This window comes from Tachyglossus aculeatus, chromosome 2, assembly GCF_015852505.1.
Source record: "Tachyglossus aculeatus isolate mTacAcu1 chromosome 2, mTacAcu1.pri, whole genome shotgun sequence".
NCBI classification, from domain to species: Eukaryota; Metazoa; Chordata; class Mammalia; order Monotremata; family Tachyglossidae; genus Tachyglossus; species Tachyglossus aculeatus.
The window spans coordinates 36626165-36890313 of record NC_052067.1 but is presented as its reverse complement, the minus strand read 5'-3'; the positions used below and the strand labels follow the sequence as shown (position 1 = coordinate 36890313).

General features: G+C 44.2%; 5 protein-coding genes across 8 annotated transcripts; 2 read left to right on the top strand and 3 right to left on the bottom strand.

The window, feature by feature from the left end:
* Positions 1 to 652: 652 nt before the first annotated feature.
* On the bottom strand, positions 653 to 24681 carry LZTFL1 (leucine zipper transcription factor like 1). The gene is made up of 10 exons (XM_038740463.1): positions 24655 to 24681; positions 14054 to 14178; positions 9245 to 9439; positions 8204 to 8264; positions 7326 to 7397; positions 6872 to 6937; positions 6709 to 6786; positions 5942 to 6118; positions 3469 to 3572; positions 653 to 2562 (listed from the first exon to the last, which is right to left on the bottom strand). Exons 1-10 carry the CDS (start codon positions 24655 to 24657, stop codon positions 2544 to 2546), a joined length of 900 nt encoding a protein of 299 aa, XP_038596391.1. The 5' UTR covers positions 24658 to 24681; the 3' UTR covers positions 653 to 2543.
* A 33977-nt stretch (positions 24682 to 58658) lies between these two features.
* CCR9 (C-C motif chemokine receptor 9) lies at positions 58659 to 81369 on the top strand. The gene is made up of 8 exons (XM_038761486.1): positions 58659 to 58827; positions 60519 to 60662; positions 60972 to 61034; positions 67050 to 67201; positions 67846 to 67933; positions 70687 to 70787; positions 73185 to 73216; positions 80214 to 81369. Exons 1-8 carry the CDS (start codon positions 58659 to 58661, stop codon positions 81310 to 81312), a joined length of 1848 nt encoding a protein of 615 aa, XP_038617414.1. The 3' UTR covers positions 81313 to 81369.
* Positions 81370 to 96014: 14645 nt separating this feature from the next.
* On the bottom strand, positions 96015 to 216594 carry FYCO1 (FYVE and coiled-coil domain autophagy adaptor 1). Of its 4 annotated transcripts, none has more exons than XM_038759973.1 (18): positions 216533 to 216594; positions 194409 to 194583; positions 188710 to 188816; positions 186551 to 186676; positions 179767 to 179873; positions 178935 to 179078; positions 176392 to 176485; positions 173511 to 176129; positions 171946 to 172038; positions 170777 to 170895; positions 166764 to 166931; positions 165423 to 165572; positions 162420 to 162628; positions 160563 to 160707; positions 115978 to 116073; positions 111846 to 112056; positions 102905 to 103014; positions 96015 to 99620 (listed from the first exon to the last, which is right to left on the bottom strand). In XM_038759973.1, the coding sequence occupies exons 2-18, from the start codon at positions 194461 to 194463 to the stop codon at positions 99545 to 99547; spliced, it is 4629 nt and encodes a 1542-aa protein (XP_038615901.1). In that variant the 5' UTR covers positions 194464 to 194583; positions 216533 to 216594; the 3' UTR covers positions 96015 to 99544. The 4 variants fall into 4 exon arrangements, with proteins under 4 accessions (XP_038615901.1, XP_038615913.1, XP_038615907.1 ...); XM_038759985.1 differs by having other exon boundaries at positions 162420 to 162568; XM_038759979.1 differs by lacking the exon at positions 216533 to 216594 and adding an exon at positions 199428 to 199535.
* CXCR6 (C-X-C motif chemokine receptor 6) lies at positions 139942 to 141299 on the top strand. The gene has a single exon (XM_038760005.1). The coding sequence runs from the start codon at positions 139942 to 139944 to the stop codon at positions 140977 to 140979; it is 1038 nt and encodes a 345-aa protein (XP_038615933.1). The 3' UTR covers positions 140980 to 141299.
* Positions 216595 to 240045: 23451 nt separating the features above from the next.
* On the bottom strand, positions 240046 to 252916 carry XCR1 (X-C motif chemokine receptor 1). The gene is made up of 5 exons (XM_038761485.1): positions 252849 to 252916; positions 251594 to 251663; positions 245734 to 245800; positions 243964 to 244007; positions 240046 to 241935 (listed from the first exon to the last, which is right to left on the bottom strand). Exons 1-5 carry the CDS (start codon positions 252914 to 252916, stop codon positions 240856 to 240858), a joined length of 1329 nt encoding a protein of 442 aa, XP_038617413.1. The 3' UTR covers positions 240046 to 240855.
* Positions 252917 to 264149: the final 11233 nt, after the last annotated feature.

The window sequence follows — 264149 nt, the reverse complement described above, 5'->3', positions numbered from 1 at the left end:
TCACTCCATAGTTTGGTTTCCTCTTCCTTCACAGCTCCTCTTCCGCTCCTTTTCTTGTTCCCTTCCTCCTCCTCATATTTCTCCCCTCTTTATTCCTTCTCCTTGTGCCCGTGAATTTGTCTGAGGGTCGGTGCTTGAGTATGTATATTGTCTAAGGGTAAGTGACTGTGCGTGCATGTCTACCTAGGTATCCTCAAGTGTGATTCTGGGCAAATATGTTTGTGGCATGCGAAGTGACAACCCCGGGGCCTATACTGCTTCATCTTTTCTTCTTTCTCGTGTGATTTGGGCTGAGAGCTGCAGTCGCTGGGGTCTCCTGGGCTTGCTCGTATGCGATCCCTAACGCTGCAGTGACAGTAGCCACTCTGCAGTGTCTTGAGTCAACTGAGCTCATTTTTCCTCCCCTCCCCACCACCAGACTGTGGCAACTGCTGCTACCGTAGACTTGTACTCTCTGGCCCTTCACAGCTTTAAGGCAGGGATTCCCGGCGGTAATGGCAACGGTTCCCTGGTATGCTCTCATTCTTCTTGTCTGTCCAAGTTTCATCTGCTGGTGGGGCAGAAAGTGACACTTATTACTTGTAAAACAAATAAAGGGAGAGAAAAATAACGTGATCTCCCCCTTGAAGTTGTAGAAAAAATAAACACTAAATTAATTTAAAGATATATTTAATCCGATTGCTAGTGCAATACAAGGTAAGAAATAAAATGATAAATATAGGTGAATTGAACAGAACAAATGAACACTCCTGATCCATATATATTTCTATGCAGTCCACAGTCCATCTGGTCTTTCCAATTTAGCAAGAGCCAAACAACCGTGACAGGCTAAGGTAGTGTTGGGAGGTTATCAACACACTAACTGCATATAACATATGTACGTCGTGGAGCAGTTCAGTTACAATTTAAACATTTCTCATCAAGAGAAGTAGTCATGGAGCTGTTCAGTTACAATTTAAACATTTCTCATCAAGAGAAGTAGAGACCTAAAAGAAGAAACCTAAATGAATCAAATTATACAATTCTAAATTTTAACTAGCATAGAAATAAGCCTTTAAAATTATGCTTTGCTAAACGTTTTCCAGCTGAAAAAAAAATAGCAAAGGCCCAGGAATAGCTATCAAAGGGCTTAATTACTGAAGACAATGTGGAAGAGTCAGCACACTAGCAGAGTATGTCAGACCACATCCAATTACTTTATCTTAATGCTATGTACTGAGAGAGTCTAAGCTCTCAAAAAAATACTACTACTGATTTGGCCCATTATTGTAGAATGGGAATAGGGTGTACTGTGTGGAAAAGTTCAGAGTAGCTACAAAAACTCAAGATATCAATAAGGCATAGCTAATAAGCTCTATATAGCTAGCACTGCAAAGTCAGCTTCCATTCCAACTGGCAATTACCTAAGGAAGATATGGGAAGAACACAGATTTCTAAATGATTCACTCACTGCCTAATCAGGTAACGACACGGTTTCTGACTTTTGTGTAAGTTGGATTGAAGTTGAACATTACAAGCCTGTGAGGTGCAAAAAATGAACACACTGAAAAAAAGATTCAGAGTAAAAGGATGAAGGCAGGCAGAGTGCATAGTGCTCAAACACATGAATTTAAAAGGATACATAGGTGGTAGATGGAAGGAAGGGGAAGCACAGATAGAGTCTGGAATAACAGTACTTTGCACTTAAGACTATGTTTTTCCTACTTTTTCTTGATTCCCTAGATTATTATGCAATTAATTTGTCTTGTATTCTCCTGAAGAAAGGCCAGCCGATCTCACCCTTTACAATTCTCCATTGAAAAGCCTCTATTACAAAAACGTTGAGGTCCTGGAAGGGAAGAGGGCAACCACGGTTAAACCAAAGTGCCCTATGAGGGGCACAGTTAATATCTGAAAAGATTCTTTGGCAGGATGCTGTACGGCCAAAACCTTTTTAGTACAGTTTTAACTGCCAAACAGCTAAGTCCAAAAATGACTGTGGTACAATTCTGTCAAAGGGCAGGTGGTGTGAATAGACTAACTGCTGAGGGACACAAGCCTCTCAGGACAAATGACTGAACTGCACACTCAATTTTATGATGTTGAACAGTGTATTGTCTTCTACTGGATTTATATTTTACCTTTTAAAAGCGAGAATTAAAATATTAACAGTTAAAACTTGTCCTTTGACCTTCAAATGCACTGGGGCTCAGATGGCTTCCTTCCCTTCAGTAGCTGGCAGAGGGTATAAGATTTTTATTTCCCCTTATAGTACACAGATATGTCCATGAGTAAGTTCTAAAAACACAAAAATGGCAAAGATATGACCCAGAGAGAAAGAAAGTAAGGATGCAAAAAAAAAAGGGATTCAAGAGTATTGTTCTTTTCGCTTGGTAAAGCAAGTGAGAACGGGAAAACTAAAAACTTAAAAAATATTAGAAAAAGGTAAAGAAAAATGTTCCAAAATGTACACACATCCCTTCAGGAATCAGGAACCCAACAGTCTGTGTTATTTTGTGGCAGCTTTCTGATGGACCAAAAAAAAAAAAAAATCTTCACATTTCTTAATCTTCAGTTTCATATCTGAGAAGAGATACAAATTACACTGACTTCAATATTGTTGCCAAGAGCAATATTAATCTTTACGCAACAAAGAAATAAATTACTTGAACTAACTCTAATGATAATTTCTGATGTTCTGACAGCAATTAACTTTCCACTTTTATAGAAAAAGGACTGTCAAAGAATTACTCATTTTAAAATGAATTGTTCTCATGCGAGAAAATCCTCAGCACACACGTTCATAGATACATTTTTATTTGTATATGTCTTTACTCACTGATTTCGACTGAAATAACTCAGGGGAGGCAGCATGGTGTAGTGGGAGAGTGCTGCTCTGGAAGCCGGAGAACCAGAGTTCGAATCCAAGCTCTGTTATCGGCCTTCTTTGTGACGATGGATTGGTCACTTAACCTTTCTATACCTCAGTTTCCTCCTCTGTAAAATGGGGAGAACTCCTGCCTTTCTACCTACCTCAAAGGCTTGTTGTGAGGGTAAAAATTGGATAAGTAATGTTACGGCGCTTTGGGAATAAAAGCATTATACAAAAATCAACTAGATATATTTGTACTACTTTCTATTATATCCTAGTTCTACCTCCTGCCTCCACTATTAGCAAGTAATATATTTCCATCGGCCTCTCGCGTTAGGTTTGTTTGCTCCTTGAGGGCAGGGAACAGGTGTCATGCTTCCATTGTACTCTCTGAAACAGGGCTGAACTCAAGAGCTCAACACACACCATTAATTGATGCTGTGTATTTACACTCGAAAAATCTGAAAACGAAATCTGCTTCCCTACCAACTCTACTTCCTGTCACTGTGGACAGTCTGTTTACTAGAACAACACTGCTGTTGGCATTACTTTTTTCTTCTGGATAGGAGGGGAAAGAAAGATGGGCAGGAAATCAAACAGAGATTAACAGAACTCACTTTGCAAGTCTTTTCCGTAAGTCTTTTATTTGGTCATTCTTCCTGGTGAGAATCTCTTTCATATTACGATATGCTGCTGTTTGTTGGAATTTCTTCTCCAGTTCCTGTTCATTGAAGGATGTCCATCCGATTGGGACATTGTAATGGGAATTTAAAAATTAAAGAAAGAATTTACTTTATCATAAAACTGGATTTTCCCCTTTAACTTTAAATCATTAATCGACAGTATTTATTGAGCACTTGCTATGTGCAGAGCACTGTATTGGCCCTTGGGAGAATATACTATAACCGAGTTGGTTGACACATATCCTGCCCACAATGAGCTTACAGTCTAAAGGGGAAGAGAGACACAAATACAAATAATTTATAATTTATAGATATGTACATAATTTAACTATGTATGTTCAACTATGTTAAAAATTTTAACTTGATTTCTTCATTCACACTGTTGTTCCGTTCATTTCAATTGCTAGTAAAATAAGGTTTTGTTTAACATGCTAAACGAAAAGGCAAAATGTTACACAATAATCAACAAAATTTCAACACAACAATTAAATTCCTTTCTATGTGCTACACTCACACATGGGTCAATACACTAACCACTAAAAATCTGACCAGAATTATGACTGAAACATCTGAAAAGCACATTTAATTTTACTGCGAACCAATGCCAACAGTGTTCTGTAATTTCCCCCAAAAGTAAAAATCGATAAATCACTGAAATTTTGCAACAAGTCTTTCAGTAAACTTCTACTCCCTCTAGTGGATACTTGAAGGGGAGGAAAAAAACAAAAACCTTAATATTCAGACTGGAAAATAATTTGCACATACTTTTAAAATTGTCTAAGTGGGGAAAAGGGAGATTTATCCCTGAAGCCAAGAGTCCCACCGACTGCTACTTTGAAAATTAGGTGAAAGTTACAGAAATGCTCTAATTCAGGCAGCAAACAATTTTAAAAATCATTTTTTTCCAGACTTCTGCTTGATTATGGAAGTAGTGGGGAACAGGAGAGAGATGAAGAGAGGAAGCTGGAATAGCAAATCATTTAGGGTCTCTGGCCCAGGAGAAGATGGGAAGCTGGGGGAGTCGGGGAGGATATGCGAGGGAAGTAACCTAACAGTGGGACTTACCTCCAACTTGCGAGTGTCCCAACTCTTGTCATTAGCAGGAGGGGCCCCCTGCCCATTTGGACTGCTCTCCCTGGGTCTAGAAGAGTTCTGCTTTCCAGCTAGAAACTTCAATGTGTAGGCCCATGGTTTCAGGGAGCTTGTGTCATGTCATTTCCTGCTAGTGCTGTGATCCTGGATTTGAAATTTCTAGCTGGGAAGTGGGAGCTCTCCCAAACAGAGGGGCTGCAGCCAAGGCCTGAGTGACAGCGGTGGAAGATGAACCAAAGAGATCACACTACGCTACCACCTCCCCAAGAGCATGCGTGATCCACAAAGCAACTGATTAGCCACTCATCAATCAATGGTAATTATAGAGTGCTTACTACAGAGCTTTGTTCTAAGAGTTTGGGAGAGTAGAATACAACAGGGGATGGTAAGGCAGGGAATGTGTCTAATTCTGCTGTACTGTACTCGCCCACGGGCTTATACAGTGCTCTGCAAATAGTAAACACTCAATAAATCCCACTGATTGACTGAACGGAGCTGGCAGATAAGTTCTCTGTCCACCAGGAGCTTAAAGTCTAGAGGAGAAGACAGACATTAAATACATTATGGATATGTACGTAAGTGCTGTGGGGCTGAAGGTGGGGTGAATACCAAGTGCTTAAAGAAAACAGATCCAAATGCATAGGTGACACAGAAGGGAGGGGGAGTAGGGGAAATGTGGCCTTAGTTGGGGAAGGCCTCTTAGCAGAAATCTGAATTTCAGAAGGGAGAGGGAGTAGGGGAAATGTGGTCTTAGTTGGGGAAGACCTCTTAGCAGAAATCTGATTTTCATAAGGCTTTGAAGATGGGGAAAGTGGTGGTCTCTCAAATAAGTGGGAGGGAGTTCCAGGTCAGAGGGAGGATGTGGGTACGGGGTCAATGGCAAGACAGAAGAGATCAAGGTACAGTGAGTAGGTTGGTGCTAGAAGAACAAAGGGTACGGGCTGGGCTGTAGTAAGAAATCAGTGAGATAAGGCAGGAAGAATGGACTTCACATAAAATCAAACTCTTTTCACAACACCTCTTTCTAAAGCAAATATTGAAAATGCAAAATATATTTGCAAACACTGTATACTTGTAAACGTTGTTTAAAGGATTTACTAACAAGTTAATTATGGAACTTCAAGAACTGTGAGGCTGCATTCAATTTTGCAGGTCTCCACAGACTATTTAGCCTTGAAAATAGAGGTAGCCCAATCCTTTAAAATTATTCATAGCCCACAAATAGAACCTGTCTTGATTATACTTCAGACATGTTAAACCTCAGGAAAAAACAAAAATGAACACGAAACCATAACTTTATACATCTAACACTAACCTTTTCAGTCAAGTGCAATTGTTCTTGAACCTTGAGTAAGTCATGTTTGCTTGTCACTAAGTCCTCTTCCAAAGACTTTTGATTTTCAGCAGTGTCATTTAGTGTTCTCTGGAACTCACTTTTCAAAGCTGCAACTGTGTCTTCCAAGTTACTAATATCTTGTGATTTTATAACGGCCTTCCAAAGAGAAAGGCATTAAATGACTTTTAGTGGCAAGCCTTCAAGTGTAACATTTCAAAGACTAACATTACATATTTTACAGCAAACTGTAAGAAGCAGTGTGGCCTAATGGATAGAAAATATGTTTGGGAGTCAGAAGAACCTGGGTTCTAATCCTGACTCTGCCACATGTCTGCTGTGTGACCTTGGGTGAGTCACTTCACTTCTCAGTGACTCAGTTACCTCATTTGTAAAATGGGGATTAAGACTGTGAGCCCCTTGTGGGACATGGACTTTGTCCAACCTGCTTAGTTTGTATTTACCGCAGCACTTAGTACAGTGCCTGGCACACAGTAAGAACTTAACAAATACCATTAAAAACAAAACAAAAAACTGAAATGTTAACACTAGTTTACAGCATAGTTTAATCATAACGAGTTGAAATAAAGTAGAGGGTAGGGAAGAAAGAAAAGAGGGTGTAAAAGAGGGTATATCTGGCTGGTGGAATCCTAGGGAAGTTGAATCCCAATGGAGAATGGGAAGTGTACATTTTACCCTGGAATAGGAGTCTTATTCTGTGAAAATGGAAAGTTGAAGGACTAATTTACTTTTTGGTCTCCTTGGACAATCTGTAAATCTTTCAGTGCGTGTTCAAGTTTTGACTTCTCATCCAGTAAACTGGTAGCCTGGAATGAATTCGAAATCAAAATCAAGGTAAATAAATTAAAGCATAATTCTTTACAGCAAAGCTGTTATATCATTTGCACTTACCTGGACTTCTACAGTCTTGAGTCTTGACTTCAATTTTTCATTCTCTTCTTGGAGCCTTGTAATTTCCTTGGTGAGAAAAGTAGTAAAATTACTAGGAATAGTACTGAAAGTAATGAAATTAAGTATTTTAAAAATTGTATTACTCAAAATGTGTATTACTATATTTGTGTTAGGACTAGGTACGTTGTTCGGTACGTTTTCTTTAGAGAAAAGTCAGGGAGTATGTGATGTCCTAAAGATTCATGTTCTGGCCCTGGGGCGGCCTCCGTGGATGATTAGGAGCTGCATTCCAGGATCAGAAATGGATCCTGACTTTTTCTTATAGCATCCACCTCTAGGCGACAATTGGGCTACTTTTAGGCAAGGTGGGAGAGTTAAAACAATTTAGGAACTGGAGCAAATAAAAAGTGTCCAATCTGCTTATAAATATGAAGTTTAAAAATGACATTTATACCTTGTTTAGAAGTTCAGATATTCCAACTTCATTAAGTGGAGCAAGTTTTGGCTTCAGGTTCTCTAAAGTAGACTAAAGCAGGCATAAGTAAAAAAAAATTAACAAAAGTCAGCCTTGCTATCAAAAATAATAGGATTTACCTTATTTTTTTTTAACACTCATAAGAAACAGAACAAAGACGCAAGAAGTAAAGACTGACCCTTCCAGTGGATAATGTGAGTCCCACTGAAGAATAACTTGTGAAGTGGGTGAAAGAAAATACAGCAACATCTGCTGTTGAGAAGCACTCACAAAGATTTTCACAACAGTTTCTCTGTCCTATAAATCTTTTCAAATCAATCAATGATACTTATTGAGTACATACTATGTGCAGAGCACTATTCTAAGCACTTGGGAGAGTACAGGAGAATTACAGGACACGTTCCCTGCCCATAACGAGCTTATAGACTAGAGGATGTTCAGATGTCCTCTGAATTTGAATACATTTCCAAAGATAAAAATGTTAAAAATAATTATATTGATATGTACATGAACGTAGCTGATAAAACCAAAGGATGACCAACAATAGCTTCCATTTATAATGTATTCCCACTCTAGAAGACTAGTCTAGTAAAAATGCTAAATATTCACTCTCAATCATACAGGAAAAAAATTAGCTTTCATATTTAAAAAAAACAACACCAGAGGCAATAAAAACTGACGCAGATTCTCAGAGGTTGCCATTTCTCTTCATCGTTCCTCTGTATTTGTCCATAAAGTTTAATTATTAATGAAAAGGTTACCTGGGCTATGAAAGATTTTCCCTTATGCACAAAGGACCCTATCAAATTTAATATTTTTCAATTTGTAGAATTTAGTCTAGAACGACTAACCCATACCTTCTTTTTTGAAGATGTAAATTCTGCATTTTCAAACTCAGCAACTTGTTCTAGAAGTTCTCTTTAAGGAAGAAACAAAAACATATTTAATATGAAAGCAACAATTTAGGAAAGGTGTTGCATATTCCATATTTCGTTCCTTCAATACCTTGGAGATTATGGGATCGTATAGGATGAAGGTGATAAACAAAAGTATGCTTTATTTATCACACTTCTGTCACAATATGTGTAAAGGAATTTATTCCTCCAATATATGAAATAATCATTCCCAGGAGGAGCAAAAACTAGACATTTAAAATACATTTGTAGTAATCATACCTATGAAGAGAGATCTGCTCATACAAAAGAAGCTCCCTTCCTCTCAGCTACCTAACCACTGCTGCAATAATGCCCGTAAAATGCTACCCTAAGGGCTTGAAAAAGTGAACATGCCAAAAAAGCAACTAGTTATGCACCCCTGCAACAACTCTGCAATAAACATTTCCAATTCTGATTTTTTAGAACTCAAACACACACGGTGCACAACTACTCTGTTCTAAAAACAACTTCCTGTCACTTTTTTCTTGAGAAAACAAATTTATTTGGGGTTTCTCTTACTATTCTGTAGATGTTCTTATTAAATGTGAGCATTAAAAATAAAAAAATCTAAACTAATTATGAATATAATCCCCAATACATTTATTTTTATAGTAGTCTCAACAAGAAAACAAATATGGTACAGCCAGAGTATTTTCCTCTCTATTTTTCTCCTAGGATATTTTTATTCAGAAGTATGCTTTCTAAATAAAGGTCAAAGCCCACCCTCTTAATTTACTCTCTTGCAAAATTCCACCTTGCCTATTGATTTTTAGCCAAATAATTGTTAAAGATCACTGATATGACTTGAATGAAGTGAATGAACGAATAGCAGTAATGTTTCCACACCTCTGTTAATATAATACTTTTCATAAACTTGCCCCTACCTCCCTAAAAAAATTCTAATTTTTGACGCAGTCATTTTTAAGGGGAAATTCTTCTAATAATCTTGAAAGGCTACATTACCGGTTTTCCAGCTCAGAAATGTCAGTTTGTAGTTTAAGGTACCATTTTTCAGCCTGTGAAAAGAGTTGTCGTAGAAGTAATACATTTGTATATGCAGTATTAATGAGTTCGGATTCCACTTCACTGTGAACCACCGACTGCAAGTCATTCAGCACTTCAAATACTTCGTCTATCGTGAAGGTCTCATCCACTAGCCTATATGGGGGAAAAAGATCAATAACACTTCTGAACAAAACCACACAAATAATTATTAGAACAAAACTCCAAGTAAGAAAATTACAAATGGCCAAAGGACTGCAGTTTATGCTCACCTCATAAAACAGTACTTCTATATTAGATGAGAAAAATGTGAATTATCTTCATAAGTTCATACTGTCATAAAAAGTCCCAAATGCAACATCTTCTTTTCTCTCACCTGAATCTCTCTATTCCTCCCATTCTTAGCATTTTGTTCATTAAAAGCTTTTCTACTTTGCCTTGATCCCATCACCTCCTGGGCCTCGTTGTGGGCAGGAATGTGTCTTTTTGTTGTTGTATTGTACTCTCCCAAGAGCTTAGTATAGTGCTCTGCACACAGTATGCGCTCAATAAATGCAATTGAATGAATGAATGAATTCTTGATCTTTGATTGATTTCCGGTACATTTGAATAAAACAACACAATGTTTTAGGACCCTGCCTTTTTTGGTGAAATAAAAGAATTAAATCAATAATTAGGATGCATTAGCAGAAAGGAATGAAAATTCACAGTATTTTAAATACTTGTGGGGGGAGTTTTAGGTGTTGTATTCTTTTGAATTGTTTTGTCCCATTACCCACTCATCATTTAATGTCTTTATAGCTATCCCTTAGATATCACAGTCATCTACTGTTCCCAGACCCTGCCTCCACTCTTCTGAGCAACTCTGATGTCTTTTCACCTTCCTTCTCTCTTTCTTCTCACATACTAATCCTCAGGGACTTCAACATTACTATGGATGTCCCCAATGTCCCATTCCCCCCGCTCCCCCACACACCGTTCATTCATTCAATCATATTTATTAATATTAAGCACTTACTGTGTGCAAAGCATTATACTAAGTGCTTGGGAGAGTGCACTATATCAACAAACTGACACATTCCCTGCCCACAATGCGATCACACCCACTTCCTCTCGGTTTTCAATTCTGCTCCACCCAACACCAACTTGGTCATATAATGGATCTAAACTTCACTAGTACAGCGCTTTGGACACTGTAAGCACTCAGTAAATACCAGTGACTGATAGTTACTAGTTATCTCAACCTCCTAATCTGCCATTTAATCTGCCTCTCTTCCTCTGAAAAGTTTTCTCCCCTGCAGAGAGATCACCAATCTTTTAATCCCTCCCACTTATCCCAGGCCATCATGAACTCCTTCTTTAATGAAACAACTCCCTCAACCACCAGTGCCTCCTCTGATCTCGCATCTCCACATCCTAGAACTGGGTCAACTCCATAGTACATTTTCTTCACTCCTGAGTTTATGCTGCAGTGCATTTTTGGTGAAAATCCAAACACCAGACCAACTCTGGCCACTTCCAAATAATGTTTATTTGCTATGCCGCTACCCTCTCTTCTGCATAGCAACATTACTTCTCCTCCCTAATGGTCTCCAACCATTATTTCTGACATTCAACTCTCTCCTGAAGCCCCCAGGTCCTCCACCTCCTCCATCCCTTGGCTTGGATGACCTTGTCAGCTGTCATTTCATTTTTTTTTGTAAAAAATGAAAACCATTAGGCTGATCTTTCCAAAGTCCCTCCCTGTTTCACCACCCTCAAATCCACTCTCTCTCCCTTTCCTGATAAACCTCAAGAGATCTGTCTGCTTTCAAACTCTATCCCTTTTAACCCACGCTAGAGAAGCCCCTCACCTCTTAAAAACACGTAATCTTCTACCCTCCCTGACTGCCATCCTCAATGGCTCATTCTCTAATGGCTCCTTCCACTTTGTCTTCAAACAAGCCCCACACTAAAATAAGCAAGAAACAAAGAAAAACCAAAAAATAAAACAAACTTCTCTGCATCCAACTGCATCTTCCAACCATTTGTCCCTCCCTATCCAAACTTTTCGAATGAATTGTATATACCGTTGCTTCCATGTCCTCTTCTCCAGCTCCATTCTTGACACTTTACAATTTGGTTTTGCCTTTGACTCCACTGAGTCTGCACTCCCCGTGGTCACCAATGACCTCACTGCCAAATCGAACAAACTACATTCTCCTAATCCTGCCCATGACATTGTAGACCAATTTTTTTCTTGTAGAAACATTATCTAACCTTAGTTCTACTGATACTATTCTTTACTGGATCTCCTCCTTGGGGAACTTATTTGCTCCTACGGCTTCAACTGCCACTTTTTACGGGGCTGACATCTCACCTCCTCTGCCATCTTGTATTTCCTCCAGACTTCTAAACACCTTAAGCGCAATATGTTTAATATTTACCTCCCAAGTCCTTTCCTCTACCTAAGTTTCCCATCACAGTTGATGACCCCACCTTTCTCTCCATCTCTAAAGCCCACAGCCTTGTATTATCTTTGACCCATTCCTTTCTTTCAAACCCCATGTTCTCGCTATAGCTACTGTAAGTTGGATTTCCTCCAGGACATTTCCTGGATCTGTCCCTTCCTCTCCATTCATATGGCCAGCACCCTGCATTAGCCTCCTCACTGGTCTCCTTGTCTCATGTCTCTCCCTGATCCAATTTGTATTTATTCCACTGCCTGGATCATTTTTCAACAACATAGCTCTTCAGACAACTCCTCATTTCTCAATAAACTTTCAATGGCTACCCATTCCTTTCCATAATAAATATCCTGACCACCGCTTTAAAGGCGCTCAATCAGTTCTCTTATTACTACCTATCCACTTTCTTCCCCTTCTACCCCTAGCTTGCCCTCTCTGTTCCTCTCAAGTTAACTTATATCATTATGCCTCATCCTTGTTTTTCCCACCTCCAACTCCTTACTCACCCCTTTCTGCCTGCCTGGAACTCCCTCCTCTTCAAATCTCCCAGAACCCAGGTCTCCCCACCTTCAAAGCCCTTCTGAAATCTCAACTTCTTTGGCGACCTTCCCCAATTAGTTGTTTTTTCTCCCCTGGTTATCTCTCCATTTAACTACCTCAGCATTTCTGTGCCAACTATATACTGTTTATACACAACCATCTGCTGCACTTCCTTGTGAACTGTCTAATATACCCTATTACTTAGCACTCACTTTTCTACACATCTACTTTCCCTTCCTCCTATCTGTAAATTATTTTGATCTCCCCACCCTAGATTGCAAACTTCTTGAAGGCAGGCATTGTGACATACTCTATTGAATTTTCACAAGCACTTTGTACAAAGCTCTACCCACAAATGTTTGCTCCCTACATCTTCGGGGACTTATATCTATTTCACACAGGTTTTTGGCAAAACACAGGTTTTCTTAAAATTTCTACCTTTTTGTCTCCCTTCAACTCCCTATATAATAATAATAATAATAATGATGATGATGGCATTTGTTAAGCGCTTACTATGTGCCAAGCACTGTTCTAAGCGCTGGGGGGATACAAGGTGCTCAGGTTGTCCCACATGGGGCTTACAGTCTTAATCCCCATTTTACAGATGAGGGAACTGAGGCACAGAGAAGTGATTTGCCCAAAGTCACACAGCTGACAAGCGGCGGAGCTGGGATTTGAACCCACGACCTCTGACTCCCGAGCCCGGGCTCTTTCCACCACACCATGCTGCTTCTCTGCATCTCTTTCTCTTTGTCTGGTATTGTTTATCTAGATCTCTCCTACTTTCTCACTTTTGTTCCTCTGCATGAGATTAGACTGTAAACTCTGAGGGCAGGAATTGTGTCTACCAACTCTACTGTATTCTTCCAAACGCTTAGTACAGTGCTCTGCACAGAGTGAGCCCTCAAATACCACTGGTGGACCGATAGGTTGGGTGTGTAGAGATTACGCCTTACCCTAGATTTCAAAGCCCGGCATGTTCCCTATCATGTCCTCCAGCAAATGAAGCAACAGCAGACCACTGGGCAGACGAGAAAGCCCGCTGTTGGGTAGGGACTGTCTCTATGTGTTGCCGACTTGTACTTCCCAAGCGCTTAGTACAGTGCTCTGCACACGGTAAGCGCTCAATAAATACGATTGATTGATCAATTGATTGACTGAAAGACCTGTACATGTGTAGCAGTTCCAAGGTGATTTCTGGAACTACAAGTTCCAGCACTCTTGGGGCCAACGCCATCTGGCACTGAGGTTGACCTCTGTAGATCGTCCCAGGGCATCAAACTAGATTAAGAGCTGGTGTTTCTGGGGAAAGCACTGGTCCCACTAAGCACTGTCCCAGTTTGACCCAAGCCCCAGGCCCCAGGATTTCAGTCCCTGCCAGGCTTGTCTCCTTGACTGCGCAGGTCCCGATCAAGAGAAAGGTTGGTGCAGCTATACCTAGTCAGTCATTTCTCATCACACCATGTCTTATGTATCATTCATTCATTCAATCGTATTTATTGGGCGCTTACTGTGTGCAGAGCACTGTACACAGTGCTTGGGAAGTACAACCACTCTCCCAACTGAACAAGATAGTCAACTGGGACTCTAAACATCCTACACACTATTACTCCAGAATACCTAGTAAAGTGCTGTTCTTACACAGTGAGCACTCAGTGAACTCTTGGTGGTAGTGATAAAAATTCTAAAAGTATTTTAATATGACAGGGGTATCCCGACACCGGCTACTAGAAAGCATCAGTGCCTTTTGGCTTAGAGTTGCTTGTTTCTAGTTCTCTGGTACCTGCTGTCTTTAAGGTCCTGGAAGCAGGAATCTACAGTCTTGAGTCTCAAGCCCCGCTTTGAACGAGCAAACCGCATATAATTGATCACTTCATTTTGATGGTGGTCGTTAAGGCCCAGCTCTGCCTGAAAAGGAAATGTTTTCAATTATTACTATTATTCGAGGCAATGTTCAAAGAAATGATACATCTTTAATGGGAACAAAAACTACAACTGCATTTGACTTAGACATTTCCAATATAATAATACTAATGATGATGGCATTTATTAAGCACTTACTATGTGCAAAGCACTGTTCTAAGCGCTGGGAAGGTTACAAGGTGATCAGGTTGTCCCACGGGGGGCTCACAGTCTTCATCCCCATTTTATGGATGAGGTAACTGAGGCACAGAGAAGTGACTTGCCCAAAGTCACACAGCTGACAATTGCCAGAGCTGGGATTTGAACCCATGACCCCCGACTCCAAAGCCCGGGCTCTTTCCACTGAGAAACGCTGCTTCTCTCCACAGAAAGTTTTCTAAATGTGGGTTGAAGATTAAGTTCCACTTGTTTCTGTTTCTGTTCTCAATTTCCAGTATAAAATATAATCAAATTATAAGAATATATGTGAGAAGCAGCATAGCCCAGCGGACAAAGCATGGGCCTGGGAGAGGGCCTGGTTCTAATTCTTGCTCTACCCAGTTCTTGCTGTGTGACCTCGGGCAAGTCCCTTCACTTCCTGTGCCTCAGTTTCCTCATCTGTTATATGAGGATTAAATATCCGTTCTCCCTCCTGCTTAGACTGTGAGTCCCATGTGGGACAGGGACTGTGTCCAACCTGGTAAACGTTTATCTAGCAGTTAGTATTCAGTAAGTGCTCAGTAAATACAATTGAATGAATCTACCCCAGCACTTGGAACAGTTCTTGACACAGAGTAAGCACTTAACAAATACTATATATTATTATAATTATGTACATTATAATAATATAATATACTATACCAATATAATAATAATATAATATAATATAATTGTATAGACTGTGAGCCCACTGTTGGGTAGGGACTGTCTCAATATGTTGCCAACTTGTACTTCCCAAGTGCTTAGTACAGTGCTCTGCACACAGTAAGTGCTCAATAAATACGATTGATGATTGATGATATTGGCTCAAATATATTTTCAAAACAGGAAAGGTATACACATCTGTGTGGGGCATGTTTAAAGGTATCCAACAGTAAAACAGGACCTCCTTCCCCTCCCCACAACACTTGTATATATGTTTGTACAGATTTATTACTCTATTTATTTTACTTGTACATATTTACTATTCTATTTATTTTGTTAATGATGTGCATCTAGCTTTATTTCTATTTATTCTGATGACTTGACACCCATCCACATGTTTTGTTGTCTGTCTCCCCCTTCTAGACTGTGAGCCCGTTGTTGGGTAGGGACCTTCTCTATGTGTTGCCAACTTGGACTTCCCAAGCGCTTAGTACAGTGCTCTGCACACAGTAAGCACTCAATAAATACGATTGAATGAATGAATGAAATTGAACATTTTGAGAATGTTAAGCTTAAAAGCATGCTCAGCAAGTACAGTATGCCAAAAGCAAAATCTGACCGCAAAGTAGAAACCACAAAATGATACCAGGCAAATTACACAGTAATAACTGCGGTATTTGTTAAGCGCTGTTCTAAATGTTGGGGAAGATACAGGACAATCAGGTCAGACACAATATCTGTCCCACATAGAGCTTATAATCTAAGTAGGTAGAACAAGTCCTGAATGCCCATTTTACAAATGAGGTAAACGAGGCATAGAGAAGTTAAGTGACTTGCCCAAGGTCACACACCAGGCGTAGGCATGTAGTGGAGCTGAGATTAAGTAAGTCTGCAGTAAGACGTGTTTAGAAGTATAAACGCTTTCCCAATGCCTTAAGGCATGGAGGGAAAAAAAAATAAAAAAGCACGAAGAAGCTGTGGAGACAATGGTGTTAGGTCTGCTTTTCATTATTAATAGATGGGTTTGGATTTACTATATTGAATACGAGAGTCACACATTGGGATGGATATCTCTAATGACAAAGTGGTGGTACTAATAGTATTTAAGTGTGCAAAGTGCTGGGAAAAAAATACAGACACATATCAACCATGGTCCCTTGGGTCCCCAGTTCTGCCACTTGTTGGCTGTGTGACCTAGAGCAAGTCACTTAACTTCTCTGTTCTTCCATTACCTCATCTGTAAAATGGGGATTAAGACTGTGAGCTCTATGTGGGACAGGGACTGTGTTCAACCTAATTAACCTGTATCTGTCTCAGAGCTTAGCAGAGTGCCTGCCGCATAATATGCACTTAACAAATGCCATTAAAAAAATAAGCCCAAATAACCTGACAAGAAATACCATATACATCCAGTTCTCCCAAGGGCAGGGATTGTAAAAATTAACTCTATTGCACTGTACTATCCCAAACACTGCACACAAAGTGCTCAACAAGTGCTCAACAAATACCATGGACTGCCTAAACATTCTGTTCTTTCCCAGGTGCTCTGCACACAAAAAGTGCTCAAATACTATCGAATTATTTTCATTTCTGACAAAAACTAATAGAAAAGCAGAACAAAACAATGACGCTTAACAAATGAGCAAGAGTCTCATGCTCATTATCATATGCAGACTTTGCCTTCAATGAAAGAAAGTACTCAATAACTACATGTTCGATAAATATCAAATTTAGGTCCATTCTCCCAAAGCAGACCAAGAAGGAAAGTTTTCTGAGAGCTTGATTACTCAGAAAGAAAAAAATTGAGGCAGAGTCTATAAATATTATCAGCCACTAAGATCTGCCTCCAACTCTTCAAAAAACATTGATTTCCCCTTGCCGGCAATGTTTTGAACAAAGTATGAAGGCCTCTTCTATTTTGCCCCTGAATTTGTCCAACCATAATTGGTCACAAATTGTATTCTGGTCTAATATATATTCTGTTTCATTAACCGACTTTTAAAAAGCCAACAAGCAACAACCATTAAATGGGTTTTCTCCAGAAGAAAGTAATTCAGTGAGGGCCTAAGGAAAATTCATTCTTCATTCAATCGTATTTATTGAGCGCTTACTGTGTGCAGAGCACTGTACTAAGCGCTTGGGAAGTACAAGTTGGCAACATATAGAGACGGTCCCTACCCAAGAGCGGGATCACAGTCTAGAAGGGGGAGACAGACAACAAAACAAAACATATTAACAAAATAAAATAAATATGTAAAAGTAAAATAGAGCAATAAATATGTACAAACATATATACATATATACAGGTGCTGTGGGGAGGGGAAGGAGGTAAGGTGGGGGGATGGGGAGGGGGAGGAGAGGGAGAGGAAGGAGGGGGCTCAGTGTGGGAAGGCCTCCTGGAGGAGGTGAGCTTTCAGTAGGGCTTTGAAGGGAGGAAGAGAGCTAGCTTGGCGGATGTGTGGAGGGAGGGAATTCCAGGCCAGGGGGAGGACGTGGGCCGGGGGTCGATGGAGGGACAGGCGAGAACAAGATACAGTGAGGAGGTTAGCGGTGGCAGAGGAGCGGAGGGTGCGGGCTGGGCTGGAGATGGAGAGAAGGGAGGCGAGGTAGGAGGGGGCGAGGGGATGGACAGCCTTGAAGCCGAGAGTCAGGGTTTTTTCCTGCTGCGTAGGTTGATTAGTAGCCACTGGAGATTTTTGAGGAGGGGAGTGACATGCCCAGAGTGTTTCTGCATAAAGATGATCTGGGCAGCAGCGTGAAGTATAGATTGAAGTGGGGAGAGACAGGAGGATGGGAGATCGGAGAGGAGGCTGATGCAGTAATCCAGTCGGGAGAGGATGCGAGATTGAACGAGCAGGGTAGCGGTTCAGATGGAGAGGAAAAGGCGGATCTTGGCGATGTTGCGGAGGTGAGACCAGCAGGTTTTGGTGACGGATTGGATGTGAGGGGTGAATGAGAGAGCGGAGTTGAGGATGACACCAAGGTTACGGGCTTGTGAGACGGGAAGGATGGTAGTGCCGTCAACAGTGATGGGAAAGTCAGGGAGAGGGCAGGGTTTGGGAGGGAAGATAAGGAGTTCAGTCTTGGACATGTTGAGTTTTAGATGGCGGGCAGACATCCAGATAGAGATGTCCTGAAGGCAGGAGGAGTATGAGCCTGGAGGGAGGGAGAGAGAGCAGGGGCAGAGATGGAGATTTGGGTGTCATCAGCGTAGAGATGATAGTTGAAGCCGTGGGAATGAATGAATTCACCAAGGGAGTGAGTGTAGATCGAGAACAGAAGGGGACCAACTGACCCTTGAGGAACCCCCACAGTAAGGGGATGGGAGGGGGAGGAGGAGCCCGCAAAAGAGACTGAGAATGAACGGCCGGAGAGATAAGAGGAGAACCAGGAGAGGACCGAGTCTGTGAAGCCAAGGTTGGATAGCGTGTTGAGGAGAAGGGGGTGGTCCACAGTGTTGAAGGCAGCTGAGAGGATAGAGTAGGAGCCGTTGGATTTGGCAAGCAGGAGGTCATCGGTGACCTTTGAGAGGGCAGTTTCCGTGGAATGTAGGGGACAGAAGCTAGATCGGAGGGGGTCAAGGAGAGAGTGGGCGTTGAGGAATTCAAGGCAGCGCGTGGAGATGACTCGTTCAAGGAGTTTGGAAAGGAATGGTAGGAGGGAGATAGGGCGATAACTGGAAGGGGAGGTGGGGTCAAGAGAGGGTTTTTTTAGGATGGGGGGAGACGTGGGCATGTTTGAAGGCAGAGGGGAAGGAACCAGTGGAGAGTGAGCGGTTGAAGATGGAAGTTAAGGAGGGGAGAAGGGACGGAGCGAGAAATTTCCTGAGATGAGAGGGAATGGGGTCAGAAGCACAGGTGGCCAGAGTAGCACTTGAGAGGAGGGAGGTCTCATCTGAGGATACTGCTGGGAAGCATGGGAGAGTAGCAGAGAGGGTTGGGAGCCGGGGGGTTGGAGAAGTGGGGGGAGTGACTTTGGGGAGCTCAGACCTGATGGATTTAATTTTATTAATAAAGTAGGAGGCCAGATCATTGGGGGTGACGGAAGGAGGAGGAGGAGGAGGAAAGGAGGAGGGGGAGGAGGAAAATGTGACCAAGGGGATAATGAAGGACGGGGAAAAAAAGGAGTTTCATTTAAAGAAGCAGTTTGGTCTAGGGGAAAGAGGGCACAGTTTAGGAGTGAGGAGACCTGGGTTCTAATCCCAGCTCTGCACCTTGCCCACTGTGCAACCTTAGGCAAGTCACTTAAATTCTCTGTAGAAAGAGCCTGGGCTTGGGAGTCAGAGGTCACGGGTTCCAATCCCGCCTCTGCCAACTTGTCAGCTGTGTGACCTTGGGCAAGTCAATTCACTTCTCTGGGCCTCAGTTCCCTCATCTGTAAAATGGGGATGAAGACTGTGAGCCCCACGTGGGACAACCTGATGACCTTGTATCTCCCCCAGTGCTTAGAACAGTGCCTTGGCACATAGTAAGCACTTAACAAATACCATTATCATTATTATTATTAAAATGGGGATGAAGACTATGAGTGCCACTTGGGACACCCTGATGAACTTGTATCCTCCCCAGTGCTTAGAACAGTGCCTTGGCACATAGTAAGCACCTAACAAATACCATTATCATTATTATTATTAAAATGGGGATGAAGACTATGAGCCCTTTGGTACATAGTAAGTGCTTAACAAATACCATTATTATTACTAAAATAGGGATGAAGACTGTGAGCCCTGTGTGGGACAATCTAATGACCTTGTATCTTCCCCAGCACTTAGAACAGTGCCTTGGCACATAGTCAGCGCTTACATACCATTATTATTATTATTAATAAAATGGGGATGAAGACTGTGAGCCCTTTGGCACATAGTCAAGTGCTTAACAAATATCATTATTATTATTAAAATGGGAATGAGGACTGTGAGCCCTGTGTGGGACAATCTGATGAGCTTGTATCTCACCCAGCACTTAGAACAGTGCCCTGGCACATAGCGCTTAAATACCATTATATTATTATTATTAAAATGGGGATGAAGACTGTGAGCCCCCCGTGGGACAACCTGATGACCTTGAATCCCCCCCAGTGCTTAGAACAGAGCTTGGCACATAGTCAGCGCTTAACAAATACCATTATCACTATTATTAAAATGGGGATGAAGACTGTGAGTCCTTTGGCACATAGTCAGCACTTAACAAATACCATTATCATTATTATTAAAATGGGAATGAAGACTGTGAGCCCTGCGCGGGACAATCTGATGACCTTGTATCTTCCCCAGAGCTTAGAACATTGCCTTGGCACACAGTCAGCGCTTAACAAATACCAATATTATGATGATGATGATGATGATCCCGGCTCTGCCAATTGTCAGCTGTGTGACTTTGGGCCAGTCCCTTAACTCCTCTGGGCCTCAGTTACCTCAACTGTCAAATGGGGATGAAGACTGTGAGCCCCCTGTGGGACAATCTGATCACCTTGTAACCTCCTCAGGGCTTAGCACATAGCACTTAATAAATGCCATTATTATTATTATTTTGGCATTTATTAAGTGCTGACTATGGGCCAAGCCCCGTCCTTGGCGCAGTTGGGCAGAGCTGGAGGCCTGAGGGCGCTGCAAAAAATGGGGATGAAGACTGTGAGCCCCCGGTGGGACAACCTGATCACCCTGTAACCTCCCCAGTGCTTAGCACATAGCACTTAATAAATGCCATTATTATTATTTTGGCATTTATTAAGCGCTATGTGCCAAGCCCTGTCCTAAGCACGGTTGGGCAGAGCTGGAGGCCTGAGGGGGCTGCAAAAAATGGGGATGAAGACTGGTGAGTCCCCTGTGGGTCAACCTAATCACCTTGTAAACTCCCCAGCGCTTAGCACATTGCACTTAATAAATGCCATTATTATTATTTTGGCATTTATTAACTGCTATGTGCCAAGCTGTGTCCTAAGTGCAGTTGGGCAGAGCTGGAGGCCTGAGGGGGCTGCAAAAAAATGGGGATGAAGACAGTGAGCCTCCTGTGGGACAACCTAATCACCCTGTAACCTTCCCCAGTGCTTAGCACATAGCGCTTAATAAATGCCATTATTATTACTTTGGCATTTATTAAGCGCTATGTGCCAAGCCCTGTCCTAAGCGAGGTTGAGCAGTACTGGAGGCCTGAGGGGCCTGCAAAAAATGGGGCTGAAGACTGTGAGTCCCCTGTGGGACAACCTGATCACCCTGTAACCTCCCCAGCACTTAGCACATAGCACTTAATAAATGCCATTATTATTATTTTGGCATTTATTAAGCGCTGACTACATGCCAAGCTGTGTCCTAAGTGTGGTTGGGCTGAGCTGGAGGCCTGAGGGGGCTGCAAAAAATGGGGATGAAGACTGTGAGCCTCCTGTGGGACAACCTGATCACCTTGTAAACTCCCCAGCGCTTAGCACATAGCACTTAATAAATGCCATTAGTATTATTTTGGCATTTATTAAGCGCTGACTATGTGCCAAGCCATGTCCTAAGCGCAGTTAGGCAGAACTGGAGGCCTGAGGGGGCTGCAAAAAATGGGGATGAAGACTGTGAGCCCCCTGTGGGACAACCTGATCACCCTGTAACCTCCCCAGCGCTTAGCACATAGCACTTAATAATTCCATTATTATTATTATTTTGGCATTTATTAAGCACTGACTATATGCCAAGCCCTGTCCTAAGCACGGCTGGGCAGAGCTGGAGGCCTGAGGGCGCTGCAAAAAATGGGGATGAAGACTGTGAGCCCCCTGTGGGACAACCTGATCACCTTGTAACCGCCCCAGGGCTTAGCACATAACACTTAATAAATGCCATTATTATTATTTTGGCATTTATTAAGCACTGACTATGTGCCAAGCCCTGTCCTAAGCATGGTTGGGCAGAGCTGGAGGCCTGCGGGAGCTGCAAAAAATGGGGATGAAGACTGTGATCCCCCGTGGGACAACCTGATGATCACCTTGTAACCTCCCCAGCGCTTAGCACATAGCGCTTAATAAATGCCATTATTATTATTATTTTGGCATTTACTAAGGTCTATGTGCCAAGCCCTGTCCTAAGCACGGTTGGGCAGAGCTGGAGGCCTGAGGGGGCTGCAAAAAATGGGGATGAAGACTGCAAGCCCCCTGTGGGACAACCTGATCACCCTGTAACCTCCCCAGTGCTTAGCACATAGCACTTAAAAAATGCCATTATTATTATTTTGGCATTTATTAAGCGCTATGTGCCAAGCCGTGTCCTAAGCGCAGTTGGGCAGAACTGAAGGCCTGAGGGGGCTGCAAAAAATGGGGATGAAGACTTTGAGCCTCCTGTGGGACAACCTGATCACCTCGTAAACTCCCCAGCGCTTAGTACATAGCACTTAATAAATGCCATTATTATTATTTTGGCATTTATTAAGCGCTGACTATGTGCCAAGCCCTGTCCTAAGCACAGTTGGGCAGAGCTGGAGGCCTGAGGGCGCTGCAAAAAATGGGGATGAAGACTGTGAGCCTCCTGTGGGACAACCTGATCACCCTGTAACCTCCCCAGTGCTTAGCACATAGCACTTAATAAATGCCATTATTATTATTTTGGCATTTATTAAGCGCTGACTACATGCCAAGCTGTGTCCTAAGTGTGGTTGGGCTGAGCTGGAGGCCTGAGGGGGCTGCAAAAAATGGGGATGAAGACTGTGAGCCTCCTGTGGGACAACCTGATCACCTTGTAAACTCCCCAGCGCTTAGCACATAGCACTTAATAAATGCCATTAGTATTATTTTGGCATTTATTAAGCGCTGACTATGTGCCAAGCCATGTCCTAAGCGCAGTTAGGCAGAACTGGAGGCCTGAGGGGGCTGCAAAAAATGGGGATGAAGACTGTGAGCCCCCTGTGGGACAACCTGATCACCCTGTAACCTCCCCAGCGCTTAGCACATAGCACTTAATAATTCCATTATTATTATTATTTTGGCATTTATTAAGCACTGACTATATGCCAAGCCCTGTCCTAAGCACGGCTGGGCAGAGCTGGAGGCCTGAGGGCGCTGCAAAAAATGGGGATGAAGACTGTGAGCCCCCTGTGGGACAACCTGATCACCTTGTAACCGCCCCAGGGCTTAGCACATAACACTTAATAAATGCCATTATTATTATTTTGGCATTTATTAAGCACTGACTATGTGCCAAGCCCTGTCCTAAGCATGGTTGGGCAGAGCTGGAGGCCTGCGGGAGCTGCAAAAAATGGGGATGAAGACTGTGATCCCCCGTGGGACAACCTGATGATCACCTTGTAACCTCCCCAGCGCTTAGCACATAGCGCTTAATAAATGCCATTATTATTATTATTTTGGCATTTACTAAGGTCTATGTGCCAAGCCCTGTCCTAAGCACGGTTGGGCAGAGCTGGAGGCCTGAGGGGGCTGCAAAAAATGGGGATGAAGACTGCAAGCCCCCTGTGGGACAACCTGATCACCCTGTAACCTCCCCAGTGCTTAGCACATAGCACTTAAAAAATGCCATTATTATTATTTTGGCATTTATTAAGCGCTATGTGCCAAGCCGTGTCCTAAGCGCAGTTGGGCAGAACTGAAGGCCTGAGGGGGCTGCAAAAAATGGGGATGAAGACTTTGAGCCTCCTGTGGGACAACCTGATCACCTCGTAAACTCCCCAGCGCTTAGTACATAGCACTTAATAAATGCCATTATTATTATTTTGGCATTTATTAAGCGCTGACTATGTGCCAAGCCCTGTCCTAAGCACAGTTGGGCAGAGCTGGAGGCCTGAGGGCGCTGCAAAAAATGGGGATGAAGACTGTGAGCCTCCTGTGGGACAACCTGATCACCCTGTAACCTCCCCAGTGCTTAGCACATAGCACTTAATAAATGCCATTATTATTATTTTGGCATTTATTAAGCGCTATATGCCAAGCTGTGTCCTAAGCGTGGCTGGGCTGAGCTGGGGGCCGGCGGGAGCTGCAAAAAATGGGGATGAAGACAGTGAGCCCCCTGTGGGACAACCTAATCACCCTGTACCCTCCCCAGTGCTTAGCACATAGCGCTTAATGCCATTATTATTATTTTGGCATTTATTAAGCGCTATGTGCCAAGCCGTGTCCTAAGCACGGTTAGGCAGAGCTGGAGGCCTGAGGGGGCTGCAAAAAATGGGGATGGAGACTGTGAGTCCCCTGTGGGTCAACCTGATCACCCTGTAACCTCCCCAGCGCTTAGCACATAGCACTTAATAATTCCATTATTATTATTATTTTGGCATTTATTAAGCACTATGTGCCAAGCCCTGTCCTAAGCACAGCTGGGCAGAGCTGGAGGCCTGAGGGCGCTGCAAAAAATGGGGATGAAGACTGAGAGCCTCCTGTGGGACAGCCTGATCACCTTGTAAACTCCCCAGCGCTTAGCACATAGCGCTTAATAAATGCCATTATTGTTATTTTGGCATTTATTAAGCGCTGACTATGGGCCAAAAGAGGTTGAGCAGAGCTGGAGGCCTGAGGGTCCCCACTTCCGGTGTCCCCTCAGGACTGGCCGTTGGGCGGCCATTGAGGGACCCTTGGGGGCGTCCTGTCCCGTCCCCTGAAGCCTTTTCCTCCTCCCAGGCCGCCATGGGCCCCGCTACTCACCATGGCGGGCGGCAGTTGACGCCTCAGTACAGGCCTCTCGTTGCCATAGTGACCGGCCCCTCCCTGGGAGGGCATCCCGGCGCCCCCATTGGTCCGCGCGGGGCACGTGACCGGAAGTGGGGACCTCCCGTTAGCATCACCTGGTCGTCTTCCTCCTCCCCCCCGCCCGCGCGGAAGGAGCGGCGGCGGTTGCCAAGGGCAACGGCGGCCTCGCGCGCCCTGGGCGCCACTGGCAACCGGATTTCGCAGCATTGAGGGCCTTTAATAATAATGATGGTGGCATTTATTAAGCGCCTACTATGTGCTAAGCACTGTTCTAAGCGCTGGAACTAACGCCAAGGAGGCGGGCAGGATTAAGAGGAAGAATGGCATTTATTAAGCGCCTACTATGTGCGAATCATCATCATCATCAATCGTATTTATTGAGCGCTTACTATGTGCAGAGCACTGTACTAAGCGCTTGGGAAGTACAAGTTGGCAACATGTAGAGACAGTCCCTACCCAACAGTGGGCTCACAGTCTAAAAGGGGGAGACAGAGAACAAAACCAAACATACTAACAAAATAAAATAAGTAGGATAGATATGTACAAGTAAAATAAATAAATAAATAGAGTAATAAATCACTGCTCTAAGCGCTGGGGAGGATACAAGGTGATCAGGTGGTCCCAAAGGGGGCCCACAGGTCGAATCCTGACTCCGCCACACGTCTGCTGTGTGACATTGGGCTAGTCACTTCACTTCTCTGGGCCTCAGTTCCCTCATCTGTAAAATGGGGATGAAAACTGTGAGCCCCACGTGGGACAACCTGATCACCTTGTATGCCCCCCCCCCCAGAACAGTGCTTTGCACATAGTAAGCGCTTAACAAATGCCATTATTATTATTATTTCTCTGGGCCTCAGTTCCCTCATCTGTAAAATGGGGATTAAGACTGTGAGCCCCACGTGGGACTCCCTGATCACCTGGTATCCCCCCCAATCAATCAATCAGTCGTATTTATTGAGCGCTTACTGTGTGCAGAGCACTGTACTAAGCGCTTGGGAAGTGCAAGTTGGCAACATATAGAGACAGTCCCTACCTAACAGTGGACTCACAGTCTAAAAGCTTAGACTTTAAGAAATGCCATTATTATTATTATTATTATTATTTCTCTGAGCCTCAGTTCCCTCGTCTGTAAAATGGGGATGAAGACAGTGAGCCCCACATGAGACAACCTGATCACCTTGTATCCACCCAACGCTTAGAACAGTGCTTTGCATATTCATTCATTCAATAGTATTTATTGAGCACTTACTGTGTGCAGAGCACTGTACTAAGTGCTTGGGAAGTCCAAGTTGGCAACATATAGAGACGGTCCCTACCCAACAGTGGGCTCACAGTCTAGAAGGGGGAGACAGAGAACAAAACAAAACATGTGGACGGGTGTCAAGTCATCAGAATAAATAGAAAGTGCTTAACAAATGCCATTATTATTATTATTATTATTATTATTCCCCATTTTACAGATGAGGTAACTGAGGCACAGAGAACCAAAGTGACTTGCCCAAAGTCACACAGCCGACAATTGGCAGAGCCGGGATTTGAACCCATGACCTCTGACTCCAAAGCCCTTTCTCTTTCCACTGAGCCACCCCCCTTACCTTTTTATCAATGGTGTTTATTAAATGCTTACCACATGTCAAGTAATAATAATAATTGATTCATTCAATCAATCGTATTTATTGAGCGCTGACTGTATGCAGAGCACTGTACTAAGCGCTTGGGAAGTACAAATCAGCAACATATAGAAACAGTCCCTACCCAACAACGGGCTCACAGTCTAGAAGGGGGAGACAGACAACAAAACAAAACAAGTAGACAGGTGGTATTAGGTAATTATGGTATTTGTTCATTCATTCATTCATTCAATCGTACTTATTGAGTGCTGACTGTGTGCAGAGCACTGTACTAAGCGCTTGGGAAGTACAAATCAGCAACATATAGAGACGGTCCCTACCCAACAACGGGCTCATAGTCTAGAAGGGGGAGACAGATAACAAAACAAAACAAGTAGACAGGTGGTATTAGGTAAATATGGTATTTGTTGAGCGCTCACTATATGCCAAGCACTGTTCTAAGCACTGGGGTAATAATAATAATGATGGCATTTGGTAAGCACTTACTATGTGCAGAGCACTGTTCTAAGCGCTGGGGGGGATACAAGGTGATCAAGTTGTCCCACGTGGGGCTCACGGTCTTAATCCCCATTTTACAGATGAGTTAACTGAGGCTCAGAGAAGTGAAGTGACTTGCCCCAGGTCACACAGCAGACGTGGTGGAGTCGGGATTCGAACCCATGACCTCTGACTCCAAAGCCTGTGCTCTTTCCACTGAGCCACTCTGCTTCTCTAGACACGAGGTAGACGGGTTGTCCCACGTGGGGCTCACAGTCTTTATCCCCATTTTACAGATGAGGTAACTGAGGCCCAGAGAACTTAAGTGAGTTGCCCAAGTTCACACAGCAGATAAGTGGCGGAGTGGGATTAGAACCCATGACGTTCCGACTCCCAGGCCCACGGTCTATCCGCTACGCCACGCTGCTTCTCTACTGTTCCAAGCGCTGGGGTAATAATAATGATAATAATAGTAATAATGGCATTTGTTAAGCACTTACTATGTGCTGAGCACTATTCTAAGCGCTGGGGGAGATGCAAGGTAATCAGGTGGTCCCACGGGGGGCTCACAGTCTTCATCCCCATTTTCCAGATGAGGGAACTGAGGCCCAGAGAAGTCAAGCGACTTGCCCAAAGTCACCCAGCTGACAGTTGGCGGGGCCGGGATTTGAACCCGTGACCTCTGACTCCAAAGCCCGGGCTGTTTCCACTGAGCCACGCTGGCTTCTGACTCTAAGACCCATGCTCTTTCTACTAGTAGGCCACATTGCTTCTCCTGGTCAGGGCACTGTATTAAGTCCTTGGGAGAGGACGATACAACAATAAACAGGTATATTCCCTGCCCACAACGAGCTTACAGTCTAGAGGGGGAGACAGATATGCATGTAAATAAATAAATCACAGATATGTGCATAAAGCGCCGTGGGGCTGAGGTAGGGGATGAATAAAGGGAGCAAATCAGGGTGAAGCAGAAGGGAGTGAGAGAAGAAGAAAGGAGGGCTTAGTCAGGGAAGGTCTCTTGATGCCTTCAATAAAGCTTTGAAATGGGGGAGAGTAGTTGTCTGTCGGATATGAGGAGGGAGGGCGTTCCAGGCCAGAAGTCGGACGTGGGCTAGAGGTCGGCCGCAATCAATCAATCAATCAATCAATCAATCGTATTTATTGATTTTAGACTGTGAGCCCACTGTTGGGTAGGGACTGTCTCTATATGTTGCCAATTTGTACTTACCAAGCGCTTAGTACAGTGTTCTGCACATAGTAAGCGCTCAATAAATACGATTGATGATGATGATGATTTATTGAGCGCTTACTGTGTGCAGAGCACTGTACTAAGCGCTTGGATGATAGACGAGATCAAGATAAAGTGAGGTAATCCGACTGCAGTCAACCCCTGTCCCACATAGGGCTCACAGTCAAGTGGGAGGGAGCACCGTTATTGAATCCCCAGGGGATAAAGTTGATTTAAGTACTTGCAAGTGAGATACCCTGATTTATATGTCTGGTCCTGATCTCTTCTTCTCAACAGTCACACATTTCCCCCCGACTTCAAGACATCTCTACTTGGATGTCCTGCTGCCACCTCAAACTTACAATGTCCAAAACGGCACTCCCCATCTTCCCACCCAAACCCTGCCCTCCTTCTGAGTTTCCCACCACTGTAGACAACATCCTCCTTGCTTCACTGACCTGTAGCCTCGGCATCATCCTTGATTCATCTCTCCCATTCAACCCGCATTCTCAAACTGTCCAAAAATCCTGTCAGTTCTACCTTCACAACTGCTCTAGAATCTGCCTTTCCTCTTCCCCGTCCAGACTGCTACCATGCTGTGTGACTTTGCGCAAGTCACTCAGCTTCTCTGGGCCTCAGTTACCTCATCTGGAAAATGGGGATCATCATCAATCATCATCAATCGTATTTATTGAGCGCTTACTATGTGCAGAGCACTGTACTAAGCACTTGGGAAGTACAAATTGGCAACATATAGGGACAGTCCCTGCCCAACAGTGGGCTCACAGTCTAAAAGGGGGAGACAGAGAACAAAACCAAACCTACCAACAAAATAAAATAAATGAAGACTGAAGGATGAAGACTGTGAGCACCCCATGGGACAACCTGATCACCCTGTAACCTCCCCAGCGCTTAGAACAGGGCTTTGCACAAAGTAAGCGCTTAACAAATGCCATCATCATCATCATTTCTCAGTTGAGGGAACTGAGGCTCAGAGAAGTGAACTGACTTGGCCAAGGTCACACAGCAGGCAAGTTGTGGAGATGGGATTAGAGGATGCAGATCCTCTGGTTTCAAGCCAGTACTTTATCTACTAGGCCAAACTGGTTCCACTGTGGGCTGGGAACTTATCTACCAACATGGTTATATTGTACTCTTCCAAATGTTTAATACACCACTCTGCTCTTCCAAATGTTTAATACACCACTCTGCTCGCTGTAAGCACTCAATTACTACCACTGATAGATTTTCACTTTCTCCCTCCTCCTTTACTTAGCCCAGTTATGTGGCAAAGTTCTGTTCAAGATCCCCATCCAGTCCTCTCCTCTGGGACACTGAGACTGTCAAAACTTTCTTAGGATCTTGGGAGAGTCCAACTTCTTCTTTGTCCGTTTGCAAGAGATAACTGTGCTGCTCGTTGTTCAGAAATTTACCATAATCAAGCCTCGTTGTGCAGCATTTCATGAAGAAGAAGAAAGTACTCTTTCATCCAGCCTCGTTGAGCGGCATTTCATGAAGTACTCTTTCATACATTTGAAAATAAAAAATAAAAGACCCAGTTCTCAGAGGGAAAAGAACCAGCTTTCTGTGTGTTCAGCAACACCTATATTAAACAGAATATTAGTGACCTGGACAAGTTGAAGCATTTTCAAAAGCATCTAATGATTCCTAATTCTATCCATAATGAATTTATGTGCTAAATGATCAACAAGCTTAGGAAACCTCCAAGAAGGACAAGCAGCAAATCTAGGTTATGAGTCTCCTTTTATCTGTATTTAATAACTTACTTCATGCAATTTCCTTTATTCATTTATGCTGTCCCTTGTTCCAGTTTTGGAAAATAAGACAAGTGGATGATCATTTGGGCTAGAACCAAGTAAAATTGAAAATGCTTCTTCCCAAAATCGTAACCCTTATGCTGAAACCCCTGTGCTCATTTCTACATGAGTAAAAACAAAACTTACAGGTGCAAATTATTTCGGTACTGCAGCTTCATAATTACAAGCTGGTTCTGAGAGGAGGGGTTCATTTTTGTGCATCATGTTCTCATTCCACATAAAACCTAACACCTACTTAGTCGATACAAAATAATGAGTAAAATGTAGCCGTTGTCCCAGGAAGTGAATCAAATGAAAATAATCCTTTAGGAAAACTATAAAAACATGTAATTGTCAGATCACATGGGTGGTGACATATTGGAATAAGCTTAATGGAAGAAGAGAATTCTGGAAATTTATTTATTTATTTATTATTTATTGATTTATTTTACTTGTACATATCTATTCTATTTACTTTATTTTGTTTATATATTTTGTTTTGTTCTCTGTCTCCCCCTTCTAGACTGTGAGCCCACTGTTGGGTAGGGACCGTCTCTATATGTTGCCAATTTGTACTTCCCAAGCGCTTAGTACAGTGCTCTGCACACAGCAAGCGCTCAATAAATACGATTGATTGATTGATTGGAAAGCGAGTGGAGATTGGTATGTGCCGGAGAAGGTATTTAATTAACTGCTTTCTGGGCACAAAGAAGTGATAGTGCCTAAAATGTACTAGTTCTTACTGCAAACTTATAAAGTTAAGAGTCTTTTTCAGTTCTGTAATGTTTCTAAAAGAGTAAATAAACACTTGCATTTCAATATAGATTGCCTGGTTAATTTGGTTTATGAAAACGTTAAATTTGTGCCTCAAATTGACTCAACTTCTGCTGATTACTAAGGTAAAAAAACCTTGTGCTGTGAGGAAGACTATTTTTACCCTTATTTAATTTCAAGTGCCAAAAGAATATTAACTTTCTCTGGGGAGAGGAAGCGCTTCTCTGTATTTTTCTTTTTGGTATTATTTATGTTTGGGGAGCGAACAACATCACTCTTTACTGTTCAACCTAAATGAAATCCAGGGAAGTGGTGCAGGCTAGTGGAAAGAGCATGGGCCTGGGTTCTAATCCCAGCTCTGCCACTTACTTGTCTGCTGTGTGACCTTGGCCGAGTCATTTAACGTCTCGATTCCTCCATGACCTCATCTGTAAAACGGGGATTAAATCCTACTTCCTCTCACTTGGACGGTGAGTTGCTTGTGGGACAGGGATTGGGTTCAATCTGATTATCTTGTATCTACCCCAGCACTTAGTACAGTGCCCGGCACAATAATAATGATGGTATTTATTAAGCGCTTACTATATGCAAAGCACAGTATTAATTCTTAAGTAGCATTAGCAAAACCCAACTATGAGCTCCTTCCACATAGTCACATTAAATTAGATCTGGTTCTAATCCCAACTCTGCCACTCGATTGTTGTGTGACCTTGAGCAAGTCACTTAATTTCTTGGTGCCTCAGTGTCCTTATCTGTAAAGATGGGAATAAAATATTTGTTTTCCTTCCCCCACAGACTGTAAACCCCTCATGAAACAGGGACTGTCTCCAATCTGGTTCTCTTGCATCTAGCCGAGCACATAATACCAAGAATTAAATATACTAAGAATAAAAACGTGATCTCTGCTCCATACTTAATCTAAGTGGGGGAAGACACAAAATGTAACAATAAGAATGTACTATGAACAATAAATTACAAAAATAATAACTAATGAAAGCCAAAACAATCTAAGTTAAGACATTAAAATGGTGTCTGATTCATGATGGCCATCAGTTGCCAAACGTCTCATGGCTCCTGGATTTCTGGGACATGAAACCTGGTTTTTAATCTCAGCTCTACCACTTACCTGCTCTGTAACCTTGGGCAAGTCACTTTATTTCTCTGCACCTCAGTTTCCTCATCTCTAAAATGGGGATTCAATACCTGTTGTCTTTCCCCTTTGGACTGTAAGTCTGATGAGGGCAGGGACTGTGACTGACCTGATTATCTTGTATCTATATTGTGTCAGCGCTTAGTACAATGCTTGGCACTTAGTCCTTAACAAATATCACCATCATTATTATTATGAAAGCCTCAGTTTCTGCCTCTCTGCCACTCCGATGGGTTAGAACTTCCACTCCCATGGTGCTAAAAAGATGCCAAGATTGACATTATATAATCCCAACTAATTGTGGGAACCACAGGTTTTAGGGTCACATTGGCACACCTAGCCTTCTTCAGCGCTTAGAACAGTGCTTGGCACATAGTAAGCGCTGAACAATTACCATTATTATTACTATTATTATTATTATTCTCCCCTCAGTCTGGACTTTGCTCTCCAGTAGTAGATGACCTTTGTGTCGGTGATTAATTCCTGAAATGTGCAATTGCCCAGCACTCTACACACTGGTAGGGATGCAATATACTACTGATTGACATTAGCAGAAATAGGATGTAAAGTCTTTCTGCAGATCATATTTCTTCTAAGACCCTCTCCCCCAGTTCCCTTGACCAGTAAATGCAACCTCAAAGGGCTGAAACAGAGAGGTTTAGGGTATAAAGGAAAGGCCAAAAGAGTACAGAACACACTGAATTTTAAATATACACCAACAAAACTCAACTAGAGAAGACAATCTTTTACAGAGTTATATACCAAATTTAAACTGGTGGAGCCTCAGTAGATGCATTTGGACTCATGAGGGGGCAGCGAGACCTGGAATCAAAATGATTAGTGGATCAATTTTTACAAGCACTAAAAAAATACCAGGTAAGGAAATAGCTTATCACATAATACTAGAAACACTTCAAAAGTGGTGTGGAAAAATGTGAATGCTTTGTCCGGTGGTAGTGTTTTACTGCTAAACCCACAAAAACAACCCAGATAAAAACAAATACTAAAACCAAGATCATCCAAAAACAAAAAACAAGTCAATTCTCAGTAGGGAATTGGAATATTGACCTCACTGTATATGAAGTTCCTGTGAAATTGCATCTGCAGTGACTTTCACGCCTCACAAAAGGCAAATGATTGCCAGGTTCTCTCCACGTCAAGCAGAAACTTCTGACCACTGATTCTAAGAAACTCCATCAGCTCTCTCCTTCTACCTTGTCAACTCCTTCTCCCACTATATCCCAGCTCACACTCTTCATTCCTCTCAAGCAAATCTGTTCACCGTGTCTCATCTCGTCTCGTCCATCGACAACCTCTTCCTCTTACTGACTCCCTTCTCTTAGAACTTTCTCCCTCTTGATATCAATCGTATTTATTGAGCGCTTACTGTGTGCAGAGCACTGTACTAAGCGCTTGGGAAGTACAAGTTGGCAACGTATAGAGACGGTCCCTACCCAACAGTGGGCTCACAGTCTAAAAACTGTGATAACTGTTGATAACCAACAATCCATGGCTCTCTCCACATTCAAGGCCTTCTGAAATCACATCAACTCCACAAGGTCTTCCCTGAGTGATTTCTAATCTCCCTGCTTGGATCTGTGACCTTTGGCCATTTGATAGTTGCCCCTCCCTCAACCTCACAGCACTTGTGTACACATATTTAGACTATATATTATAAATTATTTATTTATGTTAGTGCATGTCTCCGCCCTCTGGACTGTAACTCATTGTGGGCTGGGAATGTGTCTGTCAACTCTATTGCGCTGTACTCTACCAAGCACTTTCTACAGCGCTCTGCACATAATAAGCGCTCAGTAAATACCATTGATTAGACTGATATCCCCTAATTGCCAGTTCACATTGTCTGTGCCTCCTAAGCACTTAAGTACTTGCATTTATGTTATGTTCAGCATTATATAATGCTATTACTTTTCCCACTTACAATTTACTTTAGTGTGTCTCCCCTGCTACATATTAAACACCTTGAAGACAAGGGGTTGTGTCTGCTAATTCTTTTGACTCTTCCAAGTCACACTTTATACTCTCCCAAATGTGTAGTACAGTATTTTCTGCCCACGGACGGCACAGGATAAATACTAATGACTGATGGATTGAAATCTGCCTGATTGACAGTGCTGGAGGGATGTTTTGGGCCAGGTTCTTATCTGATCTTATTTCTGATATGCTGCTACACTAACATGCTAATTATGGCTTATCTAATCATCTCCATCATCATCATCATCATCAATCGTATTTATTGAGCGCTTACTGTGTGCAGAGCACTGTACTAAGCGCTTGGGAAGTACAAGTTGGCAACATATAGAGACAGCCCCTACCCAACAGTGGGCTCACAGTCTAAAAGGGGGAGACGGAGAACAAAACCAAACATACTAACAAAGTAAAATAAATAGAATAGATATGTACAAGTAAAATAAATAAATAAATAAATAGAGTAATACATATGTACAAACATATATACATATATACAGGTCTCCAGAAAGAGACCTTTCAAGTAACAGTCATCCAGTGCCTCTATTTGAATTAGTAGACTTGATAGTAATAAAGTTATAAATATACAGCTCTTCCTGTAGTATTGTCTCTTATTATCATACATTTTCTTGGGTCTTCAATTTCTCAGCATTTCCCAAGGTGGCTGAGGGTCAGAAGTGGGGATGGCTAGAAGCGTCAGTGAGAAGCAGCATGGAGAAGTGGAAAGAGCCCGGGCTTGGGAGTCAGAGGTCATGGGTTAGAACCCATGACCCCCCTCCAACACTTGTCAGCTGTGTGACTTTGGGCAAATCACTTCACTTCTCTGGGCCTCAGTTACCTCATCTGTCAAATGGGGATCAAGACTGTGAGCCCCACGTGGGACAACCTGATCACCTTGTCTCCTCCCAGGGCTTAGAACAGTGCTTGGCACATAGTAAGCACTTAATAAATGCCATTATTATTATTATTACCCCAGAACTTAGTGCTCAGCACATAGTAAGCGCTTAACGAATACCATGATGATGATGATGATGGCATTTGTTAAGCATTTACTATGTGCATAACACTGTTCTACTATCATTATTTAGCATTTAGAACAGTGCTTGGCACATAGTAAGTGCTTAACAAATGCCATCATCATCATCAGAACACTCTCCATTAATAATACTGGTATTTGTTAAACACTTACTATGTGCATAACACTGTTCTACTATCATTATTTAGTGTTTAGAACAGTGCTTGGTACATAGTAAGTGCTTAACAAATACCATTATTATTAATGGAGAGTGTTCTGAAGTGGGACTAGTGCTTAGCTTCAAGTTATTTAACTTTTTGTGTCTAACACTACTGCTACTTTCCCAACAGTTCAGACAACTGCCTTGGCTCTGGTGGTATTGGACTCCCTTCTGTATCGCCTCCTCTGTTGAATCCAGATCCTCTAATAATGATAAATAATAATAATAATGGTATTTGTTAAGCGCTTACTATGTGCAAAGCACTGTTCCAAGTGCTGGAGAGGTTACAAGGTGATCAGGTTGTCCCACCGGGGGCTCACAGTTTTAATCCCCATTTTACAGATGAGGTAACTGAGGCACAGAGAAGTGAACTGACTTGCCTAAAGTCACACAGCTGACATGTGGCGGAGCTGGGATTTGAACCCATGACCTCTGACTCCAAAGCCCATGTAGAGAAGCAGCGTGGCTCAGTGGAAAGAGCCCGGGCTTTGGAGTCAGAGGTCATGGGTTCAAATCTCAGCTTCGCCAACTGTCAGCTGTGTGACTTTGGGCAAATCACTTCACTTCTCTGGGCCTCAGTTACCTCATCTGTAAAATGGGGATGAAGACTGTGAGCCCCCCGGGGGACAAACTGATCACCTTGTAACCTCCCCAGCGCTTAGAACAGTGTTTTGCACATAGTAAGCGCTTAATAAATGCCATTATCATTATTATTATTATTATGTTCCCCTTTCCTCCCTGCCCCCTCCCCCACCCTCCAGCATTTATATTCATGTCCTTATACTCGGTTGCCTCCCTAACCTGTAATTTCTTTTTTTTGATCCACCTCCCCTGCTTTCACAGTAGGGATCGTATCTACTTACTCGGATCGTTCTCTCCCAAGAGCTTAGTACAGTGCTCTGCACATAGTAAGTGCTCAATAAAAGCGATTGACTGGCTGACTGACTGACTGGATGGTTCTGGCAAATAAAGCCCTAAGGCTGCTCTCTCCAAGGCCCCGAGACGAGCCCTGAAAAAGGAATCAATCTATCAATCGGTGGTATTTATCGAGTGCTTATTGCGTACAGAACATTGTACTAAGCACTTGGGAGAGTACAGTACAATAGAGTTCGTGGACGCGATCCCTGCCCACGAGGAATTTATAGTCTAGCGAGGGGAGACAGATATTAAAATGTATTACAGAGAGCGGAAAAGTGTTGGGTGGCTGTGTGTGAGATGAATATCAAGCGTTTAAGGTGTGCAAATCCAAGTGCGTAGTTGATGCGGAGAGGAGGATGGGTGGCTGAGAGTGAGATGAATATCAAGTGCTTGAGGTGTACAAATCCAAGTGCATAGTGGACACGGAGAGAAGGATGGGTTGGGGATTGTCAAGGAAGTCCTCTTGGAGGAGAAGAGGTTTTTGGGAGGGCTTTGAAGGTGGGGAGAGTAGTGGCCTGCTAGATTTGGATGGGGAGGGGGCTCCAGGCCCGGTCAGGATGGATGGTATGATTTAGGGGTCAGCGGCAGGATAGATGAGATTGAGGTACAGAGAGTAAATCCGCGTTAGAGGAGTGAAGTATCTGGGTTGGGTTGTAGCGAGGTAAGATAGGAGCGGAGAACTGAGGTGGAGGGGAAACCATTAGAGGCTTTTGAGGAATGGGATGATATGGACTGAACGTTTTTTTTAGAAAAATGATCCAGGCAGCAGAATGAAGAGACTAGAAGGCAATGGGCGGGTCAGCAAATAGTCAAGGAAAATCTAATAAGTGCTTGGATCAGCATGCTAGCGGCTCAGATGAAGAGGAAAGAACAGATTCTAGAGATGTTGTGAAGGAAAAATGGAAAGGATTTGATGACATTGAATGTGTGGGTTGAATGAGAGAGACGAGTTGAGATGAGTCGAGGATAATGCCAAGGTTATGGGCTTGTGAGGCAGGAGGGTGATGGTGTTGTCTACAGGTGATGGGAAAGACCGGGAGGACAGGATTTGGGCAGGAAGAGGAGGACAGGTTTAGTTTGAAGTGTTGGCAGAATATCAGAGTAGACATGTCCTGAAGACAAGAGGAAATGGGAAACTGGAGAAGGAGAGAGGAGGATTTGGGAGTCATCCACATGGAGATGGTAATGGAAACTGTTGGGAGCGAATGAGTTCTCCAAAGGAGTGAGCATAGATGGAGAAGTAAAGGGGGCCCAACTAGACAACAAAAGCTCATTCCTCGGTATTTGTTGCAGCCAAAGAGGGAAAAAAAAGCTGTAAACAATTGGCTTGGTGGCTAGAGGAAGGCCAGGCCGCGCAGCTTCCAGAATTACTCATTTCATTCTATTTTCATTCCTGTTACTTGCAAACCCATTTCAAGTGACCTTCTTTTTTTGCTCACATAATGATCTGTGAAGTCACTGGTGACAGTTTCAGAAGGGAAAGGGAAGAAACAGGACTGCTTTTCTACCAGAAAATTTAGCCTTTGTTAAGAAATAGGCCTTATTATTAGACTGTGGTAATACTTCCTTGGGTAACTGACAAAGTCTCAGGCAGGAAATAAGGGCAGGTCTCCACCCTCTGCAGTAAACAGTAAGCAAGCATACAATGACAGAATAATAAAATGTGGTTGTATTACCTACTGTATCTCTGGAGATATCATAAGTAATGACTGTGTTACGGCTATAATTTTCAGAGTAAAACAGGTAAATAAACATTAAGAATATTTGTGGCTCCAAATCTTCTGAGAGGGCTATTACTTTCAATGGAATTATTCAACATTAAAATACGGCTTAGAATTCTAAATATCATATTCGGCATCTTGCACAGAAATAAAGGAAATAATAATGATACTTGTTGAGCGCTTTACTATGTGCCAAGCACTGTTTTGAGGACTGGGGTAGATACAAGCTAATCAGTCCCTGTCCCACATGGGGCTCACAGTCTCAATCCCTATTTTCCAGATGAAGTAACTGAGGCCCAGAGAAGTGAAGTGACTTGCCCAAGGTCACACAGCAGCCAAGTGGCGGAGCTCGGATTAGAACCCACGACCTCTGCCTCCCATGCTCTATCCACTACGCCACTTATTTTGTTGCTAAATAAATAATCACCAATTCAGCCCGTAGAAGATGGTTTCACCAAACACCGAATACTTTTTCTTCACTTCCGGCTAACTTCTCTGGCCAGATTATTTCCAATACACGCTCTATGGAAACACATCCATACTTTACTTCCGAAACAGTCATTGTACAAGTTTAGGGTTACAATGAGGTTCTCATGGCTTTACATGCCACCTCTGCCCAATCCAACAGTGGTGTTTATTAAGTGCTATTGTGTGCAGAGTACTGTACTGAGCACTTGGGAGAGTACACTCCACTAGAGTTAGAGATCCAATCCCTGCCCTCAGGGAGTTTAAAGCCTAGCCTTCCAGGGGTAGGAGGCAACATTTGAGAAGCAGCGTGGCTCAGTGGAAAGAGCATGGGCTTTGGAGCCAGAGGTCATGGGTTCGAATCCCCGCTGCGCCACATGTCTGCTGTGTGACCTTGGGCAAGTCACTTAACTTCTCGGAGCTTCAGTTCCCTCATCTGTAAAATGGGGATTAAGACTGAGAGCCCCACGTGGGACAACCTGATCACCTTGTATCCCCCCCAGCGCTTAGAACAGTGCTTTGTACATAGTAAGTGCTTAACAATTGCCCTTATTATTATTATTATTAAATAACTCTAACCTCTCTCATGCCAAGCTTCTCACTGTACTTCGACCTTGGCTATCTCGCCGCTGACCTCTCGCTCTCGTCCTGCCTCTGACCCGGAATGCCCTCTCTCTTCATATCCAACAGACAATTCCTCTCCCCATCTTCAAAGCCTTATTGAAGGCACATCTTCTCCAAGAGTCCTTCCCTGACTGAGCCTTTCATTCCTCTTCTCCCGGTCCCTGCTGCGTCACCTTGTCTTCCTCCCTTTATTCATCCCCCTTCCCAGCCCCACAGCATTTATGTACATATCTGTAATTTTATTTATTTATATTAATGTCTGTCTCCCCCTCTGGACTGTAGGCTCGTCGTGGTCACGGAATGTGTCTGTTTAATTTTCATATTGTCCTCTCCCAAGCTCTTAGTACAATGCTCTGCACACGGTAAGTGCTCAATAAATACGATTGACAGGCTGACTCTGAAATCTACCTCAAAAGCCCCTACCTTTCTCCTCCTCTGCAATCATGCATTTCCTCTTGCTTTCAGGACTTCTCTACTGGTGTGTCTTTCCAGCATCTCAAGCACAATATGTCCCAAAATGAACTCCTTGTCTTCCCTCCCAAATTATATCAATCAATGGCATTTATTGAGCACGCATGTGCAAAGCACCATATTAAGCACTTGGGAGAATACAATACAACAGGATTAACGGACACATTCCCTGCCCATTACACGCTTACAGTCTTCTCCCCTTAACTTTCCCAACACTACACATGATCAGCCTCCCCATCTCTCAAGCCTGCAACCTAGATATTAACCTTGACTCCTCTCTCTTTCAACTCACATATGTAGTCGGTCAGCAAATTCTATTGTTTTTTTTTGAACATCTCCGGCTGGCCATCCCTTCTTCCAAACTGACACCAAACTGCCTCTTTGCTGACCTCCCTGCCTCCAGCCCCTCTCCTCTCCAGTCCATACTTCACTGTTGCCCGGCTCACTTTTCCAAAACACAGTTCTGCACACTTCTCCCTGTGTCTCAAAAAGCTCCAGTGGTTGGCTATTTCTCCCAAGCAGGAATTTCTGACCATTCATTCATTCAATCATATTTATTGAGCGCTTACTGTGTGCAAAGCACTGTAATAAGCACTTGGGCGAGTACAATATCACAACAAACAGACACATTCCTGCCCACAGCGAGCTTACAGTATAGAGTCAATCAGGTCTCTCTCCTCACTGCTTATCCTTGCTCCTCTCCCACTCCACCTCAGCGTGCGCGCTTCCCTCCTTTCAAGCCAATCCATTCACTACCTTGCTGTCAAGCGCTTAGTACAGTACTCAAGCGCTTAGTACAGTGCTCTGCACACAGTAAGCGCTCAATAAATACGATTGATTGATTGCTGTCATCTCTCAGGCCACTGACTTCTTGTTCACGTCTCCCCTCCCTCCTGGAACTTCTTCCCCCTTCACTTTAGGCAGTGTACTTCCCTCCCCATCTTCCGAGCCTTTCTAAAATCCCATTTTCTCCAAGGGACCATTCATGATTAGTTCAATTTCCTACTCCCAACTGCTACTTCAGCACTTCTGCAGCACCTAAATAATAATCAGTAGCATTTACTGAGCACTTACTATGGGCAGATCACTGTACTAAGCACTAGGAAGAGCCCAGTACACGAAATTAGCATACATATTTCCTGTCAGTAAACGAGCTTACATTCTGGAGCTGCCCCGAATAACACTTCTGTTTGTACCTCGTAACTCAGTTGCTTCCCCTACCTCTGATTTTTTTTTTTTTAGTGTCTCTACTGGGGTAGAGACAAAATAATCAGGTTGGACACAGTTCATGGTCCACACGGGGCTCACAGACTTCATCCCCATTTTACAGATGAGGTAACTAAGGCACAGAGAAGTTAAGTGACTTGCCCAAGATCACACAGCAGATAAGCGGCGGAGCTGGAATCCCAGTAGATTGTAAACTCTTTGAGGGAAGGGTTTATATCTATTAAATCTTTTGTAATTTCTCGCTGCCTCGCCCATGACCTCCCTCTTCATATCCCACAGACGATCACTCTCCCACCTCGAAAGACTCATTAAAAGCACGTCTTCTCCAAGAGGCCTTCCTCGATTTCCTCTTCACCCAATCCCTTCTAATGATAATAATAATAATAATAACAATGATGGCATTTCACCCTTGCACTTGGATTTTCACCCTTAATTCATCCCTCCCTCAGCCCCAAAGCACTTTTGTATATATCTATTTTTTTTTAAATATTAACATCTATCTCCCCCTCTAGACTGTAAGCTTGTCGCGGGCAGGGAATGTGTCTTTCAGCTCTGTCCTACTTTATTCTCCCAAGTGCTTAGTAGCAGAGAAGCAGCGTGGCTCAAAGGAAAGATCACGGGCTTGGGAGTCAGAGGTCATGGGTTCAAATCCTGATTCTGCCACTTCTCAGCTGTGTGACTTTGGGTAAGTCACTTCACTTCTCTGGGCCTCAGTTCCCTCATCTGTAAAATGGGGAATAAGACTGTGAGCCCCACGTGGGACAACCTGATCAGCTTGTATCCTCCCCAGAGCTTAGTGGAAAGAGCATGGGCTTTGGAGCCAGAGGTCATGGGTTCTAATCCCCGCTCCGCCACATGTCTGCTATGTGACCTTGGGCAAGTCACTTAACTTCTCGGAGCTTCAGTTCCCTCATCTGTAAGACGGGGATTAAGACTGTGAGCGCCACGTGGGACAACCTGATCACCTTGTATCCTCCCCAGCGCTTAGAACAGTGCTTTGCACATAGTAAGTGCATAACAAATGTCATTATTATTAAGGGGAGATCAATCAATCAGTCAATCAATCAATTGCATTTATTGAGTGCTTACTCTGTTCACAAAATGCACACAGCAGTGCAGAACACTATAATAATCATAATAATAATAATAATGGCATTTGTTAAGCACTTACTATGTGCAAAGCACTGTTCTAAGTGCTGGGGAGGATACAAGGTGATCAGGTTGTCCCATGGGGGGCTCAATCTTTATCCCCATTTTACAGATGAGGTAACTGAGGCCCAGAGAAGTTAAGTGACTAGCCCAAGGTCACACAGCTGACAATTGGCAGAGCCAGGATTTGAACCCATGACCTCTGACTCCCAAGCCCATGCTCTTCCCACTGAGCCACGCCGCTTCCCTCCTAGACTGCAAGCTCGTGGGCAGGGAACATATTGGCCAACTCTGTTGTACTGCGCTCTCCCAAGCACATAGTACAGTGCTCCACATATATAGTAGGTGCTCAATCAATCAATCAATCAATCAATCGTATTTATTGAGCGCTTACTGTGTGCAGAGCACTGTACTAAGCGCTTGGGAAGTACAAGTTGGCAACATATAGAGACAGTCCCTACCCAACAGTGGAAATGTCTTGAAATGTCTTGATGATGATATATGTTGCCAACTTGTACTTCCCAAGTGCTCCGTACAGTGCTCTGCACACAGTAAGAGCTCAATAAATACGATTGAATGAATGAATGAATGATAAATTTTTATAGTATTTGTTAAGAGCTTGGTATGTGCCAGACACTATTCTAAGCACTGAGCTAGAGACAAGATAATCAGGTTGGACACAATTCCAACCTTATAGTCTTCACCGGGGCTTATAGTCTTCACCCCCATTTTACAGATGAGGTAACTAAGGCCCAGAGAAGTTAAGTGACTTATGCAAGGTCACACAGCAGGCAAAGTGGCAGGGCTGGAATTAGAACCCGAGTCCCGACTGGCAGAGTTGCGCTCTATCGAGAAGGCCATGCTGCTTCTCATAGTCTGTTAATAAGTACAGACCTGGCTCCAGCAACAAATAGGCAATAAAGGATCAGTTTACTAGTGATACAAGGGACGATTAGGGGAGGAGAACCATCTCCCAAGGGTTCGTACAGACAAGAGAGGTACAGGCAGGGATTTTCCCCCCAGAAACCGCAGCCCCACCGAATTTCCTCACAGACTCCAGTACAGCGGGGTTCCTTCCTCAGTTTCTACAATCAGCAGGAAGCAATGCTCAACGGATTTGTGGTTGCTGGGCACCTAATAGTGACAGATCCCAAACAGATTTATTTTTCCCACGTTTGAGTTTGGGCACAGGAGCATCTGTGATCAGCCTTCAGAGTGAACTTTTGGCAATGCAGGATTCTTCCTGTTAAATCGCAGAACCCCACGTGATATTTTCAAAGGATTTGTTTGTCGTGGTTAAGAATTTATCGATACTAAGGTTGATTGGCACAAACAAAAATTTAGCATGATGCTTTATCTCCCAAACCTCTGAAATGAGGTTTATTCATTCGTTCATTCATTCAATCGTCTTTATTGAGCGCTTACTGTGTGCACAGCACTGTACTAAGCGCTTGGGAAGTACAAGTTGGCAACATATAGAGACGGTCCCTACCCAACAGTGGGCTCACAGTCTAGAATGCCCACCTCAGGACAGCTCAGTCTCTCTGGGAAGTCTGGGAAGCCCGTTCCTTCATTTTCCGACGACTCCAGGAACAGACTTATGTTTTTCCTACCCTTGGCAGCCCTGATGATTTCACACCGTGTCTCAGTGCTAGGACCTCTGGGCCTAGCGCTTAGAACAGTGCTTGGCACATAGTAAGCGCTTATCAAATGCCATCATTATTATTATTATTTAGTTCTCATTCATTCATTCAATCGTATTTATTGAGCGCTTACTATGTGCAGAGCACTGTACTAAGCCCTTGGGTTTCAGAACCAGGCTTGTGTCAGCCCCTGTAGCTGGAAACCAACATGTCTTGGGACAGAGTGGCAACTCTCGGCCTGTAGAGTTGTTGGCCTAGGGCATTCATTCATTCATTCACACATATCTATCGAGCGCTTATCGTGTGCAGAGTACTGTACTAAGCGCTTGGGCGAGTACAATATAACAATATGCAAGGGAGCAGGGCAGAGAGTGCTTCCCTAGAGATACGCCTGAAAGCTGGAGGAGAGTTGAAAGGCTTTAGGTTTGCATTTTCCTGGAAATGGAATGAAATGCAGTAGCTCAGTGATCCAATAAAATGACAGACGATGGCAACTTTGGTGAAGAAAGAGCCACAGTCAGGCTATTCATTCATTTATTCATTCAATCGTATTTATTGAGCACTTACTGTGTGCAGAGCACTGTACTAAGCACTTGGGAAGTACAAGTTGGTAACATATAGAGACGGTACCTACCCAATAGCGGGGGTGGCCCCTGTTGGCACTCAAATATTAAGGGTGCCCCTTTCCTGCCTCTTCCCCTGTTTAAAATATCATATATTAAAACCACTGTGTTTGGTGTTTATTTTCTCTGTCCTTTTCTGGCAACATAAGATTGTTTGGAAACTTTTCTCTCCTCCTCCCCATCCCCCCCGCCCTACCTCCTTCCCCTCCCCCCAGCACCTGCATATATGTTTGTACAGATTTATTACTCTATTTATTTTACTTGTACATATTCACTATTCTATTTATTTTGTATCTGATGGTTTGACACCTGTCCACATGTTTTGTTTTGTTGTCTGTCTCCCCCCTCTAGACTGTGAGCCCGTTGTTGGGTAGGGACCATCTCTATGTGTTGCCAACTTGTACTTCCCAAGCGCTTAGTACAGTGCTCTGCACACAGTAAGCGCTCAATAAATACAATTGAATGAAAGAATTTTGTTAATGATGTGCATTTAGCTTTAATTCTATTTGTTCTGATGACTTGACACCTGTCCACATGTTTTGTTTTGCTGTCTGTCTCCCCCCTCTAGACTGTGGGACCGTTGTTGGGTAGGGACCATCTCTATATGTTGCCAACTTGTACTTCCCAAGCGCTTAGTACAGTGCTCTGCACACAGTAAGCGCTCAATAAATACGATTGAATGAATGAATGATAAGAAGATAACGGTTCTCATGTTAATTGAGGCACAAACAACAGATGCAACGGGGCGTCGTTAGGACATACTTCCAAAAAGGTTCTTTGCGGAATTTGCCGATCCTATATAGTTGCTGGGTGAGGGGGTTAAAATAAAGATGCCGAGGACAAAGTTATCCAGTGCTTAGTACCAGTTAAGGGATAGACTGGCTGAAAAAAACAGATTTTTTCAGGATCAAAGTAGCCAAAAAGCCCGGCTAGCCGGTTGCTAAAAAAACACCCTGCCCTGGGATTTTTGGGGAGGAGATACTGGAGGGTTGGTGAGACCTGTTCATGGGGAATCCAACCTGCAAACCTCTGTTCAGGCTCTTGCTGAGCGAGAGGTAATCTAGTCGTGAATCGGGGGTGAAAGTAAGCCATAACTGTCCAAAACTCAGCATCGATTAAGCAACAGGTGTCAGTACTGCCATACCGGTTTGGATGATTTCAAAATGGATTTTTTTTGTTCCCCTTCAGCACCAGGCCTCCCTCCGCCATGACTCAGGAGAGGAGCTGGCATGACAATCAAATTAATTACTATCATCATTTGAGGCCTACTATGTGCAAAGCACTAAAATAGGTGTCTGGGAGAGTACAAAATAATTAGTAGGCATGATCCCTGTCCTCAAGGGAGACTGGGGAGACAGACATTGAGATAATAATGTGGGAAGAAGCATGGCTTTGTGGAAAGAGCGTGGGCTTGGGAGCCAGAGGTCATGGGTTCTAATCCCAGCTCCACCACTTGTCAGTAGTGTGACTTTGTGCCTCAGTTACCTCATCTGTAAAATGGGGATTAAGACTGTGAGCCCCACGTGGGACAACCTGTTTACTTTGTATCTACCCCAGCAGTGCTTAGAACAGTGCTTGGCACATAGTAAGCGCTTAACAAATACCATCATCATCGTCATAATTAACCAATAGGAAGAGGTAGTGGCTAAGCATTTGAGTTGGTACTTAAATAGAAGGGTATGTAAGGTGGTCTGTACAGAAGTGCTTTGGGTAATTGTGTGTACACAAATTCATAGTTGGTACATTGAATGAATTCATTGAATGAATGAATGCATGGTACATACCTGCTGAAGTGGTAGTTGGGAGGCCGTAACCTAGAGGAAAGAGGTATTATTCGATGAAGACTTCCTAGAGATCAAAAATGGTGATGTGTGTTTGAAACGTTTCCTTTTTAAAATGGCATTGCACAAGAATAAATACCAGAACAACTGTGGTCTAGCTGAAAGAGCACAGGACAGGGAGCCTGAGGACCTGGATTCTAATCCCAGCTCTGCCATATCATCATCATCATCATCATCATCATGGCATTTATTAAGCGCTTACTATATTCAAAGTACTGTTCTAATCGCTGGGGAGGTTACAAGGTGATCAGGTTGTCCCACGGGGGGCTCACAGTCTTAATCCCCAATTTACAGATGAAGGAACTGAGGCCCAGAGAAGTGAAGTGACTTGCCCAAAGTCACACAGCTGACAAGTGGCGGAGCCGGGATTTGAACCCATGACCTCTGACTCCAAAGCCCGGGCTCTTTCCACTGAGCCACGCTGCTTCTCTCTGCATATGTCTGCTGTGTGACCTTGGGCAAGTCACCTAACTTCTCTGTGCCTCAGTTACCCCATCTGTAAAACGGGGAATAAGACTGAGAGTCCATGTGGGACAAGGACTGGGACCAACCTGATTAACTTGCATTTACTCAGTGCTTAGAACGGTGCTTGGCACCTTGTAAGTGCTTAGCAAGTACCACAATTATTATCAGAGTAACATTCCTCTCCAAACCCCTTGAGTGAGTTGTCTACACCTGCTGTCTCAACTTCCTCTCTTCCAATTCTCTCCTCGACCCCCTCCAATCTGGCTTCTGCCCACTCACTATACCAAAACTGCCCTCTCTAAGGTCACCAATGATCTCCTTCTTGCCAGATCCACTGGGCTCTACTCCATCCTAATCCACCTAGACCAGAGGATTTTGACGCTGTCGACCATCCCCTTCTCCTGGAAATATTATTCAACCTTGACTTCACTGACACCATCTTCTCTCCCCTCTCCGGCTGCTCCTTCTCATTCTCCTTTGCAGGCCCCTCCTCTGCTTCCCACATTCAAAATGTGGGAGTCCCTCAAGGCTCACTTCTGGGTCCCTTCTATTCTCCATCTGTTCATTCATTCAATTGTACTTATTGAGCGCTTACTGTATGCAGAGCACTGCACTAAGCGCTTGGTAACATATAGAGATGGTCCCTACCCAACAACGGGCTCGAGTCTAGAAGGGGGAGACAGACAACAAAACAAAACATGTAGACAGGTGTCAAAATCGTCAGAACAAATAGAACTGAGGGGGTATGCACATCATTAACACAATAAATAATAGTAAATATGTACAAGTAATAGAGTAATAAATCTGTACAAATATATATACAGGTGCTGTGGGGAGCGGAAGGAGGTAGGGCGGGGGCATGGTGAACAGTGCTTTGCACATAGTAAGTGCTTAATAAATGCCATTATTATTATTATTATGGGGAGGAGGAGAGGAAAAAGGGGGCTCAGTCTGGGAAGGCCTTCTGGAGGAGGTGAGCTCCCAGTAGGAGCTCTACCCCGACTCCCTTGGAGAACTCATTCGCTACCATGTCTTCAACTATCATCTCTATGCAGACGATTTCCAAATCTGTATCTCCAGCCCTGATCTCTCTCCTTCTCTGCAGTCTTGCATCTCCCCCTGCCTTCAGAACATCTCTACCTTCGCGACATTGTTAAATCCTCTCCATCCAGACTGCTGCCACATTAATCCAAGCACTTCTCCTATCCGGCCTTGACTGACCTCCTATCCTCCAGTCTCTCCCCACTTCATTCCACACTTCGCTCCACTGCCCGGATCATTTGGCTACAAAACCGTTTAGTCCGTGTTTCCCTCCTCCTCAAGAGCCTCCAGTGGTTATCCATCCAACGCCACATCAGACAGAAACTCCTTACCATCAGGTTTAAAGGACTCAATCACCTTGCCCCCTCCTACCTTCCCTCCCTGATTTCCTGCTACAAGCCAGCCCGCACACTTCACTCCTTTAACGCAAACCTGGTTTCTGTACTTCAGTCTTGTCTATGTTGCCGCCTCTGGCCTCGAACGCTCTCCTTTTCTTTGCATCTGATAGATGACCTCTCTCCCCACCCTCAAAGCACACCGAAAGCACATCTCCAAGAGGCCTTTCCTGACTAAACCCTCATTTCTTCTCCCTCCACTCCCTGCACTTTTAGTTTTTCACCCTTTATTTAACCCTCCCTCAGCCCCATAGTCCTAATGTACCTGAGAAGCAGCGTGGTTCAGTGGAAAGGGCTCGGGCTTGGGATTTTGAGATCATGGGTTCTAATCGTGGCTCTGCCACTAGTCAGCTGTGTGACTTTGGGCAAGTCACTTAACTTCTCTGTGCCTCAGTTACCTCATCTGTAAAATGGGGATTAACGATGGCATTTATTAAGCGCTTACTATGTGCAAAGCACTGCTCTAAGCGCTGGGGGGATACAAGGTGATCAGGGTGTCCCACGTGGGGCTCACAGTCTTAAGAATCCTTTATCCTTTATTTATAAAATCCTTTATCCTTTCATGGTTTTCTTCCTTCCCTCTTCTGCTTTGAAGTAATACTCTGGGTTTCTCTATCAAGTTCACTTCCATTCTCCTGCTCATCTCTGCTCAGTAGGCTTTAACCAGCGTGACTATGCTGTGAACTTCTAAAACTTTCTCCAGTCCCTTCATTCCAAACGTCTTTATGAAATATTCTCTTGAAGACGACGAAAAGTTCCCAAATTGAAGCCAAAGACATTGCTGCCTTTTAATATGTTCCATTCCCCTTCGAGCATCCATCTATCACTTCTAATCAAAGGCTTTCAATAATCATGGTTTCTATTTGAATTTCTCCTCATTTCATCTCAGGTCAATATTGTGTCCCACCTGATTCTTCTTCCTAAAGATTGTGAGCCCCGCGTGGGACAACCTGATCACCTTGCAGCGCTTAGAACAGCGCTTCGCACATAGTAAGCGCTTAACAAATACCATCTTCATTATTATTATTATATCAGTTATTTATATTAATGTCCCTTCTAGACTGCAAGATTTTTGCGGGTAACACCAACACTGTTACATTGCACTCTCTCAAGCATTTGCACACACTAAACACTCAATAAATACGATTAATTGACTGATCGATTATTCATCCAGTTAACAATGTATGTTCCTAACCTGATTCCCTCATGATCATTCCCGACTGCTGGTATCATGGGATAGCCGTAAAAAGCAAATAATGCTTCACAGTGAAAATGGGGCAAGAGTTCAAAGGGAGGCCGGTTTCTAATGTTAAAAAGAAGATGGGGAATAATGAGTCAGATCCAAACAGTGATTAAAATGAAAAACCACACAAACCCACAATGGGACTTTTTGCTCACATCTATTCAAACCAGATGAGGCTTTCCCTCTCTTTACATTCCTTAAAGCCTTTTTTTAAGGAGGTGCATTTATGAAAATTACCAGCTACCATTGTATACTAATTTGGTTTTAAAGAATTGTCTATTTTTTTTGCGTCTTTGCGAATGTATATTTTTTTCACAAATCCTTTCTTGCAGTCTGGATCGCAGCAACGTTTGAAAGTATACTAAAATGTACTCTTCACTGGCGATCTCCTGCAAGGATGGATATAATAATAATAATAATAATAATAATGGCATTTATTAAGCACTTACTATGTGCAAAGCACTGTTCTAAGCGCTGGGGAGGTTACAAGGTGATCAGGTTGTCCCACAGAGGGCTTACAGTCAATCCCCATTTTACAGATGAGGGAACTGAGGCCCAGAGAAGTGAAGCGCTTCGCACATAGTCAGCGCTTAACAAATACCATCATCATCATTATTATTATATCAGTTATTGATATTAATGTCCCTTCTGGATGGCAAGATTTTTACGGGTAACACCAACACTGTTACATTGTACTCTCTCAAGCATTTCGTACAGTGCTCCGCACACAGTCACCAGTCAGTGACTTGCCCAAAGTCACACAGCTGACAATTGGTGGAGCTGGGATTTGAACCCATGACCTCTGACTCCAAAGCCCGGGCTCTTTCCACTGAGCCACGCTGCTTCTCTAATATATGACATTGGAGTAATCAGGGTAGCCACCCCAATGCCCCCTGTGTCTCTATTTGTTCTCTCTGTGTCTCTATTTGTTCTCGCTGTGTCTCTATTTGTCTCTGACTCCTTCCATCTCCCTGTCTCTCTCTGTGTCGCTATTTGTCTCTGACTCTTTCCATCTCCCTGTCTCCCCCTCTGTCTCTCTCTCTGTCTCTCTCTGTGTCTCTGTTTGTCCCGGTCTCTCTCCATCTCCCTGTCTCTCTCTGTATCTCTATTTGTCTCTGACTCTTTTCATCTCCCTGTCTCTCTCTCTGTCTCTCTTTTTGTCTCTGTCTCTCTCTGTATCTCTATTTGTCTCTGACTCTCTCCATCTCCCTGTCTCTCTCTGTATCGCTATTTGTCTCTGACTCTTTCCATCTCCCTGTGTGTCTCTCTCTCCATCTCTCTGTCTCTCTCTGTCTCTGTGTCTCTGTTTGTCTCTGTCTCTCTCCATCTCCCCATCTCTAACTCTATTTGTCTCTGTCTCCATCTCCCTGTCTCCCTCTCTCTCTCTCTGTCTCTGGGCTTTGGAGTCAGAGGTCATGGGTTCAAATCCCAGCTCCGCCAGTGGTCGGCTGTGTGACTTTGGGCAAGTCACTTCACTTCTCTGGGCCTCAGTTCCCTCATCTGTGAAATGGGGATTAAGACTGTGAGGCCCCCGTGGGACAACCTGATCACCTTGTAACCTCCCCAGCGCTTAGAACAGTGCTTTGCACATAGTAAACACTTACTAAATGCCATTAAAAAAACACTTAACCCAGTGCTTTGCACATAGTAAATACTTAATAAATAATGGAATCAATAATAAGAATCCTAATAGTAATAACAATTGTGACATTTGTTAAGCCCTTGCTATGTGCCAAGCACTGTCCTAAGCCCTGGGGTAGATTCATTCATTCATTCAATCGTATTTATTGAGCACTTACTGTGTGCAGAGCACTGTACTAAGCGCTTGGGAAGTACAAGTCGGCAACATATAGAGATGGTCCCTACCCAACAACGGGCTCCCAGTCTAGAATGGGGAGACAGACAACAAAACCAAACAATTAGACCCAATCCCTGTCCCAGGCAGGGCTCCTGGTCTAAGAGGCAAGGAGAACAAATCTTTTTATGCCCATTTTACAGATGAGGAAACTGAGGCACAGGGCATTTAAGTGACTTACCCAAGATCACATCCTTCCTTCCTCTCCCCCTCGTCCCCCTCTCCATCCCCCCCATCTTACCTCCTTCCCTTCCCCACAGCACCTGTATATATGTATATATGTTTGTACATATTTATTACTCTATTTATTTATTTATTTTACTTGTACATATCTATTCTATTTATTTTATTTTGTTAGTATGTTTGGTTTTGTTCTCCATCTCCCCCTTTTAGACTGTGAGCCCACTGTTGGGTAGGGACTGCCTCTATATGTTGCCAACTTGTACTTCCCAAGCGCTTAGCACAGAGCTCTGCACACAGTAAGCGCTCAATAAATACGATTGATTGATTGAGCGGTTAGTACAGTGCTCTGCACACAGTAAGCGCTCAATAAATACGATTGATTGATTGATCACATAGCAGACTAGGCAGACTAGTTGAAGATTTTTGCTGTTTTCTTTCATATACAGCTATTCAACATCCTCAGCCAAAATCCAAATCCAAAAAGTTTAGCCTATAAAAGACACCTGTGCTCCATAATTCAAAGAAAACTCACTCAGTTTTTAGTACCTCACACAAACCCATTGTGGTTGCCCAAAATACCCACTGGTGAAGATTCCGTGCAGCCGACCAACTGGGTATGGCAGCATTCTAAACAAAAATATTGTTCATCCTGCTATAACCTGGTACACGTAGAAATTTTTTGTGTTAAAAAGAAACTACTGATTTTGCTCGTTTTGCCTTTCTGAAAGGTGACGGGTTGAATAGTTCAACGGGTGAAGAGTTGAAGGCCTTCTAACCTTCTCAGAATGAGTGTCCTGTGAACGGTACTTGAAAGTAGGCCTGCTTGTGACGGGCATTGACTCCATCCCCTCTCCCCCTCCTACCTCACCTTCCTTCTCTCCTTCTCCAGCTCAGCCCGCACCCTCCGCTCCTCTGCCTCTAATTTCCTCACTGTGCCTCGTTCTCGCCTGTCCTGCCGTCGACCCCGGCCCACATCCTTCCCTGGCCCGGAATTCCCTCCCTCCGCACATCCGCCAAGCTAGCTCTCTTCCAAAGCCCTACTGAGAGCTCAACTCCTCCAGGAGGCCTTCCCACTCTGAGCCCCTTTTATCCTCTCCTCCTCCCCATCCCCCCCGCCCTACCTCCTTCCCCTCCCCACAGCACTTGTATATATATATTTGTACAGATTTATTACTCTATTTATTGTACTTGTACATTTTAACTATCCTATTTATTTTGTTAATGATGCGCACATAGCTTTGATTCTATTTGTTCTGACGGTTTTGACACCTGTCTACACGTTTGGCTTTGTTCATTCATTCATTCAATCGCATTTATTGAGCGCTTACTGTGTGCAGAGCACTGTACTAAGCCCTTGGGAAGTACAAGTTGGCAACATACAGAGATGGTCCCTACCCAACAGTGGGCTCACAGTCTAGAAGGGGGAGACAGAGAACGAAACAAAACATATTAGCAAAATAAAATAGAATAAATATGTACAAATAAAATAAATAAATAAGTAGACGACATACAGAGACGGTCCCTACCCAACAGTGGGCTCACGGTCTAGAAGGGGGAGACAGAGAACGAAACAAAACATATTAGCAAAATAAAATAGAATAAATATGTACAAATAAAATAAATAAATAAGTAGAGTAATAAATACATTGTTTGTCTCCCCCTTCTAGACTGTGAGCCCATTGTTGCGGAGGGACCGTCTCTATATGTTGCCAACTTGGACTTCCCAAGCGCTTAGTACAGTGCTCTGCACACAGTAAGCGCTCAATAAATATGATTGAATGAATGAATGAATGGATACGATTGAATGAATCGTATTTTTGTTCTCTGTCTCCCCCTTCTAGACTGTGAGCCCACTGTTGGGTAGGGACCGTCTCTATATGTTGCCAACTTGTACTTCCCAAGCGCTTAGTACAGTGCTCTGCATACAGTAAGCGCTCAATAAATATGACTGATTGATTAATGAATGAATGAATGAATTAAGACACTTTAAAACAAACTCTGTATAAAAGCAAAAAAATTGATATTTACAAGTTAACTGGCTGCCAAAAAGACAGTTTTAGGCTCTCATCATCAATCAATCATCAATCGTATTTATTTGATGATTAGGGTGGGCAATCCCTCTTCTTTCAGGCCTCGAAGTGGTAGCCAAACTCATGAGCAGAGTGTTTATCACAGGACTGAGAGTCACATTGTTTTGAGAGTACACTCAAAAGAGTCTTTCCATTTCTCCCAGCTATCTTCTACCTTTTCTTGGGGTATACTCATATCATAAATAGAAGTCGGGTTGAAGTGACATGCCTCTTAAGGGATAGTAAAACACTGAATAATTTAGAGTTTAAAAGTGGTTCCTTTGAAACGTCCCAATCATTCTAAACCGGAAAGCAAGAGACAAGCTTAAGTTATACCCTCCCAATTCAAATCCCACTTAGCCTCCTGTGAAGTGTGGCGTTGAAAATGATTGGGATTCATGTCACGTGTGATTCTGATGAGAGTGGGTTTTTCCCAGATTATGTACTTTTTCAGGTCTGAATAAGTGAAACTTGGGTGGAAACCACTGGCTTCACATACTTGTGATACCAAACCATAAATCATCCAGGCTCACTTAAAAGAGTTCTGAATCTCAAAAACCTTTGGCTGCATCGAGGAAGAGATTTTGAACAGGAACAGGAGAATTTTTAGGATGCCGACTTGAATTTGTCTCATTCCGGGGTTTATTATAATGTGATCTACATACGTTTAGGCTGACAAATTTGGCTAAGAGTACAAATTAGCAAGAAAAACAAATATGTACGTAAACAAACGACAGGGCTGGGCTGAGTGAATTTTTGGATTGTTGAGATTTCTATTATCAATCAATCAATCGTATTTATTGAGCGCTTACTATGTGCTGAGCACTGTACTAAGCGCTTGGGAAGTACAAATTGGCAACATATAGAGACAGTCCCTACCCAACAGTGGGCTCACAGTCTAAAAGGGGAGACAGAGAAGAAAACCAAACATACTAACAAAATAAAATAAATAGAATAGACATGTACAAGTAAAATAAATAAATAAATAAATAGAGTAATAAATATGTACAAACATATATACAGGTGATATACATATATACAGGTGATATACATATATACAGGTGTCCCTGTGCCTGTCCCTGTGCATCTAATCTCACCCCTTTGGATCCGGGAGAGAGACTAAAGTGGCAACTCGCACCTACTTACCTCCATGTGATCTTTCACGGGCTAAACACGTTTCATACCACCTTCTCTCCTGTTCCTGCATCCTGGAGTGGAAAAGCAACGGGATGTTGGCAGTGATGCCAGGGGTGTCACGATGTACAGCTTGTCCTTGTCATCATTAAGGGCCATTGTTCAGGCATTCAAAGTGACAGCTACAAACAGGCTTGGTTCTCAGCCCAGATCTCCCCCCTTCCATTTTCCTAAGGGCAATAACAGGGTTTAAAATAAGCTGGAGTGTTCCCAGGAGGCTTCGACATCTTCCTGATCATCTTAGATGCTTACCCTACACCTTCTCCAGGTCTATCCTGCCCTACTAGTACTTACGGTACTAAGTAGGCTTTCAATAAAAAAACACTATTAGTAGGGTGCTACTTAAGATGTGGCAAAAAGAACTTCACAGGGTGTTTTAAGGACAGGTGTACCTTGGCTTTCTATAGTTATAAAACTGCCCTTTGTTTTGTTTTCTATCCCCTTCTTGATGATGCCCATCATTCGGTTAGTCATTTTAGATGCTGCCACTTTCTGGGACGATAGCATACTGAGAAGCAGCATGGCCTAGGGAAAAGAACACGGGTTTGGAAGTCAGAGAACCTGGGTTCGAAACCCTGTTCTTCCAACTGCTTGCTGTGTGACTTTGGCTAAGTCATTTAATTTTCTCAGTTTTCTCAACTGTAAAAGGGGGATTAAATACCTGTTCTCTCTCCTACTTAGATTGTGAACCTCATGCAGGACAGGGACTGTTTCCAACCTATTTGACTTGTAATACTCCAGTACATAGAACCGTTTGCCACACGGTAAATGCTTGGCAAATATCATTAAGAAAAAAAAAGAAGATACCTTTAAAGAAAAGTTGACCACATCTCCAGAATCACTTTTCTGAGTTCTCACTGACACCTCTGATCGTGACACCATGTAAATGTATTTAGATTATTTTTCCTTAGTGGCCGAAGCAGTGTGGCCCAGTGGAAAGGGCATGGGCTTTGGAGCCAGAGGTCATGGGTTCAAATCTCATCCTCGCCAATTGTCAGCTGTGTGACTTTGGGCAAGTCACTTCACTTCTCTGTGCCGCAGTTACCTCATCTGTAAAATGGGGATTGAGGCCCACATGGGGCAGACTGTGTCTAATCTGATTTGCTTGTATCCACCCCAGCGCTTAGTACAGTACCTGGCACATAGTAAGCGCTTAGCAAATACTATAATTATTATTATTATTTGCCATTTTTCAGTCAAGTCACCTAGCTCGATGAAGTTTCCACTTTATAAACTTCACATCTGCACAGCATTTTACTACCTGGCAGGACTTAGTGTGCATTGAAAGTTCAGAAATTTCAGTGCACACTCCCTCTTCCACACCATTTACGAAGAGGTTAAATCATATTGTTTCTTAGCATAGATCTTCGGAGGATTTACACTTCCCTATTCTGAAAAGGGGCCATTTAGTCCTACCCTTTGTTTCTTATCTCTCAGCCAGTTTTTCTCTCCAATATAAAACATCCCATGAAACCCACCATTCTTGTTTCTTTAAGTCCTTTGGTGTGAAATTTTATCAAAAATTTTTTGATAATCTAAATACATAACATCTACTGGTCCACTTCTATGTACGTCTTAATAGAGTCTCCCAAGAAACCAAACTGATTTGTGGGACACGCTTTCCTTTATATAAAACAGGTTGTTTCCCCCCAACAGTCTGCATTTTTCTGTGTTTGCTGATTCTAAATTAAAGTACTAATTCCATCGATTTAAAGTACTCAATGAGCTTTCCCCTTTACCTTACTGATTTCCAAAACAACCCAATCCACACACTTCACTCCTCTAACCCAGACCTACTCATTATACTCCACATCTTTCTCACCACTGACCCCTTATCCATGTTCTCCCTCTGATCTCAAACACCCTCTCCTCTATATCTGATAGACCATCACTCTCCCTCCCCTCAAAGCCGTGTTAAAATCCCATTTCCTCCAAGACGTCTTCCCCAGCTAAGCCCTCATTTCCCCTATTCTCCCTCTCTTCTGTGTGGCCTATCAACTTGGATCCACAACTTCTAAGGACTTTATATTAGCCCCAGAGAACTTTTGTTCGTATCTGCAATTTATGTCAATGTCTGTCTCCCCATATAGACTGTAAACTTCTAACAACTCTGTCGTATTTGCCCAAGGTTTTAGTACAGTGCTCTGCCCATAGTAAGCGCTCAATAAATACCATTGATTGATTACAAGTGAGACTTACCGGCCTATTATTCTCCAGTGTCCTCTTGAGCCCTTCTATAACTGGGCATATCTTTGGAGGCCATTTGTAAGGACAGGTTATTAACACTCACTTGGAATTCCACAACTATCCTTCCAAGTTCCTTCAGCACCCTCAAGGCAGATGCCAATTGGTTCCAATGATTTGCTTATATTTAGATTATCGATTTGGTCTAAAACATCCTGTGTGGTCACCAAAACCAGACACAATTCCTCCGATACTCGGCTAAAATAACAATTGGGGTGTGGTGATTTAACAACTTCAAGTCTGAACTGAGGAGTTCATTGAATTTCTCAAGAACCTCCTTGCCAGCCAGATGAGTCTAATCTTTCCAAATAATTTGCATATGTCCAAATAGACTATTATGGACATTTTTGAGTCAATATTCTGTTACTTCCTCTTTAGTCTTGCCTTCTTAACTTTACTCCTTCCTGTTCCTTCTAACTTGGGTGTCAAAGACCACAGTGGATCCGAAGGAGACTACCTTGGCAACTGACTGCTGGTCTACAGAGCTATTCATTCATTCATTCAATCGTATTTTTTGCGCACTTACTGTGTGCAGAGCACTGTACTAAGCGCTTGGGAAATGCAAGTTGGCAACATATAGAGGGGGTCCCTACCCAACTGCGGGCTCACAGTCTAGAAGAGGGAGACAGACAACAAAACAAAACATATTAACAAAATAAAATCCATAGAATAGTAAATATGTACAAGTAAAATAGAGTAATAAATAATTATAATAATGATAACTGTTTATTTATTAAGTGCTTATTATATGTCAAGCATTGGGGTGGATACAAGATATCTATCTATCTAGATATATATATATATAGATATACATATACATATCTATATCTAGATAGATAGATAGTTATAGATAGAGCACAGCATATATAGATGGTCCCACATTGGTATCATAGCCCTAGGGGAAGGGAGAACAGACAGTTAATCTCCATTTCAGATGAGAAATCTGAGGCATAGAGTAGTTAAGTGACTTGCCTAAGATCAGTTAGTCAAAAATGGGTTTCATACATACAATTCTTTCATGTACTTTGTTTGAATAGTATTTGATGATGATCAGTGATAGAGTGATGGATCCTATAGGCAAGGAAGAAGCAGTAGATTTGATCCATCTAAACTCCATTAAGACCCTAGTGTCTATCATACATGACACCCACAGTGACTACAGGAAACTTGGATTTTATCCATCTTGATGATAAAGGTGGAGTCTCCATCACTGATCATCATCAAATATTAATCAAAGTACAAAGTACAAGAAACAATTGCATTCATGAAACCCATTTTTGATTCTGTGATCTTGGTCAAGTCATCTAACTCCTCTGCGTCTCAGATTCTTCATCTGAAAATGGAGATTAACTGTTCAAACTTTGTAAAGTGCTGCATGCCTTTCTACTTGCTTTTTGCACCCACTAATAATAATTATGACATTTATTAAGCACTTACTATGTGCAAAGCACTGTTCTAAGCGCTGGGGAGGTTACAAAGTGATCAGGTTGTCACAAGTGGGGCTCACAGTCTTAATCCCCACTTTACAGATGAGGTAACTGAGGCCCAGAGAAGTGAAGTGACTTGCCCAAAGTCACACAGCTGACAATTGGCAGAGCCGGAATTTGAACCCATGACCTCTGACTCCAAAGCCCATGTTCTTTCCAACTGAGCCACACTGCCCTAGCAGTCGAGACTGTCAGGGACGGGAGAGGGTGAGTGATGTTGCTCAAACCATTAGCACTACAATCAATTCCTTCGTGCTCATCATCATCATCATCAATCGTATTTATTGAGCGCTTACTATGTGCAGAGCACTGTACTAAGCGCTTGGGAAGTACAAATTGGCAACATATAGAGACAGTCCCTACCCAACAGTGGGCTCACAGTCTAAAAGGGGGAGACAGAGAACAAAACCAAACATACTAACAAAATAAAATAAAATAAATAGGATAGATATGTACAAATAAATTAAATAAATAAATAAGTAGAGTAAAAAAAATATGTACATATATACATATATACAGGGCATATATATACATATATATGCTCACTTCCAATCCACTCTATCGCGCTTGTGCATTGATAATGATAGCAGACTCCATCTTTACTGACAAGACGGAAAAGATCAAAGTTTTCTGAGGTCACTATGGGCGTCATGTACGATAGACACTGGAGTCTAAATGAGGTTTAGATCAATCAAATCTATTCCTTCTTCCTTCCCTACAGGATTCATTCTTCTATCACTGATTATCATCAAATATTATTCAAAAAAAATCAATAACTAGGGCCCGTCTTCTTGAGGAAGATGACTGAGGCGGAGTGGATTGGAGAACAGAATTCAACCCACATTCTTAGCAATAACACAACTGGTATTATCACACCTGGCCAGATGTCCAGCCAGATATTTGTGCAACTGGGACAAGCTTCGTGCCCGGTGTCCCGACTTTATAGCATCAGCTGGGCAACTGAAACCAGTATTTGGCTTGGACTTTTCCACACCAGAAGCAGTGCCCTGCCTTCATGCCTAATATTCCTCCACTGGATGAGGTCACCCACCCTGCAGGAGTGAGGATGCAGAACCCGTGGAATCTGAGCTCTTTTGCCTCTTGTTGGTTTTTTTCTTTTAATAATAATAATGATGGCATTTGTTAAGTGCTTACTATGTGCAAAGCACTGTTCTAAGCGCTGGGGGGATACAATGTGATCAAGTTGTCCCACGTGGGGCTCACAGTCTTAATCCCCATTTTTACAGATGAGGTAACTGAGGCTCAGAGAAGTTAAGTGACTTGCCCAAGGTCACACAGCAGACTTGTGGTGGAGCCGGTATTCGAACCCATGACCTCTGACTCCAAAGCCCGTGCTCTTTCCACTGAGCCACGCAGCTTTAATGGTATTTGTTAAGCATTCACTACATACCAGGAACTGTACTAAGTGCTGGGGTAGATACAAGCTAATCAAGTTGGACACAGTCTCAATTCCCATTTTGCAGATAACTGAGGCATAGGGAGGTGAAGTGACTAGCCCAAGGTCACACAGCAGACAAGTGGAGGAGCCTGAATTGGAACCCAGATCCTCTGATTCCCAGGCCTGTGTCGTTCCCACTGGGCCTCGCTGCTTCTCTGCTTTGCCCCCATCTCTGGGTTGGCATTTGTCAGCTGCTCTACTTAGCCCTCCCTGGGTACCTTTGCGCCTCCAGCCCTCCTCGTGACCAGGAACCTAAAAGCAGAAGCAGCCTTTTTTGGGTTCTGAATGTGAGTTTGATATGTTCCTTGAGTACATGAATCACTTTCAGGAAGAAAATGTGACTTTGATACCACATACCTTAAATGCAGAGGAGGGCGGGCAGGCATAAAGCCCAGAACAGGGAAAATCCATGGGTTGACAGGGTCAGAGGAAGGAGGAGAGTGGAATGGGGCGGACATAGCATCCAAACCAATAGTAACAATAATGAAGAATACTAAACGTATTAAGTGCTTATTATGTGCTACGCATTGTAATGAGCACTGGTGTAGATACAAGAGAAACAGGGATTGACTGTGAGCCCCCCGTGGGACAACCTGATCACCTTGTAGCCTCCCCAGTGCTTAGAACACTGCTTTGCACAGAGTAAGCGCTTAATAAATGCCATTATTATTATTATTATTGTTATTAGTACAAGATAATCAGGTCATAGTCCATGTGCCACAGTCTAAGGGGACTGCACACTGGGGCTTTAAGGAAAGAAGAAGAGATTGAGACAGTCAGCAGGGCTCTGGAATCTGTGGGAGACATTGGGGACCACTCCTTTCTCCCCACCGCTCACTGCTGGGAGCAGAGAGAGGTGAAAGCATCAAGACCACCCGTGGACCTGCGTGGAGCAGAGAGTATGCTGGAGGATATTTCCCCCCAGCCAGCATTCATTCAATTGTATTTATTGAGCGCTTACTGTGTGCAGAGCACTGTACTAAGCGCTTGGGAAGTCCAAGTTGGCAACATATAGAGACGGTCCCTACCCAACAGTGGGCTCACAGTCTAGAAGTCAGTGTATTGATGCGGAGAAGTAGCATGTCTTAGCCGATGGAGCACGGGCAGAGGCGTCAGAAGTACCTGGGTTCTAATCCTAGCTCGGCCTGGCAGTGATGGGAATTCCCAATGTTTTTGGCTTAAATACGGTGTGTGGGTGAAGAACGTGATGAAAACCAGAAAGGAAACAGACCCAAAATAAAAGGCATGTTGAAGTTCACTTCTATGGAGAAGCCCAGTACTGTTGGTTTTGCTGCAGCTCTAGCTTTCATCTTAGGGAATACACTTAGGGTTAACATTTTAAATTGTAGTTGTTCAATTTTAAACGCACGCAAAGGCTGCACCTCAGAGTAAATGATGTAACCATGTGCTTCGGTAGCTATCTCAAGGGGGCATCTGCTAACTGGCACTGGTGGTGAAAACAGCTGTCTAGGGAGGGAAAAAAACCAGAGAGCATGGGTTCTCTATGGGTTCTTCCGTTTGAAAACCACAACGCACATCTCTTCAGACATCTCCTATAGCAGCTGAGACAAAGGGTCTGAAAATTCAGGAAGAGTTGTTATAAGGGAGAAAGGGCGTAAAATTATATTCTCCAGACAGTTGCTTGTTCCTGCAGGCCTCCCATGTCTGAGGTTCACAGACTTTCTGACCACGGGATTAAATCTTACTATTCAACTAGGTGAGACCTGAAAAACACTCAAGGGATTCTTATGTCCGTCTTCCTCTGTTTCCCCGCTACCCGTCCTCTCTCCTTGTTCCGTCACAACTCCCACTTGTGCTGGACTGCCTTTGATCTGGCTTTCTAGCTCCTTTCCCTTTCTTCCATCCTCCTCATCATCATCGTCAATGGGGCTTATTGAGCGCTTATTATGTGTAGAGTACTGTACTGAGTGCTTAGGAGAGTACAATACAACAGAGTTGGCAGACACATTCCCTGCCCATAGCGAGCTTCTTCCCTGTCTCTCCAAAGTTAACAATCTCTCTCCCTCTCCTTCTCTGTCTTTCAATCTGTTCTGTTTCCTCCTATCAACTCTCCAGCTCCCCTTTCCATCTTCTCTCCATCACCCCTTCTTCTCCCTACAAGGCCCCACTCTGATCTCCCCTGCCGTCACCCCATTGCTTCCGTCTCATTCCCTAATCCTTTCCCTATCTCTCTCCATCCCATTTCCTTCCTTCCTTCCTTCCTTCCTTCCTTCCTTCCTTCCCTCCTTCCTTCCTTCCTTCCTTCCTTCCTTCCTTCCTTCCTTCCTTCCTTCCTTCTTTCCTTCCTTCCTTCCTTCTTTCCTTCCTCCTTTGCCTCCCTTCCTTCCTTCCTTCCTCCTTTCCCTCCCTCTCTCCCTCCCTTCCTTCCTTCTTTCCTTCCTTCCTTCCTTTTTGTTTCTCCTGGCTCCCTCACTCCCCCTCCATTCCCCAGGTTTCTCAATCAATTATATTTAATAATAATAATTGTAGTCCACTAGCGGACTTGACCTGACTGACTCCATTTTGTATATGCTGACAGTAACCCTCCATTTTGTGCAGGCCGAGGGAACAACTCCTTTCTGTATTTTATGCAAGGCTCAGCAACAGATGTCTTCAAGGCCAGTAACACCTATCTATGCAAGGTCATAGGACAGATAACAACATCCTGCACAAAACAGTGAAAACAGAGAATAATGAGAATTTATAACATCCTGTCGGTCCTAATTGGATTCCTGAAATTCCCAAATGCTCCGCTCCCATGTTGCTGTAGCTCAATAAAAGAAACAGTGAGAATGGGATCGGGGCTGCTTGTCACTCGTACCTCTCCCGGGAGGTGAACGGGCAGGTAGCCACTTTTCCTTCTTTACTGCTCTATCTGAACTCATGTCTCCGAGTCATTTTTCCTATCTGCGTCACCACCTTGGGTACACGAACCCTGCGGCCGATTTACACCGATTAACCTATTTTGCACCCTACTTGTTGATAACAGTAACGATGATGACATTTATTAAGCACTTACTGTTCTAAGCACTGGGGAGGTTACAAGGTGATCAGGTTGTCCCACAGAGGGCTCACAGTCTCAATCCCCATTTTACAGATGAGGTAACTGAGGCACAGAGAAGTGAAACGACTTGCCCAAATCGGCGCAATCGGACAATCAGCGGAGCTGGGATTTGAACCCACGACCTCTGACTTCCAAGCCCAGGCTCTTTCCACTGAGCCACGCTGCTTCTCTAACTCAATTCAGTTTCTAGAGTAGTTCCCCCAAATAGAATTGGTATAAAAAAAACCAACTTCCTGGGCAAGAATCGGCCATGATTTTTAGAAATCGTCTTTTAGGATTTGGTTCTTTCCTCTTATCTTCCCTCCCCGCACTTTTCCCATTTCTCCTCCCCCAGTCAACTGCTCTGCTGGGGAAGAAATACCAAGGCAAAATGCAAGCTCATATATGTCTCTAGCTAGACAGTTTGCTCTTGGTAAACCACTCTGCAGCATGGTGATCCTTTCCTGTTTTCAAAAAGCTCTGCTTACTGTGGCTTCTGTAGAACATCCTCCGCACACAGATGGTGCTTCTGGGGCATTGTTGTTGCGGGCCCTAATCCAGGCTCCTGGACAGACACAGCTAGGGCCGAAGGGAAGCAGCGTGGCTCAGTGGAAAGAGCCCGGGCTTTGGAGTCGGAGGTCATGGGTTCAAATCCCGGCTGCGCCGATTGTCAGCTGTGTGACTATGGGCAAGTCACTTCACTTCTCTGGGCCTCAGTTCCCTCATCTGTAAAATGAGGATGAAGACTGTGAGCCCCATGTGGGACAACTTCACTGTGTCCCCCTTCTAGACTGTGAGCCCACTGTTGGGTAGGGACCATCTCTATATGTTGCCAACTTGGACTTCCCAAGTGCTTAGTACAGTGCACACAGTAAGTGCTCAATAAATACGATTGAATGAATGAGTGAATGACAATCTGATCACCTTGTACCTCCCCAGCGCTTAGAACAGTGCTTGGCCCACAGTAAGCGCTTAATAAATGCCATTATTATTATTTCTTCTCATACTTTGTCTACTTTGTAGGCGTAAACCTGGACCTGCGCGTCAGCTGCCTAGAGGCTTGGAGGATGGGAGAGGAAATGAGTTTGGGAGGTGGCCGGAGGGAGTGAAAAAGAATACGGTTGGAGGGTGGGGGGAGTGTGAAAAGATCATCTTGAGGAAGGTAGTATGGAGAGTACCTGGGGGGAGGAGGAGCGAAAACAGAGGAAGGGGTGATGTGTGTGGGGGGGAGTGTGAAAGAAGTAAATATTCATTCATTCATTCGTATTTATTGAGCGCTTACTGTGTGCAGAGCACTGTACTAAGTGCTTGGGAAGTACAAGTTGGGAACACATAGAGACGGTCCCTACCCAACAGCAGGCTCACAGTCTAGAAAGGGGAGACAGACAACAAAACAAAACATAAAAACCAAATAAAATAAATAGAATATGTACAAGTAAAATAAAAATTATAGGCAGAAATGAATGAAACAACTGTATGTTCGGGGATACAGATCATCATATAATGTTAAATCAATTAGGGGTACACTGAGAATCCCAGAATAATGAAAAAAAAGGGCATAAAATTGCTAACGCCTTATATAAGGAGTCAGAGGTCACGGGTTCTAATCCGAGCTCCGTCACTCGTCAGCTGTGTGACTTTGGGCAAGTCACTTTTCTGTGTCTCAGTGACCTCATCCGTAAAATGGGGATTAAGACTGTAAACTCCATGGGGGACAACCTGATTACCTTGTATTCCCCCCAGCACTTAGGACGGTGCTTGGCACACAGTAAGCGTTTAACAAACACCAATGAAATAAAATACTACATCACAGAGAAAATAAAGTGTCCATAGAGTAAAGAAAAAAATCAGTTGAGTCATTCAAAAGGCGGAAATGATAATAAACCAAGGCTTCCTTTCCCTAAACCTTCAAGGGTGTTTCCTGTTTCCTCATGGGTTCTGTCTGGTGCGGACGATTAATTCAGGGCTGGATGTAGCCTTTCATTCTTACTTTGTACATGGAGGGAACTAGGGCCCAGACTGAGCCCCCTCATCTCCTTCCCCTCCTCACAGCACCCATATATATGTATATATGTTTGTACTTATTTATTACTCTATTTATTTATTTATTTTATTTGTACATATTACTTCAATTGATTTTATTTTGTTAATATGTTTTGTTTTGTTGTCTGTCTCCCCCTTCTAGACTGTGAGCCCGCTGTTGGGTAGGGACCATCTCTATATGTTGCCAACTTGGACTTCCCAAGTGCTTAGTACAGTGCTCTGCACACAGTAAGCGCTCAATAAATACGATTGAATGAATGAATGAATAGGGTGGCAAGCAAGCACTAGGGTGGAAGTCAGGCACTAAGGTGGCAAGACACCTGTGACATTATGCACATTAATAATAATAATAATAATAATAATAATAATAATAATAATGATGATGATGATGATGGTATTTGTTAAGCACTTACTATGTGCCAAGCACTGTTCTAAGCGCTGGGGGGATACAAGGCCATCAGTTTGTCCCACATGGGGATCACAGCCTTAATCCCCATTTTCCAGATGAGGGAACTGAGGCACAGAGAAGTTAAGCGACTTGCCCAAAGTCACCCAGCTGACAGGTGGCAGAGCAGGGATTAGAACCCATGACCTCATTCATTCATTCATTCAATCGTATTTATTGAGCGCTTACTGTGTACAGAACACTGTACTAAGCGCTTGGGAAGTCCAAGTTGACAACATATAGAGACGGTCCTTACCCAACAGCAGGCTCACAGTCTAGAAGGGGGAGACAGACAACAAAACAAAACATATTTACAAAATAAAATAAATAGAATAAATATGTACAAGTAAAATAAATAGAGTAATAAATATGTACATACGTATATGCATATATACAGGAAATAATAATAATAATAATGGCATTTATTAAGTGCTTACTATGTGCAAAGCACTGTTCTAAGCGCGGGGGAGGTTACAAAGTGATCAGGTTGTCCCACGGGGGGCTCACAGTCTTCATCCCCATTTTACAGATGAAGTAACTGAGGCACAGAGAATAACAATAATAATAATAATAATAATGGCATTTAAGTGGTTACTATGTGCAAAGCACTGTTCTAAGCACTGGGGGGGATACAATGAGATCAAGTTGTCCCACGTGGGGCTCACAGTCTTAATCCCCATTTGACAGACGAGGTAACTGAGGCTCAGAGAAGTTAAGTGACTTGCCCAAGGTCACCCAGCTGACAGGTGGCAGAGCCGGGATTAGAACCCAAGCCCGCGCTCTGTCCTCTGAGCCACACATTAAGGTGGATGTGCATCAAAACAAGAAGATGACCCCGACTGGGCCTGATTAGCAGAGGGGCAAAATTAAAGTGGGAGCCTGGGGGTGTTTGGTGAGCTGAGGATAAATTTGGACTGGACCAACCCCTCCCATGGCGTATCACCTGCTGAGCAGGTGAAAGGAACCCTCCCATTCCTCGCCTTTCCCGCCTTCACCCGGACTCCCTCTGTCCTCACCCACTGTCCTTCCGCAGAGGACTTTGTCAAGAAATGCAAGTTATTTCCTTTTTTTTTTCATGTTGTTCTTAATTGAATGCAACTCTGAGCTTGCAACTGTTGAACTAGATTCCACAAACTGCTGTTGATGCCCCTAACTACTGCTTGAAGGGATCCCATCTGGTCAGCCCTGGCCCAGAATGAAATTATTATTGGAAAATTAACCACAACGTTGGAAGAATGGGCACAGTAGATTATTGCCGAAAAAATCCATGTGCTTTCTAAGTGCTCTCTTTCCAAATATACCACAGCCCCCTGTTCTTTGGAGTAATTGAATAATTCCCTATATCAGCAGCGTGGCTCAGTGGAAAGAGCCCGGGCTTTGGAGTCAGAGACCATGGGTCTCTGCCAATTGTCAGCTGTGTGACTTTGGGCTAGTCACTTCACTTCTCTGTGCCTCAGTTCCCTCATCTGTAAAATGGGGATGAAGACTGTGAGTCCCTCATGAGACAACCTGATCACCTTGTAACCTCCCCAGCGCTTAGAACAGTGCTTTGCACACAATAAATGCTTTATAAATGCCATTATTATTATTATTATTATTCACCAGCATCTATGTAGCCTAAATATCACTTTGAGAGTTTTTTAAAAATGTGCTTGGGAAAACATTAATTAAATATCAATTGCATTGACCCTGGCCAAGAGGAAACCAATTCTGCAATCTAAAAAATAAAGGGTTCTTTCCGCTAAGAGAAAAATCACTCTTGCAGGTTTAGGTTCAACTCATTTTCCCTACCCAGTAGGACCTAACCTGCATAGGAAAATAGGGTTGAGGTGCCATGTGAAGGATTTTTTTTTTACCTTTCTCAGGATAGTCTTGAGACAGATTCAGTTTCAGGATAATTCTGCTCATGGGGATGTCATAAAACAAGCATCCTGATCTTCGGGGGCTTCTTTAATAATACTGAAGTCATGTTTTTTCACTTTCGCAAGTTGTTAGTGGAAGAAAGTCATTTGAGTCATCAGAGGAAACAACCTTCGCTTTGTGTACGTCCCATTTTGTGGGCAGCAGTTTCTTTGTGTTTGCAAGTTCGGTGTCACTTCAATTTAGCTGAGCACCTTCTGACAGCTCCCCTCCTTCCCTCCCCTTTGAGTCAGTAGGTCACGTTGAAAGATAAAGGATTTAAGTCCCTTTATGACTTAAAGGGAGCAGATGTCCTCCCAGAACAGCAAATAGAGAAAATTCTGGAGGCCTCCTACAGCAGGAAGGATTCGGACTCCCTGAAATCTGCGAGAGCCAGAGGAGCTCTGCTCTGTCTGAAACTACTGCTGTGACTAGTAGCTGCGCTCTGACTCCGGTGAGTTCTTCGTTTCACTGCCTCTGTCCTGTTAGCCTCTTCTCCCCTACCCCTCAAGCAGCAGGTTGATCCCTCGGCTCAAGCGGAGGTTGTAGCATTTAGATTCCAAAAGCAAAATAAAGACATCGCCAAGTTCTAGCAGAAGTTAAAATGATACTGCAGTATTGGGAAAAACCGCTTTTACAACTTTCCCTCCTCTTCATTAGACTTATTGGTCTTAAGGAGGCTGTTGGGAGAAGCAGATGAAATCTGTGATCTTTGTATAGCAAGTGCTCTTATGCTTTTTCATTCTTCCCCCCATCGGGTTCGTTTTTTGTTTTGCTTTTGGTAAGCGCTTACTATGTGCTAAGAACTGGGACAGATACAAGCCAGTCCGGTTGGACATAAAGGGCTCTCAATCGAAATTGGAGGGAGGAGGAGTTACAGTTTTATTTCTTACAACTATTTTACAGTTGTAACAACTATTTTTACAACTATTTTACAGTTGAGATAACTGAGGCACAGAGAAGTTAAGTGATTTGCCTAAGGTAACACAGCAGACAAATAGGAGAGCTGGGGCTCCCAAGCCCAGGCTCTTTCCACAGGGCCATGCTTGGGAATTAAAGCCCTCTCTCTAACCAAATCACGACTCCTGTCTTCTTCAGATTTTCATGAAAACGGGTGTCGTTTTCATGAGAGAAGAACCTTGGATTTTTTTTCAAGTCTTCCAAGGACTTCGAAGCAAACTTAAGGGTCAGGTTGGGCATACCTCATTTGTGCAGGTGGAAGAGAAGGCAGAGAGAGAATGCTCCAAGTCAAACTGTAAATCACGGACAGAGACAGATCTGAGAACTGGATTACTGATTTATGTCTTAAATCTAGTGCTTTAATACTTTTTATTCCTGTTTTTAGATTAGCTAAAGACATATTCGCCTCAATGCTTAATGAATTTGATTGGGATTCTACAATTATGATGGGTCATAGAGCGACTTTATGGCTGTTTAGCAGTCAATAAATGGTACTTATTGAGCGCTTACTGCGTGCAGAGCACTGAACTAAGCACCTGAGAGAGTACAGTAGCAGTATGGCATAGTGGATAGAGTACGTGCCTGGGAGCCAGAAGGTCATGAGTTCTAATCCTGGTTCCGCCACTTGTCCGCTGTGTGACCTTGCTATATGACACTAGCTCTGGGGTGATTACAAGCCCATCGGGTTGGACCCAGTCCCTGTCTCATGTGAGGCTCACAGTCTCAATCCCCATTTTACAGATGAGGTTACTGAGGCATGGAGAAGTGAAGTGACTTGCCCCAGGCCATACAGCAGACAAGTGGCAGAGCCGGGTTAGAGCCCATGACCTTCTGACTCCAGGGCTGTGCTCTAATCCACCACGTCATGCTGTCTTCCTGGTGCAGGAAGTCAAGAAGTCAAAAAGTACTTGACTTAAAAGTACTTAAAAGTCAAGAAATACTTGACTTCTCTGTGCCTCAGTTACCTTGCCCTTGGTATCCAACTGTCCACCTCTTTCCCGACCTTCAAAACCCTTCTAAAATCACATCTCCTCCAAGGGGTCTTCCCAGACTAAGCCCTCTTTGCCCCTCCCCACCCTCCCCTCTGTGTCGACTATAATAATAATAATAATAATGATGATGGCATTTATTAAGCGCTTACTATGTGCAAAGCACTGCTCTAAGCGCTGGGGAGGTTACAAGGTGATCAGCTTGTCCCACGCGGGGCTCACAGTCTCAATCCCCATTTTACAGATGAGGTAACTGAGGCACAGAGAAGTTAAGTGACTTGTCCAAAGTCACACAGCTGACAATTGGCGGAGCCGGGATTTGAATCCATGACCTCTGACTCCAAAGCCCGGGCTCTTTCCACTGAGCCACACTGCTTCTCTATGCACTTGGATGCTAAACCCTCAAGCACTTTGATACCTCAGCCCCCAAATACTTATGTAAACAACTTAATACTCCACTATTTCCCCCATCTGTACTTTATTTTAATGGCTGTCTTCCCCTGTAGACTGCAAACTCCCTGTGGGTAGGAATTGTGTCTACCAATTCTACTACATTATATTCTCCCAAGCATTTAATACTGTGCTCTGCACACAGAAAGCGTTCAATAAATACCTTCGATTGATTGATTGGTTGGAGGGACTAGAGTATAAGGATTTATACGTACATAAGTTCTGTGGGGAGTGGAGGTGAGTACAAAAGTGCTGAGGGAGTATGGACTCAATAATAATCATAATAATGATGGTATTTGTTAAGTGCTTACTATGTGCCAGGCACTGTACTAAGCGCTGAGTGCATAGGGGATGCAGAAGGGAGGAAAAATAGGATGGGGAGAGGAGAGATTAGGCAGGGAAGGCTTTCTAGAGGAGGCTTTCTGAGAAGCAGCCTGGCTTAGCAGCAAGAGCGCCGGCTTGGGAATCAGAGGACGTGGGTTCTAATCCCGGCACCACCACTGATCAGCTGTGTGACTTTGGGCAAGTCACTTGACTTCTCTGTGCCTCAGTTACCTCATCTGTAAAATGGGGATTAAGACTGTGAGCCTCACGTGGGACAACCTGATTACCCTGTATCTACCCCAGCGCTTAGAACAGGGCTTGGCACATAATAAGCACTTAACAAATCAATCAATCAATCGTATTTATTGAGCGCTTACTGTGTGCAGAGCACTGTACTAAGCACTTGGGAAGTCCAAGTTGGCAACATATAGAGACAGTCCCTACCCAACAGTGGGCTCACAGTCTTAAAGGGGGAGACGGAGAACAAAACCAAACATACTAACAAAATAAAATAAATAGAATAGATATGCACAAGCAAAATAAATAAATACAGTAATAAATATGTACAAACATATATACATATATACAGGTGCTGTGGGGAAGGGAAGGAGGTAAGATGGGGGGGATGGAGAGGGGGGCGAGGGGGAGAGGAAGGAAGGGGCTCAGTCTGGGAAGGCCTCCTGGAGGAGGTGAGCTCTCAGTAGGGCCTTGAAGGGAGGAAGAGAGCGAGCTTGGCGGATGGACAGAGGGAGGGCATTCCAGGCCCAGGGGATGACGTGGGCCGGGGGTCGATGGCGGGACAGGCGAGAACGAGGTATGGTGAGGAGATTAGTGGCTGAGGAGCAGAGGGTGTGGGCTGGGCTGGAGAAGGAGAGAAGGGAAGTGAGGTGATGGATGGACAGTCTTGAAGCCCAGGGTGAGGAGTTCCTTCCTGATGCGCAGATTGATAAAAGGGTGAAGGGACTCTACTTCTCATCCTATTTCATCATCTGTTCAAGACTAAACTGGGAGGAGTTTCCTCCTTTAGAATCAAAGGAAAGACACTTGAAGCACAGTTTTAGACTAAAATGCTGGTAAGATGACACATTTAAAGAGCCATGCCCAGTATATTGTGTAGCAGTAAATTTAGCCCCAATTCCTCTCTTTGACAAACACTGACTCAGTACATAAGTAGAGTCTGCACTGTGGTTTAGGTGAGCTAAAAAACTCGCTGAAGAAAAGAAGAAGAACCTCATGCACCAGAAACTTTCAGAACCTAGAACTCGGATATCCGAGGGCTGTATTTTCCATAGAGATGCAGTACTACTTCAAATCCAAGTCAGTTCTTCCACCTTTTTCCTCTTCTCCTTCCCATGTCCCCTGCCCTACCTCCTTCCCCTCCCCTCAGCACTTGTATATATTTATACAGATTTATTACTCTATTTACTTGTACATATTTACTATTGTATTTTGTTAATGATGCGCATATAGCTTTAATTCTATTTGTTCTGATGATTTTGACCCGTCTACGTGTTTTTTTGTTGTTGTCTGCCTCCCCCTTCTAGACTGTGAGACCGTTGTTGGATAGGGACCGTCTCTATATGTTGCCGACTTGTACTTCCCAAGCGCTTAGTACAGTGGTCTGCACACAGTAAGCGCTCAAGAAATGCGATTGAATGAATGAATGAACGAATAAAGGGAGATCGTAAGGCTCCTTATTCAAATAGCTTCTGATTGCTCTTCACATCATTTCTGCAAGAGAAGCTCCTAAACCTAAATCACTCAACTCCCAGGGAGACAATAATAATAATACTGGCATTTGTTAAGCGCTTACTATGTGCGAAGCACTGTTCTAAGTGCTGGGGAGGATACAAAGTGATCAGGTTGTCCCATGAGGGGCTCACAGTCTTAATCCCCATTTTACAGATGAGGCAACTGAGGCCCAGAGAAGTTAAGTGACTTGCCCAAAGTCACACAGCTGGCAAGGGGCAGAGGCGGGATTAGAAACCACAACCTCTGGCTCCCAAACCCCTGCTCTTTCCACTGAGCCACACTGTGAAGATCAAAACGAATCAAAGCAAAGCAACTTCCACTTTTCTGCAAATTGCCCAACTGAGAGCAAGAACACTAGTTTTCCAACCCATAGGGAGGTTCTCCAAGCATTTTCTCTTGGAGTAACCTGTCAGAGGGACTGTGAATGATTCAGTCTTCTAGAGTCTATTTAAAATGCTGCCCCGTAGTGTAAGACACAGTCAAGCAAATGGAGACTTTGATCTGAAGCTACATTATTAATCTAAACTCATGAGGAAAAAAAATGCATTATGCAACATCTCTGAAGCTCTCCAAGCCTCTGGCCCTCATTGTTTCCTCCTGGAAATAATGTTGTAGAAATATGAAGGAATTTGGGGCAATCATAAGGATCGTCTATTCCCTTTTGGGGTTACCATCAAATTTAGTCTAAACAGAGGTGATCCAAAAGAGATTTTTATGTATCACAAGAGCAACTTGAGGATTCATTCAATAGTATTTATTGAGCACTTACTTTGTGCAGAGCACTGTACTAAGTGCTTAACACATAAAGAGGATGTGCTCAAACAACTGTTCCACGGAAACAAAAGCAAAAAAAGACAGGGTACAACTTCCTACAGTGAGTACCGTTGCTTGGGCGTTTACTCAAGCTGCGTCTGAAATAAAATGTTCCAGTAAACTAGGAGTTCATATCACTTGAGGCTGTTGTACAGAGGAGCTTCGAGAGGGTTTCCAGTCCAGAGTGGGAAAGAGGAGAGCCATATTCATGTAAGTTGTTTCATTGCTTGGGCTTTTCTCCTTCCCCTGGGGGAAAGCAGAGATGAGTATCTGTGTCCAACTCTTGGGATCCTGGGGAAAGATGCTATAAAAGGCTTTGAGCTCTTGGAATTCCAGAGGAATTCATGTATTCGTCTGATTTGGGGATACACGGCAATACCAGCTTGCTGGTCTGATGAGGAAGTTGAGTCTGCATTGTATCTGACATAAAAGAGGTTTTTTGGTTTGTCTCCCCCACTGTTGATTACTAGAGTTTTTTTCAGATTTCTTTTCATTGTGGGTCCCAGGGGCATCTAGACAGTTGGACTAATTTTGCCTTGGGCTCATTAAAGGCATACTTAGAGGCTCACATTGAGCATTAGGTTGCATTTTTGGAGAGAGGAAAAACATGAAAAAAGGCAAGAGGCTTTTGATATTTATCTCCAGTTACGGCCATAACAAAAAAGACTGCCTACGGTTTCAAGGGCAGGTGATTTTGGGGCATCATTTAGGGTCAACCTGGAAAGTCTTTGAATAGCCTAGCAATGCCATCCCTTTATTAAATCTTTCTTCAGAACAGGAAATTAACAAGAAAAGAACTAAATGCAAATGAGGGCAGGAAGTAAATGCCTGTAGGAGAGGAGAGCTTAACAGAGGGATAAAAATTCCTTTATAGGTCCTTGTACAGGACTCTGACCAGAATTAGCAGAATAGAAAAAGCCAAGGGTTCACCAAAATTAAAACCTGGAGAAGTTCTATCTGCTTTTAAAATCCCGTGATTTTGTTCCACTGCAACTTTCAAAACTAATTTTATTTCTTGTTTGGGAAGATATTTATGAATGTGCAAAAAAAAAATATTAACTCTTTGCAAGATATAAATCTCTACTGGTGGTTTGTTTTTCATTTATACAATTTTTCTCTGCTAGGGCTGCACTGGTTTCTGAAGCCTAGCTGACGGCTGATTCAACAGAACTGATTTCATGGTAAATTCAGCTAGACTCTTAAGCAAATACATGATTTTCTTGATTTCCTCTTTTGACTCCTATATAATCTTTGAGTGGCTTTCCCTATTTGTTTTTAATCACAGTTTATCAGCGATAAATGTCTATCCAGGGTCAAGTCTTTTCCAAAATTGTATTTCACACCATGGCTCAGAATGTAAGCTTGATAAATGAGAAGCAGCCACAAAAACAATCTGATACCCTGTACAAAATAAGTAGCAGAAGTGTTTACTTTGAAAGCTGGACAAAGACAGTGAAGAACCTTAGGAATGAAAAAAACACTGAGTAATTCAGAAGTCAGATACCATAAAAGAGAGGGGACAGAAGGCTGACAAACTTGACTATAGGAAAATGAGTGAATTAGAAAGAAAACACACAAGTTAAATCCTTAAAAGACCAGTTATTTCACACACTATATTTCTCACAAAGCCTTCTTAGGCTCTTTGGACACTGTCATAAGCAAAGAGCTACATTAAATATATTTGCAGAAATCCTTTTCTAAGAAAGTGGTAAATACTTGAAGGAAAAAAAAAACCCATACTATTTAGTCTTCTTCTATTTGAAAACCAAGTTTCTAGCGGTTCCCTGGCTCTAAGAGCCAGTCTACAATGACCATCAAACCTTGCTACATTTACAATTTGGTGATGGTTAGTAGCAACCTACCAATTATACTTTGAATTTGTAGAAAATGTATTTTTCCAGAGCATTTTCCCATCGGTTACATTTTGTCTTCACGACATTCTCTGTAAGGTAGAGACAGCTGTTACTCTCCCATTTCACAGATGAGGAAACTGAAGTACGGGGAAGTTAAGTGACTTGCCCGAGGTCACACAGGACATCAGGGGCAAAGCTGGAACTAATAATAATAATAATAATGGCATTTATTAAGCGCTTACTATGTGCAAAGCACTGTTCTAAGCGCTGGGGAGGTTACAAGGTGATCAGGTTGTCCCCCATGGGGCTCACAGTCTTAATCCCCATTTTACAGATGAGGTCACTGAGGCACCGAGAAGTGAAGCGACTTGCCCAAAGTCACCCAGCTGACAATTGGTGGAGCCAGGATTTGAACCCATGACCTCTGACTCCAAAGCCCGGACTCTTTCCACTGAGCCATGCTGCCTCTCTAAAACTAGACGCCAGTTTAGTTTACTCAAACTAAACTAGAAGCCAAGTCCTCCCACTTCTAGATTCAGGGTCTTTCCATTAGTCTATGTTGCCTCTTGCGCTCTACTTTTTCTTTTTAATGCGGCTGGAACTATCAGTCCTACTCACTACCCGAAGTGTTAGTTTCTATCCGGTTCAAACTTCCTGCAGAATGTTTGGGTTTTCTATGATTTTCTAGTCACCGAAGACCCAGACTAGCTGAAGCGCCTCTCTTTCCTCAGATCTGAAGGTTGATGATTTGTCTTAATAGTGGGTGTGAATTTGGCTGTCCAGGACTCTTGCTTTTCATGGTAATGTTAGTAGTTACTCACTGATAGAAGGGAGGGGAAAGGACAGGGCAGAGGGTAAAGAAATAGGGAGGAAGCACTGTTAAAAATGCTCGTCGTATGAACTCTCGTTTGGAGTTGTTTTCCCTCGTCATCCTGAACCACAGAATCCCAGCCCCACAGGGTTCTCTCCTTTCCCCAACTGGGAATCAGCATGGCCTAGGGCTCACCTCCTCAATCAATCAATCAATCGTATTTATTGAGCGCTTACTGTGTGCAGAGCACTATACTAAGCTCTTGGGAAGTACAAGTTGGCAACATATAGACCCAGTCCCTACCCAACAGTGGGCTCACTCCTCCTCCAGGAAGCCTTCCCAGACTGAGCCCCCTTTTTCCTCTCCTCCCCATCACCCCCCATTCATTCATTCAATTGTATTTATTGAGCACTTACTGTGTGCATAGCACTGTACTAAGCACTTGGGAAGTGTAAGTTAGCAACATATAGAGACGGTCCCTACCCAACAACAGGCTCACAGTCTGCATTTGTATATATTTGTACATATTTATTACTTTATTTATTTTACTTGTACATATTTACTACTCTATTCATGATGTGCATATAGCTATACTTTCATTCATTCATTCAATCGTATTTATTGAGCGCTTACTGTGTGCAGAGCACTGTACTAATCAATCAATCAATCGTATTTATGGAGCACTTACTGTGTGCAGAGCACTGTACTAATCAATCAATCAATCATATTTATGGAGCGCTTACTGTGTGCAGAGCACTGTACTAAGCGCTTGGGAAGTACAAGTTGGCAACATCTAGAGACGGTCCCTACCCAACAGCGGGCTCACAGTCTAGAAGGGGGAGACAGACACCAAAAGAAAACATATAAACCAAATAAAATAAATAGAATAAATATGTACAAATAAAATAGAGAAATACGTACAAACATATATACATATATACTGGTGCTGTGGGGAGGGGAAGGAGGTAAGGCGGGGGGATGGGGAGGGAGGTGGGGGGATGGGGAGCGGCGGGGGGATTCATTCATTCATTAAATTGTATTTATTGAGAGCTTACTGTGTGCAGAGCACTGTACTAAGCGCTTGGGAAGTACAAGTTGGCAACATATAGAGATGGTCCCTACCTAACAGTGGGCTCACAGTCTAGAAGATGGGGAGGGAATATACTTCTATTTATTCTGACGGTTTTGACACCTGTCTACTTGTTTTGTCTTGTTGTCTGTCTCCCCCTTCTAGACTGTGAGCCCGTTGTTGGGTAGGGACTCTATCTGCTGCTGACTTGCACTTCTCAAGCGCTTAGTACAGTGCTCTGCACACAGTAAGTGCTCAATAAATACGACTGACTGACTGAATGAATAGTGGATAAAGCATAGGTCTGGGAGCCGTCAGAGGACCTGGGTTCTAATCCGAGATCTGCCACTTGCCTGCTGTGTGACCTTGGGTAAGTCTCTTTTAACTTTTCTGGGCCTCAGTTTCCACAACTTCAAAATGGGGATTCTCTACCTGTTCTCCTTCCTACTTGACTGTGCGTCCCATGTGGGACAGGGACTCTATCTAACCTGATTAATTTGTATCTACCCCGGCACTTAGAACAGTGTTTGACATATAGTAAGTACTTGACAAATCCCACAAAAACGTGAAAAAACCGTAATGGCAGGTCTCTTATCTGCCCCCACCTAAGCTTTCATTCTTTCATGCATTCAATCATATTTATTGAGCGCTTACGGTGTGCAGAGCACTGTACTAAGCGCTTGGGAAGTGCAAGTTGGCAACCGATAGAGATGGTCCCTACCCAACAGCGGGCTCACATCTAGAAGGGGGAGACAGACAACAAAACAAAACATATTAACAAAATAAAATAAATAGAACAAATCTGTACAAGTAAAATACATAAATAGAGTAATAAATATGTACAAACATATGTACACATATTCAGGTGCTGTGGGGAGGGGAAGGAGGTAAGGCGGGGGGGATGGGGAAGGGGAGGAGGGGGTTATCTCACTGAAGAAATCAGACTGGGGGTGGGTAGAGAAATCCAAAACAAGAAACACATACATGAATATGAGTATTTCCCACAAATAATTGTTTTCTACCCTCCAGTTCTCACACGACCACAATTCTTCCAAGATATTGTTGTCTCACCTATGAGTTTTAAGTTCTTATTAAAGAGCATCATGAAGCCTTCCTAAATCAGTTGCCCCATAGTAAAGGTGTTACGATTACTAGTTTACTTAGGCTTAGTTTTTTCTTAGCAGCTACTGACATTGCGGTTAGATTGTAGACACTCTCTCTCCGCAGTCAGTTTGAACACAGGGAGCAGAGAACAGTTCCCCGGTTATATAGCTCAAGCAGCTGAGATCTCCTTTGATGGTAAACAGTCATTCTCAGTGGAAACTAAGACGGGGGGAACCCACTCTGCAGCGGACACTGAATTCTTCTGAATCGCTTTTCATTTAGAGCCTTCTGATGTATATAAAAAAAGCAGAATGAATGAGGGTTATCTCTTTACATCTTTATCGCCTTAAATTCATTTGTGCGGTTTGTTCAACTCTTAGACTCCTCCATATCTAAATGGAGGATGGAGGATGGCAACTTGCCCTGTAATATCCACTGAACTTATCACTAGTGAAAATCCCGGTCTATCTCACCAGATGAAAATGCCAAGATCCTAATTTACCCTTATGAAATTCCTAAAACTGTGGAAATAGATTCATTTTCTACCCAAATACATTCCTTTTTAAGCCAAGCTATGACTCCTAGCAGTAAATTATTGAAACTGTGCAGTTTGTTAAGAAACTTTGGGATAAAGGCCAAAACTAGAGTATCTAAGACTCAGCTGTATATATGTTCAGTTAAAATAAAGCAGTGGTCAGTGTTTGGAATTACCATGAGAATTTACCAGCCAGACACAAATAAATAACAAACAAAAATCGAGAAGACTGTGGCTTTAAACCAAGACAAAAACCATTTCTAAATACTCACTGCTTTCCCCAGTCTTTTAATAGAGCCTTGTGAGGAAAATTACTTTTCCTCAACGACTGTGTTAACTTTTACCATGTTTTGTGTAAGAATGCGGGAAGGGTAGAAAATATAGTGAGAAAATGGATTCGTAACAGAATCAGAGGTCTCAGGTCGTACTTCCCGTTTCTCTTTCCGTTTCCTTATTAGCCAGTAAAAACCAAAGTTTAAACCTAGTCCAGCCCACTGTTAGCACTGGGCCAGATTACTGCCAAGTGGAAGTGAGGGCTTCCCTCTGGACACCAAAAAAGGCTGCACAGAAGGAAATCCAAACCCTGGAGCTGTCCAACTCTTTTCCTCTTCCGCCATCATCAGATCTTTCCGCTCCGCAATCAATCAACCAGTGAATACTTACTGAGCATTACCCATGTGCAAAGCACAGTAATTACATGTTTGGGAGAGTACAATTCAATAAAGGAGCTGGTAAGCCCAATCCCTGTCCACAAGGAGCCTGAACAGCATCTCCAGGATCTGTTCTTCTTTCTACGCCCGCAGTTCAAGGGTGAATAACCCTTTAGGACACCCCAGAGCCTTCAATTTTAGTTAGTCCTTCAAGTGTGAAGGGCTTAGTCAGGCAACATTTATTCCTTTTCCCAAGGGTTATGAAGGCCTTGAAGTTGCTCCTGCTAAACTGATTTAACTTATTCAGTTATCGCCACTAACCGTCTGACATTTTTTGCTCAGTCTCCTCCCTTTCCTCCTCCTTTAAAGTTTTTACTGCTACTCTGTAAAAACCGGTAAAGTCACTTTTTTTTCAGCATCTTGCAGAATGTGGTCAGATGATATTCAAAAGTATGTATAAACCCCCGTCTAACTTGGCCACTAAGAAACCCTTGAGCCATTTGGTGCTTCGGCTGTCTGAAGTTAAGAAGAGCGGAATTACTCTTCACAGCTCCAGTCAGAAAGCGAAAGAGCCTGGGTTGGATTTTACAGATTATTCCTTTCCTTGTTCAGTAGCATTTGTGACTTCAGCAAAATCTCACCTGAGAACGGCCACCCACCTACTCAAATTTCGACTTCACTTTTATTTACATTTTAAAATTCCATCTCCCTTCGTCACATCTATTAAAACCTAAATTATCAGATTATTTAGAAAAGTGTCCATGATGCTATATTTTGACTTCACTTTCATTTACATTTTAAAATTCCATCTCCCTTCGCCACATCTATCAAAACCAAAATGATCAGATTATTTAGAAAAGTGTCCAGGATGCTGAGTCAAAGTATAAACGTTGTCCGGCATACTGCTCCATTTCCTGCATACTGAGCTCGAGACCCTAACCGAAGTCCGTAGAATGAAATGATATTAAATGGATTATTTGTAGCTTCTTATGACAAATGCATGCAGAATCGATACTTTGGATACGACACTTCAGAATGACATTTTTATGTCAGCCGGTTAATTTGGATCTTGGCTCTGTATACACACACACAGATAGACGGAGCAAGATCAAAAGAAATAGAAAGAGATAGAGAAAAGAGAGACTCAGGATGACAGGATGCCAGGCAAAGGGGCAGTAAGTCCTCCATCTCTGGAATTCTTTTCCTTCGGCCATCAGCCCTCTCAGCTCCATCCCATGTGGTATTCCTTCCCTACTGAATTCCCTCCTGCTGGTCTAGCCACTGTGAAATGCTGAAAGGGTCAAAACCGTGTGTGACGGTTAAGGAGTGGAGCGAAAGAGAAACGGGAGGTACGACCCGAGACCTCTGATTCTGTCAAAGATCCATTTTCTCACTACATTTTCTACCCCTCCCACATTCTTACACAAAACATGGTAAAAACACAGACTTGGAGGAACAGTGATTTCCTACCTTGCCCAAGAGTCCCTAGACTTATTGGGAAAGGGAAGTAGTGAGTAATAGTAATAGTAGTAGTAGCAGTAGTGAGTTGTAGTAGTAGTAATGACCCAACAAAAATCAGTCGACTCGAGACCCACAGGAAGCCTGGCCTCGTTACAAGCCCTCAATACCAGCTCCAGCTCCATTCCCTGCTTTCTCTCCATTCGGGCGACTTTCCACGAAGGGATTAGCATCTTGGCTCTTACCAGATGGAGCCTCTCAGTCTTCCCTCTGCTTTGCATTTTGGGGGGCTCCTGGTGGTCCTCACCCACACACCATCTTAATTAAGACTGGGTTTTTTGGGGGGAGGGCTCTGTGTGGCTTTCTCCTCCTAACAGCCCAAGTGGAAAATGTTACCCCGAAAGATTTCTTTGGTCCCCAGCACCAAATCCCAAGGTTGGAAGGATCCCCACGGGATCATTTAGTCCACCTCTCTGCCTCAAGGCAGAACCCCTCTTAGGTGTCCTTTTTTTGTTATTGCCAATCTTGGAAATAATTTAATAATTTTATATGGTTAAGTGCTTACTATGTGCTAATCACTGGAATAAGTGCTGAGGTGGATACAAAATAATCCGGTCAGACACAGTCCCCATGTCCCACATGGGGCTTACCGTCGAATTTCCTTGGCTAATCCTATCTGGTATATACCCCTTTTGCAGGTCAACATTTCTTGGCATCATGGATGGATACGATCGTGAATTCACAACTTCTCTAGATGATTACGACTACAACATCACGGAAGACGTCTTTTGTGAGAAATCTAATGTCAGGCACTTTGCAAAGAATTTCATCCCACCACTCTACTGGACTGTGTTCACCACGGGCATTTTAGGGAACGGCCTAGTTATTATGGTCTTTTGGTATTGTACTCAGATAACGACCATGACTGACATGTTCCTCCTGAATCTGGCCATTGCAGATCTCCTCTTTCTCTTCACTCTCCCCTTCTGGGCGGTTGCAGCTGCTGACCAGTGGAAGTTCCAGGATACCATGTGCAAATTGGTCAGCAGCACATACCAAATGAACTTCTACAGCTCCATGCTTTTTCTCATGTGCATCAGCATGGACCGGCACATTGTGATCGTCCAAGCCACGAGAGCTTATAGCTGGAGGCAGAAAAGGGTCATTTACAGCAAAAAGATTTGCATCTGCGTCTGGGTGGTGGCCATGGTTCTCTGTATTCCGGAACTCGCCTTTAGCCAAACCATGGAGATGAATAATGTGAAGATCTGCACGGTGGTTTACCCTGATGATGGAACTACCAGACTCAAGGCCTCGTTCCTGATGCTGAGGTTCATTCTGGGATTCTTCCTTCCCTTCTCGGTCATAGTCTGTTGTTATGCCACCATTATCCACACGCTGCTTCAAACCAAGGGGTCATCCAAGCACAGAGCCTTCAAGGTGGCCATTGCAGTCCTCATTGTTTTTATCATCTCCCAGTTCCCATTCAACAGCCTTCTGTTGGTGAAGACCATTGCTACCTTTAAGCCTAGTGAAGACAGGGCATTTATCTCCAGCTGTGCCATCTCTACTAACCTTGACATAGGTTACCAGGTCACCCAGACCTTGGCATTCTTCCACAGCTGCCTGAACCCAGTTGTCTACGTGTTTGTGGGCACGAAGTTCCGCCAGAATCTCAGAAAAGTCCTGAAGAAACTGGGGTGCATCAGAAAGACCCCTTGGTTCTTAGCTTGGAGGGAAGGGAAGGGACTGAGCTCCACAATGTTGGAAACAACATCCGGGCCACTGCCCCATTAAGAGGTCCTCTCGCTCACCAAGATTCAGAACTAACTTTCCACCTACCATCTGGCAGGAAACACACGTAGAAGAATAGAATGAAACATTCATGAAAAAACCTTCTTTAAGGTCTAGTAATGTGGGTTAATCCCTTGGACCCCCGTGAGGGAGAGAGTCTGCCTCCAATCTGCTTATCTTGCAACTAGCTCGCTGCACATTTCAGTGCTTGGCACATAGTAAGCACTTAGCTGCCACATTTAGATTATTTGCAGCCTGTTGGATATTGCTGACGGGTGGTTGTGGTGTTCCACCTAGTAACTACCCAAACCAGCTGCCGTTAAAATTTCCCCTCATGTAGACCTTGGAGACTTTACTTCTTTTAAAAACTCTTCTGCTTCTAGTTTCCAATGACTGCCCCATAAGTATCAAGGAATTTCTCTGGTTGTTGGCTTCTTTTTTTGGCAGCTTCGTTCTGGCTCTAGACCTTTAATAGCTCTAATAGTTAACAGGTTTAATAGTTAATAGATTTTTAATAGTGTCATTATTTTCCAAATCACTTTCAAATCTGTGATGTCACTGTAATCTCAAAACATGAGATTATGAGAAGCAGCATGGCTCAGTGAAAAGAGTCAGAGCTCATGGGTTCAAATCCCGGCTCCGCCAATTGTTAGCTGTGTGACTTTGGGCAAGGCACTTCACCTCTCCGGGCCTCAGTTCCCTCATCTGTAAAACGGGGATGATGACTGTGAGCCCCCCATGGGACCACCTTATCACCTTGTAACCTCCCGAGCGCTTAGAACAGTGCTTTGCACATAGTAAGCGCTTAATAAATGCCAATCATTAAAACAGCCAAGTGTGAAAGAGAAAGGCAACTGTTTTTACAGTTTCAGAGGCCAGCTGAAGCCAAGTAGCCACCCCTCTAGGGAGCTTAAACGTGGGCTCTTCCCAACAGGCCATTCTGTCTCCTTAACAAGCAGGTTTCTGTTCATTCTCTTGGTGGTTGTTTCTCCTTTGGTCACATACACTTTTGCCCTCCGCGATTCAATTAATTACACTTAGTTCTGCCAGAATATATGCTTTCCTACAGCCCTGGAATAAGTCCTTTCAATATAACTTTCCTTAATTCTTAACGTGAGAACAGCAACCTTTGCATAAGAGCAGAACTGGATGCTTTTATATTTCCTTAGGTTTTTAGCCAAATGGTAATCAACCCGGAAGAAACGTGAGGAATGGTTTCAGTTTGGGAGGAGCATTTAATGCCACCAACATGATTTCACCTTTTCTTTGATAATTTGGCAACTTTATTTTATCCATTATATATGTGTATGAGACATATGCATATTCATTCATTCAATCGTATTTACTGAGCGCTTACTGTGTGCAGAGCACTGTACTAAGTGCTTGATAGATATGTGTTAAACAAAGGGTAAAAATAATACTTTACCCACAAATATTTGCTTTTTAAAAGAGTCACTCTTACCATTTCTTTCCACAGACACCATCACCTCTAATGATAATTATTATAATAATGGCATTTATTAAGCGCTTACTATGTGCAAAGCACTGTTCTAAGCGCTGGGAGGGTTACAAGGTGATCAGGTTGTCCCATGTGGGGCTCACAGTCTTAATCCCCATTTCACAGATGAGGGAACTGAGGCCCAGAGAAGTGAAGTGACTTGCCCAAAGTCACACAGCTGACAAGTTGGCAGAGCCGGGATTTGAACCCATGACATCTGACTCCAAAGCCCGGGCTCTTTCCACTGAGCCACGCTGTTTCTCTAGTTTAAGATCTGTTATTCATAGTCAACTCTATGTGAGATTGGGGGGGAATAGGATAGTATAGATAGTTAAAATCTCCAGATAATCCAAAGCCTCATTTTGGCCAATAATTTCACCCTCTTTTCCATCAAGACTTTTTTCCCCATACCTCCTCTCCCTACCCATATTTGTATTCTGCTGAAGGGAAGAGGAAAAACAAAAATTATCCTGATTAATGCCCCAAAGAGAATGTCCCAAGTTAATGGAGAGCTGGCTGGCTCCCTGCGGACTTAAAATCAACCAGCTTTAATAATAATAGTAGTGATATTTGTTAAGTGCTTACTCTGTGTTAGGCACTGCACTGGGTGCTTCGGGGGGATACAAGCAAATCAGGTTGGACCCAGTCCCTATCCCATTTGGGGCTCCCAGCCTTACTCCCCATTTTACAGATGAGGTAACTTAAGGCCCAGAGAAGTGAAATTCATTCATTCATTCAATCGTATTTATTGAGCGCCTACTGTGTGCAGAGCACTGTACTAAGCGCTTGGGAAGTACAAGTTGGCAACATATAGAGACAGTCTACCCAACAGTGGGAAATGACTTGGGACTGTCTCTATATGTTGCCAACTTGTACTTCCCAAGCGCTTAGTACAGTGCTCTGCACACAGTAAGCGCTCAAGAAATACGATTGATTGATTGATTGATTGACTTGCCCAAGGTCACAGAGCAGACAACAACTTTAGCCTCAGCAAAGCTGAATTGGATGTATGGGGGGCAAGGGGGAGGAGGAGCGTTGATTCATGCACCCAGACTGTAAGAAGATCCTCTGATTAACCAGGAGAAAGTTCAAGAAATAGCCTCTTTATAAACAAAAACTCTCAGTTATATGGGGGCAGATAATAATAATAATAATGATGGCATTTATTAATCACTTACTATGTGCAAGGCACTGGCACATAGTGCTGGCAGATCATCTGCAAGGCAGATTATCCGTGCCCTCGCAGCTGTGAGTGGAAGTGTGATTGTGTACGCGTGTGTGTGTGGGGGGCGGTTGTTGGTGGCGATGTGCCCACATCCGTGGTGAGAGTCTCCACACTAAGCAGGGTCTGTTTGGTGAGCAGGGTTGTCCCAATGGTAGTTCCAGACCTGCCTGTTCCAGGGTCTTGGGAAAGGCGTTCGGATCACCCAGAGCCTTCAAGTTTTTATATCTAGGATGTAAGGACCGGAACAATTATTTGGACGACTTGACATTTTCCCCTCACAATCTGCCCTGCTCCCTGGGTTGCTGACTTTGAGGTTTTACCTTCTGCCACAACAGGAATTGGGCAGAAAGAAAGAAGCAGTCTCTCGTCACACCGCGTGAGGAGGGAGCTCTGCGGCCTCACTTCTTTTCGCCTCCCACCAGACACATTCTTAACCACAGACACAAGTACCAAACAAGAGAGACAAGCATTAAGGGGGTACACACAAGGGGACGCATCTACAGACACCTGTGAAGGGAAGGCTGTGAAGTAACGTCTGTCTCCCCCTCTAAACTGTAAGTTCACTGTGGGCAATACTCGGTTGAATTGCACTCTCTCAAGCGCTCAGTACGGTACGTTGAACCCAGTCAGCGCTCAATCAATCAATCGATCGTATTTATTGAGTGCTTACTGTGTGCAGAGCACTGTACTAAGCGCTTGGGAAGTACAAGTTGGCAACATATAGAGACAGTCCCTACCCAACAGTGGGCTCACAGTCTAAAAGAGTGGGCTCACAGTCTAAAAGCTCAATAAATATCACTGATGATGATGAAGTGGGGAAGCGGTGTGATCCAGGGAAAGAGCACAAGATGAGTCAGGAGACGTGGATTCTAATCCCACACCAGACACTTCCCTGCTTGTGGCCTTGGGCAACTCAGTTACGTGATCTGTGCTTTGTTCCCTCATCTGGAAAGTGGGGATTAAATACCTGTTCTCCCTCCCACTTAGAGTGTGAGCTCCTGTGAGACGGGCTGTGTCTGATCTGATTGTAGGGTCTCTACCCCAGCACTTGGCCCATTGCTTGCAAATAATAATAATAATAATGATGATAGCATTTAGTAAGTGCTTACTGTGTGCAAAGCACTGTTCTAAGCGCTGGGGAGGTTACAAGGTGATCAGGTTGTCCCACGGGGGGGCTCACAGTCTTCATCCCCATTTTACAGATGATGGAACTGAGGCCCAGAGAAATGACTTGCCCAAAGTCACACAGCTGGCAATTGGTGGAGCCGGGATTTGAACCCCTGACCTTGGACTTCAAAGCCCGGGCTCTTTCCACTGAGCCATGCTGCTTCTCTAGTAAAGGATGAACAAATTCTACAAATATTATCATTATTTATAACAAGGTTTCTTTTGAAAATGCAGTGAGATGAGTGATGGGCCAGGAATTCAACATCTTGATTTTTGCTTTAGCAAATCTGGCCTTGCTAATGAAAGAGGCGCACTGAGGGAAGATGGTAATAATAATGATAACAATAATGGTATTTTTAAGCTCTTCTGGTGTACCAGGCACTGTACTAAACGCCGGGGTGGATACAAGCTAATTGGATTGGACACAGTCCCACGTGGGGCTCAGAGTCTCGATTCCCATTTGACAGATGAGGTAACTGAGGCCCAGAGAAGTGAAATGACTTGCCCAAGGTCACCCAGCAGACAAGTGGCGGAGCCTGGATTAGAACCCATGACGTTTTTTCTCCCAGGCCTGTTCTCTATCCACTATGCTATAAGGGTAAATACTCCTTTGCTAGGTAGAATAATAATAATAATAATAATAATAATAGCAATAATGATGGCATTTGTTAAGTGCTTACTATGTGCAAAGCACTGTTCTAAGCGCTGGGGGGGGAAACAAAGTGCTGGGGGGGGGTAGAAAAATGTTTATTTTGTAAGTACTATATTAGAAAGGCTGGAGTTAGAGGTCACCATGTCAGAACTCAATCTTGTATACATGAATGGGGCACTTGTGAATATGGGGGGCGTTTGTATCAGGGTTTCCTGCTGTTCACTGTTTGGGGCACGGAGCCTCCTTCCTCTGTCGTCTCAGGGCATTAGGGGTCCGAGCAGCATTAGAGAAGATCAGTGCTCCGGATGAAGCTATTGGGATAACTAGCTACACATATAATCATCATCGTTAACCTCATTAATGATATTTATTAAGCACTCGCCTTTCGCAGAGCACTGTCCAAAGTGTAGACACGTTCCCTGCCCACAGTGATCCGAAGGGCAATTTAGGAAGCTATACTTCTGAGCTATTGCTGTTTTTGATTATTTTTATCTTTTTGTTATTTTAACCATGAAGAATTATGTTAACCATAAAGCTTTAAACGTAGAATACTTATTCTCTTCGTATTGATTCTCTATTCCAATAAACACTTTGCTGCTTCTGCTTTATTGCAGTTGGGTCTAATTTTTGGTCACAAAAGTCAGCTTGATTCTTGGCCTTCTGAAAAGCTCTTTTCTTTCTGTAGGGGGAAATCTTCACTCACCATCCTTAAAGTCTCCGGCAAACAGAATCACTGCCCCTTACTAGGAAGAGCCCTGTTGGTGGAGAAATCTCAGGTTCAGCCCAGATGCTCACCTCTGAGGGTGTCCCTTTGTCTGGTTTTCAGCCCCTCTAACCTCCATCAGCCGGTCTACTTGTGGGGAAGGAAGGGGGAGAAACTGGAAAAGAGGTGTCCATCCTGTATTCTTGTGTCCTGCCAGTAACCACCCTATCCCCAACATGAGAAGAGTCTCCAGTCTCCAGACTTGGGAAGTCGGCCCAGGAGTGATCACAGTTACCTCATCTGTAAAATGGGGACTAAGACTGTGAGCCCCACATGGGACAACTTGATCGCCTTGTATCCCCCCCCCCCCCCCCATCATCATCATCAATCGTATTTATTGAGCGCTTACTGTGTGCAGAGCACTGTACTAAGCGCTTGGGAAGTACAAATTGGCAACATATAGAGACAGTCCCTACCCAACAGTGGGCTCACAATCTAAAAGGGGGAGACAAAACCAAACATACTAACAAAATAAAATAAAAAGAATAGATATGTTCAAGTAAAATAAATAAATAAATAAATAGAGTAATAAATATGTACAAACATATATACATATATACAGGTGCTGTGGGGAAGGGAAGGAGGTAAGATGGGGGGGGGTGGAGAGGGGGACGAGGGGGAGAGGAAGGAAGGGGCTCAGTCTGGGAAGGCCTCCTGGAGGAGGTGAGCTCTCAGTAGGGCCTAAGCCCCCCCAGCACTTAGAACAGTGCTCTGCACATAGTAAGCACTTAACAAATGCCATTATTATTATTATTATTATCACAACAATATCTCCTCAATGGAAATGACTACATCCCCTTATTTAGAGGCCTGCTTCCTTTGTAAACAATTTGTCCCTTCTCCCTCTCTTGGACCCTTAAGGGAGCACCCATGGGGGTGTTTTGTCAGTTGCTGACAGAGGGTGGGTACAGGGTTCCCCATCTTTAGAAACTGCAGTTTGGGTAATGGATGGAGTAATTACCAGTCATTATAACTTATGGAGATTTCCCTGTTTTCCAGTATTTTGATTCAGGAGAGTGCCCCACTTTCCTTTCCCTCCCTGCTTTCCCATTTTGCAAAATCTGCTCACCCCTCGCTTTACTCTCTGCCTCAGTTCCACCTCGCCCTTTTCAATGTATGGAGGTTTTTCTGGGTAAACTTGAGCAATTGAATGAATGAGTTTCCGACCCATTTCTTAATAATAATAATAAGAATAATAATGATGGCATTTATTAAGCGCTTACTATGTGCAAAGCACTGTTCTAAGCGCTGGGGAGGTTACAAGGTGATCAGGTTGCCCTACGGGGGACTCACAGTCTTAATCCCCATTTTAGAGATGAGGTAACTGAGGCACAGAGAAGTTGAGACCTTCCCAAAGTCACCCAGCTGACAATTGGCGGAGCTGGGATCTGAACCCTTGACCTCTGACTCCAAAGCCTGTGCTCTTTCCACTGAGCCACGTTGCTTCCGAATTAAGCCGCTCTGTCAGGTCCAATTTTCTCCAAGTTATAGATTTCAACGTTCGAATGTCGCATTATTTCAGTCAGTCGCAGAAACACACAGGACCCGTTTCGGATAGGTGCCCCGAATTTCTTTACATTTAAAAGTGTATCAAAAACAAATGTGTTAAAAATCACCCATCAGACAAAGCCAATTAATGAAATCTCTCTGGAGATGCATAAGTGCTTTTTAAGCCAGAGGATCTCTCCTTTCTTCTTCAATCACCCACAGAATGCCCTTGCTCTTACATGGGAGGGCATTTCCTTAGGTTATCAGCTTCAAAGGAGTTAGGGAAAAGGGGAGAGGCAGCTCCCAGCAGAAGGGGATTCTTCCATGGGCTGACTTTGCAGGAAGTCACACTTAAAAACTTCCCAAAAACCTCACACAGTGAAATGGTGTGCCGTTTGTGGAAATCCAACAGACCAAGAATTAGCACAGCAAGAAACACGGCAGCCTTGGAAACTGATTGTGAAAAGCCGCCGAGAGTGAATCCCGACAGCTAGAGTTAAAGCTAGGTTAGGCCTAAGGTTGGGGATAGGGTTAGTTAGTTCATACTTCAGCTATGATTAGGATAATAATAATAATAATAATGGCATTTATTAAGCACTTGCTATGTGCAAAGCACTGTTCTAAGCGCTGGGGAGGTTAAAAGGTGATCAGATTGTCCCTTGGGGGGCTCACGGTCTTCATCCCCATTTTACAGATGAGGTAACTGAGGTACTGGGGATAGTAATAATAATAATAATAACAATGGCATTTATTAAGCGCTTACTACGTGCAAAGCACTGTTCTAAGCGCTGGGGAGGTTACAAGGTGATCAGGTTGTCCCACGGGGACACATTCTTAATCCCCATTTTATAGACGAGGTAACTGAGGCCCAGAGAAGTTAAGTGACTTGCCCAAAGTCACACAGCTGACAATTGGCGGAGCCGGAATTTGAACCCATGACCTCTGACTCCAAAGCCCATGCTCTTTCCACTGAGCCACACTGCTTCTTGATAAGCACTAAGGTTATGATTAATGGTTAGGATAAAGACTAGGATTGGTAGAGGACTGCACAGAGCAACAGGGTTAAAGAGAGGGGGAAAGAGGGGAAGGAAGAGGGTTGCCTATCAACAATGTGGCTTATTGTATTTGAGGTTTGAGTGCCTTCAATCAATCAATCAATCGTATTTATTGAGTGCTTACTGTGTGCAGAGTACTGTACTAAGCGCTTGGGAAGTACAAGTTGGCAACATATAGAGACAGTCCCTACCCAACAGTGGGCTCACAGTCTAGAAGAGTCTTCAAATGAGTGGATCCTCAAACACCGCTGATGGCATTGTCACTGCTAGCCAAGAATCTTCCTTGCCAATCTTGTGCAGTAGAGCACTGCTCGGAGGCAACAGAGGAAAGAGGGTGTAATCTACCTGCCTTTATAGCTTTGACTTAATGGATGGAGTAGGAGTGGAAGGACCCAACTACCCTTCAGAGTTGGCAATCTTGAGTAACTCAGGGAGAGAGTTTAGTCTCAGGAAGAATGGACAATGATTGAAACGGCGAGAGGGGTAGGGATGGCAGAGATCTCCAGGGCTATGAGTGCTACGGAGCCTTGTAGACTGCCTTAAAAAGAACAGAAAGAAAAATGGCACTTCCTAATTCATTGTAAAGGGGTGGAATTACGTCAGTTCGGAGTGCTTCTATTCCAGGCTCCCTTGGGGTGCTCACCTGACATTCTTGGTGGTCCACTTTTATTCTTTCTTGTCCCCTAGCCCAGCACGGTGCCAGTCTCCAGATAGTCTCTGGGAAGGGCTTGAAAATGCTAGGGCTTCTGCATTTTAACTTTGTAGGATGCAGTCGTTTGAGCATGCTTGGTAGTCCATGTTACATATGAGCTTCAAGCTCCTTGAATTCTTGTGGGATTTTAAACCCCCAACCCCCACCATCACATTTACCCAGACATTAGAGGAGTAAGGCCCAATTGCTGGAGCACACACCAGACCCATTGGCTTTCCTTTGGCCTCAGCATCCCTCTGGAAGGCATCCCAGAATCCATTTGGAGGGATAAAAATGGGCATTTGCACCACATATTTCACAATTATCCAATTTGGATTCCCCCCCGCTTATTTCAATACCGTTCTTAGTTTTCATTGAGACCATGTTGTAAAATACTTTCAAGGCAGGTTGAAGTTTGGGAAGCCGGAGAAAGGGAGAAAAAGAACAAACAGCAAGGAGGAAAGTCAACAAGGGTGGGTGGGTCCCTAGCCCAGTGTTAAGCAGATTTTCAGATTCTAATGCTCATAACTCCAGACCAGAATTTTCACCCTTTAGATCAGTTGGGGCTATAGTTTCCAAACACTTACATTTGCAAGGAATAACCAAGAGTTACTGAATTTTCACAAAAGCTGGCTATAATGATAGAGTACGGTGTTTCAGTTCCTTATAAAAACACTGATCTTTCAAGAAGGAGCTCCTCAATGGCATAGAAATTCTAGTTTCATACTCCCCCCTTGTGGTTATAGAGTGTATAAGGGCACTTAGTACAGTGCCCTGCACACAGTAAGCGCTCAATAAATACGACTGAATGAATGAATGAATGAAAGGGCAGGTCTTCATTGTAAGAGCAGGCTAGGTACAATAATAATAATAATAAATAATAACAATAATAGCGTTTGTTAAGTGCTTACTATTCATTCATTCATTCATTCAATCGTATTTATTGAGCGCTTACTGTGTGCACAGCACTGTACCAAGCGCTTGGGAAGCCCAAGTTGGCAACATATAGAGATGGTCCCTACCCAACAGTGGGCTCACAGTCTAGAAGGGGGAGATAGAGAACAAAACAAAACAAAATGAATAGATATGTACAAGTAAAATAAATAGAGTAATAAATCCGTACAAACATATACACATATATACAGGTGCTGTAGGGAAGAGAACGAGGTAAGGCGGGGGGGATGGAGAGGGAGAGGAAGGAGGGGGCTCAGTCTGGGAAGGCCTCCTGGAGGAGGTGAGCTCTCAGTAGGGCCTTGAAGGGAAACCAAAGTAACAAAGTACTACATGTAACAAAGTAGTTTCAGTTTAAGCTACAACCGGATCGGGCAAGTAGATGTTTTTCACAAAGCTGGGCTTGGCGGTTCGGCTCGGAGAAACAGTGGAGATTTAATGATAAAGGATCTTCACTGTCTCCAGTGTGTACGAGCCATTTCCCAAGTGGACCCAACGTGAGAAGCCTGTGAGTTGGCCGGGCTGGACACCTGGGGACGACCCAAAGGAATGGGATGCGGATGGATGGATTCGGGCTGAGCCCCGGTCCTCTGGTGCCTCAGGGAGCGGACCCCAGGACTGAGAAGTCGGAAAGGTCGGGGGAGCCCCCTGGAACCAGAAAGGCACAATGAGTATCACAGTGGGTCCCGTCAAAATAGAAACAGTAACAGATGTAAGGTTTCATGTGGTGGATTTCCACAGCGGCACGGATTTACTAATCCTTGTACTGTTCTGCTCAGGAATATTGTGCCCTAGTCTTTGAGTCTCCTGCCCTCGGAATCTATGAGCCTAGAGCCTGTGAGCCTTCCGGGCAAGGTATTTATTTTTTCTCTTCAGTAAAACTTTGACTATAAAACAATGGTTATACTGATTTTATAAGCTTTCCACTATTCTGGGGAACTCAGGAAACTTGACCAACCAATGAACGAAGCCCCCCTTTTCTTCAGCTCCCCCTCCCCTCCACCCCACAGCACTTGTGAATATATGCACATATTTATAATTCTATTTATTTTTATTAATGGTGTGTATAGATCTATAATTATATTTATTTATAATAAATCCTCCTTCCCCCTCCCCTCCCCCTCATCCCGTCTTACCTCCTTCCCTTCCCCACAGCACCTGTATATATGTATACACGTTTGTACATATTTATTACTCTATTTATTTATTTATTTATGTATTTATTTTACTTGTACATATCTATTCTATTTATTTTATTTTGTTAATATGTTTGGTTTTGTTCTCTGTTTCCCCCTTCTAGGCTGTGAGTCCACTCTTGGGTAGGGACTGTCTCTATATGTTGCAAACTTGGACTTCCCAAGCGCTTAGTACAGTGCTCTGCACACAGTAAGCGCTCAATAAATACGATTGATTGATAATGATGCTACTGATGCCTTTTTACTTGTTTTGATGTCTGTCTTCCCCCTTCTAGACTGTGAGCCCATTGAGGGCGGGGATTGTCTCTATCTGTTGCTCAACTGTACTTTCCAAGGACTTAGTACAGTGCTCTGCACACAGTAGGCGCTCAGTACATACGCTTGAATGAATGAATAAATTCACTTAGCGATTTTTGTGTGCAGCGCACTGTACTGAGAGCTTGGGAAAATACAATAGTGTAAGTAGATCCGATCCTTGCCCTCAAGGCACGCACAACTTGAGAGTTGTTTTTCACCGTGGCCACTGAAGAAGGGTAGTTTTTTGTCCTCCTGATCTTTGGGGTGTCCTATGATCCTAGAGAGATTTAATTTCAGCTCCACCTGCCCCACAGAAATTTAGGTCCCTTCTCCTCCACCACGTAGTCTTTTCCGGAGCCCCGAAGCTCATCTTTTATTTTACTTGTACATATCTTATTTTACTTGTACATATTTATTCTATTTATTTTATTTTGTTAGTATGTTTGGTTTTGTCTCCCCCTTTTAGACTGTGAGCCCACTGTTGGGTAGGGACTGTCTCTATATGTTGCCACTTTGTACTTCCCAAGCACTTAGTACAGTGCTCTGCACACAGTAAGCGCTCAATAAATACGACTGATGATGATCTTTTTTGAAAGAGAACCACTGATCCCATAGGCGCTGTAACTGGGGGAGCAACGTCTTTGACAGTGAATTCTATGCCAGTGGGTAGAGCTCAGTTCTTCCGGTACTAAGCAGTGTGGCTCAGTGGCAAGAGCCTGGGCTTTGGAGTCAGAGGTCAAGGGTTCGAATCCTGGCTCCGCCAAGTGTCAGCTGTGTGACTTTGGGCAAGTCACTTAACTTCCCTGGGCCTCAGTTACCTCGTCTGTAAAATGGGGATTAAGAATGTGTCCCCGTGGTACAACCCGATCACCTTGTAACCTCCCCAGTGCTAAGAACAGTGCTTTGAACATAGTAAGCGCTTAATAAATGCCATTATTATTATTATTATTATTATTACTATCCCCTCCACAGCAGAGCAAGGTAGCATTCACGGCCGACCTGGCAGAAGAGTGACTCACAAGCCTTTCGAAGGCCAACAACTGTCTCCAGCTCAGTATAAGTCCAGAAACAGACACGCAAACCGTTTTCACTTTTCAGTGTCACCTAGGTGTGAGCTCCATGGAGATGGGCACTGGGCTTTTTCAGACATATATTAGGGCTCACTACCGCAATCCCCTTCTTGTGTCTTTATTAAAACGATGGCTTTGGTTAGCTAATGTAATCTAACATGCTACCGTTTGAGGACAGCACATAGGACCAATTCTCCGGCTTCCTCGCCACCACCTCCTTGTCCAGTGGAAAGCTTGGGGCACCTGGAATTTCTGTTTCTAGCATGGGCTTCAAGTGCCACTTCCATGCTCCCCTGGCACAGGAATAGAGCCAAGGGAGGGACGAAAACGCTCTCTCCTCTGCCATTTTAGTTTCATGGTCCTTTCACCCACCTTTTCAAGCTGTTTCCCCTACTGACCTGGAAGGCGCTCTGGAATGGATTCCGTCCTTCTCCTCCATTCTTCAGAAAGAGGACCCATCACGGGAATGGATAGCCTGGTGGAGCACGGAAACAAATATCTCTTGGCAAATCCCATAGGTTTGGGAAACCAAAGTCACTGGCCTAATTCTATGGCCTATGATTCCCCCATGATAGAGGCACCTGGCTGTCTCTCTAGTACCACGGCCCATGGCTCCTCATTCACTTTTTTTTTGCAGTGAAAACTAAATTTGGTCCAAACTTCAGATGAAGCAGTGACTGCAAGTAAACCTGACTGTGTACGTGCCAAAGAAGTGCAAGGAAACCACACAAACATCTATCATCCTACCAAAAGAAAAAAAAAATCAAGCTGAGCACATTAGGTATGCAGTTAACAATTCTGCATAGACATTTATGGTTGCTCTTTATAAGATTCTGAGTGTGAGAAAAACATTAAACATTGACCTTTCTCTCACCCCCAAGAGCCTTTAAATAGCTTTCATTATTGTTCTTCTTTCTCCAAGCCCTTGAATTCTCAGGCCTTTTTTCCCCCTCGCTTCTCCTCCCTCCCCAACAAAAAGGCTCAGGCTTTCATTCTATAAAAACTGGTTTTAAAGGTTGATCTTCAGTTATTTATGAGTAGCACACTCTGACTGAACCCAAATTTTCCCACGGCTCTTCATAGTGAGAGGTGGTGACCTGGGTTGGGGAAGTTTTTCCCTGAGTCATTTCAGGAAATCTCTAGGTCCTCGAGAGAACTCTGTAATGACAACCTGATGGGCAAGATGCCAGATAGGTGAAGTAGCTCTGAAGTCCCGGGGCTTTTTCAGAACCCCGCATCCAAATTATACCTGAGAATGTGGGGTTTGAGAAGGTCCTGAATGCAATTTTTCCCCTTTAATGTTCCACCGACATTTGGGGTGGGGGGTAGGGGAAGGGAGCCACTTTGGGGAACCGGATCCAACTCAGCCCCACAAGGTGCCTTTCTACTCCGCTCCCTAGTACTAGATAATTCACATTTCAGAACTTCAAGTCAGACAGCTAAACCGTTTCCTCTGGGAACCAGGGTCGGTTGCCTTTTCCTCAGTTCATAAATTCATTCATTCAATCGTATTTATCGAGCGCTTACTGTGTGCAGAGCACTGTACTAAGCGCTTGGGAAGTACAAGTTGGCAACAAATTGAGACAGTCCCTACCCAACAGCGGGCTCACAGTCTAGAAGGGGGAGACAGACAACAAAACATATTAATAAAATAAAATAAATAGAATAAATATGTACAAGTAAAATAAATAGAGTAATAAATATATACAAACATTTATACATATATACAGGTGCTGTGGGGAGGGGAAGGAGGAGGAGGGGGAGAGGAAGGAGGGGGCTCATTCTGGGAAGCCCTCGATAATACGACTGAATTCATTCATTCATTCAATTGTATTTATTGAGCGCTTACTGTGTGCAGAGCACTGTACTAAGTGCTTGTGAAGTACAAGTAGGCAACATATGAATGAGGGACCGAGGGACGAAAGGAAGGAGGGAGGGAGGGAGGGTCCGGTTCTAAACCCAGACAAATTATCTGGAGCCAAACTAAACAAATCCTTCTTCTTCTTCGTGTTTTCATCCCTTTTTCAAATATTTAAACGGTACTGAATTCCTCTACTCTTTCTTGGAAAAAAAAGATCCCTTTTGTTTTCAGAACATTTCTTCAATTGGGGTTCCCCTTCCAAAACGGCATGGGATTTTCTAGCAACAACTTCACCAAAGAAACTCCGAGAGGAGCTAATCCCTCACTCAAGTGTTCAATAGTGTCTAATTCGCACCCGCGAATTTTCTCCGGGTGCTTAGCTCAATGTTTTGCACACAGTAAGCGCTTAATAAATACTTTTACCACTACTTCCATGGTTACTGAGAGGAAGCAGGTAAGGACTATCTGTAAGGCGATTCCCAACCTTGAAGAACCAGTGAGGATGTAGGAGGCTAGATACTATTCAGCTTCATCCCCATCCCCAATATCTTCCCAAAACTACCTTGAATCTAGTTCTCCCTTAATCCTGAAGGTTCAGCACCTTACTACTTCCCCGTCCCCCAACCAAACACCTACAGGATGATTCGGGGTTGCCAGAGAACTGACCTGAGTCACTGAGAAATATTCTGTGGTCTCCTCTGGTCTCTATTCCCTGATAAAGGGTTTACCTCATTTTTTTCTTCATGGAAAGTAAGTGCGAATGAGAAATAGGACCATTCCTTTAAATGACATAGTGTTGCTTTTATTTAATTCCTGAGGTAAAAAAAAGAAGCATCAACATTCCACTATGGTGAAGTATACACATAATTATAAATTAATAGACATCAGTATACAAAAATGTCTCTCGCCTCCTGAGAGACTGGTTGACATTTGGTATGCATCTTGGTGCAGTTCTTTGGCAGGTGAAATTGAAATGGGTTTCCAAAAAAAAAAAGAACATAATAAAAGGCTGGATTGACGATTAGTCCAACTAAAGTGCAATTCCATCTTTCAAATCACAAAGACTATGCCTGAGGCTATTGCCTTGTAACTTCACCAATGGAGCTGAAAATCCAGTTGTCCTACTTAACTGAGGAAGTCCCCATTTTCCAATCACAATTATAAAAATTTAAACTTACATCCTCTTAATGTAAAAAGAGGTTGTTAAAAAGACAAGTGAAGGACACTTAACAGTCTAAATTTGTCTCTTTCAAAACATCGATACCCAAACATGTAGAAATCTTAGATTTCAATTTCCTAAAAGAGTTGGACTTCATTTTGCCACTGAGTATTCATTTAAGAAGAATTTGATCTTGCAGTTTATGGGAATTCTTATGTAGAGTGTTGTATAAAATTAGACTTTCTATTTGAGGGTTCACGCTGAGTTCTAATGATGAGAATTTAACCAATGCCTTTTAATGCAGCACATTCTATTCATTTCATATGATAGTTTAAATGAGTTCATACTGTCTCAATATGAATTAGAAGCCCAACTACTTTGCTATATAACTGAAATTTGGCGTTGTATTATTTGCTGTATAACATCTCTGGCACCTTAAATGCCATAATCAAAAGTGCTCTAGAAATGCATAGCTAGATATTTGCATAGAGAAATCTGCTTCATTTACTAACAAAGATTATCTTGCTTTGTATGAGCATCCCTGAAAGACATTTGCATAACACTTAGGGTTGTGAGCTATGATAGTGTTTATCAAAATAATTTGGGACCCATATAAACAAACAACATTTCTTTGTTGTTTGACATTTAAAAATTACAGATTTGCAATTCAAGAGGATAGTCTATGCTTAATTATTTTAAATATGTCTAGGTCATATTTAATGGGAAATGTTCAATGGTGTTACTTTATTAAACCTTTGAATTTCAAAATTTTCAGTGAAGCTGGCTTTCTAACAAAATAAGAGCAAAGCTGCTTAAAGTCACACTTGAATATGTAAAGAAAAAATGACAGTAGACAATGCATAGTGTACACTACTTCAAACGTGAAGATAACATCAGGAAACTAACTTTGGAATAACAACCTAAATGAAAAAAAAATCAAATTCGGCATTCAGAATAAATATGTCAGTGAAACTAGAGTTACAGAAAAGTCCTCCTTAGATGGGATCCGGGCAGTTCTCTGAATTTGGCAAGAGTTATTTTCTTTTTAATTTCCCAATTTCACTTTCTTGGCCGTGAGAATACCCGAAGTCTTACCCTTTTGTGCTTCAATAGTCCCTCCCACAGAACTGTGACAAGAAGAAAGGAATTCTTTCTTTTAAAAAGAATTTTAAATTAAATTTTAATTTAATTTAAATTAAATTTAATTTTTAAATTAAAGGGACTGTTGAGAGAGCAGATATGCCATCACCATTGGCTCCCCTGAGTGCCCTGATATCCAGAAAAAATAATGGCATCACCACTCATAAAAACATAATCCACCACAAATATTTGTTTGGATTTTCATGTTCAGTCTCCAACGGCAATGCAATGAATTGTTGCCTATTCATGGCTTGGAGACATAGGTAGCGAAAACAGTGTGACTCCCAAAATAACTCCCCATCCTCATTTGAATCAAATAACAACCTTCTCCCCTACCAAACTCTTTTTAAAAAGCCCCAAAAGTCAGAGGTGCTAACAAAATAGACTGGCAGAAGTTCCATCTCCTTTATTTCCGTCTTGCAAAGCCAAATGGAAGACTAAGGAGCCTGAATAAAATAGCCACTAACGGTTAATCATGATTTTCCTGGAGTGATGTAGGGACTAGGCATTCTCTAGGGACAATTAGGGAAATGGCCTTTTTCCTGTCCATCGGGGGGGCCCTTAAATCCCATCCCTCTAGGACACACTCTGGACCTGCTGTTTCAGTGAACAGCACAGCCACTGACCCCCTGTACCTTTCTCCTCTGAGATCTGCACGACAAATGACCCAGAATCCAGGGGCTTCTCATCCAGGCAGATGAAAAGTGTCAAACTGCATTAAATCCTTCTTCTTGTTTGAATCCCTTGCCATGGTTCAAAGGCCGTATCCGGTAGGGTTTGCATATCTCCCTCCACCGAGATACCCCTCTTCTCTGAATGGAATCACTTAACTCCCTTCTCCTTGAAATCAACAGACTCCAAAAATTTCTGTCCTTACCTCGGTTACCTTGGTGTACCGGTAGTCTCTTCTGAGCCTGACTGGGTTACGCTCCTCCCTCTCCCCAGTACTTCCTCGGTCACTAATTCTGGGGTGCGGCTCATCCAGGAAAATGCCTGAGATCTGAACTCAGCTGCTGGTTCAGGGTACCGTCCTTGTGTTGGAGAGGAGAGAAGAAGCACCCTAGAGGAGTGTGAGTACTCCCTTAGTTCATACCCACGAAGAGAGGAGAATGCCTGTGAGACAGTCCTCTCCAAGACACGGGAAATTGGGTACTAGATCGGAGGTGCTTATTAGAAAGGGTGTGGGGGGAAACAGGGAAAACCTCTGGCTATCAAGGAGAAAGGAAAGGAGGATTGAGGGAGACCGTGGAAGGGAAATCTTTTCAGGGTTTCAGAGAAACCTCTGAGAAATCCCCTTCAAGAAGAGAAGAGAAGAGCGCCCAAAGAAGAGTTCAAGGCTTCCCAACTCACTGACCTGAAGGGCCTTCTTTCCTGAAGAATTCTCTGGGTGCCTAAAGACTCACAATAGAAACAGGACCCCATCTGGGTTTCCTGCTTGTAAAGTCACTTGCCTAGCACAGTTCTGTGAACCTGTAGGTGCCGAATCAGTGTTTTTTTGTTGTGGTAGTTGTCGACTACGATGATCAGCTGATTAGAGTTGGGAGCAGCCCCACGGCTCTGCGAATCCGGCGAGCATCTCTCTTCACTCACTGAAATGACCTGCATGACCCCAATTCTGTGGTTTTCCCTTGGCCGCTGGCAGGGTATCACACAGAATACACCCTTTTTAATCTAATCTTCCCACACAGGCTAATAGCTCAATTGAATTCTTTTCCCAGAGTCTCCCTTGGGCACTATCTTATGACGGAAAAGAAAAATACCTGGGCAAAAATGCCGCTCCAGCCCTTAAGCCCTAGAGGGCTGCTTTAGCTTCCAGGAGCCACACGGTTTAACACAATCTGTACACAGTACAGAGGAGATGGCGTTCCTACAAACGCTGTGCTCCTGAGAGGGCGTGTCTAGATTGCATAGTTCAGTGGACTCCAAGCTCAGTTCTGCCTTTAGTGCTATATACAGTACATAAATAAGACTAGTGTTTCCTTTATGAATAAAATCAACGGTTAAAAACATAGGCTTCTGTGACTAGGGAAAATCGCTTCCATCGTAGATGACGGGTCGGTCGGCCATCAAGTGATAAAAAACTTTTTTGGAGACAAACCTGCAAGGAATAGACAAACGCACACGCCAAAAAGGAAAAAAAAATCAAAAAAGAAGACCGTTAATTCCAGCTCTGCAAATCAGAATATACAGCTGGCTGTTCTGACTGTTGTTACTCTCGCTATTACTGTCATCAGTATTCTCAGGCTCTTGCATGGCAATTGTGGGGAGTAAAAGTGTCCTCCCATAAAGATGAATAAATTTTCCCAGGGTATGACACCCACATGCGGAGAGTGAACACTCAGTCTTCTCATCGATACCTGGTCCCCAGGATGAATTCCCTCACCTCGTGTAGCTGAGCAGAGTAAGCTTACTCTCCGAGGGACAATTGTTGATTCTCATCTCTCCTCTGGAGCTGGATCTTCATTGAGCATGGAATTTTCTGAACCTCGACAAGAAACTGGATATCTGCATTACCCACAGCAGATATATAGCCTCTGGGGTCACTCTCCAAAAGGGACCACTGCTCTAGCTAACAGCCAGAAGAGGTAGATGGTGTGTATATATTTTGATAGGCATTTAATTACTTGTTCTCAGCTCTTCAACATTTCTAATCACTGTTCCATGAAAAGGGTCTCCTGCTTCCAAGATTTCGCCCTGATCATTTCCTAAACCTAAACCGCCACCATTTCCTCTACCCTTCTACCCATATTTGGCAAATTCAATTCAAAACCCACTTCGTAATGGTAATAATAACGACAGCAGTATTTTTAAGCACTTACTGTGTGCTAAGCACTGTACTAAGTGCTGGGGGAGATACAAGACAATCAGCTCAAACACAGTCCCTGTCCCACATGGGGCTCACACAGTCTTACGGGGAGGGAGAACAGTTATTTAAAACCCATTTTACAGATGAGGAAACTGAGGCACAGAGACTTTAAATCACTTGCCCAGGGTCACACAGCAGGTAGGTGGCGGGGCTGGGATTAGAATCAGTACTTGATTAATTTATAATTATTTACCAATTTAATGATGAATAATTATGGGCTGCTAAAAAGACAGTAATGTGGAAACCAGGCACTTCCACACTTTCTCCTCCATTCACTAGCAAGGTCCTCCAGGGAAAGGACCATATCTAATTTAGATACATCAGCCCACAGTCCTAGTATCGTGGGTCCAATGGGGTCTAAACTATTGCCTGACGTTGAGGATGACACAGAACTGCAAGAATATTAACTTTGGATCTGTTATACAACTAATGAGAAAATATTTGCTTTCTCCTTAAGGTGTTGGAAGAGAAATTCCTAGGGTGTGAAACTTCTAATGTTTTGTACAATTACATGGCAGCTCTCTTCTTCCTCCCTCTTTTTTTCCTTCTTCTAACCAACCATTCTGCTTTTCAATCAATTGTATCTACTGAGCGCTCACTGTGTGCAGAGCACTTGTACTAAGCACTGGGGAGAGTACACTAAAAAAGAGTTGGCAGTCATGTTCCCTGCCCACAGCGAGCTTATAACTCCACAAAAGCGCCTTCTTAGTCAACTGAACCTCCTCTGCGTCCTGATGTTTAGTCATCCTCAGGGGTGGACGCTTCCCGGAACAGAGGCTATGAAACCTAAACCCTTCTATCGAAGCTCGTCTGAAATCGGGAAATGCCCAAGGGGAGAAAATGGCAGCCCCATCCTTGCAAGGATACTGATGGGGATGTTGTACTCTGATTCAGGCTCTTGAATGAGACTAGCTGCGGGCTTGTCGTCCTGCGACTGAGGATTTCCCACTGCCCGGCTCCTATACTGTTTTCTACAGACAATTACTCTCCCCACCTTCAAAGACTTATTGAAGGCACATCTCCGCCAAGAGGTCTTCTCTGACTAAGCCCTCATTTCCTTTTCTCCCACTCCCTTCTGCATCATCCTGATTTGCTCCCTTTACCACTCCTCCCTCATCCCACGGCTCTTCCATATATATCTGTAATTTATTTAATGTCTGTCGCCCCTTCTAGACTGTAAGCTTGCTGTGGGTAGGGAATGTGTCTGTTATATTGCTGTATGGTACTCTCCCAAGCACTTAGTACAGTGCTCTGCACAGAGTAAGCCCCTAACAAATACAATTGATTGACTGATTCGATATGTTTAACCTTGCCATGTAGCATCAAACTTCTAACTTTCATTCATTCATTCAATCGTATTTATTGAGCGCTTACTTGGGACGTATAAGTCGGCAACCTACAGAGACGGTCCCTACCCAACAACGGGCTCACAGTCTAGAAGGGGGAGACAGACAACAAAACAAAGCATGTAGACAGGTGTCAAAATCATTGGAATAAATAGAATTATAGTTATATTCATTTATTCATTCATTCATTCAATTGTATTTATTGAGCGATTACTGTGTGCAGAGCACTGTACTAAGTGCTTGGGAAGTACAAGTTGGCAACATATAGAGAGCAACAGTGGGCTCACAGTCTAGAAGGGGGAGACAGAGAACAAAACAAAACATATTAACAAAATAAAATAAATAGAATAAATATGTACAAATAAAATAAATAGAGTAATAAATACATACAAACATATATACATATATAGAGGTGCTGTGGGGAGGGGAAGGAGGTAAGGCGGGGGGATGGGGAGGGGGACGAGGGGGAGCGGAAGGAGGGGGCTCAGTCTGGGAATATGCACATCATATTAGTTATCAGTTATATGCACATCATTAGCAAAATACATAGAGTAGTAAATATGTACAAGTAAAATAGAGTAATAAATCTGTACAAATATATACAGGTGCTGTGGGGAGGGGAAGGAGGTAGGGTGGGGGGAGATGGGTAGGAGGAGAGGAAAAAGGGGGCTCAGTGTGGGAAGGCCTCCTGGAGGAGGTGAGCTCAGTAGGGCTTTGAAGGGAGGAAGAGAGCTAGCTTGGCGGATGTGTGGAGGGAGGGCATTCCAGGCCAGGGGGAGGACATGGGCCGGGGGTCGATGGTGGGACAGGCGAGAACGAGGCCCAGTGAGGAGGTTAGCGGTGGCACAGGAGCGGAGGGTGCGGGCTGGGCTGGAGAAGGAGAGAAGGGAGGTGAGGTAGGAGGAGGTGAGGTGATGGACTGCCATGAAGTCTAACTTGAGAGAACAGGCATTTTACAGTTCCTGGAAAAACGTATTAGAAATGGTCAAGTTGGGAATCACATCATAAAAGGTAAATTGTGTCTCTGGCATTGTATTTTAATCCTCGTCCTCTCTCCTAGGAAAGGCATTATGCATTCCACAAGTGGTACAAAACTGCTCATTTTGATACTCACCACTAAATATCAAGAAACTAGCAATAAATATTAAACAGCAACACAGCAGCACTTACCTAGAAAAAGTGTTGTCAAATATCAGCGTGTAAATTCCCGGCTCCCTAACTTTGAGTTGCCCTCTGATGCTTTCCTTATGGGCATTGCACCGGGTCATTGGAATAAGAACCTGAAAAACAATTTAAAAGACGGACACTTTGAGACACTGTTTTTTGGTGGTTTTTTTGGTGGAAGAATGAAATAAGTTCATTTTGCTTTTCGTACTCAAAGAGGTGATGGGTTTTCCTTAATGGTGTGAAAACCATACAGCTGGGCTGCCATTACCCAGGTCACGTTAACTGCCTAGCAGCAGGCTGAATCCATCAACCAGTGGCATTTATTGAACACTTTCTAGACTGTGAGCCTGCTGTTGGGTAGGGACCGTCTCTATATGTTGCCAACTTGTACTTCCCAATCGCTTAGTACGGTGCTCTGCATCATCATCATCAATCGTATTTATTGAGCGCTTACTGTGTGCAGAGCACTGTACTATGCGCTTGGGAAGTACAAGTTGGCAACACATAGAGACAGTCCCTACCCAACAGTGGGCTCACAGTCTAAAAGGGGGAGACAGAGAACAAAACCAAACATACTAACAAAATAAATAGAATAGATATGTACAAATAAAATAAATAGAGTAATAAATATCACTAGATATCACTAGATATTGTCACTAGAGGTAAACCACTGTTACCTCTAGTGACAAGGAAGATGGCACAGTTATCGTTCCTCTCTCATGTTAACAGATCAAATCCTTTGCCCATTCTCCCAGGGAGGGAATCCCATTTCACTCATTACAGAACTAGTTCTTTCCAAAACCTTTCCTTTTCCGTCTCAGGAGCTGATCCACTAGTCGTTTCTGGCTCTACAGATGACCCTATGAAAAATGACAACTGCCAGTCTGAGCTTCTTCACTAGGAGACAGCTGTCAATCAATCCCTCCAATTTATTGAGTGCTTACTGTGGGCAGAGCTCTGTACTAAGCACTTGCCCAACCGAATGAGGACAGCCTCCTGGCGACCCCCACCGCCATGACTGCTGCCCTTGGTGCTTTGAGTTTCCACAGACGGGGACCGACCTGGGAAGTGCCGCCTGTGAGACACCCTCCAGTCGGTCGGAGAGTGGAAGCAGGGGTAATCTCCGGGGGCCAGGTAGATCACGCAATGATAGAGCTCATTTCCTTCCTTGGTGACCAGCTGGTTTTGGAAAGATCTGCAGGAGGGGGCTTGGTTGAATGATACGTCATCAACATAGGTGCGTGGACCCAAGAAGGACTCCAAGGAGTAGGTAACTCCCTTCACCTGCTCCACTTCACAGTTTTTCACTTGTCCAAAGTTGAGAATTTTTCTGCACACAGTAAGTGCTTAATAAATACGATTGAATAAATGAATGAACCCTCCCTGGGTGCTCAATACTATCAGGAATGCTGCACCAAATCACTGGGCGGAACTTCCACGAAGTAGATTTCTGGGCATAGGGTTTCTGTGGATTGGATGAATTTTGGGATAATAATAATAATGACGACGGTATTTGTTGAGCGCTTACTATGTGCCAAGCACTGTTTTCAGTGCTGGGGATACAAGGTAGTCAGGTTGTCCCACGTGGGGCTCACAGTCTTAATCCCCATTTTACAGATGAGGTAACTGAAGCCCAGAGAAGTGAAGTGACTTGCCCACAGTCACGCAGCTGACAAGTGGTAAGAGCTGCGATTAGAACCCACGACCTCTGACTCCCAAGCCCGTGGAGTATACAAATTACTCCATTTGCACCTTACCAAACTCCTCCAGTTCACCCTGGACTTGCCCCATGGCTCACAGGGCTAATGCCACCCAGATATTTCCAGATATTCTGATGGACTAGTCCAACCCAGATCTTTAGCTTCTGGCGTTGCTTGAAGAAGTAGAGAAGCAGCGTGGCTCAGTGGAAAAGAGCCCGGGCTTTGGAGTCAGGGGTCATGGGTTCAAATCCCAGCTCCGCCACTTGTCAGCTGTGTGATTTCGGGTAAGTCACTTCACTTCTCTGGGCCTCAGTTCCCTCATCTGTAAAATGGGGATGAAGACTGGGAGCCCCACGTGGGACAACCTGATCACCTTGTCACCTCCCCAGCGCTTAGAACAGTGCTTTGCACATAGTAAGCGCTTAATAAATGCCATTAAAAAAAAGTAGCCCTGGATGCTTTATCCTCCTCAGCTTCCAGATTTGGCTTCATACTAGATTAGCAGTTCAGAGATAACTGGAACACGTAAGTGAGACTTTAAAGGAATCCCAAAGGGAGACAAAATAAGGGGGCGAATGAATCACTCTGGGACAGTTCCCTAGGGTTTCCTTTCATTCACTGGAGAAATAATTTACTTAACAGCAACCTAATTTACTCTCCAGAGTCACTTATTTCCAGATAGCCTTTACCTCAAAGACTTAAATAATAGAAAACTTCAGAGCCACAAAATGCTTTACCTTCAAGAGCCTCAACCAATTTGCAGATATCCTTTCTCTCTTTCTCCCTCTCTCTCTCCTCCTCCCCTCCCACCAGGATTAGAAGACAGATATTTTCTACTTCAGAGAAACTGTACAGTGGGAAGCAGCCTAACCCGGTGGAAAGAGCATGGGCCCAGGAGTCAGAGGTCCTGGGTTCTAATCCTGGCTCTAGCAACCTCTTGCTGTGTGACCTTGGGCAACTCATTTAACTTCTCTGGTCCTCCTTCCTACTTAGACTGTGAGCTTCACGTGGGACAGGGACTGTTTTCAACCTGATAGACCTGTATCTACCCCACAACTATTTGACACATAGTAAACGCTTAACAAATACCATTAAAAGAAAAAATACCCCATATAACCAAAAATATTCCTCTAGACTACGAGCTCATTGTGGGCAGGGATTGTCACTCTTTATTGTTGCCCTGTACTTTCCCAAGCACTCAGTAGAGAAGCAGCGTGGCTCAGTGGAAAGAGCACGGGCTTTGGAGTCAGAGGTTGTGGGTTCGAATCCCGGCTCCACCGCACGCCTGCTGTGTGACCTTGGGCAAGGCACTTCACTTCTCTGAGCCTCAGTTACCTCATCTGTAAAATGGGGATTAAGACTGTGAGCCCCGCGTGGGACAACCTGATCACCTTGTATTCCCCCAGCGCTTAGAACAGTGCTTTGCACATAGTAAGCGCTTAACAAATGCCATCATTACTATTATTATTATTATTACAGTGTTCTGCACACAGTAAGTGCTTACTAGATACGACTGAAGGAATGAACTGAATGAAAGAATATGTTACAACCCCACAACCACTCAAAAAAGGCACCAGTTGGGGGATGCCCTTTGAATTAAGCCTTGCAAAATCATGTATTTATTCATTCTTCAATTTCCAAGCACTGTTTTTCCAGAGCCATGCTGTGCATTACGCAAATAGTTTCCAAGTTTCACTCCCCAGGCTGTAAATTTGTTAAATTGTACTCTCCCAAGTGCTTAGTACAGTTCTGTGTACACAGTAAGCACTGAATACATATGACTGATTGACTGATAGATGGAGAGCAGGGACCATGTTAGGTGTATGTTTCGAACAAAGCCTAGCCCAGTGAGTGAGCCCTGTCAACTTTAAATCTCAGTAGACACCAAAAAAGTATAGCCTTAGGTGAGAAACAGAAACTTAAGGAGCAGAAAACCCACCTCCCTGTTAAGACAACTTCCTGTTGACTTTCACAGTGCATTGCCCAAAGTAGCACTGACCTGAAAGAAGTTTTGCAGGGTTTGAGGCTCCTTGAGCTTCGCTACTGAAAAGCATGTTTTTAATCGTATGCTCCTTCAATAATAAATTTCATTTTCAGGTATACATATGCTCCTTCAATAATAAATTTCATTTTCAGGTATACGTGATCACTTTTCACCTGGATGCTCACATTACAACTAACTGAAACCAATCTATCATATTTACTGAGCGCTTACAGTGTACAGACCACTGTACTTGGGAGAATACAGTGAAACAGTTGGTAGACATATTTCCATTATATACCTAACCAGGTAACAGAGTTGTATCTCTGAGTCACGCAGAGTTAGTCATTCAGTCCTTGTTAGGGCTCTTTTAGCTCTCACATCTATTCTGGGAGAAGAAAAATGACGGAAACCGTAATGTAGCAGCCACGGAAACAACGGGCCTCCCATTCTGCTCTATCATCTACCTCTTGGTCCTAACACTGAAATACTCGCTGGCTGAGTGGTTTGGGGTAGCGGCCAATGTGTAGACAGGCTAGAAGACCTCCCCTTCATCCTGGGTGATTTTCTTCCAACACTTTGCCCAACCGTCAGCCATTTCTGGGCACCAAGTTGTTAAAATAATGTTGGTCACCATACTGATCTCCAAGATGCAGACCCACCGCTGTGTTTACGATTGGGTGAGAGTTATAGCTGGAGTTGCCAGAGATGTGAGAGCTTTTCTTTAAGGACTGTGGCTATCACAGCAATGGGCAAAGGCCTCGTGGATTTAGAAAGCTACTCCTGCCACCCACAGAGTTGTCTGGGGGAAGAGTAAGAGTGGACACAGGAGAAAATTAGACATCCCAGACCACAGAATCCCAATCTCCGCTTCCACTGGAGCTCCAGAATCAGAGTGGGGTGACCCGCCCCCATCTTGCATCTCTACACCTTGGCAGATGGGCCCCGGTCCCTGGGGGAAAGCAAGAAGGGCAGAATGTTGGGAAGGTCATTCATTCAATCGTATTTATTGAGCGCTTACTATGTGCAGAGCACTGTACTAAGCGCTTGGGAAGTACAAGTTGGCAACATATAGAGACGGTCCCTACCCAACAACGGGCTCGCAGTCTAGAAGGGGGAGACAGACCACAAAACAAAACATGTGGACAAATCCCGGCTCCGCCAACTGTCAGCTGTGTGACCTTGGGCAAGTCACTTCACCTCTCTGTGCCTCAGTTACCTCGTCTGTTAAAATGGGGATTAAGACTGTGAGGCCCCCATGGGACAACCTGATCATGGCGGATGCGCACTGAGGAATGTTTGCCGGGGAAGACGAAGTAGTGAAAGACTGCTGATCTCCAATCAGAGTTAGGGTAACTGAGTTTACTGTTGATATTTTTGAATGGTTTCATTTTAACTTGTTTCAACTGTCAATTGGATTATAGCCTGGTGGGCAGGGAGCCAATTCTGATATATTGTACTCTCCCAAGCACTTAATACAGTGCTCTGCACACAGTAAGCACTCAATAAATGGTTGACGGCTGTTCTTCCCCACTTGTAACTGACTCTGTTTTAATTCATTTGTGTGCAATTACCTGAGAGTTTAGCATGGTGCAAGCACATAAGAAAGGTCAGCAATAGTAAAACTAATAAAACAGCACACACTGACTCCCATGTAGTTCCCTGTTGTGGGGGACTGAATGAGGGTTGGTATTTAACTGTATGGGTGAGGTGGAAAAAAACAATGTGCACTATTGCATTAAGTGGGTAGCTGTGGTCTATGTCATAAGCCTATAGGTCTGGATTCTGGGTCTGATCCCAAGGGAACTAAGGAAGTGGATCCGACCTTTGTAAAGGAAACAAAAGGGATATGACTAACCGGGAAAATATGGACCAAGCCAAGGAGCTAAAGCCTTAGTAGATTACTGGACTATAGTGGAAAGAGAATTGGCAGGGCGACAATCTGAAGGATTAGTCAAATCAATCAATCAATGGTAATTATTGACCCCTTACTGTGTGCAGTGCATTACGACTGTCCGACTCTAAAACTACTACTCTAATTCATGTTCACCATTTACACTGTAAATCCCAAGTTAAATTCTATTTTTGTTACTGCTCTGAATTTCGACAAATCTTGCTAATGGGAATGATTCTGGTCAACTATCAATCTGCCATGTCGCCTACTTTGGCATTGAGATGGGATAAAAATGGGTTTCTACCAAGGCTGACTGTGCCTCCTGTTCACCAGAACAGCCACGGACCTTAGTAGATGATCCCAGGCCATCTTAGAAAATATGTAAAATGAATGAGCTGGCATTTTGACTGTCCTGGCTAAGCCCGTTAAGTCTTCCTCGCACTAACCCGCAACTGTTCACGCACATTTTAAATGTCTGAACTGCACAACTGGGCCGACGCCAGCTCATTTCATTCTCAGCTTGAATCCCACAACACTCTGTAGACGGAGTAACTCTAACCCGACATTTTCTGCCCCCTGCTTTCACAGCTGCGGAGAAGGAAAAGGAAGCACTGAGATGGGGTTCCAATGGCCCGGTTTTCAACAAAAATCACAAGCTCCTCAGTTTAACTAGACCTATTCTTGGGACATCCACTACTGCCACAGCACCTGTATATATGTTTGTACATATTTATTACTCTATTTATTTATTTATTTTACTTGTACATATCTATTCTATTTATTTTATTTTGTTAGTATGTTTGGTTTTGTTCTCTGTCTCCCCCTTTTAGACTGTGAGCCCACTGCTGGGTAGGGCCTGTCTCTATATGTTGCCAACTTGTACTTCCCAAGCGCTTAGTACAGTGCTCTGCACACAGTAAGCGCTCAATAAATACGATTGATGATGATGATGACGATGACGCCTGGCAGACAGAAAAGGGTAACTCCCAGCTTCACTAAATTCTAACGTGTTTGTTCCGTGTCCGTCCTTTCAATCCATCGATGGCATTTATTGAGTGTTTGCTTATTGTGTGCAGGGCGCTGTACTAAGAGCTTGGAAGAGTACAATATCACAGAATGGGCAGACCTTTTTATCAAGGAAAAACTCTTCACCATTTTCTTTAAAGCACTCCATCACCTTACCCTCTCCTACCTCACCTCTCTGCTCTCCTTCTACAACCCAGCCCGTATACTTCGTTCCTCTGGCGCTAACCTTCTCACTGTACCTCACTCTCGTCTGTCTCGCTGCCGACGTCTCGCCCGCGCCTGGACCGCCCTCACTCCTCATATCACACAGATGATCGCTCTCCCCCATTTCAGAGCCTTACTGAAGGCACATCTCCTCCAGGAAGCCTTAATAATAATAACGGCATTTAGTGAGCGCTTACTATGTGCAAAGCACTGTTCTAAGCGCTGGGGAGGTTACAAGGTGGTCAGGTTGTCCCCATTTTCCAGATGAGGTAACTGAGGCACAGAAAAGTTAAGTGACTTGCCCAAAGTCACACAGCTGGCAATTGGCGGAGCCGGGATTTGAACCCATGACCTCTGACTCCAAAGTCCGTGATCTTTCCATTGAGCCACGCTGCGTCTAAAACACTGCATTTGGAATCACTGAACGTTCTCCTCCGAGGTAAACACTGAAAGTTGAAAGGTAACTTCTTTCAAGATTGAGACTGAAAAGTATATTTCATTAAATGATGATGATGGCATTTATTAAGCGCTTACTATGTGCAAAGCACTGTTCTAAGTGCTGGGGAGGTTACAATCAATCAATCAATCGTATTTATTGAGTGCTTACTGTGTGCAGAGCACTGTACTAAGCGCTTGGGAAGTACAAGTTGGCAACATATAGAGACGGTCCCTACCCAACAGTGGGCTCAAAGTGATCTGGTTGTCCCACGGGGGTGCTCACGGTCTTAATCCCCATTTTACAGATGAGGGAACTGAGGCCCAGAGAAGTTAAGTGACTTGCCCAAAGTCACCCAGCTGACAAGTGGTGGAGCCAGGATTAGAACCCATGACCTCTGACTCCAAAGCCCGGGCTCTTTCCACCGAGCCACGCTGCTTCTCTGATTGAGCCCTCCTCTCCTCTTCTCCTACTTCGCCGCTCATCCTTGCTCCTTCATTCATCCTCCCTCCCTTCCCCACGGGACATAAGTATATATCTGTAATTTATTTATTTATTTATATTAATGTCTGTCTCCCCCTCTAGACTGTGAGCTTGCTGTGGGCAGGCAATGTATCTGATATTATAGTATACTCTCCCAAGCGCTTAGTACAGTACTTTGCACACATTAAGCACCCAATAAATAGGATTGAATGAACGATCCCTTCCCACAATGGGCTTACAAGCCAATGGGGAAACAGACACTACAGAAAGAGGAAGTGGCAGAGTATAAGGATATACCTCATCTGTAAAATGGGGATTAAGACTGTGAGCCCCACATGGGACAACCTGCTTACCTTGTATCTCCCCCTGTGCTTAGAACAGTGCTTGGCACCTAGTAAGCGCTTAACAAATACCATCATCACCGTCATTGGAGGTTATTAAGGAGTGGGGAGAGGTGGACTGAACGAATGTTAACGGATACAACTGTACTTCTTTCATTTGCATTTTTGATCATTACAGGGTTTCATCATACAAGATACAGTTTTCTATTATTTTTCATGTTTTCATTGGAACTTATAGCATTTCACCTAAGACGTTCTTTTCCTTCCTGCTAGAAGTAATTTAAATGTAACTAGTCTCTTGTGAACATTTCCCATTTTAGACTTATGGGTCAGAAACACTAAAAACATCATGAAGTTCGAGCAATAGCCTTTCTTATTTAAAACACTGAATTCGTTTTTAGTTGATCGCATACGTTACATGACCATAAAGTCCTTGAGGGGCAAGGATCATGCTTTTTTCCTTCTATTGTACTCTCCCAGTCCCCCAATGCTTTGCACATAGGAATTGATTGACATTTGAGATGTCCAATGGACTTTAGCATTCTCTCTAATTCTTTCACTGTCGCATTTACATAGTGTTCAAGTACCAAGGACAATGACACAGAATCACAGGACTGGAAGAGGGCTAATCCAGGCCACTGCCTGGGCAAGATCACCCTGAAATCACCTTCAAGTAAACTACCTTTCCCTTAGTCGGAATCCCCCTTAGTATTGCAAGCGATTATCTCATCCATTTTCGAAATCAAACTCTTCCTAATGAGTGACCTAAATCAGAGATGAATAAGGCAAATTCAAGTCACTGAACCTCTCGATTTCTGCCACCAGATGCAAATTCTGAGTTCACTGAGTCAGTGGGAAATGAACGACGAGAAGCCTTACTTTATACTGATCCAGAGCACTTTCTTCTGACTCTTGGAAGACAACGCTGAAAGATATGCTTTTGGGATCGGAGGAGAACTCCCAGCTGACTGTGAGGCCCGCCTCGATTATGCTGATGGGAATGATGCTGTAGGTGCTGGATTTGATGAACAGCTCTCTTTTGTCTTCTCCAAAATGTAGAATGTCTTCGACCGTGAGGGGTAATTTTGTCCTAGGAGGAGAAGGCAGGCGTACAACTAGTTAGGTGATGATGATTTCGGTGGCAACTGCCCCCAATCCCACCATTTCTGTTGCTTCTCACTGCCTCTCTCTCTTTCCGAGAGAAATGGTAACGGTGCTTTGACGTACATCCAGATCAGAGAAAGCCGGGAGATGGGGTGACTGAATCACAGGCTCTGTAAGGTGGCCTAAAACTGCAAACCCCAAACCAAACGGTGCCCAGATAACGTGACTCTCTGGCAAAGAGGAAGGAAAATCAATCAATCAATCAATCGTATTTATTGAGCGCTTACTGTGTGCAGAGCACTGTACTAAGCGCTTGGGAAGTACAAGTTGGCAACATATAGAGACAGTCCCTACCCAACAGTGGGCTCACAGTCTAAAAGGACTAAAAGGAACAATGAGATTTCATGTTCAAAATGCATTTCCAAGGGATTCTAAGAGCTTTACCCTTTCCTCAGGGGCCCAGCTCATCTCAAACTGCTCTCTGAGATTGTGAGTGTCACTCAGGGGTTGAGGCAAGCGGCTGGATGGCTAAAGGTAAGGGGGAAGGGAGCTAGCAACCGGCCCTGGTGCCCATCAGGACAAGAGAGATGGCCTCTCTTCTGCTGCACCTTTGGCTTCCCTTTCCTCCTCTTCTTTCCCTCTGGTCTCTTTAAAGCCTCGTCTCCAATGCCCCAGCCCTTAAAGTACCAAACCTACGATCAAAAAAAAAAAAAAAGTGGGGCTCTGGGAGCCTGGCATGAGACGCCCATGTTTCCACTGCTCCGGCTCTGTGTGGTCCCGGCCCAGAGACCCACGGGATTCCCATCATTTTCCGCAAGATGTGGGGTGAGCGGATGCGGCTCTCATCCCCTCTGTCCATCCAACCACTCACTCGCTGTCACCCTGACCAATGTCTCGCCTCACCCCCCCACCTCCCCATAGCAGGATGAGCAGCCATTCAAACTGTCGCTGCAGCAGTTGGGAAGGCCTCACCCTCCGAGCCCGCACAATCCCCTCTTGCCATTCCACTTAAAAGCATTTTTTCTCCGCTCTTGTGAAAGAGGAAGATGGGGAAGAGCAAAATACAGAGCTGAGGGTGAGATGGGAGGAAGGAAACAGGACAGAGAAGGGAGGGGCATGTGGCAAGACATGTGGCATCCGGGAGAGTTTCCAGCTCGGGATGGTCAGCTGAATTGGAGGTGTCACCACCCTGGCAGTGACACAGATGAACCAGGCACCATTAGGCAGCTTGGCAGATTCAGTCCCGTTTGCAGCTACAGAGGCTTGCGTCCCAAGGCTGGGCACTTGTCTCTCCCCCTCTGGACCAGGGGTCGTTCTGTCTGTGCAGGCTGAGAGGGACACGGATTCCCAGCTCACTCCTTCTGAGCTCTGATGGAGGGTGGTCATTTGTCCAGTTTCCAGCTGGCCTTTCTCCTGGCCAGAGCTGTAGAGTTTGCAGGAGGGGTTGCGGCGCTGACAAAAGAGTATCTTGGGGAATCAATCAATCAATCGCATTTATTAAGCGCTTACTGTGTGCAAAGCACTGTACTAAGCGCTTGGGAAGTACAAGTTGGCAACATACAGAGACGGTCCCTACCCAACAGTGGGCTCACAGTCTAAAAGGGGGAGACGGAGAACAAAACCAAACATACTAACAAAATAAAATAAATAGAATAGATATGTACAAGTAAAATAGAGTAATAAATATGTACAAACATATATACATAGAAAGTATAGTGGGGAAGCAGCGTGGCTTAGTGGAAAGAGCCCGGGCTTGGGAGTCAGAGGTTGGGGGGTTCTAATCCCAGCTGTGTGACTTTGGGCAAGTCACTTAACTTCTCTGGGCCTCAGTTACCTCATCTGTAAAACGGGGCTTATGACTGTGAGCCCCATGTGGGACAACCTGATAGCCGTGTATCTACCCCAGAGCTTAAAACAGTGCTTGGCACATAGTAAACGCTTAGCAAATATCATTAGTACTATTATTATCTTGTGGCCTCTAGTGCCATCGGTGGCCACTCCACTCTGGGCTAAAGGTGAGAAAAGGCCTCATCCAAACCTCAGTCTAGCAGTGGGCCAGGGAAGTCGCCTGGGCTCCAGGGCCAAGCTAGAGAATTTTAGCCGGTTGGCAGGGGTAAAAAGATAAATCACCATCATGGCCTCATTGCCAAACCTCTTCCAGCTCAAAGGGATTGGCGGCCTGCTTATGGCCAAAATAGATGGGTGGAGAACCTCTCTCCTACCCATGGAGCTGAATGGGGACTCCTATGAGGAGGGGAGTTTGGGTCAAGTATCCTTTTCGCCCCATCTTAATCCAGTCCAGACAAGATGATGGACTGCAGGGAACCAGGAGAGGGAGGAGTAAGAAACTATTAAAAAAAAATTTAGCTGGTGACAGCTGCCTTTAACAAGGAGATTCCCATTATTCCATGTGCCCACCGGATGCAGAGGCGCAGTGAGTGAGGGTTGGAGACTTCCTTAACATCCCAAGGAGAGGGAGGAAAGGGAAGGGGGAAAGACGAGGGGGATTCTGGGGAGGCCTCTGACTATGCTTTGAGAGAGGTAATCTCCTCACCGTACCTCGCTCTCGCCTGTCCCGCCGTCGACCCCCGGCCCACGTCCTCCCCCTGGCCTGGAATGCCCTCCCTCCCCACATCGGCCAAGCTAGCTCTCTTCCTCCCTTCAAGGCCCTACTGAGAGCTCACCTCCTCCAGGAGGCTTTCCCAGACTGAGCCCCCTCCTCCCCCTCTCCATCCCCCCGCCTTACCTCCTTCCCTTCCCCACAGCACCTGTATATATGTATATATGTTTGTACATATTTATTACTCTATTTATTTATTTTACTTGTACGTATCTATTCTATTTATTTTATTTTGTTAATACGTTTGGTTTTGTTCTCTGTCTCCCCCTTCTAGACTGTGAGCCCACTGTTGGGTAGGGACCGTCTCTCTATGTTGCCAACTTGGACTACCCAAGTGCTTGGTACAGCGCTCTGCACACAGTAAGCGCTTAATAAATACGATTGATTGATTGACTGATTGATAAGGAAGCTACAGTATCCAAGGATGGGGCTGTGGCTTCAGTTGAAGGACACAGGTCCCCTCTTCAAGTGTTTCCCTGCCGCCTGAGGGGAGGGGTGGTAGAGCCAAACAGAGCTGTCTGGTCAGCCCAGTCCAGTCGGCCACAGCAGGCAGGAGATCCAAGAGGGCTTCTCTCATCCCTCTCATTCCACATTTCTGGATCTGGCCTTCTGACCAAGAAGGACTTCTAATTGTGGGCCCCGAGGAAACGAGGAGAGCTGCCTGCCTGTGGATGCCGAGGCTAGGAGAGCTGTGGGTGCTCTTTCAGTTCGAGCTCGGGACCTCCGGGGCCGTTATTCGTACCCCGTCCCCTTGTGACTTCCCCATGCCAGCGTCGGGGCTTCTCCGTGCTCAACCAGTGAAGTCATCATCATCATCAATCGTATTTACTGAGCGCTTACTATGTGCAGAGCACTGTACTAAGCGCTTGGGAAGTACAAATTGGCAACATATAGAGACAGTCCCTACCCAACAGTGGGCTCACAGTCTAAAAGGGGGAGACAGAGAACAAAACCAAACATACTAACAAAATAAAATAAATAGAATAGATATGTACAAGTAAAATAAATAAATAAATAGAGTAATAAATATGTACAAACATATATACATATATACAGGTGCTGTGGGGAAGGGAAGGAGGTAAGATGGGGGGGATGGAAAGGGGGACGAGGGGGAGAGGAAGGAAGGGGCTCAGTCTGGGAAGGCCTCCTGGAGGAGGTGAGCTCTCAGCAGGGCCTTGAAGGGAGGAAGAGAGCGAGCTTGGTGGATGGGCAGAGGGAGGGCATTCCAGGCCCGGGGGATGACGTGGGCCGGGGGTCGATGGCAGGACAGGCGAGAATTTCACTTACGTCAGTTCTCCCGACTTCAGCAAGCAGATTTCAGCATCCCGACCCACTGGCGTGTCTTCTGAGTCATCGGGGGTTAGAGAGTTCGATGTGCTATCTCTGCAACCCAAAAGAAAATAATTGTGGTATTTATGATTATTACATTATCATTAATAGTAATAATAACGGTAGCATTTTTGTTAAGCGCTTACTATATGCCAAACACTGCAATTAAAAGCTGGGGAAAATGAAAGATAATCAGGTCAGTCACAATCCCTGTCCCATATGTGAGAAGCAGTGTGGCTCAGTGGAAAGAACCCAGGCTCGGGAGTCAGAGGTTATGGGTTCTAATCCCGGCTCCACCACTTGTCAGCTGTGTGACTTTGGGCAAGTCACTTCACTTCTCTGTGCCTTAGTTAGCTCATCTGTAAAATGGGGATTAAGACTGTGAGCCCCATGTGGGACAATCTAATTACCTTGAATCCCCCCCAGCTCTTAGAACAGTGCTTTGCACATAGGAAGCGCTTAACGAATGCCATTATTATTATTATTATTACTTAAGAAAACCCAGTGTGGGGTGGATTAGAAAGAAGAGCAAAGGGATCTCTTTTGTATCCCACTTTGCATCACAGCGAGAAGCAGCGTGGCTCAATGGAAAGAGCCCGGGCTTTGGAGTCAGAGGTCAGGGGTTCAAATCCCGGCTCCGCCACTTGTCCGCTGTGTGACTTTGGGCAAGTCACTTCACTTCTCTGGGCCTCAGTTACCTCATCTGTAAAATGGGGCTTAAGACTGTGAGCTCCTTGGGACAACCTGATCACCTTGTAACCTCCCCAGCACTTAGAACAGTGCTTTACACATACTAAGCACTTAATAAATGCCATTAAAAAACAAAGAAACACATAACAGTGTATATTGGCCAGATTCCACCTTGGATTTGGGTATAGGAATCAAGTTCTGGCTGTGATGATAGAGGAAAAGGAACAGCCTTAACACGGGTGAGTGAAAGGAAAGACTAGGGAGTTGGGAATCTTGTTTTCATGAAGGAGGAAGAAAGGCAGGGAAACAGGTCAGAAACTTCAGGAAACCAGGAATGAACTCAATTTCAGCAAAAGGAAGGAGACATTGCTTTATATTCAAAACACCGTTATGTAAAATGTCCTTAGATGATGAAGTTCCCTTTAAAGGATATTGCCTTGCATGAATCCCGAAGTTCTACATAAAATGGAAATAATGCTTGCGTGAGAAGCCGGAATCACTCAACACAACATTTTGCCAGGCAGATATGGTTAATGTAATACTGTTTTCCATTTCAAGATTCCGATATAGGACTTCTCAGCCCTTCTCTCTGAGATTTTTCTCAAGGCCTAGCAAACCCTACCTATATGCCATTCAGCTGGCTTTCTCGTCCTGACACTCTATGGGTCACGGGTTCAAATCCCGGCTCCGCCACTTGTCAGCTGTGTGACTTTGGGCAGGTCACTTAACTTCTCTGTGCCTCAGTTCCCTCATCTGTAAAAGGGGGATTAAGACAACCCAGTGGGACAACCCGATCACTCTGTAACCTCCCCAACGCTTAGAACAATGCTTTGAGTAGGCACTTAACAAAGTCTTCTAGACTGTGAGCCCGCTGTTGGGTAGGGACTGCCTCTATGTGTTGCCGACTTGGACTTCCCAAGCGCTTGGTACAGTGCTCTGCACACCGTAAGCGCTCAATAAATATGACTGAATGAATGAATGACAGAACAAATGCCATCATCATTATTATTACTACTCTACAGACGTTTTCTCCGGCTTCATTTCATCCAATTACTGCTCATTAGCGTTCCTAGCTTTTTTGCAATCCGTCTCCAAGCTCAATTAACTATTGGTGCACATAGAGTCATGGCCATTCGGAATCCCATCAGTGCTTTTGGAGTTGAGACAATAAATGTAGCCTATTCACAAGATGGCTTAACAAAGTCTTCTAGACTGTGAGCCCGCTGTTGGGTAGGGACTGCCTCTATGTGTTGCCGACTTGGACTTCCCAAGCGCTTGGTACAGCGCTCTGCACACCGTAAGCGCTCAATAAATAAGACTGAATGAATGAATGACAGAACAAATGCCATCATCATTATTATTACTACTCTACAGACATTTTCTCCGGCTTCATTTCATCCAATTACTGATCATTAGTGTTCCTAGGTTTTTTGCAATCCGTCTCCAAGCTCAATTAACTATTGGTGCACATAGAGTCATGGCCACTCTGAATCCCATCGGTGCTTTTGGAGTTGAGACAATAAATGTAGCCTATTCACAAGATGGCTTAACAAAGTCTTCCAGACTGTGAGCCCGCTGTTGGGTAGGGACCGCCTCGATGTGTTGCCGACTTGGACTTCCCAAGCGCTTGGTACAGTGCTCTGCACACCATAAGCGCTCAGTAAATACGACCGAATGAATGAATGACTGAACAAATGCCATCATCATTATTATTACTACTCTACAGACATTTTCTCCGGCTTCATTTCATCCAATTACTGCTCATTAGCGTTGCTAGCTTTTTTGCAATCTGTCTCCAAGCTCAATTAACTATTGGTGCACGTAGAGTCATGGCCACTCTGAATCCCATCCGTGCTTTGGGAGTTGAGACAATAAATGTAGCCTATTCACAAGATGGCTTAACAAAGTCTTCTAGAGTGTGAGCCCGCTGTTGGGTAGGGACCGCCTCTATGTGTTGCCGACTTGGACTTCCCAAGCGCTTGGTACAGCGCTCTGCACACCGTAAGCGCTCAATAAATACGACCGAATGAATGAATGACTGAACAAATGCCATCATTATTATTATTACCCTACAGACATTTTCTCCGGCTTCATTTCATCCAATTACTGCTCATTAGCGTTCCTAGCTTTTTTTGCAATCTGTCTCCAAGCTCAATTAACTATTGGTGCACATAGAGTCATGGCCACTCTGAATCCCATCGGTGCTTTGGGAGTGGAGACAATAAATGTAGCCTATTCACAAGATGGCTTCACAAAGTCTTCCAGACTGTGAGCCCGCTGTTGGGTAGGGACCGCCTCTATGTGTTGCCGACTTGGACTTCCCAAGCGCTTGGTACAGTGCTCTGCACACCGAAAGCGCTCAATAAATACGACTGAATGAATGAATGAATGAATGAACAAATGCCATCATTATTATTATTACTCTACAGACATTTTCTATGGCTTCATTTCATTCAATTACTGCTCATTAGCGTTCCTAGCTTTTTTGCAATCTGTCTCCAAGCTCAATTAACTATTGGTGCACATAGAGTCACACAGCCCCACAGCACCTGTATATATGTATATATGTTTGTACATATTTTTTACTCTATTTATTTATTTATTTTATTTGTACATATCTATTCTATTTATTTTATTTTCTTAGTATGTTTGGTTTTGTTCTCTGTCTCCCCCTTTTAGACTGTGAGCCCACTGTTGGGTAGGGACTGTTTCTACATGTTGCCAATTTGTACTTCCCAAGCGCTTAGTACAGTGCTCTGCACATAGTAAGCGCTCAATAAATACGATTGATGATGATGATGATGATAGAGTCATGGCCACTCTGAATCCCATCGGTGCTTCTGGAGTCGAGACAATAATTGTAGCCTATTCACAAGATGGCGCCATCATATCACTCATTATGCCTGAGTTGGTTCCTCCCGGATGATTCATTCATTCAATCGTATTTATTGAGCGCTTACTGTGTGCAGAGCACTGTGTACACCTTGGTGTTCTCTCTCGAAGACTGTAAGATGATTGTTTGACACTCAAATCTTAAACCCTGAAACAGGTCTGCCCTCACTTTTACCTGGGAGCCAATCTTGCAGATGAACTTTGGCATTGCTGGAGGACAGCTTCATAATAATAATAACAATAATAATAATAATAGTGGCATTTGTTAAGCTCTTACTATGTGCCAAGCACTGTTCTAAGCGCTGAGGGGGATACAAGGTCATCACGGTGTCCCACATGGGGCTCACAATCGTAAGCAGCGCGGCTCAGTGGAAAGAGCCCGGGCTTTGGAGTCAGAGGCCATGGGTTCGAACCCCGGCTCCACCATGTGTCTGCTGTGTGACCTTGGGCAAGTCACTTAACTTCTCGGAGCCTCAGTTACCTCACCTGTAAAATGGGGATGAAGCCTGTGAGCCCCATGCGGGACAACCTGATCACCTTGTATCCCCCCCCAGCGCTTAGAGCAGTGCTTTGCACATAGTAAGCGCTTAACAAGTGTAAAAACAAAATCTCTTCTAGACTGTGAGCCCGCTGCTGGGTAGGGACCGTCTCTATACGTTGCCAACTTGTACTTCCCAAGCGCTTAGTACAGTGCTCTGAACACAGTAAGTGCTCAATACGACTGAATGAATGAATGAATAACCCCCATCATCATCATTATCATCAATCGTATTTATTGAGCGCTTACTGTGTACAGAGCAACGTACTAAGCGCTTGGGAAGTACACTTTACAGATGAGGTAACCGAGGCACAGGGAAGTGACTGTGAGCCCACTGGTTGGGTAGGGACTGTCTCTATATGTTGCCAATTTGTACTTCCCAAGTGCTTAGTACAGTGCTCTGCACACAGTAAGCGCTCAATAAATACGATTGATTGATTGATTGAAGTGATCTGCCCGAAGTCACACAGCTGATAAGCGGCGGAGCTGGGATTAGAATCCACAACCTCCGACTCCCAAGCCGGACCGTCTCTATGTGTTGCCAACTGGTAGTTCCCCAGTGCTTAGTACGGTGCTCTGCACACAGTAAGCGCTCAATAAATACGATTGAATGAATGAATGTGGGCAGGGAACCCGTGCACCAACTCTTTTATACTTTCAATCAATCATATTCATTGAGCTCTTACTGTGAGCAGAGCACTGCACTAAGCACGTGGGAGAATACAGTACAACCACATTGGCAGATGCCTTCCCAGCCCTCAACGATCTTACAGTCTAGCATGCTTAGCACAGCGCTCTGCACACGGAAAGCACTCAATCAACACGAATGATTGACAGCGAGCTAATCCAGAAGGTGAAGGATCCCAGCTAAGCTGATAAGCATCGCCCTGAGATCAAAATTCCACAGCAGGAATCTGCGTGGGAGCAAACGTCCTCTCCTGAATGCCACTGTGGGAAAGTAATTACCTGGGAGGATTCCAGAATCCTTCAAGATCAAGGAAAAAAAGAGTTCGCTGCAGACAAGATCAAGGAGGAAAAGGCGGGAATCAGTAGTTTTAAATAGTGACGGAGTCGTTAGAATAATTTCATGCGAAAATCTCTCTGAAGAGGAGTGCACAGCCTTTCAGGATTGAACACAGCTGTCTTCCATCTATGTTCAATCCTGAAAGGCTGTGCACTCCTATTCAGAGAGATTTTTGCATGAAATTATTTTAACGACTCCGTAACTACGCCGTATCTATCTTCCTCAACAACTTCATAACATTTATTTTTATTATTATTACTGATTGTTGTTACGGCTACTAATAATGATGGTATTTGTTAAGTGCTTACTATGGGCCGGGCACTGTTCTAAGCACTAATGTAGACACAAGATAATAATAATGATGGCATTTATTAAGCGCTTACTATGTGCAAAGCACTGTTCTAAGCGCTGGGGAGGTTACAAGGTGATCATTGACCATCCCCCTCAATCTTACCTCCTTCCCCTCCCCACAGCACCTGTATATATGTATATATCTTTGTACATATTTATTACTCTATTTATTTATTTATTTATTTTACTTGTACATATCTATTCTATTTATTTTATTTTGTTAGTATGTTTGGTTTTGTCTCCCCCTTTTAGACTGTGAGCCCACTGTTGGGTAGGGACTGTCTCTATATGTTGCCAATTTGTACTTCCCAAGCGCTTAGTACAGTGCTCTGCACACAGTAAGCGCTCAATAAATACAATTGATGATGATGATGATCAGGTTGTCCCACGGGGGGCTCACAGTCTTCATCCCCATTTTACAGAGGCGGGAACTGAGGCACAGAGAAGTGACTTGCCCAAAGTCACACAGCTGACAATTGGCGGAGCGGGGATTTGAACCCCTGACTCCAAAGCCTGTGCTCTCTCCACTGAGCCACGCTGCTTCTCTAATAATATAACAAGATAATCGGGTGGGACACAGTCCCTGTCCCACGAAGGGCTCAGAGTCTTAACCCCCATTTTACAGATGAGGGAACTGGGGCCCAGAGAAGTGAAGTGACTTACCCAAGGTCACACAGCAAACAAGTGGTGGATCCAGTATTAGAACCCATGGCCTTCTGATTCCCAGGCCCATGTTCTATCCGTTAGGCCAAAATTACAATCACTTTGCCTATTTGACCCATCACTCATCCACAACAAATATCACTACAGCTCTTATATTCATCCCCCAAAGAGCAAACTTAATTGAGAGTCCGTATATCTGTGGTCACATAACTGCACTCTTAATGATCTCCTCCTCTCCAAACCCAATCTCTTCCCATTGCCATTTAACAGAATGGTCTTTTCCCGGGGTTTGTATCTGCTTTGGTGGCATTTTAAAATTTCCTAAATTGTGTGACAGTTGACAATTGCGTTACTGTGTGCACACAGTAAGCGCTCAACAAATACGATTGAATGAAGTTAGGATGCTTGACCAAAAACACGCGGTCACCGTGATGCTCAAAACACTGCATCTGGAATCACTTGACCGTTCTCCTCAGAGGTAAACACTGAAAACTGAGAGGTAACTTTTTTCAAGATTGAGACTGTAAAGTATATTTCATTAAATCAATCAATTGTATTTATTGAGCGCTTACTGTGTGCACAGCACTGTACTAAGCGCTTGGGAAGTACAAGCTGGCAACATATAGAGACGGTCCCTACCCAACAGTGGGCTCACAGTCTAGAAGATTTCATTAAATGATAAATACAGAATGTTTTGTTTTAAAGACTGCGATACCTAAACTGTTTTTGCACTTTTAATAATTGCTTTAGCTACTTTCTAGTTCATCAAAGTATTTACTAAATGCTACGTACCATATTAATTAATTATGATGGCATTTATTAAGTGCTTACTATGTGCAAAGCACTGTTCTAAGCGCTGGGGAGGTTACAAGGTGATCAGGTTGTCCCACGGGGGGCTCCCAGTCTTCATCCCCATTTGACAGAGGAGGGAACTGAGGCCCTGAGAAGTGAAGTGACTTGCCCAAAGTCACACAGCTGACAATTGGTGGAGCCGGAATTTGAACCCACGACCTCTGACTCCAAAGCCCAGGCTCTTTCCATTGAGCCACACTGCTTCTCAATGGAAAGCAATATATACCATATATGCTAAACACTGGCAACAATACCAAACAATAATTTCACACAATAATAATTCCCACAATCACTTCACAAGGGGTTTAAAACCTGGTCCGGGGAAGACGAACAAGACGAGAAAGAATCAGAAACAACAAATTCTTCAGAGAATTCGCTGCTTTAGAGAAGCAGCGTGGCTCAGTGGAAACAGCCCGGGCTTTGGAGTCAGAGGTCATGGGTTCAAATCCCGCTCCACCAATCGTCAGCTGTGTGACTTTGGGCAAGCCACTTCACTTCTCTGTGCCTCAGTTACCTCATCTGTAAAATGGGGATTAAGACTGTGAGCCCCACGAGGGACAACCTGATCACCTTGTAACCTCCCCAGCGCTTGGAACAGTGCTTTGCACATAGTAAGCGCTTAATAAATGCCATTATTATTAGCAAATAATGTCAGTGGGAACACTTGAAAATTCATTCATTCAACTGTATTTGCTGAGCGCTTACTGTGTGCAGAGCACTGTACTAAGCTTTTGGGAGAGTACGATACAACAATAAAGAGACACATTCCCTGCCCAAAACGAGCTTACAGTCTAGAGGACTGTAACGATCAAAAACTCAAAAGATGAACTGGTGGTTACACAGAAGGTGGCAATCCTGAGCTGCCCAAGCATCATCATCATCATCATCATCATCAATCGTATTTATCGAGCGCTTACTGTGTGCAGAGCACTGTACTAAGCGCTTGGGAAGTACAAATTGGCAACATATAGAGACAGTCCCTGCCCAACAGTGGGCTCACAGTCTAAAAGGGGGAGACAGAGAACAAAACCAAACATACTAACAAAATAAAATAAATACAATAGATATGTACAATAAATAGAATAGCACCTTCAACCTGCCTATATTTTTTAGTTTTCTTGTTGCCAAAAAGGGTGGACTCTGGCAGTCTTGTGGTTTTGTTTCGGACGGCGAAGGCTGTCCGGGCATTGGGTGGCCCTTCCCGGACCCCAAAGATCACGGCGGCACAGCAGCTCTACGCGTGTGGAAATCACGGAACTGGCACAATCATAACAAATTTGTACTTCCCAATTTGCACTTCCAATTTGTACTTCCCAAGCGCTTAGTACAGTGCTCTGCACACAGTAAGCGCTCACTAAATAGGATTGATGATGACGATGACAAACAGACGCCTGCAAAAACTCGCTACTGGATATACTCGTCAACCGAAGAAATGCGTCAGACCAGTGGTGAGACTCCACAGCTGAACAGAGTCATGGATACCCTGATTGTCACCACATTAGAGACTTCTAATCATCACTAAAGTACCAATCAATCAATCGTATTTATTGAGCGCTTACTGTGTGCAGAGCACTGTACTAAGCTCTTGGGAAGTCCAAGTTGGCAACATATAGAGACAGTCCCTACCCAACAGTGGGCTCACAGGCTAGAAGGGGGAGACAGAGAACAAAACCAAATATATTAACAAAATAAAATAAATACAGTAGATATGTACAAGTAAAATAAATAAATAAATAAATAGAGTAATAAATATGTTCAAACATATATACATATATACAGGTGCTGTGGGGAAGGGAAGGAGGTAAGACGGGGGGGTGGGGGGTGGGGCGAGGGCCCCTCTCCTATGGCACTACCAGTAAGGAGTGTGGATGATGATGATGATGATGATGGCATTTGTTAAGCGCTTACTATGTGCAGAGCACTGTTCTAAGCGCTGGGGGGACACAAGGTGATCAAGTTGCCGCACGTGGGGCTCACAATCTTAATCCCCATTTTACAGGTGAGGGAACTGAGGCTCAGAGAAGTTAAGTGACTTGCCCAAGGTCACACAGCCGTCAGGTGGCGGAGTAAGGATTCGAACCCATGACCTCTGACTCCAAAGCCTGGGCTCTTTCCACTGAGCCACACTGCTTCTCTATTGTATTGTACTCTCCCAAGCGCTTATTACCGTGCTCCGCACTGCACTAAACACTCAATAAATTCATTCATTCATTCAATCGTATTGAGCACTTACTGTGTGCAGAGCACCGTTCCAAGCATCATCATCATCATCAATCGTATTTACTGAGCGCTTACTGTGTGCAGAGCACTGTACTAAGCGCTTGGGAAGTACAAATTGGCAACATATAGAGACAGTCCCTGCCCAACAGTGGGCCCACAGTCTAAAAGGGGGAAGACAGAGAACAAAACCAAACATACTAACGAAATAAAATAAATAGAATAGATATGTACAATAAATAGAATAGATATGTACAAGCATGGAACCACCCCCATCACAGCCAAAGAGTTAATGTCTCTCAGATGACAAGAACGCTATAATGAACTCCTGAACCCGTCTTCCACCACTGACAGTCCAAAGTGTGGAGACATGACCCTGGCCTGAGGAGGTAACCCCAGTTGTCAAGCCATTAAAAGTCAAAGAGGACCAGGATCCGATGAAATTCATGCAGCAATCCATATGGTTGGAGGGGACCAGGTCTTTGGATGTCTACCTGGGGATTTCCTTAATACATGGACACTGAGGAAATGCCACAAGATTTCAACGATGCTGTCATAATCCAAATTTAAAGAGAGACCTAACTGGGGAAACCAGCCTGCACTGTTTTCCATTGCAGGCAAGTTTCCATTTCAGGTGGGAAGTCTGCGAGGCTGTTTTGGTGTCCAATCTTCTATATGGCTGTGTATTCCCGACCTCCCCCAGATCCTAAAGACATTTCATCAGCCCCATCTTTACACCATCATCATCAATCGTATTTATTGAGCGCTTACTATGTGCAGAGCACCATGCTAAGCGCTTGGGAAGTACAAATTGGGCTTGGGAAGTACAAATTGGGTGTACCTTGGGTTTACACCTTACTGAACACCAAACGGCAGGAAAGGGTTACCAACAGCAAGGTCCTAAACACCGCGGAAAAGTGTGTTTAATTCCACACCAGTCTTTTCGGCAAGATTCAGCATCTAGATGTCATCTTCAAAAAAGAAGGATTGCTACTAATACTGGCCAATATGTGCTTCCTTTCACCCCTTCCTCCTTCTCCTCACAAACAACCTGCCACGGCTTATTAGACTTTCAAATTTATCTCCTACAACACTTCCCAATCTCTTACCATCCTCCATAATCATACCCAATCTTGGTGATTAATGAAATAATGCAAGGTTAGTAACTAGACACCTTTGTGACTTTGTGTCACTCCGGTTCTTTAACCAGAAGCGGTGTGGCCTTTTGAAAAGAGCCCAGGCCTGCCTGGAAGTCAGAAGACCCGGGTTCTAATGCTGGCTCTACCACTTGATGTTGGGTGATCCTGGGAAAGGCACTTCATTTCTCTGTGTCTCAGCTTCCTCATCTGTAAAATGGGGTTTAATTACCTATTCTCCCTCCTACTAAGACTGTGAGCCCCGTGTGGGACGGGGACTGAGTCTGCCACAATTATCTGCAGTGCCTGGCACATAGCAAAGGCTTAACAAAAACCCACAAGGGGCTTTGCGCAAAGATGGCTAGTCAGTAGTCACGTCATTTAAAAAGAGGTCATTTCTATAGACCGGTGGTTTTCAAAGGATGGCCAACAGCCACCGTGTTCCTCAATTATCCCTGGAAACCTGCACATGCTGGTTTGTTTCAGGTGACACTTGTTTCAGACTTACAAACACTTTTCACTTGTCCGGAGGGATTAGTAGCTTTACCAGGTGAACAGGAAATAATGATGATTTCATTGACTTTTCCAGTTATGAATCTCCTGGGAAGAAGGGTTGGTTGTAAAGTTACGATTAACTACAGGACTGCTCTTACATCATGTCTTTGTCTCTCTCTCTCTCTCTCGTAGTCTCTCTTTACTAATCTCTATATATTAAAAATTAGGGTCTGTCTCTCCCTGTGATATATTAGAGGTGTTTGGGTGTGGTGGAAGACCATGGTTGGAGCTGCCCTTTTAAAAGAAGACAAGATTACTATCTTTTAGCTACTCCATCCTATCGTCTCCAAACCACAAAACACGCATCTTGGAATTTTTCTACTCTCTGCCTGATCCCTCTCTTGAACAGTATACCTGGAAAATCCACATTTAGTTATTTTTTCTTAAGAAGGGACGAAAGCCGGGATCTGAGCTTTATCTTCTGAATGGAGTTTAGCTGGGTCACTCCAGGAAAACTATGCCTGGGACCTAAATGAGGAAGGGGACAGACGGCAGAACGGTAGCAGGGGAATTCTGTAGGTAGAGGCTAAATGAGAGATGACTTGTTGCTTGGGAATTGAGTTAGAGCTCACCAGGTGATCAGCCTATACACCATTTATTGAGAACTCACTATGTGCAGGGCAACACACGAGGTTCTGCAAAGATCTAAACACAGTTCCTACCATTGAGGCTATCGCTTTCTAAAGAGGGGAAGAACAACAAATATAAATAATAATGATGGCATTTATCAAGCGCTTACTATGTGCAAAGCACTCTTCTAAGCGCTGGGGAGGTTATAAGGTGATCAGGTTGTCCCACGGGGGGCTCACAGTCTTAATCCCCATTTGACAGATGAGGTAACTGAGGCCCAGAGAAGTGAAGTGACTTGCCCAAAGTCACACAGCTGACAAGTGGCGGAGCTGGGATTTGAACCCATGACCTCTGACTCCAAAGCCCGAGCTCTTCCCACTGAGCCAAGAGACAGTAACATGCAAACACAGATCCAAGCAACAACAGCTCTAGGGTGCATACCTCGCCCAGGATATATCCCTGGTACTTGTACTTCCCAAGCGCTTAGTACAGTGCTCTGCACACAGTAAGCGCTCAATAAATACGACTGATTGAATGGATGAATGAATGAGTCCCTGAGTATGAGCAGAGAGGCCCGGTCTTCTTTGTGGCCAATGGGGCCTAGGGATTTCCAAACTTTACTGATTCAGGAGAGAGAAAGGATTCCCCGGCCCTGTGCCCTCAGAAGTCACCTGAATAGGCCCGAGAATGTAAGAGTAATAATAATGATGGTATTTGTTAAGCGCTTACTATGTGTCAAGCACAGTTCTAAGTGCTGGGGTAGATACAAGCTAATCAGGTTGGACACAATCTCTGTCCCACATGGGACTCACAGTCTTAATCAATCAATCAATCATATTTATTGAGTGCTTACTGTGTGCAGAGCACTGTACTAAGCGCTTGGGAAATACAAGTTGGCAACATATAGAGACGGTCCCTACCCAGCAGTGGGCTCACAGTCTAGAAGCCACTAGACAGTCTAGAAGTCTAGAAGCACAGTCTAATCCCCATTTTACAGATAGGTAACTGAGGCACAGAGAAGTTACCTGACTTGCCCAGAGTCACATGGCAGAAAACTGGCCCATAGCCCTGTCTCCACTATTTGGAGGGAGATGGGCATTTCTAGACTGTGAGCCCACTGTTGGGTACGGACCGTCTCTATATGTTGCCAACTTGTACTTCCCAAGTGCTTAGTACAGTGCTCTGCACACAGTAAGCGCTCAATAAATACGATTGAATGAATGAATAGAATCTGAAGGGTGGATGGGTCCCAGAGGGCAGAGATGGTCTCCCACGGACTCAGCATATTAATTATGGTACTTCATTTGTGACCATGTGGGCTATAAACCTCAGGATCACTGAGTCATTCATTCCGTCAATCGTATTTATTGAGCGCTTACTGTGTGCACAGCACTGTACTAAGCACTTGGGAAGTCCAAGTTGGCAACATACAGAGACGGTCCCTACCCAACAGTGGGCTCACAGTTGAGAAGGGGGAGACAGAGAACAAAACAAAACGTATTAACAAAATAAAATAAGTAGAATAAATATGTACAAATAAAATAAAGAAATAAAATAGAGAGCTTGCTGGAGGCTAGATATAGGCGACTTGGGCATATGCCATTTGGACATACCCTGTCCCCAATGCATCCTCTTGTCTGCCATAAGGACCACAATTAAATCATCCCAGATGTAAGAGATGCAGAACCGTTTTTTATGTTACTCTGCAACTTCCCTTGGACTCTGAATCCTGCACTGCTGCTAGATGGGGGGAAGATAGTGCCGGCAAAGAGGCCAAAAGAGTAAGCTCCTCCATTAAAAATGTGTACTCCCTGTGAGCAGGGAATGTGTCGCTTGCTTTATGCTACTCAAGTACAAAATACAGTGAGTACGCTGCAACAAGTGAGTTCTCAATAAATATTGCTATTTATTGCTATGTTATTCTGCAACTTTCCTTGGACTCTGAATCCTGCACTGCTACTAGATGGGGGGAAGATAGTGCCGGCAAAGAGGCCAAAAGAGTAAGCTCCTCCATTAAAAATGTGTACTCCCTGTGAGCAGGGAATGTGTCGCTTGCTTTATGCTACTCAAGTACAAAATACAGTGAGTACGCTGCAACAAGTGAGTTCTCAATAAATATTGCTATTTATTGCTATGTTATTCTGCAACTTCCCTTGGACTCTGAATCCTGCACTGCTACTAGATGGGGGGAAGATAGTGCCGGCAAAGAGGCCAAAAGAGTAAGCTCCTCCATTAAAAATGTGTACTCCCTGTGAGCAGGGAATGTGTCGCTTGCTTTATGCTACTCAAGTACAAAATACAGTGAGTATGCTGCAACAAGTGAGTTCTCAATAAATATTGCTATTTATTGCTATGTTATTCTGCAACTTCCCTTGGACTCTGAATCCTGCACTGCTACTAGACGGGGGGAAGATAGTGCCGGCAAGGAGGCCAAAAGAGTAAACTCCTCCATTAAAAATGTGTACTCCCTGTGAGCAGGGAATGTGTCGCTTGCTTTATGCTACTCAAGTACAAAATACAGTGAGTATGCTGCAACAAGTGAGTTCTCAATAAATATTGCTATTTATTGCTATGTTATTCTGCAACTTCCCTTGGACTCTGAATCCTGCACTGCTACTAGATGGGGGGAAGATAGTGCCGGCAAAGAGGCCAAAAGAGTAAGCTCCTCCATTAAAAATGTGCACTCCCTGTGAGCAGGGAATGTGTCCCTTGCTTTATGCTACCCAAGTACAAAATACAGTGAGTACACTGCAACAAGTGAGTTCTCAATAAATATTGCTATTTATTGCTATGTTATTCTGCAACTTCCCTTGGACTCTGAATTCCGCACTGCTACTAGATGGGGGGAAGAGAGTGCCGGCAAAAAGGCCAAAAGAGTAAGCTCCTCCATTAAAAATGTGTACTCCCTGTGAGCAGGGAATGTGTCGCTTGCTTTATGCTACCCAAGTACAAAATACAGTGAGTACACTGCAACAAGGGAGTTCTCAATAAATATTGCTATTCTGGAAAGAGAGAGGACAAGGCTCTAAATAGGGATCCAGGTTCGAGGCAAGTCTTTAGATGCAAGGTTAGTCCTTGGGTGCGAGCCACTGAAGTCTGCAGGCATTTACTTGGAGACAAGCACTTCGTAACCAAACACTCAGAAGTTTGAATGTATCCACTGGCTTTAACCTTATTCTTTCAATTAAGGGCGGAAGCTGAGACCACATCACATAAAGGCATGCAGCACATCATCCCTAACCCGTTAGAAGCAAAGTATGAGCACTGGCATCATTACATTCCAACGCCTGAGGTGAGTCACGCTTGCTTTCTTTCTTTGACGGATGCTGCGGGTGGGGGCAAGCCAAAGAATGTCAGTTTCCCGCTACATAGGCCATTCCAATCCTTTATGCCCTTCTTCTAAAGCTTTTCAAAGGCAGCTGTGAAGTAGCTTGTTCATAACTGCCAAAGAAAAGAGACGCTAAGAAACCTGAGTAGAGAAAAACTGGAACTGATGGGTTTGAATAAGTGGTCTTAAACCTATTTTTTTTTTTTTTTTGGTGATGGTTTTCTGAGAAACCGGTTATGAAGACACACACAAACAAAAGGATAAAGTAGATTTCAAGAGAGAAGTCATACACTACAGGAAGGAGTAATTCAAAAATGACTGTGTCTACGTGATAGGATAAATAATCTCTCTTGGATGGTAAACATCTTCAAATTATGCTTCAGGAGTTATGTGGGCCGATTTGTACAAGGAGCTGCAAAATGCAAGGACGAGGCTGAGTGTCACTGTGGTCCTGGATTTGACTCTTAGGAGAGGAATCATTTCTTCAGTTCCAATGGAAGGAGAATCGATTGAACTTCTTGAGGGTAGAAATCATGTCTAGTAATTCTTCTGTATTTTCCCAAGCGGTTAATACAGTGCTCTCCAGACAGTAAGCGTTCAATAAATATGATTGATTAATCAATCAATTGTAAAGGGGGATGTAAAGGTTAGGAAGTCTGTGGTTATCTTAGGAGAGGTTTTCTATTTTGTTGGGGTAATAATGAAGGAGTGGAGTCATGCGTCATTTAGGACTGGGGAGAGTCAGTGGGAAGAGATTGATTAATCAGTCATATTTATTGAGGGCTTACTGTGTGCAGAGCACTGTGCTAGCATTTGGGAAAGAGCAATGTAACAGAGGTGGTAGACATGTTCCCTGCCTATAACAAACTTACAGTCTAGAGGAGTTGATTAGTTGCACGATGGCATTTTTTTGCTACCTTGTCGGGAAGCCCAAGTTATATCTTTATGAAAAAGTTTGGGCTACCTTTGTCTGATTTACGCCATCATCAATCAACGATATTTATTCAGACACTGTACTAGGCTTTTGGAAACTAATAACAGAACTAAAAGATACAATACCTGTCCTTGAGGAGTTTACTAAGTAATGTTAACCGGCTTCTCATTATTTTCGAGGAACATTTATTTGCCAGCCAGTCCACAGAGTCCGAGAGTAGGTGGAATTCAAAGTCACTGGGTTGGGCTGGGAACCCTTCAGTAATCAATCAATCAATCAGCAAATCATTTGTATTTGAGTGCTTACTGCACACGGAGCACTGTATTGAACTTTTGGGAGTGAACAATATATCAGAGTTAGTAGACATGTTCCCTGCCCACGAGGAACTTCAAGTCTAGAAGGACAATCATGGGAGCAGAGAGGAGGATAGGGTGCAGATGAAATTAGACTACAGACCAAAAGAGCTAGAGATTTAGCCAGGCTGATTAAATAAAGAGCATCATGGTGTGTACATCACACTAAAGAAAGGGGCTCTTTTGAGTTGGGGGATGTAAAGGTTAGGAAGTCTCTGGTTATCTTAGGAGAGGTTTTCTATTTTGTTGGGGTAATAATGAAGGAGTGGAGTCAGGCATCATTTAGGATTGGGGAGAGTCAGTGGGAAGAGATAAGGAAGCAAGACTTCCACTCTATACTACATATGTACATATTTTTATTCTCTATTATTACCCCGTAACTGTAATTTATTTTAGTGTCTGACTTCCCCACAAGATCCTTGACGGTCAATTAATTACATTGTACTCTCCCTAAGCACTTAGTACAGTGCTCTGCCCACAGCAGGCATTGAATAAATATGCTGAACAAGAATTAAGTAAGGCTAAAGAGGATAATTTTCCTTATGAGTTGTATGACAATAATAATAACAGTAGTACTTATGAATCTTAAAATGGTGGATTTTGATAGTTAGAAAGAAAATACACAATTCTCGTCAACTCTTGTAAAGTAATATATTCCCTTGATGTTTGTTTGATTTGATTTGTTCGATGTGTCACTAGCTGACATCTCTATAAACATTTCTACTACCTCCACGTGATATAGTAATTATGCTACATTAGTGGGAATGTCACCTTCAACCAGTACTTTTCCTTCCTCTCTCCCTGTAGTTCTCTCATTCACTTTCTTCTCCACAAGCCGATTCTCTCTTCTCTCCTAATGTCCTTGACGTCTTCTTTGGGTTTCCTTCTGTCTAATTGGCGCTTTACCTATTTGTCTTTCTGTCTCTCTGTCCTTGAATTTCTGTCCTATTCTCAGTAATTCTTTTCCCTTCTTGCAGCCTTTCTCATTTCTTCCTCTCATTTTTTTTTTTGCCTTTCTAATTTCCTTTCTGTCATTCCCTGTTGGAGTAATGCTAGCAAAGCAGCATGGCATAGTGCTTAGAACAGTCCTTTGCACAGAGTAAGCGCTTAACAAATACCATTATTATTATTATTATTATTATAGTGGATAGAGTACGGGCCTGGGAGTAAGAAGGTCAGGGTTCGAATCCTGACTATGCTGCTGGTCTGCTGTGTGACATGGGGCAAGTCACTTCACTTTTCTGGGCCTTAGTTACCTCATCTGGAAAATGGGGATTGAGACTGGGAGCCCCACGTGGGACAGGGACTGTTTCCAACCCAATTTACTTGTATCCAACCCAGCACTTAGAATAGTGCCTGGCACACTGTAACTGCTTAACCAATAACATTATCATCATTATTATTATTAGTAGTAGTAGTAATGATAATAATAAGAGCTTACTATGTGCCCAGTACTCCTCTAAGTGCTGGGGTAGATACAAGTTAACCAGGCTGGACGCAGTCCACATGGATCTCAGTTTTTTCATATATTTCCAGGAGAAGTTCGGGATTAATGCGGAAACTGGGTTTTCGGTATACAGTGAATGAATAAAACGGTCTTTACCTGACACCTGGCAGATAAGTTTACTTAATTTACCAATCAATGTATTTACTGAGTGTTTACTATGCACGGAGCACTGTACTAAGCACTTGGGAGAGTATACTACAGCAGAATTAGCATAAAATCTCTACAGTGCTCTGCACATAGTAAGCGCTCAATAAATACGATTGATTGATGATAAACGTTCCCAGCCCATAATGAGCTTTCAGCCTAGAGGGGGAGGCAGACATTAATATGAACAAATAAGTAATTTATAACATATAATTTAAAGACCTGTACATACGTACTGTGGGGTTGGGCGTGGGGCAAATATCAAATGTCCATAGATCACAGATCCAAATGCAAAGATGACTCAAAAGGGAGAGTGAACCGGGGAAAAGAGGGCTTAATTGGGGAAGGCCTCTTGGAGGAGATGTGATTTTAGTAATACTTTGAAGGTGGAAAGAGTGGTAGAAGGGCATATATGGAGGGGGAGGGAGTTCCAGGCTAGGGGGAGAATATGGGAAACGGGTCACTGTCAAGATAGGCAAGATCAGAGAAGCAGCATGGCTCAGTGGAAAGAGCCCAGGCTTTGGAGTCAAAGGTCATGGGTTCAAATCCTGGCTCTGCTGCTTGTCAGCTGTGTGACTTTGGGAAGGTCACTTAACTTCTCTGTGCCTCAGTTACCTCATCTGTAAACTGGGGATTAAGACTGTGAGCCCCACATGGGACAACCTAATCACCTCACATCCTCCCCAGCGCTTAGAACAGTGCTTTGCACATAGTAAGCGCTTAACATATACCAAAATTATTATTATTATTCCAACTTGTACTTCCCAAGTGCTTAGTACAGTGCTCTGCACACAGTAAGCGCTCAATAAACACGACTGAATGAACGAATGAAAGATCAGGGGCAGGTGTCAGAGGAGCCGAGTGCACGGGCTGGGCTGTAAGAGGAGATTAGTGAGGTGGATGGGCCAGAGCCAACGGTGAGGAGTTTCTGTTTCATGCAGTGGTGGGTTGGCAATTATTGGAAGTTTTTGAAGAGCAGGGAGACACGGACTGAAAGTTTCTGTTGATAAAGCATCAATCAATCAATCGTATTTATTGAGCGCTTACTGTGTGCAGAGCACTGTACTAAGCATTTGGAAAATACAAGTTGGCATCATATAGAGACAGTCCCTACCCAACAGTGGGCTCACAGTCTAAAAGGGGGAGACAGAAAACAAAACCAAACATACTAACAAAAATAAATAAATAGAATAGATATGTACAAGTACAATAAATATTCAGCAGAGTAAAGTATGGACTGGAGTGGGGAGAGACAGGAGGCCTGGACGTCTGTAAGGAGGCAGATGCGGTTGGCAGTTTCGAAGAGCATAAGTGCTTGGATTAGTATGGTAGCAGTTTGAATGGAGAGGAAAGGGGGAATTTTAGCAACCGACAGGATTTGGTGTATATATGGTTGTACATATTGTATATATGGTTGTACATATTTATTACTCTATTTATTTATTTATTTATTTATTTATTTTACTTGTACATTTCTATCCTATTTATTTTATTTTGTTGGTATGTTTGGTTCTGTTCTCTGTCTCCCCCTTTTAGACTGTGAGCCCACTGTTGGGTAGGGACTGTCTCTATGTGTTGCCAATTTGTACTTCCCAAGCGCTTAGTACAGTGCTCTGCACATAGTAAGCGCTCAATAAATACGATTGATTGATTGATTGATTGGTGACAGATTGAATATCTGGGTGGAATGACAGAGATGATACATAGGGTCGTACCTCCAGGGACTCCAGATTGGCCCTAAAGACCCGACCTAAGAAGAATGGAGTCAGGATCCCAACACTCAAGAGCACAGAAGTGCCTCATCATCTTTAGGGAGACAGCTGGCTCGAGTGGAAAGCTCATAGGACTTCCCTTCCCCACAGCACCTGTATATATGTTTGTACATATTTATTACTCTATTTATTTATTTATTTGTACATATCTATTCTATTTATTTTATTTTGTTAGTATCAATCAATCAATCAATCAATCAATCGTATTTATTGAGCGCTTACTATGTGCAGAGCACTGTACTAAGCGCTTGGGAAGTACAAATTGGCATCACATAGAGACAGTCCCTACCCGATAGTGGGCTCACAGTCTAAAAGGGGGAGACAGAGAACAGAACCAAACATAGCAACAAAATAAAATAAGTAGGATAGAAATGTACAAGTAAAATAAATAAATAAATAAATAAACAGAGTAATAAATATGTACAACCATATATACATATATACAGGTGCTGTGGGGAGGGGAAGGCGGTAAGGCGGGGGGATGGAGAGGGGGACGAGGGGGAGAGGAAAGAAGGGGCTCAATCTGGGAAGGCCTCCTGGAGGAGGTGAGCTCTCAGCAGGGCCTTGAAGGGAGGAAGAGAGCTAGCTTGGCGGATGGGCAGAGGGAGGGCATTCCAGGCCCGGGGGATGACGTGGGCCGGGGGTCGATGGCGGGACAGGCGAGAGCGAGGTACAGTGAGGAGATTAGTGGTGGAGGAGCGGAGGGTGCGGGCTGGGCAGTAGAAGGAGAGAAGGGAGGTGAGGTAGGAGGGGGCGAGGTGATGGAGAGCCTTGAAGCCCAGGGTGAGGAGTCTCTGCCTGATGCGCAGATTGATCGGTAGCCATTGGAGGTTTTTGAGGAGGGGAGTGATATGTCCAGAGCGTTTCTGGACAAAGATAATCCGGGCAGCAGCATGAAGTATGGATTGAAGTGGAGAGAGACACGAGGATGGGAGATCAGAGAGAAGGCTAGTGCAGTATGTTTGGTTTTGTTCTCTGTCTCCTCCTTTTAGACTGTGAGCCCACTGTTGGGTAGGGACTGTCTCTATATGTTGCCAATTTGTACTTCCCAAGTGCTTAGTACAGTGCTCTGCACATAGTAAGCGCTCAATAAATATGATTGATGATGATGATGATGATGATAGGACTGAAATCAGGGGCCCTGGGTTCTAGTCACACCTCTGCCACTGGCCTGTTGTGTGACCTTGGCCAAGTCACTTAACAGCTCCGTGCTTCACTTCCTAACCTTTAAATGGGGCTAAAATCTCTACTCTTCCCACCTCTTAGAATGGGACCTTTTATGGGACAGGGACTGTGTCTGAGCTAATTATTGACTTACATCCGGCTTAGCACAATGCATTACATAGTAAGTAAATATACACCACATATATTAGGCATTTATTAAGTAAGTTAATAAATGCCACAACACTAAGGGGATGCTGAGGAGACACACCGATACTTTAGAGTATAACAGAGAGGGAGAGCATGCTTCAGGGATGCAGCATCAAATGCAGTGAATTTTAGAGTAGAAAATGTACTGCTATAAGATGGAGCAGAAAGTTTTCACGTTGGGGTCAAAGTCAAATAACTTTAGAAATGGAAAATACAGGTGAGATCTAGATCTACAAACAGTAAGCTTCAGAGAGAGACAGAAACCGTTCCGGAGCTACAGCAGTTGAAAGATAGGCAGGCTGCAAAGAAGAAGAGAGGAAAAAAAAAAAGCAGCACAGAAAAACCAGTAAAATTTATAGAGTTTTTGGTGAAAAGGATCAGAAGAGAATTACTTTTGAGAAACAGCAGTTGGGGAATGAGGCTAAGTAAGTTCAAAGTCAACAAGCATCTGGTCCAGAGAAAGAAGGGAAAAAAAACAGGAGAACAGGTAGATATTTTGTTTTCCACCTAAAGCCCAGAGAAATGGAAGTACAGAATGCTATAAGGCTGTAATTCCAGCCTGAGAAGTCAGCTGATTAATAATAATAATAATAATAATAATAATAATGATGATGATGACGACATTTATTAAGCGCTTACTATGTACAAAGCACTGTTCTAAGCACTGGCGAGGATACAAGATTATCAGGTTGTCCCACTTGGGGCTCACAGTCTTACTTCCCATTTTACAGATGAGGTAACCAAGGCCCAGAGAAGTCAAGCAACTTGCCCAAGGTCACACAGCTGACAAGCGGCGGGGCTGGGATTAGAGCCCATGACCTCTGACTCCCAAGCCCAGGCTCTTTCCACTGAGCCACACTGCTTCATCCTATAAGGCCAGAAAGGTGACCATTAGTTTATTAAATTTCTCCAGGGATGAAAACTCTCCAACTTCCTCTGACTAAATGTTTTATCACCCTGACAACCACGAAGTGTTATGTCCCATCAAAAGCTCTCCTGCTTACATTCTCCACTTTTCAGTATTCTGTGGCCAGTATTGTCTCCTTAAAAACCCTTCCAGTGCTTAAAGACACCCTGTAGCCTTCTCTTCTATCTGCTAAAAACCTCAGTTGCTCAAATCTTTCCTCAAAGCCCCTATATTTTCTGATATTTAATCATTTTTTCCACACTCCTCTGGATCCTCTTCAGTTTTTCCATGTTTTTTTGAAGAGCAGTGGCCAAAACTGGACTCAGTATTCTCAAAAGAATCTGACCACTGCAGTGTTGCAGAAAGGTTAATTTCAGGTTCTCGCACATCACACATTTACCGAAGCAATCCTATGTGATGTTGTATCGTTTTTTTAATAATAGCACTTCATCCCTGAAATGACTGACTTTAACCCTTGAGCATTTTCCTGCTGAATGTAAAAATGTTCAGGTTAGTTTGGAAGCTGTGTGCTTTTTTAAAAAAGAAAACCAAAACTAAAAACAGTAATTTCCAGGGATCAGTAAAGTGAATGATTTTCTGAGTGATTTCCCAAGTGATTTAGGACTCCGCCTTACATTTTATCATGATAGAAAATAGAGGGTACAGAACCCAGTCAAATACTTCACCTGTAGGCCTTAAACTTATTTTGTCTTTCCCTTATAGAAAACAATACACAAATGGGGGCATGTTCCAGATTGGGAATCACGGAATATTCCTAAAGGAAGGAACCCAACAGGCCTAAGAAGAGAGTCGAGTTTTCAGATATCTGTACCTTAAAAACCGATGTCTTCCAAAGTCTGAAGTCCGGTAAGTCGTTTAAGGATCAAGAGAAAAGAGGAGTTGCATGTTGAAAAGAGAAAAAAGCCAACAATATGAACTGTCCCATTTAGTTTGAACTAAAAACAGATCCAGGTGAACTGAGATTAGCAGCCACGATCTCAAATGTGCTGCTCTATTCTTGACCACTGAACTTGATTTTGTTGTTTGTGTTTCACAAACTTCCATTCCTGTGCATAACCTGAACAAGTATCCTAATCATAAAAATGGGGAAAAATCTAATCCACAGTTCATTTTCTTTCTGAGGGAGAATGAAGCCTTTGAGGGATATTTTACTGGGTGAGTTTAAGTGTTCACTCTTGCTTGAGAAGTGCAAGGAGTGGAAAAACAACATCATCATTTTCATCGGTGGGATTTACTGAGCGGTTACTGTGCGCAGAGCACTGTGTTAAGTGCCTGGGGAGTTGGTAGACACATTTCCTGCCCACAACGAGCTGAAGCACACAGGCCAAAGCCTACTAAAAAACTAGGGGCACTGAAAGTCAGAAGTAACTCAGATGTTTTTCAACCTTACTGTTTTCCAAGAACATCCCCTACAGATAGCTTTTTTTCAAAGCATTACCAAAAATTATGCTAAATTTTCAAAGCGGGGGGAAACCTACTACATGCACTATGACTCAGAATAGTTACACATGCACTACTAAACTGTCTTCCAAATAACTCCATCTCATACCCCTTGAAATTAAAGGTACAAAGAGATAAGCTATGATAGTGGGGGAGTAGACGTGGGAAAAGAAGAGGAGAGGGAGGGAGAGAAGGGCGAGAGAGAGGAGAGAGGGAGAAAAAGAGAGAAGGAAGGAGACAATCAAGTTATGGATTTCCCCTCTTCGGCCCTGGCTCTCTTGGTTGCAGGACTGGGCTCTAACATCTGACATTGTGAAATATCAACAGTGGCAATATTACCAGTTGAAATCATTGTGACATTAAGTGTTTCATCTATGCAGCTTTCCTTGACTTAATCATTTTGAAAACTTGGGGATAGCAACTTAAGGAGCATGTATTCCAATCACTGACTTTTAAATCTTGAATGGCAAGGGGGGTAATAAGCCAGTCTGGCTTTTAATCATCATTTCTGCCTTTTGGAGCCATTGGGAAGGGAGTTCATGGTGTCCAGTTGGATTTACAATGAGGGAAGTGGGATGGCAGGGGTGAAAATGCTTCCAAGGCCCATGAGTGAAATTAATGGCTGTAAAATTACAGGTATTCTTAAAGTCAAAGAAAATGGGTGACTATGACGACAGCATTTTTGACAGTGAGGACAACAGCAGCAGCGCCAATGACCATGGTGACTTCATGAAGTTTAACAAGACCTTTGTGCCCTGTATGTACTCACTGGTGTTTATCTTGGGGCTGGTGGGGAATTCTTTGGTACTGGCCGTCTACATTTTCTACGGGAAGCTGAAGACCCTGACCGATGTGTTTCTGGTGAACCTGCCAATGGCTGACTTGCTGTTTCTCTGCACTCTGCCATTCTGGGCGTACACCACGGTCCACGAGTGGATCTTTGGCGAGTTCATGTGCAAAGTTGTGAAGGGCCTGTACACCTTAAACCTCTACACCTCCATGCTGCTCCTCACCTGCATCACCATTGATCGGTTCATCTCAGTAGCCCAGGCTACCAAGGCACATGCCTACCAGTCCAAGAGATTGACTTGGGGCAAGGCCACCTGCATTTTCATGTGGCTGATCTCTCTGGCGGTTACCGCCCCTCAGTTCATTTACAGCACCGTCTCCAATCAAGATAAGAAGGTGTGTCAAGAATTCGATAGCTCAGACTCCAGGCATGTTTTTCTGGTGGCTCTTGCCACCCAAATGACAATCGGCTTTTTCCTGCCTCTGCTAGCCATGATCGTCTGTTACTCGGTCATCATTAAGACACTGATTCATGCCAAAGGATTCCAGAAGCACAAGTCCCTGAAGATTATTTTCCTGGTGGTGGCTGTGTTCGTTATGACCCAGCTGCCCTACAATCTTGTGAAACTCATTGCCAGAACTCACTGGGAGTATTATACTTATCCCAGCTTCCAATATGCCCTGGTGGTGACAGAGGCCATAGCCTACCTGCGTGCCTGCCTCAATCCTGTGTTATACGCCTTTGTTGGGCTGAAGTTCAGAAACAACTTCTGGAAACTGCTGAGGGATCTCAGGTGCCCCCGCCAACTACAGATCATGAGCAGCTGGAAGACGACTGACGAGGACGCCTCTAAAACATTTACCGCTTCCAATTTAGCTGAGGTCACCACCACATACCAGCTATAAGACCTGCCTGCTTGCCTGCTGGGTTTTTGACTCATGCTCAGAGCAGCCCTTCGAAATTTACGGGAGGCTGCTGTTCATGGTAACTAGAGGTTTTTTCTAAATCGGAACCTATTGCTTAGCCCTAAGCTTATGGCAGGTTTATAACCAGAGAACATTTTCTCCCAAATGAGATTGGATGTCTGGAAAAAGTGAAAGTACGAGCCAAGGGGACACAGTAAATTTCAGGGCTGAGAGAGATGTAGAAAAGACCAAATGATGAAAGAGTAATAATAATAATTATAATAATGGCATTTGGTAAGCGCTTACTATGTGCCGAGCACTGTTCTAAGCACTGGGACATAGACACAAGATAATCAGGTTGTCCCAGGTGGAGCTCAAAGTCTTAACCCCCATTTTACAGATGAAGTAACTGAGGCACAGAGAAGTTAAGTGACTTGCCCAAGGTTACACAGCAGACAAGTGGCGGAGGCAGGATTAGAACCCACGACTTCTGACTCCCAAGCCCATGCTCTAAATCCCTAAGGCTCCAGTGAGGGAGCAAAGTAAAGAATATTAAAGCAGCTATGAAATGATCCCTAGTCCACATGCCCAGGACCTTGAAGAAATTGGGGCTGCATTGCAAAAAAAAAAAAAATCATATTCTTTGCCTCTTCTTTCTTTTCCCTTCTCTGTATGATTTTTATAAGAAACTGAATGTGTAAGGAACTGTGAATGCATTTGCTAAAAGTAGTTTTTGCACTCTCCTTGCCTATAATAAGGGAGGTGGTAGAAGATAGAAGGAAGAGCAGAACGGCAATGGCGAAAGTGGTGGGGCCACTGTACATTTTGCATTCCAAATTATAGTTCTGTAAGGATTTTTGGAAATTATTTGCAAAGTGGAGTCAGAAGAGTCCTCGATCCAAGTCGCTTCTTCGTACATGGCTGTTCCACAGGTTTTCATTTGAATAGATGAAAGAATGCTTGCTATGTGTCAAATATTCTGTGACCAAATAACAATGAAATAAAAACATCTCTATTCTTGTAAACTTCCTACTTTCGGTTTGATGTGGCCCACTGATTGACATAAGTTGATATGGCCTGTTGACTGAGCTTTGCAGCTTAGAAAATACAACTAATTTTCGGGAACTGATCCATATTTTTGCAAGTCATCAATAACAAATTTAACAAGATCCTCTTTCACCTACCATGGCTCCAAAATTCCAACACATTACTTAACTGAAACAAAATAGGGAACATAATGGGGTTCTGCTTACTGGACTCTAAAAATCTGTGCACAAGATCAAATAGGATCATATTTTCTGGGGGTGCCAGCTGAAAAATTGTTGATTTTTTTGCCCGGGGCCTTTCACTTGCAGCAGCTTGAACAAACAGCAAACATAACAAACAGTCTACTGTTCATTAGAAACCACTATTGGAGCTGGAAGGATAAGGACAGGGTTCTCATTTTAGCTCATGAAAATGCCATGTTTCATGGCCTTTGGTACTAAAAAAGGGTAAGATTGCAATGTCTGTTTAGTAAAATGCTGGGATCTATACAGGCCAGCTCCTCTTCCTCACAGTTTCCATATGTCAAGATTAGGAACTCTTTGGGTAGTAAGGCCGTCAGTTGACAGTGGAACGGTTTCTCACTCCTCTCCAAAATACCATCCGGCATCAAAAATGAGGACAAAGGGGAGATAGTCTTGGGACTCGTGATCCAATGGACCCCAAACCCAGAAGTCTGGGCATTTTTAGTCACACCAGGTGCATTCTTCATGGAAAACAGCACGAACCCCCTAGAATTACAAGTGGGTCTTTGTCTATGAAGAATTGCACCTCCTACTCACTCCAACTCCTAGGTTACTAGTGATTCTTCCTCAGAAAATAAACCAGGCCTGCCTTCATATTCCAACCAGAAATCTTAATTGGAGAGGGAGAAAAGTAGGGAAAGAAGCTGTGGTCATCAAGCATGTCTAAAACTGAACTTATCTTCCTTCCAGAAGCCCCCCCTCCTCTTAACTTTCCCATCTCTGATGATGACACCCCATATAATCTGTCCCAGAAGCCCACCTCCTTCGTGTCAATCTAGACTCCTCAATATCTTTCAGCTCACATTCAAACAACTTTAGAATCCTGATTATTTTCCCCCGTAGCATTTCTCAGGTTTTTTAAAATAGCATTTATTAAGTGCTTACTATGTGCAAAGCACTGTTCTAAGCACTGGGGATGTTACAAGGTGATCAGGTTGTCCCACAGTCTTCATCCCCATTTTACAGATCTGAGGCATAGAGAAGCTAAGTGACTTGCCCAAAGTCACACAGCTGACAATTGGCAGAGTCGAGATTAGAACCCGCAACTTCTGACTCCAAAGCCCGTGCTCTTTTCCAACTGAGCCACGCAGCTTCTCCAAGACAGGAGGTTTTCCCACTCCTATCTCCCCAAACAACCACTAGCCCGCTGCGATTTTTCAAGTTCTCAAACTACTCTTCTGCCCCCCTCTTTGGTCACCCTGCCTCCAACCTTTCCCCACTTAAATCAATCCCGCATACTGCTGCCCAAATCATCTTCCTAAAATGCCATTTGGCACATGTTTCTCCACTCCTCATTAACTTTCAATGGCTATCCATTTTCATGTTTCAGTATAATTAGTATTACTATCACTGATAATAATGATGGCAGTGTTTACTATGTGCCCGGAAGTGTGCTAAGTGCTCAGGAAACACAATACAATCAAATCAGACATAGTACATATCCCACAAAGGCTGAAAAGTGTAAGAGGGAGGGAGTAAGTCCTCTTCAGGTAAGAATTTGTTACCACTGGCTTCAATGCCCTCCAACAGCATTCACCATTTTCATCTTGGCTTTCTTCCCCCACCCACCTAAACTCACCTTCTAACTGTACCTTGCTTTGACTCTCCCACCTCTGAGCAACCCCTCCGCTCATATCACACTGCCCCACCCTGGAATTTCCTCCCTCGTCCCCCTGTCAAATCATAGCTTTTTCAATCTTCAAAGTCCTCCTACAATCCCACTTCTTTCCTGATTAATTCTCAAAACCCAAGTTGCATCTACCCAACTGCCACCCTTAGCACTTTTCTGTTCACGCCCACCCTCTGTACTTACTTATAGGTATATTCAATTGTGCACTCAATTAATCACATAGCAGAATTGTGCTATTATTATATCCTTGTTTTTCTTCCTGCTTCTGCTATTTGTAAGTTTTGTATGCCCGTCTCTCTTCCCTTCTGATTATAAGCCCCTTGAAGGGAACCACCATGCCGTTGGCTCCTGGTGTACTCTTTCAATGGTTAGTAGAGTGTTCCGAACACGGGAGGCGCTCAATAAAGACAACTAATTGATTGACTGATCAAATCAACATATTTCCATCTTTCTGCAATAGTGTTTGGCTTGTTACCAACTCAGCAATAATCTACTTTAAGAAACATGAAAGTGAGGGTGCAGGGATACATGTATGCCTCTTCTTCATAGGTCCGTTCTATGGATGATCTTCCCCAGATTCATTCATTCATTCAATCATATTTATTGAGCACTTACTGTGTGCAGAGCACTGTATTAAGCTCTTGGGAAGTACAAGTTGGCAACATATAGAGACGGTTCCTACTCAACAGCGGGCTCACGGTCTAGAAGACCAACATTCTCTCCCTTTCCTAAAAAAAGGCCCCACTAATTTGATCAAGTCATCACAGTTCTGCAATAATCCTCTTCAGACCATAACCCAACTCCTCTTATCAGGCCAACAGGAAAGAGCAGCTCATCCAATCAGGTTTACTCCTCATTTTTCCCAAGGACTCACTACCATTCATAGAACCATCTGTTTCTTCAGGTTCTTATCATTGCCCAGAGAGAAGACACAAAGAAGAGAGAATTACTGGGGTCAATAGATGCTGGCACAGGTGGGCTGCCTGCTGAGAGAAATAAAATGGCTTAGAATAGCAAACGATTGGATGATGTCAGAAGGGGACTGGGGAACCTAGAGGATTTACTGGGGCAGAGGCATCTGGTGAGAACTGAGTTATATCACCTAAATAATTTCAGAGAGTGTGGGGAGATAAGAAATTTAAGATAGAAGAGAAATAATAGGGGGAGAGATAGGAAGGCAGAGGGAAAAAATAATTTTCTTATTTTATGAGCTCAATATTCAATATCTCATTCTCCTACTTTTTAATTCCCTTTCCCTGCTGCATCCCTAAAGGCCTCGCCAGTTATGATTAGTTTTGATTATAGCTAGTCTGAAAATAAAATAAAACATGCGTGAGTTTTCACTCTGGCTTGATCCTGGGGAAACCACTAAACCACTCTGTGCCCTAGATTCACCATGAACGAACACAGACTTATCTGGCGAGTAACACGTTTCTGGTCAGATTAAAAACAAAAATTGACGTAAAGTAATAAGAACCTCTACAACAATGTGAGATGCAGCTTTCCTGCTTCCTGGTAACATCGGGCAACATATGGGAGCTCTGGACACTTACGGTGGGGTAGCAAAGAAGCAGAGCCCAGAAGGGACTTACTGTCAGGCAAACCCACTCCAAAGAAATAGCCAATTAAGTCCAATTAGGTGGAGAGGGAAAATGCCTTTTCAATCCTGCACAGATGACAAAACACCTGCCACGCTGCCTGTGCGTCTTTGAACAGTATACTTCGGTTATAAGATTTTGAAACGAAGAAATGTAAGACCTCATGTCTCTTTTGAGCAGCAGTAAACTTTCTGGACAGAGGAAGCACCACGGGCTTCATTTTAACTCTGGAGGCCTGAAATAGATACTGTTCTCTTACTCAGTAAATAACTTACTCCTTTCTCACAGGTCAGATGGGATCAAGCTTTGATAGCAAAAAAGGCAACTAAGTATAAAGGAAAATGCCAACTAAGGCCGGATTAATGACTACGCATAAGGGAGCTGGGGAAAATGTAGCTCTTTGAGGGTGGAGACTGTGGTTTCTACTTCTGATGTGTTTTTGAAACAGACTAATTCTTTCACATAGTAGGTACTTAATGAATACTGATTATGGGAATTGATTTAATATTTTCTCCCCTAACTTCTCCACAAAATCTTAATCTGAATGCTCTGCTGCCACGTCAAACTCAATATTCAAAAAACACATCTTCCCTCCCAAATCCTCTGTCATTTAATTTTCAAACACCAGCTGTATGTCTCTATCATCCTTCTTGCCTGAAACCTGCAACATTGGCGGGTTTTTTTGACTTCTTCCTTTCTTTTGGCCCCCAAACTCAGTCTGTCACTAAATCCTTTCATTTCCGCCCTTCACGTTTCCACGATCTGCCTCTTCCTTTCCATTTAAACGACCACCATCTTGGTCCAGGCATCTGTCATATCCCAACTTGACTACTACTCACTAGTTTCCCTGTCTCTCCACATGCTAATCCATACCTCACTCTGCTGCCCAGAGCAGCTTTGTAAAACGTTGTTTTGCACGTATTTACCCTCCTTTCAAAATCCTTCAGTGGTACCCATTCCGCTCCACATCAAGCAGACAATCCTGACCGCAGCCTTTTAGGTATTCAATCAGCTCTCCTTCTTATTTACCCTCTCTCTTTTCCCTCTACACCTCAGCTCACACTCTTCATTCCTTTAAAGCTAATCTACTCACTTTCCTCATTTCTATCCCTCCTGCCACCACTCCTTCTCCTTCTAGGAGCTCCCTTCCACTTCAAATCTTCCAGACCGAGGCTCTCCCCATTTTCAAAGTCTTTCTGAAATAATATTTTCACCAGGAGACCTTCCCTGATTAATTTTTCTTCTCTCTAGATAATAATAATAATAATAATGAAAACGATGGCATTTATTAAGCGCTTACCATGTGCAAAGCACCGTTCTAAGTGCTGGGGAGGTTACAAGGTGATCAGGTTGTCCCACAGGGGGCTCACAGTCTTCATCCCCATTTTACAGATGAGGGAACTGAGGTACGGAAGTGAAGTGACTTGCTCAAAGTCACACAGCTGACAATTGGCAGAGCTGGGATTTGAACCCCTGACCTCTGACTCCAAAGCCCGTGCTCTTTCCACTGAGCCACACTGCTTCTATGTCCCCACAACTACCACCTCAGCACTGCAGCACCAACTACACACTTATGCATTCACATGCAACCCAAAGCAATTCTGTACATATCAATTTATCCTGTTACTTAAGTACCCACTCATCTCTATAGAGATCCACTTCTCCTTCATCCTTCAACCTGTAGATTATTTTAGTATTTGCCTCCCAGATTTCACATTGCTAGAACGCTTAGAACTATGCTTTGCACACAATAGGTGCAGACTAAATGCTCTTAATTGACTTTTTCCTCTAACTTCCTAATTTATCAACTTACAGAGCAGACTGTTCTACTGGCCCCAAATGTCTTCTTAATGCAACAAGTCTAAATACCAAAACGTGGGTTCTCCATGTCATTAGATTACATGCTGAAAGTCCCTGTTATAACACCATAATCACAGGATTAAAAAAAATGATCATGCCTTCTACTTATGTTCAGTTTTAGAGCCAAACGACAGACAATAGCGAATGCATCAGTCAGTGACTGTTGCCAGAAAACATGATAATAATAATAATAATGGTATTTGTTAAGCATTTACTATGTGCCAAGCACTGGGGTAGATACAAGATAATCAGGTTGTCCCACCTGGGCTCACAGACTGAATCCCCATTTTACAGATGAGGTAACTGAGGCACAGAGAAGTTAAGTGACTTAAGTGACTGGTAGGACACACTGCTTCTCTAAACCTAGCTAAATTTAAATTCTGAAGAGAGCGACAGTTTTGTAAGCATCCAGAGAGCAATGACCCTGTCTTTTTGCCCGCATCTGCAGTAGAGGTAAACAATATTGCGGTTAGTCCAATAAATTTTAGATGTGAATCTGAATTCCCTTTACCCAAGAAATTTATGCAGCAATCTACCAGGGTTAAAGCAAGGACCCAATAAATACCATCGACTGATTGACTAGTCACCATAAACGTTTCACTCATTTCTGTCTTCTGAGTGATTCTGGTTAGGATCTTTGTTGAAAATACTTCTCACTTTCTATCAGTCTCGAATTCAGCTAATTAAAAGTCCACCCAGAAACCTGTGGTCTAAATCACACACAGAGCCTGCCTGCCACAAACCCAGATTCTTTCATTTCTCTCAAGTCTTCAACCTGATTCCTTTTAGGTCCTGCTCGGATGATTGCTAAATTTGCTTTAATTTAGCTAACTACAATCTAGCGATAATTTTTGGTTTACTTATGCAACACGCTTTATTTTGGAGGGAAGTAGGACCAAACATGCAAATACACCTTTATAGGACACATAGTCCAATTCCACCTGCATCTGGACAGATGACCCTGGGAAAGGAGTGACCAACATACCCAAACTTACCAAATTTTCACATCCAAACACTGACAGAACCACAAAACACATGCCAAGTCAAAGGGTGAGTTGGCACGGACTCGCATTAGTTTAGTCAGTTTTGTAGGATCTTGTATGAGGACGAAGAAGTGGGATTGTTATCTCCTTCCCTTACCAAACAAGCAAAGCAGTCCTGAAAGAGGCTACGTTGCTCCAGCACGGCCCAGGGATGAAGTCTCCGAGGAGGGTATGATGATGACGATGGCATTTATTAAGCGCTTACTATGTGCAAAGCACTGTTCTAAGCGCTAGGGAGGTTACAAAGTGATCTGGCCTTCCCAGACTGAGCCCCTTCCTTCCTCTCCCCCTCGTCCCCCTCTCCATCCCCCCATCTTACCTCCTTTCCTTCCCCACAGCACCTGTATATATGTATATATGTTTGTACATATTTATTACTCTATTTATTTATTCTACTTGTACATATCTATTCTATTTATTTTATTTTGTTAGTATGTTTGGTTTTGTTCTCTGTCTCCCCCTTTTAGACTGTGAGCCCACTGTTGGGTAGGGACTGTCTCTATATGTTGCCAATTTGTACTTCCCAAGAGCTTAGTACAGTGCTCTGCACATAGTAAGCCCTCAATAACTACGATTGATGATGATGATGATGATGGTTGTCCCATGGGGGGCTCACAGTCTTAATCCCCATTTCACAGATGAGGGAACTGAGGCCCAGAGAAGTGAAGTGACTTGCCCAAAGTCACACAGCTGACACTTGGCGGAGCCGGGATTAGAACCCATGACCTCTGACTCCAAAGCCCGGGCTCTTTCCACTGAGCCACGTTGTTTCTCAGACGTCCAGCTTCCAACAATTCTAAGGTAATGAAACCGTCTCCAGGCAGTCAGTCATCATACTTACTGAGCACTTACTGCAAGCAGAGCACTGTACTAAGTGCTTGGGAGAGTACAATATGACAATAAACGGACACATTCCCTGACCACAGTGAACTTACAGTCTAGAAGGGGAGATAGACATTAATATAAATTAATAAGATAGATGTGCCTTCAATAAGGCTTTGAAGTAATTGTCTGTCAAATATGAAGAGGGAGGGTGTTCCCGGCCAGGGACAGGATGTGGGCGAGAGGTCGGCTGCAAGATAGACAATAATAATAATAATAATGGCATTTGTTAAGCGCTTACTATGGGCAAAGCACTGTTCTAAGCGCTGGGGGGATACAAGGTGATCAGGTGGTCCCACGTGGGGCTCACAGTCTTCATCCCCATTTTACAGATGAGGGAACCGAGGCTCCGAGAAGTGAAGTGACTTGCCCAAGGTCACACGGCAGATTCGAACCCATGACCTCTGACTCCAAAGCCCGTGCTCTTTCCACCGAGCCACGCTGCAGATGAAATCGAGATACAGTGAGAAGGGTAGCGTAAGAGGAGTGAAGTATGTGGGCTGGGTTATAGCAGAAGAGTAGCGAGGTGAGGTGGGAGGGGGCTAGGTGAATCCTTCCTTTCCCTTGAGATTCTTCTCTAGCAGGGTAACAAAGCTACCGTTTGTCACTGAAATTACTAGGGACAAGTGTTTTTTCCACATTCAAAGGAGAATTCGGATGATTAATCAACAAAGGAGACCCGTAGGTTATTAGGTGCCTGAGGGCAGCAGGAAAGTACAAAATGACAGATGTACCAACTCAGAACCCTTAGAATCACGTATTAAAGTTGAAAACAACCTTCTAGGTTTCTTATCTCTTCAGATAATAATAATAATGATGGTATTTGTGAAGCACTTACTATGTGCAAAGCACTGTTCTAAGATATAGCAACTACAGAGGTGGGTATTAGGGACAACCCATAGTGATAACTATGGTATTTGTAAAGTGTTTACTATTTAATAATAATAATAATGACGGTATTTGTTTAGCACTTACTATGTGCAAAGCACTGTTCTAAGCGCTGGAGGGATACAAGGTGATCAGGTTGTCCCACGGGGGGCTCACAGGCTTAATCCCCATTTTACAGATGAGGGAACTGAGGCCCAGAGAAGTTAAGTGACTTGCCCAAAGTCACACAGCTGACAATTGGCAGAGCTGGAATTTGAACCCATGATCTCTGACTCCAAAGCCCGGGCTCCTTCCACTGAGCCACGCTGCTTCTCTTTGGCAACTACCATTTTAAGCGCTATGACAGATGCAAGATAATCAAGTCAGAGACAAAGTCCCTGTTCCACATAGGGCTCACAGTGTCGGCAGGAGGGAGAACAGGCATTTTATCCCCCATTTTCCAGATGTGGAAACGGAGGCACCGAGATATTCAGTGACTTGGCCAAGGTCACACAGGAAGCGAGTGGCTGAACCAGGATTAGAATCAAGATCTCCTGATTCCCAGGCCCGTGCTCTTTCTCCTAGGCTACACTGTGTCTAATGCTGACAGCTACCTGATATTTATAAGACTTTTCTCTAAGGAACTCAACATACCTGACCTTCTCAACAGCCCTAACTGGGAAAGTCCAAATATGAGGCTCTCTGCCCAGCTCAGAGTCAATTTAGGTATTCATTCTCCTTAACCCAGTTTCCACAAAATCTTCTGGAACTGCATTTCAAGATATCCTGAGACAACTTGAGTCAAATATGAGGGACGCCGCTGAGATGCAGAGTTATAACACTTGTTTGGGAGGGAGATGGATGTAACAGAATCCCAGAGTAGGAAGGGACTTCATGAAGTAGTAGAGAAGAAGCACGGCAAAGTGGATAGACCACAGGTCTGGGATTCAAAAGGACCTATGTTCTAAACCCGGCTCTGCCACTTGTCTGCTGTGAGACCTCACTTAACTTCTCTGTGCCTCAGTTTCCTCATCTGTAAAAAGGGGATTAAGACTCTAAGCCCCATGTGGGACACGGACTGTGTCCAACCAGATTAGTTTTTTTCTAGCCCAGCACTTAGTAGAGTGCCTGGCCTTAATAAGTGTTTAAAAAATGCCATTTTTTAAAAAAACAGAAGTCGGCTATCCCTTGGTTTCATACCTAAACCACTAAGAAGAACCATTTACCCTTTCTCTGAAAAATCTCCAAATCATGAGATGCCCCTGAGAACTCTGACAATTAAACACAAAAGTAATTTACTGCATGCCTCAGTCTCATAGGTAAACTTCTCTTTTCAAAAGCAGAAGGGCTGATGGCTTCTACTGAGAAAAGTGACCAGAGAAGAAACAAAAAACTCGGTGTCCTGTGGGGGCTTAGCACTTGCAGATTGACTCTTGCAATTCCCCTCCTCCAGAGAGTGGCCAATGGTGACCACACCCTGCAAGAGCTGAGAAGAGCTGTACCCACCAACCTGTTGTAATTTAATTTAAGCACTAGTGTGAGATTGGTATTCTAATTCCTGCCAAATCCAGCCAAGCAGCACATCAAAAAAAAAAAAAGGTACCATTCCTTATCCACTTTCCCAAGCCCAAAATGGGCAATTTAGAACCGTCTTGTTTGCAGTCCCTCACCTAGGACAAATAATCATTCATCACAGGTTTCCCCAGTTCAAAAAACCGCTGATTTCATTTATTTTACACATTCCTTCCTGGGGAAGGGTAAAATGGCAAACTTTTGCATGCTGAGACATTTGAAAATTACATATCTACCTGTTGCCCTTTTTTTACACCAATTCCCTGGCAAAGTTCAAGAGGCATGATATGTGATTTGCAGGAAAGAAAAAGAATGTGGAAAAAATGCAATAAATGAAGGAAGACTGGGGAGGGAAGGGAAGGTGTGCTGAGCAGCTGCATGAGTCTACCGCTGCTTTGTGTACCAATGCCCCTTTTTAAACCCTGCCTGTTTTCTCTGGTAACACTCTGGGTTACTAACAGATGGGCTGGCCTTCTATCATACTTGCAAGTATGAAATGGATGCTAACAACCCAAAAGATTGCCCAGTGTTTTATGATTAGAGTGTCGCTAAAAGGCAGGAGGCCAAAGAAAAAATGGTATCGGTGTGCGTTGGAGGCCTGAACACAATGCAAGTCATGGTTTCACTTTACACTTCAGGACTCAACCCTAGTGAAAAGCAAGGAGCAGTTGTTTTGCCAGACTAATTTAGTACCCCTTGAATTTGCAGAGAGTGGACAAGAATCTCTGTATATCCTTCACTTCAGCCAACTGATATTTGCCCCTTTAGGTAGCTTTGAGCCCTTCCTTCCTCTCCCCCTTGTTCCCCTCTCCATCCCCCCCATCTTACCTCCTTCCCTTCCCCACATCACCTGTATATATGTATATATGTTTGTACATATTTATTACACTATTTATTTATTTATTTATTTATTTTACTCGTACATATCTATTCTATTTATTTTATTTTGTTAGTATGTTTGGTTTCGTTCTCTGTCTCCCCCTTTTAGACTGTGAGCCCACTGTTGGGTAGGGACTGTTCTATATGTTGCCAACTTGTACTTCCCAAGCGCTTAGTACAGTGCTCTGCACACAATAAGCGCTCAATAAATATGACTGATTGATTGATTGTCCCATTACTGCCAGGTGATTCTGAAGTTCTTTCCAAGTCCCTACTTAGTTTTTTCTAAAAATTGAGCAGCCTGATGAAGCTTACTTCTTCCCCTCCCCAATTTTCCCCTATATCAGAAACAAAAACAACTGGCCCTCCATGCTCCAGTGACAGCTGAAGACAAGGATGATGGTTTTCCTGGGATGCTGGCCCAGAGGCCAATGACAGCCTGAAGGCTGCAAAGACAATGAACGAGGTCACCAGGAGCCTGGCTCCCTCTCCCTCTCCAATCCTCAGGGGCTGAATGACGGCCTGGGAAGGTCGGCAACATCTAGCTTTACTACCGTCAAGGCTCTCATGGCCTTGCTGCTCTTGAGTCGGAATTGGATCCACCAATTCTGATCCACCACACTTTCTAACGGCAAAGTGTTTCCCAGCAGGATGGCTGACCGTCACAGGCCTTAAAATGGAGCACCGTCACCAGCAGTGTGGATGGGGAAAATGGGGCCTTTGAGCTACTCCTTCCCCGGCAATTAATCAATATTCATTCATTCATTCAATCGTATTTATTGAGTGCTTACTGTGTGCACAGCACTGTATTAAGAGCTTGGGAAGTACAAGTTGGCAACATATAGGGACGGTCTCTACCCAACAGCGGGCTCACGGTCTAGAATGATTTACTGAGCACCTACAAAGCACTCTACTAAGTGCTTGGGAGAGCATAACAGAGAGGAAACAAGATTGGAAGGAGCGTGGCCTAATTCTGGTTCCACCACTTACCTGCTGGGTAACCTTGGGCCAGTCACTTAAGTTATCTTTGCCTCAGTTTCCTCCTCAGTCAAACAGGGGACTCAAAATCTGCTCTCCCTCCCAATTAGACTGTGAACCCTAGAGTTTAGAAGAGTGCACTTAATACAATTATACCAGAATTACTAATTATTATTATTATTCCTACCCTCAAGTAGTTTACAATCTAGTAGGGGAGAGAGATAGGAAAATGATTTACAGATAGGAGGCAGGAAAAAGGGATATGTACATGAGTTGGTGGATATTTAATATATTTACAGGAGGTTGTAAGTCCACAAGGACTGAAGTAGGGCAGAAAAGCTGAGGTGTTAGTTGATGGGATATAAACTAGAGAGATTGCAAACTGATTGGAGAAGGCTTCCAGGAGGAGATGTGATTTCAGAAGGGATCTGAAGATGGGGAGAGCTGTGCTCTGTAGAATGGGAAGGGGGAGGGAGGGAGCAAGAATTCGGCAGTGGGACAGATGAGATTGAGTAGGTTGCCTGGAGAGGAACTGAGACTATAAGCTGAGGTGTTGTGAAAGAAGAGAGTGGATTGAGAGAGAGAGAGAGAGAAAGAGAGAGCATGTGAGCAAAAGAAGATAGAACAATAGAGGGACAGCATATTAACTGAGTGCCTTAAAGCCTTTGCTATGGTTGGGCAGGTCAGTAGACAAAAAGGAGATTCTAAATGTGTACGTGAATGCTTACTTCTGTGCATGTTTGACCTTAACATATATTTATTTTTATGTATGAGCTAGCTGAGTAAACCTTAGAACAAATCTATTGAACATCATCAATCGATATTTATTGAGGGCTTACTTTATGCTGAGCACTGAGCTTGGTGCTTAGGAGGGTACAACACAACAGAGCTGGTGAACATGATCCCTATATGTTGCCAACTTGCAATTCCCCAGCACTTAGTACAGTGCTCTGCACACAGTAAGCGCTCAATAAATACAATTGATTGATTGATCCCTACACACAAGAAGCTTACAGTGAATAGAAGGAGAGGCAGACATTCAAATATATTACAGACAGGAACTAGACTGTGAGCCCGCTGCTGGGTAGGGACCGTCTCTATATGTTGCCAACTTGTACTTCCCAAGTGCTGAGTACAGTGCTCTGCACACAGTAAGCGCTCAATAAATACGACTGAATGAATGAATGAACTAGATATGAACGAGAGCGCTTTGGGGCTGTGCATGGAGTGAATATCAGGTGCTTAAGGGGCACACTTTGAAGTGCAGAGGCGAATGTGGGAAATGATGGTTTAGTGAGGGAAAGACTTTTGAAGAGAGTGTGACTTTAGTGGAACTCCGAAGATGGGGAGAATGGTGATCTGTCAGACTTGGAGGGAGAGGGAGTTCCAAGCCAGAGGGAGGACACAGACAAGGGTTTGGTGGTGATACAGATGAGACTGAGGAACAGTGAGGTGGCTGGAATTAGAGAGCAAATGTGCAGACGGTTGTACTAAATTAGTGAGGTAAAATAGGGCAGGGAGAGCTGATTGGGCGCCTTAAAGTTGATGGTAAGGAGTTACTGTTTGATGTGGAGGCAAATGGGCAACCACTGGAGGCTTCTGAAGAGTGGGGAGATGTGGACTGCATTTTAGAAAAATGGGCAGCAGAGTGAGGTATGGACGGGAGTGGGGAAGAGACAGGAGGCAAGGAGGTCAGCGAGATGGCTGGTAATGATGATGATGATGATGATGGCATTTGTTAAGCGCTTACTATGTGCAAAGCACTGTTCTAAGCGCTGGGGAGGTTACAAGGTGATCAGGTTGTCCCACGGGGGGCTCACAGTCCTCATCCCCATTTTCCAGATGAGGTAACTGAGGCCCAGAAAAGCTGAGTCACTTGCCCAAAGTCACACAGCACGGCAGCAGTCTGGACGGAGAAGAGGAAAGGCAGATTCTAGAGCAGTTGTGAAGGTAGAACTGACAGGATTTTTGGACAGTTTGAGAATGCGGGTTGAATGAGAGAGATGAATCAAGGATGATGCCAAGGCTACAGGTCAGTGAAACAAGGAGGATGTTGTCTACAGTGGTGGGAAACTCAGAAGGTGGGCAGGGTTTGGGTGGGAAGATGGGGAGTGCCGTTTTGGACATATTAAGTTTGAGGTGGCAGCAGGACATCCAAGTAGAGATGTCTTGAAGTCAGCGGGAAATGTGTGACTGCTGAGAAGGAGAGATCAGGACCAGATATATAAACCTGGGAATCTCACTTGCAAGTACTTAAATCAACTTTATCCCTCCTATTTACTCTGAGAATCATGTGCTTCTTTAATGGAGCTCTTTTCCACTATTCAGCAAGTATTCTGAAACCTCCTCTTCGTGCTGCTTACTTCTCATATGACCTTTTTCAGGGATTCCTGGCAAAAGCTGCATTTCCTCTGTCTACTGGTATTTCTTCCAGATACACAATTTTTAAAAATTCTAATACTTCACTGAAGGGGAGGTTGGCAGAATAATCACTTTTCCAAGTTGGAGGTTGCTCTACGTTAAATGATATTTTCTGGCAGTAATAGAGTATCCCATAGTTCATCATTCTAGCAAGGATGTCTTCTACTTCCCACTTTGTAAAAGAGGCTCATCCTACTTGCACTTTCCTACCCCTGGGACGGTTCCTGTTTGCAGGATGCTGGTATATGTTTTAATCAGCAGCTACGCCCCTCATATTTTTGCTTTCAGAGCTCCTGCGATGTTAGGACAATTCATCAATCGTATTTATTGAGCGCTTACTGTGTGCACAGCACTGTACTAAGCACTTGGGAAGTACAATTTGGCAACATATAGAGACAGTCCCTACCCAACAGTGGGCTCACAGTCTAAAAGGACAATTGGAATAACTAAAAGGACAATTGGAATAACTACAGTGGCCCAAGTGTTCACTGGAGGTTCAAGACCCACAAAACTTCCAAAAGAGTGCAACCACGTATGATCATCACTAGTTCCATTTCTGGGGGGCAGACAGGTTTCGACAGATGACTCTGCAAATTCATTTATGTAAAACGTACATCTACTGTAGAACTAATGATCTCTTGTATCACTTGAATCAGGCTGGATGTGTTTTATTATTATGGTATTTGTTAAGCGCGTATTATGTGCCAAGCACTGTTCTAAGCGCTGGGGTAAATACAAGGTAATCAGATTGTCCCACGTGGGGCTCGCAGTCGCAATCCCCATTTTACAGATGAGGTAACTGAGGCACAGAGAAGTTAAGCGACCTGCCCAAGGCCACACAGCAGACAAGTGGCAAAATTGGAATTAGAACCCATAACCTCTGATTCCCAAGCCCGTGCTCTTGAAACTGTCTTCACCCTTCCGGATTGCAAGCCCAGTGTGGGCGGGGATTGTCTCTCTTTATTGCTGAACTGTACTTTCCAAGCGCTTAGTACAGTGGTCTGCACACAGTAAGCACTCAAAAAATATGACTGAATGAATGAATGGACTTATCTACTCAAAGGCACCCAGGTGACATAACCACTCATTTCGGCCATTTTTCCTGATTGTCGTCTTTGAAATTCTACACAGTGAAATGAGGCAATGAATGACATCTTGAATTTGCTACAGATATATGAAGTTTTTACCTGCAAGAAAAAAGGTCATTTAATGTGGTTGGCAGAAGAATTAGATTCAGAAGCAACCTTTTACAAAACCTAAAACCACAGAAGTGGTTTTAGACCCAAGCGCCGCCTAGTCTGCCTCGGTGCTGCTTTTAGGGAGCAACAGAGAGGAACCAAAATCTTTTGTGGTGGGGGCTTGTTTTTGTATTGAGATATGTAAAATTAATTAAAACGCCTTAACCAACTTATATCGCTCCAGGGGGTAAAATACCGTGGCTAATAAACCTATCTTTCTGGCAGCCCTTGCATAGGTCACAATGCATCTTCATATTCTATAAAGCCATTTTAGAACATACTGATCAGGGACAAACCGGGGAACAAACTGAGCTCCTTGGAGGCAGGAAACTGGTGTCATTTCTGTTGCTCTCCCCTAAGCACTTAATACAGTGCTCTCTGAACACAGCATACATCAAGGACTACTGATTGAGCTCCTCATTTCCTCTTCTCCCACTCCCTTCTGCGTAGCCCTTGCACTTGGATATATTACCAATATTCGCCCCTCCCATGGTCCTACAGCACTTATGAACGCATCCGTAATTTATTTACTTATATGAATGTATCCCCGTAAAACTGAAAGCTCACTGAGGGCAGAGAACATATCTACCAACTCTGTTACACTGTACTCTCCCAAGCACTTAGTACGGTGCTCTGCACATAAGCGCTCAATAAATAGGACTGATTGACTGATATTTGAGGGTTGAGCAAAATCTCCAGGTAAGTGGTAAATACCTCCTCATCCCTGTACTGACCTTCTATTATGGAGGGAGAGGGTGGTGAAAAGCAAACAGATCAAATAATAATAACAATGATGGCATTTGTTAAGCACTTACTATGTGCAAAGCACTGTTCTAAGCGCTGGGGGGGCGGATACAAGGTGATCAGGTTGTTCCACTTGGGGCTCACAGTCTTAATCCCCATTTTACAGATGAGGGAACTGAAGCTCTGAAAAGTTAAGTGACTTGCCCAAGGTCACACAGCAGACATGTGGCAGAGCCGGGATTCGAACCCATGGCCTCTGACTCCAAAGCCCATGCTCTTTCCACTGAGCCATGCTGCTTCTCAAATGTTGCCTCCTACCTCTCGAAGGCTAGACTATAAACTCCCTGAGAGCAGGGACTGGATTTGTAACTCTGGTGTAGTGTACTCTCCCAAGTGCTTAGTACAGTACTCTACACACAACAGCACGTAATAAATACCACTGCTGGATTTATAGAAGGCCATTTTGGGTTCATTTTGCACCCAACCATACACCAACAGGGTAGTCACAGTGTAGTACCACCCCCAGTGAAAGGCATGGGAAAACTAAATAGAGAAGCAGCGTGGCTCAGTGGAAAGAGCACGGGCTTTGGAGTCAGAGGTCATGGATTCAAATCCCGGCTCCGCCACTTGTCAGCTGTGTGACTTTGGGCAGTCACTTCACCTCTCTGGGCCTCAGTTCCCTCATCTGTAAAATGGGGATGAAGACCGTGAACCCCCCATGGGCCAACCTGATCACCTTGTAACCTCCCCAGAGCTTAGAACAGTACTTTGCACATAGTAAGCGCTTCCTAAATACCATTATTATTATTATTATATAAATGCAAGTAGACCTAGAAAACAAAACAAAAATTGCCACTTGCTAGTCCAAAAAGAAGCATTAAGTCTTGGGGAAGAAAATTTTTTAATGAGGAAAAAAAAAAATCCTAAGCAGGAGCCTCTCTTGAACTGATACAAGCCTATTAGAGAGGGTCGGTTATTGGGGATGGACTGGGACAAAATTCCACTTTGAGATATGAGGAGAAACTGGATATTGGTTCATCCATCGCTGAGACTGAGGCATCACAGAGAAACCAGTGAGACAAGATCTCACAAGATGAGCATGTTTGGGAAGATTTACTATCCTTCTGAAACTACGATTTAGGCCACAGAGCTTATCAAACTCTTAAACACCAATCCAATGTTAGCAGTTTCAGAACTGCGCAAACCCAGCCCAGTATTAGACTGAACTGACCTCTTTTTTTAAGGTATTTGTTAAGTGCTATGTTCCAGGGACTGTTCTAAGCGCTAGGGTAGATACAAGGTAATCAGGTTGGACACAATTCCTGTCCCACATGGGGCTTCCAATCTTAATCCCCATTTTACAGATGAGGCAAATGAGGCACAGAGATGTTAAGTAATTTGCCCAAGGTCATGAAGCAGACAAGTGGCAGAGCCAGAATTAGAACCCAGATGCTTCTGGTTCACAGGCCTTTGCTCTAACCACTACACTATGCTGCTTCCGAGCAGCAGGTGACCTCTAAACTCACCCCTAATATTAGCACATTTGCTTGACAGACACAGAGGAAGCCTTTGCACCACCCTGTTCCTGGCCTCCCAATCCATTATTTACCCTGGACTTGGGATTGCCCCAACTCCAGGAAACCTGCTATCAGGGTGCAGGGCCACCAGCACCCCAAAACAATTGCCCTTTTAGGCCAATCGTGAGGAAGAGTCATGGAGGGTCTTCATGACCCTAATGAAGTGTTTGCCGAGTTGCCAAGTTCCCAATCGTTTCCTTGAAAACGAGGCTGCTAAATATTTACATTAAAGAAACGGGCAGCATCAGTAAATTGTAAATTTCAGCCTACCCGATGTACCTTTTCAGTTGGATTTGTAGATTCAGTCTGTTCACCGAAGAGCCCCTGGCCACTGACTTATCTACCCAAGATCCCGAAAAAGTGTGTATTAAATATTTGCCAACTTGCTTGTGGTGGTCACATTTCAGACACAGAGCTGGGTAATAATTACGATTAAAATAGGCTGCGATTAATGGCTGCAGAAAGATGGCAGGGATACCTAGGAGCATACTGTAATAGCCAGAATTGTTTGGACACTGAAGAAGCCTAGTGTAAAGCTCTGATACCTCCATCTGATTTTACAGATACTCTCAAGAAAACTGCCTGACTCTTCTTCCTTTCTCCCGCTACCACTGACATTTCCAAGAAACACAAAAGAATTCCTATAAGCATCTTATCCATGTCTTTCTGGGCCAGACGAGTGGTCCGCCCAGCCGACTGTTCTGTCCCTGCCAGTACCACCACATGATCTTTGGAGAAACAGTGTGATGGTTGCCCGCCGCCCTCGTGTTTACGGCTGTTCTGTCAAATGTAACCTATCATCCATGAAACTATCGGATGGAAAAATGAAGTATCTAAACCTTTCCTGAACATTTTAACATCCGGCCTCCCCAGGTGTTATTTCCCAGAGAGGAATAATGGAAAAACCTTCCAGCCGGTGCCCTCAATTCTGTATTTTGCAGACAGGAGGCTCCAGGAAATAAAAATGGGATGATCGCTCAGAAAACTGGAGCAATGTTTACTCACTGTTCCATCATGCTCTGGTCCAGTGAATCTGTTTCAGTGGGGGTTTCAGGCAGAGGATAGCCAGAATCTTGCACCTGACACAATTCCTCATCTGTGATAATATCAAACACAGCATCGTCTGGAGGTTTGAAGTCAGCATTTGTAACTGCATCACAGAAGAGATCAAAAGGCAAATTACAGACGGCATGAGAGGGCCTATGATGAGATGTGGCATTTAGGCCTGTGATCAGCGAGCTGATGGAAGAAGGACCCACATACTAATTCTCAGTTTGACTCGGAGTTACATAATTCAAGAGTCAAGAAGACGTGCCCCAGTTTCATAATTAAAGGCCCTTGGGTGCTCTGCATGATAAACTTCAAGCCGTAGACAGCTTTCCAAATCTGAGTGCTTGTAGGTGCTTGCATTTTAACTGAAGTCCTACAGTCTGAAAATTCTTTCAAAGAAGAAACCAAAAACCAAAAAAGAAACTTTCCCTTAAAAGAACCCTGAAAAGTAAAAAGTTAATGTATCGGGTCTGCAAAAATCAAGGATGTCAGAGTTAACCTTTGAGTTGATGCCAATACAATCTCTTTGAAAGAGGGTTTCCAGTTTACCCGCATGAGGAACCCAAAACCCTTGGCCTGTTTTGGCCTTCTTTAGAGATTAGCAAAAATTAGCACATGGGACTAACACCCCGATCTCGTCAGCTGATTTGCGGAAACAAACTGTGAAAATGATATCACAGTTTTTAACCCAGCAGAATCAGCAGAAATCAGCATGGGTGCACAGACTCATAGTCTGGAGGAAACTAAGTCTGGCCTTAAAAAAAAAAATCAGGTGGTAGGAAATAAATATTAAAAAAGCTTGGGGAAAATGTTGAAGTCTGCCTTGTCGATTAAAGTGCATGCTACTAAAGGAAAGCATCATGTCTTTTAACTTGGTTATGACCTTGCATGTTTTTGTTCACAGTTTAATTAGGCTAAAAAAATCATTCTTGCTATCAAGGTGCAAACAACCAAAGAGACAAACACAAGTCAGATGCAGAGTAGATTTTTTTCAAGGAAGTTAGAGAGCGGTTTATCCAATTCAAGACATGAGAAAGATTTTATAAGTTCTTTCATTTTAGGGGCATTTTTCATTTCACTCTTTTTAAGGCAGTATGGAAGTAGGATGGTACGGTTTTGTCTCTTCACGGATGTCTACTCACTGCACAGTCTATTAAATAACAAATGACTTGTTTGCTGATGAGGTGGGCTCCTCTCCATTCTTCTTTTTGGCTCTGCCAGCTCTTTCTCTCAAATTTTCTCTCAAAAATGTATATAATCCTACCAGATATTGTGCAGGCAGGCAGAGAAGAATGTAGGCATTAGTTTCAGTATTTCTTAAATAATTCAGTCTGAATGGGGTCAATTTTGTCATCTTCTAGAAGTTAAGCAGGCCAGGATGTGACCAAATTTCTAACAGAGGGTGGTTTTGCCTCACCTGCCTCTGGGTTCCGGGCCAAGTATGCTTCTTCAGTGCTCTTGCTTCTCTAGTGCTCTCGCAAGTCCTATTAAGCTCCGTGATACTACGTGATGGACAGTAGGAAACCGAACAACTTCCTCCCCTCCTAGGCCTCACTAGCTCTTCTAGAACCCTGAGTCTCTGCCTAAAATGTTTTGGCTCCACTTATTCTGGGAGGACAGATCCGGGTCTCCCATGAAAAGACGCGCAGGACATTCAAGCAAGGTTTTGAAAATGAATACAAAGTAGCCGCATCTGGAAGAACTGAAAAGGCTTAGTGCCAAGGACTAACTAGACAGCGGTTGAAGGATAAGGCATGGAGAGATGCAGAGTAGTTTACTGGAGGATGAAGAGGTGGGGGGGAAGTGTCTGACCTGTTACTCCAGGGGTCTGATCCCCTGGAGTCTGGGGCATCGCAGAAGGGAGCTCGTCCTGGGAGGTGCTCAGGCTGGATCCTCCGGGGGATCCGGTGCCTTCAGTGAGCTTCTTGAAGCAGGCCCGGCAGCAGCGTTCCTTCTTGCCGCTGTGTTTGGTCATGACATAATTGTTACAGCAGTAATAGCAGAAAATACGGCCACAGATCCTGATGACGAAAAGCATTCAAGGAATGATAACGGGCCCGAATCCTGTCCAAGACTCGAGGCTACACCAAAACAAACTCAGGGTCCAAGGAGAGGCTCCTCCTTAATTCTCTCAAGGCACTAGTTGCTTGTACTGCTCCTCTCTGTGCCTCTCCAATGTGGTTCTTTACAGCCACCACCCGAATGGCAGAATCACGGGCAATGCAGGCCCCGTTGCCACGTTCGGTCAGTCTCTAGATTCTGCTGGGTCTGGTTTGAACAGTCTTAAACCCTTTCTATGCAACAAGTACTGTGCTAAGTACAACACACAAGATAATCAGTTCAGATGTGGTCTTCTTCTAGAATACTGCATGTATTCAACGCTTGATTCATCACTTTGACGACCACCATCCGTAACAGCTACAACTCTTAATCACTTCCTGTCTAGCTTACTGGAACAGCCTCCTTAATGGTCTCCTGAACTCAAACTTCTTCTTCCCACTTCAATCTCTAGACTGTGGGCTTGCTGGGGGGAGGGAACGTGTGTACCAACTCTGTTGTCCTATACTCTCCCGAGTGCTTCGTACAATGCTCTATGCTCAATAAATACCATTGATGATGAGCTAATCTAGATTCACTATTTAGACATATGTCTCCCTTCCTCAAAAACCTCCAGTGGCTATCCATTTCTCTTCACATAAACAAACTTCTAAATATTTGCTGCAGGTTCTCTCACAGGTGACACCTGCTTACCAATTACCCTGTCTCTTCTCTTGCTATGACCCAGTTCACACCCTTCACTCCTCTCATGCTAATCTTTTAAAAATACCTTGCTCATGTCTCTCCCATTAACAGTCCATCGTGTAACCTTTCCCCCACCCGGAATTCCCACTCCAACTTCAACATTCTCCTAAAAAGCCACTCCTCCAAGAAGTACTCCCTGACTAATCCCGTCACCTTCCTGAAAACGCCAACCCATCACCCACCTTAACAGCTGCATGCTTTAATTTTTTTTCAATTTAAATATCTACTTTTGTTTTTATCATCTGTAGCTGTGGCGTGCTCTGACACTTGCACCTGTTGTATATTTCACAAGCTCTATCTCCTCCATTAGACTGTACGCTCTTCAAGGGCAGGAACCCCGGCTACCCTTTCGGTTGAATGTTCCCCTGTAAACGCTGCACCCAACAGATGCTCAACAATGTTGATGAGGTCCACAAGCATCACAGCAGAGATAGCTTGGGTAAAGATGTAGTTTAACACCTTTGAACTTTGCTGGGAAACAGAGGACGGCAGGAAAACATGCTCCCTCTCCTTTTCCTACTCTAAATTCACTGGGATTTAAGATGGGCTATTCTCCCATTAAGTTGAGGGGAGTGGGAAGAACTTGATCAGCAAAATAATGAACATTTGCTATTTCACTTGAATAGAGTACAGTTGTCCTTCAGACACCAATGATTGGGGGGAAAAAAAGTATGTTTTACTGACACTAGCACATAAGTTTGAGGGTAAGGGCTTATAGGAGAGGGCTAGCTGGTGAAAGTAACATTACGAGAACATGCTGCTCAAGTCCTTCTGGACATTAGGGTTGCCTTTTCATGCATACATTGATTTGGGAGACCTGAGTTCTAATCCTGGCTCCACCATTTGCCTGCTGTGTGGCTTTGGCAAGTCACTTGAATGCTCTGAGCCTCAGTTTCCCATTTCTTCATCTATAAAATGAATGAGACAAGAGCTGTGTCCAGTATGATTATCTTGTATCTACCTTAGCATTCTGTACAGTGCTTGGCACAGATTAAGTGTTTAAGAAATACAATTATTATTGTTTGGAGGGAGGCTACATGAACTACTGTCTCAACCCCAACCTATATCCTGAAAAGCTACATATTCCCATTCTAAAGTACCGAATCCTTACGCTGCCTTGAAATGCCCCACGACTTGAATGATATCAAGTGCAATCAGTTTTCCAAGGGTGCAATCCAACTCCCTGCCTGGGACTCCCTCCCACTTCAAATACTTTTAAATGGTATTTGTTGAGTTCTTATTATGCGTCAATGCGCTGTTGGACTCCCTCCCACTTCATATACTTTTAAATGGTATTTGTTGAGTTCTTACTATGCGTCAAACGCTGTTTCACGCAGATACAAGTTAATGAGGTTGGCCACAGTTCCTGTCCCATATGGGGCTCACAGTCTAAGTGCGAGTGAGAACAGGTACTGAAACCCCATTTTACAGTTGAGGAAACTGAGGCACAGATAAGTGACTTTCCCAAGGTCATTCACCAGACAAGTGGCAGAGCCGGGATTAATACTACTAATAATACTAATATTAATAATGATGGCATTTGTTAAGTGCTTACTACGTGCAAAGCACTGTTCTTTGAGTCCCAGGCCCGGGCACTTTCCATACTGCCGCTTCATAACTGACATATCATGGCTTGCCCCCTCTTCAAAGCCCTTCTGAGAACAAATCTCCTGCAGGAAACCATTTTCAAGTAATCTCTAATATTTCCACCTTGTATTCCCCAGTTTCCACCTCAGCTCTTCCACTCCACCTAGGCACCTGAGTTACCACAGGTTCCATAGCACGTATGTACTTACCTTACATTTTCTATTCCTCCGCCTATCTGTAACTTAAATATCTGTCTACCCCACTAGATTGGAAGCTTTCTGAGGGCAGGGACAGTGCCTTCTAACTTTTTTGCACTCTCCCAAGAACTTTGTACAGTGCTCTGCACTGAGTCAGGCACAGAGTTATTGATGATGGTGAATACAGGTCTGTCCACATTCACCATCAATGCAAAACTCCACCACTGACCTGCAGTGGTGACGACGTATCATCCAGCTAAACTCCTTCTTACAGTCAAGGCAGTGGTTCACCTCCGTGTCTCCGAGCCATCGTTCCTCCGCATTCAGCTTCTGCTGGAATTCCAATGCATCCGATTTTTGCCAGAGAGCATCTTTATCCCTATGGATGAACAACAGAAAAGAAAGGAGAAAAAAACCCACAAAGGCCTTAAAACCATCCCTGCAGCCTATCTTAGTATGAGCTATATCATCAAATATATGTCTAAGGAATGAAGAATGAGGAATGAGTATGAGGAAAATCATCAAAATTTTACGACAATTGGGAACCCTGTACAAAGCGGTTTTTGACATTTTTGCTATAAAGGAATACTTTACAAATATCTGGTTTCTGTCTTGCAAACTGCAAAAAATATTAGATTTGCAAAACTTCAATAGCCTAGCACATTTCCTTTGGTCCAACCCACACTTACCCAATGCCACTTCCTCTCCTGTCTACCTTCTCATCTCGTCTTTCTATTTCCTACAGCAATAGGTTAAGAGAAGCCAAAAAGCTAAATACTCTCCCAAAACCAGAATCCACTGAAAACCGTACAAAGAAGGGTGCGGGAAAGAGAGGCAGAATACATTTGTTATTTTGGCCTATGATTTTTCATGATGCCTTCTGGCAGCGTTCTTAATTGTTTATTTCCCAGTTTCAGACAGTCTGAGGTTGTTTGGTACGCAGATACAGAAACTAAGTTGAATCTTAGAGGTGTCTAATTTACTTCTAAGTTTCAGACTAAGACTGGGAAAATTTGTTTCCTACAATCACTATCAAATAGACAGAACTAATGAAAACGCCTAACCCTGGCACTTTAATTCTTAGGCTAGGTTTTTTGTGGCTCTTCCAAAATCCTTCCATCTTTCTAGAAAAAGGAAAAGCCACACTCAAGAAAAACTCAATCCTTTTCACACGTTTACAGGAATCTCTGCATCCTCTATCCTGGAGTCCTGGTGGATTTTGAGTCACTTTTGCTTTGAGGGGCCACATCACACCTCTTGACTAGCATTCCTTCCACAGAGGCAGTACGACTGTGCTACCTTCGGGCAAAATTAATTCCTTGATTAAACGTGAATAAAATGTTATGAGGAAAACAACCCACTAGGCTACATGAAAAATGGGAAAATCATATTAACCCAGTTTTAGCAGCTAGCTTAACCCCATGAATGCAAAAACACTTAACAAAGAGTATTTAACTGAGCAAGATTTTAAAGGAAGAGAAATAGTAGTGTCTTAAATTCCTATTACGTTCTGATTAAGTCCTGTTTAAAATATTCTCTCCTGAATTGGCATAAACGTCTCTATGCCCACCTGAGAAGTTCTATTAGTCGCTCTTCAAGATATTTCTTGGTTTTGTTCAGGTCATCCAGGTCAGCCAACATCTTCTGGTCATTTCTCTCTCGTTCCTGTACTTCCTGACTGAGTTTATTACGAAAGCCCTCCAACTCTTCACTTACTCCAGTAAGTTCCTTTTGAGTCCTAGTAGAGAAACAGGAAGACTTTGGTTTTTAAGCTTCACATCTGAATTGACAACATGGTTCTTCCCTTAAGTCCCAGCCACAGCCGAGCTTGGGCTCTCCTTCCTCAGGGTGATACCCACTGCCCCAGTTTTGACCAGTAGCTTTTGACTTTCTCCAGTTGCTCTGCCCTCAAACCCTTGTGCTCTGCCCAATTCTTGACTGTTCGTGACACCCCAAACGTTCACAAAATGGAAGGGGAAAAGCGAGATTCACAGTTTTGTCGACAGCATGGGTCCTTTCACAGTCCTACTGAAACCTCCCTCAGAGGACATTACACACTGCTATCACCGACATTTCCCACACCCAATCCAACTCTTTTTAGGTGGTGTATGATAGTAATAATAATTGTGGTGCTTGTTAAGAACTTATAATGTTCCAGGCACTGTACTAAGTGCTGGGGTGGATATAAGCAAATCGGGTTGGCACAGTCCCTGTCCCACAAGGGGCTCACAGTGTCAATCCCCATTATAGAGATGAGGGGACTGAGGCATAGAAAAGTGAAGTGACTTGCCCAGGGTCACACAGCAGACAAGTGGCAGAGCCGAGACTAGAACCCATGACCTTCTAACTCCCAGGCCCCTGCTCTACGCACTAAGCCACATTGCTTCTATATCTTTAATTAATTTATTTATACTAATGCCTGTCTCCCCCTCTAGAGTCAGACATTAATGGGCAGGGAATGTGTCTGTTTATTGCTAGTACACTGCTTAGTACAGTAAGCACTTAGTACAGTGAGAAGCAGCACGGCTCAGTGGGAAGAGCCTGGGCTTTTGGAGTCAGAGGTCAGGGGTTCAAATCCCGGCTCCACTAATTGTCAGCTGTGTGACTTTGGGCAAGTCACTTCACTTCTCTGGGCCTCACTTACCTCATCTGGAAAATGGGGATGAAGACTGTGAGCCCCCCGTGGGACAACCTGATCACCTTGTAACCTCCCCAGGACTTAGAACAGTGCTTTGCACATAGTAAGCGCTTAATAAATGCCATCATTATTATTACAGTGGTCTGCACACCGTAAGCGCTCAATAAGTATGACTGAATGAATAAAAGTACCTTAACTCCATTTTTGATTTTTTTTTTTTTTAATTGATACCAGAAAGTGTTGCTGAATTAGCTTACAGGCCGGCAGGCCTCAAGGGGGTGGCTCTTCCCTACAGCAAGGGTCGGGAGACTATAACTCATAAGCCAAACATGGCTCTTCCTGGAAATAAATGCGGCTTTGAGCAGAGGAACCCACCTGTGGAGCTGGCATCATGACATCCTTAGAGTCACCTAAGGGTGACATCCTTAGCTTTGCCCCCGCCGCAGCAAGAACCTCGGCAGGGTGTAGCTGAGCTGAATGCCTCTCTGAGCCAGAAAGAGGCTGAGGGGGGGAGACAAGATGATGGCTCTTTCCCACACTAGACGGCAGGGCCCTAACTCTAACCCCTTCCCTAATAGAGAGGAAGAAATTCACCATTTGCAAGTTTGTCCTCCGTCTCTCTCTCCCCTCAGTAGCAGGGTAGGCCATACGCCAGTCTTACCAAGTCCTCCTGATTATCATCATCATCAATCTTATTTATTGAGCGCTTACTGTGTGCAGAGCACTGTACTAAGCGCTTGGGACGCACAAGTTGGCAACATATAGAGACAGTCCCTACCCAACAGTGGGCTCACAGTCTAAAAGGGGGAGACAGAGAACAAAACCAAACATACTAACAAAATAAAATAAATAGAATAGATATGTACAAGTAAAATAAATAAATAAATAAATAGAGTAATAAATATGTACAAACATATATACAGGTATATATATAAATACGACTGATTGATAGTATTGAAAGCACAGGGGGAGTTAAAAGTATAGATAATTGGTGAGGGTAATGGGCTTGGCAGGCGATGAAGGAGAAGTAACGGGGCAGAAATAGAGAGGACAGAGTTAAAACAAGCAAAGATCTGAAGTGGCCGAAGTCAACCTGGTGCCTAGATACCGAGGCATGACAGAAATGTATTAAGGAGGTGGCAAAGAGTTCCACCAAGACAACTTGCAGGCTGGATTTTCTTTAAAAAAAACAACAACCAAACAACAAAAAAAACCCAAACACATCTCCCCACTCCTCAAGAACCTGATTATCCTTGCTTAGCTTCTCCTGTTGGTTCTAAGGAAGGACAGCTTATTCTGAGTTGGCGTCACAGTAAACTCCCCTGCAAGCTGGGCAGGAGTAGGGATGGAAGCAGGGACAAGGGGTGACACAGGATCCCCACCTCTGTCCTTCCCTCCAGGCACCAGCAAGCTGCTAGCAGGAGCTGGGACAAAAGCCAAACCATGGTCTTTCCCACCCTTCTCTTCAATTTTCTTTGCCCCTTCACCCTCCTCTTCTCCTTCCCTTTCCTTTCTCCCTTTCCTTCCCCTTCCCCTCTTCTATCACTGCGGTGGCAATGGTTGTTAACTACGAAGCAGCCACGTGGTGCAATGATGTCCTCACACTGCCTTGTGGAAAATCCCATGTCAGTAGGGGACCAAAACTCTATGGTTTCTTCATGCATCAACTGCTTAAACATTTCATTTGATTTGGTTCCTCTGCACAAAAAGGGTGCTGACCCATGCTTTACAAGATAAACAAATAAAATACACAGAAAGGTGATTCTTCGGATGGTCACTACAAATGAGCAAAATGCTGTGCTAATGATTGGCTCCCAACCAAAAAAGCCCTGAGTTTTAAGTTGACCAGGACTGATTAAGGTTTTCAGAAGTAACACTGAAAAAAAACCAACCCACAGGTTAGGCTGGATTTTTGACCCAGGACATATTCACTAGGTTGTCAAGGTGGAAATGACAAGTAACTCCGGATGAGAGTTGGGTTTTTTTCTTTCAGGTCAACCTAAAGAATGAACAGTAGCCTTGGAACATTATTAAAGCATCACAAGGCAGAGGGAGTGCTGTTCTTGGTCAATGAAGAATGTTATCAGGGCCCTGGCTAATCCTGAAAATACTCATGTAATCCAACATTAGATTATTTCACAAAGGAAATACGAAATGGAACGGATGTGTCATTTTGGGGGAAAACCCCATCTTTGGTCCTTTTATCTGAAACATCAAGTTCAACTTGCTAAACTAATAATCTTGAAATATCTCCCGACCATAAACAGTAAATTTCTCTAAGACAAACTGCAGCAAACTAAAGTTTCTTTACTTAATGTGATACTTTCTAGGTCTTCTGAGGAGGAAGAGGGGGCAGGGAGGGTAAAATAGTGTTCACCACAAAATGTTTCTAGCCCAATATCCGTGGTGTTTGTTACATACTTACCACACATGAAGTGATGAGACAGATACGAGAAATCATGTCGGACACAGTCCCCGACCCACATGGGGCTCAGGAGAACGGGTATTTAATCTCCATTTTACAGATGGAGAAACTAAGGTCACCCAGCAGGGAAGTGGCAGAGCTAGGATTAGAACCCAGGTTCTCTTAATCCAAGGCCCATGGTCTTTCCACTACATCATGATGCTTCTCTTTTATGTGTCACCCTGACTTGTTTCCTCTATTCATCCCCCCTCCCTGCCCTTCAGCACTTATGTACATATTTACAATTTATTTATTTATATTAATGTCTGTATCCCCCTCTAGACTGTAAGCTCATTGTGGGGAAGGAATGTGTCTGTTATATTGTACTCTCTCAAGTGCTCTGTACACAGTAAGTGCTCAATAAATACGACTGACTGAATGACTGACTTCTTAAGAGATAAGACGGGCGACCCACTCTCTTTATTCTTCATCTGTAGACTTTTGGGCAGCATCAAAGAGCAGGATGAATGGGATGACTAACCTCTCCAAGTTTTCACTCAGGGATGTCACTTCCTCTTCTTTTTTTAGCATGGCGGCTTCGTGCTTGGTCAGCTGTTCCACTGCGTGATCTAGTTTCCTACCCAGGTCGGTTTTGGTAGCCTAGCAAAAGAATATATAAAAATTGATCCAACCTCTAGTAGGCAGAAGTTCCAGTGTGACTAGGGGGTTGTTGGTCCAATTGGGGGATGTCAGTTTTTAAAGGGAGCGTAAAGAAATCTAAAATGTGAAAGCACCGCGGCACAGGGAGACACAGAGACTGTGAGCTCCTGGTGGGCAGCGATGATACCTACCAACTGCAATGTATTGTAGCCTCCCAAGTGCTTAGTACAGTGCTCTGCACACAGTAAGCAGACTGAGAGAGGAACAACTTCCTTATATAGGAGTAAACCAAAGTTTGGTTGGAACCACGTCACCCCAGCATTGCACCCTGCCACGTGCTTTGGGCTTAAATTACCAAGGACAGAATTCTTAGAGTTGCTTTAAGTGGGAGCTACCCTCAGTGCTAAATTTTATTTTGATCACTGAGCGAGCAAGGGGATGGACTTCTGGGGTTCAGGAGAGAGGGAGGCAGAGAGAAGAGAGCGACAGAGGTAACAAAATCTCCCATCCTGTCCCAGGAGACTGACGGACGTCGAGAAAGCCCTTCTCAGAGCATGGAAGCGGTGCATAAAATCTCTGCCGCCCTTGGATCCAAGTGGGAAAAAGAGAAGCCTTCCGGATGAGCCTTAGTCTAAACAGACTAGAGAGAGAGTCCTGCTTCTAACCATGGGGAGGGGAAAGAAACAGCTTGATCCCAGCCTTCATCTACCATCTACTGCACCCAGTAAGCACTCAATAAGTACCACTGATTGACTGACTGACCTTGGAATTGTGTCTCCTGGCTGTCCCTTGAAAGTTATAATTTGACTGTTTCTGTTGGATACGTTTCAAAATGGGGCTCACCAACCAGAGAACAAAAGCCAGATGACTGAATTACTAAATGAAGAAATTCCGCCCTCAGAGCACATTGATAAAGCCTCATCTTTGCCTTCCCAATTTGTCCCCAGGCTCTTTGTCAGCAGCCAGGTGCATTTGCCCCCTTAAAACATTAAGAAATTGCTATTCGAACACACTGATTGTTCCTTCAGTGTTGCCTAGGTGAAAGCCCACCTTAAGCTCTGAGACCTCCTTCTCTACAGCCTGCAACTGTTGCTTCTTCTCTTCCAGCTGCCCCTTCACGTTCTTGCACTCTTCACTCACCGTCTGTCCCAAGTAGAAAGGGCAATTATTAGTCATCTCCACATTTCCACCTATTTTGGAAACAGCTGAAAAATATGCAGTGTTAGAGCACAGATCTATCTGACTGTCAGAAGAACCAGTGCTCAGGGATCTGGGTTTGACTGGGGGGCAAAATCCCCTTATGCTCAGTCCCTGGACTACAGTTTAGCTTAAAACCTGTAACGGTCCACTTCAGACAGAGCCTAGGTTTGACTTTGAGTCCTGGGAACAATGACCCCATTTTCTGCCACAGGCAGTGGACAGCAAGGTCAAAGATTTAAAAAAAGGTTTAGGTCACTGTCCTAGACCACCTCAAGCCACAGTAACACTTCTTGTAGCCCTACTCTGCTTTCCCATCTGACGATCACCTACACAATAATAATGATAAATACACAGTTATAATGATAACATTAATGATAGCTATTTGTAAAGTGCTAACTGTGCGCCAAGGACTGGGGTCGATGCATGATAGTCAGAATGGACACAGTCCCTGTCCCAGATGGGGCACAGTCTCAGGGGGAGGGAGAACAGGTTTTTAATCCCCATCTTATATGCAGATGAGGAAATCGAGGCACAGAGAGGTTAAGTGACTTGCCCAAAGTCACACAGAAGGCAAGTGGCAGAGCTGGGACAAAATCTGGGTCTCCTGACTTTCAGGACTGGGTTCTTTCCATTGGGTCACAAATTTGGTTGCAGACTACCGCATTTGCTTCTCTACAGTATCCTGGGTCACGTCCACCAATCACAAATTAATAATGATGGCATTTGTTAAGCGTTTACTATGTGCGAAGCACTGTTCTAAGCGCTGGGGGGGATACAAGGCAATCAGGTTGTCCCAGGTGGGGCTCACCGTCTTCAACCTCATTTTACAAATGCGGCTCAGAGAAGTGAAGTGACTTACCCAAGGTCACACAGCAGACATGGCAGAGCTGGGATTAGAATCCGCAACCTCTGATTCCCAAGCCCATGCTCCTTCCACTGAGCCACGCTGCTTCTCAACAATATTACTTGTTTATTTTTTTTTAATGGCATTTATTAAGTACTTACTATGTGCAAAGCACTGTTCTAAGGGCTTGAAACCAAAGTGCCTGGATTATTTTTCAACAGCTCATGAATAATATATATATTTTTTTAAAATGCAGTAGACTGTGCCTGACTCCCTAATTTCTCCCCTCAGCGGAAATGTGTTGCATTAACAGAAGTCACACCTGGAGTTACGAAGGCTAGGTTAAGGCCCAAGCGTGTGTTCTGCCAGGACTTCTCTTCAGGGATACTTGGCTGCTTTTTCTTGAACAGGATGGATGGAAACCTCACCCCATTAAACGCTTAAAACTAGACCTTCACCTGCAACTCTGTAGAAGCACCCTCCCGCCACCCACTTCCTCAGGGCAAGATCTCCAAGGGTGCCGCCCAAGGAAGGAAAATACATTCCCTTATTTTCTATTCACGCGCATCACCTTGAACTTGGTCTGACAGTTCATGATCTCAGTGCTCATCTGGAATTTCACGGTCGAGAGCTCTTCTTTTCCCACCTCCCGCAGGCTCTGGGCCTGTTTCTCAGCCAGATCCAGCTGTGTCTGGAGGCTGAGGAGGGCCTCAGACCTCTCCTGTGCCACCCTCAGCTCCTCTTGCAGGCTTTCCTTGTCCTGTTGGAGCCCAACCACATCTTGTTGCAAGTCCCGGAGCTCCCTCGCCCCCGCCTCCTCCACGTCTTTGAGTTTCTGGGTGGCCTGCGCCAGCCTCTCCTCCACCTGCCCCTTCTCCGCCGTCAGAGCGCAGACCTGAATGCCTAGCTCTGCGGTGTCGGTGTTGGCTCGGTGGAGCTGCTCTCGCAGCTCGGCATGCTCCAGCCGGGCCACCTCGGCATCCTGCCTCACGTGGGACAGTTCTTCCTGGAGACCCTGCACCTCTTGCTCCCTCTCAACCCTCCCTTGGGCCTCTCTCTCCTTCTCCTTCCTCAGGGCCGCCTCTCTCTCTGCGCACCGCAGCAGCTCCTGAACATGAGCCCGGTTGAGAGACTCGCTCTGTTCCTTCAGCTGCCGGACTAGAGCCTTGTGCTCTTCCAGGCGGGCTTCGGCTCCCTTCAGCTGGCTCTGAGACTTCTCTTGGTTGCCCGTGGCCTCTTGGAGCTGGGCTCGGAGGTCGACCGCCTCGCTTTGCAACCGGGCGACCTCTCCCTGCTGTAGCTCCATCTGCTTCTCAGACAGGGCCAGCTGGGAGGCCAACTCCTGGTTTCCTTTTTCCGGGAGGGTGCTCGGTTCCACCTGGGCCTTCTCCAGCGTGTCCCGCTCCGTGCTCAGGGCCTTGATCAGTCTGGACTGGTCCAGGCACGTGCTCCTGAGGCTCTGCAGCTCTCCCTCGTGGGCCTCCGCTCGCTGCCGACACCTCTCCACTTCATCTCTCAGCCGCTGGCACTCGCTCTCCTTGCCTTGCAGCGCCGCGTCTTTCTCCGCCACCTGGGCCCTCATGGTCTCCTTGGCCTTCTTCACGGCCAGGAGGCTCTTCTCCATCTGGTCCCCGATGTGCCGGATGCTGGCCTGCTCCGCTTCCAGGGAAGCCAGTGAGCCCTTGATGGCCGCTTCGCGTTGCCTCAGTTCCTCGTAGTCCACCTGGAGGGCCTTGAGCTTGCCCTCCAGGATTTCGTTTCGCCGGTTGGCATTCTGCAGCTCCTCGTCCAGCTCTTTGTTGGCCTCACGGAGCTTCTCTTCCTTCTCATCCACCGACACCTGGGCGTCGTCGATCTGACTCTGGAGGTGCTTCTCAGATGCCTTGAGCATAGCAACTCCTACTTCTAAGGAGGCATTGGACTCCTGTAGGCTCTTCTGCTCCTCTTCGAGCTTCTTCCTGGTCTGCTGCAGGAGGGAGTTCTCGGATCTCAGCTCCTTGCTCTTCTCCCCGATCTCGCTGAGCTCCAAGCTCTGCTGCCCCGTAAGGAGCTCCAGCTCCCCGACCTTCTGGCTGAGGTGGTCCCTGTCACCCAACAGCTGTTTCCTCTCCTCCTCCAGGTCGCTCACGTGCTGGTTCACCTGGGACAGGTGCCATTCCAGCAGCTGCAACTGCTTAGCCAGGGATCTGGCCTCCTGCTCCAGCACATCCCTCTCAAGCCCCAGCTCTTCTCTACAACTCCTCTCCGCTTTTCTCGCTTCTTCCAGTTTCTCCTCCAGCGCCCGGGAGCTCACCAGAGATTCTTCCAGCTGGAGCCGGAGGTCAGTCGCCTCCTTCCCTTTGGCGGCCAGTTCCTCCTTCAACGGGGCCGTCTGTTTGGTCAGGTCCTCCAGGTCGGAGAGCAGCTGCTGCTTTTCGTCCCTGGAGCTAGTGACCAAGAGATCGAGTTTGGCTTCTAGCTCTCCTCGGGCCTCCTCTTTTAGCTGTAGCTCCTCTGCCAGCTTCTTCAGCTGGGCTCCCTGCACCGCATTGAGTTCCTGAACTTTGGCACTCGCCTGGTCCTGCTCCCCAAGCTTCTCCACCAGCTCCTGGATCTTTAGGGCGGAATCATACCGGCTGGAGGCCTGCTGGCCCTTTGTGTCCAGGGCGGCGTCCACTCTGGTCGCCATGTCGAGGTTCCTCTGCTCCGCCACGGCCAACTTGGCTTGGAGATCGGCAACGCGCAAGTCCTTCAGGCTGGCGGTGGCCCGGGCCTCCGCCAGCTCCTGGACCAGAGGCTGCATCTTGGCCGCCCACTCCTCCTTGTTGGCCTCCAGTTGCTTCAGGATGGACTGGTATTCCTTTTGTTTCTCGGCGGTGTCCAGCTCGAATGTCTGTAGGCCCTGCACGGTGCTCTGAGTGGAATGTGTGATCTCACACTGCTTCCGGAGCTCTTCCACCATCCTGCTCAGCCGGGAGTTCTCCTCGGCCAAGGCGCTCCCCTTCTCCTTCTGGACCCGCGCTTGCTCTCCGTGGACCACGACGGCCTGTCTCAGCTCCTGGTTCTCCTTCTCCAGCTGCTGCACCCGACCCTGCAGCTCCTTTTCTCTCATCTCTAGCTGGTCCAGCTCCACGCGCATTTCATCAAACCCTTCCAGAGGCTCTGTGTTCAGAGAACTGTTTGTATCAAAGCCGGCTGCCAACTCTTGGGTCTAAAGCAAAGCGAAACAAGAAGAAATGAATTAGAGGGAGGCACCTGCACTGCCATTTTTACGGATTTTGGAGATCTGGAGGAGGGGCTGTTGTTTTAGGAACATGCTGCTTGATTAAATAACATTCCACTAAAGAGGATGCCAACAGAAAGATGAGAAGGTGGGGCGGGAGGGGAGTTGTAACGGAAAAGGGGTCTGCCAGCTGATCTCTGCCGGGCTAAAAAGGAAGGGAGCCTGAATGCCCAATCGCTTCTTCAATTACCTGCAAGTAGCTGCTCACCAAACTGCTCATACTTGAAGTGCGACTCGGAGGCCTCCACGTATAAGCCGAAGTACCGAGGGAGGCCAGTGTCCGCCTGCAAACAAAACGCAATGTAACGGGTCACGGAGCAGGAGATGACCCCCCCAAGCCCCACCCTTTGGTGTCCGTATCGAATTTGTGACGTATTAAATGACAGCGCTTCATTAAGTGTGTTAGGCGCAGAGCGAAGTGCTGTATAAAATTAGGTGGGAAAACGTGTCGGCCAAGCAGTTTGCTGCAGTAACTTCACTCTCTATTGCAAATGGCTGAAGCCTGAAATCATTTTCTAAAATCCACTGCATCTTATCAGGGTCTGCAGCTGGCTGCCTCTACTTTCATTCATTCATTCATTCAATCGTATTTATTGAGCGCTTACTGTGTGCAGAGCACTGTACTAAGCACTTGGGAAGTACAAGTTGGCAACATATTGAGGCGGTCCCCACCCAACAATGGGCTCACAGTCTAGAAGGGGGAGACAGAGAACAAAACACAACATATTAACAAAATAAAATAAATAGAATAAATATGTACAAATAAAATAGAGTAATAAATACGTACAAACGTATATACATATATACAGGTGCTGTGGGGAGGGGAAGGAGGTAAGGGGGAGGAGGGGGAGAGGAAGGAGGGGGCTCAGTCTGGGAAGGCCTCCTGGAGGTGGTGAGCTCTCAGTAGGGCTTGTAGGGGAGGAGAAGAATGATCTCAGCAGATCAGATCAATAATACCATAGTGATCCCCCGTCCCACCCCTGCTTTTTTAGAAGGAAATACAGATTATTTTTGAACCATGCAATTGTACGCAGGGACAATAAAGCTGCAGGGAAAAAGGAGACACACAGAGCAAAGTAACAGGGGGTAGTTAACTAACAAGACCTGTCACAGGTCAGGGTTGGAGGAGCAAAACTGTGGCTCAGTGGAAAGAGCCCGGGCTTTGGAGTCAGAGGTCATGGGTTCAAATCCCGGCTCTGCCACTTGTCAGCTGTGTGACTTTGGGCAAGTCACTTCACTTCTCTGGGCCTCAGTTACCTCATCTGGAAAATGGGGATTAAGACTGTGAGCCCCCCGTGGGACAACCTGATCACCTTGTAACCTCTTCAGCGCTTAGAACAGTGCTTTGCACATAGTAAGCGCTTAATAAATGCCATCAAAAAAAAAAAACTGGATGACAACATGAACAATACAGCAGGGACTGGGGGAGTTAATTCACTGAGTGCTTATTATAGGCAGCACTTCGGAGAAGGCAAGAGAAGTAAGAGAAGCAGTCTCAAGTGGCTTCTTCTCGGCCCCATTTTTTCTTCTGCTCCCCTAATAGCTAGATGTAATTCCTCCTTAACAGCCCTTCCTCTGTTTTGAGGTTGTAAAAACAATGTTAAAGAGTACGGGTAATTATGCAAGTAAATGTGATAACACCCAGAGCCCTGGAAAGAGAAACCCCAAGAGTTAAAAATCAAAGTGAACTGACTTGGACAGTCAGCTTAAACCTGCCACTCAGGAGAGAATTAGTTGCTTCCTTTTGGAGATGTGGTGTTTTTCTCAAGTTTCCATGATAAATGATCTCTTCTTGCAACTAATAGAAAGCAAACTAATAGGAAGCAACTAATTCTCTTCTAGACTGTGAGCCCGCTGTTGGGTAGGGACCATCTCTATATGTTGCCAACTTGTACTTCTCAAGTGCTTAGTACAGTGCTCTGCACACAGTAAGCGCTCAATAAATACAATTGAATGAATGAATTCTAGCGCATGAATTGGGCCTGAAGGAGTTATTGTGCAATCGCAAAGAGATCAGTGACTCAGTTTACTTATAGGACCTGGCCCAATATATTTAATATTGAAAAAGTAAAATAACCATAAATAAATAGCCTTTTCTTGAAGGAGTTCAGTAACTGGGAATCAAGTGGATTAGCTTAACTAGAGGGTTATTTTTTTCTATAGGAAAGCACAGGACTGGCATTCGGGTTATTGCGGGGTATGAAAAGCACACTGCAGCAGCTCAATAAGTAGTCAATGAAGGGAGGGCTAGGCTAGGTAAAAAAGCAATGGAAGGATGAGACTTTTTAAAAAGCCACCCCATCTCCACCAAACCAGTCAACCAGTCACTCCCTGGTTAAGTGATTTTCCCAACGTCACACAGCAGGCACGTGGTGGGGCCAGGATTAGAACCCAGGACCTCTAACTCCCAAGCCTGTGCTCTTTCCATTAGGCCTCGTTGCTTCTACTGATTTCTATTTCCACTGATCTTCCATTCAACGCTCTCAAGAATTTAGCGGGTGCCAAACTGCAGGTCCATATATCACTTCCTCTGTGAGCCCGTTGATGGGTAGGGACCGTCTCTATATGTTGCCAACCTGTACTTCCCAAGCGCTTAGTACTGTGCTCTGCACACAGTAAGCACTCAATAAATACGACTGAATGAATGAATGAATGAATGAACAACCTCTTCACAGATTTGGATAATTCTGCCCAAATACCTTTCCCCCCAATACAAATAATTCTTCGCGTTACCTGGCGAATGTCGGCCACCCAGCATCCAAGTCATATCCCCTAGACGCCAGGTCAAACTGAACCTCAGTCAGCTCGTAAAGTTGGCCCACGATGTCGGAGCTCGTTTTCGGCTTCAGAAATGGACTTCTTGCATAGTACCAATCACTAAGGGAAAGGCGAAACAACATGGATTAATGCAGAGAACGGCACTATCTAGTCGCTGAGTAATCCCTAGTACGACAATCGGGAATGAAGAAGGGCACTGTATCCTGTCTGGAGCCCACAATCATTCCCGACTGTCATAATAGGGATTACTGTCGCTACCGGGAATGGAATGATGACTGGGGAAGCCATGGGCCCTGCTGGAAAAGCAGGAGGAGAGAGGTGGCCGTGCAGCGGTGACAGAAGGCTCTCTGATCAGGAGGGACGGTCAGACACAGTGTCTACGAAGAAGACAGAAGCCCACTTGCCAGCTTGAGCGCTGGAGATTACAGTAATGGAACAAGAAATCTTCGAACACAAGAACTGAATTGGGAATCAACCACTTGCGGCCTCATGAAGTCAGTTCATTCACGTATTCAAATGATCCTAAAATAAATTCAAATGATCCTAAAATAACCCCCCCAGATTGGGTTTGACTTTAATGAACAACTAAAGGAAACTCTCCTTCAAAACAGGAGCACCAGCATTCTGACCAAAGCGTGTTAAACACTAGTCTGGATTGTTGGAAGGAAAGCGGGAAACGCTCTCAAGAGATCTGGATTAAAACCAGTGTTGTTGCCTCTCTTTAAATTCTGGCCACGGTTTTAAGGGGGAGACATTATTGTTTATTTCAATCCTCTTCTCCGCTTACCTGGTCACTTTGGTGTTCATGAGACATTGCTGCAAGGTGTCGGCTAGTCTCTGGTGCACTAAAGAGTACCGGACAAAGGCTCTCCCTTTCCCAAGCGACGTCCTGAGCTGGAAGAAACAGACCGAAACGGTCTTTAGCCAAATACCATCCCCGGATGTTTGACAAGAATCACACTTCTGCCGAGCGTCTTTGCCTCCGGTGGGACGGGGGAAGGCATTATAACTGGCAGATATCCTAGAGTGGCAGTCAGGGATCGACACGTTGAGTATCTGGGATATGGAGCAAAACATCCCAGCATTGCACCTTTCATATCCAAAATAATAATGATGGTATTTGTTAAACGCTTACTATGTGCAAAGCACTGTTGTAAGCGCTGGAATAATCCAAAAGACGATCACTCCCCCTACCTTCAACGGCTTCAACCCTAATTTCCTCTTCTCCCACTCCCTTTTATATCACCCTTGCCCTATGATTTGCATCATTTATTCACCCCACCCTCACTCCCACAGATATGCACATATATGTAATTTATATTAATGTCTATCTCCCCTTCTAGACTGTAAGCTCCTTGTGGGCAGGGAACATGTCTACCAACTCTGTTATATTGAACTCTCCCAAGCACTTAGAACGGTGCTCTCCAGGCACAGTAAGTGTTCAATAAATCTGACTGACTGAGTGTTAAGAATTGCCAAGCCCTGATTTAAATTTGCACAGATTTCCAGGTAAGGATCTGGCTTTTGGAATTTTCTCCCTCCTCTTGAATCAACTAGGATTAGATCTGATGGCTTTTGAAGTTCAGGGCCAGGACCACCTTTTTAGTCAGGCTCTCTCTGCAGGGATGGTGTGAAAAGAAGGCTTTTTCCACTTTCTGAAGTCAGAGATATTTAAACTAGTGGGACCTGGCAGCCAATTTTGTACTGGGCAGACATTTACAAAGATCAGTATTAATTTTACTCTAAATAATGGACCTGAGAATATTTTCCATGAACTAGGAACTGGTGGCTACTGCAAGACTTAGGGAAAAATTGGAGAAGTAACGAGCTTTGGTGAGGATACTTCTGACTCACTCAAAACAACATTTATAACAAAACAACTTTCAGGTTTTTCTCCTAAAATCCAAATAGAGTAATTCAAAGAAACACTGCCTACGTTCAAAACAATGAAAAAAAAAGTTGAGAAATTGTTGTGAAGTACTATAAGGCATTTTCTCAATATTGATTAGCCAGGATCTCAACCGCATCAATACCGTGAGGGTGGGAATATTAAAGAGAATCAATGTTTTTCGCAAATTCAGATGGCATTTACTACCTGAATAAAAGATCTTGGGCTAGTCAGTGGAAAGACAGTCTTGATGAACTCAGTGGATACCACCTTTATGACATCAACATAACTAAATGCTTTTTCCACTGTCAAGTATGGTAGGGGTGGAAATGTTTTGTGATGACAACGTTAAGAACTGCCAGGAAATTCAAGAAGTCAGGTGGATAAATGATCTTGAATATGTGCGAAGGACTCTGCCTTATATTAATGTCTATCTCCCCCTCTACACTGTAAGTTCACTGTGGTCAGGGAATGTGTCTGTTTATTGTTATACTGTACTCTCCCAAGCACTTAGTACAGTGCTCTGCTTGCAGTAAGTGCTCAATAAATATGATGACTGACTGCCTGGAGACAGTTTCATTATCTTAGACAGAACTGTTGGAAGCTGGACGTCTGAGAAGCAGCGTGGCTCGGTGGAAAAAGCGCGGGCTTTGGAGTCAGAGGTCATGGGTTCTAATCCCGGCTCCGGCCAATTGTCAGCTGTGTGACTTTGGGCAAGTCACTTCACTTCTCTGGGCCTCAGTTCCCTCATCTGTAAAATGGGGATTAAGACTGTGAGCCCCCCCGTGGGAAAACCAGATCACTTTGTAACCTCCCCAGCACTTAGAACAGTGCTTTGCACATAGTAAGCGCTTAATAAACGCCATCGTCATCATCACCTCTAACATAACCACATCTACGTCTAAAGCACCTAACCACTACACACACAAACACACCCACGCCCACACACACTAAAAAGGTCAACACACAGAACACTCAAGTGGTTAAGAGGCTAAGCAGAACCCATTTTACCAATTTCTACTTTCCTGTGTTTACATAATTGTACCAGTTCCAGCGATGTTTAACATCTACAGTGTTTTGCATTTAACCTATATTTTTAAGCCTGTCATCCTGTTAGCCATCTCTATATGTTGCCAACTTGTACTTCCCAAGCGCTTAGTACAGTGCTCTGCACACAGTAAGCGCTCAATAAATACGATTGAATGAATGAATGAATGAATGAATGATGGAATCTCATTATAAAGCAGTTAGAATGGATTCAGACCTACACCTACAAGACAGTGAGTCCCATCTTCCAAACAGGGGCCTGATGTTCAGTCAGATATCAGTGGCTCTATTAATTTGGAACCAAGGGTAGCGCCAACACTACACACGTAACTTCTTCACAGCTCCTAAAACCTACCGCAAACGGAGCTGCTCCCAGAATTTGTTATAATTCATTCATTCATTCAATTGTATTTATTGAGCACTTACTGTGTGCACAGCACTGTACTAAGCACTTGGGAAGTACAAATTGGCAACATATAGAGACGGTCCCTACCCACCAACAGGGTCACAGTCTAGAAGGGGGAGACAGACAACAAAACAAAGCAAGTAGACAGGTGTCAAAGTCATCAGAACAAATGGAATTAAAGCTAGATGCACATCATTAACAAAATAAATAGAATAGTAAATATATATGTGCTTAGGTGTGTGAAACTGGGAACAGAAGTGCTATGGAAGAATGGACATCAAATGGGAATTCTGCTAGACTGTAAACTCCTCGAGAGCAGGGATCCTGCCTACTAACTACGGGATTCAAAGCACTGAGTACGGTGCTCTGCACAGAATAAGCACTCAGTAAACACTATTGATCGATTGACTGCTCTCCCCCTTCTTGACTGTGAGCCCACTGTTGGGTAGGGACTGTCTCTATATGTTGCCAACTTGTACTTCCCAAGCGCTTAGTACAGTGTTCTGCACACAGTAAGCGCTCAATAAATATGACTGACTGAATAACTGAACACCAAGCCAACCCCAGTGGGCAGGACAGATCTGGCTCCCACTGTCTCACTGAAATGCCTTCACTTCCATCTGCAGTGCTGTACTCCTAACAAGTTCTGCTTCCCAAGCGCTTAGTACAGTGCTCTGCACACAGTAAGCGCTCAATAAATGCAACTGAATGAATGAACAAGTTCTGAACGAGCAAACAGCAAGGCCTATGGAAGTGAAAGAGTTTCTGCACCTCCAGCTCTCATCTCCGCCTCCTTCTCTCGTCATTCTGACTGCATTTCCCTGAAAGGATTTTAGAGCCAGTCTGGCTCTGTTTACATATGCCGTAAGTCAAAGTTTAAGTGGCAATCAATCAACCAATCGCATTTATTGAGCGCTTACTGTGTGCAGAGCACTGTACTAAGCGCTTGGGAAGTCCAAGTTGGCAACATATAGAGACAGTCCCTACCCAACAGTGGCAGATCTCAGAACAGCAGGAAACAGAAATGGGTATACAGGCAAGGCTTTTTTTTCTTTTAACTTTCACTCCTGAAGACAGCAGGAGAGCAAAGGCCTTCAGGCCAGGCCAAATGACCTCAACAGTTCTAAATTAGGCTGACACACTAGGTTCAACCTCATTCCTCAATTTTAACAAAGGACTGTTGGCCAAGCGCTTAGTACAGTGCTCTGCACACAGTAGGCGCTCAATAAATACGACTGAATGAACTGAATGAATGTACTTGTCTATGGCTGAGTGCAACTAGGCAGGCGACTGACCACGTTAACCTTTGTGCACATAAAAGAGGCCAGAGAAATGAAATTTCCATGCCCACTGAGATTTTCTCATATGGTCCTTCCACTATGGGCATCACTGTTCAGTGAGTAGGCTCTGAAAGCTTTTTCCAATGTTCCAGATCATTCCTCTCATTTCAAGCCCTCGGTTCCCTCACTTCAATGACCCGTACCAATGCGATAGCCACAAAGAGTCAGAATACTCAGGTGAACAGCAATCTTCTTGAACCATTTCATTAAATCAGAAGCAAGCAGAATTGCTTTCCCCAACTCCTAAACTTTCTTTAAAAATAATACAAATAACTGGATTTCTCCTCTGATACAATGAGCAGAAATGTCCAGCCAAGCAGCTTGGCTCAGTGGAAAAAGCCCGGGCTTTGGAGTCAGAGGTCAGGGGTTCTAATCCCGACTCTGCCAACTGTCAGCTGTGTGACTTTGGGCAAGTCACTTCACTTCTCTGTGCCTCAGTTCCCTCATCTGTAAAATGGGGATTAAGACTGTGAACCCCACGTGGGACAACCTGATTACCTTGTATCCCCCCCAGCGCTTAGAATGGTGCTTTGCACATAGTAAGCACTTAACAAATACTATCATCATTATTATTATTATTATTATGCAAGGAAGAAGTGGGGTTGAGGACCGGAGAGGGGAGAATAAGACCCATCATCATCATCATCATCATCAATCATATTTTTTTTGAGCGCTTACTATGTGCAGAGCACTGTACTAAGCGCTTGGGAAGTACAAATTGGCAACATATAGAGACAGTCCCTACCCAACACTGGGCTCACAGTCTAACAAATAACTTTCCCAGCCCCAGCTGCTTCAAGGCCCAGACCAAACAGGCTCTGACTCATTTAATGCAGCAGTGAGTGAAGGGAGTGGAGAACAGTGTAAACTCCCAAGCAAATATTTATAAAACAATGCACTTCTACTTGAAAACACGAGTCTGGATATCTCATCAGGACTGGTCTTCGATATCCCAAAAGTGTCTTCTCTCCTTAGCCATTTAATATCCTAAGAGCAAGTGTGTATAAATCAAGGGCCCAAACGTCTCAATTCCAAAATGGAGAAGTGGGAGGGAGTTTCAGGAGGCAGCAAGGATATCTGGGTTGTGAGGTGGTAGAAACTGAGGCACAAGGCAGAGGAAGCTGGATCTCCCTCCACATTTTCCTTTTCCGCTCCCTGTTTCAGCCTCGCCACTCTCTCCAGTATTCCTATTCCCATTCCAAGAAAATTACTTCTTCTTCTCCAGCATTTTGTCTCTTCTTTGTACTTGCTATTTTCAACCAATATCTCCTATTGTATTCAAAAAGAATGCTCAATTTCTCTTTCCAGCAAGCTCTAGCGAGTCCTCTTCCCTACCTACCATGGGTGAACAGTTCTTGTCAGTGGAGGGGCTCAGAAGGGACGGTACTGACCACTGGATCAGGAGGCGGGAAAACAAGCAGAACTACTCGTTCGGCTTTGGATTGTTCTGAGGTTACTGGAATTATGTGATACACGCAAATAATCTTTTATTTCCTCCTGAAAAATCACAGTTGGTAATTCTGTGGTGGAAGCAATTATGTGGTATTCGTTGCGTGCTTACTATAATAATAATAATGACGATGGCATTTATTAAGCACTTACTATGTGCAAAGCACTGTTCTAAGCGCTGGGGAGGTTACAAGGTGATCGGGTTGTCCCTCGGGGGGCTCACAGTCTTAATCCCCATTTTACAGATGAGGTCACTGAGGCACAGCGAAGTTAAGTGACTTGCCCAAAGTCACACAGCTGACAATTGGCGGAGCCGGGGTTTGAACCCATGACATCTGACTCCAAAGCCCCGGCTCTTTCCACTGATCCACGCTGCTTCTCCGCCAGGCACTGTACAATTATCTTGTGTAATCAGGTTGGACAACGTCTATGTCCAACAAGGGCCTCACAGTCCGAAGCCCCATTTTACAGATGAGGTAACTGAGGCCCACAGAGCAGAAAAGTGGTGGAGACTCCCAAATCCGTGCTCTTTATGCTTGACCTGTATATATGTATATATGCTTGTACATATTTATTACTCTATTTATTTATTTATTTTACTTGTACATATCTATTCTATTTACTTTATTTTGTTAGTATGTTTGGTTTTGTTCTCTGCCTCCCTCTTTTAGACTGTGAGCCCACTGTTGGGTAGGGACTGTCTCTATATGTTGCCAACTTGTACTTCCCAAGCGCTTAGTACAGTGCTCTGCACACAGTAAGCGCTCAATAAATATGATTGATTGATTGATTGACCATAAAATTTCCCAATATTATGTGCATAAATGCAGTACCGAGTAGGGGTTGGAGTGGGGACCCTTAGCAAGCAGCCCCTAGAATCTGTGGCAACATGAACAAAGGGCGGGCAGGAATCGAGACCCTTGGGGGGTTTGGGGTCCACCACCGCCTGATGCCCAGACCAAAAACGTCTGTCACGGTGGCCACCATGGTACCTTTACAACACTGGGGAAGCTCCTGCAGTTTATAACTAAAAATTGTTTGCCTGTAGGGAGGAGGAGTGACTTATTTCGACACTGCGGTCTCGGCACTGTTGACTCTTGTTGCTTAATGCTGTTCACAATTCAGTGTTATCATTCTTTGTATCTACCCACTCTTGGAGTGTACACCCAAGGTGGGGCAGGGACTATGTCTGATCTGATTATCTGGTACCTACCTCAGACCGTCGCATCCTGCTTGGAATATAATTAGTTATTCATTAGTTCATTCATTCATTAGTTCGTTCATTACTAACGAGGCAACCACCCAGTTAAGCCATCCCTCAAACTGATTCCAGAGCCATGGTGCTAAACAAAAGCAGTTTACAGATAAGATCCTTTCTCTGGAGCTCCTGCTGGAGGTTACAAGGTGACCTAGACAATGTTAGCTCAACGGATCTGCTTACCTCTGAAATAGACTTGACAAAGCGGATTCCATCGTTTGCTCCTTTCACTTTCGCCAGGCAGTCACAGAAATAATCCCAATAGTCCTTCCTGTTCCCCAGGAGCGTGGCCTTTTCTTTCTGGTCAAACTTGGCGAGGAAAGAAAAACATCATGCCCACTTAGAAACTCTGAGCCTTCCATTCAATCAATCAATCAATCATATTTATTTATTGAATGAAGGAATGAGTACTATGAGCAAGGCACTGTACTAAGCCCTGGGGTAGAAACCAGATAATTGGGTTGGACACAGTCCCTGTCCCACACAGGGTTCACAGTCTCAATCCCCATTTTCCAGATGGGAGAACTGAGGCCCAGAGAGGTGAAGTGACTTGCCCAAGGTCACACAGCAGACAGGTGGACGAAGTGAGATTAGAACCCAGGTCCTTATTTTACTTGTGCATATCTATTCTATTTATTTTATTTTGTTAGTATGTTTGGTTTTGTTCTCTGTCTCCCCCTTTTAGACTGTGAGCCCACTGTTGGGTAGGGACCGTCTCTATATGTTGCCAACTTGTACTTCCCAAGCGCTTAGTATAGTGCTCTGCACACAGTAAGCGCTCAATAAATGCGATTGATTGATTGACTGAAAGGGGTCTCTGAGCTAAATCACAGCTCTGGAAAATGAACCACTTGAGATTTAATCTCAATTGTTCAATTCTTGGGGTTTTATATCTTCCTTCCCGCCCAACCCACCTTTTTGTCTGAGACACACTCATTCAGGGTACTGCAATTCCCTTTTAGCTAAACCAACAAGCCACTTCAAAGTCAGAGCCTCGAATTATTTCAATAAAAAGAAATACAGCAATGTCACGGCGGAAATAACTGAAAAACCCGATGAAATTCTTACAAAATAGATGGCACTCTCTTACATCTTTTCTATAGGGGCATTTTAAACGCTCAAGAACTGGTGCTTAAAGATAGTCAGATATTTCACTCTATATGGTCCATAGTTATACCTGAGTAAAGCAACTCTTAAAAAACCCCTTGTCTTATTAAAAACATTATAACGTAATAAATGCTGTTACTGGGCCAGATCTAGGGTCAATCCAGTCCAATATTCTATCTCTGAAGCTAACTAGCAAAGCTTTCTGGGAGGAACAGGGTGAAAGTTGCCCTCCTTGGCATCCAACTTAATAGTTATGGATGGATCCTAACTTTTTCCCTCTACTATCACTTATCTATTTATTTGATCAATATCGTGCCTTATAAATACATATCTTTTCCTGGTCACATACCGAATAGTCCTTTTAATTAATGGGGCTTTTCAAGCACGAATTTATCCACACCCTTCCTCCATTTATTACTGTCTGCTTGCTCAACTTTTAATATGCCTCTGACTCCCTGGGTCCCTTGTTGTTCTGTAAGCGTAGTGGAAAGACCACACGACTGGGAATCAGGGGATTCCCTGGGCTTAATTTTCAGCTCGACCACTCATCATCATCATCATCAATCGTATTTATTGAGCGCTTACTATGTGCAGAGCACTGTACTAAGCGCTTGGGAAGTACAAGTTGGCAACATATAGAGACAGTCCCTACCCAACAGTGGGCTCACAGTCTAAAAGGGAATAATAATAGTATTTATTAGGCATTTACTAAGTGCTGGGAAGGTTATAAGGTGATCAGGTTGTCCCACGGGGGGCTCACAGTCTTCATTCCCATTTTACAGATGACGGAGCTGAGGCACAGAGAAGTTAAATGACTTGCCCAAAGTCACACAGCTAACAATTGGCAGAGCCAGGACTTGAACCCCTGACCTCTGACTCCAAAGACCGTGCTCTTTCCATTGAACCATGCTGCTGACCTGGAACAAGCCACTTAACCTCTCGGGACCTCCTTACCTGTAAAATGGGAATAAAATGGATTGTAAACCTTGTGTGGGACACGGGACACATAATTAGTGCTTAATAGATGCCATAGTGATTATAATTATTGGTGTGGTTCCAGAAAGATCTGACGAACGCACTGACCACTTTACCACCAATTTTTGATGCATGTAACACTAACCTTCTAACTTGGTGGTGTGAGATAAAAACGGCCACCCAGAATTTCTGGGAGGGCATTTCAAATGCCAAAAGGATGAAGTCAGCAAAGCAACTGGCTGGGAGTATGTATCACTTACTTGTAAAAGGTACTCGAGTTTGTAGGAAAACTTATGCAGATTGGTGCTGTCATCCGTAATAGGTTCTCCAGCTTCCTTAAATTCTTTGTTTAGTTCTGTCACCGCATCTGTAACACAACAAACCAGAATACAGGACCTAAAGGGGCATAGTAACAAGGATACTTAAAGGAACAAACACAGGCCAGCGTAAAATGCCCTAGAAATTAAAAAAAAAGTTGGATGGAAATCTTAAATGAGAAATTCAGTCTTCCTGTGAGATTATGTATTGCTGACTGACACAGCATATGTTTGTACATATTTGTTACTCTTTATTTATTTTACTTGTACATATCTATTCTATTTATTTTAATTTGTTAGTATGTTTGGTTTTGTTCTCTGTCTCCCCCTTTTAGACTGTGAGCCCACTGTTGGGTAGGGACTGTCTCTATATGTTGCCAACTTGTACTTCCCAAGCGCTTAGTACAGTGCTCTGCACACAGTAAGCGCTCAATAAATACGATTGATGATGATGATTGATGATGATGATATCCCTGGAATCCCTCCTCTAGGCTGTAAGCTCCCCTCTAAACCGGACGCTCATTATGGGCAGGGAACATGTTTGCTAATTTTATTGTATTGTACTCTCCCAAGCGCTTAATACAGTGCTCTGCACATAGTAAGTGTTCAATAAATACCGCTGATTGATTGATTGTTTGAACCCCCACCCCTGGAAATCGTGACATTTTCACTGGGACCCATTCCTTGTTACTTCATTCAGGGGTTGTTTTTCCGCCTGAAGTCCCTACACTGTTTTATAAAGTACTGTTCTTCCTCTCCTCTTACACTGTGAGTCTCAGGTGGGACAGAGACTGTGTCTGACATGATTCTCTTGTTCTTATCCAAGTACTTAGTAGAGAGCTTGGCACATAGTAAGCACTGATTAATAATAATAATAATTATTATTATTATTATTATACCCAGGTCTTAACCTGGCTTGGCCACTTGCCTGCCGTGTGGCTTAGAGCAAGTCATTTAATTTCTCTGCGCGTCAGTTACCTCATCTGAAAATGGGAATTTAAATTATGAGCCCCATAGGGGACATGGACTGTAACCACCCTGTATCTTAATACAGTACCTGGCACATAGTAAGCCCTTAGCAAATACCATTTTTAAAAAAATTATGTGATTTTTTTTTTCCCTGCTTCATTGCAGGGCAAGGAATGTCAGTGAAAGTGATCCAGTAAAATCTCTGCAATAAATTATTTATTTATTTTTATATCAATTTTATTTAATTTTTATTATTTAATTTTTATTTCATTTTATTTATGTTTTATATTAATATTTAATATTTATTTATTTATTTGAAGCCTCCTTAAAAAGTTTTCCATTCGTTGAAAAGCAGCGTGGCTCAGTGGAAAGAGCATGAAATCGGAGGTCATGGGTTCAAATCCCAGCTCCTCCAACTGTCAGCTGTGTGACTTCGGGCAAGTCACTTAACTTCTCTGTGCCTCAGTTACCTCATCAGTAAAATGGGGATTAAAACTGTGAGCCCCCCGTGGGACAACTGGATCACCCTGTAACCTCCCCAGCGCTTAGAAAAGTGCTTTGCACATAGTAAGTGCTTAACAAATACCATTATTATTATTATTATTTGTTCTAGAAATGCTCTGTGTACTTTAACACACTTGTAAGGGAACCCCTGCTTCCCACATTCTCAGCCTCTCAAAATTGGCTCCATCCATTTTGATACAAAGAGATGTTTACCGTAAAGTGTCAAATCTTTCTAGCTACATTTCTGTCAAATGACAACTGAAAAAAAAACCTTTTACCCAAAGAGTATTCTGAAGGTTAATGAGTAAAATTTTGGGAAAGTGTTTTGAGGAGAATAAGCACATCTTGATTTTTGACCTCCTAAACAATGTCACAATTTCGGCTGCTGCTGTCCTCACATATGCCATTCCCGACAAGATTTAGGAATCCCTACTCTGCAGTCACCACTTCAGAGCAGCTGGGAATCTGCGCTTTCCTACCACGGGGGAATATTCACCTCTGACTCCAGTGGCATCCACTGGCTACTTGAGATCAAGTTGCAAAGTGAAAAAACACGCAAATGGAGATCAAACGGCGATTTGGAGGCTGGCGAACATTACTACGATCTGATCCAAGCCTGGTCACCTGAAAGAATACTAACAGGGTCCCCACAATTAGAGTGTCCTGGGAACTGAACCCATTTTTCTCGATTCCCAGTCCAATTTAGAGCTCTGTGGCCCCTTTCATTGTGTGTTCATTCTGGGCAAAGCTCGGTACCCGGTGTCCTACTCTAATTACTCCATAAAACCACTCTGTAATAGCCTGAGTCTAATCTCATTTGCACTTGTGCCAGCAGCTAGCTTCATGTCACCCTGATAAAAGCTCCTACTCAAGGAGAAGGGCAAGAAGAAGGTCAGCAAAGCTGCCAGAAAAGGGAGGACCCGCTCTTGACAGGCCAGAACATCTGTGAGGAGACAACCATGGGAAGCGCTTAACGAACAGCAGCGTGAAGCAGCGTGGCTCAGTGGAAAGAGCACGGGCTTGGGAGTCTGAGGCCATGGGTTCTAATCCCGGCTCCCCCACTAGTCGGCTGACTTTGGGCAAGTCACTTCACTTCTCTGTGCCTCAGTTACCTCATCTGTAAAAATGGGGATTAAGACTGTGAGCCCCACGTGGGACAACCTGATCACCTTGTATCCCCCCCAACCCAGCGCTTAAAACAGTGCTTTGCACATAATAAGCGCTTAACAAATGCCATTATTAAATAGCACAATTATCATCTCATAATATTATTATTTCATAATATATTATAATATGTTAATATATAATATATAATATACATTATATAATATAATGATTATAATTTTAATCATTTTTAAGGGAAAAAGAGCAAAGGCTTAACAAATGCCATTATTAAATAGCACAATTATTATCTCATAATATTATTATTTCCTAACATACTATAATATGTCAATATATAATATATAATATACATTATATAATATAATGATTATAATTTTAATCATTATTAAGGGAAAAAGAGCAAAGGATTAACAAATGCCATTATTAAATAGCACAATTATTATCTCATAATATTATTATTTCATAATATATTATAATATGTTAATATATAATATACATTATATAATATAATGATTATAATTTTAATCATTATTAAGGGAAAAATAACAAAACATTTTCCTATTCCATCTCCCTGCCTTGGGAACCAATAGAACGACTCCTTCCAAAATAAGATTTTTCTCTCTGAGGGCAAGTCATTCTGTATCCTTCCCAAAGACTGACTTTGGACATTTAGAAAGACTGACTTTGGACATTTAGAAAAACTGACTTTTAAAAAATGACATTTGTTAAGTACTTACTATGCTACATGCTGCACTACACACTGGGGAAGACACTAGTTAATCAGGTTGGACACAGACAATGTCTGACATAGGACTCACAGTCTTAATCCTCATTTTGCAGATGAGGGAGTCACTGCCCAAGATCATACAGCAGACAAGTGGCTGAGCTAGGATTAGAACCCAGGTCCTTCTGACTCTCGGGCCTGTGCTCTATCCACTAATCCATGCTGCACTGCATTCATCCTTAAATGTGAACCCACTTTTCATTTAGAAATTTGCACTCGAGTGTAATGAGGATCCATGCAGGAAAGTTGAAGAGTGCCTACAGAATGTCTGAAACCTGAGTGCAGCCCATTTAAATGCCACAGGCTCTCAAGTTTCCACTTTCCTCCAGCTTAGACAATGACCAAAGACCTATAAATCAATCAGTGATATTTATACCAAGAAATACAGAGTTGGCAAACATGTTCCATATCTACAAGGAGCTTACAGTCTAGAGGGGGAAGAAATGACCACCCTGTAAAGCCACATAAGAACATGGGCAGCCCAGAATTTTCAAATCCAAGACAGGCTCAAGTGAAAATTTGGCTGGGTTCGGTCAGACTCTGGGCGTATGTTTGTTTTTTGGCTTCATCATCATCATCATCAATCGTATTTATTGAGCGCTTACTGTGTGCAGAGCACTGTACTATGCACTTGGGAAGTAAAAGTTGGCAACATATAGAGACAGTCCCTACCCAACAGTGGGCTCACAGTCTAAAAGGGGGAGACAGAGAACAAAACCAAACATACTAACAAAATAAAATAAATAGAATAGATATGTACAAGCAAAATAAATAAATAAATAAATAGAGTAGCAAATATGTACAAATATGTACAAACATATATACATATATACAGGCTTTGGCTTTGTTTTATGGTATTTATCAAGTGCTTACTATAATAACGATGGCATTTGTTAAGCGCTTACTATATGCAAAGCACTGTTCTAAGCGCTGGGGAGGATAGAGGGTGACCAGGTGGGGCTCACAGTCTTAATCCCCGTTTTACAGATGAGGTAACTGAGGCAGAGAGAAGTTAAGTGACTTGACCAAGGTCACACAGCTGACAATTGGCAGAGCGGGGATTTGAACCCATGACCTCTGATTCCCAAACCCATGCTCTTTCCATTGAACCATGCTGCTTCTCTAATGTGCCAGGGGCTGTACTAAGAGCTGGAGCAGATACATGGCTGGACACAGTCTCTATCCCACCTGGGGCTCAGATTCTTAATCCCCATTTTACGGCTGAGGTAAATGAGGCACAGAGCATCATCATCATCAATCGTATTTATTGAGCGCTTACTATGTGCAGAGCACTGTACTAAGCGCTTCGGAAGTACAAATTGGCAACATATAGAGACAGTCCCTACCGAACAGTGGGCTCACAGTGTAAAAGGGGGAGACAGAGAACAAAACCAAACATACTAACAAAATAAAATAAATAGAATAGATAGGTACAAGTAAAATAAATAAATAAATAGAGTAATAAATATGTACAAACATATATACATATATACAGGTGCTGTGGGGAAGGGAAGGAGGTAAGATGGGGGGGATGGACAGGGGGACGAGGGGGAGAGGAAGGAAGGGGCTCAGTCTGGGAAGGCCTCCTGGAGGAGGTGAGCTCTCAGTAGGGCCTTGAAGGGAGGAAGAGAGCGAGCTTGGCGGAGGGGCAGAGGGAGGGCATTCCAGGCCCGGGGGATGACGTGGGCTGGGGGTCGATGGCGGGACAGGAGAGAACGAGGTACGGTGAGGAGATTAGCGGCGGAGGAGCGGAGGGTGCGGGCTGGGCTGGAGAAGGAGAGAAGGGAGGTGAGGTAGGAGGGGGCGAGGTGATGGACAGCCTGGAAGCCCAGGGTGAGGAGTTTCTGCCTGATAAGAGTTTCTGCCTGATAGGAGCCGTGAAGTGACTTGCCCAAGGTCACACAGCAGACAAGTGGCAGAGCTGGGATTAGAACCCAGGTCCTTCTGATTCCCAGGCCTGTGCTCTAGCCACTAGGCCATGTTGTGTTCCCTTGTGTTCTCCCAGGTAGGGTGGAGGGCAGGGGAGGAGGCCTGATGTGGAGGTTACAGTGTTGCCACGCGTACAAAGTGTAATTGTGTCTCTGTGGGCAGCCCATGAGGCAAACATGTGGGTCCAAGTTGAAACTCAGGCTCCTTTCTGGCTCCATTCATACCTGCTGCAAATCCTAACACCAGGTCAACCAGGCTAGGCAGCAGATTTTTGGCCCACTCAGGGCTTGACTCGCTGCCCTAAAAATCAAAACCCAAAGACGCAGCACGGTACCTTGCAAGTCTCTGATAATCCTTTGGATCTGACCCTCGGCACTTGTTGAGGCCATCTTGGATTCTCAAGCAGCCACAATTGTTCCAGCTCCTCCCCTGTTCTAATTCCTCACCGCACCAGAAGAAAGGAGCAGCAGTTCACGTCCTCATTGACTGGAGCTCATTCTTCAGTGCAACTGAAATTTGGGAAGAGAAAGAACAAATTGTAAACCTTTGTTTACAAATGAAATAGCCTTAACCAGACAAATCATGGATCAAGAGAACTTAAAAAAAAAAAGATTAAAAGAAACACAAGAGAATTGATACTGATGTCCTTTTGTAGTACATTTTAGCTTTGTCTCTCAATAATCTCTTGGATTCATTCATTCATTCCATCGTATTTATTGAGCGCTTACTGTGGGCAGAGCACTGTACTAAGCGCTTGGGAAATACAAGTCGGCAACATATAGAGACGGTCCCTACCCAACAACGGGCTCACAGTCTAGAAGGATACTTGGATACTTCAATTACTCTGTGTCTAGGCCTTATTGCGGTCTCTCTCACAAAAAAAATCTCCCTGCGGTCCGATTTTGCTTTGCCTCCCTCCAACCATGGGTCAGCCAAGGCTTAGGGTTAGCAAGATCCAGCTAACAGTATTCTTCTGGGTTTTTTTTTCCTTTTCTCTTCTCTCCAGGGAAGCAACTTTGGGAAACAGAAGGCTGAGATGAGAAAACCACACAGTAATGTAAAATTCTCCACTGCAAAAGAAGTCGATTTATACAGTTTTTAGTTGTGAGTTGCTTGTGACCTAGCCATTTATGACTGTTAGAAGTAGTCAAGAGACACTTTAACCAACAGGTAAAAAGAGCAGGGGCTCCTTCCCTTCCCACCCCTGCCTCAGTGGGCCCTTCTGACAATAGGGGGGCTCCCCATGACCATCTAGAGGGAGCAAATACTGCTGCCTAGGGAGATCATGGAAGCTACCCAGACAGTATCCCACTCGTCCCAAAGCCTGGACTGCAGTCACTGCTTTAAGTTACAAATAACCCGGGCAGTGGGGAGAAGGAGAAAAAGCAGAGAAGGCCCGGGGGACGAGGAGGAGAGAGGGTATGAATAAACTTTGTTCTGGATTTACACTGGCCTAAGATCACCAGTACCTTAATCTGGCTTTGCAATTAGTCTGCGTGGAGAATTCCTATAATAAATCAATAAATCACATTTATTGAGCACTGTACTAAGCACTTGGAAGAGTACGATATATCAGAGTAGGTACAGTAGGTGTCCACAACAAGCTTACAGCTTTGAGGGGTGAAAGAGAGGAAAAAGTCGGAGATTGGCTTCCCTACTAGCATTTGCAAAGGGTGGCAAAACACCCTTTCTTTGCCAACCCTTTTTTTTTTTTTACAACTTCTTGATGGAGAACTGGCCCATCCAAGATATTCTGTGCTTGAAGAGATTAATAACATCCCACTAATAAATTAATTAATTAATTCAATCGTATTTATTGAGTGCTTACTGTGTGCAGAGGACTGTACTAAGCCCTTGGGAAGTACAAGTTGGCAACGTCTAGAGACGGTCCCTACCCAACAACGGGATCTCAGTCTAGAAGGGGGAGACAGATACCAGACCAAAACAAGTAGACAGGTGTCAATGCCATCAGGATAAATAGAATTATAGCTATCTATACATCATTAATAAAATGGAGTAATAAATAAGTATGAAAAATGGAGTAATAAATCTGTACAAATATATACAAGTGCTATGGAGAGGGGAAGGAGGTAGGGCGGGGGTGATGGGGAGGAGGAGAGGAAAAAGGGGGCTCAGTCTGGGAAGGCCTCCTGGAGGAGGTGAGCTCTCAGTAGGGCTTTGAAGGGAGGAAGAGAGCTAGCTTGGCGGATGTGCGGAGGGAGGGCATTCCAGGCCGGGGAAGGACGTGGGCCGGGGGTCGACGGGCGAGAACGAGGCCCAGTGAGGAGGTTAGCGGCAGAGGAGCGGAGGGTGCGGGCTGGGCTGGAGAAGGAAAAAAGGGAGGTGAGGTAGGAGGGGGCGAGGAGATGGACAGCCTTGAAGCCGAGAGTGAGGAGTTTGAGAAGCCGAGAGCGAGAATGCTCGTTCTGCATTGTGTATCCACAGGATCAGTTCCCCCTAAATGGGTTGCGTATGTCTGAGTCATTGCCTCATGATGGTGATCCTTGACTCCTGGGTCCTGTCTAACTGCATCAGGCACCCTTGGAAGCAGCCCCTTCACTCTGACTCATCTCCACATCCACTCCATTCCTGTCGGAACACATTTTTGAACACTCCCACACTTGAAGTTTCCTGGAGCTTCTGGAAAGGATCCAGCTGGTTTCAAATAACAAGAACCCAGCAACCAATTAGAAATTTTCCTAATACATGCTTATCACTGTGTTTTCCTCTCTTTCTCTCTCTCAGACCCGCCGCCCTCCCCCCCCCCCCCCCAAAAAATAGTGCCTGGGCCTCCTTCAATCCTCACCCACCCTAAAAATAATTACACACAGATTCCTATGAGGATCTGGCAAGCCAGAGCTGAATCACTGAGGTCACATACTCTAAATCCTATTTTTGGCTCAATCTCACAGGCCTACATTGCCAGTTTGACTCTATGCACACGCTGCTTTTCCAGCATGTTGAGAAATTGCCCATCTAGGATCAATAATCAGTTATTCCCCATAACGGGAGCAAGAGAGGGCCCAGAAATATGGAATCCACATATTTATCCCGAACTTAAACGTATTTCTAGTCAGTTATTTCAACTTCCTGCACCACACCTTTTTGCCTTCAAAGGAAAACTCCCCTTACCTCCCTTTGTCTGACCACTGTTGGTCTGGGTACTAATGAACAAGGAAATAGGAAGAAAAAAAAGACTGTGGGAGAGAGAAGAGGCTTAGAAAATTCACAAACTAGGTCATCATTTCTTCACTAAATTGAGTTTGCTGGTCCTTCTGAGTCCATGAGTGTCTATTCTTTAGCCTGCAGATTGATTGTCAACAATTGCAGTGTGATCAAATGCTAGTCCCTTTCTAATTGCAGACTTGTCCTCAGGACAAAGGGTAAAAAACACACAAAAAAAACGTTTTTTCTTTAAGAATATTAAAATGCAACTGGTGCCACCTAAGAAGATGATCATTAGAAGTCTTACCTGAAATTTTTCACTGAACCACTTTTTTGATTCTGCATTTCCAGGTTATGAATTGGTGCCCAATCACAAATCAATCAATGGCATTTGAGCACTTATTATGTGCAGACCACTGTACTAAGGCTTGGGAGAAAGCAACACAACAGAGTTGGTGGGCACATTCCTTACCCTCAGTGAGCTTACAGATGAACTATTTCAACTTTACCAGTTTCACAAGAGGCTTTCCAAATAGCTTGCATCTACCCCAGCGCTTAATATAGTGCTTGGCACACAGTAAGTGCTTAACAAATACCACAAATATTATGATTATTACCATTATTATTAATGCTGCATTGCACATCACGCCCACATTGTAACTCCCAGGAACTGCTTGTTTTGAATTTAGGTCACTGATGAATACCTGCCAGTTTGGCTTCTGAGTCAAGAAATGGCTTAATCACTGAATTGGTGTGATTTTCAAGGAGGCCCTTTGATTTACCCACACTATATCTTTTGCGGGGAAGCTGTTTTCAAAAAGTAGAAATGATTACCAGCCATCCATCATTCTGTACCTACGGCCCTAAGAGTTCTGTGAGTCCCAGGTCACACGGGGTGGGCTATTTTGGGGTTTTCACTCCACAAAACACTGTAACCACTTGAGTCTCTATGCATACTCCCCAACCACTGGAAGTGTTAAGTAGCCTCTCACTGTTGTGTATTTCACAAGGGCAGTCCCGGACAGTTTCTCAGAACACTAGGCCTTCATTAGCTGTAATTCAGCATTCCTGACACCCACTGAATATAATGGCAGCGACACTGAAGTAGCCTGGCTCACAGCACCACAGCTTAGTATTTATTATTACGATTGTTACTATTATGGTATTTATTAAGCGCTTACTATGTGCCAAACACTGTTCTAAGCACTGGGGTCAATTAATCAGGTTGGACACAGTCTCTGTCCCATATGGGGTTCACGGCTTAATACTTTCAGGAAGAAGCCTGCCCTAACACAAAGCTATACATAAACTCAGTTCTGCCAAAATGTGTTTTCTCTTCTCTTTTAGCTAAAATGTGATAAGCAAATTAGGGAACATTCTTCTAAATGCTCACATCTGTCTGGGTTCAACGGGAAATGATGCGAGAACGTGAACAACGTCAGTTACGGGTGAGCACTCCCTTGAACGTTTTCCTTAATGTTGGGTTCTGTCAGAACACACTCTCCGCACTATAGGAGAACTGAGTATACCATCACAGAAGACATACGAGGATCAGCCAGCCCCATACGGTCCTTACTGTATGACAGAGAAAGGGAAAGAGCAAGACACTTTTCCATTTACCCACAGGAGGATTTTGGAGGAGTATAATTGAACATCCCTAAGAGACTTCTATTTGGGTTCAAACAAATCCATAAGGCTTTCTGAATTTCCAGGTTCTCCCTTCCTGACAAGCAGACTCTTTGAAAATATAACTAATTATTTATTAAATGCCCTTAATCTGGACTCAGCTACAGCCCTCCGACCCCAAATCCGAGACAAAACCTGGACCATTAGACTAGCATCTTTGCCCTGTGGAGATTTCTTCCCGAGAATGACAATGAAAAACTTTGTTTAGTTCAGCCCCTGCCCTTCCATCCCCAAAAAGGAAAAGGATGGCACTTATCAACCAAACGCAGAATCCCTAGCATCATCATCATCATCAATCGTATTGATTGAGCGCTTACTATGTGCAGAGCACTGTACTAAGCGCTTGGGAAGTACAAATCGGCAACATATAGAGACAGTCCCTACCCAACAGTGGGCTCACAGTCTAAAAGCAGAAAGAAAGCAGAAAGAAGACGACAACTAAAGAGAACATACTACACATTCAGGTACTGTCTAATGGGACATGAAACCACGCAGGGTGTACCTTTTCGGACTCTGAAGGCCTGGAGAGATTCAGTGCTTTTTCCAACCTGTAGGTTTGGTCGTCGGAAGCATATCCCATTTGAACCGAGTCCCTTTCCAGTCCACCAGGGAAGCGGCCTATCTTTGAGGTCAAGAACACGGATCTCCCATGTTCCGAGAGAAGGTGCCTCCCTGCGAACGCCAGAACGGCCTGCCGACTCCAAGTGAGATGTTCAAACAGCACGGCCAATGCTCATTGAGTGACACAATCTCCCGGATCTATAATTAGACAAGCTCACTGACTGCCAAACGAGATCCACTCCCCACAACATAACTCCTCCGGCCCATCCTGGTGTGCCTGTCTGTCTCTCTCCCGGTAATTGGGCCTTGTGACTGTGTCTCAGGCCTTCCTGATATCTCCTTCCAAACCTTCCTCTCGCCCGCCTGGGAAACTCTCCTGTGGGACGGAGTGACCGCACCTATGCGGTCACAGGCTGGGAATTCCACAACTAAAACCCCCTGACCTGGGCCAGCACGGCGAGGAGGGAGCCATGAACGTAAGCCTTTGTTTCCCAGACCTGGAAGTTCGCCAACTGCCTTTGGAAAAGTTAAAGATGGAAGGAGGGAAAAGACGATGAAGTCTGCAATTTCTTCTATCTGTAATTTATTCATTTTAATGCCTCTTTTCCCCTACAGATCGTAAGCTCGTTGTGGGCATGGAATGTGTCTGTTTCTTGTTATATGTGCAGTCCCCTGTGATGACATGCATGCAAAGATTTTCTGTACAAAACCCCTTTATGGTAATAATAATAATAATGATGGCATTTACTAAGCGCTTACTACGTGCAACGCACTGTTCTAAGTGCTGGGGAGGTTACAAGGCGATCAGGTTGTCCCTCAGGGGGCTCACAGCCTTCATCCCCATTTTACAGGTGAGGTAACTGAGGCCCAGAGAAGTGAAGTGACTTGCCCAAAGTCACACAGCTGACAATTGGCAGAGCCGGGATTTGAACCCATGACCTCTGACTCCCAAGTCCGTGCTCTTTCCACTGAGCCACGCTGCTTCTCATTTATGGTGTTAGACCAACAGGCTGCTACCAGGGTAGGCACCACTGTAGCTGTGTGGCTTAGTGGGAAGAACACGGGCAGGATGTGGGTTCTAATCCCGGCACCGCCACTTGTCTGCTGTGTGACCCTGGGTAGGCCACTTAACTTCTCTGTGCCTCGGTTACCTCATCTGTACAATGAGGATTAAGACTGTGGGCCCCATGTGGGACAACCTTGGTTACCTCATCTGTACAATGAGGATTAAGACTATGAGCCCCAAGTGGGACAACCTAATTACCTTGTATCTACCCTAGCACTTAGAACAGTGCTTGGCACATAGTAAGTGCTTAACAAATACCATCATCATCATCATCATCATCGAGGCCCTACTGAGAGCTCACCTCCTCCAGGAGGCCTTCCCAAACTGAGCCCCCTCTTCCCTCTCCCCCTCCTCACCTCCTTCCCCTCCCCACAGTACCTGTATATATGTATATATGTTTGCTCGTATTTATTACTCTATTTATTTATTTTATTTGTACATATTTATTCCATTTATTTTATTTTGTTAATATGTTTGGTTTTGTTCTCTGTCTCCCCCTTCTAGACTGTGAGCCCACTGTTCGGTAGGGACCGTCTCTATATGTTGCCAACGTGTACTTCCCAAGCGCTCAGTACGGTGCTCTGCACACAGGAAGCGCTCAATAAATACGAATGACCGAATGAATGAATGAAAGCCATCAATTTTCTGTTGAATGAATGAATGAATGAATCATAAGAGCCATCAATTTTCAGGCCAATCATCTTAGGTGGTTCCTCGGGAGTAGCAGTTGTATCGCTTGAGCGCCCATTGGGTGCAATGCACTGTACCAAGTATCTGAGAAGTGCAATAGAAAGAAGAGGCAGGTTCTCTGCCCTTGGGGGAGGCAGACATAAAAACGTTTATACGGAGAGTAGTCAGAGTAAGTCCTCGAACACACGACTCAATATAAGGTACTCAAAAGGGCTCAGGATGAGCATAAATTCATGCTGGAGATGCCTGGGAGGCTTGTACGATTTGTAGTACCGGGAGTTAATCAGAGAGGGCTTATTGGAGGAAGGCTTAGGATCATATTGAATGTGGGGATTCACTGAGAGGGAAGGGACGGCGTCACAGGCCAGAGGAAACTGCATCGGAAGGGGACAAAGGCGAGGGAAGTGAGGGTGAGGTACAATTAGACAGTTGGCTTGGGAAGAGTGGTGAGTGAAAAACGAATGAGTGGACAGCATCATCATCAATCGTATTTATTGAGCGCTTACTGTGTGCAGAGCACTGTACTAAGTGCTTGGGATGTACAAGTTGGCAACATATAGAGACAGTCCCTACCCAACAGTGGGCTCACAGTCTAAAAGACAAGAAGCTAACCAAGGTGGGGCAAGAACCCTGAAGCAGAATATGAGATAATTTTCCTTCAAACAGGGACCCAGGAAGCTAGTGGGGCTGGGCGGATTTGAGGAGCGGAGAGCTCTCTCCCTTTTTAGCACTTAGTACAGTGCTCTGTAAGCGCTCAGTAAATACAAATGAATGCTGATACCCCATGCAGCAGTGTGTACCACTGATTGGAGGGGAGAGAGGCTGGAAGCAGTGAGGAGGCTGATGCCACATGACATGCCTAGAACTTGGACCAGGTGGGAGCTGTTTGTGTGGAGAGGAAGTGGTGAGTTCAGTTAGAAAACTTCACCACTGTTAACCCAGCCCTGGCAGGTATTCCCCTACTTTAGGCTGTTTCAGCCTTCGGTCCGCAGCAAAATATAGGTCAGACTTTGGGGAAGAGGGGGGAAAGGAGTACAGAATAGAGAAGTAGTGTGACAAATAGCTAAAAGGATCAGGGTCCCCGTTTTGCTACCAAGGACAATTAAAGATTCTGGACGTAGTTTCTCGGGAAAGGGATGTCTACATCAAGACAGCCCTGGGAGAGCGAGGCAAAGTTTCACTGTACTTGAAGATCAATTGAGAAGTCAAACCTCGTCCTTTCTGAACAGCAAGAAGTGAGAAGTGAAACAGAGCAAGGAATCAAGCATAATGTCAAAGTTGCGGACCTTGGAAACAGGGAAGAAAGACGGGGAGTGTAGTTTTTGGACTATTGAGTTTTTGGCCTATTGGGCTATATGTTGCCAACTTGTACTTCCCAAGCGCTTAGTACAGTGCTCTGCACACAGTAAGCGCTCAATAAATATGACTGATGATGATGATGATGATGATGATTGAGCTTGAGGTCCCGGGTGTTAGAGGAAATGTGAGAGTGGGGCTATGGGAAGAAATCAGGAATAGCAAGATAAATCATCAGAGAGTGACTGGTGGAACATGGCTGCTGGGGAGGAAAGGAAAGTGGAAGCGAGTGATTTCAGAAGGTAAGGGATGGGGGGCAGAGACATACAAACAATAGGAATAATCATCATGTTGGTATTTGTTAAGCGCTTACTATGTGCCAAGCACTTTTCTAAGCACTGCGGTAGAGACAAGGTAATCAGGTTGGCCCACCTAGGGCTCACAGTCTTCATTCCCATTTTCCAGGTGAATCTCCAAAGAGAGGGTAGATTTTGAAACGGGAAATCTCATCTTGAAAAACAAAAATGGATGTAGGAGCAGGAGGAGTCGGGGAGGAAAGGCTGAAACTTTCTGTAGTTTGGGCCATTTAATGGCTTCAATTTTTTCAATCAAGTAATTGGTCAAGGAGAAATAATACCAATAACAGTAATAATAACAAAAACAATACTGATAACAGTGATATTTGTTAAGCAGTTACTACGATACTATAGAGAAGCAGCGTGGCTCAGTAGAAAGAGCACGGGCTTGGGACTCAGAGGCCCTGGGTTCTAATCCTGACTCCGCCACTTGTCAGCTGTGTGATTTTGGGCTAGTCGCTTAACTCCTCTGTGCCTCGGTTACCTCTGCTGTAAAATGGGGATGAAGATTGTGAGCCCCCCGTGGGACAACCTGATCACCTTGTAACCTCCCCAGCACTTAGAACAGTGCTTTGCACATAGTAAGCGCTTAATAAATGCCACTATTATTATTATTATTATTCTCTGTGCCTCAGTTACCTCTGCTGTAAAATGGGGATCAAGACTGTGAACTCCAAATGGGACAACCTGATAACCTTTTTATCTATCCCAGCTCTTAGAACAGTGCTTGACACATAGTAAGTGCTTTACAAATACCATCATCATTATTATTATTATTACTACGCACTGGGGTAGATACAAGACACTCAGATCCCTCCACGGGGCTCACAGAGCAAGTAGGTCTGAAAACTGAACCCCCATTTTCCAGATGAGGGAACTGAGAAACAGAGAAGTTAAATGACTTCCCTAAGGTTACAAAGCAGGCAAGTGGCGGAGGCAGAATTAGAACCCAGGTCCTCTGACTCTTAGACCCGTGCTCTTTCCGCAAGGCCACGCTGTTTCAAGTAGTAATATAAATAGTAGTAAGTGTCAGTAGTAATCAGTAGTAAGTATCAATAAATCATCATCATCATCATCAATCTTATTTATTGAGTGCTTACTGTGTGCAGAGCACTGTACTAAGCGCTTGGGAAGTACAAATTGGCAACATATAGAGACAGTCCCTACCCAACAGTGGGCTCACAGTCTAAAAGGGAGAGACAGAGAACAAAACCAAACATACTAACAAAATAAAATAAATAGAATAGATACGTACAAGTAAAATAAATAAATAAATAAATAGAGTAATAAATATGTACAAACATATATACATATATGCAGGTATATATATATAAATACGACTGATTGATAGTATTGAAAGCACAGGGGGAGTTAAAAGTATAGATAATTGGTGAGGGTAATGGGCTTGGCAGGCGATGAAGGAGAAGTAATGGGGCAGAAATAGAGAGGACAGAGTTAAAACGAGCAAATATCTGAAGTGGCCGAAGTCAACCTGGTGCCTAGATACCGAGGCATGAGAGAAATGTATTAAGGAGGTGGCAAAGAGTTCCACCAAGACAACTTGCAGCCTGGATTTTCTTAAAAAAAAACAAAAACAACCAAACAACAAAATAAAACCAAACACATCTCCCCACTCCTCAAGAACCAATTAATCAGTCGTATTCACGGAATGCACACTATGTGTTGAGTAATAATCATAATAATAATAATAATGGCATTTATTAAGCGCTTACTATGTGCAAAGCACTGTTCTAAGCGCTGGAGAGGCTACAAGGTGATCAGGTTGTCCCACGGGGGGCTCACAATCTTAATCCCCATTTTACAGATGAGGCAACTGAGGCACAGAGAAGTTAAGTGACTTGCCCAAAGTCACACAGCTGGCAAGTGGCGGGGCTGGGAGTACTATCCTAAGCGCTTAGAAGAGTACACTACAACAGAATTAGCAGACACGTCCCATGCCCGTATCGAGCTGACAGCCTAGAGGGGGGAGAAAGACATTAGTATGAATAAATACGCAATTTCGTGGTTCTGTGGAAAGAACACGGGCTTTGGCGTCAGAGGTCATGGGTTCAAATCCCGGCTCCGCCAACTGTCAGCTGTGTGACTTTGGGCAAGTCACTTCACTTCTCTGGGCCTCGGTTACCTCATCTGTTAAAATGGGGATTAAGACTGTGAGCCCCCCATGGGACAACCTGATCACCTTGTAACCTCCCTAGTGCTGAGAACAGTGCTTGGCACATAGTAAGGGCTTAATAAATGCCATCATTATTATTATTATTATTATTAAGATAGACAAGACTGGGGCACAGTGAGTAAACTGACGCTAAAGGAGCAGAGCGTGTGGAACGGCACACTATAGTAGGAGATTTATTAGGTGAGGTAGGATGGGGCAAACTGACTGAGTGCTTTAAAGCCAGTGGTAAGGATGATGATGGTGGTATTCGTTGAGTGCTTACTATGTGCAGAGCACTGTTCTAAGTGCTGGGGTAGATATAAGGTGATCAGGTTGTCCCACGGGGGGCTCACAGTCTTAATCCCCATTTTATGGAGGAGGTAAGTGAGGCACAGAGAAGTGAAGTGACCTGCCCGAGGTCACACGGCAGACAAGTGGCAGAGCAGGATTGGAACCCAGGTCCTTCGACTCCCAGGCCCTTGGTCTATCCACTATAGGCCATGCTGCTTCCACGGAGTTTCTGTTTGATGCGGTAGTGGAAGGGCAACTAATTGGCGTTTTTTGAGGATTGGGCAGATATGAACTGAGCGTTTTTGTTGATAAACGATTCGTGCAGCAGAGTGAAGTACGGACTGGAGTCGGGAGCGACAGCAGGCTAGGACCTGTATATATGTATATATGTTTGTACATATTTATTACTCTATTTATTTATTTATTACTCTATTTATTCAGACTGAGCCCCTTCCTTCCTCTCCCCCTCGTCCCCCTCTCCATCCCCCCATCTTACCTCCTTCCCTTCCCCACAGCACCTGTATATATGTATATATGGTTGTACATATTTATTACTCTATTTATTTATTTATTATTTATTATATAAATAATAAACACAATAAATATTTATAATAAATAAATATAATATTATTTATATTATTTATTATTTATATTATAATAAATATAATACAATAAATTATTTATTTATTTATTTATTTTGCTTCTACATTTCTATCCTATTTATTTTATTTTGTTGGTATGTTTGGTTCTGTTCTCTGTCTCCCCCTTTTAGACTGTGAGCCCACTGTTGGGTAGGGACTGTCTCTATGTGTTGCCAATTTGTACTTCCCAAGCGCTTAGTACAGTGCTCTGCACATAGTAAGCGCTCAATAAATACGATTGATTGATTGATTGATTTTACCTGTACATATCTATTCTATTTATTTTATTTTGTTAGTACGTTTGGTTTTGTTCTCTGTCTCCCCCTTTTAGACTGTGAGCCCACTGTTGGGTAGGGACGGTCTCTATATGTTGCCAACTTGTCCTTCCCAAGCGCTTAGTACAGTGCTCTGCACACAGTAAGCGCTCAATAAATATGATTGATTGATTGATTGATGGGGACGTCAGCGAGGAGGCAGATGCAGTAGTCAAGACGGAATCGGATGCTGCTTGGGACAGGAACTGTGTCCAACCCGATTAAGTTGTATCTACCCCGGCGCTTAGAACAGTGTCTGGAACATATTAAGTACTTACCAAATACCATAATTCTTATTATACTGGCTGGGCCGAGCCCTGGAGTTTTATTTAGCTCAGGATCCTGGTCCTTGGCAGGCATTTGAGTGTGCCTCCACAGATGGACACCTTCTCCCCCTAGGCACCTCATCATCATCATCAATCGTATTTATTGAGCGCTTACTGTGTGCAGAGCACTGTACTAAGCACCTCATTTCTGTCCTCACAGCACCCGACTTTTTGAAGAATGTCCATCGGAAGAGAATACAGAATACCTCAGCCAACCGCAAACTGGAGTTCATAGGAGACTTTTCACACAGTTAACCTGCTGGCCAGCTATAAAAAAATAAGGGGGCTACTTGGCTGAGTGATAAAATGATAATGACGACTGTGGTATTCATTCATTCAATCATATTTATGGAGCGCTTACTGTGTGCAGAGCTCTGTACTAAGCGCTTGGAAAGTACAATTTGGCAACAGATAGGGACTTACTATGTGCCAAGCACTGTTCTAAGCATTGGGGTAGATACAAGATGATAAGGTTCCCCAAGGGGCCAAGATAATCCTGGTTTATCTTGGGGTTTTTTTGTTTATTAAGCACTCTCCCCATCTGGCCTGTAAGCTTATTGGGGACAGGGAATGTGTCTGTCCATCCCCCCCATCTTACCTCCTTCCCTTCCCCACAGCACCTGTATATATGTATATATGTTTGTACATATTTATTACTCTATTTATTTATTTATTTTACTTGTACATATCTATTCTATTTATTTTATTTTGTTAGTATGTTTGGTTTTGTTCTCTGTCTCCCCCTTTTAGACTGTGAGCCCACTGTTGGGTAGGGACTGTCTCTACATGTTGCCCATTTGTACTTCCCAAGCGCTTAGTACAGTGCTCTGCACATAGTAAGCACTCAATAAATACGATTGATGATGATGATGTTTATTGTTGTATTGTACTCTCCCAAGTGTTTGGGGGATACTCTATTTATTTTACTTGTACATATCTGTTCTATTTATTTTATTTTGTTAATATGTTTTGTTTTGTTCTCTGTCTCCCCCTTCTAGACTGTGAGCCCACTGTTGGGTAGGGACCGTCTCTATATGCTGCCAACTTGTACTTCCCAAGCACTTAGTACAGTGCTCTGCACACAGTAAGCACTCAATAAATACGATTGATTGATTGATTTGGTACAGTGCTCTGCACACCATAAGTGTTCAATAAATACGACTGACAAAGGATTGAATGAATTTACTATATGTCAAACATTACTCTAAACACTGGGGAAGGTACGAGTTGTTTAGTTAGGACACAGTCCCTAGCGCTTAGTACAGTGCTCTGCACACAGTAAGCGCTCAGTAAATACGATTGATTGATTTGGTACAGTGCTCTGCACACCATAAGTGTTCAATAAATATGACTGACTGAAAGGATTGAATGAATTTACTATATGTCAAACATTATTCTAAACACTGGGGAAGGTACGAGTTGTTTAGTTAGGACACAGTCCCTAGCGCTTAGTACAGTGCTCTGCACACCATAAGTGTTCAATAAATACGGTTGACTGAAAGGATTGAGTGAATTTACTATATATCAAACATTATTCTAAACACTGGGGAAGGGAAGAGTTGTTTAGTTAGGACACAGTCCCTATCCCGCATGGTGCTCACAGCCTAAGTAGGGGGGAGAACAGGTACCCCCATTTTACAGTTGAGGAAACTCAGGCACAGAGAGCTTGAGTGACTTGCCCAAAGTCACAAAGCGCGTAATTGGCAGAACCAGGATTAGAACCCAGGTCCTTCTGACTCCAAGGCCTGTCCTCTCTTCTTTCCAGTCCCCATCCCACATAGGGCTCACAGGCTTAATTCCCATTTTACAGATGATTAAAAATAATAATAATAATAATGATGACATTTATTAAGCGCTTACTATGTGCAAATCACTGTTCTCAGCGCTGGGGAGGTTACAAGGTGATCAGGTTGTCCCACGGGGCGCTCGCAGTCTTAATCCCCATTTTACAGATGAGGGAACTGAGGCCCAGAGAAGCCAAGTGACTTGCCCAAAGTCACCCAGCTGACAACTGTTGGAGCCGGGATTTGAACCCATGACCTCTGACTTCCAAGCCCGGGCTCTTTCCACTGAGCCACGCTTTTAAAGTCACAAATGTTCTGGAACAGCATCTTAGCCCCACTTTAGCCAGAGACACAACGCTCAGAACTGCTTCTGCAAGGGTTCTCCTCACTGTCACAAACAAGAATACAGGAAACAACCTGGGCGAAGTACGCAACAGAAGAGCGTGCCAAGCTAATTAAGGTGTCTGGTGAGCCTAACCTCAAAAGAGTTGTTAAAAGACTGGCAGAAGGAGGAAATGACTGAGTTAAGACGACAGGATGGGGCACAGGGGCTGCTGAATTATTTAATTGGTGACAAACCATCTGGAGGCTGGGCTCTAAATACCCCTTACCACACACCACTTTACCTAGAACCTCACCACATTAACGCTAAATGGGCCGTCTAGAAAAGATGTATATATGAGGCGGACTCATGTCTGAAGTATGAATTGGTTCTACTTTGAAGCAAAGACAGGAATCAATCGATCAAAGGTATTTATTGAGTGCTTTCTCTGCGCAGCGCATTGTCCTAAGCGCTTGGGAGAGTATCATACAAGAGTTGGTAGGCACGTTCCCTGCCCATGGAGAGCTTACAGTCTAGACAGAGAGACGGGTGTTAATATAAATAATTTACAGATCTGTACAGAAAGCTCTGTGGGGCTGAGGGGGGGGAGGGGGATGCCGAACGCGTAGAAAGCACAGATCTGAGTACATGAATGTGATTAATATAGACTACGAAGATCGCTTCTACCCATCACTCTAAGCTATCCCGTGAATAACATTTTAAATACACGGTTAAAAGCACCAAATTAGGAGTCAAATTTGATGGATGATGCCCAAATCCACCTTTCTAGCCCTGGCTTGTCATCTCCTCCGCAATCTGCATGTCCTCCTGCCTTTAGGACATCTCTCCAAGGATCAATCAATCAATCAATCGTATTTATTGAGCGCTTACTGTGTGCAGAGCACCGTACTAAGCACTTGGGAAGGACAAGTCGGCAACATAGAGAGACAGTCCCTACCCAACAATGGGCTCACAGTCTAAAAGGAAGTCCCGCTGGCATTTCAAGTTAAAAATGCTGAAAACTGAGCTCCTCACCTTCCCTCCCAAATCTTCTCCTCCACCAACCTTCTCATTCCAGCTGACAACCCCAGTATCCTCCCCATCTCTTAAACCAGAAACCTTGGCATCGTCCTCTTTCAACCCCCGTATTTTTCTGTCTGTCTCACCGACTAGATTGGAAGATTCCTGTGGGCAGGGCTCATGTCTACCAACTCTACTGCTCCACTGTATTATCCTAAGCACTTAGAAGCGGAATAGCATAGAGGATACAGCACGGGCCTGGAATCAGAAGATCATGGGTTCTAATCCCAGGCTCCGCCACTTGTCTGCTGTGTGACCTTGGGTGAGTCACTTCTCTGAGCCTCATCTGTAAAATGAGGACTGAGACCGTGAGCCCAACATGGTAATAATAATAATGGCATTTATTAAGCGCTTACTGTGTGCAAAGCACTGTTCTAAGCGCTGGTACAGGGACTGCGTCCAACTCGCTTTGCTTGTATCCTCCCTGGCACTTACTACAGTGCCCGGAACATAGTAAGTGCTTGGCAGGTAGCATCATTACTATTATGATTACGGTATTCCTGAGCAGACTAGGCACTCAATAAATACTAGTAAATAATGACGGACTGATCAGTTAAGGTGATTTCCTCATTAGAAATGTGTGAATTCATTATGTACTGTAGAGCAAACATTTTACCATGCTCTTTGCATTTTAAGAACAAAATAAACCCAAATTCGGGGAAAAAAAACAAAAGAAAGTCTTTCTAAAAATCACATCTCCGCCAAGAATCAATCAATCGTATTTATTGAGCGCTTACTGTGTGCAGAGCACTGTACTAAGCGCTTGGGAAGTACAAGTTGGCAACATATAGAGACAGTCCCTACCCAACAGTGGGCTCACATCTAGAAGGGCGTGACAGAGAACAAAACCAAACATATTAACAAAATAAAATAGAATAGATATGTACAAGTAAAATAAATAAATAAATAGAGTAATAAATATGTACAAACATATCATCATCAACAACATCAATCGTATTTATTGAGCGCTTACTATGTGCAGAGCACTGTACTAAGCGCTTGGGAAGTACAAATTGGCAACATATAGAGACAGTCCCTACCCAACAGTGGGCTCACAGTCTAGAAGGACGTGACAGAGAACAAAACCAAACATATTAACAAAATAAAATAAATAGAATAGATATGTACAAGTAAAATAAATAGAGTAATAAATATGTACAAACATATCATCATCATCAACATCAATCGTATTTATTGAGCGCTATGTGCAGAGCACTGTACTAAGCGCTTGGGAAGTACAAATTGGCAACATATAGAGACAGTCCCTATCCAACAGTGGGCTCACAGTCTAGAAGGGGGAGACAGAGAATAAAACCAAACATATTAACAAAATAAAATAAATAGAATAGATATGTACAAGTAAAATAAATAAATAAATAGAGTAATAAATATGTACAAACATATCATCATCATCAACATCAATCGTATTTATTGAGCACTTACTATGTGCAGAGCACTGTACTAAGCGCTTGGGAAGTACAAATTGGCAACATATAGAGACAGTCCCTACCCAACAGTGGGCTCACAGTCTAAAATGTATATGTATATACATATATACATATATACAGGTGCTGTGGGGAAAGGAAGGAGGTAAGACGGGGGGGATGGAGAGGGGGATGAAGGGGAGAAGCACTTCCCCAAACTACACAATTAGGATGCTAAACACTCTGATACTCCCAATCCCTGCCCCACAGCACTTAACAATCTTACAATCTACCATTTCTGCTGCTTCCCCGCTCTGTAATTTATTTTATTGTCTGTCTCCCCCACTAGATAGAAAGCTCCTTCGGGACAGAGATCACGTCTCCCAATTCTATTGTATTGTACTGTCCTAAAAACTTAGTATAGGGCTCTGTAACAGTCGGCGCTCAAATGCCACTGATTGAAATCAAAAATCTAGTCTAGATGGTGTCCTATTTTAGTGGCATAACTATTTGGAATGATTTACGAGAGTGGTCTTATTTCCCCAAATTCTAGGCAGCAGGACATCTCAAAAAAATGACCTTGTATCTACCCCAGCGCTTAGAACAGTGCTCGGCGAAATAGTCAGCGCTTAACAAATACTATTATTATTATTAATTATAGATTCAAAACTGTAGCTCTCTGTGGGAATACAGTTTCCAGGGAGTAAAAAGAATCAGATGAAGAAACTCAGATTCTGAGAACATGTGGCAACGAAGTCCTTGTTTCCAAATTTGTCCATCTTCACTCACCCACTTTCAAAAGGAAAAATATGAGTCCCAAGATAGTGTTTAATTCGTATTTTTGCCCCTACTTCACTTCTGCTTCAGATATAGAGGCACATTTGACATACCCTGAATATCTATTTTACTGGAATAGGAAGCTGTGGCAGAACTAAGCTAAAAACTGACCACTATCTAAACAGTCAGAATTTTGGAGAAACGGGGGCTGCAGGAAATGTTCTAGTTAGGAGAAGACGACTCATAATTTAAACTCTGGGATCAGAGGCTAAGATCCCAGCTCTGCCAACTGTCAGCTGTGTGACTTTGGGCAAGTCACTTAACTTCTCTGGGCCTCAGTTACCTCATCTGTAAAATGGGGATTAAGACTGTGAGCCCCCCCTGGGACAACCTGATCACTTTGTAACCTCGCCGGCGCTTAAACAGTGCTTTGCACATAGTAAGTGCTTAATAAATGCCATTATTATTATTATTATTATTATTATTATCCCTCCGGGTGTACTGAACAGGTGCAAATAGCCTATCCAAGTTAGAAGATACAACTAAAATTGAGGATAGTTCAATAACTATTTTTAGTTCATCTATTAAACTTTGTCATATCCACCCCCAACGCATAGTACAGTGTCTGGCACAAAGTAAGCGCTTAAAAAATATCATTATTATTATTTAAAGAGCTTTTGGATAGAGCGTTCGGGGCTTCAGGTTGTAGCTAATTTTTTTCAAAAACTGTAGTTCACACTCGGCATTTAATGCAATTTAAATTGAAACTCGTTTTCATTATTTGTTTAGTATTGGGTCGACTTAAATAGATAAATAACGATGTCTCCAGAAGATCTCAATTACCTCACCACCCTGGCCGCGGAGAGGCCCGGCACCAAATATGGCTCTCGCGCACACACACAAAGCAAGAAAAGCAGTGTGTCTTAGTGGAAAGAGCCCGGACTTGGGAGTCTGAGGTCGTGGGTTCTAATCCTGGCTCTGCCACTCATCAGCTGTGTGGTCTTGGGCAAGTCCCTTAATTTATCTGTGCCTCAGTTCCCTCGTCTGTCAAATGGGGATGAAGACTGTGAGCCCCACGTGGGACAACCTGATTACCTCGTAGTGGAAAGAGCCTGGGCTTTGGAGTCAGAGCTCATGGGTTCAAATCCCGACTCCACCACGTCTGCTGTGTGACCTTGGGCAAGTCACTTCACTTTTCTGAGCCTCAGTGACCTCATCTGTAAAATGGGGATTATGACAGGTAGCCCCCCGTCGGACATCTTGATCACCTTGTATCCCCCCAGCGCTTAGAACAGTGCTTTGCACATAGAAAGCGCTTAACAAATGCCATTATTATTATTATCCCAGTTCTTAGAACAGTGTGTGGCACAAATACCAAGATTATTATTATTATACAAAAACTTCACTTCTCTGTGCCTCGGTTCCCTCATCTGTAAATGTGAGCCCACTGTTGGGTAGGGACCGTCTCTATGTGTTGCCAACTTGTACTTCCCAAGCGCTTAGTATAGTGCTCTGCACACAGTAAGTGCTCAATAAATACGATCGAATGAATGAATGTGGAAGAAGACTACGAGCCCCAAGTGGGGCACCCTGATTACCTTGTATAATAATGATAATAATGACGGCATTTGCTAAGTGCTTACTATGTGTCAAGCACTGTTCTAAGCGCTGGGGGGGATACAAGGTGATCAGGTTGTCCCACGGGGGGCTCACAGTCTTCATCCCCATTTTACAGATGAGGGAACTGAGGCTCAGAGAAGTGAAGTGGCTTGCCCAAAGTCACCCAGCGGACAAGTGGCAGGGCCGGGATTGGAACCTATGACCTCTGACTCCCAAGCCCGGGCGCTTTCCACTGAGCCACGCTGCTTCTTTTTCCGGTGCTTAGCACATAGTAAGTGCTTAACAAATATTATTATTATTATTATTATCATTATTATTATTATTATTATCATTATTATTATTATTATTATTACAGGGTCTGGCGCACAGTCGGGGGTTAACAAGCCCCATAACGACAACAAAAAAAGGCCCAGCCTCTGCAGACATATCTGGCTGGGGGATTTATGGCTCCCGGAACTAGGTGCGAGGAAGGGAACAAAACATGGGCCGCACCACAACGACCGACACCTGGCCAAGGTGGCCTGCGCAGAAGGATGATGATGATGATGATATTTGTTAAGCGCTTACTATGTGCGAAGCACTGTTCTAAGTGCTGGGGGGATACAAGGTGATCAAGTTGTCCCACAGGGGGCTCACAGTCTTAATCCCCATTTTACAGATGAGGGAACTGAGGCACAGAGAAGTTGAGAAGCAACGTGGCTCAATGGAAAGAGCCCGGGCTTGGGAGTCAGAAGTCGTGGGTTCAAATTCCGGCCCTGCCACTTGTCAGCTGTGTGACTCTGGGCAAGTCACTTCTCTGGGCCTCAGTTCCCTCATCTGCAAAATGGGGATGAAGACTGTGAGCCTCACGTGGAATAACCTGATCACCTTGCATCCTCCCCAGCGATTAGAACAGTGCTTTGCACATAGTAAGCGCTTAACAAATGCCATCATTTTGCTTAGTACAGTGCTCTGCACACGGTAAGCGCTCAGTACCAATGGCTGACTGACTTCCTTCCTTAATATGAGTCAGTATTTAATATTCCAAAAAATACATTGGAAGGGGGACAAGTCATTGTTATTAGGTCTTATTAGAAGAGTATTATTATTAGAGAAGCAGCATGGCTCAGTGGAAAGAGCACGGGCTTTGGAGTCTGAGGTCATGGGTTCAAGTCCCCGGCTCTGCCAGCTGTCAGCTGTGTGACTTTGGGCAAGTCACTTCACTTCTCTGGGCCTCAGTGACCTCATCTGTAAAATGGGAATTAAGACTGTGAGCCCCCCATGGCACAACCTGATCACCTTGTAACCTCCCTAGTGCTTAGAACAGTGCTTTGCACCTAGTAAGCGCTTAATAAGTGCCATTGTTATTATTACCATTAAGTGACTTGCCCAAAGTCACACAGCAGACAAGGGGCGTAGCTGGGATTAGAACCCAGGACCTCTGACTCCCAAGCCCAGGCTCTTCCACTACTTAGCTGTGTGACTTTGGGCAAGTCACAACGTCTCTGGGCCTCAGTGACCTCCTCCGTAAAATGGGAATGAAGACTGTGAGCCCCCCCGTGGGACAACCTGATCACCTTGTAACCTTCCCAGCGCTTAGAACAGTGCTGTGCACATAGTAAGCGCTTAATAAGTGCCATTATTATTATTACTATTAAGCGACTTGCCCAAAGTCACACAGCAGACAAGGGGCGGAGCTGGGATTAGAACCCAGGACCTCTGACTCCCAAGCCCGGGCTCTTCCACCACTTAGCTGTGTGACTTTGGGCAAGTCACTTCACTTCTCTGGGCCTCAGTGACCTCACCTGTGAAATGGGGATGAAGACTGTGAGCCCCCCATGGGACAACCTGATCACCTTGCTTAGAACAGTGCTTTGCACGTCGTAAACACTCTGTTCTGTGTCCTTAGTACAGTGGTGTTAGAGAAGCAGTGTGGCTCAGTGGAAAGAGCCCGGGCTTTGGAATCAGAGGTCATGGGTTCAAATCCGGCTCTGCCACTTAGCTGTGTGACTTTGGGCCAGTCACTTCACTTCTCTGGGCCTCAGTGACCTCAGCTGTAAAATGGGGATTAAGACTGTGAGCCCCCCATGGGACAACCTGATCACCTGGTAACCTCTCCAGCGCTTAGAACAGTGCTTTGCACGTAGTAAGTGCTTAATAAATGCCATCATTATTAGGAGAAGCAGCTTGGCTCAGTGGAAATCAATCAATCAATCGTATTGATTGAGCGCTTACTGTGTGCAGAGCACTGTACTAAGCACTTGGGAAGTACAAGTTGGCAACATAAAGAGACGGTCCCTACCCAACAGTGGGCTCACAGTCTAGAAGAGAGTTTGGGCTTTGGAGTCAGAGGTCATGGGTTCGAATCCCGGCTCCACCACATGTCTGCTGGGTGACCTTGGGCAAGTCATTTAACTTCTCTGGGCCTCAGTTCCCTCATCTGTAAAATGGGGATGAAGACTGTGAGCCCCGCCGTGGGACAACCTGATCACCTTGTAATCTTCCCCAGCGCTTAGAACAGTGCTTTGCAAGCAATCAATCGTATTTATTGAGCGCTTACTGTGTTCAGTGCACTGTACTAAGCGCTTAGGAAGTCCAAGTTGGCAACATATAGAGACGGTCCCTACCCAACAGTGGGCTCACAGTCTAAAAGTAACATAGTACATAGTAAGTGCACATAGTAAGCGCTTAATAAATGTCATTATTATTATTAATAATAATGATAAATGCTATCATTATTATTATTTCCACTGAGCCTTAGGAACTAGGCCGCAGAGGCAGCAACAAGTGACAGGGGAGGGGGCTGAGGCGAGAGGAGGAAGAGGAGGGGACGCCATGGCTGCGACTGCCTCTCCTCCTCTCTTCTCTTTTCTCAGCCCCTCGTCATTCCCGAGCCGCGCAACTTACGAGCCCTGGGGTCCATAATGGGGCAGAATCAGTAACTTTGTGGTGGGCGCCTTCAGCCATGACAGGGAGGACGACAAGGAGACTACAACTCCCGTGATGCTTCGCGCTGCAGCCGCCATTACGCGCCCGCCTCCTTAACCCTCTCTGGTTTCTAAAAATAAAAGCAATAATAATAATTATTATTATTATCGCACTCGTCGAGCCCTTACGATGTGCTAAGCACCCCTCTAAACAATGGGGTAGATACAATCTAATCAGGTCCCTGTCCCCCCCCCCCCCCCCACAATGGGCAAGTCACCTCACCTCTCCGGGCCTCAGTTCCCTCATCTGTAAAATGGGGATGAAGACTGTGAGCCCCACGAGGGATGATGATGATGATGGTATTTATTAAGCGCTCACTATGTGCCAAGCACTGTTCTAAGCGCTGGGGGGATACAAGGTAATCAGGTTGTCCCACAGGGGGCTCACAGTCTTAATCCCCATTTTACAGATGAGGTAACTGAGGCCCAGAGAAGCGAAGTGACTCGCCCAAAGTCACACAGCTGACAGTTGGCGGAGCCGGGATTTGAACCCCTGACCTCTGACTCCAAAGCCCGGCTTTTTCCACTGAGCCACGCTGCTTCACCTTGTAACCTCCCCAGCGCTTAGAACAGTGCTTTGCACATAGTAAGCTCTTAATAAATGCCATTATTAATATTATTATTATGAGGTTTACACTCCTAATCCCTCTTTTGGACCTGAGGTAACTGAGGCCCAGAGAATCCATCAATCAATCAATCGTATTTATTGAGCGCTTACTGTGTGCAGAGCACTGTACTAAGCGCTTGGGAAGTACAAGTTGGCAACATAGAGAGACAGTCCCTACCCAACAGTGGGCTCACAGTCTGGAAGGGAGCTCGGGCTTTGGAGTCAGAGGTCATGGGTTCGAATCTCGGCTCCGCCACCTGTCTTCTGGGTGACCTTGGGCAAGTCATTTAACTTCTCTGGGCCTCAGTTCCCTCATCTGTAAAATGGGGATGAAGAGTGTGAGCCCCCCGTGGGACAACCTGATCACCTTGTAATCTTCCCGACCCAACAGTGGTCTCACAGTCTCAAAGGGGGGCTCACGGTCTAAAAGGGGATGATGATGATGATCATCATCATCATTATAATGGCATTTGTTAGAGAAGCAGCGTGGCTTGTATCCCCCCAGTGCTTGGAGCAGTTCTGAAACAGAACTGTATCTGAAACAGAACCGAAGTAGGGGCAAAGATAGGAATTAAACACCATCTTGGGACTCAGATGTTTCCTTTTAAAAATGGGTGAGCGAAGACGGGCAAATTTGGAAACAAGGACTTCATTGCCAGGTGTTCTCAGAATCAAATTAATAATATTATTATTGTAGAGAAGCAGCGTGGCTCAGTGGACAGAGCCCGGGCTTTGGAGTCAGAGGTCATGGGTTCAATCAATCAATCAATCAATCAGTCGTATTTATTGAGCGCTTACTGTGTTCAGAGCACTGTACTAAGCACTTGGGAAGTCCAAGTTGGCAGCATATAGAGACGGTCCCTACTCAACAGCGGGCTCACAGTCTAGAAGGGGGAGACAGAGAACAAAACAAAACATTGACAAAATAAATAGAATAGATATGTACAAGTAAAATAAATAAATAAATAAATAGAGTAATAATAGGGTTCAAATTCCCACTCTGCCACTTGTCAGCTGGGTGACTTTGGGCAAGTCACTTCACTCCTCTGGGCCTCAGTTCCCTCATCTATAAAATGGGGATTTGTACTTCCCAAGCACTTAGTCAAGTTTCATTTTGCAGCGTGGTTAAGGGAAGCAGCATGGCTCAATGGAAAGAGCCCGGGCTTTGGAGTCAGAGGTCATGGGTTCAAATCCCAGCTCTGCCAGTTGTCAGCTGTGTGACTTTGGGCAAGTCACTTCACTTCTCTGAGCCTCAGTTTCCTCATCTGTAAAATGGGGATTAAGGATGTGAGCCCCCTGTGGGATAACCTGATCACCTTGTTTCCCCCTCAGTGCTTAAGACAGTGCTTTGCGCATAGTAAGCGTTTAACAAATACCATAAAAAAAAGTCACTTCACTTCTCTGGGCCTCAGTTCCCTCATCTATGAAATGGGGATTTGTACTTCCCAAGCACTTAGTCAAGTGCATTTTGCAGTGTGGCTAAGAGAAGCAGCATGGCTCAATGGAAAGAACACGGGCTTGGGAGTCAGAGGTCATGGGTTCAAATCCTGGCCCTGCCAAGTGTCAGCTGTGTGACTTTGGGCAAGCCACTTCACTTCTCTGGGCCTCAGTTCCCTCATCTACAAAATGGGGATGAAGACTATGAGCCCCCCGTGGGACAACCTGATCACCTTGTATCCTCCCCAGCGCTTAGAACAGTGCTTTGCACATCGTAAGTGCTTAATAAATGCCATCAAAAAAAACCACTTCGGTAAATAACCCCATTACTTCCCGTTCAGCACATATGTACAGCAAACTCCTTTGCTTTCCCCTCTCTGTAATTAAAAAATTTGTTCTGTCGATTTTGATACCTGTCTACATGTCTTGTTTTGTTGTCTGTCTCCCCCTTCTAAACTGTGAGCCCATTGTTGGGTAGGGACCGTCTCTATGTGTATTTCCCAAGCGCTTAGTACAGTGCTCTGCACACAGTAAGCGCTCAATAAATGCAATTGAATGAATGAATGAATGAATGAACAAATGCCATCATCATTATTATTATTCTCTGGGCCTCAGTTACCTCATCTGTAAAATGGGGATTAAGACTGTGAGCCCCCGCCGTGGGACAACCTGATTACCTTGTATCTCCCCCAGCACTTAGAACAGTGCTTGGCACATAGTAAGCACTTAACAAATACCAAAATTATTATTATTATTATTACTATGTGCCAAGCACTGTGCTAAGCACTGGGGGGGATACAAGGTGATCAGGTTGTCCCACGTGGGGCTCACAGTCTTCATCCCCATTTTATAGATGAGGTCACTGAGGCACAGAAAAGTGAAGTGACTTGCCCAAAGTCACACAGCTGAAAAGCGGCAGAGCCGGGATTAGAACCCATGACCTCTGACTCCCAAGCCCGGGCTCTTTCCACTGAGCCACGCTGCTTCTCTACGATAATAATAATAATTATTATTAATTTGATTCTGAGAACACCTGGCAATGAAGTCCTTGTTTCCAAATTTGCCCATCTTCGCTCACCCATTTTTTAAAGGAAAAATCTGAGTCCCAAGGCGGTGTTTAATTCCTATTTTTGCCCCTACTTCGGTTCTGTTTCAGATACAGTTCTGTTTCAGAACTGTTCCAAGCACCGGGGGGATACAAGGTAATCGGATTGTCCCACGTGGGGCTGACAGTCTTGGTCCCTATTTTACAGATGAGGTAACTGCAGCACAGAGAAGTGAAGTGACTTTCCCAAGGCCACACAGCAGACACATGGCAGACCCTAGATAATAATAATTATAATTATTAAGCACTTATTATGTGCCAAGTACTGTTGGCACAGTTGGAGGAGCCGCGTGGGTTAGTGGAAAGAGCCTGGGCTTGGAAGTCAGAGGTTGTGGGTTCTGCTCCTGACTCTGCCACTAGTCTGCTGGGTGACTTTGGGCATGTTGCTTCACTTCTCTGTGCCTCAGTTACCTCATCTGTAAAATGGGGATTAAGACTGAGCCCCCCACAGGACAACCTGATTACTTTGTGTCTCCCCCAGAGCTTAGAACCCGCAGTTGGGTAGGGAACATCTCTATATTTTGCCAACTTGTACTTCCCAAGTGCTTAGTACAGTGCTCTGCACACAGTAAGCACTCAATAACTACAATTGATTGATTGATGGAATAGAACAGTGCTTGGCACATAGTAAGCGCTTAACAAATACCATCATTATTATTATTATTACTGTTCAGAGTGCTGGGGAGATACAAGTTAATCAGGTTGGACACAGTCCCTGTGCCAAGTGGGGCTCACACTCTTATCCTAATTTTTTTACAGATGAGGTAACTGAGGCCCAGAGAATAATAATAATAATGATGGCGTTTGTTAAGCTCTTACTATGTGCAAAGCACTGTTCTAAACGCTGAGGAGGATACGAGGTGATCAGGTTGTCCCACGTGGGGCTCACAGTCTTAATCCCCATTTTACAGATGAGGTGACTGAGGCCCAGAGAAGTTAAGTGACTTGGCCAAGGTCACCCAGAAGACATGTGGCAGGCCCAGGATTTGAACCCAGGTCTTTCTGACTCCCGAACCCGTGCTCTATCCACTAATGCTGCCGGCATCAGTTCCTGTCCGGTCACACTGTCCTGAGAGTTCAGACTGGGCCTGTGGAGGTGTGGGGGAATGGAGGTATTGAAGTGGGCGCTGTTGGAGTACTTATTTTTAAAAAATAAAAGAATAAAAAATATGGAGAAAATGTACTCTTGCAACCTCCGGCTGATGTAGGCCAAATAAGCCAGCCACGGTGACCATAGTAACAGTGACACATGGCACTGCTATTTTTTAAGTCACCTCCAAGTTCTTATTGTCCGCTAAACATCTTAAGCAACAATTCAGCTGCTGTTACTGATCTAGAAGTAAGCTTGATGTAAAAGATAAAACCGCCAAATATTCATTCATTCATTCAATCGTATTTATTGAGCGCTTTCTATGTGTAGAGCACTGTACTAAGCGCTTGGGAAGTACAAGTTGGCAACATACAGAGACGGTCCCTACCCAACAGCGGGCTCCCAGTCGAGAAGGGGGAGACAGACTACAAAACAAAACAAAACATATTAACAAAATAAAATAAATAGAATAGTAACAAAATAAAATAAAAACAAACTAATACAATGCCTGCATGTTCAAAAGGATGGTTTTACCCACCTAATGCCATTTTTCTACTTTTAAAAATATTAATTATTTTACATTGGCAAAACGATGGAAGTTGTCAGATTGCTCTTCTGTCTCTAGGACTTTCAAGGTGTTATAGTAAACTATTTGAAAGGGGAGGGAAAGAAGGTGAGAGAGCTAGAGTTAAAATAACCCTTGCTTATATTATTATTTAGAGTATTGTTGTCTGGCTTTAGCAAGGAAGCAACTAATACATTTTTTCATTTTTCTACTTTTAAAAATATTAATTTTATATTGGGAAAACAATGGAAGTTGTCAGATTGCTCTTCTGTCTCTAGGACTTTCAAGGTGTTATAGTAAACTATTTGAAGGGGAAGGGAAGGAAGGAGAGAGAGCTAGAGTTAAAATAACTCTTGCTTATATTATTATTTAGACTATTGTTGTCTGGCTTTAGCAAGGAAGCAACTAAGAAATATTTTCATTTTTCTACTTTTAAAAATATTAATTATTTTACATTGGCAAAACAATGGAAGTTGTCAGATTGCTCTTCTGTCTCTAGGACTTTCAAGGTGTTGTAGTAAACTATTTGAAGGGGGAGGGAAGGAAGGTGAGAGAGCTAGAGTTAAAATAAACCTTGCTTATATTATTATTTAGACTATTGTCTGGCTTTAGCAAGGAAGCAACTAAGAAATTTTTTCATTTTTCTACTTTTAAAAATATTAATTATTTTACATTGGCAAAACAGTGGAAGTTGTCAGATTGCTCTTCTGTCTCTAGGATTTTCAAGATGTTACAGTAAACTATTTGAAGGGGGAGGGAAGGAAGGTGAGAGAGCTAGAGTTAAAATAACCCTTGCTTATATTATTATTTAGACTATTGTTGTCTGGCTTTAGCAAGGAAGCAACTAAGAAATTTTTTCATGCAATTTTAAAATGAATAAACGAGGGGACTTTTTTAACCAATGGGGCAAGTCTCCTGTTATTTTGTCTTGATCAGTTGTGGTTTATTCTGGGTTCACTAAGGATCCTACCCACCACTCTTGTTAGAAATTGAAACTGGAGACAAATGTATAGGTCACACAGACCTTCCCTTTGTCTCTTTGCATAGCCATTTTCTGCTTTTTCTCGTCCACTGGAAACTTGCTTCTGGTTCTTTTCCTTGTCTTTGGGAGATTATTTTCATATTCGTATCTTCCTGTCCACCCGTAATGCTAGCTGAGAACAGTGTCCCCTTAGCCACTGGCTCTATGATCTTTGATCTTATTAGCAATTAGAGAAGCTGTGTGGCCTAGCAGATAAAGCACATGATTGGGAGCCAGAGGACCTGAGTTCTAATCCCAGCTCTGGCTGTATGACCTCGGGCAAGTCACTTGACTTCTATGGGTCTCAGTTTTCTCAACTGCAAATGGAGATTCTACACCTGTTCTCCTTCATGGGGAAAGAGACTGTCTCCAACCTGATTAACTTGTATCTACCCCAGGGCTTAGAACAGTGCTTGACACATAGTAAGCACTTCACAAATACCATAAAAAATCCCTTCCTTTTCCTTTATATTATTATTTCGCTCACCTTAATGGAATGTGCCCCAACTCCCAGATTAGCTACATCTGGAAATACAATTAATGCCTTATTACAATTGCTATTTCCACAGCATTAATGTTGATGTCAGATAACACTCAGCTTACCCCAAGATCTTGGGATAATCTAGACAATCCTCCCGAGATTGGAAACTTTCAGTAGGTCCTCAACTGAAGTATCTCTGAGATTCTGCCTCATTGTCATTTGCGCTATCCATTATCATGATGAGCACTACCACACGACTGAAAATTAACTAAAGGAGTATGAATAAATGATAAATGACAAAGATAAATAAATGATCAACTCCCTCTTCCTCTTAGCCATTCTCTTATCCCATCACATTTCAGCTCACACTATTCATTTTGCTCAAGCTAAACTATTCACTGTGCTTTGTTCTCATCTTCCTCACCTCCGATACCTTGCTCACTCCCTTCCTCCTGCCTGGAATGCCATCCCCCTTCAAAATCACCAGACACACCTCTCCCCATCTTTAATGCCCTCCTAAAATCCCATCTCTTCCAGAAGGCTTTCCCCAATGAATTTTTCTTCTCCCCAGATCATATAATATGAATCACCCGTTCTGCGTTACTTCTGTACTTACACACTCACAACCATGTGTAACGCTTCTGTATTTACTGACTTTTATCCTCTATTATTTAAACCTTTTCCATCCTCTTCCTCCTTCTATCTATACCATTTTGTGATGGTCAACCAGCCTAGATTATAAACTCCTTCAGGGCAGAGATTCATCTTCTAACTCTGTGTATTCTCCCACATACTTAATATTGTACTCTGCAAACAGTAGGTAATAATAATAATAATAATAATGGCATTTATTAAGTGCTTATTATGTGCAAAGCACTGCTCTAAGCGCTGAGGAGGTTACAAGGTGATCAGGTTGTCCCCCGGGGGGCTCACAGTCTTCATCCCCATTTTCCAGATGAGGCACAGAGAAGTGAAGTGACTTGCCCAAAGTCACACAGCTGAGGTACTCAGTACTGATTGATTATTAAGACAATAAAGAGAGAGTTTCAGAGGAAAATAAAGGGCTGATGAAACCAGAAAAAGCAGCACCCAACAGTATTTATTAAGAATATACTGTATGCGAAGCACTGTTGTAAGTTCTGGGAAAAAAAGCTTGAAAATTGGACACAGTCCCCGGCCCCTAAATGGCTAACAATCTAAAATAAAGGGGGAGAGAAGAATTTGGTGGAGGGCACACAAGAATAGATGCAACAATAAAAAGACAAAAGCACATAAAAGGCAAGGACAATGATAAATGGAGGTTAAGACTGTGAGTCTCATGTGGGACAGTGACTGTGTCCAACCCAATTTTCTTGCATCCAACCCAGCGCTTAGTACAGTGCCTAGTGCCTAGTAAGTGTTTAACAAATACCACATTTATTATAAATACAAAAAGAGCAATGGGACGTTGTCTTTAGTGGAGCAAAGTTTCAGGCTCTCAGTGGCACAGACTCCAACATTCATTTATTCACTCATTCAATCATTCACTCATTCAATGTATATATGTTTGTATGTATTTATTACTCTATTTATTTATTTTATTTGTCCATATTTATTCTATTTATTTTATTTTGTTAATATGTTTTGTTTTGTTGTCTGTCTCCCCCTTCTAGACTGTGAGCCCGCTGTTGGGTAGGGACCGTCTCTAGATATTGCCAACTTGTACTTCCCAAGCACTTAGTCCAGTGCTCTGCACACAGTAAGCGCTCAATAAATGCAACTGAATGAATGAATCATATTTCTTGAGGGTTTACTGTATGCACAGCACTGTACTAAGCACCAGGAAAGTACGGTTCAGCAATATAGAGAGACAATCCCTGCCCACAACAGGCTTACAGTCTAGAAGGGGGGAGACGGACATCAAAACAAGTAAACAGGCATCCATAGCAACAATGTAAATAAATGGAATTATGTAGACACAGCAAAACAAGTAAACAGGCATTAATTTAAATAAATAGAATTATAGATATTCAGTCACTTACTGAGCACTTACTGTGAGTGGAGCACTGTACTAAACGCTTGGGATAGATATGTACATATATATACAAGTGCTGTGGGGTTGGGGGTAGGGGGTAGAGAAAAGGGAGCGAGTCGGGGCGATGGTGAAGGGAGGGGAGCTGAGGAAAAGGGGAAGTCTGGGCAGTAATCACAGCCACAACTTCCCAGTGCCCTTGAAGTCAAGAAGGCATGCAGTTGCTGCTGTTTCTCCCTGCAGCACCTGAGACACTCACTTGCACATAGTTAAATCCTCAAAGGAAACTCTGGGCAAACATCACAGTACAGCAGGATTACGTTCCTTGGAAAGACGGCTATATATTGTGAATGACTATAGAGCGGGGTTCACTTTTCCCAGACATAAGTTGGGATACTTTCCCAAACTTCTGGAAAGATGACACACAATCCCTTTACGTGCTTTACACCATTGCATTCATTGATTAAACTACTGCTTAATCTGTGTTACACCTAAGCCCCATTTGTCCTCATCTCCCACTCCCTTCTGCATCCTGGCTCCGCCAGTTGTCAGCTGTGTGACTTTGGGCAAGTCACTTCACTTCTCTGTGCCTCAGTTACCTCATCTGTAAAATGGGGATTGACTGTTAGCCCCCCGTGGGAAATCCTGATCACCTTGTAGCCTCCCCAGTGCTTAGAGCAGTGCTTTGCACATAGTAAGCACTTAACAAATGCCATCATCATTATTATTATTATTATCCTGACTTGCTCCCGTTGCTCTTCCCCCCCTCCCAGCCCCACAACACTTAAGTACATATCTGTAATTTTTTTATCTGCATCACTGTCTGTCTCCCCCAGTCTGGACCGTAAGCTCATTGTGGGCAGGAAATGGGTCTGTTTATTCTTGTACTGTACTCTCCCGAGGACTCAGTCAGTGCCCTGCACACAGTAAGTGCACGATAATACGATTGAATAATAATAATAATAATAATAGTGATGGCATTTGTTAAGCGCTTACTACGTGCAAAGCACTGTTCTAAGCGCTGGGGGGATACAAGGTGATCAGGTGGTCCCACGTGGGGCTCACAGTCATCATCCCCATTTTACAGACGAGGTAACTGAGGCTCCGAGAAGTTAAGTGACTTGCCCAAGGTCACACAGCAGACATGTGGCGGAGAATGAATTAACTAAACGAGGAGTCGGCGTCCGGTTACGGTTCTTTGCCCGAGGCAGCTAAAGAAGAAGCTTGTTCGGCTGATTGTGGAAGTGGTCAATCAGCTTCAGTGCAGAATTTGTCAGACATTGAACAGTACCCTTTTTCTCGTTTTCATAAAGTACTTTGCAGCAGACCATCTCTTTTGAACACCCCACCTTTTGGAAACCGATACAATCATTTCTCTCCTCAAAAGTATCTCACAATTGCCCTCCGTATCTGAATTAATGCCTGAACACTGGGTTCAAGATTCCGCAATGGCAGATGCCCCCATATCTAGCCAACCTCTTGCCTCACCACACCCTACTCTCTGCCCTTACTCAGGCCAAACCAACCGCTTCATCCTCCTCTACTCTCACCTCTCGGCACCAAACTGTTGCTCACAACATTCCTTGCACCTGCATTGCCTTGCTTTCTCTGTTGCATAAACCCACACCCTACCCTTGTTTTCAAACCTGAGTCCAAGTCCGTTTTCTACTTGAAGCCTCCCCTGCCAATCCCTTTCTCCAGCGTGACAAGGAAGAGTTCCCTCTCTACAAGTGCTCTGCTCCTTTCCGGCCCCACTTAGCCCTCTGAAACCAGCAGACCTCTTAATAATAATAATAATGGTATTTGTTAAGTGCTTACTATGTGCAAAGCACTGTTCTAAGTGCTGGGGGGGGGATACAAGGTGATCAGGTTGTCCCATGGGGGGCTCACAATCTTAATCCCCATTTTACAGATGAGGGAACTGAGGCTGTGAGAAGTGAAGTGACTTGCCCAAAGCCGCACAGCTGACAAGTGGCGGAGACAGGATTTGAACCCATGACCTCTGACTTCAAAGCCTGTGCTCTTTCCACTTAGCCACGCTGCTTCACTGCTCTTAATTTAGGTTGCATGTTTCCCTCTCCCCATTAGACTCTGAGCTAAGGAGGAGCCTTTCCTTATGCTTCTTTTGTAATTTAGACCCCCACACTTCGTACAATGTATTGCTCAAAGGAGTGCTAAATAAATTCAGCTCTTACTACTATTACAACCACTACTACAACTACTACTGCTAATGACAATAACAATAATTTGGGCATTTTTTTAAGCACTTACTTGGTGCCAAGCACTGTACTAAGATCTGGGGTAGATTCAAGCAAATCGGGTTGGACACAGTCCCAGTCCCATATGGGGCTCACAGTCTTAATCCCCACTTCACAGATGAGGTAACTGAGGCACAGAGAAGTTAAGTGTCTTGCCCAGGGTCACACAGCAGGCAAGTGGCAGAGTCAGAATCGGAACACAGGTCCTTCTGAGTCCCAGGCCTGCGCTGTAGCCACTAGGCCAAGCTACTATTACTACTGTGTTGTTCTTAAAAAGGTATGCAGAAGAGAGATTGGGAGGCTATTATTCATTCATTCATTCATTCCATCATATTTATTGAGCACTTACTGTGTGCAGAACACTGTACTAAGCTCTTGGGAAGTACAAGTCGGCAACATATAGAGATGGTCCCTACCCAACAACGGGCTCGCAGTCTAGAGCGGGGAGGCGGACAACAAAACAAAACATGCGGACGGGTGTGTCCCGAGGTGACCCTTGGGTACCGGCCATCTCAAGGTCAAAAGCTATCTCGTGACCCCCCGAGCCAGCAGGCGGAACTCGGAAGTGAGGGTGGGATACCGCCTCCATGACCAAATCTGCTAGATTGACAGCCCAAGCTGGGAATACAGAAGGTGGCCCTCGCCCCCATGCCAATCAAATTAGGTATGGAGGAGGGGGGAGGGCAGAGATTGGGTAGACTGAGGCCTGAAGCTGGGATGGCCCAGGGGCACGGGCGATAAATACCTGTCCCCTCTGACCTTCGGGGTCGGAATACCAGGACACGCAGCAGCAGCAGCCCACGTGTCTCTCCCTGCCCAGAAGGCCAGATGCCCGCTCTACAACCAGAACCAACACACTGAGGCAAGGGCCGCGGGATGGGTGAGTGTCTCTTGGGTGGGACTCAGGTACCCCGCCGCCGATGGGAATTATGAGTGGATTCCTCCCATGTAGGGAGAGCACATTGTGAGAGCTAGCCGCCCACCACGAGCGCGGGGAATGCAATGAATTCTTCCCATGTGGGAAAGTAAGTGGATTCTTCCCGAGTGGGAAGTGCACATGAGTGACAGTTAGCCAACTCACCCACACACAATTAACGGATGATTGTGTTCCTCCCATGTAGGGAAGCTCTAATATTGCTAATTGATTATATTCCTCCCGAAAGGGAAGCTCAATCCACGGCGCCTAAACAATTACATAAATTCAATTCACCTCGCGGAATAAATTTTATATAAAACTTAGGCTTTCCGTCCCCGGCCTCTCTCTCTCTCTCTTTCTCGCCTCGCCGATCACTGAACGAACCCGTCCCCAGACGGCGGGTGACAGGGTGTCAAGTCATCAGAATAAATAGAAGTAAAGCTAGATGCACATCATTAACAAAATAAATAGAATAGTAAATAGGTCTCACCAATCTTTGTCCTCCATTCCGCAATGAATCTCAGTCTAGTCAGCTTCTCTGACTCCCTAAACTCTGTTCTACTCCCCCAGGGGAGGTTGAAGCTGAAATGTCTGCTCGACGGGAATCCTTGAAAAATGTGCCTGAAATGAAAGCTTTCCTATCACTTAATGTTCTGGACAGATGAACGGCTTAATGTGCATTTCCCAACTCCTTCTCCCAACCTGAGTCTGAGATCCTTTGCCTTATCACCCAAGGTAATATAATCCAGACAACCAGTGAATGTAAATTCTTCTATCAAATTTCCTCAAATCACATAATTTTAAAGCGAGCCCTGCTTGGATGACACCATTTCCCCCCTATAGACTGTAAGCTCATTGTGGGCAGGGAATGTGTCTGTTTATTGTTATACTGCACTCTTCCAAGCCCTTAGTACAGTGCTCTGTGCATAGTAAGCATGCAATAAATATGAATGAATGAATTCATTAATTAGAAGTAAATCTGGCAAAAATACATATTTCACTGAAGAATGAAAATACCAAGAGATTACGTTTTTTCACATCAAAAGTCAGCACTTTACAAGAAAGGAAATAGTTTTGACCAAGCTTTTGATAAATAAGAAAATTGAAAATGTCTTCTTAGAAAAATTATGTTTTGGAGACCAAGATTTTGTCTGCAAAATAATGGTTCAGATAAGTGGAAATTTTGTTGACTCAAAGTGATATCTAATGTTCTGGCAGTCTCATACCGAAACTTGGTTTTGTGTCCTGATAAGTTTTAAAAGGGACTGGGGATGGTTACAAGCCATAGTTTTTGCAGGGGTGGAGGGTGAGGGGAGATTACTGAATAAAGCAGTTACCTTCTCGGGTTTTTCTTCTTGAACTCGATATTTAGAGAACAATAAATTAACAGCAGTGTTATGCCAGTTGAGTCCTCGTTTAGGAACTTGCCAAAGATGGAGTTCAAATATGAAAATATTTGCAAAGTTCCCTCTCTACAAGTGCTCTGCTCCTTTCCAGCCCCACTTAGCCCTCTGAAACCAGCAGGCCAGGGTGGAGGGGGAAGGGGAAGTCATCTTTCCACATTTCCTTTCAAAGAATGGTCTTAAGAGGCCCATTGTATTTGTGGCCGGTTCACCCCCCCAGATTGGCAATTTTAGTGCTGATACCTCTGGACTTTTGTGTGAGGTGTGTGTAAGTAGGGCCCCTGGACAGCCGAAACCCCGGGAATGGAAGGATGGGCTTTACCCAGGGGGTACAGATGCTAGGAAGGGAAAACACATAAACACATACAGATTATCTAGTTTAGTTCCCTTTATTTCTTTCCCTGAGAAATAAAGCCCAAACACGAACTGACCTTATTCATTCAATCATATATATTGAGCGCTTACTGTACTTAGTCCTTGGGGAAGTACAATACACCAATAAACAGGTACATTCCTATATCTCTGCCTGTGTCTCCTGCTGGAGCTGAGGAGAAGCAGAAGGGACCGTCTCTATATATTGCCAACTTGTACTTCCCAAGCGCTTAGTACAGTGCTCTGCACACAGTAAGCGCTCAATAAATACGACTGAATGAATGAATTATCTAGTTTAGTTCCCTTTATTTCTTTCCCTGAAAATTAAGCCCAAACACGAACTGACCTTATTCATTCAATCATATATATTGAGTGCTTACTGTATTTAGTCCTTGGGAAGTACAAGACAACAATAAACAGGTACATTCTTCCGTCTCTGCCTGTGTCTCCTGCTGGAGCTGAGGAGAAGCAGAAGGGTCTCTATATGTTGCCAACTTGTACTTCACATGTGCTTAGTACAGTGCTCTGCACACAGTAAGCGCTCAATAAATATGACTGAATGAATGAATGAATGATCTAGTTTAGTTCCCTTTATTTCTTTCCCCAAAAAATAAAGTCCAAACACGAACTGACCTTATTCATTCAATCATATATATTGAGCGCTTACTGTATTTAATCCTTGGGGAAGTACAATACACTAACAAACAGTTACATTCCTCCGTCTCTGCCTGTGTCTCCTGCTGGAGCTGAGGAGATGCAGAAGGGACCGTCTCTATATGTTGCCAACTTGTACTTCCCAAGCACTTAGTACAGTGCTCTGCACACAGTAAGCGCTCAATAAATACAATTGAATGAATGAGTGAATGATCTAGTTTAGTTCCCTTTATTTCTGTCCCTGAGAAATAAAGCCCAAACACGAACTGACCTTATTCATTCAATCATATATATTGAGCGCTTACTGTACTTAGTCTTTGGGGAAGTAAAAGACAACAATAAACAGGTACATTCCTCTGTCTCTGCCTGTGTCTCCTGCTGGAGCTGAGGAGAAGCGGAAGGGACCGTCTCTGTATGTTGCCAACTTGTACTTCCCAAGCGCTTAGTACAGTGCTCTGCACACAGTAAGCGTTCAATAAATACGATTGAATGAATGAATGAATTATCTAGTTTAGTTCCCTTTATTTCTTTCCCTGACAAATAAAGCCCAAACACGAACTGACCTTATTCATTCAATCATACATATTGAGCACTTACAGTATTTAGTCTTTGGGGAAGTGCAATACACTAATAAACAGTTACATTCCTCCGTCTCTGCCTGTGTCTCTTGCTGGAGCTGAGGAGAAGCAGAAGGGACCATCTCTATATGTTGCCAACTTGTACTTTCCAAGCGCTTAGTACAGTGCTCTGCACACAGTAAGCGCTCAGTAAATACGATCGAATGAATGAAGTCGTTCATTCCTTCAGTCGTATTTACTGAGCACTTATTGCAGTGCTGAGAACAGTGCAAGTGCTTGACCAATATCATTATTATTATTATTTTTGGGAGAACAGAATGATATCATTGTTATTATTATTGGGAGAGTAGAATATAGTGATGTAACAGCCACATTCCCTTCCAGGTGTCCCAATTCAAAGATGATATCAGTGACAGGGCTATTCCCTTCTGGGCAGGTGTTGAACTGAAAAGCCAACGGTGCCCACTGCCCCCCTCCTTTCCATGTCATAAAGAAGCAGCGTGGCTCAGTGGAAAGAGCATGGGCTTTGGAGTCAGAGGTCATGGGTTCGAATCCCGGCTCCACCACATGTCTGCTGTATGACCTTGGGCAAGTCACTTAACTTCTCTGAGCCTCAGTTACCTCATCTGTAAAATGGGGATTAAGACTGTGAGCCCCACGTGGGACAACCGGATCACCTGGTATCCCCCCCACAGTGCTTAGAACAGTGCTTTGCACATAGTAAGTGCTTAACAAATGCCATCATTATTATTATTATGTCACCTGTCTACATGTTTTGTTTTGTTGTCTGTCTCCCCCTTCTAAGCTGTGAGCCCATTGTTGGGTAGGGACTGTCTCTATATGTTGCCAACTTGTACTTCCCAAGCACTTAGCACAGTGCCCTGCACACAGTAAGCGCTCAATAAATACGATTGAATGAATGAATGAATGAATGAATGTGTGCAGAGCATTGTATTAGAGAAGCAGCGTGGCTTAGTGGAAAGAACCCGGGCTCGGAAGTCAGAAGATGTCGGTTCTAAACCCGGGTCCACTACTTGTCTGCTCTATGACCTTGGACAAGCCACTTAACCTCTCTGGGCCTCAGCTACCTCATCTGTAAAATGGGGATTAAAAAATGTGAGCCCCACGTGGGACACCCTGATTACCCTTTATCTACCCCAGTGCTTAGAACAGTGCTTGGCACATAGCAAGTGCTTAACAAATACCATCATTACCATTATTATTATTATTCCTATAATAAACAGTGACATTCCCTGCCCACAACAAGCTCCCAGCCTAGAGTGGGGGAGACAGACATCAATACATATAGATGAAATTACACAGATGTACCTAAGTGCTTTGGGGCTGGAAGCGGGGAAGAGCAAAGAAATAAATAAAATACAGGCATGTACCTAAGTGCTTTGGGGCTTCGAGTGGGGAAGAGCAAAGGAAGCAAGTCAGGACGATGCAGAAGGGAGTGGGAGATGAGGCAAAGTGGAGCTTAGTCTGGGAAGGCCTCTTGGAGGAGATGGGCCTTCAATTAGGCTTTGAAATGGGGGAGAGTTGTCTGTTGGATTAGAGGAGGGAGGGCATTCTAGGTCAGAGGCAGGATGTGGGCTAGGGGTCGGAGGCGAGACAGGCGAGATTGAGGCACAGTAAGACGGTTATCACTAGAGGAGTGAAGTTTGTGGGCTGGGTTGCAGATGGAGAGAAGCGAGGTCAGGTAACAATAACAATAACAATGATGGTATTTGTTAAGCGCTTGCTATGTGCCAAGCACTGTTCTAAGCGCTGGGGGAGATACAGGGTAATCAGGTTGTCCCACGTGGGACTCACGCTTTTAATCCCCATTTTATAGATGAGGTAACTGAGGCCCAGAGAAGTTAAGTGACTTGCCCAAGGTCGCACAGCTGACAAGTGGCAGAGCCGGGACAAGAACTCATGTTCTTTCCATGAAGCCAGGCTGCTTCTGTGCTTTCAGCAAGGGTGAAGTCTGCTTAGGATCAGGCAGACGGAGGAAATGAAGGAAAGTAATAGAGTAGGAACTGTGAAAAGATTTGGTCTTCTCTTATGAGTCAGAAATAAGGGACTTGAAACTGTACTTTCCAAGCGCTTAGTACAGTGCTCTGCACACGGTAAGTGCTCAATAAATACGATTGAATGAATGAATGAATGGTGACACCCAGAGGCCTAGTTGACAAATGGTTTGGCGAGCCTGTTTATGAGCAAACCAAGGCCCAAAGAGACTGGCCCAGGGTCTAAGTGGCATCACTGCAATTACAGTCCACACCCCAAGTTTCTGTTCTACTCCTTCAGTTAATGATTTGAGCAGAAAATCACCAAAGAGGCAGCAGGTATGTAGGATAGAGTCTGAAGTGGGAAATTATGAAAACACCCACCAAAGAGGTATGTTTATCAATAATGAAATTAGTGGATACTGCAGTTGGATTGCTAGTTCCTTTATTCCAATCTCATTTTGGCCCAAGGAATTGAAAAAATAAATGCACACCATTCTCTAAGCACCAGTATTTTGACCAATCTCAGCCAGCAGTGCTTTTCCAGATCGCACTCACTTAACTAAGTGTTGTCATCGTCCTCTTCATCATCACGATAATAATAATGATAGTAATAATAATAATAATAATCGTATTTGTTAAGCACTTACTATGTACCAAGCACCGTTCTAAGTTCTGGGGTAGATACAAGTTAATCAGGCTGGACACAGTCCCTGTCCCAAGTGGGGCTCAGACTCTTAATCCCCATTCTGCAGATGAGGTAACTGAAGCACAGAGAGGTTAAGTGATTTGCCCAGGGGTACAGAGCAGACATGTGGCAGTGCCAGGATTAGAACTCAGGTCCTTCTGAGTCCCAGGCCTGTGCTCTATCCACTAAGACACACTGTTTCATCATCATCATCATCACACCTATTGTGTGCAGAGCAATGCACAAGGAGCTTGGAGGGATGCTGTAAAAATAGAAGGTGCAGTGCCTGTCTTGTAACCTCCTTTCATTCATTCAATCGTATTTATTGAGCGCTTACTGTGCGCAGAGCACTGTACTAAGCGCTTGGGAAGGACAAGTTGGCAACATATAGAGACGGTCCCTACCCAACAGTGGGCTCACAGTCTAGAAGGGGGAGGCAGAGAACAAAACAAAACATAGTAACAAAATAAAATCAATAGAATAAATATGTACAAATAAAATAAATAACCTCCTTGTGGGAAGGAAATGTGTCTACCATCTCAGTTGTATGCTCAAAAGCACTTACTACAGTGCTCTGCACACAGTAAGTGCTCAATAAATGCCATTGATTGATTGATTGATTGATTGAAGAAGCTATGATCTAGTGACGCTTCTGGTTCTGTACCACTCCCAAAACACAAATAAAATATTAATTTGTCTATTATCTCGTGTCCAGTTCTCTTCCTGGGAGCGGAAGGGATAGTGGATGAAAACAGATTGGATGGAACAGGGGATCGTGGTCTTTGCACTGTCACAGGTCGCACTGACACCCATCAGCACCCAATTCAATAATAATAGTAACAATTATGGTATCTGTTAGGCATTTACTATGTGCCAGGCACTGTACTAAGCGCTGGGGTGGATACAGCGTGAAGCAGCGTGGCTCAGTGGAAAGAGCCCGGGCTTTGGAGTCAGAGGTCATGGGTTCAAATCCCGGCTCCGGCACCTGCCAGCTGTGTGACTTTGAGCAAGTCACTTAACTTCTCTGTGCCTCAGTTACCTCATATGTAAAATGGGGATTAAGACTGTGAGCCTCCTGTGGGACAACCTGATCACCTTGTAACCTCCCTAGTGCTTAGAACAGTGCTTTGCACATAGTAAGTGCTTAATAAATGTCATTATTATTATTATTATTATTATTATTATTATTGTTACAAGCAAATCGGGTTGGACACAGTCCTTGTCCCATAGGGGGATCACAGTCTTAATCCCTATTTTCCAGATGAGGTAACTGAGACACAGAGAAGTTAAATGACTTGCCCAAGATCACGCAGCAGACAGACGGTGGAGGCGGCATTAGAACCCATAACCTTCTGACTCTCGGCCTGTGTTTCGTCCACTATGCCATGCTGTTTCTCTAGAGTGTGGGCATCCCAGGCAGGCCAAGGATGGCACTGCCAGCCACTTCCCACCCCCATCAAAGGCCCAGTCACGATACCTCTTGGTGGGGTGGAAAGGGTTCAAGTCATTACCACCATCAGCTCTCTCCCTCCAGGGCACTGACTCTTCAGGGCTAAAAGCAGTCGAAGTGGCTGGAAGGGACGAGGGCTCGAGCATCGGGAAGAAGAGCGATTTTTGCTGGAGCTCCCATGGGCAGTCTTCCCCGCCAGAGAGCCGTGGCCCAGCTGGGCAGTACATATTTATTCTATTTATTTTATTTTATTACTATGTTTTGTTCTCTGTCTCCCCCTTCTCGACCGTGAGCCCGCTGTTGGGTAGGGACCGTCTCTAGATGTTGCCAACTTGGACTTCCCAAGCGCTTAGTACCGTGCTCTGCGCACAGTAAGCGCTCAATAAATACGGTTGAATGAATGAATGAATATGGGAGGAATGGGATCTGCGTCCCCAGTAACTTCCTAGTTGCAGTCACAGCCTCTCCCGTTCACGGCGGCCTTCAGTGCCGTGAGGGAGACGCAAAGCACGGTAACTCATCCCCACATCACCGTTACTTTTGTGAGTGCGGAGTGTGTTGGAGTCGGGGCTGTTTAGGACGTCCCCATTAGCAGAGACCCCCTCCCCTGCTTTCAGGATAAGGGGCACAAGCCAGCGGGGGTAAGGTGGCTAGAACAAGTCAGCCGGTATAGGCAGATTGGCTTGGAAATTGGTCGGCCCCGCACTGCCCACACCTCCTTGCTCCTCCCAACAACATTCAGCAGCCTCCAGAGACTTAGAAAACATGCCATTCTAGACTGTGAGCCCACTGTTGGGTAGGGACCGTCTCTATATGTTGCCAACTTGTCCTTCCCAAGTGCTTAGTACAGTGCTCTGCGCACAGCTTGTGCAGGATGTTTGGGAACTAATTGTTTAGAAGTCCTCTGAACATTTGAAATGTAATTGTTCCAGTCCCTTGATCCTTTCGAGAAAAAACCTGGTGAAAATAGAAAAAATAGTATGAAAACAGGAGAATAAGAGTCTTCAGTTGACAACGAATATGTTTGTACATATTTATTACTCTATTTTACTTGTACATATTTACTATTCTATTTATTTTGTTAATATGTTTTGTTTTGTTATCTGTCTTCCCCTTCTAGACTGGGAGCCCGCTGTTGGATAAGGACCGTCTCTATATGTTGCCGACTTGCATTTCCCAAGTGCTTAGTACAGTGCTCTGCACGCAGTAAGTGCTCAATAAATACGATTGAATTAATGAATGAATGAACGAAATGCACATTCCAGCAATGAGACTCAAGCCCGCCAGTCAGTTTAGCTTTGGAAAGAAACCCTCTTGGACATAATCCTAGACTAAACTCATTGAAACCTTCCCCGCCACAGCTCCCTTTCCAGGCCCTGGACTTCCTCAGGAGTCTTCACCCTCTCAGCTCCCAAAGAGAGGAATAAATTGGTCAGGAGCAAACCATGAAGTGCGCAATTATTAGTCTCACAAAAGAATGTAGAAGTTATTTGGTCTTATGAGGTAGCACTCTATTTTGCCTTGTCAGTTTACCACGATATGCAGGGATAATTATGTTTTTTTCACTCATCTGTGCCTCTTTATTGCATGTTTATTAGTACTACTAGATAAGAATCGAAACAAAATGTCAGGAAGTATTATTACTGTGCTTATGGTCTCTTGAGTACCAAAACTCTAGGAAGCGCCGACCCTCAAAGACAAGGGTTGGGAACCATTCTGCTGACTAATGAGGGGACATTCATCTGCACAGTTGCCTCTGAAGAAGAGGTTGGAAGTGAGAGGGAAATACATTATTTGTACATATTTATTCTATTTTGTTGATATGTTTTGTTTTGTTCTCTGTCTCCCCCTTCTAGACTGTGAGTCCGCTGTTGGGTAGGGACCGTCTCTATATATTGCTAACTTGTACTTCCCAAGCGCTTAGTACAGTGCTCTGCACACAGTAAGCGCTCAAAAAATACGATTGAATGAATGAATGGATGGGAATGGAGAGCGGTTCCAAGCACATAATAATAATAATAATAACAACAATAATGGTATTTGTTAAGTGTTTGCTACTTGCCAGGCACTGTACTAAGGGCCGGGTTGGATACAAGTAAATCGGGCTGGACGGAGTACCCACCCCACATGGGACTCACAGTCTCGATCCCCATTTCACTGAGGAGATAACTGAGGCACAGAGAAGTGAAGTGATTTGCCCAAGGTCACACAGCAGACAAGCGGCGGAACCGAGATGAGGACCCATGACCTTCTGACTCGCGGGCGCGTGCTCTATCCATTAGGCCATGCTGCTTCTAAAGCAGAGGAGAATTATTCCTGGAGTCCAGAGCAGGAAGGGGAAACACCAGTACAGATGGGAGCAAACAAACAAATCATCAAGATCAAATCATCCAGTAGAACAAGGAGTCCTGGGCTTGGCTTGGGTCTGGGGACCTTTTTCGGGTGGTCCAGGAGGATTTTCTTCTGAGGCTCTTTCCTTCTTTCTCCCCTCCACAGCCCCACTAGGCTTCTTATCGAGAACAGCACCAGAGAAGGGATCGGATATATATTTCTTCTGTGAATTCAAATAACAATTCCTTGAAGTCATTTTATTGCAAAGGATGTGGGAGGGTGGGTGAGAAGTACTGGGAAAGGAGGATTACCTGATTCAACACAGTCTGACGTGTCCCTGAACGGTGACCAGTATATGAACTTAAAAGTTAGTCACTGCTAGAAGAAGTGGAATTTAAACTTTGCTTCATTTCCTGTATGCCCCACTCCTTCCCCATCCACTTTTCTCTTCGCCTCCTTCGTTTCAAAGACTACGAACCCGCTCCCAACCTTCCAAAACTCAACTCTCTTCCTCCCTTCAAGGCCCTACTGAGAGCTCACCTCCTCCAGGAGGCCTTCCCACACTGAGCCCCTTCCTTCCTCTCCCCCTCGTTCCCCTCTCCATACCCCCAACCTTACCTCCTTCCCTTCCCCACAGCACCTGTATATATGTCTGTACATATTTATTACTCTATTTATTTATTTATTTTACTTGTACATATCTATTCTACTTATTTTACTTTGTTAGTATGTTTGGTTTTGTTCTCTGTCTCCCCCTTTTAGACTGTGAGCCCACTGTTGTGTCGGGACTGTCTCTATGTGTTGCCATCTTGTACTTCCCAAGCACTTAGTCCAGTGCTCTGCACACAGTAAGCGCTCAATAAATACGATTGATTGATTGATTGATTGCTGATGGAGCTGTTAGGAAGCCCAACTGGCTTCATGGCCTCTTCTGCAAAATACGTGTTCGGCCCAGCTCTGCACCGCACTGTACGGCAGAGGACTGGACCCATCCCAGCTAAGAGGGAAAGGAAATAGGGGCAGTGAGAGCCCACCGCCTGGCTCTATAATGGACCACCAGAACATGTTGTATAGGAGAGAGACTCCTCCAACTCCCTCCCCACCCCACCGGGATTTCCCTCGGCCCTCCTTCCTCCAGCCGTGAGGGTGAGGAAAGGAGACATTCTTGACTTTCAGAACATTGTAGAAACTGTGGTCACAGGCTTTTAGACCGTGAGCCCACTGTTGGGTAGGGACTGTCTCTATATGTTGCCAACTTGTACTTCCCAAGCGCTTAGGACAGTGCTCTGCACACAGTAAGCGCTCAATAAATACAATTGATTGATTGATTGGCCATGACCATAGCTATGGCTGTGGCCACGGCCCTTACCGTTTGACACTGAGCTGTGAGGAGCCTAAACATCTGCTCCTCCAGCCCCAATGCCCCATTTCTCTTGTTCTAATAATACTAATGGTATTTGTTAAGCACTTTCTGTGTGTCAGGCACCGTACTAAGCGCTGGCGTGGATATTCTATTTATTTTATTAATCATATTATATATCTATAATTCTGTTTATTTATTTTGATGGCATTGACGCCTGTCTACTTGTTTTGTTTTGTTGTCTGTCTTCCCCTTCTAGACTGTAAGCCCGTTGTCTCTGTTGCCAAATTGTACTTTCCAAGCACTTAGTACAGTGCTCTGCACGTAGTAAGCGCTCAATAAATATGATTGAATGAATGAATAATAATAATAATAATGGCATTTATTAAGTGCTTACTGTGTGCAAAGCACTGCTCTAAGCGCTGGGGAGGTTACAAGGTGATATTAATAATAATGATGATAACATTTAATAAGTGATTACTATGTGCACTGTTCTAAGTGCTGGGGAGGTTACAAAGTAATCAGGTTGTCCCACATGGGGCTCACAGTTTTAATCCCCAATTTACCAATGAGGTAACTGAGGCACAGAGAAGTTAAATGACTTGCCCAAAGTCACACAACTGATAGTTGGAAGAGCTGGGATTTGAACCCATGACCTCTGGCTCCAAAGCCCAGGTTCTTTCCACTGAGCCATGCTGCTGCAGTTTGTCCCACGGGGGGCTCACAGTCTTAATCCCCATTTTCCAGATGAGGTCACTGAGGCCCAGAGAAGTGAAGTGACTTGCCCAAAGGTCACACAGCTGACAGTTGGCAGAGCCGGGATTTGAACCCATGACCTCTGACTCCAAAGCCCGTGCTCTTTCCACGCTGCTTCTCTAATGAATGAATGAATGAATGAATGAAGGTTGGACACAGTATTTATTACGTGTTTACAGTGTGCAGTGCAATGTACTAAAGAACGTGGGAAGTATAAAACAAGCAAGTGATAAATTCGCATCCCGGAAGGAGGTTTCACTCTAATGAAGGGAGATAGACATGAAAAGGTTAACAAGCAAAGTAATCAAAATAAATAATTCAATGTACAACCGAATTAACAAATATACATAGATCATAAGGATGAGTATAAGTAGATGAGTATTAAAGGTGGTCGTTGGGTTTATGTGACGTGGGGCGCTGGCAAGTAATCGAAAACTTGGGTTGTGGTTTATTGGATTTGGGGAGGGAGAAAGTTTCCGGCTTGGGGGGAGAGTATGACTGAAGGGATAGAGGTGGAAAAGTTGAGAACGAGGTACGGCTAGATGGTTAACTTGAGAGGAACAAAGCCAATCCGAGAAAGAGGATAAAGAGAGCAGAGGGTAAGTTGGGGTGATTGGTAGAGATCTTTGAAGCCAACTGTGAGGAGTTTTTCCTTGATGCAGAGGAACAGGAGAGGCAGTGAGGGGTTTGTAGGGACAGAGAGATGTGGGCTGAAAATGAAGATGATTTTTGCAGCGGAGTGTACATACAGGTTAGGGAGAGGAGAGGCTGGAGATAGGGAGACCAGAGAGGAAGCTGATAATAATAGCTTCGCTGCGATATGACCAGAGTTTGTAGAAAGTCCGTAGCTTCTCGGGTGGAGAGGGAGGGGCAGATCAAAGGACCAGGAGGATTTGGAAGTAGACTGACTGTGAGAATGAAGGAGTGTAAGGCATCCAGGCCGAGGTCAAAGTTCCGGGCTTCCGAGAATGGGAGAATGCCGGTGTCATTGATGGAGATGGGAAAGTTGGATTCTAGGGAGGGTGGCCAATCCTTCCAAACATCTCTGGGTACCTCCATCAGAGGCAGAGAGTTGTCTGAGCGAGCGTGGCATTTCTTATGATCCAATATGGGATAGTGTCTTCAGCCACTTCATTTCCCAGGGAGCAGGGTGAGCACCTTTCCCTTCAGTAGAAAGAGGCCTCCTCGTAAGGGAAGACACCTTGGGAGGTGGAGCGAGTGCTGGCACCGGCGGGGCTATGGCTGCAGGGCCCAAACCGGTAGCACAGGGACTTGAGGTGCCTCCGGAACTTGATCCCCACAAAGACATAGAGCACCGGATTGAAACAGCAGTGGGAGAAGGCAATCTCCCGGCTGATGTGCAGGGCGTACTGCAGTTGTTTGTAAACCCTGCAGCTGGGAATGATGTAGAATTTTACCAGGGTCTCCAGAAACACGAGCACATTGTACGGCGCCCAGCTCAAAAAGTAGGCTATCACGATGGCGAAGATGAGCCTCACGGTCCGATGTCGCCGCCGGGACCTGGACCGGAACAGGGTCCTCAGGATCTCGATGTAGCAGAACAGGATGATCGCCATGGAGAACAGGAAGAAGACATTGTGCTGACACACGGACACCAACAACCACTTGGGCTCAAAGTAATCGCAGAACTCTGGGTTAACGGCCTTTTCGGAATCCGTCATCACCTTGTGGAAAATGGCGTCCGGGATGGCAGCCGCCAGACTGGTGACCCAGATGGCCAAGCTCACCAGGACTCGGTATGTGAGGGTGTGAGTCCGCAGGGTGGACAGGGGATTCACCACGGACAGATAGCGGTGGATGGTCATCACCGTCAGGAAGATGATGCTGCTGTAGAGGCTGAGGGAGAAAAGCAAGTTGAGGAGCTTGCAGAGGACGTCCCCGAAGATCCACCCCAAATGATGGGCTGCGATCCAGAAAGGGAGCAGGCACGAGAAGACCAGGTCGGAGAGACAGAGGTTGAAAATGAAGGTGTTGGTGATGGACTCTAGATTTTCATATCTTACGAGGACCCACAGAACCAGGCTATTTCCTATCAGGCTGAGGAAGAACACCAGGCAATAAAGGACAGAGATGTTGATGCTGACAAAGCCAAAGACCTCTTCAATGTTACACAGAGAGCTTTCAGGTTCAAAGCTGTAAGTGTAGTCTAAGGTTGGGGTGGTATATTGTTCAGTGGAAGTGTTGGAAGTCATCTGGACTTGAGGTCCTGGCATTATCAACTGCGTCTAGGAGAGAGAACATATAGAAAAGAACAAATCTCACCTTCAAGTAATAAAGGTTCTCTAGCATTCAAAAAGATTGAGAGTACGTACGTCTCTATCTCCTCCCCCACCTGCTCCTCTTCTTCCTTCTCACCCTCCTTTTTCCCCTCAGTGCACAAACATTCCAAAAAATAGACACTTAAATCGTCGCAGAGGTGCAAATCCCAGCTTTGTTACTAGCCTGCTGCGTGACTTCTGGCAATAATAATAATAATGATAGTATTTGTTAAGTGCTTACTATGTGTCAGGCACTGTACAAGTGCTGGGGTGGAAAGAAGCAAATTGGGTTGCACACAGTCCCTGTCCCACTTGGGGCTCACAGTATTGAGCCCCAATTTACAGATGAGGTTACTGAGGCAAGATGCAAGATGCACTAATCCCCTCCCAATGTGTCTTCCCTTACGAGGAGGCCTCTTTCTACCGAAGGGAAGTGGCTGGAAACGCTATCTCAGATTGGATCGTAAGAAATACCGCACTCACTTAGACAACTCTCTGCCTCTGACAGAGATACCCAAGGATATTTGGGAGGAATAGCCACCCTCCCTAGAATCCAACTTTCCCATCTCCTTGGGGACAGCTAGCACCCTGCCCACCCGCCTTGATCATTTTCCCTCCCAAACGCACTCCCGAGGCCTGGATTTGGACTTGAATAAAATTTCCAAGAATTCATTTTGATACTGATGTGCAAATACATGTAAACCAATATATGAATCTATGGCAAGAAGTGTGATTTTTCTTGATCAACGGGAGAAAAATACGGTTACCTAATTCCCCAAAGAGAAAATCTCTGAGATGCGATTCACATTCAGCAGGGGCTTGGGGGTTTAAAATTTGATTTTGAAAAACAAACATAGCGTATAACGGGCAAAAAAGGAACAGGGGAATTTCTAGTCAAAAAGCAAAGAAACAACAAAGGAGCTTTAGTAGGGTCCATAATCTATTTGCCACCCTTATGGATAAAGAGGTAAGTAAAAGCGAATGTCTGCTTTTCTGACTCCGGTAAGATATAAACTGCTGATTGAATTCTATACTTTAAGATCAATGGAAGTTTGAATCAATTTACCTGATAATTCTAGCCAATGACTTAATTCTATTCTCTTCATTTTTTTGTCGGGGGGAGGATATTTGTTAAGTGCTTACTATGTGCAGTCATTATTCTAAGAGCTGGGGTAGTTACCAGGTAATCAGATTGGTCGTATTCCCTGTCTCACATGGGGCACACAGTCTTAATCCCTATTTTATAGATGAAGTAATTTAGGCACAGAGAAGTTAAGTGAGTTGCCTAAGGTCTTAATCCCTATTTTACAGATGAAGTAACTTAGGCACAGAGACGTTAAGTGACTTGCCTAAGGTCACATAGCAGACAAGTGGAAGAATCAGGATTAGACCCCAGGTCCTTCTGATTCCCAGGCCCGTGACTTATCCAACAGCTTCTACTGTTGGCTGTGGAGGCTCGGCGTTGCCTCTAAACATGTTGCAATGATGTAACGATCAATCGTCAGTGATCCACGTCTATACCAGGATTCTCTTTCATAACAACAAAATAAAGGAAGGAGAAAAGCTTTATTCTCAAACTGAAAATGCTTTGTCTTCCAGGATCACGGAGATCAGTCGATTTACTGAGGACCTTTATTAGCTTTAATTAGCTTTAATTCTATTTGTTCTGACGATTTTGACCCCCGTCTACATGTTTTGTTTTGTTGTCTGTCTCCCCCTGCTAGACTGGGAGCCCGCTGTTGGGTAGGGACCGTCTCTATATGTTGCCAACTTGTAATTCCCAAGCTCTTAGTACACAGTAAGTGCTCAATAAATACGATTGAATGAATGAATGAATGAATGACCTACTGATGGCAAAGCCCCCTGTTCAGCTCCTCGGAGCTAAACACACATTTCCTCCTCTCAATGAGCTTTCAATCTAATGGCAAAAAAGAAAACCTGAAGGGAGCCACCGTAACAAGAATAATGTTGTAGTTGAATGGAAAGCCTTCTCACCTGATTCCAGATTGAGACCCTGCAGAAGGAGTCCTGACTCTTCTCTTACAGTCAAACTTCTTTAATCTTCCTTAGATTAGTTCCCATTGTCTCTTCCTCACCTATATAACCACTTTCCTAACTACTCGCTTCTCAGAATTGCTCCACGCTCCACCCACCCTTTTCAGACCTTCCCCACTTCAGAGCCTTATTGAAGGCACATCTCCTCCAAGAAGCCTTCCCTGGCTAAGCCCCCCTTTCCTCTTCTCCCACTCCCTTCTGTGCCATTCGTTCATTCAATCATATTTATTCAGTTGTATTTATTGAGCGCTTACTGTGTGCAGAGCACTGTACTAAGCGCCTGGGAAGTACAAATTGGCAACATATAGAGACGGTCCCTACCCAACAACGTTCTGACTTGCTTCCTTTGCTCTTCCCCCCTCTAGGGCCCCACAGCATTTATGTACACATCTGTAACTTATTTATTTATATCAATGTCTGTCTCCCCTCCCTTTAGACTGTAAGCTCGTTGCGGGCAGGGAATGTGAAATGTGTTTGTTTATTGTTGTATTGTACCTTCCCAAGTGCTTAGCACAGAGCCGTGCACTTAGTAGGCACTCAATAAATATGACTGAATGAATGAATGAGAAAATTTTTAAAAAATGCAGCATATAATTGTAAGCAGTGATAGCACTGTGAGCCAGAGGAGGGGAAATCAATCAGTCGGTGGTATTTATTAAGCACTTACTGAGTGCAAGGATCTTGAAGGGGTGTGATAAAGTAGAAAATACAGTCCATGTCTTATAAGCTCACTGTGGGCAGGGAACACGTTAACCAACTCTGTTGTATTGCATTCTCAAACAATCAGTCAATAAATGGTATTTATTGAGGGCTTACTGTGTGCGGACCACCGTACTAAGCGCTTGGGAGAGTACGATACATCAGAATTGGTTGACACGCTCCCTGCCCACAGCAAGCTCACAGTTTAAAGGGGGAGACAGGTATTAATATAAATAAAGAGGAGGAGGGTGACGTTTGACCTAGGGAAGTCACTTTACTTCTCTGGGTCTCAGTTACCCCATCTGTTACCCCATCGTCTAGACTGTGAGCCCGTTGTTGGGTAGGGACCGTCTCTATATGTTGCCAGCTTGTACTTCCCAAGCGCTTAGTACAGTGCTCTGCACACAGTAAGCGCTCAATAAATATGACAATGAATGAATGAATCTGTAAAATGGGGATTATGACTGTGAGCCCCATCTGGGACAGGGACTGTGTCCAACATGATTACTTTGCATTTAGAGAAGAGAAGCATTAGAGAAGCAGCGTGGCTCAGTGGAAAGAGCCCGGGCTTTGGAGTTAAAGGTCATGGGTTCAAATCCCAGCTCTGCCAACTGTCAGCTGTGTGACTTTGGGCAAGTCACTTTTAACCTCTCTGGGCCTCAGTTACCTCATCTGTAAAATGGGGATTAAAACTGTGAGCCACCCATGGGACAACCTGATCACCTTCTAACATCCCCTGAGCTTAGAACAGTGCTTTGCACATAGTAAGCCCCTAACAAATACCATCATTATTATTATTATCATTATCTACCCCAGAGCTTAGAACTGTGCCTGTCACAAAATAAGCTCTTAACAAATACTATTTTTTTTTAACTCAGCAATGCAGCAAGGAGGGGGAGTTCACTGAGTGCTTCTTGTACTCGGTGTTTTGGAGACTAAAAGAGGGAAGAAGCTGAGTTTAATGGCTCTCTTCAGCTTTCAAGCCTGTTCTGATGTTCACTTGTCTCTTACTTTTATTGGAATCAGTTCCTTTGTGCAGGTTCCAGGTCATAAAGGTTTCTACGGAACCTAGGCTCCTCTGTCAGAATTGGTTGACACGCTCCCTGACCACAGCAAACTTACAGTTTAAAGGGGGAGACAGGTATTAATATAAAGAGGAGGAGGGTTCTGTTTGACCTTGGGCAAGTCATTTTACTTCTCTGGGTCTCAGTTACCCCATCTGTTACCCCATCTTCTAGACTGTGAGCCCATTGTTGGGTAGGGACCGTCTCTATATTTGACAGAAGACTCCATTATGATCATCACACTCCAAAGAAGCTAATTCAGTGCTCTGTACACAATAGGCATACATGCCCAAAAAATTAAAACCAACTTGTGACTTCTGCATGGTTACCACCTCACTCTCACCCCCCTGTTTCTCTTTCTCCTCTTCTTCTTCCTCCTCTTTTTCTTCCTCTTCCTCCTCCTCTTCCGTCTCTTTCTCCTCCTCCCCCTCTTCTTCCTCTTCCTCCCTTGATGACAACAATGGCCAAGGCCATTTAGTTCACTATCACCTGGCTGATACGGCCAGAAGCTGTACCAGATTTGGCTCACACGAGGGGCAAAGCTGCCTCTTCCTTTGCCCCCGTGAGGCTGTGATCCACGCATCTGGTTCCTGACTCGGTGGCTGCACTCCCCCGCTGCCCTGATGTTGCTCTGCCCGGTGTGCTACCTTTAGCTGCTGCAGTCCGGGCAGGCGGCACCCTGCAGGAGGCTACTCTTAATAATAATAATAATAATGATGGCATTTATTAAGCGCTTACTATGTGCAAAGCACTGTTCTAAGCACTGGGGAGGTTACAAGGTGATCAGGCTGTCCCACGGGGCGCTCACAGTCTTAATCTCCATTTTCCAGATGAGGTAACTGAGGCCCAGAGAAGTGAAGTGACTTGCCCAAAGTCACACAGCTGACAATTGGCGGAGCTGGGATTTGAAGCCATGACCTCTGACTCCAAAGCCTGGGCTCTTTCCACTGAGCCACGCTGCTTCTCTACTCTTACCTCCCCAAGAGCCTGTGGGGGCACCCGCCTGGCTCTTATCTGGTCTGCCCATCCTTGGCACCTCTGCCGATCATCATCATCAATCGTATTTATTGAGCGTTTACTGTGTGCAGAGCACTGCACTAAGCGCTTGGGAAGTACAAATTGGCAACATATAGAGACAGTACCTACCCAACAGTGGGCTCACAGTCTAAACTGATAGCAGCACTGGGTGGGCAACGTGAGGGAGCGTGGGTGGAGGGCAGCTTGCTGATAAGGCAGGGGACAGAGCAGGCCTTGGGGTGGGGACGAGAGCTGTTTTGGCTGGTCCTGCAGACTGGTGATGATGGGATGGGATGGGATGGGATGGGATGGGATGGGATGGGATGAGATGGGATGGGAAAAGGATGATGGGAATCCTACAGGCTCCCAGGCTAGGATTGGGCCATATCCTGTCAGCCTGCCCCTTGCTAGATCAAAGGGGTGGGATGGTTCCTTCATGACTATCCTTTCTGCTCAGAGAGCCATGGGGGCAAAGCTAACCGTGTCACTCCCATGGTCCAAGACTGCAGTGCTTGGCACAAAGTAAGGACTCACTTTTACCACAATTACTATTATTAGTAGTAATAATTACTGTTATTATTATTATAATACATTTCTTCACTTATCCCAAGCTAGGTGCCAGCTGGAATTCCTTATTCCTTCTAAATGAATCTTCTAATACTACCTTCCTCCCGAGGGCATTCTCCAACTAATCCCCACCTTTTTTTGGTCAAGTCACCACCGAATTTACGTTCTTATGGATTTATCGATTCAATTTATTAATTTCTATACTTTCCTTTGGCTATTGAATTGAATTTATGCTTTCCTTCCGTAATATGTGTTATTTATTCAGCACTTATTCCCCCTCCTTGCTGTATTGCTGATTTTAAAAAAAATAGTATTTGTTAAGAGCTTACTTTTTTGACAGGCACAGTTCTAAGCGCTGGGGTAGATACAAAGTAATGAGGTTGGACACAGTCCCTGTACCTGGTGGGGCTCACAGTCATAATCCCCACAGTCTTCGTACAAGCGCTTAATAAATGACATTATTATTATTATTATTATCAATCCCCATTTTACAGATGGGGTAACTGAGACACAGAGAAGTAAAACGACTTGCCCATGTTCCTATGGATTTATCAATTCAGTTTATTAATTTCTATACTTTCCTTTTGCTATTGAATTGAATTTATGCTTTCCTTCTGTAATATTTGTTATTTATTCAGCACTTATTCCCCCTCCTTGCTGTATGGCTGATTAAAAAAAAATAGTATTTGTTAAGAGCTTACTTTGTGACAGGCACAGTTCTAAGCACTGGGGTAGATACAAAGTAATCAGGTTGGACACACTCCCTGTCCCAGGTGGGGCTCACAGTCATAAGCCCCATTTTACAGATGGGATAACTGAGACACAGAGAAGTAAAGTAACTTGCCCACGTTCCTATGGATTTATCGATTCAATTTATTAATTTCTGTACTTTCCTTTTGCTATTGAATTGAATTTATGCTTTCCTTCTGTAATATTTGTTATTTATTCAGCACTTATTATGCACCAAGCACTAAGGTGGGTAATCAATCAATCAATCAATCAATCAATCGTATTTATTGAGCGCTTACTATGTGCAGAGCACTGTACTAAGCGCTTGGGAAGTACAAATTGGCATCACATAGAGACAGTCCCTACCCGATCGTGGGCTCACAGTCTAAAAGGGGGAGACAGAGAACAGAACCAAACATACCAACAAAATAAAATAAGTAGGATAGAAATGTACAAGTAAAATAAATAAATAAATGAATAAACAGAGTAATAAATATGTACAACCATATATACATATATACAGGTGCTGTGGGGAGGGGAAGGCGGTAAGGCGGGGGGATGGAGAGGGGGACGAGGGGGAGAGGAAAGAAGGGGCTCAATCTGGGAAGGCCTCCTGGAGGAGGTGAGCTCTCAGCAGGGCCTTGAAGGGAGGAAGAGAGCGAGCTTGGCGGATGGGCAGAGGGAGGGCATTCCAGGCCCGGGGGATGACGTGGGCCGGGGGTCGATGGCGGGACAGGCGAGAGCGAGGTACAGTGAGGAGATTAGTGGTGGAGGAGCGGAGGGTGCGGGCTGGGCAGTAGAAGGAGAGAAGGGAGGTGAGGTAGGAGGGGGCGAGGTGATGGAGAGCCTTGAAGCCCAGGGTGAGGAGCTTCTGCCTGATGCGCAGATTGATCGGTAGCCATTGGAGGTTTTTGAGGAGGGGAGTGATATGTCCAGAGCGTTTCTGGACAAAGATAATCCGGGCAGCAGCATGAAGTATGGATTGAAGTGGAGAGAGACATGAGGATGGGAGATCAGAGAGAAGGCTAGTGCAGTAGTCCAGACGGGATAGGATGAGAGCTTGAATTAGCAGGGTAGCGGTTTGGATGGAGAGGAAAGGGCGGATCTTGGCAATGTTGCGGAGCTGAGACCGGCAGGTTTTGGTGACGGCTTGGATGTGAGGGGTGAATGAGAGAGCGGAGTCGAGGATGACACCAAGGTTGCGGGCTTGTGAGACGGGAAGGATGGTAGTGCCGTCAACAGAGATGGGAAAGTCAGGGAGAGGACAAGGTTTGGGAGGGAAGACAAGGAGCTCAGTCTTCGACATGTTGAGCTTTAGGTGGCGGGCGGACATCCAGATGGAGATCTCCTGAAGGCAGGAGGAGATGCGAGCCTGGAGGGAGGGGGAGAGAGCAGGGGCAGAGATGTAGATCTGGGTGTCATCAGCGTAGAGGTGATAGTTGAAGCCGTGGGAGCGAATGAGGTCACCAAGGGAGTGAGTGTAGATTGAGAACAGAAGGGGACCAAGCACTGAACCTTGGGGAACCCCCACAGTAAGAGGATGGGAGGGGGAGGAGGAGCCTGCAAAAGAGACTGAGAAAGAACGACCGGAGAGATAAGAGGAGAACCAGGAGAGGACGGAGTCTGTGAAGCCAAGGTCAGATAACGTGTTGAGGAGAAGGGGGTGGTCCACAGTGTCAAAGGCAGCTGAGAGGTCGAGGAGGATTAGGACAGAGTATGAGCCGTTGGATTTGGCAAGCAGGAGGTCATTGGTGACCTTTGAGAGCGCAGTTTCCGTGGAATGAAGGGGACGGAAGCCAGACTGGAGGGGGTCGAGGAGAGAGTTGTTGTTGAGGAATTCTAGGCAGCGCGTGTAGACAACTCGTTCAAGGTACAATACAATTCTTTCAGACACAATTCCAATTTCACACAGGGCTCATAGTCTAAGCGGGAGGGAGAAGAAACGTTTTGTCCCCATTTTACAGATGAGGAAACTGAGGCACAGAGAAGTCAAGTGCCTTGCCCATGGTCACACAACAGGTAACTGGCAGAGTTGGGATTAGGAGAATCCTGTTCCTGTTTTCCACTTCTATATACTGGGCAGTGCTGCTTCTCAAATATGCAATGTCTTCTTGTCTCCCACACTGGAGGTAAACTTCTTAAGAGTAGGGCAGTGTCATTTACTCTTAGTGTATGCTCCCTAGTGCATGCAAACTCCAGGCTCTGCACTCAGTAGGAGCTCAAGAAATATAAATGAATGAATAAACAATTGCCACATTGTCCTGCCCCAAAGGGAAGACCGATTGCTTTGATGGGGAGAATGTCTTTTTATTTTAAGGAGGTGGATCCGGAAAGGCAGGGGTGAGGTGGGATGAAGGGATACTATGGTTCGTTTTAGTGCAACTCTGAAAAACTGACTTGCAATCCTCAAAAGAAAGACGTGTTTAACACGCAACATGAGACTGATTAGGATGGTCAGAGGCTTTACCCAACCTTCCTATTAGAACCAGTCCCCCTTGGAAGGAAATAACAACTTTTTTTTTACCAAAATATCTATTCAAAAGGCATAACCACCTGCGCCCTCCCCCCCGCCCCCCGCAAAAAAACCCCCCAAAACCAAAGGAAAACCAAAAGAAACCAAAGAAAACCAAAAGAAAAGGAAAGTGGGGATTAATATCAGGGACTTTGAAAGCAGAATTGTAAAGGAATAGTGTTTCATTTATCAGAATAAGTACCTTTAAAGGAAGTAGGCCAAGTCAAAACTCTCCCACAGAAATAAGAAAAAAGACACTTCTGTTTTCAGCGCTGCAGGAGTAGGTCTGTGTTGATGATCTGCTAGAATGCTGTACCTTTACAGCACATTTCCTAACTCCCTCTCCAATCACGCAAAAACTTGATAAAAGTCTATTAAGCTAATCCGTTCAGCTGTTTATCCGTTGATCTGTTTATGCTTCTGAATGTCCTTAAAATCGTTTTTTGAATAAGGAAAAAAAAAGAGACACTAAACTCAGTTCCACAGTTCATCTCCAGCAAGTTCAACCACATAGAAGACACAATATATCAAGAGACCATGTCTTCGACTTTCATCGTTTGCTCTGAAGCTCCTAGTACAGTGCTCTGCACACAGCAATGAAGTGTCCTGCTGAGAACAATAGTAATAATAATTTTGGTATTTGTTAAGCGCTTACTATGGGCCAAGCACTGATTTAAGTGCTGGGGTAAATACAAGGTAATCAGGTTGTCCCACGTGAGGCTCACAGTTCAATCCCCATTTTACAGATGAGGTAACTGGGGCACAGAGAAGTTGAGTGACTTAACTTCCCCAAGGGCACACAGCAGACAAGTGGATTAGACACGGGATTAGAACTCACGTCCTCAGATTTCCAAGCCCATGCTCTTTCCACTAAGCCATGCTGGTTTTCATGATAGAGGATCTTCGATCCCGAGGCTTTAGGATGAAGAACCTGTAGGATGGAATTGATTATAGGCATGGTGGTTTGAGCAGAACCACTTACACACTTGTGAATGCCAGTCTTGGCCCCGTCGGGGCATGGAATGTGACAAGTAAGAAGATGGGCAGGAGTGCTGTACGCCACAGAATGCTTGCAGAGGTCTTTTCCTCTGGACTGTAAGCTTGCTTTGATGATCATATTTGTTAAGCACTCACTATATGTCAAGCATCAGTCTAAGCACTAGGGTAGATGAATCAATCAATCGTATTTATTGAGGGCTTACTGTGTGTAGAGCACCGGGCAAAGCCCTTGGGAGCGAACATACAAGCTAATCAATCAATCAATCAATCAATTGTATTTATTGAGCACTTACTGTGTGCAGAGCACTGTACTAAGCGCTTGGGAAGTACAAGTTGGCAACACATAGAGACGGTCCCTACCCAACAGTGGGCTCAAAGTTTGGACATAGTCCCTGTCCCACCTGGGGTTCACAGTCTTTATTAGAGAAGCAGCGTGGCTCAGTGGAAAGAGCCCGGGCTTTGGAGTCAGAGGTCAGGAGTTCAAATCCCGGCTCCGCCAATTGTCAGCTGTGTGACTTTGGGCAAGTCACTTAACTTCTCTGGGCCTCAGTTACCTCATCTGTAAAATGGGGATTAGGATTGTGAGCCCCATGTGGGACAACTTGATCGCCTTGTATCCCCCCAGCACTTAGAACAGTGCTTTGCACATAGTAAGTGCTTAACAAATATCATTATTATTATTATTATTATTATTATTACCGGAGAAGCAGCGTGGCTCAGTGGAAAAAGCCCGGGTTTTGGAGTCAGAGGCCAGGGGTTCAAATCCCGGCTCCACCAGTTGTTAGCTGTGTGACTTTGGGCAAGTCACTTCACTTCTCTGGGCCTCAGTTACCTCATCTGTAAAATGAGGATGAAGACTGTGAGCCCCCCGTGGGACAACCTGATCACCTTGTAACCTCTCCAGCACTTAGCACATAGTGAGCACTTAATAAACACCATCATCATTATTATTATTATTATTATTATTCCCATTTTACAGATGAGGTAACTGAGGCCCAGAGAAGTTAAGTGACTTTCCCGAGGTCACAGAGCAGACAAGTGACAGAGCTGGAAACAGAATCCAGGTCCTTGTGATGCCCAGGCCCTTGCTGTTGACCATGCTGATTCCCTCCCTGTGGGCAAGGAATGAGTCTCTTAGATTATTATACCGTACTCTCTCAAGTGCTTAGCTCAGTGCTCTGCACACAGTCGGCACTCAATAAGTACGATTGATTGATATTGCGTGCATGACCACTTACGTCCGCTGAGAATGCTGATGCCAAAGCACCACAACCCCGAAGGCGGTTGCCTTGGTGGCCACCACCATCTTGGCCGCCCTCATCAGCCTCAGTTACCTCAGACTGAGGTAACTTTCAGAATTCCCCCTGGGCCTGTTCACCTAGCAGAATGCCCCAGCTGGCTCTGATATCAGGCAGAAACTCCTCACCCTCGGCTATCAGGCAGAAACTCCTCACCCTGGGCTTCAAGGCTGTCCATCCCCTCGCCCCTTCCTACCTCACCTCCCTTCTCTCCTCCTCCAGCCCAGCCCGCACCCTCCACTCCTCTGCCACTAATCTCCTCACTGTGCCTCGTTCTCGCCTGTCCCACCATCGACCCCCGGCCCACGTCCTCCCCCTGGCCCGGAATTCCCTCCCTCTGCCCATCCGCCAAGCTAGCTCTCTTCCTCCCTTCAAGGCCCTACTGAGAGCTCCCCTCCTCCAGGATGCCTTCCCAGACTGAGCCCCCTCCTTCCTCTCGCCCTCCTCCCCCTCTCCATCCCCCCGACCTTGCCTCCTTCCCCTCCCCACAGCACCTGTATATATGTATATATGTTTGTACGGATTTATTACCCTATTTATTTACTTGTACATATTTATTCTACTTGTTTTATTTTGTTAATATGTTTTGTTTTGTTCTCTGTCTCCCCCTTCTAGACTGTGAGCCCACTGTTGGGTAGGGACCATCTCTATATGTTGCCAACTTGTACTCCCCAAGAGCTTAGTACAAAGCGCTCAATAAATACAATTGATTGATTGATTGATTTTGTTGTCTGTCTCCCCCTTCTAGACTGTGAGCCCACTGTTGGGTAGGGACTGTCTCTATGTGTTGCCAACTTGTGCTCCCCAAGCGCTTAGTACAGTGCTCTGCACACAGTAAGCGCTCAATAAATACGATTGAATGAATGAATGAATGAATGACCCCCGGCCAGCTTTCCATTATTCAAAGAGCCAGGACTCAGAGCCCAAACTTCTGGTTGCCAGAACGTGACACTGGACCAAATTCCGGGATAGCGGTACACAGTAGGTTCTCCATTCATTTATGCAATCATTCAATCGTATTTATTGAGCGCTTACTGTGTGCAGAGCATTGTACTAAGCGCTTGGGAAGTACAAGTTGGCAACATATAGAGATGGTTCCTACCCAACAACGGGCTCACAGTCGAGACAGGCAACAAAACAAAACATGTGGACAGGTGCCAAGTCATCAGAATAAATAGAAGTAAAGCTTCCTTCCTCTCCCCCTCCCCACCCCCCTGCCTTACCTCCTTCCCCTCCCCACAGCAGCTGTATATATGTATAGATGTTTGTACAGATTTATTACTGTATTTATTTATTTATTTATTTTATTTGTACATCTTTATTCTATTTATTTTACTTTGTTAATATGTTTTGTTTGGTTCTCTGTCTCCCCCTTCTAGACTGTGAGCCCACTGTTGGGTAGGGACCGTCTCTATATGTTGCCAACTTGGACTTCCCAAGCTCTTAGTACAGTGCTCTGCACACAGTAAGCGCTCAATAAATACGATTGAATGAATGAATGAATCATTAACAAAATAAATAGAATAGTAAATATGTACAAGTCAAATAAATAGAGTAATAAATCTGTACAGACATATATACGGGTGCTGTGGGGAGGGAAAGGAGGTAGGACTGGGGGAATGGGGAGGGGGAGAGGAAAAAGGGGGCTCAGTCTGGGAAGGCCTCCTGGAGGAGGCCAAATAGGATAATAATAGGGCTTCTGGGGCTCTCTTGGAAACTTACAATTTTAAAGGACGCATATGTCCCAGGAGCTCAGCTCACAACCCTGGTATTGTCTTTGATTCTTCCCTATATTTTCCCTCTAACATTTGCCAGAGAAGCAGCGTGGCTCAGTGGAAAGAGCCCAGGCTTTGGAGTCAGAGTTCACAGGTTCAAAATCCCGCCTCCGCCAACTGTCAGCTGTGTGACTTTGGGCAAGTCACTTCACTTCTCTGTGCCTCAGTTCCCTCATCTGTAAAATGGGGATTAAGACTGTGAGCCCCCCCCGTTGTGTAACCTGATCACCTTGTGACCTCTCCAGCAATTAGAACAGTGCTTTGCACATAGTAAGTGCTTAATAAATGCCATTATTAGTAAATTATTACTAAACTCGGCACGTTCTTCATTTGTATTATGTCCTGGATCAGCCCCTTCCTTCCTTTCTATCATTACACACATCACCCTGGCTCAAACCCTCATCACTACCTAGATTATTGAAGCAAAACTTCCCAAGCGCTTACTGTGTGCACAGCATTGATATTAATTAAAGGAATCAGGGATTCGAAGAGAAGATTTCTAAAGTCAGAGTCTCTCGGGAAGGAAGTCTCTTTTGGGGTTCTGAGGGGGAATGTTCTTCAGATTCGCGTGGAGCCGGAGTCTTGAGAGCAGCCCAGGGCAAGGCTTCAAAATTCCCATTGCGTTAGGCCCCCTCTGATCCGCCCGGTTCAGCCACCAACATGAAACCTGGGGGCCAAAAGGGATTTCAGAATCCACATGTCCCACCTCCTCGTCCTTTCCTGAGGCTCAGCTTTGGTAACAGAAGCACTGGCTAATTCTCCTCCCTTCTCTTCCTTTACAGAGATGGAGGAGGTAAGCAGGTTATAAAGCAGAGATGAGCTGAAGAATAGATAAGGGTGAGGGTGAGATGGGGGTCCTTTCCTTTTTGATCGGAAGATAAGTTGGAAAGCAACCTCGCCCCAACCCCAGAGTTTTTTAAAAAGTGATATCTGTTAAGCATTTATTACGTACAAGACACTGTTCTAATTGCTGGGGTTAAGCGCTTAATTAAGCACTTAGTAGAGTGCTCTGCACACCGTAAGCACCCAATAAATACTATTGAACAAACGGGGTCGATACAAGATAATCAGGTTGGACCCTGTCCATGTCCCACATGGGGCTCACAATTTTAAACCCCAATTTACAGCTGAGGTAACTGAGACACCGAGAAGTTGTGACTTGCCCAAGATCACACAGCAGACAAGCGGCAGAGCTGAGATTAGAACTCAGGCCCTTCTGATTCCCTGTGCTCTATCCACTAGACTGCGGTGCTTCTCAATTCTTTTCTGGGTTTTTTTATGCCTTTGATCCAAATAAGATTTGGCCCAGGAAACAAGTCATAGCAGTAACAATGGAGGTTTTTTGAGATCATTTAGTGGTGCCCCTCTACCGCCAAATAGGATAATAATAGGGCTTCTGGGGCTCTCTTGGAAACATATGATTTTAAAGGACGCATATGTCCCAGGAGCTCGTCTCACAACCCTGGTATTATCTTTGATTCTTCCCTATATTTTCCCTCTAACATTTGCCAGAGAAGCAGCGTGGCTCAGTGGAAAGAGTCCGAGGTCACAGGTTCAAATCCCGGCTCCACCAACTGTCAACTGTGTGATTTTGGGCAAGTCACTTCACTTCTCTGTGCCTCAGTTCCCTCATCTGTAAAATGGGGATTAAGACTGTGAGCCCCCCGTGGTGCAACCTGATCACCTTGTAACCTCCTTGTAACCTCTCCAGCAATTAGAACAGTGCTTTGCACATAGTAAGTGCTTAATAAGTGCCATTATTAGTAAATTATTACTAAACTTGGCACGTTCTTCATTTGTATTATGTCCTGGATCAGCCCCTTCCTTCCTCTCTATCATTACACACATCACCCTGGTTCAGACCCTCATCACTACCTAGATTATTGAAGCAAAACTTCCCAAGTGCTTAGTACAGTGCTCTGCACACAATAAGCGCTCAATAAATACAATTGAATGAATGAATATGGGGTTCCCTTCTCTCCTCTCTTCTGTCTAGCCTGCATTCAGCTGTTGGTGTCATTTTCTAAAAATGTCAATCCAATCTCATTACTCTCCTCCTCAAGAGTCTTTGACGGCTCTCCATTTCTCTTTGTGTAAAACAAAACTTTCCATATTGGCTTTAAAATTCACCTCTTACCCCGCTTCTCTTTTCTCTTGTTATGCTACAATTTACTCTCCACCTGAACCTCACTTGTGATGGCCTCATCTCCACCTTACTTCATGGAACTCCCTTCCCACTTAGATCCTCCAACTATGCTCCTTACCACCCTCCAAGCTCTCCTAAAAAGTCGCTTCTCCAAGAGGGATTCCCAGATGAACCCTCACTTTCTTGGTCACATTTCTCTCTCAAACCCCTTAGCGCTCTTGAGTGTATTTGTTATTTTTAAATTTTATTTTTCTCATTCTGTGTACTCTCTCGCACATTTATTTATTGGATGGAAGTATTTTTGTCTCTACCTAATAATTAGGTGACTATTTTCTCAAGTAAAAGATTCCATTTCTTTTGCTTCAGTTGTTACTTATTTACTTCAGCCTTTTCCAAACCATCATTGCCTAGTAGGAGGAGCATGGGATGAGACTCAAGAGAGCTGGGTTCTAATTTCGGCTCTGACGCCTGCTTGCTGTGTGACCTGGAGCAAGTCATTTAACCTCTCTGCGCCTTAGCTTCTTTAACTATAAAATGGGGATAAGATACTGGATACCTGTTCTCCCTCCCTCTAAAACCGAGAGCTCAGTATGGAATAGGGATTATACCCGATACCTGTTCTCCCTCCCTCTAAAACTGAGAGCTCAGTATGGAATATGGAATAATTCCTATTCCATAGGGACTTCCATAGGGATTCCATAGATAATCCATAGGGATTATCTTTTATCAGACCAACACTTAACATAGTGTTTGGCATATAGTAACTACTTAATTAATATCATCATTAATAATAATAATAATAATAATGACATTTGCTAAGTGTTTACTATGTGTGAAGCACTGTTCTAAGCACTGGGGGGGAATACAAGGGGATCAGATTGTCCCACGAGGGGCTCACAGTCTTAATCCCCATTTTGCAGAGGAGGCAACTGAGGCCCACAGAAGTTCATTCATTCATTCAATCATATTTGTTGAGCGCTTACTGTGTGCAGAGCACTGTACTAAGCGCTTGGGAAGTACAAGTCAGCAACAGCCCCATGAACCAGATAAATGATAAAAAAAGCCAATTCTTGAGAAGTTAAGTGACTTCCTTATTATTTCCTCAGTGCCCTGTGCAAAGTTGACATTCAATAACTGCTTTTGAAGATACCGGTGGTGATGGTTTTCAGACTGTTGCAATGTCACAGTCAATCAACCTATCATTTATTGAGTGCTTGCTCTGTTCAGAGCACTGTACTCAGCACTTTGGAGACTGTAGGGTTAGTAGCCTTGACCTCAAGGAGTTTACAATCTAGCAGGGGAGACATGTACTCAAATAAATCACAGGTAAGGGGAAGCAGCAGAGTTTAAAGATATTTACATAAGTGCTTCGACTGAGGTTGCTGGGGAGAGGTTCAGAGGAAAGGGTATCCAAATGCTAAGGCAGTCAATAATAATAATAATAATAATAATAATAATAATAATAATAATAATAATAATAATAGTACTTGTTAAGCACTTACTATGTGCCAAGCACTGTTCTAAGCACTGGAGTAGATACAAGGTGATGAGGTCGTCCCACGTGGGGCTCACAGTCTTAATCCCCATTTTACAGATGAGGTAACTGAGGCACAGGGACGTTAAGCAGTGTGGCTCAGTGGAAAGAGCACGGGCTTTGGAGTCAGAGGTCATGGGTTCAAATCCCGGCTCTGCCACTTGTCAGCTGTGTGACTGGGCAAGTCACTTAACTTCTCTGTGCCTCAGTTACCTCATCTGTAAAATGGGGATTAAGACTGTGAGCCCCCTGTGGGACAACCTGATCACCTTGTAACCTCCCCCGTGCTTAGAACAGTGCTTTGCACATAGTAAGTGCTTAATAAATGCCATCATTATTATTATTGTTATTAAGTGACTTGCCCAAGGTCACACAGCTGATTACTCATTCATTCAATCGTATTTATTGAGCGCTTACTGTATGCAGAGCACTGTACTAAGCGCTTGGGAAGTACAAGTTGGCAACATATAGAGACGGTCCCTACCCAACAGCGGGCTGACGGTGTAGAAGATTAGTGCTGGAAGCAGGATTAGAACCCATGACCTCTGACTCCCAAAGCCGTGTTCTACCTCAGGCACAAGTGATGTGGAAATGCAGAGTGACAGTAGGGAGAAACAGCAAGGCCTAGTGGATAGAGCTCTGGCCTGGGTTCTAATTCTGGCTCCACCATTTATCTGCTGTGTGACCTTGGGCAAGTTCTCTGTGCCTCAGTTCCCTCACCTATAAAATGGGGATTAAGACACAGTAAGTACTCAATAAATACGATTGATTGATTGATTGATTGACTATGAACCTCATGTGGGACGGGGACTCTGTCCAACCTGATTAGCCTGTATCTACTCCAGTGCTTAGAACAGTGTCTGGCACGTAGTAAGCACTTGAACACGTACCATTTTTTAAAAAAGGAAATGAGATCAGCTGAGAAATGAATCAGGGAATTTCAAAGGGCTTTGAAGATGAGAGTAGTGGCCCGCTGGATATGAAGGTAGAGGAAGTTCCAGGAAAAAGGGAAGAAATGAGCAAGAGACCGATGGCAAGAGAGTCAAGAATGAGTCACTGTAAGTAGATTGGCTTGAGAGGAACAAAAGGTACAAGTTCATTTATTCATTCATTCAATCATATTTACTGAGCACTTACCATGTGCAGAGCACTGTACTAAGCGCTTGGGAAGTACAAGTTGGCAACATATAGAGATGGTCCCTACCCAACAGTGGGCTCACAGTCTAGAAGTGAGAGAGAGACAACAAAACAAAACATATTAACAAAATAAAATAAATAGAATAGGAAATATGTACAAGTAAAATAAATAGAGTAATAAATAAGTACACACATATATACAGGTGCTGTGCGGAGAGGAAGGCGGTAAGGCCGGGGGGATGGGGAGGGGGAAGAGAGGGAGAGGAAGGAGAGGGCTCAGTGTGGGAAGGCCTCCTGGAGGAGGTGAGCTCTCAGTAGGGCTTTGAAGGGAGGAAGAGAGCTAGTTTGGTGGATGTGCAGAGGGAGGGCATTCCAGGCCATGGGGAAGGATGTGGGCCGGGGGTCGACGGCGGGACAGGTGAGAAAAAGGCACAGGGAGGAGATTAGCAGCAGAGGAGCAGAGGGTGCGGGCTGGGCTGGAGAAGGAATGAAGGGAGGTGAGGTAGGAGGGGGTGAGGTGATGGAGAGCCTTGAAGCCGAGAGTCAGGGTTTTTTCCTGCTGCGTAGGTTGATTGGTAGCCACTGGAGAGTTCTGAGGAGGGGAGTGACATGCCCAGAGCGTTTCTGCATAAAGATGATCCGGGCAGCAGCGTGAAGTATAGATTGAAGCAGGGAGATACAGCAGGATGGGAGATCAGAGAGAAGGCTGATACAGCAATCCAGTCGGGAGAGGATGAGAGTGCATCGCAAAGGAGAGGAGCAAGGATAAATAGGGGCATGAAAACCGACTGAGTGTCTTAAAGTCTATGGTCAGGAGTTTCTGCTTAATGTGAAGGGAATGGGCAGCTATCTGAAGGACTTTGAAGAGCGTAGAGATGAGCGCAAAACAATGTTTTACAAAAAGAATCCGGGCAGCAGAGTGAAGAATGACCTGGAGAGGAAGGAGGCGGGAAGCCAAGCAAGAAATCTGTGTTATTGCAGAAAATGGAGCATGACATCATCACGTACTAGTCAGAATAAATATCTACTTTCCCCACTGATCTTAGCCTGTACTCTCCTGCCCCATCATACGATAAAATAAGTGAAACTGTAGAATATAATCTATGTTTTGTAGTACACTGCCATCTATTGGAGAAGCAGCGTGGCTCAGTGGAAAGAGCCCGGGTTTGGAGTCAGAGGTCCTGGGTTCAAATCCCGACTCCACCAATTGTCAGCTGTGTGACTTTGGGCAAGTCACTTCACTTCCCTGGGCCTCAGTTCCCTCATCTGTAGAAGGGGGATTAAGACTGTGAGCCCCCCGTGGGACCACCTGATCACCTGTAACTCCCCCAGCGCTTAGAACAGTGCTTTGTACATAGTAAGCGCTTAATAAATACCATTAAAAAAATAACAGTGCAATTACACTCCAGCAGGGTGATTGTCAAGTCTGCTTAACATTTGATTTAACTGTCTCTTAAGGGAATGTCTTGGAACTATTCAAGAAATCAGATGCGATGTCTAGTTTGACCAAGAGACCCCAGCCAGAGGAATCGAGAAAACCATCTCCACAAGGATCGGCCCCTCGGGAGGCAAATGCATATTCCTTTTTCCTAAGAAATAGCCCCAAGATACCAGTAGGATTCTGTGTGCAGAGCACTGTACTAAGCGCTTGGGAAGTACTTACCATGTTCCAAGCACTTTACAAAGTGCTGGGGGTGATACAAGATAATAATAATAATAATAATCATGATGGCATTTATTAAGCACTTACTATGTGCAAAGCACTGTTCTAAGCGCTGGGGAGGTTACAAGGTGATCAGGTTGTCCCACGGGGGGCTCACAGTCTTCATCCCCATTTTACAGATGCAGTAACTGAGGCCCAGAGAAGTGAAGTGACTTGGCCAAAGTCACACAGCTGACAATTGGCGGAGCCGGGATTTGAACCCATAACCTCTGACTCCAAAGTCCGTGCTCTTTTCACTGAGCCACGCTGCTTCTCTAATAATCAGATAATCAGATTAGACACCCTCTCTGTCTCCTACGGGGTTCACAATCTAAAGGGGAGGAAGAATAAGTATTTAATCCCCATTTTACAGATGGGGAAACTGAGGTATGGAGAAGTCCAAGTTCTCATGACCAGCAGGTGGCAGAGCCCACATTAAAACACAGATTTCCTGAATCTCAGGCCCATGCTCTTTCCACTAGGTCACGCTGCTTCTCTATTTGCTTCAAGCTGATGCTGGGCTCTTAATCTAATCAATCAGTCAGTCAAGCGTATTTATTGAGCGCTTACTGTGTGCAGAGCACTGTACTAAGCGCTTGGGAAGTCCAAGTTGGCAACACATAGAGACGGTCCCTACCCAACAGTGGGATGAGATGACAACTCAAAGTGGGTGGCGCTGGTTGAGGGGGGCGGGTGGGACCACTCTGGTTTAAAGCTCTCAGTCAACTCGCCCCTACTCTATTTATTTTATTTGTACATATTTACTATTCTATTTATTTTGTTAATGATGTGCATTTAGCCTTAATTCTATTTGTTCTGACGACTTGACACCTGTCCACATGTTTTGTTTTGTTGTCTGTCTCCCCCTTCTAGACTGTGAGCCCGTTGGTGGGTAGGGACTGTCTATATGTTGCCAACTTGTACTTCCCAAGCGCTTAGTACAGTGCTCTGCACACAGTAAGCGCTCAATAAATACGATTGAATGAATGAATGGTGAATGTGGGAGGAGCCAATGCAACTTCTACAGGCAGACTCAGTGGAAAGAGCTCGGGCTTGGGAGCCAGAGGTCATGGGTTCAAATCCTGGCTCCGCCACTTGTCAGCTGTGTGACTTTGGACAAGTCACTTCACTTCTCTGGGCCTCAATTCCCTCATCTGGAAAATGGGGATTAAGACTGCGAGCCCCCCGTGGGACAACCTGATCACCTTGTAAACTCCCCAGCGCTTAGAACAGTGCTTTGCACATAGTAAGCGCTTAATAAATGCCATTATTATTATTATTATTAATGATTTTTGAAAACTCCTTGCATGTCTCGTTTATAGCGTTTCCATCTGGATCTGCTAAATTCCGGGGGGTGGGAAAGAGGGTGGGAATTGAGGAAGGGAGGAAGATGCAGAAGTGAGCACAGGACATTAGCCTGCTTGAGTGGTGGGGAGGTAGATTGTAACCAAGTAACTGCGTGGCCTAGTGGATAGATCATCCGCCTGGGAGCCAAAAGGACCAGGGATCTATTCCCGCTTGTCTGCTGCGTGACCTTAGACAAGTCACTTCACTTCTCTGTGCCTCAGTTACCTCACCTACCTCACCTGTAAAATGGGGATTAAGAATGTGAGCCTCAAGTGGGACATGGACTGTGTCCAACCTGATTACCAACTTGTACCAACTTGTATATGTTGCCAACTTGTACTTCCCAAGCGCTTAGTACAGTGCTCTGCACACAGTAAGCGCTCAATAAATATGATTGATTGATTGATTGATTACCTTGTATATGTATATATGTTTGTACATATTTATTACTCTATTTATTGATTGATTTTACTTGTACATATTCTATTTATTTTAGTTTGTTAATATGTTTTGTTTTGTTGTCTGTCTCCCCCTTCTAGACTGTGAGCCCACTGTTGGGTAGGGACCGTCTCTCTATGTTGCCGACTTGGACTTCCCAAGCGCTTAGTACAGTGCTCTGCACACAGTAAGCGCTCAATAAATACGATTGATTGATTGATTGATTGATTACTTTGTATATGTATATATGTTTGTGCATATTTATTACTCGATTGATATATTTTACTTGTACATATTCTATTTATTTTAGTTTGTTAATAGGTTTTGTTTTGTTGTCTGTCTCCCCCTTCTAGACTGTGAGCCCACTGTTGGGTAGGGACTGTCTCTAGATGTTGTCGACTTGGACTTCCCAAGTGCTTAGTACAGTGCTCTGCACACAGTAAGCGCTCAATAAATACGATTGAATGAATGAATGAATGAATGAATCTACCCCAGTCCTCAGAACAGTGCTTGGCACATAATAACCATTTAATAAAACCGTTTTATTCATGAAAATAAAACATAAATGACTGCCTCCCCCAGTCTTCCTGGCATGCTCAATGTGGTGGGGTGTGGCAGACTCCTTCCCTGAAAACATGGGTGTTGCTTTGCTGGTGGCTGTGACTCAACCTATTCTTGCAATAATTGTGACACAGAGACCACATCTTTGGGGTCTGGTAATCTTTTCGAACGATTGGTGACCAGACAAAGAGTCCATCAGCAATTAGCAGTTCACAGGAAAACACCGAGACCCCAGACCCGATCTCTCTTCGCTTCCTCCCACTGAAGTCACTTGCGTTCAGGTTCAAATCTTTTTTATCTTGAATTCTTACTTCAACAAGGTGGGACTTGATTTGCTTGTTCTGGAACAGCTACAGATCCCAAAGCTGGACATCTATGTACTTTCATTCATTCATTCATTCATTCAATCATATTTATTGAGCACTTACTGTGTGCAGAGCACTGTACTAAGCGCTTGGGAAGTCCAAGTTGGCAACATATAGAGACGGTCCCTACCCAACAGTGGGCTCACAGTCTAGAAGGGGGAGACAGAGAACAAAACAAAACGTATTAACAAAATAAAATAAATAGAATAAATATGTACAAATAAAATAGAGTAATA

Excerpts from the sequence above, each read along its gene's own strand:
- LZTFL1 (XM_038740463.1), bottom strand. Across the intron at positions 8,265-9,244 it reads ATTTCTGAGCTGGAAAACCG|AGAACTTCTAGAACAAGTTG; the intron begins GTAATGTAGCCT and ends TCTTCCTTAAAG. Across the intron at positions 3,573-5,941 it reads AATTGCACTTGACTGAAAAG|GAACTGGAGAAGAAATTCCA; the intron begins GTTAGTGTTAGA and ends TTCAATGAACAG.
- CCR9 (XM_038761486.1), top strand. The coding sequence starts at position 58,659 with ATGACTGAGGCGGAGTGGATTGGAGAACAGAATTCAACCCACATTCTT. Across the intron at positions 61,035-67,049 it reads AAATCTTACTATTCAACTAG|GGAGCAGATGTCCTCCCAGA; the intron begins GTGAGACCTGAA and ends TATGACTTAAAG. Across the intron at positions 73,217-80,213 it reads TCAACAGAACTGATTTCATG|GTCAACATTTCTTGGCATCA; the intron begins GTAAATTCAGCT and ends CCCCTTTTGCAG.
- CXCR6 (XM_038760005.1), top strand. The coding sequence starts at position 139,942 with ATGGGTGACTATGACGACAGCATTTTTGACAGTGAGGACAACAGCAGC.
- FYCO1 (XM_038759973.1), bottom strand. The coding sequence starts at position 194,463 with ATGGCCTCAACAAGTGCCGAGGGTCAGATCCAAAGGATTATCAGAGAC. Across the intron at positions 188,817-194,408 it reads GATTATCAGAGACTTGCAAG|ATGCGGTGACAGAACTAAAC; the intron begins GTACCGTGCTGC and ends GTTGTGTTACAG. Across the intron at positions 176,130-176,391 it reads TGGTGAGCAGCTACTTGCAG|ACCCAAGAGTTGGCAGCCGG; the intron begins GTAATTGAAGAA and ends GCTTTGCTTTAG.
- XCR1 (XM_038761485.1), bottom strand. The coding sequence starts at position 252,916 with ATGGTGGTGGCCACCAAGGCAACCGCCTTCGGGGTTGTGGTGCTTTGG. Across the intron at positions 251,664-252,848 it reads CATCAGCATTCTCAGCGGAC|CACTCCTGCCCATCTTCTTA; the intron begins GTAAGTGGTCAT and ends TGTGGCGTACAG. Across the intron at positions 245,801-251,593 it reads AGACTGGCATTCACAAGTGT|AGGAGCCTAGGTTCCGTAGA; the intron begins GTAAGTGGTTCT and ends CAATTCTGACAG.